Raw genomic sequence first — 288,358 nt, forward strand, 5'->3', positions numbered from 1 at the left:
CCCAGATAGATTTCATTTACTGCAATGGATCCTCTAGCTGATCAGGGGACTGCAGTTTCAAGGTTCCTAGTGTGGAAATCCTAGGAATTTGTAAAATAAAAGGGTCAGAAATGCCAAGATGGAAAAGGAAGGTCAAAATCTAATCACATTTTCCTTCCTACTCATAGGAAGGCAAGCAAGAGAAAGTAAAAACATGGAAGACAGAGTCAGTAGGTCAAATATTTTTATTTATGTCCTTTCTTATTTGTGACCATTGGTCATTAATTTTAATTGCACAGACCAAAATTAGCAATTGACTTTAATTTTCATAAACTACAACTTCTATAGCTTTTGCATTTTTACCAAGAGAAGACAAAATAATGAGTAAGTCTCTACATGGAATCAAAGATAGGAAGCAACTTGTTACTAATCCTCATGCAAGCTACATGTTATTGGAGGCTGAGGTCGAGCGTTATTTCAGGAGAAAATTCACTCTTATGAGTAGGCTCTCAAGCTAATTTATAGTCCTTTCACAACTGATGTAATTTTCATATATTAGATAATAATTACAGGCATATTAAGCAATATTAACATTATTAAACAACAATGAACAGCCGCCTGAAGGTATAATATGGCAATGCAAAATCTCAGTACTATAAAGAGACTTACCTGGTAATTTTCCATTAGAGCTTTTCTAAGCTTGTGGAATTTTTTGTCTTACAGGTCTAGAGATTTTAAACAGAATAAATCTAACATTCATATTTACAGAAATGGCTGGCCCAAGAACTCCAGGGACACTTACACTTTCTATAGCAACAAATTACTCCCATTTGGAAAAGGAGCTATTGCTTTATTGTGGCATTACCACAGAAGCTGCTTTCTGAGTGCACTGAATGCATTTTGTGCAATGAGTCTTCCAAGAGGCTAAAATGTATTGCTGCTGCTCTATGTCTTGCACTTTTGCAAGCATACACTAAGCTCAGACTTGGCTGCCACTAAGTATGTATTTTATATGTGGACTATTACTACTAATAAAAGTAAAACAAGTTATTCAATATGAATGACTGCTCCTCTCCCTCTTGATGTACATAAAAGAAGCCACATATAATGTGAGACTAAACTCAGGCAACTGTAATAACTCTGTGGCACTCCTACAGTAACAAAGAGAAGAAAAAGCAAAATGCTTCCAACAAAACAGTTTGCTTAAATTATCCTTTAAATGAAACAAAAAAACCTAGTCACAAATCCATTTTACTAACTTTTTGTTTCCTGAAGGTTTCTCTTTAACAATATTTTCCTAAAAAAAAAACCTATGTTTAAGGAATTGGCACATAATTATCACAAGACCCAAAGGAGAACAAATATCCTACTTATTTTCCTCTTTTCCTGGAAGCAGAAGTCCCCTAAATCATAACTCTGTAATATCAGAGCTTCTACACAGGCAAGCTTCAGCTTTTACCAAAGCAGGAAGGAAATGAAAGCTTCACTTATGGTTTTCTATGCATCAGACTGGGACATCTACACTCCCCAGCTCTACCACAAAATCCCAAGTCATGTAAACCATGAAAATCACTTGTGGATTATGAACTGAGTAAATACTTGTACTAGAGCAGATGGATTTTTCCATACATACAAACAAACAAAACAAAAATCATGTACACGTGAGGGAGGAATGGCCATACTGCTGTACAAACCACAAACAACCTACGTTGTTACTGGTCCCAGACTTAGGGGATCAGCATGTTTCAACTGATACAAGGATTCTTACTGAAAACAATTGCACTAAACCAAAACCCTTCCAGTAAAACAGAATTATAAAAATAATTTAAAGCATTAACTTCCAGGTTATATACAAGCGTGTAGTTCAAACATTTCTTTTCCTTACAGAAAACACCAGATAATATATTGCAAAACAACACAAATTTTGCCTCAAAGATTTTATCAATAGGATTTGCAAAAGAGCATCAAGTACTCTGAAATGATTTATGAGCTGCAAAGTGATGCATGAGTCATTCAAAGTGTATCAGTTGTATTAAAATTTCAGTTATTGGTCTTTACTGATGGCAGGCTGAGAAAAAGGGTGAGAGAACAGACAATAGAGCAAATAAAAATATTTGTGAGGTCATAACAGACACTGGTTAAACCTGTAGTAGAAAGGATTATATACAGCAAGGAAAAAAGCTTTTCTCCTTTTTCAAAGAGATTGCACATTTTCAAGGTCCACTTCCATCAGAGAAATACATTAAAATAATTTTCAATCTATATTCTATTTTCTGGCCTATTGAAAGTATTCAAAGACACAGGAAAGACTAGACTTCTGCCAAGCAGATTAAAGAAAACTGCATTCCTCCATATTTTAACTATACAATTACACATCCAAATTCAAAGCAGAAAAATAATTCAATGCAAATACTCAAGAAATACAGAATTATGGATTCTGATTAATCTGGGAGACGCAAGACTATGAAAGGAGTGCCTGAACTTGATGAGGAGATCTGTGTAGGATGGTCTCTGGATCCTTGTATTCATTTGAAGGATCCATCACAGCTGCATATAACTCACTGTAAGCCCTGCAGACGAGTTCTGTTGACTGTTTTATTATCTGCTCTCTAAAAACCAAAACAACATAACATAATTTGCAACTTGTAGGGAATATAACTGTAGTACAAATAAGGAATTAAAGATATACATTAAAAATTAGCATTAAAATTTTTTAAAAAAGAGGGCTCTTTCTCTCTGTATATTGTATCATACACAGATAAACTCACATCTATGACCTGATAACCAAGACGGAGTTTCTTTATTTCTACAGTCAAGCAAAAGCTAATAGAAGGATTTAATTTGCATACATCAGTTTCCCACCTGCAATCACCTGTATCCTTTAAAAGACTGATAAACTTAGTGATCTATCTTCTACCTCCAGTGGCTTCTCACTGTGTTTGTAAATACACACTTCTTTTTCATCTACTAGCAAATATATTCTATTTGCTTTATCTTGACAGCAAGATTCCATTATGATTCCATAATCAGAAAAAACAAGTGATAGTGGTCAGAGATTTAAAACACAACCTTTTACCAACAATGCTATGAAATCTGTGTCCTATTATTTTCTCTTGAGATAAATGAGTAAGAACACAGAGACTGAATGCTAAATTTAAATGGGAAGTTTAATATTTTTTAAAGACAACCTAATAATTTTATTTTACATTGCCCATTGAATCAGTTTACTTTAATCATCATGGTGATGGTGCTTACAGTAGCGGATGAATTTTTATCTATTAGGAACAGCAGTTGCAACTATTCTACAGCCAAACCCATGCAACAGGAACTCCAGCAGAAGCTGAAGAAACCAAGGTAACCACAGATTCAGCCCTGCTGTAACATGGAGCAGAGAAACAAAGACAACAAAACTGCATCCACTAAAGTCAGGGCTGAATTCACAGACTGTTGGGAATTGACAAGTTAAAGAAATTTCAAAGATCAAGTACAAAAATCTTAGTCTTTACAGGGAACATTAAGGAACAGAAGCTATGAGAAAGCAGATTAGAAGACCAAACCTGCATTTTATTCTGACACACAGTATACAGTTTTTTATATACTGCCTCAACTGCCAGTACTACTAGGTCATTAGAATGCCTGAAAAATAGACTGTCCTTATAATAGCAAATTCAAACCCACTATTATAAGGGAAATATATTCAGGGTGTTCAGGTAAGACAACTGTCTCTGACCTCAGCTTGGGATCACTAAGGTACTATAACATGACAATCTTTTATGAAAGCATTGCACACTGAATTTGTGTAGAACTAATGCACCAAATGAAAAAATAAAAAGGTTTGTTAAAATATTCAGAGAACAGAACAGAATCACATGTGTTGTTCAATCAAATAATGTCAGTGTCATTAATCAGTACATTAGGATTTCAGTTGCCATAACAACGTGATACATTTATTACTAACACAAATGGCAGCACTTGCTAAAAATAGTAATTCCAGCATTCAGTTTCTGTGATCCAACACGAATGAAAAGAGCTTTTCAAGACCAACAACCATATGAATACATAGCTTAAGGCTTTTTGAATGAGTGAAGGAATTTAAAAGACAAGAGCATGCACTGGTAATGTTTGAAGGAATGTTCTTCACAGTTGCAAAGCTTAAATGATATTGCCCATGAGTATATAATACACTGGTCCCTCATCAAAGCATGTGGTCTGATTCTGAGAACCAAAGCCCTCAGAGGTTACAGATCTCCATTATCTGATTTCATGAAAAATGTCTTCAGAATTGAAAATTTAACTACTATAGCGAGGGATTAAAATTATAGCATTGGTTAAATGTTTTGTTTGAATTTTGAGAAAATTCAGAATTTTCAAGGCTTATTTATTATCAAAAATATTGACTATCAACACTGATTCTACAAGCATCACTGGAAATGGGTATTTTAATTTCAGAAGGATTGCTTGTGTTTAAAGCTAGTTGTTTGAAGGCTAATGGGCTAACTGATTTATTTTGTTTTCATTCTGAGCAGAACTTAACCTATAGCACTGATTATAGCAGGTTAATAAACTTCTGCATGTTAGCTAATTTGAAGCAGCTATAGCAATCACCCTCACACAAGGCTTCCCTCTTACCTCTCTACTGTCCCTTGCTGCAAGATGCTATGAATTCAGCTTAACATGTGCTGAGAGGTTTAAAAAACTTATCAATGGGATAGGCTAAGAGTTCCTACATAACCACTTTATCTTGGTTCCTCTGACAGAAGGATTGATTAAGTTCAAGTAATTTCACTGTGCCAGAGTCATTATGGTAGCATAGAGTCTACCTCTTAAATTGCCTCTGTGTTACCAATGAAAAGTTGAGGCTTTCAAAATACATTTACTGTCATTACGATTTTTAAATAGACCTACATTTAAGAAAATATATCAAGAGCTAAAATACAGGTTTAATGCCCTGACACTGAGAAGCAGAAATTGTGATGTTTCAATGACATTACTGGTCAAGCTACCCTGTTTGATCTGTACAGAGAGTAGAGCTCTCCCTCAACAGGGTCAGCTCTGCCAGCTGAGCTGTGGGAATGGTAAATCTGGCAGAGACACTCAATGCCAGCTGAAAAACACCAGCATGTGGCCAGTCATGCTCCACCTGTATGGTGTGACACTGGAAGGCTTTGGATGAGGAGAACCTGAGCAATGCAGCACAACAGCCTGGCAGCTGGACTAGCCAATCATTGTAGGTCCCTTCCAGGCTGTTCTATTCAATGCCCAACAATAATTATTTTTCCCTTCACACATCACTTTTTAATTGCAAGATGCTGTAATACAACCCCACTGAGGACAAGCACTAGTAATGAAACTCCAAATACTGTTGCATTATGTAAAATGTGATGTACTTAGTTTCTAGTATATTCAGTTACCTACATTCTTCACAAAGTGTGAAAAATAATGTCAAGGAAAGTTTTTGATCAGTGCAACATATAATTCTCTGAGTTTAAGTACTACAGAAAGTCTTCATGTGGTTCACATTTAATTGGAAAGAAATTCACAGCACTTTCCCTAGCCTTAGGGTTCAGTTATAGTCAAAAAACAAGGTAAGAGATAAATAATAAAGTTCTTACTTCCATACTTCAAAGAAGAAATCCCTGAAAAAAATACATTAGGTGAAAAGTAAAATAATCTCAGCAAAATATTCAATGAGACAGAATGCCAATATTCTACAGCAGAAGACAACGAAGGTGAAAATTCTAGAACTGACAAAGTAGTGGGGATAAAAGAAAACTTGGAGAATTATATATTTCACCTGTCTTTGGTAAGCTTACAAAATAGTTCTAAACAAATTTACAACTAAGTTGACAAAAAACTGCTGACACAGCAGAATATGTTCAAAATGTAATTCATCTTGATGGTGTCTCTTAAATCAAAGGTAACTACTTCAGAAAGTTACAGAATTAGATACTCTTCACTGCTTGTTCAAAAAGAGGAGAGTCAGAACACAACTGAATTGTGACCTGAAGGACAATGCAAATATCATCACCACTGATAACTTGAATTCTCATCATGATTCACTAAAACCTAATCAAATTAATCTTTGTGATTGTGATCATTATTCAGGCATAACAGAAATTCAGAGGCAAGGTACTTACTTCACAGTGGCACTCAGAAGGAAATTCAGCTGGGACATTAACAGACTATCTGGAGCAGACAGATAGCGATCGAACTGAGCCTGCGAGAGGAGAATGCGGGATCAACACTGCTATGGGATCAACACCTTGCTATTACACAAAAATAGGTAAAACCACAATTTCTGAAAACATCACTGATTACATTAAAAGACATAACTTAATTGTCCAAAACAAATTACTGACTTCAGTGCTTCTGCCACCAAAATTTTGTTTCTGACTTAGAGGCATGTGAGTGGAGGTCAAATAATGAGAATCCAGCTTCAATAATTATCCATCTAAGCTTCCTATGCATCTGGTGCAGGTACTTATACATCACTGAAGATCACACCGAGTCTATTCGATGCAGAGGGAATACAAGACAGCTTCAGAGCTATCTTCTATCTATTCTGTCCAAATTAGACATGTTGCTTGATTCTTTTTGCATGTTTCTTTTTACTTTTTGGCAGGGAGTCACTGCTTATGCTGGGAAAAATAAAAAGCAAATCCTTCACTTCAGGCTTCTTGAATTGCTTCTAAGCCTACTTTTCTTTCTCACAGAATATAGTGATAAGAGCAGTGATTTGATTCTAAGAAAAAAACATTACTCCCATCTTCAACAGTCAATCAGAAAAACTGTGGCTGCCCCATTTCTGTCAGTGTTCATGGCCAGGCTGGATGAGATTTTGAGCAACCTGGTCTAGTGGAAAATACTCCTGGCCCATGGCAGGAATGTTGGAAGAAGATGGTCCTTAAGGTCTGTTCCAACCCAAACCATTCTGTGACTGTGTGGTCAAATGGGTGACTACTGAGAAGATGAAACCAGGTCTTCTTACAGGTGAAACCACAAGGAATACTAAACACGTATTACACTAAGAAGCATTTTAATTAGATAGTGAGACGAAAAATTCTTATCAGAAATGTCATCAAATATTGAACAGATTATCCAAAAAACCTGTATAAAATCCTTGGAATTAGTCACTAAGACAAGGCCCTAAGTAAGTTTATCTAATGATGGCAACCTTCCTGTTCATTCATTCACTGAATGAATATTCTCAGGCTGGTAAATACTAAAATCCCCATCGATCCATCATTTAAAACATAGACAAAAATGAGTAATGAAGTCACAGTTCTTACAAATTAATTTTTTGGGGTTTTCTGTCCTTGTTTGGAAAGCTTGTTTCTGTCCTTGTTTGCTGAGAGGGGTGTGAACTTAACAAGCACCCCATTTGCAAGCATGCATGAACAACTTAAAAGGCTGGAACCTGGAAAACTTTCAAGCATAAAAGGGAGACAGTGAATCTGCCTGCAGTACTCCCCCCTAGTTTAAATTCTGAGAAGCCAATAGATTTGGCTGATAGATGGGATTTATGTGGGTTTGATTTCAGCATACTTGGTTCCATTCTGGTTAAAGTGTCTTCATAGAAGATGATGTTAAGTAATGAAAAAAATAAACAGCTGGATTCTTCTCTTAACTATTCAATGGAAATTATTATGTACCACTACAGATAACAGTGCTACTTATGTATAATTTAAAGAGAAGGTCCCAGGCTGCAATCTCTAAATTTGTTAGTCTACAAGACCACGATAAATAGAAGATATTTTAAATGCAAAATTCCTAAGTTTTAATAAGAATGCATGCTGATATGAGTAAACTACTGAGTGCTCTGTGCCAGAGCCCTGTTCATCCAATCAGCTTGGGAATTACTGGTTTAAATCCTGAACAGAAAAAAATGGGTTACACTATCATAGTTGGGATGCATTCAACATACAAGTTTTTAAAAAAATCTTTTAAAATCTCTTTTGTTTCCATGGGTGTGTACATACACTGCTGTATGAGGTCTTTACTGTTAATCTTTTACAATAAAGGTAAATTTGGCTGAGGAGGAAGAGTGAGAGATTATACATTATTGCCTACTGAACTGTGGTATTGCTATCTCTATGCAAAACAGCCTTCACACACTCTAAGAAAAAATATCAACTGATAATTTGCTTTAAAATATATTGTAGCTTTCAACTTAAAAAAACCCCATAACTGTGACATATACCCAGAATCTAACTTCTGAGTAAAGCTGAACTATTTGCATAAAATCAAAGCCTTAGGACTAAGATTATAAATGATAGCAGAACCTATATTTCAAAGCATAGAGGCAAAAAAAGAAACTTTGGTGATTAAAACTAATTAGAGCTAAGTATTTGCTTTTAGCAATTTAAGATGACTCATGGGACAGCATTCTTCTAAGTAAAGATCTGCTTCTCAAGGCTTAGAAAATAATATTCTACTACTACCTCTTCAGAAATAATTTATGTATTTATTACTTCAAGTGGTCAAATTACTACAAATGAAGAAAGTATTCCCAGACATGCAATTCATCTATTCCTAAAGACTAGGACTGATTAGATGAATATCTTCTACAACAGATGAGTATCTTCTAATCACATAATTAACAGTATTCTTTACCATCTTTACCTACAGCCATCACCACCATAATATGAAAGTTATAAATGCTTACCATTGCAACCTTCAGGGACACGGAATCCATACTTGACAAATTTGAAAGAGGACCCTAAGAATCCATAAGCAAACAAGGGGATAAAAAAAGGTCATACTAAAATACAGAAAAAGATAAATAATAAAGTCTACAATTGGTTCAGTAGTTAATTTTTATTTGGTCCTGCTACAGGATCTTAAATGTTTGGAAACTATCACCATTTCAGTACTGAAATGCTGTTAACAGCTCATTTGTATTCTACCATCCCCTTAAACTAAAAGCTGAGAATACGGAATTCTCAATACATCCTTTCAAAACCTTTTCTTCCTTCTTCACCATTAAATAAAGCCAAAAATAGCCCTCCACAAGGTCCAGAATTAAAACTGAATTGCAAACTGGCTACATCCCCTTGGCAATCTGGACTTAAGAGACAACAACCTTGCTCTATCTATCTGTTCTTGGACCATGAAGAATTCAGACCTGCTTCCCAGTAAACTTCTGTGCTGGTATGGCAGTACAATGCACAAATGCTGCTTACCCCCCTAGCAAATTCTGTGACATCACCACCTCTGCAACCAGGCAGCTGTACAGAGAGAAATGAAAATTGCTACATCCCATTAACAACCTGCTCTAGTCAACTTGAAATTGGTTTTAAAACAGGAGCTAGGCTTGTGAATAGAAAATCAAGTTGAGTTATTAATCAGATTATTTACACATTCATTTATTCATCTTTATACATAAAAATCTGTTGAGTTTAGGCACGTTATGCAAAATTATTAGCTGAAGAAACAACATAAAGCTTTCCAACAGAGTTCTGCTTTCTCCAGAAACACTATTTTTTAATTCTACAAAAGATCACAAAAGGACATAAGCACAGCTGAAGGGAAGAAGGGCTGTATTAACACCTACCACACTGCAACTGTGCTTCACAAGAAAGGGAGAGCGTGAGCTCTGAATTCCAGTTTTCAGCTCCTCTAAGAAATCTCAAGTTTTCACTTTGAGAATCTCACTGTCTTGGTACTAAAATAGCTACAGCAACAAATAAGGGCGAAAGAAGAAACTATTTCAAACTACTACTAAACTCATCTGTCAGTTTTCCACAGAAGAAAACAAGCAGCAATTACCAAAGGCATGCAGCTATCTATGGACTCCATGCGTGGAAGCAATGAAGAAGCTGAATGCTGCGTACATACACAGCAAGTCTAACATGTCCTAGGTGCCATGGGAGTGCTGGTATTCAGACTCAGAGTGTACAAGACAGGACTGTTGCACACCAACCCTGCCAGGCCTCCTGAACACACAGTAAAAAAAGCTGTAGCTGCAAGGTGCCTGTGTCTGATAGTCCTGGTCCCATGTGAAAAACCAACATTACTGAACCTCTGCTTTCAGATGAAGGTCAATTTGCAAAAACATTAATGCCAAAATTCTACTAGTTGGCAAGAGTGTGGTACCCCCTTTAACATGTAAATTCTGTAAGCTCACCTGCTCTGGTTTGTGCTGCTGCAGAGCGTTATAAATGTAACTCAGACCAGCTCTTGTTAGCACGTAGGAAGCTTGCTCATTTATGAGTGTATCTAAATGAGCTTCAATCTGAAATGTTAAGCATAAGGTATTTATAAAGAGTGTGTGAGAATATTAAATGTAACAAGTTCTGGGGTTAAAATGTCTAGAAACACAAATAATAAGAAAAAAATACACAAATAAGGAGAGTGATCAACAAACAAGGAAATACTACAAATACATACAGCGTAATTATTTGATCCATTTAACATCTTTCATATAACGAGCAACCAATAATAAAAATGCAGAGAATTCTTTCATGTCTGACTAATAAAAGAACCTATTTTTTTGTATTTGTAAATACAACACCACCAAAAATGAAGACTGTAGCCTTGATCTTAAAAATTCCTATATAATTTTATTTTGCTATAATTCTTTGAAAGTATGTTTAAAAACCATTCCATTCTTACTGAAAATACTGACAATAACATGGAAGTTTTACAATAAACAAGAAACAGTCTTTCATAAGGAAAATAAAACTGAAACTAAATCATACTCAGAATTGATTTTAAATTCAATACTGATAAACATGTATTTGAAAAAAAGTCAACTGAAAGAACAATAGACAATGATATTACAGTTATCTCCTTTGTTTTAATTATCTTCATATGAAAAAACTTGTAAGAGTATTTTACATTCTTAATATAACCTTTACTTTGCAGGAAAACCTAACGCCTAAATCCAGTCACAGCAGCAGCAATCATTTTTCAGTTTGAGCAGTCTCAGAGAGACATTTGGTTATATGTACATTATTACTTCATTTTTACAGATAACTACCCCACAAACTTTTCTTCCAATCCTAAAGAAAAGAAAAATATTATAACATATTAAAGTCTAGTAAAAGGTAAGATTCTTTTGTCTGATACTTAAAGAGTTCACCTTTTTACTTCCTAAAATTGTTTAGAAGAATACACATTCCTTTTTAAATCAGAAGGGAAATCTTAATATTTCAATTTGTAGTTTTTAACTGTCTTAGTGAGTTATTTTTCTATGAAAAATGTTTCTCCTATTAAATATGCCATTCTAACTCCACTTGAATAAACTACTTATGTATAAAGATTTTTTTCAGTCTGTTCCTGTAATTGTAAAATGTTTGAAGAAAGTAAATGGTATTAAATGTGTAAGCTTCAGCTCTACTGCTTTTCTGAAGAATAAATCAATTGCAACATTTACTGTGAAAGGAACTCTGATAAAAGAAATTAGAAATAACCAGCCAGTTTGGTGAGGTTGTCTGTTTGCTTGTTTCAGAGCTAAAAGGTGCTAGAAATTCTGATTAGGATTAGAAAGTGAAAAATGGCTCTCAGCCAATCCTTGCTGATCCTTTCAAATAAGAATTTGTGACTTTTTTCAAGCCCCCCAGCTCCCAAGGCTGTCCTGAGATAAACTGCAGACATATTCATGTAGCAAAATATAAATGGGCAGTGGCCAAGTTTTTTTAAGTCAACAGTTTCTAAATTTTAACTTCCATTTCAAAACTGCACCATGTATGAACTACTATCCCAGGATGTGAGGGGAAACCAAACAAATGAGAAAAGAGAGGCAGAAAGCAGGACTGAAGCAGTAACTTCAGCAACACACTATTCTAGTACAAAATAGATTATGATCTTACAGTAGATGATGAACTAACTGCATGATGGAATATAGTCAGACATTTGGCTGTGATTACAATTTCCATTTGCTTCTTCTCATACAGTTTGCAGATAAATATTAGAATAATTATGATAATGAAAATGTTCACTGCTCTGGATTTATCTGCAACTAAACCAAACAAACCCAAATCTTGTACTAATTTTTTGTCTTGTTTAAAATGAAACATGCTATCTGCTCGTGGTCTCTGATAAGAAGCCCTCTTAGCCCATTTCCCTGATTTTGATAATGTTGGCTTTGGGCTGATTTTAAGATAAATATATTCACAGCACAACTTACAGTGTGCAAAAATCAGTAATAAATTAATTTTCTTTTGGGGGTGCTAAAGCTTACCTGAAACTGCAACATCTCTAGACGTTTGTCAGTGAATTCAAAGAGAGCCAGAGTAGTCTTCATCATGTAAAGTGAATTTACCATGTAGGTTGCCATATCAGCTGTGCCCAAATTACTAGCAGACATAGTACACATCTGTAACAATGGATCTAGCACACAAGACAGAACCTAAAACAGCAAACACACAGAAAAGAGGGAGGGGAGGGAGGAAATCATGTCACACGAGGCTTCTAACCTCATTCTGTCTCTATCACATATTTATTCCCCAAAGTAGAATAAAGAGGAATGAGAGTTTCCAACTGTGAAAGCAGTTTTCTACTGGATTTGTCAGCAGGTGATCACCTACCACAGTGATGGGAAAAGTATAAAAACCTGACAAGAACAGATTCCAGCCTAGCAGGAGGAAGAATAACCCAGATTAGATAATTGGTAATTGTGCAATCTTGAGGGTGTATTTACTTAATGGAGTAGTAATTGGATAACTGAATTTAGATACTGTGTTAAGAGTAGCACTCCATACTCAGCTGTAATTATCCATATTGTTAGTCACCCTCTTATGCACATTACAAACTCTGGTTTGACAGAGAGCTCCAAAATGGGACCAGACAAAAAGATTAATGTTCCATCTACCTTTGTGTACTGAAGCTAACTTACACGTTCTTTTTTTGCCCCTCTCCCTCCTCTTCACACACACAAAGCAGTCAAACATTCTTGTACCTGCACAAAGTCAGCCTGACGGGCATCCAGTGGAATAACAGATGAGTCATGAGATGCCAGAACCTCCCGTAGCAAGTTAAGTGTCTGATTTAGAGCAGAGCTTGGGCCAAGATCGGGAGGTGGGAGCTCAACCTGAAGAACAAGATTATTTGTTTGTGGGGACTTTTATTAATCTCATTTACAGCAAATACCATCCAGTCTGTCAGGACAAATGCAATGAGCTAATAACAAAATTACATATAGGAATACAGAGAAGAACTTTAATTTGACACTGGACAAGTCTAACATATTTCAGACAGTAACTGCCGGCAGCTTTCAGTATAACCATATAATTCAGTGCCAAACAAGCAACACTGAATTTCTCATTTCATTCAGACTATACCTACTTTACCATTTGGAGAAACCCAAACTCTACTGGTTTAGGCAGTGAAAAAAAAATACATTTACTAGATTAGGTGCCAAAGAGTAGCCACCTTGTTGGCACCACTGAGTTCAATTTAAGCAGGACCTCCTGCAAACACTTCAGAATGTAGTGCAGGCAGAGCTCTGGGAGATGAGAGCCATGCTGCAGCAGTTCTTGACTAGACTGCACAGCTCCTGTGATACTGAGTATGAGAGCTGCAGTCACAGATGTAACAGTCTCAATCCCCAGCAAGCTCATACCTTGTCCACTGCCAGTACACAAATGAACTGCACACAGGCTAACTCATGTACACCTACATGAACAGCAAAGAGACTACACAAACTGACATGCTGGCTTATGCAAAGGTAAGAAGCAGGTAATGCAGATGTTTAAAAAAATAAAGAAACAAAGTTTGTGTATAATAGGAAAAAAAATATACTTTCCAAGTCAAATTATGAAAATTGGACCCCCTGAAATGGACTGAAACTCGATACTGTTTTTAACCCAGGCTCATATACTTTAGCCCTTTCTTTGAAACCAGCAAATACTCAGTAAACCCTTAACAAAACATTTGTAGAAGATCTAGCACCCCTTTTTCCCAACACTCATTTCTTAGGTTCTACTCCAAACATAGCTGCATCTTTTTGTCTCCAATGCGGCCTCAAACTGGCTTCCTGCTGCCTCCAATCCCTTACTAACCTCATTTCCTTCTCCCAACAATCCACTTCCACCTTCTTCTGTTCTGCCTGTGCAAGGGCAAACAGATGTGGCTGGATCATGAGGGACTAAGGAGACCCTCAGCGATACAGAGTAAGTTAAGACTTAAAGGCATTATCTCTCCAGAAGGAGGTAGGGAGAAGTAAGTTTGGATGGGACTGGCCCATGTGAATCAGTCTGGGTATCTGGCCACAGAAGAGCAATGCAGCATGCACTTCTGCAGTGCTCGTAAGGCTCCAGCTCTAAAGAAAAGGCAGCAGCTTTGGATGGCTCCAAGTCCTGGGCAACATGTTCCATACCTTCCCAGATGAGAAATACTGATAAATGGCATAGTAATATGGATGCTTGAGTCTTTACAAAAAAAAAAAAAATCCAAGGGGTAGAGGCAGATGGCCAAAGAAACCAAGGAGAGCACAGCAAATATCTTTAGAGCAGAACATAACAGAGTCTTCTGGAAATGAATCTATACCTGATGAACATGCCAGCAAAGAAAGAAAAAAAACCATCTCTCTCTTTGAAACCAGGCCAAACTTTCACACTTATGCTTTGAAACATTTGAGATAACATACATGTCCCAACACTGTTACCAAGACAGATTTAATGAAAACTTTTTCATCCTTCTGAATAGAAAATGTTCCTCTATTCTCACTTTCCAAAAGAGAGTATACTGAACTCAAAGAACTAATGGAAAACTAAAACTAATAGGTTCGGAGAACAGTTGTTCAGTCCAAGCAGTCTTGAAAGCATGAAACAAATATTCTAGCAATAAAGTAACAGAAAAAGGCACTTCAAAAAGAGGCACTTATTCAGTGTTGATCACAGTAAAGTTTACTGAAATTTACAGCACTGAATGACTTTTTCTTTCTTCTTGTTATTATTAGGGCTATTGATTGTGTCCTGAACACACCATTCTCAGACTTGAACTGGACTGTGTTCAGCGATAATTTGGCATTACTTTGAGACTAGTATAACCATATACTAGTTTGATGGAGTTTTCACTTCCAACACACACATAGATCATGGCAATTATAATTCCAGGCTGCTTTGCACAGAATTTTTGTCTCCTGAGGTAGCTAGTGCGCAGAAGTTCTTAAATTAGCTTCATCTTTCACTTGGCTGTTGCTTTACTGTCCACTGTCTTCTAGGCAAGAGCAAGGAACAACAACATGGAAGAAGAAAATATGGCAAGGAAAAAAAGATTTATTTTAGATCACTAAATTTTATTTGGGTTACCCTGAAATTCCTGACTACTGCAATAGAGACAATATTATCAGTAAGTGGAAAAAGAATCAAAGTAGTGCTATATTAATTTTGAAAATTCTAACTTTTGACAGATGAATACAAAATGAGGGCTTTTTTTTCAAAATCAAAAAAGAAGGTTTAAAAACTGACACTTCAAATTTATACAGGAACCTACGGACTCCAACTCATGAGCACTAATCACTATTCTAATAAAAAAATAATTGATGCCCTGAATGTTTTACAGGCACTAAGAGATCATTATAATTTATCCCATTTCCAGAAAAATAGGTTTCAAATACGTGCTGAGTTCTACTTTTGAAGTACCTCTTTCAGATGCAAGCTAGACAGCAGCTAACTAAAACATGATTAGGAAGTTCTGCAGCAGCAAGTTCAACTGCATTAAAACATACTCTAACACAGTATTAAGTCTCTAATTTGTTTTGACTACCAGTTCAGTCATACAGAAATTATGCCAAATAGCTCCTCAGCCTTTCAAAAAACCGAAGAAATTGTCCATTTTTAAAATCTAACATACAAAACTGAAATGAATTCTGAAATGGGTACTGAAAGTTGTATATAAGCTTTACTCAAAAAATTTTATCTTCTTTTCTGCATATTCATCAGTGGGGAACAGATACAAAGCCACTAATCTTCCTCCAAACATATAACAGAGCAGGTTCCTCTGTCTAGAAGAGCAAGTAGCTCAAAGGATGTCTTATAGAATTTTACAAACAGCAAAGGAAAATACAGAAAAAAGAAAAGGCAGCATCAACAATTGAGAAGTGTGCATGAATGTTGTTTCCCTTTCTCATTCACATTAAAGGTTACATTTTAAAAGAGGGCAAATTTTCTTCTGCAAATACTGCACAGTTGATCATAACTTTATATACTGCAGTACTTTAACATTAGAAAGTTAACAGTTACAATGCTCAGGAAGGGAATGGAATACCTCCCACACAAGGAGAGGCTGTGTTCTGCCTGGAGAAGAGAAGGCTCACGGGGGATATTGTAAATGTGTGTAAATATGTGAAGTGAGGGATCAAGATGGAGCCAGACGCTTCTCAGTGGAGTCCAGTGACAGGTCAAGAGGTAATGGGCACACATTAAGACACAGGAAAACAATTTTTTACTGTGAGGTTAGTCAAGCACTGGAGACAGCTGCACAGTGAGATTTTAGAGTCTATCCTTTGTGATATTAAAACTTCAGCTAGAGCAAGTCCTGGGGAACCTGCTCTAGCTGACAGTCTGTGTCATGAGCAAGATGGCCGGACGAGATGGTTTCTAGTTTCCTGCTGAACTCATCCATTCTTTATTTCTGTGATACTACTACCAAATAAAACAAAATGGTAATTTAAAACACAGAACTCCACAGAGAAAGCCCTACTTACAAGTCTCAAATGGAAGGTTAGTGGCTTTTGTAAGAGCCTAATCAGCTTTAAATACAGCCTTTTAAAAAAAACCCCACTGGCTGGATCCAAAGTACTACAGAGGAGAACCTTGTAAAAATGTTATGAATTTTTCATGCTGTCAGTTAACACTGAGCAGCATCAACTGCAGAGTCCATTCTCCTCAGCTGAGACAATATTCACCAGCACTCCAAGAAACCTGAGCGCGCGTCTTATCAGAGAAGCTGTTTTAAGATTTTCTGGTCCTATTAGGATCCTACCAAGGTCAACAAAGTAGAATGCCTAATGGCATGCTTTTCTTTTCAGCTATCAAGCTGGTCTTGGAAAAAAAGATAACTAGGTTTTGCTTTGTTCTCATGGATCCATTTAAAAGCACAATAGCATTCAGAACACAACAATAATAATCAGTCTTATTCAATCTGCCCCACATCTGATTTCCCAGAAACCTAATAGGTTTCATTCTGGCAGGAATCAAATTATGAAGGACAAGTTTACAATTATTCCCATGCAACGTTTTAATATCTCTCTCACTGACAAACTTAAAAGATAATGCAATCACAGCATTTAATTAGCATACATCTACTCTAAAAAGAACAGCATTAAGGAATAACAATCCCAAAACTTAATTTGGGATACTCTACTAATAGTCTTCTAACAGCTCAGACAGCAGATGACTGGAGTTTGGCACAATCTTCATTAGTGCCCTTATGATAATTCTCATTCCATTTTATTAAATGTTTGCAATTATTCTTTCCTTTAATAATTGTTCTGGAACACTAGTGAAACCAGAGGAAGGACATGTGGGCTTGCAAATTCCCATTCTCCTAATTTAACAGGTGGTCCAATAAAACATGCTGACATCAGTTGGTCTAACACACTTGTTAAAATGCCTCACCAATGGATTCATGATATTAAATAACTCCCATACTGAGGGGACTGCAAAAGCAGTCCATCCACTCCACTCCATTAGGTACTCTGAACTTTACTTCTAGTTTCATTGGAAAAGTTTCTGCCATTCTGATGATTATTTTCATTCACTGTTTTCTCCTGGATTTATAATCTTCTGTAAAGAGGTAATCTGTAATGGGCTGTTCTTAGAATCAGACAACGAGTAACACAAGCAGAATCCTGAATTCCTATACATTTGTTTTATAAGCACAGAGTGATAAGAAACATGGAAAAGGATACATAAGGACTTCAATGATAATTCTGATCCACTTTACTAGCACTCTTGGTAGACCCATGGCTGGGTCCAAAAAAGCTAAAAAGCAACTAATACAGACCCAATTTTTTTCAGCATAAGGACACCAATACTGGCGCAAAAACATTCTAGTTCAACCAAGAACCAGAACAAATCAATTGCTACCAGAACTAGAAAGTACTGGCAAGAATGCCCAACACTGGCTCTGAAGGGTAAGAGCCACTAAGGCAAAAGAGAGACAGCATCTGCAGTGAGCTGATGCACCAAACTTTCAGCGACACAGGAAGAGGCTGGTGATGCACAGTTTCTGTAGGATGTCAACAATGAGCTCTACAGCAGCCTGAGAATCTCAAAGCCATGAATAGCATTTTAAATCCTAAAAAAAAAGTGGCTTTGCAACAACTGTTACCAATCTTCGTGACAGGTTTCAAGAAGTGTCCGAACCAAAGAGACTCCCTTGTGTACGGCATTTCTTTGATAACAATGGATCTGCTTTCCAGCAGTCTGCTGAATATTTCTGTCACAGGGATTTCAGCTCAAACAGAGCTACCTGAGAAGCCAGAATGAGAACACCATAAAAAAAGCTTTCTCAGAACAAACAGTTTGAAGTTTAGAGCTGCTGAATATTTTGTTGTCAGATTCCAACCAGGATGCTTGAGATTTTCTTATGTAATGAAAAAAAAGTTCACAGCAAAGTGCTTCTGGGCAAACCAGTAAGTATTCTGAAGTAACCAGGGATTTCCCTCTATCATTTACACCGATGGCTTGACAACCAAGAGAGAAAATCCTGATCTAAGACTGCCTAAAAGCTTCCATACACCTCCACACTAGTGACACTCCTTATGTAATATGGGACTCTTCTCAAAAATAGATGTGAAGAGGAAGCTATTTTCTTGTCCTAGAAAGAACAGCCTGAAGTCTCAGTTTCCCACTGTGCTTTAGAAATTAAATCCCAGGCAGATTGAAGACAATGCTCAATTCAAGATAATCAATAATCTCGGGAATTAAATTGTCTGTGGCGATGAGGACATCCAATTACCACCCTGTCATCTGTCCGCATCCTAAGGCTGGGATCTTGAGGAGTTAGCATATTTAATGAAACCTGCTTTGTCTAAAAAATATTCCCAACTAGCTATACTTAAGTGAAAGATTTGCTTAAAATCATATTCTGATCTCTCAACTACTAGATATAATGTAGATATTAAAAAAGAGAATTATCAGCAACAATAGATGACATTGAGGAAATATTATTGTTAAAATTGTCTCCTTGACAGGCCATTCACCACTTTCCAATAATCTAAACAGAAGAGGCACTTAAACATGTAGAAATAGAAGAATTTTTACTTCAGAACATCCCATTTGCATTTTAATGTATTTCCAAAATTATTCAAATTATCTTAAGGATCATATTTTAATCAAAGTATTGGACAATTGTTATTCTTTGAAAAACAGGCTTATCAATGCCTTAAGATGCATAATCTAAATTGAAGTAAGAAACCACAATTCCCAGACTGTTCGAGTGAAAAATAATTTACTAATTTTCCCAGCGAATATTCTCTAGCTGCACACCATGAACAGCAATGAAGCTTTTGTAACTGGCTATGTAAGCACAAAAGGTCTATCTTCCAGGGGATAATCTTCTCTAAAAATGAAAAAAAAAAAATCTGGAAACAATTGCATTACATTCATAACTGGCAAGAAGCTGGAAAAAGGCTGGGATGTGAAAAAAATCCTACTAATAGATATACACAATTTTGGTCTGAACACGCATTAAAAAAAGCATGGTAAAAAGCAACCTTCAGTTTCCTCAAAATGTAAAGGCATTGTGACATTCACTACTAAATTTACAAAGACAAATGAAAAGGCATAAAACCTGCTTATCTGTACACTAACACAAAAAACTAAGTAACAAGAGAATTAAATTTATGATAAAAGAAACATCTTTATCACTGGAAAATAATGTTTCTCTAAGTGTAATCAGCCTATAAATTTTGTATTTTTATGAAGAAAAACTAATTTCAGTCATGAAGAGATAAAGCATCATTCTATCAATTCAGTAATCCACTCACAAAGGGTAATAAGGTGCTACAGAGGACTATCAAAAACTCAGGTACAAGAACTACACATTAGAACAGGAAGATTTCTTCTCAGACAAGATTTCTTCTTACCTCACATTTAACCTCACATTTATTAACAAATTAATAAATAATTGTGGAAGCCTTTGTTACCCATATATCTAACAGTCCTCTAAATCTCTTTAAAAGCTTTTGACCTCAATTATATTCTGAGGAAAGATCTTCATAGGTCACAGAGGCAATGTAATATTGTCGACATTTCAGATTTGATTTATAAATGTGTTTCTGAGAAAGAGCAATATTATGATCTTTTCCCATTACATGGTAGGCTCGGTATGTCATTCATTACTTGTAATAAAACACCACTGAAGGTGGCAGGGCAATCACTGCCTTCATTTAGGGCCAGTAAAAGCAAATTTGACTACTTTATAAAACAATGACAGCATCTAGAACCAGTTACATGCAGACTGGGGGCTGAGGGAAGAGGAACTAGAAGGGCAAAGAGGAATACACAACCTTCTCACAGTGACAACAGAAAGAACACATACTATTGACTAGGGGATTATAATTCCTTTATCATTCTTCTTCTGATTTCTACACATTTCCAAGCTGAAAACAGTGTATCACCCAAAACAACACCTCACAGACTGTGAGTTATGCAAGTAGGAAAATCATGCTGGATCTTAATTAAGTATAGATGTAATACTCAACAGGATAAATAAATAAAAAAGAGATGAATAAAGAGATGTTTTCAAGCCAAGATTTTTTTTTCTTAATCACTTTGTAAGCAAAGAGCAGTTATACATTTTTGCTATGGTCCATAACTGATTTCTTTTCATATATGGAAAATTTACACAACTTGATTCTAGCTTACATATTAGGAAATAAAACATTTTTTGGTAAATTCATGTTGTCCTTGTCCATTGCATGCTTTAGGAACAGCTTTAGCTGATCCCTGAAGAAGCATTAATAGCAAAGGAACTATAAGATCCTGCATTCAAATGGAAATACCCGCAGCAACAATGCATTAAGAGGACTTTAGCAGTATGGACTGTGGGTGGTAGCAGCTAAGGAGTAACCCAATGAACAAATCAAACCACTGAAAGGGGTCACTGGGGTATCTGGGAGAGAAGAGGAGAAACAACTGCTTCTTTGAGAAAGTCATTCTCCAGCTCCTGCAGTAAGACAGGAAATTAGGACCAGACAGACTGTGCTGAATGAGAAAACTCATTTGGAATCACAGAACAATACTGACAAAACTCAGAAAACCTAACTGAATGGCCAGCAAATTACAAGTCTGCATAAAGAATAGTTTCTGGAAAATGAAGTATTTTTTTTTTTTCCATTTTTTGTAGGTTAAATAATTTAGAAATGCATTTACAAATGTTACAGCAATCTTCATGTGGTAAAACTACTTTTATAATAGACAGAAAAGCCCAAATTTTTTTTTTACTTAGCTTAGCATTTTGGGATATACCTTGAAACTTCAAAAAAGGAATGATGCACTAATACAAATGACACAGCTCAATTGCCTGACTTTGCTCTATTGCACTTAAGAAAATTTCCTACTTTTGTTTCTTCTTGCAGATTTTAAAAATATGTAAACTGTTCTGCCAAAGAATGTTGCTAACCACAGGATTTTAGACACATATCTACAAAATCTCCACCATTATTAGAATTAAAATATAAACAGCAAGTTTGTAATGTAGTTCTATGACTAAAATATCGAAAATACAAGAATTCAACTTTAGGAAAAGCTGACGTATAAACCAGCTATTTACCTAGTAATCTTACTAGACAAAAGGGAAATGCAAGCATGTTTTGAAACATGAAAGATGTACAATTTTGAAACAAACCTTGTCCATTAGTTTACTTGCATGAAGACTCAGGCTATTAAAGAATATTTTCTTGCTCAACATATGCATTTCTTCAATTGTTGTCAACAGTGTGGCTGCACTGTTTCCTACAATACCACTGAAAAAAAATTAAAACTATTTAATGATCTAAAGGAGAAACAACATGATAGTCAGATACTTAAGTATCATTAAAAAAATATTATTTTCAAAGTTTAAAATTTAGAACAAATAATTACAGGGAATAATTCTCCATAGTGGCTAAGAGATAAGCTGACTGTAAGAACAAGCATCATCAAGTAGTCCTTAAGCAAATATTAAACACAGGCTATCAAACTTGCACAAACTTTTTTCTAGAGTACTAAAATTTACCAATTTTTGCTTTCTTATGCAATAAATCTACTTCTGTTATCAAAACCAAATTACATAACAAAAAGGGTTAACAATATTCTATCATACTGCCTGTTAGGGATAGCATTACCTCTCTCATTTCTGCACTGAGATGCTGGGCAACTCCAAAACTGTAAGAATTCATGCCTTGCTATTCTGAGTGCTAAACTATCACAGTTAGCACAGATACCACATAACCCTTAAATGGCACTACAGGACTATGCTCCTCTCACAGATATACCCTCCCTCTGCCTATAGGAATTGCACTTTTAAGCCACAAACTGTCAGTGAAAATTCATTGGGTCATAATAGGACTAAACCTCTATCTCAATTTTCAGACTGTAATCTTGTGTTTAATAGATCATTTTTCAAACTGATTTTTCCTTTTATTAGTAAGGTGCACCTTCCCTATGCAGAGGAAATTATTCAGCTAGTAGAAGGTACTTCAGTGGTTTTTAAACACTGTGCTGTTAACAAGACAGAAACCAACAGATAAGACTGACTAAGATCTTCCATTTTAACATCACATTTTCAATTGCACCAAGCTTCATAACCATGGGGAAATGCTAATTTTGGAGACAGAAAAACAAGACAAACATATTCCAGGATTTTTGTACAATAAAATTAAGAATAGGCCTTACATGTGTTCTACAATAGTCCTGCCATCACAATTGAGGAATTTAAATAAGCTAGGAGGTGCCCAAGAACCACTTATCCCAGTCTGCCCAACATCTGAAGTATTCTCAGACAGAGAAGCTCAACTAGTGATATTAATGCTTCAAATTCTCAGCAGTTCAGTCCAGGGCTGTGGAGGAAGATTTTTCTCCTACTTCTCTTTTTAACCAACATGAACTACAGTATATGCCACAACATATAAATGATATATAAATTAGCAGCTCTGGCTTATCTCCAGTTCCTGTATTCCTGGTGGCCTCTAAGAGGTTGGAAGGTGATCAGTGCATCTTCAACACTGAGATAAGGGAGTGCATAATTAGGGAAAAAAGTTATCAAAAAGTTATGAAAAAGTTATTAAAAAGAAAACAAAACAAAAACAACAACAAAAAAAACAACCAAACCAAAAAAAATCCCAAAAATCTGAAGCAATTTTATTTAGTAACATTTTCTCAAAGGGGACTTGACTTTGTCATATGAAATGCTGTGGAGAGTTTTTTTGTATACTAGTTGAATCTACACAGAACAACAGAAGAAACAGTTATTGTGCCAAATTTATGCTGCATTCCAAAGCAGTTCTGATATGAACTGAGGAATGGCAATGGGTAAATGGTTTCTGCTTATTATCCCATATGTTTCTACTTGATGTCATAGTGCAGAGCAACAACTAAGCAACAAAAGTACTCTTCCTAGCAGATTTGTTCTTACATATACAATTAGGGAAAAAAGGCATTTTTAACATATTTTGTAATTTTGCATACCTGATTGTATGGTGGTAGAACTTGAGCAAATTAGAGATCTTGTACAGTAAAACTGCTCCTGGCTCGGCAACAATCACCTGCTCAATTCTAACCTGTAGCATGAATAAATACAAACATCCTTCAGGTCATAAATTCTGAGAGCCAGCCTTCTATGACTTTATAGGCAATATATCTCTGATTTTTGAAAAATAAACTCAATTAGAAATAAATTTTAAAAGAGAATGTCCAGTTAACTTTAATGTTTGGCTTGAACCAAAGTGCTTGTGGGCTGCCAAGCATCTGGGCAGAAAACACAAAGGTATATGCACACTTAAAAAAAGAAAAACTACAAATCCAAAAACCCTTCCAAAAATCCTACAGTCCCTACAGATGGGACTGATGTTATTGGAAGTTTAAAAATACTGAGATAATTTTATGGATTAATACCAATACATACTGTGGAGTCTTCCCCAGCACTGAATAGCAAGAACAGCTGCAATGCTGCAGAATCATTAAACTACAGCAGTAGATTTCTACCATCATGCACAAATTCAGAACACCAAAATACTAGGTATTTTGCCTAAGAAACAAATTTTACCTGGATGAATAAATTCTTCCCTGAAAGGAGAGCATAAATATCTCCTACCAGTATTTAGTCAGAAATATTTATAACTAATAACCAGCTATGTTGATTGTTTATCTCAACCAGGATTTGCTGGCTACACAACAAAATGGTGCTGAGCGTCTTTACAGTTGGACAGCTGATGTCTTGTCTCCTTTGTCTCCTTGGTACACACAGTCTCAATCCACTCATAAAAAGCTGCTCCAGGGTCAATCTTTGTGCACTTATGAAGCAGAGTAGACAGTGACTTATCCCTGCACTGCTCTCCCACGTGCCTGAGTGTGAAAGGGCTACACACAAATCAGCAGCCACCATCCACTCTCCCAAGTTATTTGCTGTTCAATAGAACACAATGTGCTGCAGTCCCTTCTTAGAGCCAGCTGTAGGGAGAACCAACCAAGATTATGTTCTCTCAATCCTTCAGTTTGCATCTAATTCACAGCCCAACAGCAAATAGTACTTTTTAACTCTTACAATACTTAATGCACGAAGTTTATTTCAACACAAAGGTGAACTTTGCTCTTCAATGTGTTTGTATATACAGAGGTCTATATACAAATATATGTCTCCAGTGTTACCTAAAAGGTCCTGTGGGCATGAATACTGAGTACATTCTAGTTGTACAGCAAAAGAGAATATGGCAGGCAGGGGAAAAAGAGGGAAAACAATACATTAACAAAAAAAAAGAAATAACTGAAAGTAAATAAAATAATTAAAAAGTGAACAAGAGAACAGGCAGAAGAAGAGGGAAAAATTAAGATTTTAGGATCACAAGAGAAAAATAAAAATTAAAAAGACAAAGTGGGAAAAGGAGAACTGCTGCTTCCCATACAGAAGTCTTCATTGCACTGGAGAACCAAAATTTGCAAGCGACACAACCTAACCTGTTTGGGGAGCCTCTGGACTTAGAGCTCTTGCTATTTTTTAGTCCTGTACATCCTGTTGTTAGCTGACCATAAAAGACTACCTGCAGTACACATAGGGCATCAAAGACATTTTGCTTTGAGCTCATCTCAAATGTCATGGAACAGATGAGGAGTTTAATTTAAATGTTTTTTAGGATTCTCCTACCTCCAACTGAAATGAGAGGCCTGTGCTAAGATCTACCACTAGGGAGTATTCAAGAGTTACTTAAATGCCTAAACCATAAACCAACTATCAGTAAGAAATGTGGGCAAATTTAGACTGCGTGTAAGCATAACCATTCTATAATATGTTGTAGAAAAGACTCCTCCAAACTGAATCAGTTACTGTTGTTCCTCTGAACATGGTGGCTTGTAATTATCTTATTACCTATTATGCATTGTCTCAAGGCTCTTCTGCTTGGGGGCTTCTCAGGGGGGATTTTTTCTACCTTTTTTTTTTTCTTTCCCTCAGGAAACAATAAGTGTTTCATACTTTTTACTGGAAAGGCTAGACTGTCAGTGAATTAATGTAAGTTGCATTCTATTAAAATACAGAATACAATGGGAAGTCTTTACTTGTTCTTTTAAGATTTTTTTTTACTAGCACAGTAACTAACAACAATATTTCAGGGGATTATTTCTAAAGACACTAGCAGAATGTAAGTGTAAAGAGTTTGGCAATTGAAATTAAAGTTACTGTGTACTTAACTATAAAAATCACAAGCACTGAGATCAAGACCAAAACTTCCTCTGACTTACACAGGAGTTTGATTTCATTCCTAATCACTTTGTTGGAATGCACAGAAATACTGAACTCAAACATCAGCATTCAGTATAAACAGAACTGATTCAAGAACGCAGAAAGTTTGGAAATATCTTCCAAAAAAAAACCAAAGCTGTGGTGATTGTGCGTCTATTAGGACAGGCGTCTTCCAACAGATCAAAAACAAAAGGTTGTGAAGGATGATCATAATTCTGTGGTAACAGGCACAAAACTGAAATACAAGAGCTTCTGCCTGAACATCTGGGAACACTTTTATTTTACTGTGCAGGTAGGTGGCTCGCTGAGCACTGGCGTATGTTGCCCAGTGAGGCTGTGGAGCCTCCATCCTTGGAAGTATTTAAAAGTCACCAGGGACACAGTCCTGGGCAACCAGCTCTAGGTGGCTCAGCCTGAGCTGGGAGTTTGGACCAAGTGACCTCCAGATGCCCTTTCTAATCTCAATTCTTCTGTAATTCTGTGACTTTCTAAATGGCACCTTTTTGAATTTTACCTCTCTCCAAACCTTATCCTTTTCTCATCAGAAACTTATGTGTCGTACCTAAAAACTAGCTGTTCACATTTGAGACTGAGCATTTGTCAACTGGATACGGTTGTTATAGCTACAGAATCCTAAGGGAAATTTATTATAATCATATTGAGGCACAGTAGATTTTGCTTTAAAACCACCTGGATTTATGCACTGTACAGTCAGGCAATAATTGGTATCAGCTTTATTACTTTGATGGCTTCAGTGCTTATGTGAAGCACATACAATAGACAAGTCAGGCAATCATTTGATGGATCATCATTAATGATTTCTATCACACGTGTCCCCTAAACTTACTAAGGCTGTAGTTTGAAAAAAAGACAAGTATAGAAAGATGTGGCAAATATGAAAAACTGAAGTAGCATAAAGATGGTAATTAGGAAACAATTTTTCATGGTGTCTTTAAAATACAAGAGCAGGAGTTATTAAAACAAATTAAAAAACCCCCATAAACCACAAAAGGAACTGGCTTTTCACACAAGAACTGAAACATTCACTTCTTTCATGAAGGATATGTTGTGAATATCAACAGTTAATATCAATTTGACATGTTCATGCAAGAAAACATCTATTGAAATCTATTATATACAAAGAAGTTATGGCTCAGTAAGTCCTTAGTATATTCACAAACAGGCAAGGAAACTATCCTAACAGAAGTATGACACAACTGCATAACCTGTACACTTTTCCCTAAGCATAATGATCACTATGAAAAACATGTTAGTCAATTACATGGATTTTTCATTTGACTACTACCACCACTGAGATATTCCTATACACTTATCACAAAGCTGTAATTTTATACATCAGCACTCCTCAACATAGGAAAAGTAAACCAAAATCAAGAGTCAAATTTAGCATCCTAGTATCCCTCATTATATGACTATTGTAAACCAGACATCTATGAACAAAGGAATCTTTAAATTGAGAAAAAATCCTTCAGAAGTCAACAATCTAATTCTTAACCAAGGACAATGAAAATACACGGAAGAGATGGAAGCACAAGTTCTGAAAAAACATGACAGAACAGCTTTTGTATTTAGAGTGCTAAGGAAAACAAAATACTTCACCTTTAGAGGCCTGCAGACACCTTCTGTGATGTGCCCAACTACTTCTTGAATATTTTCTTCCACACCTATAGTTAATGCAAACACATGCTAAGATTATGCAAATGTAATTCTCTTTTCTTCAAGATTATAAAACAAATAAACAAATGTAGGAGGTACTCCTCCATAAAAAGCAGTATGAACTGTGTGTTCTTTTCTCCACGCAACTAGTTCACACCTCCACTGTACCTCCAATCTAACCATTAAGAAATAGCTGCATGGCAAAACAGTCCCGGAGTCATTACCTTTTGCTATGCAATTGCGTCCTAGGGCAACACAGTGCGTGGGAATCTGAGGTAGAAGTAGCAAGGGGAAGAATACATGATTTAGCAAGAAGCTATCTCAGTAAGGCTCAATATTAGCACTTCATGAAATTAAACTAGAAAAACACCTAAAACCCCACCAGGCTGGTGAGATGCTCAAGGAGCAGCAGCACAGCCTGTTTGAAAGGCCTGACTGGCAAACACACGTGTCTGTCAGCGCTGCTTACTGACGAGCTCGTGGTGCTGCTACTAATGAAGTGACATGTGTACCTCCACACTACTGCGTGCTGCAGCACTGGCAAACGCTTCCTCCCCAGCAGCAATTGAAACTCATCTTTCACAGAGCGATGTACAAAGGAGAATATTGCCCTATCTTAGCACGAAACACAAATGAATTGTTGCATGGCAACCAGTGCTGTCATAAATCAATCAAGCTGAAAGCAACAGATCTTCAAGCTCTCACTTCTGTAACAACTCAGAAGAGATTTATGGAGAAAGCAATACTTTAATTCTAATTTAAAACTTGTCAACAGGAGTTCATCTTCAGATGGGACCCATGCGATGAAAGTAAACAAACTGACTGTGACATGTGACAGAAATCAGGTGACCCGAAGCTATATTTTGCTTATTTCAGAGTGAGACAGATTAACTCAGAGAGTAAAAATAATGAAAGATCAGAGATCTGTGCCAACACCTCTTTACACCAAGTTACATGAAAAGCCATATAAGCAACAACTGAATTCAGTGTGGTGGCTGTAAGAATTTCAACATACTGAATTGGTAAGGTAATAAAAATACACTTATATACTTGAGTACTGATATCAAGGCAAAAAGCAAGATTACAAACCACAGCGTGCATGCTCTTTTACGTAATGGCTAGCTCCCAGATAGACCTTAGCAATTTACACATTTTTTAGTAGGAACAGTCACACTTGTACTGCTCATCAATGTAACAAGTACCTAGCACATATTTGCAATAGTATATCTAGACCAGATTGACTTAAAAACAAGTTGTTTGGTATGAAAATTTTAGCTCAAAAATATACAAGCTTGAATACCAAAGGACACAGAATAAAAATTTTGAGATACCACATGCTTGTGCCTTCGCATGTATTTTCATGTCCAATTAGAATATCTGGATTCCAAAAGCAGTGAAATCTTCCAGCAGAATGGGTTATATAAGTGGTGCAAGTTTGACATAAAAGAATTACAGAATAAACAATTCTCAAAGGTCCAAAATAACTTTTAGAATACAGCTCATAACTGAAGATACACTTCCAACTCCTTGCAACATCATATATAATTTTTCTCTGACTATCCTTCTATAAAAGGAGAGATCTTTTTTGGACTTTGTTTAGCTTCTGTTCTCCATCTGGGTTCCTGTAACTCCACAAAAAATGGGTTTCTACTGCATCTCTTAAAATGCCTGCAATTCTCAATTCCTTGCAAGAGAAGATTTCTTTATGACTGGGAGGCTCCTGCTAGCTATAGAATACCTAAACTCGAAGAGGAAAACCAGATCCTTTATGCTTGTCCAGCAAAAGAGTTAAACCTTTCTGAATGTGTTTTCAGCACTTAAAATTTTAACAGCATTTTTGGTCAGATTAATCTGAAACAGCTAATTTTTGCAAGCTTAACATTTTAAATCTTTTTAAAAACCATCCTTGCACGCTCTGCTTATGGGCTACATAGTCTGGTCACTTTGAAGTAAAAACTGGGATGGAAACATTTCTCAAAAAAAGAAGTTCCACACATACAATTTTTCATCCAGTGGGACCATATCCACCAACAGGCATACAAGTGGCATTTTCTTTAGCTGTTTTTTGAGAATGGAAGTTTTTCTATAGCTGTTATTTATCACACTCTCCACAGTCCTGAAAGTACATAGAGCTTATAGGAGAATTTAAACAGAAATCTGAACTCAGTACAGAGACACCTGAAGGAAAATAATAGAGGTGGTTCCATCTGCAAAAAACTACTCAAGCTGAAATTGAAGTAACTGACCTAACTTCAGACAGCCAGGTACGGTGTTTTATCTATGGCAGTTGCTTGGGCTCCCTCTATAGGGGAATGGAAAAAAATCCCAGTTTGTGATGAAAGTCTCCAGAAATCCTTACATTAGATCTCAAATTTTGTTAGGAAGCACTGCATTCTGAAGATGCAAATCTCCGTCCTTATCTCTAACCGCAAATAAACAAGATGTCCAGTTGTTACATAGGTACATGAAATTAACTCAAGTTTTACTCTAGCCTGCGCAGCCAGACACCTAAACATTGCACCGACAGCACAGAAAATTCAGCTTGAGTTTTTCAGTACCATAGATGCTGTCCTAACTACCAACTCAGGACCTGAATTTATAAAGAATAGATAATCTGAGGGTACTTTGGGGTTGCACTGCCCATAACCATTTCTTGTTAAATCCAGTGGTATCCTATTAAGTACTGTTTTGTCTTACAGACCCTACCACATCACTGTGCTTGTCATCAAAAAAATTTCCCCCAAGATACAGAGAAATAGTTACAGACAGCACCTCCTAAGCTCCCAGTTTGTTGCTCCCAGTATGGGAGGAAGAATTCCTCTTTATATTTCTTGAAAATTGTTCAACAGTGATAGCAGACCCACTCCTGGAGAGCTTCAGAAAACATATTTTTCCTTCAGACTGAAATACTGAATGCCTTGTTTATACCAGTCTTTCCAGAAAAAGGTTTTGTCCTGGTGATTTTTTGTTGAAAATCTCTCCCCCAAATATTTATAGTCTCTATTTTATCAAGTATCTTGCTCTGTGGCTGAAATGCTCTAATTATATCTCATTCCATGGTCATATCACCTCAGCCCAACATCCTGTCAGGAGGCCAAAGAACTTCATAGTTAAGCAAAGCACTACACAAAGAAGTGTGAGAATTTCAGAACAAAGCACAGCAGCAGAAGTCCAGCCCACAGCAGAACCAGACACATTTACATGCTCCATGTAAATGGAGTTTTCCTGAAGGGCTCCCCAGTTACAGCAGAAGCATCTGTCAGTCATCTACAAAGAACTGCCATGACTTTTTCTCTACCATAAAACCATCATGAGGTCTGCTTTCCTGTCTCCCTGAAATACTGTCAGCAAACAGTATTTAATTCAATTCCACTGTACACTATAACTGTACTTAAAAATCAGCATTCTTCCAATTTGATTTACAACAGTTCCTAAACAGCCTCCTTTTCTCACATACCATTAATAAGGAAAGACAATTAATACTTACAGTAGTAAGGCAAATCAGAATACACATTCACTTTAAAACCCAGAGTAGGATTGAGACATATAATCTAAGAGCTCACCAGATATTGATCACATGTTAGTTCCTAAAATGAGTTTGTTACAATTGAGTACACATGCTTCATTTATAAAAAATATATTTTTCTGTAACTATGGTGGTAAATCATACTAAATCTTCTACAGGATAAAAGTCTTTAATGTATAGGTTCAGTCTACTAAAAACAAAGCAAAGAGATTGAAGACTAAGCATGAGAATCTCCAGTTCTGATTTGAAGGAGAGTTCTGATATTAAAAAGCTTCACCTATTTGTGAGTGGCCTACGTCAGCCTCCATAAACCTGGAATGATGTTAAGTGACAGATGAAAATTCCATTTTCCTTGTAGAACAAAGAGACTTACAGAAAAAAGGAATTAAATTTTTAAAAAATTACTAAACAAAAGAGCAAAGACATAATGGAAATCCTCAACATAATATGTAATGTTTTCAAAGAGACATGTATTCATATAAATTACAAACAATTTCTGAACTCTGAACTACACTCTGAAATGTCCCTTTGTAAATTTGACGTAAATCTATTATAAGTACAGTAAAATAAAATGAGTGCATTTTGAAACAGTCTTCTTTTGTTACAGGCCCTCTTTTGGTAGAATGCAACCACCAGCTATTCTGAGATTATTTTTAGGAAAATTTAAACTCAGTCTTGTAACTGAAGCCCAGCCTAAGAAATTAGTCACACTTCTTTATTACAGACTTACTATCACTTCACAATTTATGTTTTAAAACCAGTACTACCTTGAATAGTCACAAGCTTTAACATAGCTTCTAAGTGTTCTTTTTCGGAAGCTGTAGCTTGATGCAACCAGGCCAGCATGTCTCCTACATACCTACACAAAACCAGAAATTTCTGTGTAAATTAGTGGTTTATGGTGTCAGGAATTCAAAAAGCCAACAAAATAAGGGTTATTTCATATACATTCTTGTTGTACTGTACCTCAGAGGATCGTGAGAGTGCATTTCAATAGGGCGGGGAGTACCTCCCAGACCTCCTCTAGTAAGAGCATCTATAAAGCCACGGACCACAGCACTCCTTCTAGCTGTTCCAAACTCATCCAACGTGTATCTGTTATCGAAACATGAAAACAGGGTAAAGAAACCCAGTCTGCCTCACCACAGTTGATTAGTTCAGCCTCACAGCTAATACAAGTAAACATTTTTATAGTTCTAGAAATCTTACATCAATGCTTCTACTATAAAGCATTCAAAACCATCTGATGATGTCAGAATTCCTATCATCCTGCTCTATGGTATATCTGACAAACAGGAGAAAAGAAGACAAATTTTATGCTGTCACCTGCCTGTCTGCTCTAGAGCAAATGTGTAGGATGAGACAAGACTTCTGATATTGCAGACAGGTGCTGCAATATATAGTCTTATATATATATATATATATGTATATATATATATATGTGTGTATATATATATATATACACACACACGCGTGCGCGCGCATATACACTGTCCTTTTCTTCTTTCTTGGTTGGAGAGCTCTTAGTTTCCAGGCTAAATTACCCATCAGATTATTATTTGTGGGGTTTTTCTACTGAATTTGAAATTTTTTTCCCAGTGTACCTCCTTTGATACCATTGCAAAATAGACTGAAAGAAGTACTTGGCATTGTGTTTCCTACACAGGAGCATTGGCAGAGGCCATAGTCTTGGCAGGATCAGGTTAATATTACTGAAGAAAGAAAAGGGGGTGAGAGAAGAAAATTAAGTGACTGCTTCTGCAGTGTCCTGCAGGGCATCAGGCACAGCATTGCCAGCCAGGAAAGGGAGGGGATTGTCCCACTCTGCACAGCACTGGGTCAGCCTCACCTCAAGTGCTAGGGGCAAGTTTTGGGTGCCACAATATAAAGAAGACATTAAGATATTAGAAAGTGTTCAAAGGAGAGCCACGAGGATGATGAAGGGCCTTGAGGAGAAGCCGCATGAAGAGTGGCTGAGGTCACTTGGTCTGTTCAGCCTGGAGGAGACTGAGGGGAGACCTCACTGCAGTTACAGCCTCCTCATGAGGGGAAGAGAAAGGCAGGCACTGATCTCTTCTCTGTGGTGACCAGTGACAGGACCTGAGGTTGTGTCAGGTGAGGTTTCGGATGGATATTAAAGAAAAAGTTCTTCACCCAGAGCGTGGCTGGGCACTGGAAGAGGTTCCCCAGCAGAACTGATCACAGCATCAAGCCTGACAGAGTTCAGGAAGTGTTTGGACAATGCTCTCAGGCACACAGTGTCACTCTTGGGGATGGTGCTTTGCAGGGCCAGGAGGTGGACTTCATGATCCTTGTGAGTCTCTTCCAACTCAGCATACTCCGTGATCTTCTTGACTCCTCTGAACAGACACTAAAGAGAACTCTTCTTTGACCCTCCCATTCCCTTACCCCCCAGAATTAAATACATGAAAACTCAGCTTTTCAATTTTTGTACACATAAGCATCTTTGACAGGTTTGGGACTCCTGTTTGTGTAAGATCCAGCTGACTGACAGACGCAGCAATTTATTGCACTGCAACACAAGGCTTCTTCCTTCTAGGCTACCACATGACTCATAGGAACAGACTTATATTCATTTGACAGTTGTTCAGTGATTTTAATCAAAGCAATCTTAGCTGGATATTTAATGGATGAACAATTACAGCCCAGAATGTATTATCTCAAATGGCTTGCTGGTGGTAGAGGAGGTGCCAATAACTTACACATGGCGCTTTTCTGCAGCAGGCTACCTTTCTGTTGGCATTGAAGCACGAAAGCGTGTGAAGGATGGGAAATGAACACTGGTAACATCCCAGTTATATTTGCAAGCCACAGAACACTTCTATTTTTTTAAACTAATTTAAGTACTCTGAACAACATGCAAACTAAAAAGGAGAGAAAGAAAATACACATTACAATTTTTTTTTCCAATGTAACTGAAAATTGCCAATGAGGGAGCATGGTGTCCTTTACCAATGACCACAGCAGAGGAATATATATATAAAAAATAATATTAATAAAAAGAATGTTATTCACTGACTTGCATAAGTCTGCATTTAATAAGCAGAGCAGTCACATTTAATAGATGTAGAGAACAAAATTTAAAAGAAAATAATATATGGTTTCAAAGATGTTTGACATTAAATTCAATTAGATTTCTACTCTGCTATAAAAAGTTAGAGGGAACCTTCAGTTTTGTTCTTTTTAATCCTAATTCTTATATTAAAGAGGGGAGGAAAGAGCACACTGAAGAATCTGGAAATTTCTTTTGAAGCGTTTTTCCTCATACACTTGTTAAATTGGAGAGTTAATATCTGCAATTGGTAGAAGTCTAACAAAAAATTCTAATAAATTACTATTTACAAAAATAATGCAATTAAAAGTGGATGAGATCTAGCATATGACAACTGCCCACTGTCTAGAAGGAGCAGTATTGGAGTGAAAAATCTCAAGCATCTGTAGAAACCAGTTAGCCTTTTTTTTCCTCTCTACCAAGCAGCTATACAATAGATCATTAAATATACAGCCGTGAAACAGATCATATGATCATTATTAGTTCTGAAAACAGCACTCAATAATGATAATTTTGTTTTAAAAAGGAAACTACTAATTTTCCTTTTGCTCTCAGTAGAACAGGGTATAACCATTATAAAATCCTGCATGTTAAAAAATTCAGCAATAACTATTATTTACACTAGAACACAGTATTTACTACTATGTTATTACACATACTCATGTTCAGAGAAGAAAACATTTGGATATTTTTCAACCCAGCTTTAATGTTTAAAATATACAGTAATGATCACTGGGGAAAGAGGAAGAAAAAAACCCTTGTAAACCTGAGTGGATGATGGAAGAGGAACACTGCTTTCAGCTGTGTCTCCGTGCATTTTCTAGGAAACAGTTCCAAATTTTTCTGTTAGGCCCAGGAAGTGAAAACCAATCTGAAATGTTTCTTTTACATCCCCTACTGACTGCAGTCCCAAAAAGTCCATTCATAGTGCAGTCCTTCTGACCCTTTTAGTTGGTAAGTCAATATAAAGAAACAAGAATTTGTAGATTTGGTTCTAAACTCTTGCCTTCCCTATCTTATTCACTTTCACCCAACTGAATCACAATCTTTATCAGATGCAAGGGCAGTGATTTGGAGGGAAAGTGTTCAGTTCGCACAAGAGTGCTAATACACAAAAAAACTATTTAGAATTATTTTCTCCCGTTACTTACTTTCTACATTATGAACTCAGCAATTTGTTAAAGGTATGCAAAAATTTTTGTAAGGGAATAAATTAAATGTTGAGATTTAAAATGTAAAAGCATCAGTACTACAATTTTGATAATATGCTGTAGCAAGTAATTAAGCTTGATAATCTAAGATGAGAGACACGTGTCTGCATCATCTACAGTAATAGGGGTTTTTTGCCCTTTTGGCAGAGGAAAGGTCTTACCAATCAAATTCTATCTTTGTTAATACTATTACTGCTGTTTATGACAGAAGCGTTAGAAAAAAAATTATCTTTTGCAGATTTTAAACTGGCCAGCAGTGGATTTATGCACAAGATGGGGTTTTCTTCCCTTGAACTAAGAAAGCAAAACAATGATTTTATGAAGTTTCAAAGTATCATAATTCAACAAAGTATTTATTACAGAAAAGAAAACTGTATCTAAAAAGAATCCTATAAAATGTTGTGAACAGCATAGTGACTGATCTTTTGCAGCTGTAAAAGAGGGTGTAGGGGAGAGAATGCATGAAGGGACTGCAATTCCCAGCTATGGCCTGAAATACTGCAACACACCATCCAACAGCTGGGGAGGTCAAGTGACACCACTTCTCCCTCACATCAACCAGCAGAGCTGACTGAGCATGTCCAGATCTGAGCTTTCTCTCACACTGAGAGCACTTCTCAGGTCCACACGCCCCATGCACTTCTCCTGTGAAGGGCTCCAAGGAGCTTTGCAGCATCATGCACCTACACCTTCACAGTGACACTCCTAAAGACAGGGGTAGGCCTTTGAAAGGCTGCCCTGGATACCTGTGGCTGAAAGCAATTTTCAAGGGTTGCAATATGATTATGCATAAAAAAAAAAAGAAAAAGCCCAACGAAAACCAAAAGCCCAAACCTCAAAGAAGTGTAAATAACCTCTCCAGAGATGGTTATCCCAATGAACAGTTCTTACAGTGCCACCTGGTGGTTCACTCTCCTAAGTACCATTTCATTTACTTCAACACCAGCAAATTCAGAATAAGAACAGGAGTATTTTACACAGATATAGATATATAAATCTCTCTACACTTTAGAGGTCCATATGTAGGGTTTTTTAATAGATTACTGTATAACTCATAATGGAAGACATTTTTACTACCACAGGCACTTCAGTAAGAGCTAATTAGTCTTTACCAACTTTTTACTTTGGGGACTCAAAAGACACAATTACATGTTTTGAACAGGATTTTTTTACTTCAGAAAAATCCAAGAATGAGAGCACAGGAATTCACAATTAATTTAAATTAAAACAGTCTGACATTTTACTTGAATTAGAAACTTTTAAGTTAGAAAAGTCCAATGACATTCCCTGTATCATAATTACGTCAAAAAGACTTCTGAAATTTAAAACAGTCAAAATATCATGTTTTATAACTTAAGTTTCTGGGTAGTTTTGAATTTGGCACAGGACCAAATTGCCACCAGTCTTGGCACTGTAATTCATGCTCATCTTATAGTTTTATAAGCTCAAAATACTAGCTTCTGTTAAGAGATAATAGCAAACACTTACTTGTACAGGACAGGTCGATCTTGTAAGGCTTCCATGGCTTGAGCAAGAACTGGAGAAATGTCACATGATTCTTGTGTCAATGTCCTGCATTCATCTATAAAATACCAACACAAAAGCCCATTCTTTACCTGTAACACATTTTATACAAGCTGTCAAACAAGAAAATAAGTTAAAAACTCAAAGGTTTTTCACTTTGAAGACTTCAGAATATGCTACCTGGGCTAGTTAGTGTTAATACAATTAAATTCCCCTGCAAGCAGTACTGTAAAATGCATGTCCATCACCACTTTCAACAATAAAAATGGCTAAAGGAAGCTTACTATTTGTTCATGCCCAAATATAAATGTTGACTCATTCAACCTTCAAAATTGCATTGGGCTCCTTTGTAACTGTTTACCACACTTCAGGTAAACTATTAAGAAAAAATGGAACAACTAGTTAAGCAAGCTGTTTGTCTTGCCATTTGGTTCTGTTATTTTTTCTTTCATCAAAATAATTATATAATATTTTATATTCCAGGCAAGAATGTAGAAATCATATAAACTAGATCAAACATTGACAGAAAAATTATGGCCTTTTGTAAGGGTGTAACCACAACTATTATTTGAGGTTTCAGCATCCACTGAAGAACAGCTAATGAATATAAAAATCACATTGCACCATTTTTTTCCCCATTAATCTCACTGTCAGTGAGACAGTCTTTTGCTTTGGAGAAGAGCAAGTATATTTGATGTATTTGAGGCTATCAAGGTGTTGGATGACTACATCCAGAGTACATATGCAAAAAAACAAAGCCTTCTATCATTCAAAAGAGCATCCTGACAAAAGGATTTTTTCTTTTCTAAAAGTAATCCACCACCCCTCCCACTAAACTAGATCTTACTATCAAATCATTAAAACCAACAACGTCCCTCTAACTCACAAGGAAAGGAAACTCAGTACAATTAAAATTTTGTTTGGACTACCAAACTGTAGTAGTTGTTCTTTGTGCAAAACCATCTACTAAAACCATAAATAAATAATCCACTTTTATAATAATGAAATTGACCCAAAAACCTAGAGAATTGCCAATTAACAGTTTGGCTCCATAAGAAGGAAACCAAAATGTTAATATATCTCGGAAGGGATTTGTGCTAAGTTCAATCCACATGAAGGAATTATAGGAATCATCAGCATTATAATAATCATAAACATAAAAACATTCTTAGTCCTACTTTGAGTCCATCTGTAAAGTCGTTCGTAAGATGTCTCTTGCAGTAATGCCATCTGTTCCATAATTTCCAAGCTACAAGACAAATAAAAAGTTTATTTACAAATTCTATTTTAGAAAGTACTAGCAAAGGCACTTCAAGTAAAATTAAACATACCATTATTAAATTTTGAGTATTTTAAATTTTTTTTGGTGAAATATTCTATATATTTCTGCATATAATCTGTCATATGAAGCAAAGAATGAGACCTTGCTTTAACTTCTGCTTTTAACTGTAAATGGTTCTCTTGCACTCATTTAAGTACTACTCACCCTGCCCTTTGCTGATTTGTTCGGAGGAGAATCTTGACATCATCATGAATTTGTTTTACTCGTCCCAGAGCCTTGAAAAAATCCTAAATAAATTTAAAAACAAAATACAAGCAGTGTGTAAAAGCAGTAATTTCTATTCAAAACTCTGGCACTCTATACTCCCTCTTTCAAAAAAAAAAAAAAAAGGCACTTAACATGTGTTTTTAACCTGTCTTGTGAAGCATGTGTGTTTCATATCCACTAGGTAACTCTAGGGAGATTTTGAGGACACTGCTATGCATTACATCACTGTCTCCCATTACTGCCATTACTGTTAAAAACTACAGAGCAAAATGAGACATTGTAAAGTACAATGATTATAGGTTGATATTTTTTGTACTCATGAAATGGGATAACTATGTCTTTAAAAAAAAAATTAAAAAAACCATTTGCAATTGACGAGACTAAGGTTTTCCTGAAAACCTTTCTCTGTGGAGTAACTCAACAGCAGCGGTGAAAAAAACCAAAACACCCAAAGCCTAGAAGACAAGTACATAGGGCTAAAAAGGTTACTTTTAGTTCTGTTAGTTTCAAAGAGCAAATGGAAAGCCAGTAGCATTTTCAAACAGGCCTTCCAAGACATATTTCAAATGCCTTGGAGGAGACCAGCTATTTCAGTTACAACTCTTACATCTTTTGTGATTTGAACACAGCTTGCTCTGGAAAGTTCATTCTGGTTCAAGTCACATAAAAATAGACATATTCTAAGTAAAAGAGGGCAGCAATTTAATCTACTGCCTTGCATCAACTGTGTTAAAGACCATGATTATAGAAACCCAAAGTACTCTTCCTTTGGGATAAAACATCAACTGTGTTAAAGACTATGATTATAAAAACCCAAAGCACTCTTCCTTTGGGATAAAAGAAAATTTCCAAACATCAAATCTGACTAAAGATGTTTTAAGCACATTGGTTGACTCTATCCTAGGGGAAATGCACACACAGGATGTTAATGAAGTCTACCAACTAAAGCAGAAGAAGTATTTTATCTCAGTTACTTCTGCACATTTTTCAGATGAAGTTTCAAGACCAGCCCTCACTGGCTGCAAACCAATCACGCAGTAACTGGCACAGCGTTGCTGTCATTGCTCCCTGCAATAGGCGCTTTCTAAAAACTTGAATGCTCTTTCATGGCAATAGTGGCACAAAAGCATACAGCAATTACTCAAGTGCACAATTATTTAGCACATTCTATTTATGCTTTCATTAGTACTGTTTATAGGTTATCAGTTCCATGTTTTTAATAGTGCTTTTAATGCAAACAGGATGCCTGTGAAAATGAGATAAATCTGGACTACCTGCTGATACACTACGTGAAGCTTTCCATGCGACTACAATGATAAAATGTCTATTTGGTACACTCAATTCTTTCATTATTCAGTTTGCTTTTACTGTAGAACAAATTTCCTTTTACTGTGTGTTCTTATTCCAACCATATCATATTCCAAAACTCGTTTTGGATGGTGGCTGAAGTGAATCAGCACCTAGTATCTTTAGCAACCAAGTAACATTGAGGGAAAGTCTCAGCTCATATTGTCTCAAGTCACTGAGTACCTATATACATGAATATGCAAAATGTACACACACATGCACAGTGGCAGTACTAGAGAGCTGCAAACTTCTCATTTGCTTTGAGTGTCATGAAGTTTTAAAATGTCTTCACTGAAAATTCAGACTTCATAAAGGTCTTTTTGAAGTGCAGAACCATATGAGAACTACTTTGCCTCCAATTGATTACATGAGAGCTCATTTGCCTCAAACTCATTACATCATTACACAAACTAGAATTTAATGTTGGTTTTCTGTCTCTTTACTTGAATCTTTCATCACACATTTCAAACTCATCAGAAATTCACCATTCTCTTAAAAGGTACATTCCTCCATAAAAAATTAAATTGCAAACTGAAAATAATATCTCATGTACAATTCAGTTAGGGCATTTCTACATTTTAGTTCAGGGTGAAGATTTTAATGTTCATTGAGCTACCTCAGTAATTGGCTCATCTTTTGTGCCTCGGAGCAGATTCATTTCATCCGGTGTCAGCTGGAATTTTGCTATGAATGCATCTGCAACTTGTGCTTTCATTTCTAATCTCTGACTGTAATAAAACAAAGTGAAGAGGATATTAGCTTTTTATGCTTATCTCCAATACTGATTTTTCATATTTATACCTTTGGAAATACAACCAGCATCAGAAATTTTGTATTATTAAATTATAATAGCCCATTCTTGCCATCAAACACTTGAGTTGCTTTTTCACATAAGACTTTCTATTAAGGTAACACATTCACTAAAGACAATATAGAGGTATTTTAACACATTTGAAATTTACTAAATTCTTCAAAATTATATTCCTTCAGCATTTGTATCATAAGTTATCTAATCCAGATACTTTGTGCTTGCACATTTGCAATGCTTGCAGTTGTTACCTTTCAAATTCACTAAGGAAAGAAAAAACCTATAGCATACAAAATTACAAAATTAACCTTACATTAACCTACTTTTCTGCAGACCAGATCCGTTTCTTTGTAACACCATGCAGTTGGTATATCAATTTACTAATGTGACAAGCAATCAAAATGCAATGGCTAATTCTCTTGTTCCTGAAATAAACACAGCCAGGATGCAATGTGCAAACACCATCTCATGGGCAGCATTTTCCTGCACATGTTTTGTCACATGCCTTACAACCACAGGAGGACCCAAATGGAATGGACACGGATTCCTGTGGCAACAGAAAATTTGCTCGAACTGTGATTTGAGCACACAGTATTCCTGGAAATAAAGACTACTTTTTCAAGACATTGAGAAGGCATCAATTAGTTATTTGCAGAAGAATAAAGCTCAATTCCTTTAGGATCATTTCATCTTTCAGTGTGATATAATTACTACAAGACAAATACATTGTTATTACAGGGTGGTAAGACAGGCAAGTATACTTCTATATATTGTATAAATAAATTTCCTTGCAAGATCGAAGCTTGAAAAGAAAGCTTTCACTTATTTACCCCTTCTTTACTATCCAACTAGTGTCTGAACTTCATTCAGCTAGTAATTATGGAAAACTGGCTTCCCTTCTGTAGACATGGATGACTTTCCCACCCTGCAGTTCCACAAAATCTCTTAGAGATCAGATTAAATTTTTGCAATTGTCAATGCTCTAGGACACTGAACAATGAGAAGGAAAGTAATATAAAATCCAACAGTACTTTACCAGTAAAATCTATGAAGATGAAAGAGGAAAGTAAGCCAATACTTCTAAGTTACACAACAGAGACCTAATTAAAAAGGAAAACCAAAAACTCATATGGTTTAATATCACATCTTGAATTGATAATTCAGGTTTCACTGGGGTCCTAGGCAAATATAATGATTTCATCTTTACATTGACAGTTTTGCAATGCTTAAAATAAAACTATTTAATTTTCTCTAAGTAAACTCTACAACTCCAAATTTTGAGTCTTCATGAAGCCAAATGTTTCTCAGGGAAGGTACAAGAGTGATGGAGGATCATTTTAACCAACTCTACAGGCAGATGCATCCATGAAAAGCCCTGGTGCTTTCCAACACAGTGAAAGGGGAATGGAACAAGACCATTTGGAACAAACACAGTAAATTTTCAGCCAGAAGATTTATGTGGTGAAATCTGAAGAGAGCAAGTCATTCTGTAAGAAGCAAAAAGACAAGTGGTCTACAAAACGTACAAGAAAGAGACAGGAAGATATTAACAAAAGAGTATTTTAAAATCAGTCTGTGAGAGATATTCTGAAGGGTAACTATGAAATCCTCACAGCACAGATCAAAGATGGGGCAGGTCTGCTCTGCACTAGTATACTCACTGCAACGATGTGTAAGCCATGCTACTCAGGCTGCCTCAGCCATCTCTGCTCATCCCTGACCTGTACTGGCCTTCCCACTGTGCCAGAACAATTGTTTACAGCATCATGTAGTGAATTAGATCAGGGAGCAAATCTGGCAGGAAAAAATCCAGAAGTTCTTACTTCTTTAGGGTGGAGATTACATGTATTTTCTAATTCAGTTTACCACAGCCTGTGCTAAGGGACTGGGGTGTGCCAGCACCAGGAGCTGTCACAGGCAAGAGGCACTGACCTCACTGCTACTACAAAACTCTCACAAAAACTACACTTCAGAACTCCTCTGAAGCATAAGAGCTCATTTCAATTGTCAGTTACAGCTACTAATAATAATCAAAATTATTAATATTATGACTCAAGAAAACCCTAGAGGCATCAAGGCTACTCAAATTGAAAATCAGCCAAGGACACTTAAAATTTAACACAATGATGCTGCTTTCAACAAAGCATTCCTGTTTCACACTTTTTGCTGAGCAAGTTTAATGCCTCAACATCACCACCACTGTATTTCATTTAAACAACAGAAAATGTAAATTAGTGAATTAACTTCAATAGTTGCCCCGAGTGTCTCTTGTTGGGATGGAAGTCTCAATTTAGTATAAATCCACAAAGCTGAAAATAGACTGGACTACCCCTCCCTTTAGGTAAGAGATGATCCCTTTAGCAAATAGATGAGAGAAGGCAAATGCAAGGCCTTCTTTGAGTTCAACTGAAATAAATCTTCCACAAAGAGAGGAGGCAGATGGGATGCTGAGAAACTTTTCTGTTCTTTGAGCCTGTGTATCTCCTGAGTGCAAAAACTTTAAAGGTGCTCTTACAGAAGTTTTCCATTTATTATTATTTTCTGTTCTTCAGATTTTTTGAATCTATACTTCCATCAAACTGTGAGTGGGAGGAAGTCTGATTTTAAGAAGTGTAGTATACTGGGCATAATGGTTTTCTCCATTTTCAGGTCGAAGGAGGGCTGTGGTAGAACAAGGAACAGAGTCAGGAACTGTCTAAACAGCATGCTCGTGAGTCAGTCCTGGAACTCTGTGCCTGGTTTTACTCCTCCTTTATGAAAAAAGAACAATCTTGCTAATCAATACCTCTCTTTCTGCAAGTCCTTACTCTTCACAATCCTCCCTCCATTTTTGCTGCTAGGGAGAACAAGGTTTGATCAAACACTGTACTTTAAAGCCATTCCCATCCCTGGCTGTGTCTTGGGCTAAGGCCTGGCATAACTGCACACTGATGGACTCCATGCACTCCTAATAATTAACTCTTATAATATAGAGTCAATACATTAAACTCAAGTACACTGGGCAAGCTAAGCTTCACAATGTACTCAGAAAATAACAACCTCAAGGTGGCAGCAATGTTTCATTCACTTTTCTCAAGATCGTGATTGGGAAGTGGTGACAAGCATCTCTCCTAAACAACAGCATGTGTCTGAATTTTGATAAAGCTGTCTCTGTTGGGCTCTTTACAAAGCACACAGGATTTCAAAGAGCTACTCTGTTTCAGAACCCAGGTTAGCTAGTTCTTCTTGAGATGACTGTGAAAGTTGCCTTTACTATCAATCTGCACAAGAAAGAGACTCTGTAGCCTAGATGATGGATTAGGAACAAAATATGTAAATTGTTCATACCTTTGATTTTTGCCTGGCAGTGTACAGTATTACTGAGACCAATGCACTCAGATTTGCATTCAATTTTTTTCCATATGTATTTATTTATGCATTTATTTCCTCATATACAAGCTAACAGATATTTAACTGGAATTTAATTGTCTTACTAAGGCAGGGCAATAGATTAAAATATCACTCAAGGTTGCTCAATCATTTCACTACAGTAACAAATACCATAAGTGCCTAACAAAAACACAATGCAGGTAACAACAAAAGCCAGTGTAAGTCTGTCTTACATAAAACCCACAGCAGTCAGTACCTCTGTGCAGACAAAAGGACATTTTAAGACCCATTGGCCTTTCTGTAGATATCATAATTTCTATATTCTAAGCAGTTCAGTACAGCTGAGGAAAGGACATATCATGTCCCAAATTTTTTTTTTCTTTTAACACAGTTAATCCTGCATAAATGAATGAAACAACAGCTTATGGGAACCCTGCATTGATGCAAAAGGAGAAGTGCCAAGTGTTGGTAGAATTTAGAACTTGGGCAAAGGACAGGATTCCTACAAAGAGCAATTTCCCCAGTTTTAATCGTTACCAGGGAGACAGAATTCTTTTGCAAGAGAACTCAAAAGGCTGGGAAAACTATGCACTTCATGCACTTTTCCCTTGAACCAAATACAAATGTGCACTGTTTGTTAGGATTATCACCTAGACAGCTCAAAAATGAGGTGGAGAAGAAGCAGACTTTTCCAAAGCTTAATTTTATCTTGCCACCACATACAGCATAAAAATCTGCTAGTTTCTTCTACTTAGGATGAATCAGAGCAGTCATTCTGAAATTACTTTCAATTTGTGGTACTGAGGATTCAACACATTTTTAAAGCCTCAGGACAGTGGAGTATTTCTAACTCATAACTAAGTAACAATCATCTTTAACAGACTTATATAAAGCTGCAAAATTATTTTTCTGTCATGTGAAAAGCAAATATACAAGATTATGTAACAAAACAGTTACACACAAGCATTAGAAAACCATTCTTAAGAGTAAGGAGAGGTGCAAAAGTGCATTTGCAAATGCTGAGAACAAATGTTTTGCTCTGCATTTTATCTGTCAAACACATCTCTTACTGAAGCAGAACTGAAATACTGTGAGGAGGTATTCAGTGACCCATTCCATCATTATGAATTATTATGAAATATTCTCCTTTCTTAAAAAATAGGAAGACATAAAAAAAAACAGTGAATTGTCTAATGTTTCCAGGATACAAGAAAATAGCAGTAATAGTAAAGAAGGCTTTAGTGACCTCATCTGGAAAACAGATCACAATCCTGATCATCTGTGTGCAAGAACAATGGATTCCCATTAGACCACAGCTAGCAAGATCATCATGGAAATGGAAAAACTAATTTATCACAGGAGATGAAGGCAGCTCATAAGACAAAGCACAAGATGAGAAAACAGTCCATTTATATCCAATAATTAGGCTGGAAATCCGGGAAATGCTTTTACTGGAAAGAATGAGCTTTTGGCTAAGTGTTCCATGAATAGTAAAACACACAACATGCAAAAATACTGCACTAGTTATGTGTTGAATAGTTGATGAGTTTACCAAAGTCATCATGCAAAGAATGGGTGGCAGTGGGAGAGTGGACTTGAACTCAGAAGGTTTCTCCCATCTGTAACACCTATCTGAAGACAGCCTGCAATGCTGCAGCCCTGCCATCTCACACAGTCTGTGATAAAATTAAATGGGGAAAAATTGAAAAGGCTGAATCAAAAGTTAAGCAACAAATCTCCACTGAAATTATTAAAATCTTACCAAACAGATTACCAAACACTAGAATAAAAAAGTTGACATGTTGTAAATAAATTCAAGAAATTCAATAATTTTCTACCTTTATACTGGTAAAGCTTGCTCTAAATATCATGGGTATGCATCTACAGAATATTTTGGACAAAATTTTAATATACAGAGCTTTGCAGAAATCATGTGATATATACAGATATAGATATGTGAAAACACAGAGTAAATCACTGTTTGGCAATGGTTAAGATCCATGATCTTTGGTTTCTAAGTTGAGCACATAGATTAAGTTTAAAAGGAGTGTGTTTCCAATGAACACATTCTTCTCCATCTTGTAGAGATGAGCTATTTGATGTTTCCATATCAAACAGACTGGTATCTTCAGTTTATCTTTTAAAAATCTGATGTAAAGTCACTTGAAAGGGGCCTGCTTAGTCTAGCTTCAAATTTGCCATCAAATTCAACAACGTTGCCAAAGGCATGGAAATTACACACTGTTCTCTACATCCACCTGGAATAAAATCAAAACAAATGAGCTTAAGCTGCAGCAAAAGGAGAACTAAATCAGATAGTAGGAAAGCAATAAAACCAAAATCAATTTCCAGTGAAGACCACAAGCTCTCTGGTCCTTCTGTTCCTGGGCTTTTCCTCCCAGAGCCGATCAGACAAACATCAGTCAGAAATGGTACCACGTAACTGATTCTGCACTTCCGGTGAATGTTTCTCGACTGTAAAACCGCGCTTCATTTCATACTGACCAAGAGTACTTCATGTCTCAACAGAGTTGTCAGGAAGAAAAGCTGGCAAGAAAATAAGGCTTTGCGTGTTCTCTGCTGGTCATGGCTAGAATGTGACAAGTTAGTTTTGTTTTTTACTTTCAGATCCATTTTAGCTGGTTTTGTTCCTCTGCTACACCCTGTCATCTATGCTTTACTTTGCTACAAATCAGGATGGAAAACGAGCCTTAGAACTTCAAGTCTTCACCCTCTTCCACGTGGAATTATAATTCAGTTTAGGCAATCACTGCTTTTTCTCATGAAGCACATTCGTGGGAATAAATGTAAATACAAGTTTCAAAAGGTCAACACATGACATACATCTCATCAATGCAAACCACCAGATCATCACTTTTCTTAGCACAGGCTGATAAAAGCAAACCTCTCTAACCTGTCCCAAATAGTGCTGAGCTTTCTGCATAAGTTCCAAATTGATTCTGACAAAAAAGATATTTGTTAGAAGGGAAAAAGGCACCACCAAGAGGCAAGGATGAGAGATCAGTAGTGTAGCATACTGAAGCAGACTCACTTGTAAACATTTTTCCTAAGACTTCTAAGCTTGTATTGAGCACAGAGGTGACAGTCAAATAATTGACTAATTCCAAGAATGGTGTTTATTTTTTAAAAAAGACCAAGCCTGAATGTAATGCAATTCAATTAAATCAAACTGAAGTACACACTTACACTCCTGTCTGGGAATCATACTTAATTTTCTTTTAAAAAGTAAAACAATCCCAAGTCTATGTAAATGGCTTTTTTTGTAATTGATATAACTAACAATGATTCTGACACCAAAATACAAATTTCACTCTGTTTAAGAACACAATTAAGAGGGCGTAGCAAAATAAGATCACTTGTAGAGGTGTTCAAGTGCATAATCTCCACAAAAGCTCTGAACCAGTAGCTTGACTCAAGAAATATCTCTCAGCCATTTCCATTCTTTCCTAACAGTTTTCAGAGCATTGTGGTTTTTACTTTTAGAACACTAGTTCTGGCCCTCAAAAACTTTTATATTTCTGCACACTTATTTTCAGTGAAGCCCCTGAGCATATACACACACTTACATAATTGCTCTTACCTAATTTTATAAGTATTAATATTTCAAGTATTACCTTCTAGTCTCTCTTTTCCATTGTTACATTGATGACTCTAACTCGTGGCTAACCTCAAAAACAGCTCAACATCTTGCACAACATCTTATTATTAAGTGGCTGGTAGAATTACTAAGAAGCCAGGCTTTTGGCATAGAGTATTTGGAACTAAACAAGTTATTTCTCTGGTGTGGGAATTACTGAACTCTGGGATGCTTGTTCCCTGTGCAAGGTGAAGTAGTTCTGTATTGCAAGTAAGATTTTAGCCTCATACCAAAAACAAAACCCAAACCAAACCAAACAAACCCCAACAGCAAAAACAAACAAAAAACTCCAACAAAACTGGAGTCAAGTATAACAAGAGAACCAGAGAACCAACAAGTCAGAGGAAGCTATTATTAAAATCTCACTTCAAGGAGCAAGCAAGATCCTTTTTCTGTCAGCCAACTAGTAATAACAATTAAACAAACCCACATCTTTTAAAGCACAACAGATGATTGTTGTTTGAAAACAAAGTAATCTCCTCATTATACATAAAAAACCTAATGCAACCTGAAAGCAATATTAGCGTGCTCAAGTAGAAGTATAAAAATCTACTGAAGATAACTAAAATGGAAGTGGATTTTTAACAATTACTAGAAATTGCCTGAATTAACTCAGTTTTTCTTTATTATAGAAATTTGTTATTAAATTGAACACTCCAGTCAAGACTCTATGTTACTGAGAAGCAGTAACTTAACTTTTTGTTATGAAAAGGTAGATGGTTGGATGTCTAGACTACCTTATTTCACACTACATGGTTCTATTAAGTTATGGTAAGTCTCAGTTTTAAAGGAAAAAGGAAAAAAAAATCTCATTTCCTATGCCAAGCAGATACCATAATTTAAATAGTGTGAAGGAAAACTGTTTCCAATGTACAGTAGTTTTAACTAGACTTCGTAGAAGAAATAAATTCAGAATAAGCAACCTAACTGACCAAAGAAATTACATATTCACAAATATAAAAATGTAATTGCATTAATTACTTTCAAAAATTGTTATCTAAATAAAACCCTACATTGAGCATATGTGCCAAAGCAGGTCTAAAGCTCACAAACCAAGTAACAAGAAAAAAGATGCTGCAAAGCAAAAACCCAAGAATGCATAAGTTTTAACCTAAATCTGAGACAAAAATCCAATTTTCTGTCCCAAATATTTACCCAGATATCTTAAATTCACGTATTCCATCAATACAGGAAGCCACAAAGCGCTCATCAGGATTACCCACAGGAAACTTTAAGTGAGCCCCTTCAAAACACAAACCTGAGAGACCAGGATAACCAACAAGAGTTCAGGTAAGAAGCTTTGAAAATCAAAAACCATCTTGAACTACAACTAATTATATAGATGATAACACAACGACAAAACTTATTATAGAAACCTAGTACGCACACAGAGCCACTGAGACAGCCATTCCTTTTTAAGTACAGCAAAAAAAGGAAAATAATCTAAATCCCTAGTTAACACTAATATATGAAATGCATCTGGAAGTTTACACTCTCCCTTCAGTTTCAGATCACTGAATAAAATCCTAACATTTTTTCCAGCTACAAAAACATGGTCAGCTAAAGTAAATCACATAAATGCTAAGCCAAATAGAAAAACATAATAGAACAGGTCCAGTTTTCATCTCTGCATTTCAACCAGACAGCATTTCAGGACAACCCTCAGAGGACAGAGAAGCCATGTCCTTCTAGTTTCACCACTTATTTATTGGCTAAAAAAGGTCACATTAAGTTGAAGGCATCAGCAATTTAAGACCTGTACTTTTTCAGAGGCCAGATTTCAGGTGTTCAAGAATCCCCTAACATCTGGCAGCAGATGCCTCTTCATAAAGGAATGAAGAGGTTTACATAAATGTAAACCAAACGAATGCATCAGGACAAACAGTCCTTTAACAAGTTAAAAGAACAAATGACTAAAATGTCCCAAATGGAACCAAACAGTCTTCACAATTTTTCATACATTTAGGGAGGGAAAAATTCAACTTTGCTAACATAATGGTATTATGAATCTTATTCTAATGGTATTATGAATTATAAGACTGTAAAAGTCACAAGTACTTTCTGGCTTCTGCTCATGGGTACTTCATGGTATACTTAAAAAATAAACTTCTAAGCTTTTTCCTACATGTGCATTCCAATTTCCTACATGTGCATTCCAAGGTCACACAGATTAGAAGGACAGATTATTTCCTAAACATTTTTCCTCTTCACACCAGGGGGATGTTCTGTCTTTTAAAGGAATTAGCAGAAAGCCTTTTAAGTAAACTATAGTGCAAGTAAGGACTATATTGCAGAGGTACTGATGTACAGGCTGCATAATCTCCTTTAATTGAATTTAAGGCCAATTAGACATACACCTCTTGGGACTGGTCTTAGTATCTCCCATTCTGCTTCAGAACAAGGAACCAAAGCAGCTTTCCTTGTCTTGAAACTACAAAATATATGACCACTTCTGTGTTCTACTACTTCACGTATTCATATTCAAAATGATGTATTTTTTAAGACTTCTGCTAACTTACTTTAAGTGTCTTTACCAAATCCCTCACTTCATATGAAACAGCATTGCATTTTATGCAGTAGTTCTGCATTCAATGTTTAAAATATGTACAGATTTTCTACTGAAGCTCCTATCATAAACCTACTGATTTTGAAAGCTCACAGAGAGCAATCCAAAACCGTAATTTCCACTAGAAACTTAGTGCTGCAAAATAATTATTTCTGACCTCCAATGAACTGTATATAATTTTCTGGAGAAAGATCATAAAGCAAGGGGACTCATTCTTCTACACTGAGAAAACCTGAAGCTATAAAACCATACATCCTAGCCAAAAAACAATAGACTGCTTGAATCAGTCATTGGTTATTACCCCCTTCTCAGGAATAAAAAATACTGAAAAGCGAAAAATACAAATCTTTTCTTCCACAGGAGGCTGGAGAACCAATGGAAAAAGTAGTCTGTGCTAGGCTCATTAAACAGCACTCCTGTATTTTACAGTCGCCTTTAAATATAGCAGAGTAGGTTAGAATCCAACTTTGCACTCCCTCATACAGGCCCTGAAAAAGAGAGAGATTTCCACTGGATACAAAACATTAATAACAAGAAGCCTGTCAAACTGATGGGAAATTGAGTTGGTCCATATCTGTTATGACACAATATAACTTATGTTACCAACAGACTTCATGCATAGCACATCCATATTTAGCATGTGTTACCACTGTAAATTATTGTTTTCTCTAAAAAGCCAATTTTTATTGAAACAAACACTAACACATATTCTTACCTTTTTGGATCATTTAGCAATAAGCTAAGAGTGCAATTGAGCTAAAAAACACATATAGTATTGAAAAAAATGTGAAGTCATAATCAAAGTGTCAGAGTCACATATGAAAGAAAATTCTATCAAATAAATAAAGTAGTATACATACTTTTCTGCCTGGAGTTTTGTGGTTTTTACAATCAAGTCCTGGGTTTGTTCCTTTGCTGCCTAGAATATAATTAGAATTGTTAAGCAAGCGAAAAACACAAACATATCAACTGTATTAAACAATCTTTAAAACAGGTAATACTTTTGAAGCTTTCTGAGTATAAGCAATTTAAATGAGTATATTATTTGAAATAAAAGGCCTTCCTGAAACAAGTATTCATTAACTCTCCCTATGTCCAGGCAGTAAAATAAATAAATTTTTATCCTTATCCATATATATTTTCATGTTTATATACATATATATATATACACAGTTTATTTTTAATTTATATTTAATAGAGAAACGCTATAAATGTTAGTGAAATAGTTCTGACTATTTTGTTTGCCTGTCAACTGTACATCATTTGCTGTCACAAAATAAAAAAATGAAACAAATACCTCTGGATGCTAAACAGCCCAGTACCAATGTCCACTCAGACTTTTTAGAAAAGATGATGAACACAGCTCTGCTAGTCTAAGCAAGCCTAGCTCTACAGTCCAACAGCTTACAGAGCTGCATGGACTAAAGACAATTATTAGGAAAAATAACTTTATATCTTTACTGAAAAGATGGTCAGGCATTGGAACAAGCTGCTCAGGGAGGTGGCTGAGTCACAATCCCTGGAGGTATTTAAAAGATGTGCAGGTGTAGCACTGAGGGACAGGGGAAGGTGGTGGACTTGGCAATGCTGGGTTGGACTCAATGATCTCAGAAGTCTTTCCCAATCTAAATGACTCTACCATTCTAACTTAGGAAATTCAACACAGCCCTAAATACTGAGTGATGGCAGTGCAAGGGAATCCATGCAGAAACAATTCTGCATCAGGCAGCAACCACATAACTGAAAGGATTGCTGCAACTGAAGAGTTCTGAAACTTATTGCTCTGTGAAAAGCTAAAAGACAGCTGGATTTTTTGTCTTCACACTGGATGCCACCAGTGAACCCTTATGCAGAAAAACTGAGACAATTTAACAAAAAAAAAATCATAAAATCAAAATTCATTCAGTATAGAAAAATACTGCAAGTGAAGAGGTGGAAATGGCAATAAAGACATTCTGTGAATAACTTCAATGCTGTATTACAGCCATATTACAGCTTGCCAAATTGAAGATGCCAGTCTTGAGACGCCTGAGAGGTTTAACAAAAGTATCTATACAGACTGATTCATTTCAGCCTTTTTATCTGCCACTACATTAGTTATAACAGAAATGCAGTAAAGGTACAGGAATGCTTTGAAAGGTGAAAGTAGGACCGTAACAATTCATGTCCAACTTAATTGCAAATTTCAATAAACAAAGAAGAGGAAATTTGCTTTCTTTCCAGTACTTTCTGGGCAGAAGTACTGATTACCATGAACAATGCCAACAGTAGGACAGCAGAAAAGAAGAAAAAGCATTTTTTCTGAATCTAGCTGGATATACCAGGAGGCCAGTGCTTACATAAGTGTATTCAAATACACACCAGATATTGTCAATATTTTATGTATGAAATATAAGAGTTTACATCTAACCTAACCAGGTAACTGTCAGACATGTTAGAGAAATCAGAAAGTTGGTATTTGATGTTTCTTCTATATCCAAAACAGAAATATTTTTCTCTTCCTCCCCACCTCAGTATATTAGTTAACAATTTCATTATTCTTCAACCCCACTGAATTCCATTTTAGCACTTGCTCCTTCTCTCCCTTTCAGCCACTCTATTTCTCAAGTCACTGTCCTAAAATCAGATGTGACAATATATGGTTATTTGGATCAGATGGTACTACAACCTTACAAGATAACAAAGCTAAAAAGCTTTTTGGTTTATCCAAATATATTCCCTTTCATGTCCTGCATTTGTTCTGCTTTCTTAATATACTGGTCTCTTTGCACATTTTTCTGCATTATATGCCCCAAACCCTCCTTTTTCTATTTGCTCTATTGAGCTCATTTTTGTCTCCTTATTCAGCTTGAGCACATGCCTGCAAGTCTTCCTGTCATACTACAGATAAAGTACCAGAGTATTTCACAACTGAGAGCTAGTTCACAAGCTTATTAACTTTACATTCATACAAAGAAAAAATGGATTGAACGAAGACAAGTTATGAGTTCTACAGGGCTCTAGAGGAAACCTCCTGTGGGTCACAGAACAAAACTACCTACTGACTTTAACAGTAAAAGAAATCTCTGCAGGGTGGCTCTACTCTGGGAAAAGAAAAAAAATCACAGACAACAGTTACACTTCATGATCTAAAGACAGAAAAGAGCAAAAATCTGCATGGACACTTGACTCATTTCCACATCTAAGAGCTTAGTCCAATAGTTCCTGAACTGCACTGGGAATATACTCACATTAACAATGTTCAAAGAGATCTGAGACCTCTGAGGCGCATTACCCAGTTCCTTCCAAAATTAAGTACTGCAGTTGGCTATGCTGTACTCTCACATCTTTTGGTACAAATTCATCAAGTCACAAGCATTTGAACAATAACTGTGAAACCTATTTATCTAAGTAGGAGGATATCTAATATCCACACACACATACATACGGAGAGGAAAACAACTGTTTTTACAGGATTTTTTTGGTGAAGGATTCTTATTCACATACTATAACTTATGTGCTGTATTGGGAACAGGCTTGGTTTGGCAACACATCTACACTTCAGGATCCATAAGCCATTTATATGCATCACTGCACTGAATTTTGAACTAGTAACCTAAAACCAAGCCAGACTTAGTAATGCACCATAAAACACAAATTTCCTACACTCCCCAGCTCCACCATGAATATTACGGACTCAGGATTAAGATGAAACAGAATTGGTTTTGTTGCATATTGGCATTCTGAAACAACATTAAGAAACAAAACCAATACACTGAAGATGCACACCAGATCTGCCTCCCTCTTTGAATTACCAGATTACTTTCCTATGAATATACTTGAGGTATTTGCATAAACACATAACTCAAGAAACACAGTCAATACAAAAGCCATTTTAAATAGAAATACACAAATTAACCCTTAACTCTCACATCCAATCTAATAAAATATTTTCTCTCCACTGATGCACACAAGGATTTCACATTGCTGTTATCAAAATAAGTAGATGGCTGCATTTTGAACTGCAGTTTGGAAGAAATTAAAATTACTTCCTTGATACAGTTTTCTAAACAAGTAAGAAGAAGCATATTAATATCCTAAAGTAACATAACATGCATACCATGGAAACATTTTGCTGCTGCTCTTAATCCTCAAAAATAACTCTTTGTCCTTTTAAAAGGACGTAGTCACACCTCAAAAGGAAAAATATTCAAAGCACTTCCATTTATGTAATACCTTCAAACGACTGGACATGTCTTCACAGCAGCTGCTCATTGCTTGCACATCTTCATTTATACTCTCAAGTTCCTAAGTAAGTTCAAATAACAGTAACTGGTTTTAATCAGAAATGCTGTGTCCAGGCCCAGCTTCCCACCACAATTAGATGCCCCAGTTTCAAGGTACATTGTTGCTCAGGGCTCCCTGTTAGTCAGTGCAGAGTAACGCACCCCTAAATATGAAGTAACACTCAGGACTTGGATGTGTTTGAAACATCCAATGCAACACTTCCAACAAATGAAACAATATTACTGTAAAAAAATATCTGCCCTGGAAAGTTAAAATCTCTTTTCATACTTTTTTCTTTTTTTAAACTTTAAATCACGTAGCAGTACTCTTGTAAAATAGCAAGTCATGCTGCAAAAACATTACCTCCTTAACTTGCTTGAATATGTGCACAAATTCTTCATTGATGGCCAAGCTTCTTCGTTCAATGTCTCCACGCAGGTTCCTCCGGGTGCGCAAACTGTTTTCCACAAAAAAGGTCGAGAGAGCCTTGAGTGCTTCCAGCATTTCCTAGAAAATAAGAGAACGACCTTCAGTTTGCATGCAGTTACAAAGAAGCAGGTTAAATAGTCTGTACCCACCCCAAGCTCATGGACTTATTAAAAATAAAGCAAACCTAATAAATGGTTTTAGAGGAAAAGCTACCTTAACACACTCCACATCAGCTGGCAAACCACTAAAATCATTGCTGAGCTTTTCTTCTTCTAACAGAAAACTCTGTCCACAATTTTGCAGTAGCTTTAACCAATAAGACTATTTTTCTGTAAATGAATGACCTATCCACAGCGAGAAAACATTTAAATTACAAAAAAGCTTGAGAAGTGCCCTTCCGAGGCAAGTAATACAAACCTCCCTACGATCTGAAGGGATAAAATAGGAGCGTGGCATGTTGCTGGAGAAGCGAAAAGTAATTTTATTCGCAATTAATGCTGCAAAGGACCGCCCGCAGCTCCGCAGCGGAACTGAGGCTACGGCAGGACTCGCCTCCCCGCCGCGAAGCCTGTCGGGGCCCGCGGCCCCTGACGGCTCATCCGGCCCCCACCCCGTCCCGCCGCCGCCGCCCGACCCACCTTGTCATTGTCCAGGCGGGTCTCCAGGATCTTGTTGAGCTTGCGGGACAGCGGGTTGGTGCCGGGAGCTGCCGGGAGCCCCGGGGCGGGGGCGGCGGGCGGCGGCGGCGGCGCGGCGGTGTCGGCCATGGCTGCGGCCCTCCCCGGCCACAGCGGCGCCACACGGAGAGGCTCCGGCGGAAACGCGCTCCGAGCACTTGGTTCCGGCCTAACGCAGGCCGGCTGTAGGGCCCGGCCTCGCCTGGTGCAAGGTGGCACTCGGGGTTTTTCTGGTTATTTGTTTGTTTTTACTGATAAAATAAAAAGATATAATAATGAAAACATTAATAATTAAAAATAATTTACTCACTAAATAAAGGATTTCGAGTGGATGATAGAGGGTTCACTTCATGAGAGCAGATAGCTGTATTTATTTCACAAAACAAGTGCTTCAATTATGAGCACAGCTAGAAAGAAAACAACAAATGAGATCTCTGTTGTATAAGCTCACAGCAGTGGCTGTAATATGTGTCAAAATGAAGATGCTGTCTTGTTTCTGCTGTGCATTTACTCACACAGAGGTGACCTCCCAAGGCCTCCTCACAGCTCCAGAGCACAAAATCACAGAGTCAATGAAGTTGAAGAAGATCTCTGAGATCATCGAGCCCAACCTATGGCCTGACAGCACCGTGTCAGCCAGACCATGGCACTGAGTGCCACAGCCAGTCTTTCATTAAGCACCTCCAGGGATGGTGACTCCACCACCTCCCTGGGCAGCCCATTCCAATGCCCAGTGACCCTCTCTGCGAAGAAATTCCTCCTAAGGTCTAACCTAAACTGCCCCTGGTGCAGCTTCAGACTGTGACCTCACTTGTCCCATCTGAAATGCTGAGGTGCAGCAGAGGGATTTCTGTGGGCTTTTCCAAAGGACAGAAAGCAGATACATAGATTAAGGTAAGATGCCATGGAGAGAGAATGACTAACAGTGCACAGCTATTATATAATGTGAAAAATCCGTATTTTATAATTGGCTTTTCGCAACTATTTAAATGAATATTATATGTGTTATGTTAGAAAGTTATGCTGCATTAATTTTCTTAAGTAGTGTGTTAAATATAGTTTTAGGTTATAACATAATGTTAAAGTAGAAACTATGCTATGTAAGATACTTTTTTTAAAGAGAGGACTCTCAGCGAGATAGCTGCCACAGGACACCTAAATCTTTCACAGAAAAAGAATTTATTGCTCTCTTATCGAGTTCTTCCTGCCCTGCTCAGCCCTGAAGATGCCGTCAGGATTCAGAGGAAGAAGTTGACACTGACCAACAGAATCCTTTGTTTGAATGGAATTTATGCATCATGTATGAGGTGTATGAACATGCAACAGGCTATTGCTTTTAAGGGTTAATCCTCTGTTAATGTGTGTCCTTTCTCGGTTTTATTTTGTCCGAGAAAGAGGTACCCTGTCAGTAACTCTTTGTTTCTATTGTCTCTTATTGTCCTAAATCCTAATTGTCCAAATTTTTATTACTCTAATTATATTACTATTTTTATAACCATTTTATTACTATTAAACTTTTAAAATTCTAAAAACAAGTGATTGGCGTTTTTCACATATAAGAAGACATGAGTTCCACCATGGTATTAGCTGTGAAAACAACATCACCTTTCCATTTGTCTGTGGTCAAAACCCAAAGATTCAAGCAGTAGTTTAATTCTTCAGGAGTTTGGGGATTTTGCATTGCTCTTCCGAAGACCCTTTCTGAAAATACCTGCAAGCAAGTAGACATTGCCTTTATGCCCAAGGTGGAGCACTGAGCTTCTGAATAGTTTTATTCATTAATTATTTGTTCTTTTAGTTTGAGTCATTTACCTCAAGGAAAAACTGTATGACCAGAGCCCTTGAAATCTTACTGTGATGGAGACAGTGATAGGATATTTTGTTATTTTTTTTTTGTTTGTTTGCTTCCTCACATGGATCCTCTACATAAAAGGCCAGCTTTTCTGAACAGCCTGTGTAGTGCCTTGTTTCTATTCTTGGCTAGTCAGCAAGAAGGATTTCAAGCATTTTCAGACATGTTGTTTTCCTTAGTTTTTGTTCCTCATCCACCCTATTACACTGATGTTATCTCCTTCTAGATGTCCTTTACTTCTGACTAAGCTTCCAGGAGCCAGGATCTCCCTTCTCCATGTCAGAAGAGATAAAATAGCCTGCAGTCATCACAGGTGTAAGCAATTAATATTTAAACATGTCAAGAAAATCCTATTATTAGAAAGATCCCCTCCCACCTATAAGCTGGATGTTGTTAGCTGTTTGAACAACGCTTCAAATGTTGTTAACCTGATGGATGAGTTGACAGAGTGAAGGCACACCTTGAAGTCAGAAAGGCTCCAACATCTGAAACGTAAGTGTCAGATAAGTCACAACCATTGCCAAGTCTTGTCCAACAAGTTATACCACAAACATACAAGGAGCCAGAAAGAATTCCCTCTATTAGTTGGTACATGCATTTTCTTTTGAAGCAACCAGTTCTGTTTTCAGATGCTTCTTCATGGGTGTGCATTTCTTCAAGAATGTGTTTCATGAGCCAGAATGCTTCTAGCTAATGTAAAACATCGGGCTGACAGGAGCCAGTGGAGTTTTGAAACAGCATGTGTTTATCTATGCATGTGTTCTTTTGAAAAAATGAGAAAAAATAATCAAGGGAGCACTTTTTTACCTCTCACAAGTCTAAAAGCTGTTTGTATGAGGATACCAGTGCTTATATCTTGTTCAACTTTTAGGAATATTAGACACAGCGATAAAAAGAAATCCTTTCTTTTTCTGATACGAATAATTTTTGCAGGATAGATTTTTCCTCAGAACAGATTTTTTAAACAGAAATGTAAATGTGACTGCAATGAAGTCACCATCTAGAACTCAGCTGGTTTGCCATATCTTGTATTCATCACAAAAGTGGGTTTGGCACAACATCCTTACCAGTCTGCTTGCTCACCAGCAAACATCCTGCTAAATCAATTGGGTGTACATTGTGGGATAAAATGCTTGGATTTTGTGATCTGTAACTCCCAGAAGGTACTTAGATTTCAGTGATCAGTTTCTGTGTGTCAATTGCAGGCAGATTGTGTAGTGTGTGTAATTTACACCACTGCAAGTTCCCTTACCAAAGCTTGACAAAGCAGCAGAACTACAGGTGTCAGTAAAGAAAGGCCTGGCACAGGGTGTTTTCTCTTAATTTGCTTAGTTCCTTACTGTGGTGGTTTCTGGTTTTGTGGGCTTTCCCTCTCAGACAGCAAAACTGTTTGACAGCTGTTACCGCTATGCAGCTGGTGAAACTGCTCACAAACCACTCGTTTGGTGCTCAGACAGGACCACAGTTCAGCCTGCAGAACAAGATGTGGTCAGGAATGCCACCTGCTGTCTACCTAGCCAAAGCTAGTAAGTGCTGCTGTACTTTCAAATGCTTGGGAGTACATGTACTTTCTGAAGACAAAGAGAAAAAAAGGTTTGTAGTGGCAATCTGAATTTGTTCCACAAAAGGCTAAGTAGTAATAAAACTTCAGTGGATGAATAGGTTAACTGGGGTCAAAGACATGGCTGGATGTATTTCCCTACCCTGTGACAAAAGAGGAGTGACAGAGCAGGACTTAAAGAAAGTATTTTCTTAAACACAAAGAAGAAGGAATAGCTCTTGTTATGAGTGTTGTCATAGGCAAATGAGAGTGAGAAAGGAAAATTTCTGTGATGAAGGAAAAAGAAAATGTATAAATTAAAAGAAGGGAGGGAGGGAGGGAGGGAGGGAGGGAGGGAGGGAGGAGGAGGAGGAGGAGGAGGGAGGAAGGAAGGAAGGAAGGAAGGAAGGAAGGAAGGAAGGAAGGAAGGAAGGAAGGAAGGAAGGAAGGAAGGAAGGAAGGAAGGAAGGAAGGAAGGAAGGAAGGAAGGAAGGAAGGAAGGAAGGAAGGAAGGAAGGAAGGAAGGAAGGAAGGAAGGAAGGAAGGAAGGAAGGAAGGAAGGAAGGGCTAATGCAGAACTTGCGTCAGTACGATGCACAGAGCACATAGGAATGGGAAGCATTATGAAGTCAGGGATGTTAAAGGTCGTATAAAAAAATGCCCATAATTAGTTGGATTTTTCTTACAGTATAATAAATAAAAAGAATTTGACCATGCTATTTTGCATACAATTTACAGGTCCTGCAGTGAAGAAGAATATCTGAAGGAAGCTGTCCATGATATATTGTTGCTCAACTATGTCAGCCCTTTGAAAATATTTGCAGCCCTTTATGCTTACATCCCTATAGATGATGAGGTGAATGGAAGTTGGCTCTGCCAGGCTCTCCACTGCACACAGCATACTCCAAAAGAAATCCACCACTGCCTTATAATCTTCACTAGTTCTCTGCCATGAAATTATTCCTTGGCCTTCTCTAGTATTTTGATGTCTTTTTGTGCTAAGGTTGGACTAGAAAATCCAGCCAATAGGTAGGAGCACATGAAAATCTTCTGTGTTTTTTAAGTCAATTACAGCTGGGTTTTTTAATGATTTCTTTTCTTAGAGGTTAATATTGTAGAATCTTTTCACTAGACCAAATCAATCAATTTCCTGAGCTAACCTTTTTTCAAAAAACTCAGACAATACTGACATCATCTGGAAACTGGAAATATGACTCTGTGAATGATTTGGCCAAAGGTCACCCTGACAGCAACATGTAGTCATGCAGTCTGTGTCCCTTGAAGGTCCAGGAGAATGTACAGTTCTGAAGTTTAGGTTAGCTCATGCTATCTCGCTTGAGGATTTATTGTCGTGCCTCACACTCAGCAGTAGTGGCTCTAATATAGGTGATGCTGAATCAGCCACCTGGCTGAGGAGCTATAAAACTTCTGTTTGTTATAACTCATTGAAAAGATAACACTAGCAGTACAGTGTGCACTTTAATACATACCAAACCCATGAAATCTTCCTGTTCATCTCTTGCTAAAAAAACTCAACCATTGATTTCAAGGGAAGCACTGTATCAGCAAAACTAATAGGATTCAGTCTAAATTTATTTGATTCTAGAACACTGCAGAATAAAGGACCTTTCTAAGCAGATGGTAGTTAAACTATGTGGCCACATCCCTGGCAAGGTCAATTACATTTGTCATGGCACTGCCACTCACTTCAGTGAGGGCCCAAATTTCACCTAAGAAAAAAAAAATAAACACATGGTTTAGATCATGGAGCCATGAGAACAAATATCTGCTTGTGGCTGATGAACTGCATCATCTTAGTGACACCACGTCTCTGTGCCTGAATATAAAGCTTATCTTCCTTTGCATATGCTCACTAGTATGCTTACCATGACAATAACAATATAGCAAAAAAAAGAATATTTTTGCAAAAAGAAAATACAAGCAGGACACATGACAAATTATAATGATGTGTGCCAGCCCTGCTGACCTACCTCTTCAAGCAATGACTGTCTGCTGGCAAAAAGTCTCTGGAATGTGTTCTATTTTATAGGTGAAATAAAAATAACCCAAACAACTGAACAAAAATTACAACTATTCACCATCAGACAAAAAAGAGTATCCTTCATTATGTCCTGATCTCAGCTGAAATCAATGTCTAGCAAAGACATTCTAGAGAATGAAACGTAAATTACTGGGCAGTGCCCTCGGATCAGCTGATCACCAAAAGTCTCTCTATGACAGAGTCATGATGTGGCTCATGACAAGCCAAAGGTAGACCTAAAAAATTGCAAGAATGACTGCATTAGAAAAATACCTTTGGAGTCAGTACATCAGCCACACAAGTATTGACAAGGACTGCTGCAAACTTTGACTCCAACTGCTGTATTTTAATCCAGACCTGTGAGTCAAACATCTGTGTCTTATGGATCTCTGTCAAATCTCTTAGTGTTTTCCTCCTTTGACTTTTCTTTTCTCTGTAAAATCTCAGTGTTTTCCTCCTTTGACTTTTCTGGTATGTTTCTTGTGAACAGGCTCTTGTTGTGAAGAGCGTTGTCTAGGTCAGGAGCCTAGCCAAACAATAGCTTAAGGCATTGCCTTAAGCCCCCCCCCAGCATTTTTGTTATTCCCAGAACCCAATCACTACAGTCACTTTGTTTTCGGAGTTCAAGTTACTGAAGGTGTGTGATAAATGTAGCATATATTTCTGTCATTCAGGATTCATATAGGACTCCAAGATAGTATAACTCCACTTGGCAGGACAAGAGATGCATAAATGTAGAGTGAAATGCATTTTGCAGCCCTTTTTTTCCCCTTTTTTTATTACATTGACTGGCTGGTCTGTGTTTTGAAGCCGATTTGAATTTTCCAAAGCTCCTTTTAAACTCCTGCTATTCAGCTTCTGCCCTCTTGCCCTTTTTGCACCTACACACACATACTTCTTCCACACAGGCAGGGTAGTATGACACTCTTCTCTCAGCTCCTGGCAATTTCTTTACCATATTCAGTATCCAAAGTACAGTCCTTAGTGTTAGTAACTGCTCTGCTGGATCTGGTAGCTGTTCATTGGGATGTAGTTGCATAAGATGATAGAATCCTCAGCTTGCTAGCCCAGCAAATCCTGCAAAACTGTTGTAGTGGCATTGAAGAGACAAGATTATATGATCAGGGACGCCTGGCATGTAGAAACTCCCTTTTAAATGACAGCTAGCAATTTTGTCAGGCAAAAGTGTATCTGGAGCCATGAGCACAGAAGGAGCTCTCAAGGGTAAAAGCCGTAGTAGGGCATGAGGCAGAAATTGTACAGCTTCACCACAAAAGCCATTGTCTTGTGAAAGAGCACTTGAGGGATGTTGCTAGTAAAAGTTGCAAAAAGCACATTGATGATCACAGCAATTTTCATAGCAGTAATACAACATCAACCTAATTTTACAGATATGGGTGTCATAAATAGATTTTCCTGGTGCTCATAACAATTCTGTTTGGGTGACTTAAATGGAACTTTATTGCTGCTTCAGGAGAAATAAGTTTCCAAAATGCCAGAAGCCGCACTCTCAGACATCTGTCAGGAGCCTAGCCAAACAGCTTCTCAGCAACTCCAGTGTGGAGCTACCTGGTGCATTTGGATTTGATTCTTTCTGTTAAGTTGACTCAGAAGTGTCATCTGAGCTTGCCTTAACCATTCATCTTTGTGTGTCAGCTCATAGAGCCCTTCCAAAGCCTTGGAAAGATGCCATCACCCTCAGAGATGCTGGAGAGCTGCTGTGTATAAAAATAACTTATTACTTAATGCCTGACACTGGTTGCAGTCACCACTGTTGGCTGCAAATTGCAAACAATTTCTATGCAAAGATCTGCTCACCTCCAGATGAAATACATTTAAACTTTCAGTTTCTTGCTAAAATGACCTGGCATCCCTTTCTGGTGGTCATTTCTGCCTTCATGGCATTATTACAGAACTAGCATCCCCATGACTGATGCACTGTAAAGAAGTACTTGTGTCCACAAGGGCAGGCAAGTGTTGTTTCTAAACTTTGGTAAATGTGGCTCATATTTATCCATTTAAAATCTGAAATAGTGGGGATGGAGTGAGTCTTTGCCAAAAACTGGCAGCCTGATGGGGACTTAGTGTGTCCTGAGATCACCAGTGGGCTGCAGGACATCGGGGGGAGCTTGGTGATGGGCTGGGTAGTTCTGGTGTTGCTCTGTGGCTACACTGGAAGGAAAAAGCATTTTGTGTTTGCTGCTTAGATGAGAGTTTCTGTGTTGGCATCTACTGCAGCTGACTTGGTTGGTGAGGCTGGGTGTACAGAATGGTGTCAACAGCTTTGTAAGCATTCACATTCCCTGGCAGAAGCTCAAGGAGCATTTCCAGCAACCTCCAGTTACAGTACTAATTACAAGAGATCATTAAGTTCCCCAGAATAGACCCCAAGCTCCCTTTTGCATGCAAACTAGCAACAACTTTCTTGTCCATGCAGGTAAAGCTCTCTTCAGAGTATCATCAGTCTGAATGTACATCACTCATCACTGTCAACTTTCTTTAAATAATGCCATCTTAAAATATTGTTGTGCATGCAGAGCACATGCCTGTCAAAAAGCAAATGTGATGTTGAGTGAACTGCCAGTCTAGAGGTTTTGAAAGGATATTTTTATGTTAATTTTGATGATTAGAGGCTTCTTTCTGCTTCTGTCCCATACGTGTCCTTTTATGTGATAAAGTCTAGAGTACTAATAATATAGGCAAGGTAATGTCTCAAAGAAAAGCATCAGGTGCTTTAACCAGATTGCAGTGCTAACTGGCAAAATGAACATATTTGTGCCTCACTGAAGAAAGGTTATGACAAGAAATGCCCATGGTGGCCTGGAGCTAGACTTTCCTTTTAATGGTCAAAAAGCAGATGATTTTGCTGTGGTGTAATTGCTGATCTGTTGCTGATATAGGGAGCTCTTAATATTAAGTGGCCTGAATCTCTTCTTGCTCTCTTCAACTTGAATATCCAAACACTTGCAGACAAAATTAAGAACTGTTAGAGCAATACATCTCAACAATCTTCTAACACCTGAAAGTCAGAGGTAGACCCCATAGCTAACCATCTACCAGAGCATGGAAAGAAAGACACTCTCAGAATGCAATTCATCCTCAGATTCCTACCCAGTCTTCTCATCTGCATAGAAAACTTGTGCACTGGACTGTTGAGTAGACAGGTTTTTTTTACCCCTATTTGTCTGACAGTGACTTTTGACTTCTCTGCAAATAATTCTAAGAATATGACCCAGCTTCAGTACTGTGGAAATGAAATACTGTGTTTGAATCCTGGTGTAACCCCAGGTTCTCCTTATACTCATGGGGAAAGGGGTAAAAAACCCAGGAGGTTTGATGTTGCAATTAAAAAATAAAATGTCTTCTTTTCACAGTAAAATGATCTAGTTGGTGCCTGTAGGCATGTGACATATCATGCAGATGTTTATCATTTTGGATGACATCTCATGGACTTGCCAATTGAAAAGGTAGAACTGCCCAAGGGTTCATTTAATTTTTGCACCTGAATCAGAAAAAAATGTTTACATTTTCATTCATAAATCAATGCTGCAGTCTAGTTCATACCTGCTCCTTCTGTTCTCTCTTCTCCTGTGCCTCTTCTCTTCATTTGTCACCTTCTCTCCATCTTCCCATGCGAATCCCTCTCTCAGAAGTATGTGTTTCACTCTGTCATAGACATGCCCACTTGGAATGCATTATTCACCATCTCAGATACCAATATTTATCTAAATTTCTTTTAGTGTGATGGGATTCGGACACAATTTCTACTATCAGTAGCGGAGATATGCCAGCATACTACCAGAAGGATACTGGCTTATGTCTGATTCATTGAGTAGCTGTTTTATAAGAGACTTGAGTGTGAGCAGGAATACATATGTTGAGCTCCATTTTCCAAAGTGTCAGGCACTGTCTTGAGGATATACCTAAGTTCTTGGTGATTCATGGACAGAATTTCTGTGTTTTATGAGGTTGAGCCAAAGTTCCTTTATTTTTTTTCAGTCACTGAAGTTAACAGAAGCCCTCATGGATGGGTATTGCAGCATAAATTAACTTCAGTTGAAGAAACAAGATGGTTGCAAAGGAAGAAGAAAGTAAATTCTTACTGCATCAATAAGAGAGGAAGGATTCATTGCCTTTGAGAATTTGAAAGAAGAGGATAAGAATTAATTCCCTTTTTGTCACTGCCTCAGCCCTATTCTGCCTCATTTTTCTGCAAATGTCTAAAGACTCAAGCAATGGGCAGTTCTTTAATATGCAGAGCTAGCACTGAGTCCTCTCTACTCAAATATGGAAATGGCTTAGCAAATATCTAGTTTCTCTAAGGCCAGCTTACGGTATATACTTGAGTAAAGAATTTTTTCCTTAAAAAAAAGTCCTTGTTTTAATGGGTAATTTCCCTTGAAAATGGTAAACTGCAAATTAAATGCAAAAAGCAATTAATTATTGAAATTGTAATATCCTTGTAAAGGTTAAGAGGTAATATAAATGAAGTTCCTGTGAGCACATTAATGGAATTACTATCTTCCCCCTTATAAGTGGTAAATGTAACGACCTTGCTAATTAGCTTTTTCATCAGGAGAGGGAATGTTGAAATATGTAGTTATATTGCAAAAGCACAATCTATGAGTAGGTTATTTGGTTACTATATAATATCGAGAGAACACTCTGGGTGCGGAACCTTCCCAGAGATGGTTAAGAGATCTTCCCAGAGCACGTATGGGAGATAAGTGAAGTCCCCACAAACCAAGAGGAGATGATTAGTGACCTGCTATGGCAATTAGACATGCCTGAGTCTATGGGCCCTGATGATCCACCCCAGAGTAGTGAGGGAACTCGTGAAAAGGACTTGCCAAACCACTCTCAATCACCCAGCAGTCCTGGTTAACTGTGGAAGTTCCAGCTGACTGAAAATTAGCAAATGTTACACACATCTACAAGAAGGGTTGGAAGGACACTCTGGGGAACTTCAGGCCTGACCTTGGCACCAGGAAAGGTTATGGAAGAGATATCCTGGGTGCCATTACATGGCCATGCAGGACAACCAGGGGATCGAGCCCAGCCTACACGGATTTACAAAAGGCAGGTCCTACTTGACCAACCTGGTCTCCTGTATCTATAACTATATATGTATTATAGAGATGTATATATAATCCATATATCTGTCTTATAAATGCACATATATACCCATGTAGGTATATGAATGCTATATACATACTGGATTTACTAAGCACAAGCCTTTTGGAGAGTTGTAAAAAAAGGAGCTTGTTTCTTCCCCCCACTGAGAACATGTTTTGGACATTGATACACCTGGAAGTGAGTTCTGTTTGGGTTTCAGCTGACAAGAACTGGCATTACAATTCTTCTGTGGATGAATCTCTGTGAGATTTCAGGAGTTCCAGCTTTGTGGAGTCCCTGAGTTCTGTACAACCCTCAGGGTGTGATGGGGAGGGGAGGAAATGAGCTTCCATTTGGAAAATGAATTGGCCATTGTCCCCAAATAGATGATTTTCAGCTTTCCATTCTAAAAACCCCAGAAATCATTAGCCATATCCTTGGGAATGTGATCTAATAGGGTGACCTAGATGCAAGTGATTGCTGGAACTCACAGGGGGAGGCAGCTCTGCTCCAGTTCTGTGGAAGGCTGGGGGAGGAACAGGACGCTGCCTTGAGCCCCTTTCTCAGAAACACCCAGTTTAACCAAACCACTAAGTCACCTTTGGGTTCTGCAAAGGCACCTTAGAAGCCTCAGGACAGTGGCCCGGGGCGGTTACAAATCCCAGAGCTTTTATGGAGAACAGAAGCACGCTCTGCTCTCTGCCCCCGCTTTTCACACACACGCCCTTCCCCGTCTGCAGCCGCACCAAACGCTGCGGAGGGGCCAGGGCAGGAGCCGCGCCGGTCCCGCGGGGCCGGGCGGTGCAGGACCCCCTGTCCCGGGCTCGGCCGCCCCCAGCCCTGCCCCGGGGCGGTGCGAGACCCCCTGTCCCGGGCTCGGCCTCCCCCAGCCCTGCCCCGGGGCGGTGCGAGACCCCCCGTCCCGGGCTCGGCCGCCCCCAGCCCTGATGCGGGCGGTGCGGGACCCCCTGCCCCGGGCTCGGCCGCCCCCAGCCCTGCTCCAGCCCCGCCGCCCACCGAGTGTCACTGTCGAGCAGCGCAGCGCAGCGCCCGCCGCCCCGGGCACCATCGCCGGGCCCTGAGCGGAAACTGTGACCTCCTGCTGAAAGCTGATCCCAGACTGAGGCTTTAAAGGGGAAAGAAAAATCTTCTTTCTCTTGCACGTGTCGTTAAACAAACCCGTGTCCCCAAACGCGCCTGCCGCTTAGTGCGAGGAAGCACCGCGGCGAGACCCGCTCTTAGTACTTTGCCCGCATCTTTGACAGCATCAGAAGATAGACAGGTGTCCCACTTGTAAGTAAGATAACACTATTACATTATTTGTATTGGGTCTACATGCACAGAAAGCAGGCTGCCAGTAGATAAGCATTTCTTACTGGGAAATCACTTGTTCATCATCCAGATGTTCCTTATTTTAAAAAGTCCAATTAAGAATAGTGGGAATTCAGGATTGAAACCAGCCACGTTTTTTGTGAGTTTGTGCAGGGCTAAGACAATTCCCTGGTAAAGGAGGATGGTTCTGGGACCAGTAATCTCAGAGCTCAGTCACTTTGGCTGTGTTTGCAAGGGCAGAACAGGCATTCCTCCCTTCAGCCGAGGGGCTGGTGCAGAATAAACCTCCTCAGCCTCTTCCACAACCACCAGGCTTGTCAGCAACAGAACACAAAAGAGAAAATCAATAGCTGTAGCTACTATTTTAGAGCCTCGCAAAATGTAGAGCACCTGGTGGCTTTTATATAATAGATGATAAGTAATAATTTCATAAAGATGAAACAACATACGGAGGGTTTATGGCAAATAATAAAGATTGTTTTCCTCTTTTGTTTTGCATTGACATGTTATTTTTATGTGCACCCAGAGATTAAAAGACTGATGTTAGCAACCACAGCATTGTGTACGACACCTGTCTTTCAGATATATGGCAAATTTTGTTATAAATTGTTAGTAAGAGAATTCACAAAATTTATCACTATTAGAACCACCAGAAAAATAAGTGTTGATGACAGGATAGTATTAAAATATAAATGGAGAGAGGATCTTTTGATTACAGATAGGTTTATTGGCCAAGATTTAGGTCTGGATGGGACAGCTCAAAACCCCAGGTGTCTAGTTCCACCCACCATAGAAAAAATGCAATTTATTTGACTTGGAAGGACACCATATAGATGGACAGGATCTGGTCACTTGAATTGGTTTTCTTACCTTCTTCTGAAAAATTTTCAGGTGTTTGAGTTGAGGTTCTCTTTTCCTGTCTGTTTAGTTGATTTTTTTTTTCCCCTTGCTGCTGCAAGATTGGACATAATTTCAGGCAAATGTACTAATTATCAGGTTATTCTCTAACAGTACTTGTCTGTTTGGTTTTCAGTCACTGCATTTGAATAATTGGGTTGACTTTCTGTTGCTCCCAGTACATAGCCTCAAGTCTATTTTTGTACCTATACCTTCCTTTTTGATTTAAAATCGAGTACAGACATGACCTGAAGATCCAGTTTTGTGAGATGCTCGGAACCATGTTGGTGTGATCACTTTTCTGCAGACCACACAACCGAAAACAGATGGTGACCTGAAAGATAAAACTCTTTTGGTTTGTTTTCTGGTCAAAGACTGAAGAATGAGGTGGAGGTTTGGTAGCTGCTTCATTTTCCTTTGGGTTCAGGAACATACATATTCCCCTATGGCATATTATGTTGTCTTACAAGTCATACTGTAGTGAAAGAGTCTGTGGTCGAGCCTGTGATGTGTATATTAGCCAGGATTGATTTAGGTACAGTGACAGGATTTTCTGTCTTTATTCTGCCATGCTGATTAGCTCCATCAAGTCAGTAGTGCCCCAGCTGTAACAGCAGCTTAGTCAATGGATTGAGGAGAAGCAAAATGGTAAAATCTATAAGCATTTTTCCATCTCCCTGCTAGGGTAGTTTTCTGGCAATGTATTCATGCGTGTTTGATTCAGTCTGATTTCAATGGTTGCAGCAGAGGGTAATCCACGGCTCAGGTTCCCTCGACCAACTATGGAGATTTCTCACAAGTGGATTCTTTTAAAATTCAAAACACCAGGACCAATTTTAAAACTAGCTGCTATTTCAGTATAGACAAGACCATGGGGACCATGTGTTTTGTTATTGCTTTATTCTGAGGAGGTATCTGCTTTTGTGGTTGCGAGAAAGATTGTGAATCCTAAAGCACAATGTAATAGCTCCCCTTTTCTTTTGAGCAGGTTAGACTGGGAAAGAAATATTTCAGCTAACTTTCAAGTAAAATACTTCCATGCACAATGATCCTGAAAGGTGAATCAAATGTTGATACAGTTGAAGCATGATGAGTTTTAAACATTAGAAGAAAATGGAATGAGAGTTTGGATGTTACCTTGTATCCACAATGTGTTTAATTTGTTCTTAATCAAAACAAAACTCCCTGGACAGAAAATGAATTATGAAATAAAGCTTATTTCCCTGCAAGCGACTAAGCCATGCAGCCAGCTTGTGGGGGCACTCAGAGACAGTTGGCAAAATGAGATGCTTCAGGAGAGATGCAGAATTCAATGTACAGTTTCCATGAGGGAAAGGAGAATGGCAGCAGCTCAGGGAGTGAATGTACAGGCCATATAAGGCAAATAAATGAACTGCTGTAGAGATGCCATTAGCAAAGCAAACACTGACTTGGGGACCTTGGCATATACCATGGAAGAGATAAATTGCATGAATAAATTCATGCTTGTTTGCTTCTCCCTAGGCTTCCAATGCCAATTTTAACTGAGAAACCGTTTCCATGTGTGAAACAGAAGTTTTTCCACAGTCATTTTAATGCCAGGCAATTTCTACCCATGTCTGATCCCAACACATGCCTAATTTAGACATATTTATCACAGTTTCGCTATAACCCAGGCCTTTGGCTAAGAAAAGAATGACAGGCCTCAGTCTTTAAGCAATGAAACAACTATTTAATAACAGTACTCAATTCTTCTCTTTCCTTACACCGAGAGCAGATTTCCATTGACATAATATTAGCTTAGTAACCCTGTCATTTCAGGCATTGGTAAAATGAATAGCAGGGGGTAGAACACCACACTGAGCCAAGTGAAGGCAGGTGAGCAGTAAACAAGGAGTGTCTATGCTCTCCAAAATGTGCACAGCTCCTTGAAGAAGTGGAGACCTGAGAGCTCCTGCATGCTTGGGGGTGGAGGCACAGCACCGGGCGGAAAGGTGATTTGAGGGGAGGATGCTGGATTGGTATGCTGTGGAGCAGGCTCCAGCTCTCAGCTTTGGGAAAGTCATACCAGCTCCCTTTCTGTCAGACACCCCGTGGGCACATCCATTTTCATGTTTTGGTGTGGATCAAGGGCGTGCTTTTGAAGTGAATCTCCACATCATCCTCACTTACCACGTTTTATTTTGCCCAGCAGAGGTGAGCACACAGAGTGGATTCAGATAGCAATATAGCAGAAGACAGGTGCCAGGAGTGCATCAGATGTGTTCTAAGTTCTCATGGGGCCCTCAGTTCACAGACCCAACCTAGAGTGAAACTGAAGAAAAAACTATGGAAAAGTGTGAACATAATTTAGGCCCTCAACACGATGAGATCCAACACCAGATTGATCCACATTACTTGCTAATATAGATGTATAGTAGGTGGATGTAGCCTAGGGGTAGTCAGCTGTGGGTACGGCTGCTTTGGGGTTATGCCTTCATTGTCTTCCTTGTGGAGTATGTTATTGCATATATTCCAGCATTCAGCCTACATTTAACCCACTTCTTTGATTTTTTTGAAGCACGTTCCTTAAATACACTTGAAATGTTAGGGTGGAAAACTTGATCATGCTAGATACTTTCCAATCCATTTCTTATCCCTTGAGAATATATGCATTTTCAGTAATATTCTGATTTTAAGACTTTGCATTACAGGGAAAAAAAATGGAAGTCAAATTTTAAAAATACAATAAAGTGGCTTTGTAATTCAATTCTGAAAATAGCTGCTGTTACTATTAAATGGTGTAAATGCAGACTGAGTGCAATAAAGCTCACTTCCATTTTGCATTAATAATATTAATGAATGGTGTTTAAATTACACACCAGGACTGTAAAAGAAACATTACAAAAGAGATTTTGCATGTCTGGTGCTGACATAATTTAAACCCGTCATAAAATTGTCTTGTATCTGAGAAATAGATTCACGTTTCTGGGTGTAGAGGAAAAAACAGAATGGGAAATGTCTTTTTCTCCCAGACGCTTGCTGTGCAGAAGGCAACCCTTCCTCAAAACTTTCCCACTTAAGACTCTCTGGGAAAGGGCTGAAGCTCCTGTCTCTCCGCTTGACCTAACCCATCCGGGAGGAGCTGCTTGGTACTGTGATCACATTTACTCTCGCTGTAGACCAACTCGGGAACTGTTGCGATCAAAATGCTGGATCAGCAGCTCGCATGCAGAGACAGACACAGTTCTTATCACACGCACACCATCAGGAGATTAGCCCATATTTTCCCATGTAAGGACTGCAGCCGTCCCCCTTTCCTTCCAATACTCCTTCTTCTCTGTCTTTCCCTCCCTCCCTCCTCTCCTGCTCTTTCCTCCTCTCTGTCCCCGGCTTCACCGCCCCTTGCGCCCCGCACTGAGCCGCCGAGCCCGGCGCCGCCGCAGCTCTCGCCGCCACCCCCGCACCAGCCCGGCCCCGGGACCACCGCTTCGGCCCCGGGACCGAGCCCCCCCCGTGGCAGTCCGGAGCGGGCTCGGGAAGCCGGGACCCACCCCTGCAGCGACCCCGCGGGGCCGGGACCACCGCCCCGCCCCGTGAGGGCTCGGGGACGCGCCCCCGCTCTCCCGTTCGCCGCTCCCCGCCGCCGCCCGGCCCCTCGCCCCCGGCCCCGTCCGCGGCCCCGCAACTGCGCCGAGCGCGGCGGGTCCCGCCCGGGGAGGCGGTGGCGGGGAAGGGGGAGGAGAGGCGGCGGAGTGCGCTGCCTCCCGAGGAATCAAACGGGGGGAAGAGAGGAACGCGCGGAGGAAAGGACGGGCCGGGCTGGGGAGGGTCCCGCTCCCGGTCCCGCCCGCCTCGGAGCACCCGCGTCGCCTCCGCGCCGGGACCGCGGTAGAGTCGCTCGGGGCGGCCACCGCCCGCCGGCCCCGCGCCCATGTGCTCCCGGCAGCCGCGGCGGGAGCCTCCACGCCCGGCGTGTCCGTAAGTAGCCCTCCGCTCCCCCGCACCGCGCCTGCCCCCATCCTGGCACTCCCGGACCCTTCGCCGCTCCTGCTCCTTCCAGACACTCCATGCGCGGCTGAGTCCCCTGCCCCTCACGGACCCCCTTCACCCCCTTCCTTTCTCTAACCCCTGCCCTCTCTCGTTCCCGTACGTTCATGAATCCGGCTCCTCCAGCCTTCAGAACGTCCTTTCCCTCCCCGACCCCTCCCTACCCTGCACTGCCACATCTCCTGCATCCGCGGACCCTCTTTCCCTCCTACGTTCCCTTTCCCAGCTCTGACACTCAGCCTGGCCGCATCCTTGCCCGTTGCTCCGGACCCTCTAGACTCCCTTCCCTGCTCGGATTCCCAGCCCTCTCATCCTCTTGTCTTCCCGAATCCTTCCTCTCCCGGGCCCCCGTCTTTCCCGTACCTCCCTGCCACCCCGGACCGCTCTCCCTTCCCGGCCCCGCAGTTTTCCGGCTCTCCGTCCTCTTGGGTACTGCGATTCCCCACACTCTCGGCACCTCTGCCTTTCCAGCCCGTCCCCGGCCGCATCTCCTTTCCCTCCCATTCTGCTCCTCTTGGACCCTCTGTCCCCACAATCCGTTCTCCTCCCGCGTCTCCTGCCCCTGTCGTATCCCCTGCTCCTCCCAGGTCCCCTGCACCCCTGCCCGGCACTCCCCCACCCTGCCGGCTCCGCGGGCGCTGCGCCCGCTCGCCCGCAGTTTTTCCCTGGCATCACCCCGGCGAGTTTTGGTTCCCGGCCGCCGCCTTCCCTCGGGGGCAGCCGTATCTCTCCGCCGCCCCCTCCTACCCCTGGTGGGCGGGGAGCGGGGTTTCGGGACCGGAGGGGTGAGCCCGCCTCCCGGGAGAGCGCCCAGGCTGTGAGCTGGCAGGCTCCAGGGAGCCTAAGCTGCTGCCCCGCTGGAACCGCAGGATTCGCCGGGTCATACCTTGGGACTCTCCATGTTGTCCCCTATTTCCAGACGTACCTCCTCCTGCGATTCAGGGAATGATCTCCCCTAAGTGCTGTGACCCACTTTAGCTTAGACTTTTGGTGCCACGCCAAGACACAGACACATCTTTCTCTAGATGATGCTTCTGAAGAAACGGTGTCCTGTTGTCCTGTCCCGTCCGTCCTCCTCCCCCCCCCCCCCCCCCCCCCGCCTCCATGCCTCTCCGGCAAGTTTTTATCCCGGGGTTTGGCAGTTTGCAGGTTGAAAGACATTTCTGTGGATAGGCTTTGGGTAGATAGGTGAACTCTTCTTTAGTAGCAGTATAGACCTTTTTAATATTACAGAAGAGACTTCCTTTTCTTAGTGTTTTAAAAGTAAACAAAACTTTTGTGTAATGCACATGGCTAATTTCATGTACAGACTTTCTCTAAGTTCCCTCCCTATGCTGAAGTAGTATTCATTTTATTGCCTTTTCATGAATTGGATTCACTGATTGGCGTCTAATCATGCTTAGAAGAAAAAGCCCCTGTAAATAGCTATCAGAATTAATTTGGCAGCAACTGTGAGAAATGATCATAAATTTACAAATGCAGTTAGAATAATGATCCAACATGAATTCAATGAGAAATGTCTGTATCCTTCTCAGACAACCCCCAGCCTCTGGGAACAGCATGTAGGTTTCTGTGACAGTCAAATGCACTTGGGCACACTGATACTGAGCTGAGAGGCTGGGAGTTGTCTGAGAAGGATACAAAGGGGTTATGGCTCCTGGGTTTGAGCTGGGAAGAGGCAAAGAAGAGCTGGGCTGAATGCAAGCAGGAATATTAAGAGAGACTTCTGTGTTTTAACTGTGTGCTCCTTGAGGTTGCGTAGGGTGAATCCAAAAGATGCGTCAATATCTCCACATACCAGAAGACCACCTGGAGTTCGGGTTCCTGGGACTTTGGGACATCAAGTGATAAAAGGCTCCTTTTGCACAGGGATGCTAAACTTGGAGTGCTGGGAAAAATGTCATCTCATATCACTTCTTTGGGGGATATGTTAATAAGTTTTACCTGTGTCACAAGAGTCTGAACTTGAAAGGCCTTAGCTGCTGTGGGTGGTTTTGCACTGAAGCTGCAGGACTATCTATATAAAGTGAAGTACATTCTCCAGGCATTGTAGGAGGAAGGTCTAGCTAACTAAGAATAAGCAGGACCTTATCTGTTTTTTCTCTCAGTACTGGAAAGATCGGGACTTACAGTGGAGAAATGTGAGGCAAGTACACAGGAGACCCCTGAAGGTGGCTGCAGAGCATTCCTGGATGTGCACAGCAGCCTGTTCCAGCTGGGCTGCCAGCCACCACCGTCACACTGACCACAGAAGCTGGTGTCACTGAGAGCGATTGTAGGGTCTCCTTGCAGGGGTGGGACAGAAAAGTGACATGTCTTATTCAGAAGTCTTCTAGGAAGGAAAAGCATTCTGGCAGACAAATATTCTTTTCTAATGTCAGCATTATTGAACTTGTATTTTTCTCCTTTTTTGTGTTTTGTTATTTAATTAGGGACCTTTGACTTCATGATGGGAGGAAATATCTCCGCGGCTCTTAGGATCCAAGCTTCTCCCAGTGTGAGGATTTGTCAAGGCTGAGAGATTCCGGATTATCCATAAAGCTCCTCTGAAATACAGTTACTTTTGTGTCTTCCCGTCTTGAGGATACAAAGATGGCCTCCAGCCTCACCTGTGCTGGCATCGTCTGGGCCTTCCTCTCCTTCCTCTGTGCTGCTGCCTCCTGTGTTGGCTTCTTCATGCCCTACTGGCTCTTGGGGTCTCAGCTGGAGAAATCTGTTTCCTTCGGCACTTTCCGGAGGTGTTCCTACCCGGTGCGGGATGAGAGCCGCCAGATGACCGTGATGGTGGAGCAGTGTGGCCGCTATGCCTCCTTTCAGGCCATCCCGAGCGCCGAGTGGAGGATCTGCACGGTGGTGACGGGCCTGGGCTGCGGGCTGCTTCTCCTAGTGGCCCTGACAGCGCTCATGGGCTGCTGTGTGTCGGAGCTCATCTCCAGGACTGTGGGCAGGGTGGCAGGAGGCATCCAGTTCCTGGGGGGTAAGTGCTCTTGCGGTGAGGGGATGGGGATGTCCAGGCTGTTTGTTTGCTCATGTGGAGACTCTTCTGGTGCTTTGAGAAGAGGAGGGGGTGATTCAAACTTTCTCCTAGGAGGGAGACCATTTGGCTCCCTCAACGACTGAGCTGCTTGTGTGGCTGCCTGATTGTGGCCCAGAGACACAGTGGCCTGTGTTCTCTTGTGCTCAAGTCCCTGTCTGGTCATTATGTGACCTTTGAGAGCTGTGTGGCAAGTCGACTTCTGTGGGCCAGCATCTTCTAAGCAGTTTTGTGGATTGTAGTCTCCAGCACAGCATAGCTGAGTTGGAGGTACCTGGAGAAGCATGTGGGCTACAGATCCACATGAAGCATTGTGGTTTGGCAGAGGAGAGGCTGTGTTGTGTGGGAACAACCTTTCTTTCTCCTTTTTACCCCTATTACTGGCAGAGCTTCCTCCAACTCTGCTCTCTGCAGCTGCACGTATCTGGCAACAAGCTTTGGCCCAGGTTTGAAGTGTGGATTGTTTATCCATGGTGGAGGTGACCCACCATCTCCTGGGAGGAGCCCTGCTGGGCTGGCTGACCGATGCTGCCTGCTGATGGTGCCACAGGTTTGTTGGCTCCATGGGCTAGACAGCGTGTGGGAGAATTACCTCTGCTCCTTTTTCCAACTTGTAATTGTGTGGCGTCTTTGTAACTGTAAGAGTATTTGAAGGGTATGAGACAATAAATAGGATCCACAAGCATGCTTTTCACAGGGCACTTTTCCCAGTAAATCATCACCCTCTTGTCATCTGTGACATGCGGATCAGTGGCACTCACTTTTGCCTGATGCAAGTGCTCCACCACACACACGCACTTGCCCCCATAAGGTAAGGTGTTTCTCTGAGCTTTGGGTGCTGAGGCAGTGCAGGTGCCAGCCTTTTTGGGTACCCTGCCGTATCTGGTCCCAGCCAGGCTCCCTGGCTCATGCCCAAAAGGAGTGGACTCTAGTCAAACTCCTGTTTCTCTCCCCTCCAAACAGGCTCTTGCCCTGCAAGGGCAGTCTGGTTACATACCGTGACTGCAGCTTATAAGGAAGCACAAGACAAAAACTCCACTAACTGTCCAGCTTGGTGAGGACAGCTGAGGCTGGGAAAGGGCCCTGTGCCAAGCTTTCAGCCAGACGATACCAGTGTAACTCCCTCTTGGCCACAGGAAGTCTTGTCTCCAAATTTTTTAGTAGTTTCTGCACTTTAGAGCAAGCTGACCCTATCACTTCACCCTTCCCTCAGCTTTGTGACCCACAGGCATTCCTGTGTTTAATCTGTCTGACAATTTGAAAGTGCAGCAGCTGCTGGAGAGTTAACTCTGCTGGGAGCTGTGGTTTTTTGAAACCTGCTCTATTATATAGTTCCAGCCAGGCAGTTGGGGGTGGAGGAGGTTCTCAGTTCGGTGACAATCTGCAAGCCCGCTTTGTCTGACTATTTTCACTTAGAGCCGTCACAGGATTTAACCACCCCCTCTTTCCAACTGCTGTCTCGGCTCATCTGGTTTTAATTTGCATTTGGCCCCTTTCTCGTGACGCGCTCCCCCGTGTGCCTGTGGAGCAGGGCTGGCAGGCGAGCTTACAGCTGTTTGCCTACAGCCACCCCAGCAAACACGGCAGCTCCAGCGGTGGGCATGTGGCCAGGGGATGCAGGAGGAACCCTGCTCCCCATGCCACTGGTGTGGGCTGAAGTCATGCACCCTTCTCTGAGGCAGGATGGTGGCTCTTGGAGAAGGAGGTGAGAGTTCCTTCAGAGCACACCATGGCAACCTCTTAAGCTGGTCCAAGCTGACCAGGCAGCATCCCATCCTGCCTGGAAGGGCATGAGCAGCTAGTGCTTGTTCTCAGTAGGTGGCAGTTCAAAGAAACATGAACCTGTGATATGAAATGAAAATTGCCAACAACTTTGCTTACAGTTCAGAAATTAGTTACACAGCATGTCTAATTTTCCCCTCTACTGGCTTTTATGGTTGTCTCGCATTTCATTCAGCACTGCTGGAGAAGTGTGTAAGAAAAGACCAAAGTGAGGACTGTCATTTCTTAACCTGCTTAAAACCTACCTGTGGGGGCATGAGGGAGAGGCCAGGTGGTGAAAGCCAGTAATTTGGATAAACTGAAGGGCAAAGAGGAGTTTCTTAAACCCTCATCAGATGCTTAGCTGCTATAAATCAGTGTAGGTTAATTGTTTAAATAGTATGACTACATTTACTCAGATGTCTAACTTAGGCCCTATAATTATTATCTTGTTTTATGTCAAGATAGCCATGAGCTGTTCACCTTATTTACAAACAGAGAATGGCAGCTCTTTGTTCCCTGTAATGCAGTTGTAGGTGTAGTTGTATACCATGATGTGGGCTTTGAATAGGTCTTGGTGGTGGCAGTGCAGTTGTTGTCATTTTAGTTGGTCTCCAGTTAGAGATTTAATCAAATAAAACCCTTATAAATGTTGGTTTTTTTTGTTTGTTTGGTTTTTTTTAATTGTGAAGTAGAAGTCCCACTTAGCTTTATATAAGGAAAGGCCTAGGAAAATAAGCAGCCACTGAGTGATGCTATTAATTCATCCTCTGTGTTAGGACAGGGAAGTGGCCAAATAGTTTCAGTTTCTTTTTGTTTGAGGTATCTGCACCCATACCCTGCTGGGGCTCTTGCTCCAGTGGCTGAGGATTAGTGTTGGAATAAACCATATTTCTCTTGAACTTAGAAACCAGCATAAAGACAGGTTCAATGTAGCTAGTTTATGGCTTTACTTGTGCTCCTTTTGTTTAGGATCCTAGTAAGTTTCTCAACATGATTTAAAAACACAGACTTGAGGAGGAGGTAAACCAACAAATGATGGATTATTATGGAGGCCCAAGAGCAGAGGAGATGTACAAGCCACTGAAGCTGTGGTGAGCCAAAGCTAAAACTTAGTCCAACACTAGAAGCATTGTTACTGCTATGAAGACGTGGCAGAGAAGTTTGCTTACCAGAGGTGGTAGGAAAACAGCCTGATCCTTTTCTTCTAGCACTGTGAAGGAGGAATAACTCCAAGTAGGTCAGTGGAATAACACCTGTAAAAAAGTAGTGCGGCTTGTGCTAGTTAAATGGTGCCAAAGTTTTATAGCTGGGATTTCCCCAAATTGCATGTGGCAGCTCAAGGGAGTGAATTATTCATGACTGCTTTTACCATAAATCTGCTCTTCTGATAAAAGTTGAATGGCAGAACCTGCAAGAAATTGCAGATCTAGGCAGAGTCAGAAGGGCTCTTTGGATATTTCTTGTTCCTATGTACTTAGTTTGTATTTGCTATTTCAGATGATCCTGGCTACAGGGTATACATGTATTTTAAGGTGACTCTGGGATGAAACGTGTCGAGTTTCTGTTCCTGCTAGAAAGATTGCATCGTAGACTTCTCCTCCCATTTGTAGTTGTGGAAGCTGCCTCCTTTCCCATACATAATCACGTGGCAGCTCTGTAGCCATTACAGCAATTGCTTGCATGAAAAATGATGCATTTAGCTTTTTCTAAGGCAGTTTGGTGGTAGGTGACAAGAAGTGTCCAACTCCCCAAGGCCAGCCTTTGCTGCAGTGGATGTCAGTCCACAGCTGGAAAACTGCTGCTGTGGTCTCTCAGACCATGCTTCCTGGACGTCTCTCTTGGACTGCTTCAAAGAAATGACAACTGAGGTGGAAGTTATGCTGTCTGTAACCTCTTGAGGGCACAGTCATGTAGATGGATACCGTCTTCACTGATAACATTAAGTGCAGTGTTTCCAGCTGGTTTTCTTTGTGTGTTTGGAAGGCTGAGGCATATATAATGTAGCTAGAACAGATTGTGAGGATGTAGCTTTGACCATAACTATTGAGGATATGACAGCAGGGAGTGAAGTTTAACAAATCTATCGCAAATTGGAGTCTGTAATTATTGATCTTCTTTTCATTGTGCTGTGGCAAGTCAATTCCACTTAAATGGAGAAACTAGAAATTTAAAGGTAGGTAGCTCAGATATGACATGCTAATTTGGTGAATAGTTGTGGAAGAATGGCTGGATGAACAGGGCCATGGGTCCCTGGAAATGTTGTACAAGCAAACCCCATGTTAGCTTAGCATAAGTAGGCCTCACTTGACATAACTAGGCTGCATGCCATGATAAGGAGTTTGCAAAGTATGCTGCATCATTCTGACAAGGTTGAAAGGGCAAGGACAGCAGCAAAAATAAGGAAGAAAAGAGGTTTTGCAATATAAAAATAGAGAAGTAAAAGCGACGAGAATGAGGAATAACCCTGTGTTAGAAACCACAAAGTAGGAGGAGTATGTAAAAATAACCTTTTGCTTTAAACCAATGAACTAACGACGAGTATGAATAATTATTGACGAGTATGAATAATTATTGAAAACATATAAAAGTACCGCTGTACTCGAAATAAACTGAAGCTTGCTTTACCAATCATATTGATTGATTGCATGTCTTCCCTCGCCGCCGTCAAATAGTTTCACTCTCTAAATGCAGAGCAATGATTTTAAGAACTTAGCAATATTTTTAAGAATGTAATGAACTTAAAGGTTAGCCAGTTTTATGAGAGGCAGTGGATCAAAAGGCACAAGTACTGCAAGGATGGTCAATTTAAAGAGCATTACGCTGGCAAGATGAAGCTTTTCATTAAAGTGGTCAGCACGTGGGAATGAAATCTTCACTAGCTCAGAACTCCCTTTTGCTGGGTAAAACAGTTAAACCAAGCTTAGGGTATGGATCTTTGGGAACAAAGCATGGAACAATCTGCTGGCTGAGACACCTTTCTGAACCTGACACTATGACCCTGATTCTGAGTGCCTTGTGAGAAGTGAAGCCTTTCCATGATTGTGGGGTAGCTATGTGGCTGTCAGCACCTGGCATGTTTACTGTCATCTTTAGTATTCATTGATTGCACTCTAACAAAGCACAAGTTTTACTACTCCCTTCATTAAATGAACAAAGTTTTTAGCAGCACCTACTCTTCCTCTCCTTATTTCTCTGTCTTGTTTCCCTTGTGTCCCATGGAAGTGCTGAAACTCCTGAAACTATGGTCCTTGAAATTGTTGGTTAGAAAATCTGGAGAGCTCTTGGAGCAGGGGGTGGTGAAGGGTGCATTTTTTCATTTGAGACAAAGGGGACACAGTTCCTAACAACTTCTGTTTTTGTCTCAGAAAATAAAACGTAGACTTATGAAAAATGCCCTCAGGAGTACATGAAATTGCTGGAGAATCCTTCCCCAAGTGTTGTGTGCCAGCAGAGGCCATCATAGTTTCCATCCCCCATAAGGTGCTCAGGCCAAGTGTTTGCTGGGTGCAGATGGCAGAGAAATATGGACTGATCCCTCAAGATGAGGAGAAAGTAGAGTGTGGCGTGATGCTTTGGTTCTGTGTTGTCTGTGATGAAATCTTAGAGAAAGCCTTTGTGATTTTGGGCTAAAGATTCTAAGGAGACAGGTCCAAACACAATCTGCAATTTAATGGCATATTAATGGCCGAATCTGACTTTGTGGGGGAGATGATACTGAAATGTAAGGGATGAGGAGGAAAGAACACTAGGTCGTGGCTTTGTGGGGTCATGTAGAGAAGCTCTCCCTAAAAGGATTTGCCTGGGGAAACAGTTAAAACAGTAAGAAGAGGCTTTTGGGAGAGATGAAGTCACTGAAACAAAGTTGTATTTCAAGAAGAGTGGCTGACAGTTAAAGACAGCTCTGGAGTTCAAGTGGAACAAAACAATCTTGGTTCTGAGGCTGGCTAAGAAAGGGGCTCTGGGGAGAGTATTTCCAGTTGACTACAGGAACCAGAAACTTCTGGGAAAGGTTTTTGTGTAGCTGGAGGAAAAGGCACTGACCAGTAACCATTATTCTGTCTGACAGCTCAAGTGAGGCTTTCTGCTTTCTGCCTGGAAGACTAAGATCAGCATAATTTGCTCCCTATACGGAGAAAATGTAACTGAGAAAAGCCTTGTAGGAACAGGGAAGATCTGAGATGGTCAAGGGACTTCTATCAAGAAAATAGTAACCCCAGACTCTTTTGTGATTTCCACAAGCAATTTCCTCCTTTCCCCCATATATACACTCTTGCCATCTCTTCCTGTAATTTGTACCTGAAATAAAACAAACATAAAAAAAAAAGAGGCAAAAATGTCCTGTTCTTTTATTCTCTTCAGCCTAAAAATATTTTGGAAAGGCTAACTTTTGAGGAGAGGCAGGGCAGGGTCATTGCTTCTGTCAGGTTCTTGTTAACCTACAAGTTAGCTGTTGGGGGCTGTTTTGTCACACCTTCCTTTTGTTGGATGCAAAACTTCAGTGGCTTTGCTGTGCTCCTGTAAACACATGATGGGGCAATCCTCATCCTAGACCAAGACCAACTGCAGGCTGGGTATGAATCCAGCATATGTGTGCACATACAGACACTGCAGGAGAGGCAAATGAAAGGACAAGAAGCCTCACCAAGGTAACAGAAGAAGAGAAAACAATGAAAGTGACACTGTTAAAAGTTGCTAGTGAGTGATTGTGTGTCATGTCATAGGCTCATTGATTCAGCAATAATAAAGTCAGCAGAGACCACTGTGACTGCTTAGTCTGAGGTCTGCAGTAGCATGGGTCATAGGACAGCCTTCATATAATTTCAGTTTGAACTAGAATGTATCTCTGAGAAAAAAACTTCTGGTCTGAATTTAATTAAGTTCGAGAAAAGCCTGATCTCCATAAGTGTTCCAGTGGTGAATTACTCTGACTGCTTTTCTTCCAGATCATTAATGCAAATGTTAAAAATGCAGCACCAAGAATATATCATTGCGAAATTATGCTTTCTCAAGGAATATTTTGTCTTTTTTTTCTTTTAAGATCCGACACTTAGGTTGCTTTTAATCCATTTAAACTGTGCTTTGTTGTGGTTTCTTTACCAGAACAACCTGTATAGAAGCTGCTTTGTAGCTGGTGTGTTTCACACTAGTTCTTTCTCCAGTTTTCTCTAGCAATCCAGCAAAGGATTAAATGAAGTGTATAGTTTTGCAGCTTCATTCCTTTTCAGCTAGACTTTGACTTGCTAAACTGAATCCCTGGCTGTTTGTGCCTATGTTCAATCCTTGCTTCTCAGCACTACAAGGTACCTTCACATACTGTGGCACAGCATAGAGTCAAATTCTTGGATTTAGATTTGGAGTCCAGAATAAGTAAGGCAGGGAAGTTCAGGACAAGGGAATTTGGACAGTGAAATTATCTTAAAGATTCTGTAGCATATGTTTTATTGAAGATAAGCCAGCTCTCTCTCTGCTGTGTTCAGATAGGAGTTAAAATATGAGACAAATTCAGGATTGAAGCCTGAATGTAATATATGAACCAATGCAATGTATGTTCTCTGACAGTTTATAAAGGACATTACTTAGATTCCTACTCCCTTAACTAGATAGGGACTTGCATTACTTGAATCTTTCCTGAATGCATGGGCCATCAGGTCTGACTGATAGGGAATCCAGCTAGCAGGTACTTACCTGAAAGAGGTAAAGAAAAGTGCAGACTTAGATTCTGTATATTTTCAAGAGATTATACTGTTTTGCATGGTTGCCTTCACCTTGGTCAGGTGAAGACAACCATGCAACCAGAAGTTCCTGCTGCTGCCTTGCTAAAGGCTGCTGCCCTGACAGATCTAACAGCACAGGTTTTTGTGAGATTTTCCCTGAAGTCCCACTGAAGGAAAACTGGTTAGCAAAATTTGCAATTTAAGCTAACACCAACCATTTTAACAAAACAGGTTAGCAAGGGAGGATCAGTAGTAGACATTACTGGTCCTAAGGTGCAGAACCAGTAGCTCTGAGGAGGCCATCCCTGCCAGCAAGGTCACAAGCAGTACAGAGCAGGCAAGGGGCTGTAAGGCTGCTGAGACAGAGGGGATGTAACTTGAAGAAGACAAATGATGTGGAGAGTAACCTTCATACTTAGCTGTCTTAGTTTCTTAATTCTGTTCTCAGCCACTTCAGATAACTCTTCTGGTGTTTCAAAATGTTCCTTAAAAAAGCATCAGGGCCCTTACAGGCTGCAAATTTTTGTGGGTCCTTTGATGTCAGTGACACTTAGTACAAATTACATCACTATTTCTATTCTAGGATTATTGGATTTGACATTAGTCTAAAACAGGTGTGGTTCTCATGATGACTTTCTTGTTGAAGAGCTACCTCACTAAATTAACTTGTTTATAATGAATTGTTTTGAATACATATTCATTTTATTTTTTTAAAAAAATTACATTAATCCTAATATAAATTTTGACTAAATACAGAGGAAGAAAAATCCCCATGCAGAGTTTCAGCCTGAAGCAAATTCTGCAAGTAAGATTTTAGGTGTTTTGGAACCACATTTAAAATGGAAATTCTGATGTATTAAAAAAAAAAAAAGATATTGCTAAAATACTGGGAAGAATATCTTTACTTCTCTTGTTGTCGTATTAATGTTGAATATAAAAGTCATGTTTTGAATATTGCTGCAGCTGTGTTGCGTTTAAGCAGAATTTTGCATTGAGAACAGAATTTTTGATCTAAAGAAGTCCCGGAGTGCTGTTTTATTTATCTGTAGAGTGAAGTTCACTCTTCCTGCTTTTTTATCCCTTTTTTTTATTAGAAAGAAACAATGGTGCTCAGCACTTCTGTGACACTTTTCATTTCAAAAGGTTTTGCTTGCATAACCTAATGAAACTTCAGAAAATGTGAGGCAGGGGACCAAATAATTTATTTTGCTGGTGTGGAGTCAGAGTAAATTCAGATGTACCTCTTTTCAGATCCTTTACATTGATGTTGATTAGAGAAGAACCTGGGTTGGAGTTAGCAATTTTGTTTCTACATTGAAAGATCTGGCTTGTTTTGCTTCCTGAGATATTTCAATGGATATTTGAATATTGCTGCGAACTGCATTTAGGCATCAAAATGTTTCAATATTTTCCAGCGCGAGTGAGTCATATGCCCTACAGACAGGACAGAATTGTTCCCAATGGTGTATTTTCCAGGATTTTGTCCAGTCTGGTGTTAAATGTCTATGTAATTTGTATTTTTTTGTCATTTTTCTTAGGAAACTCAGCTTACTATGCATTCCACATGGAATTTTTTTTCACAGTATTCAACCTGTATTTTCTTTTCCTGCTCACATCCTTTTATTTCTCCAGTACACATTTTTGCCTTCTAAGGACTTTAACTTTGGCTTCACAAAGTAAAATAAGGCAGTTTTCAAACTCCGTCATTTCAAGGAATTGAGGAGTAGAACTCGAGAGCAGCCAATGTATTGATTCCATGCAGCGAGCAATTAGGAAGGAATGTGGTGTAATTAATAAACACAGGGTGTATTTGTACAACCAAAACTCCAGCCATGGCTGCTTAGCTTGTGGTGACCATCATGTTGGCTGGCTTCCTGCTCAAGGATTTCCTTTGGCTCTGTGGAGCACCTTGGTTGACTTCAGTGATGTTAAACTTTTTATGCTGCGCAAGTGCGAGGTCCTAAGTGACATTCAGATCATATGAAGAGGGCCTTAAGTCACAGAGAACCAAGAAAGGATCCTCTCCTTGTTTTTGGGATGACTCTGCCACCACAAGACATCACAGATCAGAGGGGCAATATTGCATTTGACAGATCCCTTCTAGAAGCTGTCCTATATCTTCTCAGGCATGAAAAACTGGGCATGGTCACTGCACCCTGACAATGCTGGTGATAAGGCTGATTCCCTAGGCTTGATTAGATCTCCTCTTTTGTTTGTTCCACTGTCAGTCCCCTGATGTAACAGGTACATCTGAGAACAGAGGCAGACTTTTTCCCCCCTCCAGACTGGCTTTTCCTTAGAGCCTGACCTGTTGAAATCAACAGCAGTATTCCACAATGGAGCCCAGGGGAAGAGAGGATCTGGAGCTCAGTGCCGTTGCTACTTGTTGTGACTAGAGGGATTTGGAGGAGGTTGCTGCTGTGTGACAGTGCAGAGACCTTCCTGGGGTACCAGATTCTACCTAATTCCCCAGGTATAGAATATTAATTGCATCAGGACTAACACCTTAGCACAAAACTCTTTCTTGAGAGGATTGCTGTACTGTGAGCTGAGCCCACATTTTCTTGCATAAGCCTGATAAGCCCCAATCTTTCATGAGGACTGATCACTTTGAATTGATTTTCAGGTACGGTTCTTTACTAGGAGAACAGACTTTTATGTAAGCTTGGAGTAGTTTGTAGGAATATGAAGAAAAATGATAATGAATGAAAACCTAAACAATAACTTATTAGAAATCATTGTTATTTTATCTTGTAGCAGAATCCGATGAGCTTCAGAGAGAATTAAGCAGATGTCCTAGGTTGACAAGCAAGTGAGTTTTTCAGGAAGTTGTAGCCAAACCAATACAGAAAATACAGAATTCTGATAAACATAGTATAGTTTCTATAGTAATGTAAAGATTTCACCCTTTTTTTTGTAAGCTGACAGGCTCCATTGTCTTGCATTGTTTCCCAATAAAGATGCCTTTGTAATATAAATTTGTACTGTTAATTTGAGAAGAACAGTTTTCTAATAAATGCAAAGTGAGAAAGTATTGACATAAAGTCATGAATGGTCAATCTGGAATAACAGAAGCTGCTTCTGAAATACAGCACCTTGTGAAAGGATATGAAACCTGCTAACATAGCAATGTATGAGAAATGGCCTTACAGCTTCTGAGGAGTGCACTGCCTGACTTCTTCAGAAGTCCAGCTTTTTGTCCAAGTCTGCAGACAAATGAAAGCCTATTTATGAATACTTTTAAATTTTTTAAAATTGAGATCAACGTTGATATTCAGAGCATCACAAGTCATTCATGTCAGGCACAATACACCTGAATGCCAGTCACTGGGAATGGTTACTAGGATGTACTAAAAAGTGCTTTGTGTTGGGGAATTTATAGAAATCAGGGTAGAGTGATGTTGAGGAACCTTTTGAGTGTATCTGTGAGAAGAAATTTATTTGTTTCAAAATTTGCTCTGACTTGGCCCAGGTGCTCCTACGTGACTACGAGCTTTGAATGTCATTTGGAGATTAGTACAATCTATCTGGAAAATTTGTACAAACATTCCTAGGTGTACCATGTTGCTTCTATTATGGTTGTTGTTATAATGTGTGAAACTCTTGAAATCCTATGTGATAGGGGAAAAGGCAGAGGCAGTTGCTGCTCCAAAGTCCTCACTGAAACAAAGTCAAATGGGGAAATGGAGGGAGATTTGAGTTAATTTCATTTTTGATATGGTAAGAACTGATGCTGACCCATTTCTTGTGTGCTTTGTAGAGGAGTAAGTAAAGGGAGACCTCTAAATGTTGGCTTAGTAACAAGTGACAAATGTATTACTTTCAGGGGTAAGGTTCAGATAACTTTTATTCCCCTAAAAGCTCTTTTACTTCAACTGCATCCTCAGAAAGGTATGAGCAGAGGAGGGAGCATTCAGAGGCAGGGGCACGTAGGGAAGCAGGGGAAGTGGGAATGGAGAGGGCTGTGAGAGGAGAGGAGCTTCACCTCCTCGTAAAATTCCATTTGCCATACCTGCAGGCAGATGGATTCTTCAGGTACTGCTGACTTGCAGAGGGTATTTCAGATGTGGCATGGGTTCTGATCAAGAAAATCAGAAACTTAAGGCTTCTGTGCTATAGTGTGTTTTAGATTTCAAGGAATTCTGTTAGTTTTCAAGTTCTTTTTCTGGCACAGCAGTGAAAACATGATGAATGGTACTAAATACTGGCATAAAACTCTTTACAGCCAAGACAAGCCCTGAAACTATTGCAGGCACATTCTGCAAAATCGAGAGGTCATGGTAAAAGTCATGGCATTTTTATGAGAAATCCTTTTAAAAGAAACACAATGGCTGGCTCTGGAGAGCTTTGTTCAGTACTGGAAATCTCTCTTGCTAGAAACTTTCTCTCCAGAATGCATTCCAGCTTCACCATTAAAAGGAGACCATTCCAGCAGACCATTAAAAGGAGAATCTGGCCAATTGGGCCAGGCTACAAGTTCAAGCAGGTTGCAATGTTAAAATTCATCAGCGAGGTAAAGGTGCAGACTCTGAGCCTCTTTGTGTTGTCCAGAGCTAAGACTACCGATAAGCCCCTGAACAACTGAAGTAATGAGTGTAGTGAAGCTACACTATTACTTTTTCCAACAAAAATGGGCTGCACAGCTTTTTTGTCCAGTGTCCTTAACCCAGAATTTGAGGGATTACTCCCGCAATGAATGCAAGTAGTTCTGTTTGGGAGATCAGGCTTTTCTTATTACAATTTCAAATTAATGTTGTTATAATAATTAAGAAGTAAAATGATTCCTTAACAGGCTGCAGTGGAGTGATGCTTTGGCAACTGTTCTTCATGCGAGCACCGTTGAACAGAGCCCTTCTCCTTTGTTGGCATCATCTTCTATTTCCTATTCCCCTCTATTGACTTCATTGCCCAGGCTGTGGAAGGGGGACACCATGGCTGAAGATAGTTTATGCTGAGCCAGTAACAGCTCTGATTAGCTTGTTCCTCTTTTCCATAACAATTTGCAATAAAAACTGTCAGGAAAGAACCGTGCAAGGGCTGGGACAATCCATATACTGGAGATGGCAAATTCCATTTCATGCCACTAAGCCAGAGATCCAGTGCTAAGAACACAGGAAGCTGGGAAGATAAATACTGTAACTTTTCATCTCATGCATAAGAATTGCAGTCTGTTTTGATCTAGTGATAGAAAAAAGTCATTCTGCTTATCTCATCTAACATAGTGGCTAGTCTGATTACAAGCTTCTCTGCTTGGCACTTTTTTAAATTCAATTTGGCTGCCTATGCCCTTGGCACACAGTGGGTTTCATTAAATTTCACAGCAGTTAGTTTTCATTCCCTCTGTGACACCTTTTTATCAACATTTGACTCTAGTGTAATTTCAAGCAATTGTGCTTTTTTTTTTCTGAAGTGCTTGTACCATAATAATTTGGCAGAGCAGGTGGGGGAAAACAATTCAGACACTGTTGCAAATCTCTGTACAAAAGTAATATATGAGAAGCTAGGTCAGCTTGCAAGTGTTTTTCACATATGACAGCAAAAATGAGCTCCTTCCCTTTCTGTATCATTGAAGACTGCCAAAAGTGCAGTTAAAGAGCTTGCTGTAAGAGGCAAATTTTATTTCCTTCAAGCTAATCACAGCTTCATTTTAAAAGCAGACCTAGTGGACTGTTGCTGGATTGACAACCCAAGGTTGTTAGACAAGCCTGCAACTCAGACTGCTTAGCAAGTCTGTGTGAGTTTCCTTATCAAAAACAGATGAAGAGGTTGCTATGGTAGGAAGGTGTGTGTGTATATGAGCACAGGAATACAGACAGCAAGTGCAGCTTTTTTTCCTTTTAGTGTTGGATGCTCAGTTTTTGGTAGGTGGGGTGAGGCAAGACAAGCACCCCAGCATGGGCCTGGCATCTCTTGTCTCCCATGCAGAGTGACACTTTCTGCCGACAGATACTGGGCAGATTTTTACAGCTATGAGTGGATTTGCCAAAGTATAAGTGGTTTTCAGGTGCACTCTAAAATGCCTTTATTTGCAGAATGTAATGCTAGCCCTTTTTCATTCTGCCAAGCTGAACTTCCAAAAATAATGTGTTATGGTTTCTCAGTAAAATTTTAAAAAGTACCTAATTAAAAATTAATTCAAAGTGAAGCTTAAAAGTTCTTAAAAGTGAGCTCTGCATTCTGAGTTGACTCAGAGACCAACAGATCTGCACCTCACTGCCAAGGCAAGGGCAGCCAAGCTTGGGAAACCATAAATTATTTTCAGAATGAGACTTCCAATTGAGGAAGCTTTTCCTTATGTCCTTTAGAAGGTGTTGGTTCTTGTCCTTTCAGTTTTACTAATGGAATGTCTTGCTTTCCTCCTGGAGATCCTAAGGGTCTCCACAGTGCCCCTGTAGGCAAAGGGTTTCCAAATGTACACAGTCTTGAGCATCCTGAAACAAGTCAGGCTTTTCTTAAACACCACAGGAAAGCTGGAGATTATGGACAGCTCCCCACCTTCTTTGCAGGAGAGACCTTTGTGCTCTGTACCTCTGGTGGGAGAATATCTGCTGGGAATTTTCCTCAGGGTACCCCCCTTCCTTGGCGGTTCCCCATGTGATGGGACTGGTCAATCCCACTGGCACAACATTTTTTGGTGGATAGGCTGACTGTAGTTCACATCTCAGTCAGTGTCTTGAGTTCCCTGAGAAGGAGGAGGCTTGGCCGTGCCAAGAAAGCAAGGGGATCTTTGTGGCAGTGACTCCCAGCATCCACTGTGTCTCTGAAGGGCAGTGGCTGCTGCAAGGTCTCTGCAAGTGTGCTCCAGCTGCCACTTCCGAACGATGAGCCGGGTGCCCAGCTAGTGCAAATTGTCACAGTGCTATTGAAATCAGCCCTGACTTGAGTCTGGCTGGAAAAGATGGCCTCACCGTTTCTTCTGGGAATGGCCTTTCCAGAGCACAGTTTTCAGTGCATGAACCTCTGGCTATGGACTGAAAGCTCATTTTGGTTTTTCCAGGTTGGCTGAGTACATTGGTTGGCTGGTTTATGGATGAAGGCATAGCTCATAGTTTCTGTGAGCTTTTTTTTCCTACTAAGCTGAATATAAGAATACAGATTATTCTTTGTCTTAGCATAAGGGCTTGCAGTACAGAATCTTGGTGTTTCCAGCATGAAATGTGCCAGTGTAAGTAGCAGACCTAATACAGTGTAGCAGACTGTTCAGCAATAAAATTTCTCTGGGGGAAGTTTCTTCCTCTTCCACAAAATTAATGAGCATTTTATATCCTGAAGTCTGGAGATTCCTATAAATTTTATACCTAGCATAATGGTAGATGTTTAAACCACAGAAATCACATTATGATTATGATCTAATTATGCAGAGATCCAAGACACAGGATTTTTGATCCCTGTATAGGCCATTCACTTAAGAGGGGACTCAGATCCTTGTGTATCCCTTCCAACTTAGGAAATGGTTGTTATTCTGTGATTCTGTGATTTTTATTTTTTGGACATCAGTATTTAGAGAGAATTTTTTTTACCAATGTGGTCAGTGGCAGCTCTGAAAGAGTAAATAATAAAAATATTATTTGAGAATGAAAATTAATGCATATCTTAGAAGAGTTATATCTTCATATTTTTATTTTAGAGGGCTTTAATAGAAGGCCACATCCTTTTGCTTCAAGATGATGCATTTCGTTATCAGTGCCCATGATCACTTAACCCTGCTGGCCTAGAGAGAAGCCAGAGTGCCAATGCCACGTGGATCCTGACAGATGTCTCTGAGTACTTACAGGCCTTGATATATATGCAATCTATGGATATTTCAAAACTGATTAACATTTCATAACCTGAGTTAAAGTTATACTTGGCATTTCAGTGGTGTCAAGGCAAAATTAATCAGAGCTCAAAAGATATGCACTCTTACTGACATGCTAGTGACAGTGAAAATATAAACCACTGGGAAATATCCTGCTGAAAGACAGACTCTAAACTGGATTTTGGAAGGGGATCTGCAAAACTGGCTTACTGCCATGGACAGACTCTGAGGTGGTGTCTAATAGTGTAGCTGGCATTTTGTGACTAAGGTACCAGCTTAAATGACTCAGGGCTCTGCCAAGTTATATGTCCTGTAATAAGTCACTGCAAATCTTCTTACTTGTGAAACATTAACATATTAAATATGCAAACTAATCTCTTGAAACAGTTCAGATAAGCAGCATTTTTAAATGTACCCAGTCAAGTGTTTTTCAGCCAATGAAGCTCAGCAAGCAAATACTTTCATCACAGTGGCTCTCATGAGAATGGTCAAAATTTATACCTGGTTGTGATTTTAGGCTGTGTGACTCTCTGTCTTTGTAGTAAAATAAGAGAGCAGATTGAATTTTTTTCCCTATTAGTTTTGTTTGTCTTGTTTTAAATAGGTCAGCAATAATCTTTACAAATTTCAAAAGATGTTAATTCAGCCTCAGTGAAACCTGTTAGGATCCAGTTTGAAAAGCATCAGATCAACTAGGATGCCTTTTCAGAAATTGTGCTTTTTATTTGTTCCATGAAATAGAGCCCTAAATGAGGGATTAGCAGTAGTTTTGCTTTAATAGCACCAAGTACCTGTAGGAAGATATGACAGACTCTGTGTCTGCAGAAGGGTGTCTCTGTTTCCCAACAGAAGGATGGTGTAGCCTGTCTGTCTGTTGTGAAGCTGGCCATGATTTTTAGGTGGATAGGAACCCTCAGCTAATTGTTTAATTAGTTTTGAAACTACAAATATTTTGCCATACTTTTGTTCTGGAAAAAACACCCAGTGGACAGGGCAAAAGTAAATAATAAAGAGAATTTACACAGAATCAGCTGCCACTGCAAACACTAAAGCCAAAGCTAGAGAAGACCCAGGAGGGGATGAAGTTTGGGGTGAAAGGGATTGGACTTAATCAGTTCCTTCCGCCCTAACTTTTTATATTTTTCTGCTTGCTCGTTGTGAAAATCGTCTTAATTTAGGCTTTGGCAAGAGCATAACATCTTCCACTACTTTCACGTACCTCTGAATTCAGAACATGGTGACCTGTGTACTGATCCATTGGCACAGTGACTTGGATTTTATCTAACATCTAGAAACCAATCATGTCTCTCACATGAAATCTCTTTGATTCCTCTTCACATTTCCCCCTCTCCTCCCAGGACACTCTTTGAAGTACTTTATAGCCATATCTAGCAAGCATTCCTTAGTATGCTACTAAGGAAGTGGTGGCATAAGAAGGTGGTATGGTAGTGGTTGTTCCCATTTAAATCCAGACTACTTAGATTCTCTTTAAAATATCAGAGATTTTTCTTAACCTCTGAAGACACAAGACACAGGGACAATGGAGAGTCTTCTGTCGTTCAAACATGGTGAGACGTGCTATTTCTGGACTGGGAACATGAGTCCACTTTGAAAATAGACTGGGATTGCTGTCAACCAAAGGGACTGGTAGTGTGGTTTTCAGAGATCTTGAACAGTGGATAAATGAGAATGGGGAGCAACTGTTGCTACAGGACCATGGTTTCAGCAGTTCTGAATGTGAATTCACAAGTTGCAATCAGATTTTTTTATTACAGCCTATCTTCAAGTGCTCACAAGTAAAACTGAGATGACAGGTGCATCTCTAATGAAGCTAATCAGTCTGTGAGGTGGATGAGATGGGCAAAACAGGATGGAAAAATAGGAAAGATTTGAGGGAGAATAAGACTGCATAATTATTTTTTCCCTTCACTAGTTGAGTAAACAGTTTGATGTAATCTCTGGCAAAGCTGATTGACAGAATTCTGTATTGTAAGTTATAGAAGTATCTCTCTGGAAAATCTTTATCTTCACAGTGCCTCAGCACAGATGCAAGGAATATTCTTCCCTTTTACAGTTAGGAGGCTAGAAACTTACTGAAGGTTATATTTACAGAAGTGTTGAATGGAGGCCTTCCAAGTCTTAGGTTCAAGCATAGCCACTGACCCAGATGTCATGTGCTGCTTCCTTACAGTAGTTCATGACTAAAAGATTATCTGCCTGGCTTTTTTGAGGCAGATGGGAATTTATACTGTGTGCAGCCTGAGCTGATGGTGACTTTGCAGTGTTGGTCACAAGCTAACGCAGACTGTTTCTCAAGGCAATTTACCCCGTTGAGCTCCTTGCTGCCATAATTAAATGTATTGTGTAGTCCAGCTGTGCAGAAGGCATGTCCTAACAAAAAGACACAGCTAATTTTCTTTCCTTTTGCTTTTCTTGCAATGATGAATACTATCCCATGGTTCAAAAGAGGTCATAGCTTCTTTTATGTACAAAGATTATATGTGCTTGTTTAGACGACTGTTTTTCAACTTTTCCTGTCTGGTTGACTCCCTAGATTGCTGAAAAGCATGGCTGAGCTTGCTGTGCTTAGTTACCTCTTGTGGGTGATTAAACAAGAGTCTGTGACACCTTCTGTGGTCTTGGGTCACTCCCACTGAGAGACCATTTTAGAAAATAAAACATTTTCCATGGATATATTTGTAGGTTGAAGCTCCTTTGTTATGTGTGAGGTTTTTTAAGGACATTTATTTTCCCTATGTACAAAGAACAATAGTCCTGTAAACTTCTGGCCAGAAAAGCAAGCAAACATGCAAGCAAGGAATAGATCTGCCAAACAGATCAGGAAGGAGATTTTGGATCAAAGACCATAGGGCCATTAAGTAGTCATCTTATGTGTCTGTAAAATATACAATACCTGCACTTTTATTCTGTTATGCAGATACGTATTTAGAGGGTTAAGGCAATGTGGATTATACATTCTTTCAAAAGCTTTGTTCGGGTATTTTGTCCCACTTTCTAACTGGATCTTTCACAGGAGCAATTAATAACTCTGTAGATTACCTGGCACTGAACAAACAATACATTGCATCAGGCTACACAACATCATATTTACAAAGGAAGAAACATTTAAGACCAGTAGTGTACTGGGGCACCTGGTGGGAAATTTACCATTTGTAGGAGTGGGACCTTGATACACTGAGCAGCACGGGGACTTGGATTCTACATCTGATAGCTGAAGAAGGACCAAGGCATTGATACATCTCACTGCAAAAACTACAAGAAACCCTGTGTAGCTGGGCCTGCCAGGCAAGATCTAGCACAGCTAAAGTGACCCTCTGGCATGTCCCAGTGATTGGATCTCTATGGAGCTGTGGCTGTAAAGAACAGGGGAAGCTCTTTTACATTCTGTGAAATAAGAAAAAGTGCCAAACAGCACAGTTTTGTGATAATGTGATTGCAAGATTAATTGGCACATGCATTAGCAAAGGACACAGAAAATTTGCATTTGCCTGTGGGAAGAGCGAGTCAGAAAGACTTTGTACCTGTTTCCTATTATGCGTGTGTCACACGTATTTAATATTTTTAGTTTAATCCTTCACTTCATTGTTTTCTTGATTATTTTAATTTTCTAAACTACCTCAGTGTGAAAACATATCACGGAAGATGCTGATACTTTTTATTTATGTAAGATGCTTAAATTATACTTCTGAAGTTACTTACCCAGCGTTTTATTTATCTTGCAGTCATAATTATTTAGTGCCTCCTCCATCTGCTTTTATTTAATTATGACTGTATAGACAGCAGCCATAAAGATAAGCCTCTTCAGGTTGATCTGTTGCACAGAGAGCTTTCTGTACACTGTAATGAGCCTGCTTGACACCTGGCAATTAAACAGAATAGACTTTTTTTTTTGCTATTCAGGAGAGTTGGCATGATATCAGGCATGCAGTGATGTGACTTGGTTCTCATATGTGGGGCAGACTCTCTCTGGCTGTATGAAAAGGACAGGTGAAATAAATTAGAGAGTTGCCAGCTGCTTTAAACAGCCCTGTTCAGCTCCATAACCCAGTCTTGTCAAATGTCTGGAATTTGATACATTTTTGTTTGAATGTCTTCTTCAGCCTTTTCAACTGTTGCCAGAGAGAACCTCCTACTGAAGTTCTTGCTGCTTAAAATTCAAGAGTGCTTTCAACTCCCCCTCTAAGGCAGGGTTTGTTACAGAATAAAGATATTCCTTATCATGCTACTTATTTAATATATCCTTTTTGATCCTGTAAAGAGTGGTGGAGAGACTGGAGTCTGTGTATGTTGGCTAAAATTACACTCTTACAGGCCTGTTTATTGCTAGGACAATGTCATTGATTCCCATGGGATTTCTCCAGGTTCACTCCTCATGTAACCAAAATCCAGATATGCACCTGCCTGTTTTCTGGGCACATAGGCACAATCGCAGTTCCCTTTACAAAGGAATGATTTTGACCAGTGTGGGTGATTTGTCTTTAGCCTTGAGTGTATCTTAACTCTTCATGGGTATGACTTGGATCTACAGTTGATAAGGTCAATGAAAATAAAAGTTTAATTAAAAGTTAATTGACAATTTTATCACTAAAAATATATGCATTGTGTGTACACAAAAGTAATAGTTTGTCTTTCCTTTTCATTATTATACCTTTCTTTCTGTGAGCAACGTCCTTTAAATTAGTGTAGTGACTTTGAGCCACTATCCATTTCCAAAAGTGCATTTATTTTGTACTTTAAAGAAGCAAACATTGTAATTAATTTAACAGTAGGATAAAATCTGTTTGTTTTGATCCAAACATTGGAAAAATTTCTTGAACTTCACCTTAAAACAATGATGAATAAGCCTTATTTCTCAATGGTTTCTAATGTGACTTGGATCCGCTCTGTCTTAATCCTCATCATGCCACTCAGCTACCTACCCACTGTGAAATAAAAAAGGCAGCTCCCAGAGGGAAAGACAGCAAAAATTGCTTTCAAAACTTGCTTTTTAAAAATAATTTTCAAGAAATTATAACTTTTTTTGAAAGGCTTTTTTTAAGGCTCCTTTCTTCTTGGTCACATTTTTCTGGTTTTTATTAGCAAACCAGTGCTGCTTCACTCATCCCAGTAATAAGAGTATTTCAGCCCAGATTCATAGCTACAAATACACACTGGCCACTACTCACAGACCTTGTGCAACTTCCTGGATGCATGAAGGGAGAGCAATGGACATTGCCTACCGTGATTTTAGCAAGGTTTTTGACACTGTCCCTCACAACATCCTCATAGGCAAACTCAGGAAGTTTGGACTGGATCATTGGACAGTGAGGTGGATTCTAAGTGGCAGGTCCCTGAGGCTCATAATCTAAGGCACAGGATCTAGTTGGAGGCCTGTCACTTGTGGTGTGCCCCCATGTTAAATTCTGGGGTTCAATATTGTTTCACCTACTCATCAATAACTTGGGTGAATGCACAGATGCCTTTTCAGAAAGTTCTGACACAAAGCCAGGAGGAGTGGCCCTTCAGTGGCCCTCCACAGATTGGAGAGATGGGCAGAGATGAACTGTCTGGAGTTCAGCAAAGGCAAATGCAGGGTCCTACACCTGGGGAGGAATAACCCCATGCACCAGGACAGGCTGGGGGCTGACCTGCTGGAAAGCAGCTCTGTGGAGAAAGGCAACAAGAGCAGCATCTCCTCGTGGCCAAGAAGGTCAATTGGATCTTGGGGTACCTTAGGAAGAGCATTGCCAGCAGGTCCAAGGAGGTGATCTTGCTGCTCTACTCAGCCCTGCTGAGGCCACATCTGGGGTGCTGATGCCAGTTCTGGGCTCCTCAGCACAAGAGAGACATGGAGCTCCTGGAGCAGGTCCAGTGGAGGGCAACAAAGAGGATGAACGGACTGGAGCATCTCTCTTGTGAGGAAAGGCTGAGGGAGCTGGGCCTGTTCAGCCTCAAGAGACAGCTGAGAGAGGACCTCATCTATATTTAAGAATCTGAAGGAAAGATGAGGATGGAACCAGGCTCTTCTCAGTGGTGCCGAGCACTGAGACAAGAGGCAACGGGCAGAAACCAATGAACAGAAGGTTCAACCTGAATATAAGGAAGAATTTCCTTAGTTTGCTGGCATCTGAGCACTGGAACAGATTGTCCAGAGAGGCTGTGGAGTCTCCCTCACTGGAGATATTCAAGAACTGCCTGGACACAATTCAGTAAAATTTGCTCAAGGATGATCCTGATTGACCTTGGAGCATGCACCAGATGAGCCACTGTGGTCCCTTCCAACATTACCAATTCTGTGATTCTATGAGATGAAGGGAGCTTCTGGAAAGTGATTGAAGCCTGGATACCCCAATGACACCATATTGGTCAGCCTGGAATTTTGGGTCTTCTGCTGTTTCGCCTCAGTCTTTCCCAAAGTGGCTAAAGACATCTTTTCTTTGACATAATTTTAGTTCCTTTCTTTGCACTGATCAGCAATGTCACCTACTGGTTTTGTACCTGTGTGCTTCAGATTATAATGTATGTTTTAGTATTTTGTGTCTTCTTCAAGAGGTAAGCCCTTGGTGCTTCCTAGTACACTTTGGAAAAATATTATGGGCATCTAGTTCTCATGTTCTTTTCTTTTTCAGGACATTTATTGCTTGAAAGACCAGTGCAATAATTAGCAAGCTCAGTAGTCAGACAGGAAATTCCTCAAAACTTGTACCTTATGGTCTGATCAGCTTGAGCCAGCATAACCAGATGCAGGGGGCATCCTGCTCTCCCAGCCTCACATCCTGATCCTGCAGCCCACCAGCTTTCCACCACCCTGCCACATCAGGAACTGCTCTGCCTGAAAATTGGCTTGCAAAAAAAAGAGTTATTTTTAGCAGGATCAATTCCCCTGTTTGATTCCCAGCATGGCTGCGTAAATGTTTGTGCTGGCACAATTGAAAGGATGCAGTGAGAGTGGGAATGAGCAGCCCCAGATCTGAGGAGGAGGAGGAGGATGCCAGGAACTGCATGCACCACCAAAATATTGTCTGTGCACTGGGAACCTTAAGGTGTGACCCTCATTGGAGCATCTGTGGAGTCCTAAAAGGGCTAATATGTAACCCTATATGTAAATGCAGGTGATGATGATTGTGGAAAGTGAATGTTTTCTGCCAGAACACTTGAGAAGCAGCAGTTGGAGTTACAGAGCAAGAAGTTTTAACAGAGCCTTGCTGAACCTGAGGCTTTTTTTTTTACCTGATCATCACAGAAACAGCAGGGTTGTCTCTCATTGCCAGATTTTCCTAAGTACACACTGCAAGTGAGAAATACATGTGATAAACAAGGTTAGGTGCTTAATTGCTTAGAAAGGAAATAACTTCTATTACAATATTTTTTTTCAATGGCAGCTTTTAGGTTCCCTACCCTGTAGCCTCTGTGACCAAATCCTTAGTCACAGCTCCAGGCTGCAGAACATTGTCATTATTCAGTGGTTAATGCAGAGATTTCAGTAATCCTCAGGGGGTAGGTAAAAAAAAAAAAACAACCAAAAATAAAGAAAGGAAGAAAGAATCTTCCTGCTGATGAGATTTCCAAAGTCACAGTTTATGCACTGTATATTTAATGAGCACAGGTGAAGCAATTTTATTGTTTCTTTCCAGGATTGTATGAACCTTGTATTCAGGAGTTCTTTTCAGTGGGATTCCTGTACCCAACATTTAAACAGTAGTTTCTGGAGGGAAGCAAATAGATCTGAAATTTCATGGCTCTTTCTAATGCAGTTTTTCAGGATTAATTTTGCATGTAATCATGATACAGTTTGTCTTCCCCAGCAACACCAAATGCCATAATACATCACTGCGCTTTTCTCTGAGAGCTGATTGTTACTTAATTCCTGCAGCCAGGTTGTGAAAATTTGAGGCTTTTTCTCTTCAAAGTATACTCTCATAAAAAAGGCATTTTTCAGAGCCGCATCAGCTGAAGTGTTTTTGTTATTATGCCTGGCTGCTTTATGATGCTGTTAGCATCCTCCTAACATACTATACCAAAATGATCCATTATGCCATGTTAGTTGCTTCACTATTTAATCTGCCTTGCATTTGTTGTCTTGTACTTTAAACTTGGTCTTCTAAATGTAACCATCTTCTCTTTGTGGGCGTAAAACCCACGAAGAACATGTTCACTGTGGATTGCAATTGCTAACGTTTTTTGTTTACAAAAGGAAGAATGGCAGGGGTATCTATGTTCCCAGGGACTTTGATCCTCTGGAATCTTTCTGTTTGCAAATAATGGAGCAGGAGGTGTCAGCAGCTCCACAAATCTTACCAAGTTACAAAGAATTGTACTGGTTTCCCAGAGTGAATGGAATCCATGAGGTATGTTATTGAGCACTGCCAATTAAGGTGCCTATTCCATGTGTCTGCAAACATAAGACCCCCTTCCAGGGACCCAGTGGATTTCTCTCTCTTAAAATGCCTTGCAGTGTTATTTCTTTACACATCTCTTCTTTAGTCTGCTATATATTTGCTTGCTTGAAGTCCAGTCTGATGTCTGACACTGGCAGGTAACTATGTAATTTTCAGAAGAATAAAAATATCAAAGCCACAATACCAAAATGACAGCTGAAGTTCAGTGTGCGCTATTTTAGCCTTCTTCTCCCATTTCTAATTTGCAATGGGCTGCTGAAGTTAGCCTCTACTGCATGGCTGCCCATTGTGAAGCTGGTGCCCACAATCACTTGCTTTTTCCATAGAACCAGTGGGGCACAAGGGGAATTTCATGATCTCAGTGACAGTGATAACAATGCAGAGTCAGATCCTGACATTCAGGAAAGCTGGTGTTGAAACTTGGCAGTCAAACAAAAAGAGCCCAGTTTTAAACCTCTGTGATAAATGATCCTAACACTTAGAATTAAATGTGGAGTTGTTTTTAAAACATGCAGGGTCTCTCACACTGGGGCAGGTCTTTCTGAAATATTCTGTTTCAGAATGTTAATTGATATTTGTGTACTTCAATGAGGGTTGCACAAGCAGTTTTAAACACTTCATGATAATGTCTTAAAGCATGCCATAAACATAGCAGAGCAGCTTCTTTACAGGCAATGACATTCCAAAATTAGTATCCCACTAGTCTGAAAGGCTGTTCCAGACCCTTGGTCCTTTGGTGGTTAGAAGTCTTCTCCTAATCTTCAGGATGAATTTATATATTCTTAGTACAGACTTGTTTGCTCTTGGGCCAATGTTGCACCTTAGGTTTTACAACTGTTTTCCCCCTCTGGTCTAAGCTGCTCTGATGTATTTATATAAACCGTAATTTCAGCTCAGACTCAACTTCCCTTATTTACTTCTGGGGTTTTTTTGTTTAAAATCATGGGTAGTTTCACCTCCTCTTTTGAGACAGGATTTGCAGTCGTCTGTCTCACTCTGTTAGTCCTTGACAATCTTGCACAAGTTTGTTGCTCCTGTTTTTTATTTTTGCTTCCCTCAGTTTTTCAGGTGAATGGTTTCAGCCATTGGTTGGGGTGGTCTATGCAGTGGAAGGAGATAGGCCTCTCCAGTAGGAGCTTGGTCCCACCAGTGTCACATCCCATCTATATTAAGAGAGAATACATAGTTTGGGAGTGCCTCTGGTCAATGTAGAGAGAGCCTGGACAATTAGCTCATATAAGATGCTTCAGTTTTAGCTAAAGTTTGATGAGATGAATCCTGCTGCCTCTGGACAACCTTATTTGGTAGCAGTCAGTCTCTTGCAAGACCAGGGGATGATCTATGACTATACCCATGTCACACATGGATATGATTTTCCTCCTCCAAGCTGGCTTCATAGGGCATGAAAGCACCTTGCAATCTTTTTAAGAATCAGTTCAATGATGCCATGGCATAATGCTTTATCATCTCTTATGCTCCACTGCACTGAGTATGTCCCATAGGACAACTCTAGACGCAGGTGGTTGCCTGCTGTCCATGGGGAAGGTCTGTTCCCCTGATTGATTATCTTTCTATGTTTCACACTTCAGATCATCCCTGCATAAGAGAGCTCTGCCTGATGAATGCTAATATTGGCATTACAGGTTGTGCCTTACTTAACATCAGGCTCACATTACTAATTTTCTTACGTCAGTTTAAGATCTTCATTGGATAGCCCCGTGTCTGTACATTTAAATGACAGGAAACTGTGAACTTGCTCTCATGGATAGTGACAGCATCCTTTGTTCACTAATAAGGCTTGGCAATTAATTCTGAAACTTGTGTCTGCACAACAAATTATTCAGCAGACGTGTGGCATGTAAGCCCCATGTTCTGGATTCAGTAGATTTTTCTTTGAGTCTCACTCCATAGGCATAAAATTATGCCATGAATGAAAGAACATGCTTGAAAAAAGGACTCAAGTGTGATGCCTTGCCAGTGTAGTTTGTTAATGCCTGAACAAGTGTAGTCGAGTTTCAATTATTTATGATAATATCTTCTAGCCTGCCAATAAAATAGTGTAATAGGTTTTTGAAAAGTAATGAATTCCTAGAAATATGAGATCTTGTTACTAACATAAATTAAAACTCTGCTGAGAAGTGGGATGAGTAGTACCCTTGAGGGTAAAGGGGTTGTTCAGTTCTTTAAATGTGTGGATTAACAAAATGAGAATTAATGAGCTGTTGTTATTTATAGAAGCAACATCTGATCAGTGTTTCCTCATAATTCATACCTCCCAAAACCTGGATTACTTTGCTTTTTCTCAGCTAAAGGCTTTAGACTCAGTAATATTTCTTCTACAGAAACAAGATTCAGCAGTATTTTAAACAGGTTCTCCATTTTATGCTAGAATAATTATTCCTGATTTATGTTCTGTTTTGCATACAATGGGTCAAGTCCCTACTTAAAATTCTTGTAGCCCCATTCATGTGAAAGAGTCTTTTAACAGTTCAGAGGCAGAACAAGGCAGCTGAGGAGATGCCTGAGACCAGGACTCAGACCAGAGACTTCCTCAGTGATCCTGACCAGGACTCTCAGGGTGCATTCATCCGCCTGCAAGACAAGATAGCTGCATGCCTGATCTGTCTCTACACTCAAAGGAGAGAACAGACCATCAATCAGAGGCTATTATTTATACCCTAAATAGTTGTCCAAGATGATGAAGGCTTTATCATTTGTCTATGCTGTGATATTTGGTGCTCTGCTTCATGGTGCTCTTTCATGAGTGTCAGAAACTTGCTTGAAAGTCACTCAACTTTGGTGTTGATTCCTCACTGAGAATTATTTCTCAAGTAATAGAGCAATTTTTAAATGCATTCTTTGTGTAAGTATCTTTGACAATATTTGGCTTTTGGTAACTCCTAGCACAGCTGCAATTGCATCTTGTCTGTATTGCTGTGTCTGTAGTGCTTATCTATACTGCTATCCCTATATAAAGGAGCCATGCCAGCGAGTTTGGCACCAGGAAGAAGTGGAAGGTGGTACACCAGGACATACACTTTCATATGCTATGTCTGCAACATCAGCACTATCCCAGCACCTCTGGCTATGTTTTGTACTGTCTGAGAGAATGAAGTATCTGAATCACAAAGCTCCACCACTTAAGAGTCCTCCTTTAAGTGCTGATTTCTAAGCTTTAGCCTCTGTGATTATTTCTGGTCCATAATCTCATTACCTAAACACCCCTATATTGAACAGTCTGAGTCACTTATCATGCTGTAAACTAATTTATTCCAGTCTCTTCTGAATGTGTTTGCTTTTGTGTTCTGGTGGATAGAAATATCTCTGTGCTTTCTTCCTCTCACTGCTGGCATCCCATCTATTTCTGCCACTTCCCAGGCTGGCTGGTATTCTTAGAGAGCTGCTGTTTCCTTCAGTGAAAACACCCCATATTTCTCTGCTGCATTTCCTGGCTTGTTCCTAGTTCTACTTTTGCGCTCCTTTTAATTTTCTCTTTAGTCTTAAGTATATTTTCTTTCTGTATCCTCAAGATGATATTTAGTGGTTTCCTTGATGGTTCAGTTCTCTGTTCGTATGCCATATTACAATAACCCTAACTCAGATATGTAGGTGTCTTTTCCTATTATTACCATTATTATGTCTGCCACATTCATTACCAACTGGCAGCCACAAGCTTTACATACTAAATAGTTTTCCCCTCAAATACCCTTTACTTCTCCTCTCTCAAGTTTATTTTCCTCTCAGTGTATGGGACAAATTACGTGTGTAACTGCATTAATGACAATGGGAGCTATGGGTGTAAATCTCCCTTGTGCTGAAAGGAGAATGGGCCCCCAAGTCTCCTGTCATCTAGGATGCGTCCTGGTGGGCTTTCTCAGTGCTTCCCCTTTGGGGTTTCCCCCTGTCCTCTCCCCCTGGCACAGAATATGCAGCTTGCAGGGAAAAATGTGGCACAAGTCATGGTGAATTAAACAGATATCAAAATCCCTACTAAAGAATGGGTAAGCTATGCAGAAAGCAGACAGGCACTAAGGAGGATGAATGCAAGCTGTGCCTTGAATAATTAAATGAAACATAAATAAAACAGTGACATGATTTGTTTCCCCACTTACCTCGTGAATAGGAGACACCAGTCCTGATTCTTCTTTACTGGAAGGGAAACATCGAGTTCAGTGATGTTACTCCTGATTTGCAGTGAAGAAAGTAAAAAAAAGGCTTCATTTTGAGAGATCATATTGAGTGAGTTGTTGGAGAATAATGAGCTACTGGACTGACTAAAGTCTTCTGTTACAGCCTGGTATATGTCAGGGCAGAAGTCACACTTTTCCTTTATGATAAATTAGTATTTATTCTGGAGCAAATATATCTATTATGGTACTAATATGTCTTATGAGTGAGATGGGAGACTGAACCATGACAGAAAGAAAACTGCAAGAGAGTTAATTTATTTGGCATGGTAAAGGAGGCTATTCTGTGATGAGCTATAGCAGGTTATAATATGAGAAATAGAGTCATATGACAATGTTAGTAGAATGTTTTAACATATTCAACAAAGCAACCTAACTGAAGCAAAAAACCTGGCAACACGGAAGTATATCTTGAAGGGGTTTTTTTGTGTTTTTCTTCAGAGGTCATAAACAAGCCACTGAATATTGCTTTTTGCAGATGGTGGAAGGCAATAAGTTGTCCCATTGGTTTCAGTAGAATGAGATGGCTTTTTGAGCAGGCACCACTGTTATTATTCTTTATTAATTTGCTTGGCATCCAAACAGGACTTTGCAGACAGACACAGTAAGGTTTTTGCCCTGAGGAGCATAAGAGTGTAATTAATCCTAGCAGTGATTTTAACAGGACATTTCAGGCACTGAAAATTACATCTTGATTTTAGAATCAGATGTAGAGGAGAGGTATGGACTGGTTCTGCAAACTTCTGGTGTCTGCCCCACAAAGCCCAAACTTTTTCCCTCCCCTGCCAGCATCTTTCTTACTCTATGGTCCATTGACCCTTTGCATTTGGGCTTTGACATGCAGGAAGGGAGAAGTGCTGGAGCTGTACACCTGCAGTTAGGCACTCCAAATGTCCCTCTAGGAAATACACAGGAGTCACCAGCTCATGGTGGAGCTGTTCCCTCCTGGTGCTTGGCTTGACTGAGATGTGGCTGCTGTGTAGGTTGTGTACTCAAAGACAATCTCCTTGCTCAGCAGAAGATTGGAGAAAGATGCCTAATGCCACATCTGGACAGCAGAACACTCAAGTTCTTAAATATTTTCAGTGTTTTTCAGTGAGACCTAGTGGACTATTACTATGTCATGTATGAATTATTTTTAACAGTGCCATGGTTCTAATTTTTATTTATTCAAGACAAATTCAGTCCTGGAATAAGCAAGTGCAGCTCCAAGGCAAACCTTAAGGTCAAATATGAAGTAAGGCTGTAAAGATACACATTTGGCAAGAGGATGGGTACTGGTATGTGAGAAGAGGGCATGAAAGAGCTTTTAAACCCTTTTTGGGGTTTGTTATAATTCTCTTCATACCTGTGCTTGTAGTAATATGTCTGTGTAAGGATTCACATCCATTTAAGTGGATGGATACTTGATCCTAGAAAGTACCATTTATGAGTCAATGGCAGTTCACAAGTGATGCACCATTGATATTTTACTTGATTGAAGCAATTTTGAACACTGAATTAGAGAAATTAAGACTTTACTCAATCTAAAACTAGTTTAACTGTCTTTTTTTGGTTGAAATTTTTCTAATTGAAAATGTAACATTACAATCTGCATTAAAATTACAATAATCATAACAATGATACCCAGATTTTATGTGGCATATGTATTTCTTATTAGTGGTAGTTTCCAGTTATGATGATAATGTGTGAAATAATTTCCATGGGCTCATATACTTGCTATAAAAATATAAGTTCAACCCATAGTCTTTAGTGAACACTTTGTTATGAAGAATCTATAAAAAAATGGCCACTTGGGAAGCAATTACTAATAATTACAGAATCCTTCATCACTGCTTTTGATCTTTTGCATGCATGGATCTAAACCCCTAATATTCACGTTGCTGACAGTACAGCACAGTTCAACAATAGCTTTGATGCCAATAGGAACAAAAGGGCTTTTTAAAAATATTCAATTCAGCAATTACTGTCACAGCTCTACTCCTTAAATGCAACTGTGTGTGTTCTTTGCAGTTAATGAATTCATACTACCCTTCAGAATTCACAATCCTTTTCCCAGCACTTTTAGTTTTAAGGTGTGAATTGTATCAATAGTGATATCCATCATCGCTAGGTGCTTGATCTGTGGGTGGATGGTGCTCTGTGTGCAATGTGTACAATTACTTTTGAACTGTAGACAAGATAATAGTCAGGCCATTTCATGCCTTAGGCAAGGGACATCTGCCAAGCATATAGTGTACTCTATCAATAGGTTTTCAATCTTTTGCATCCCATGAAATTAATTTTTCCTGGGGCTATAGATAATTTGTCTTGTCTAATGAAAGTACAGCTATTTCACAAACAACAGACAATAATTCTGGAAGCTTGCATTATAGAAGATACTTGTCTTCTTTTTGAATGTGAGAAGCTGATTTGTTCAGTGAAAATAGTTTAATTTTCTTGAGAATTATGAAAATAAAACATAGGGTGTGTCAAACACACAAACACCTGCTAAGGCAAAGGTATTTAGAATAGGTCTGGAATGTAAAGACATATGGGATGTATGGGATATATTTCTATATGACTTGTGTCACACATATAAATCATGTAAGGTGAAATATAGCCACCATCATTCACTCATTTGTAAGCTGCAACTCATTGTTTTTTGTCACTCGAGACCGAGTAGTCTCTGGGACAAGGGGCCATCCTGCCATTCAGCATCTCAGCAGCATCTCATCACGCTCCTGTCTGTGTTAGAGGTTGCTGCTGCCTGGTGCCCCATTACTGGCAGGTCTCCAGATGTGGAGATGGGCTGCACTGAGCCAAACTGCAGAGATGAGCCCTTGCCTCATGAGGCAGGAGGTGCACGGTGCTGTGTCCTGTGACTGGGGATCACCAGAAGCTGGAGTGATGCATATGCCATCTAGCAAGGCTTCTCTGAACGTGGGGCTGGGTTTGACCTCTTCTCCTCTGCAGAAGTTTGGTGCTGAGGCATTCTTCCAGCTTTGGGCTCACCTGTACCTATCTGGCAGATGTCTCTGCCTGGCTGTGCGGCCAAGGAATAGGCATGAATTCAGGACTAGGACTAGAAAAACTCTACATAGTTAGGCTACACTGAAGAGCTACAAAATTCTGGATATGGAGAAGGTGAATAAGGGCTAAACGTTCGGTGGTTCATCCTGGGCAAGGATAAATGTCCCTTAGATTGACTGCTTGGGTGACATGTTCAAAACCACCAGAAGACGATGATTCTCTGTATAACAGGCCGTGAACCCATGGATTTCCCTGCCAAAGGGTGTTACGAATGCAAACGTTCAAGAAGAGACTGAAAAGGAGTACTTGAAAGAGAGATTTACAAAGGATCATTAAGCAGGTGAAGCACATGAGGTTTAGAAAACCTGCTCAGTTGAAAAGAATAAGAAACTGAGATAGTGTGTGTGGGGAAAAGTTGTAAATGTTCCCCCATTAATTTGCAATGGATATGGCTTATGGCTCTGCTGGAGGCTAGAACTGGGCTAGGCAGACCCTTTGTTTGAACCAAATACATCCTCATGTAAACCGCAGCAGTGGGGTAGAAGGTAGCAATTGCAGGCAACCCCCTAAACAAAGGCAGGCATCTGCCTGTCCTGGAAAGATGACAGTATTGGAAATCAGTTGAAGTCATGCATGTCTGGGGCCTTCAGGAACAGGCCCTGAGATCTGTCTGGCTTGGCAGTCCTTTCTTATCCTTTTAAAGCCTTTAAGTCATTTATTTCCAGAGGATTTTGAATGCCTCTATGGCAGCTGGAAGTTTGCCACTGTTGTTCTGCATCTGTATCTCTGGGGATTTGCTGGATGTTTTGGTTGAGTCAATTCCACTTTAAATACACTTCAAATTTTAAATGGTGATGCCAGTAGCAGATTCAGTCAGCAACAACATAAACAAATAGGGCTCCTTAATCTCTGTTCAGACTCTTGTGCCACAATTCCCAATATGCTTCAAGAGTATGAAGTGGCTGTAGAGTCTCAATGACCTCGCTTATCTCCTTCTGTCAACTTAAACATGAAAAACTCCTTAATAAATCTTGTAATTGCAAGTTACACAGAGTTAGGAGTCTGAAACTTGTAGTATTAGGGTTCTACCTGTAATTTGCTTCCCTTGAAGCCAAAACATTATGCCTTGTGTTCCCACTGCTCCCCCACCTTGTCTTTTGCATTCACAACCCTTGCGGACTTTACAGAGGACTTGTGAGCTTCCTTCTACATTAATCAGTGCAGGTTTTCAGTATCCAGTGAATCAGCTTTTATCATGTAGTGTTTCCACTGCAGGGCAAACCACTTTGCTTCTCTTTGGAAATTTCTTGAAGAAAAGCTGGGATACTAAAAAGCCTGCCTATATTCACAACTAAATCCGTTGGTTTAACAAAAGATATTGTATCTTCCTGAATGCTTTGTCTTTTTGAGATCCTTCAATGGTCCCTATTATAGCAGAACTATGTTGAGAAATAGTCAGTGCAGCAGGAAAGCTATCAATAGTTTATTAAAAAACACATTAACTATTTTGATCACAGAATGAGTTCCCATTTTTATGAAGTTTGTGTCATTTGGAAATAATTTTAAGTGACCTTTAGAGTAAAAGATAGATATCTACATTTTGCATTTTCCTCTTGTACAGAATACTGATAGATAGCCTTGTCTAAGAAAATAATTTGAGATAATAATATATTTATGAGCAGACATGTCTTGGAGCAAAGGTGTTTACAGATAAGTTAATACCTTCATATGTCTTGGTTTTATTTAATATATATTTTAGACCTGACCCTCTGTACTTTGTAGAAGAGAGCTCTAATTTTGCAGGGAGGCAAGGCCATATCCTGACTTGATGAAGTAAGTATGGGACCAGGTCCTGCCACAGGACCTGCCAGGTAGCACGGAGTTAGTGCAGCCCTGAGTGAGACCCATGCTACAGAACACCCTGGTGAGAGCCTTCCTGGGCTGTGACCATCTGAGACCTCCTTTGCCTTCTTCATCCTGCTAATATGTTATTATGTGGTATCTGACTGCTTTTGGTGTGCTCATCACCCTACTGAGTGCCTGCAGGAATTATACTTGCCTTTATTCCCCCCACAAACTCAGCAAAAAGTAGATTAATGCACTCTCTGTTCCTCCTACTTTTCCTCCTACTCACTCATTTGCTTCAGGCACCAATAAACTCAGCAATTATAAGAGCAGCAGCAGCAGCAGCAGCAGCAGCAGCAGCAGCTTCCAAACAATGGATTTGGCCAATCAGAAAGGTATTTTTCAAACCTGCACTCTGCTGCTCAGCCCACAGTCAGAACAAAGTCTGCACCTCCCAGCAGCAAGGAAGGCAAATGTGCTAAGAGAGAGGCTTGCAAACACTCTTCCCTTCCTCCTTTGCCAAAGGTAAATACTGAACTGGTTTGCAAACCCAGCTGAGGGTGAGGAGCTGTTTTCCCCAATGTGTTTAAAAAAGGAGCTTCACTTTCCTTTGCCTGGGACAGCACCTCCAGATGAATAATTTTGAAACAAAAATCTTGGAAAAATTTCATAAGAAATGAGAACAGGGGGATGGAGAGTGACTTGATGGGGAGCACTGCCTGCCCACACAGGGGGCTCTGTATTTAACATTGCATTGAGGGTGTTTCATCCCTAGCCTCAGATTTCAGAGTGTCACTCTTGGTAACATTTCATTAGCTGCAGCAGGGGGAATGCTGCAAGAACTGACACATTATACTAAGCCAAAGCTTTCTAATTTGCCTATGTGAATAAATTAGGGACTTCACTGGCTTTCATTTTATTATCAGGTACAAACTCTTTGAATAGTTATTACCTTTCTCAGATGAGTCAATGTCAGAAGACAGCAAAATTGAGGTCTTTTATTGCAGACCTCAACAGAGTCTGCTCCATCTCACTATCAGGGGCAAAAGGATCTGCAGTGGTCACCAGCCCTTATTCCTTTCTCAAAGCTGGGGAAAATTGAGTTTTCCTTTCATAATAAATTACATGCCAGCTTAGAACCTACCAAGATTTATAAGGCCAGATTCTGGCTTCGGTTGGCTTCAGTGTGGCAGCACTTAACATACATCTAAGGACAGAGCATAGTTCACCTTTCAATGAGTCTCCTTCCCTGTCTGTTGACAGACAGTGTTTTGGATTTAAGATGAAGTTGCAAAGCCAGAGTGGAGACTTTATTGAAAAATCCTTCTTTTTTTTTTTGTTCCCCTTAATCAGAACCAACACCAATAAATGTCACTCACACTAAACATATATATATTTCTGCCTCCTGGATGGGAACTTGTGGGACCCTTTGCTTTGATAGTCACTCTGCATCTGAGTCATATTTTGAGTTTCTCAACCAGCAGGTCTGTTCAATTACTATGGCTTTTTCTGAAGGACAAAAGGGGGTGTGCCTGTTGGCACTCATAGAGATTGCCCTGTGGACTGTGTCTGCAAAAATACCACAGGGCAGATGAGAGGTGTGCCTTCTGTAGTTTTAAAAAAAATAACTAAAATAGTATTGCCAATTGAGAAAGTCAGTGAGGACTATGACCTTTAGAGCAAGCACTGCCAGAAATAAAATAAAGTGTCAGGGTGCTGTAAGAATTAAGTGTATTACTGAGTCTAGTGGGAAGGAATCCAGCATCTTAAATGGAGGGCGCTGGAGTCTCTTGTTGATTGCAAATGATACTGCAATGCAAATCATGAGTGATGTTTCAGGCTACTCTCTTCCCCTCTTCCCCCTCCAGTGATCTCTGTGTGCTCACTTAATCAAAGAAGGAGTTAAGTCTCTCAGAGATGCAAAGTAACCCACACAGCCAAGCCAAGTGTGAACCCACAAAATCCTGAATAGCTGAAATCTGCTGAACAATAGGAGGAGAGAAAATCCTAGGAATCTAATATTTGATCAGTGTAAGGCATTGCTTGTTAAGGCAAGTGTCTCTAGGATGGTGGGGGGAGGGAAGCAGAATAATGATTGGAAAAGGAGTATATCAGGACAGTTTTTCTGGTTTAATATTTCCCTCCGTCTGACTCTCAGAAGACTTTGAAGGTGATGCAGTGCCTCTGCTCCATTTCTTGTATAGACAGGATGAAGGATTTGCTATTTTAAGAATGTGGACTTTGTCAACCTCTAAGTCCACATTATACAGGGTGAGGATCAGCTATCTTTCTCTCTGTTTATACCAGGCCATGAAATGCAACACTGGCTGATGAATGCTCCCTAGGATCCTAAGGCTGATAGCTGATGTTCCAAGAGTACCAAAGAACAAAATAGGATATAAATCCCTTCTAAAACAAATGTAAGAGGAAATGTAACTCTTCTGCAGGAAGGGAATTTTCATTTCACCTATGTGTGACAGGAGGTCTGTTAAGTAACCAACATGCTTAGAGCTTTGAAAAGGAGTGTAACATGGTCTCTGTGGACAATTATACTTCACTTTAAACACATGAATTACCAACAGAATAGGAAGGAGAATATATCTGAGGCCAAATGTCTCCATAAACCATCGTAATAACAAGGAGGCTGATCCTTCCTGTCTCTCATTTGGACTTTCTGCCTCTGCCCATTCTGCATTGCAATGCTCATTATAAGCTGAAAAGTCATTCTGAATTTTACTTTTAAATTCAGCAACCATTTTGCTATAAAGCTGAGCCATTTATATTTTCTAAGCCTGTCCTCACGGGTATCAGAACAATACTGTGAAGAATAAAAAGAGCAATTGCCATGAATCTTCTTTGAGAGGGGTGAGTGTTACCAACCCATTTGCCCCAGGGGCTCAGTTGCAGTTGGAACTAAGGGGCTCAGTGGTTGGGTAGTCCTCTGATCTGCTCAAGGCCGTGTGGCAAAGATGGCAAGGGCTGAGATCAGGAATTTGTGGCTCTCCAGACAGACCTCCTTCCACCACGACCTTGAAAATTGAGAATTCCAAATCCCTCTCCTCATATACATTATTTAATAAAGAAGAACCTTTTCTTAAATATTCAAAAAGCCAGACACCTTGCATTTCTTCCCTCTCTTCTACTGTCTTTGTGATTCTCTCTCCAGAGCTAAGCCTATTTAAGTTTCCTATAATGATGCATATTGTAAAAGTTTATTACAACAGAATTTAATGGCTGGGAAGCAGAAGTCTGCAGGCTGAAACATTATATCAAAGGTAACCTTTTGATACAAAATTTTGCAGACATGGTAAATTTAATCCGACTCAAGTATTTAACTCTTCACAGTATATTTCTCATATCTCTTTAAGGTGGGGAGAAAAGAGGCTTGATTTCCCTCCTGTCTTGCATAATTATTTATACTTCTGCAAAGTGGATACAAAGTTCTTCAGAATCTCAGTGGCAGGATTTTCCATGCAGTTTCTGGAGAAGCTGAGAAGTGCAGAAGGGATCAAGCAACAGGGAACTGGGGGGTAAAAATCTCCATTCTGTTGCCTTAACACAGGTGTTTAGCATCATTTGAGATGCCCTAAAGAACCTTACCTGGCCTCCAGCTGCCACTCCAGAATTGCATGGATTTCCCACAGATCTCATGTCACTCATGCCAGGCCTGCCATTTGGGTGGCACCAAATGCTTATGTTTAGGCAGTTGACTCAAGTTCTAATTAACTTGACTGCCTGATTCGGTGGGTGAATTCACTGAGATGAGAGAAACTTGAAGTTTGTTACAGGCAGTCTGAGTATAGCCTTTAGTTCTTGCTCAGTGGAAAACCAACTAACTGCCATCACATAGGCTAACCCATTTAGTAGCACTTTGGGCATCTTTTGGACCTTGCTGAATTAGATGTGAGCTCAGAGAAGGAGAACACAGGCTCAAGCAAAATCTTTAAAAACCTCCTGTAGACTTCCTTGCCTTCCCTTTTCCAGTTGCGTGGGATACAAGCCCAGGAGTTGGAGAAAGGATTTCTTTATTTTTTAATCAGCTCCTGGATGCTTGTGATTAAATCTTTTCACAGCTTGGTACCTCAGTGTCCTCTTCAGTAGCTGGGGGTCATGACACTGACATCCCTTCTCATGAGCTTTGACAGGTTATGGCAAAGACTGATATTATCTGATTTTGGGAAAAACTGAAGACAGTTTGTTAAGTATACTGGGATATCTCATGAAGAAACTAGATCCTGTGTGTGCTTTCCCAGCTTCAGGATCATGCTGTGGATGGATGCAAAATCTTCTCCTCTAGCAAGGAAATACTTCATTCTGTTACTCTAAGCAACAAATTGTGGCATCTGACTTGAAATAAAACCAGAAAAGAAGCACTGAAATTCTCTGAGGTATGATTGTTACTGGTCCCCATCACAGTTGTTATAAAGCTTGATCTAGCATATATAATACTCTGAAATTGATCTAGTGAAGTCCTTGCCCACTTTGAACAAGTATTTAATTTTCTCTGTTGCTTGTACTGTGGTTCAGTCCTTTACTACTTATGTCTTCTCCTAATTACCTAGGAAACTGATTGTGTTTCTTCTATTACTTAGAAATTCTTCCACTGAGAACATTCATGATCTGTAGTGCACAATCTGAGCTCCAGGTGACAAATCACCTAGAGAGGGAGCCTAAGACTTCCCATGGCCAAGTGAATGCAAATTATCTAGTCCTAGAGCAATCAGTTCTTCCATCAAAAAGGACATTGACCCCCACCACTGTCAGGAACACTCACTATATTTATGTAAAGCCAAGCTCAGTTTTCACATAGCATTTGACCTTGGCTCCTTATGGTGATGTTTATAATCTTCAGTAGGTATGAAGTTTTAACACTCTTAGGCTGTCTAATATGATTCTACAAAAATTATGATTCTATTATGATTCACAAAAATCTCTAAAACTGAGAAGCTATTTTAAGAAATGGAAATACCCTTTTTGAAGGTAATTTGAACCATTTTGCATCATGCCATGAGACTGACATCAATCTCAGTGCAGGAAGATTATTAAAAAATCCCCAGGAAAATATTGTTCTTTTCTATTACATTGTCTGATGTTTCTGGTAATATATTTAGGAGGTGAATTGAAGCAACACTCTGTAGGTTTCATTAGTCCAGCTCCCCAGTGGATTTTTTTTTCTGAGTTCAAGGCTCAGAAAAAAAATCTGTTTCTGACTAAACAATTTCCCTGTTTAGTCTTCTAAAACATTTTCAAGTGTAGAGTTCCCTGGACTCTTGGTTCTCTTGGTGTGTTGGTGGTAGATAGCTTTCACAGCTAATTCTCCTTTAAGTGGAAAGAAGGCTATTTCCAGGCTCAAGGGCAGCTTCTACTTATATGTTTAATTTAGTTGAATGACTTCAATTTCAATGTTAAATTTAATATACTTGTATTAATATTCTTAATTCTTTCACATGATTAGGAATCTTGTCCTCATATGGACTCACCTATGTTTGATCCCAGAAAAATTCTGCACAAAGCCTTGTTCAAACTTAGCAGCATGCCTCTTTGTAGCATGGAGTTGAAGGAGAGACTGGATCAGGTTAGATAGCAGGGGAGAAAGGGAATGGTGGGAGGCACACCCCAGTAAAGCATGCACCAGCATGTGCATGTTGTGTATGGACACTTATTCTGGGTTTGCACAGCACCCTTCCTTGGGGCTGGTAACATCAGTAATTGATATCAGCATTGTGATGGGGGCTGTGAAGGATATCTGATGAAGCTTTCCTAGGCGATACTCATTTTTAAAAAAAAGGCTATAAAATGTATTATTTTGTAACAGGAAATTCATTATACAAGACTATGGGCATGGGGTTGCTAGCCACCTCCTGCAGAGCAGTAATCCTTTGTCTTTAGGATATATGGGTGTGCCATTGTCATAGCCTCTTGTAACAGGGATGATATTCAGCAAGTGAACAGGGCTCAACTGAGCCACTGGAAAGCTTCATTTGATGTGCAAATGAACAGGCTTGTTCAATAGGGTACACATGTCCCAAGTGTGTGTACATGAAACTCCACTTAATGTCTGCCAGAGCCTGCAAATAACACAGTGTATCAGATAAGGACTGGGATCCCTTGGGGGACTGCTTATCTTAATGTCACTAGCAGGAGTAAATTGAGTTTTCAGGCTGGAAAAGCCTGTCATTCAAAGTGAACAGCTTTGACATGTGCTGTAGCCCTGATTAGGGAATAAACTCATGAACCAAAGGTTGAAAATTATCATACCTAACCAGAATGAGCAGGAAGAAGCTTTCTAGTATATCCTAAATGCCTGTGTCCCTGAAAACAAAGATTTTAGCAAAAAAAAAACCAAACAAAATATTCCCATGTAATCTTTTCCTCACAAAGGTACAATAAAAATATCTTTGCACTTGCAGAGCATTGTGGAGGAAAGAGAAAGAAGTGAGATCTCATCCCACTAAAAGACACAGAAATGTCCTGTGTGTATCTATTTCTTGCCAAACTGTGAAACTCAGACAAGCTGTTACTGTTTCCAAAGAGGCCTTGTACCTGCCAAAGATCTACTCAGAACATCCTAAAATTAAGCCAGGGTGACAGATCATGTCTATACAAAGAGCATAAAACTTTAGATTTTATGCCTTGAGCTTCAGCACAACATAAACAGGCCTAAGTGAAGTGGCTTAGCACAATGGGAAAAATCAGATAATGCCATTAGAAGGAACAACTTTATGTGAAACCAAAATAATTCAGATGATGTAGTCTGCTTCTGCTTAAGACAGGGTAAAGACAAACAACCTTGATTTTAACAGAACTGCTTGGAAAAATAAAGGACTACTCAGTCTGAATAGAAGTGAAGAAGTCTGGTCCTACAATGTTAAATGAAATAAAACTAATCTTTTTCCCCTGAATACAGGAACTTAAAGAGTCTGTTCTTGAAAACATATTTTTTTCTGTACTCAGAGGCTGTGTCAAATCATTTCCTAGTGGTAGACAGATCAAATTCCAGCTATGTTAAGGGGTACTTGAAAGAGTAGAAACATTTGAAGTGAAATACCTAGAGTTAGATCCAGGAGAGTCAGGACTAATTTGTGAATCATCAAAAGGCCCAAAGGCAACCTGCATATAAGTGCTCAATTTTGTGCTTTAGTTTGTCATCATCATAAAAATTGATTCTTCTGTGCTGCATGACTAATATTTATAGGCAAGACTTACTGATGGAATGGAGTTTATAATAAAACCTTTTGTCTGCCCAGGTAAGATAATGCTCGTGCACAAATTTACCGTGCTCTCACTGCTCTGTGGTAACTCTCCTCAGAGTCTCTCCACTAGTGGGATTTATTGCACATATAAAAGTATATATCTTGCTTAAGTCTACTGCTGTAGACTCACTTGAGGATCAGTCTGCATCCAAGAAAACTATTTCACATCGAAGCATTTTCAGACCTTCCCAGCCTAGGTGCTAAGTTTTGCTTACTGGTGGATTATTTTGGCATAGGAGTGACTGGAAAGAGATTTTTGGCCTGTAATGGCCAAAGGTTATTTATTATAAAGATAAAATTTTGTTAACCACAGAGATAGAGAAGATACAGCCTGAAAATCAGAGAATTAGTTTATGTAAAAGCATCCAATTAAATAAAAGGTAAATTTAATACAGTGTAATTTACTAGGATAGTGGCAGAGAAAAATAGAGAAGTTGTAAAAGGGAATAAAAGTAATACATACAGGAATTCTGGCAAAAAATGGCTTTTATTTTATAGATGCAATCACCTTACATAATTAAATGTGGCTTCCTAGGCAGGGGTCAGTCTTCATTCATGCCACCATCACAGAGGTGAGGAAATGATTTCCCTAGGGAAGGCACTGCAAATGACAGCAGAAAAAAACCTGTGAAAAATCGTTATAAAATGTGCCAGCACTGCACTATCTTTCACTATGGTTTTACCCATTCCTGTGCACCCAGCAATAAGCCATGCTGCTTTGAAGTATTCTTGCTCTCTTTTGTCTTTATGACACAAACCATACCAAAAGCCAGCAGGTACAATGGGCCAAAGGGATTTTCTTTGAGCCACATCTCATGATGTTGCGGTTAGATGCAATGGTTGTACAGAATCTTGATGCTACAGGGCTGGCTGCCATTTGTAGCACTAAGGTCTTATTCCTCTTTTTTTCCCTCCATCCCTGCTTTGAGCACTAGTGGAAGAGGCAGAAAGCAGGGCCGTGCAGAAAGGCCCCACTGTGCTCCTTGTTCTGGAGATGTGTTAGCTCTCCAGTGAGTATTCCAGAACTTGCTGTTTCAAAGTCAGGCTTCTCTGAGGCATGCTGAGTGCTCTTATCCACTACCCATGACATGCCTTGAGTTCAGCTGGAATGCAAAATATGCTTGTTGGGAGTTGCAAGAAGACTGTGCCAACATTGTGGGGTTTATAATTTAGCTCTCTGGTTAATGTTCTTTTGTAGAAATTTTTCAGTTCTCTTTTACTATGATTTGATGCTGATTGCTGGGAAAATAATTATTTGAGTGCTGATGCTCTGTGCTAGGCTGATAGCACATGTGACACAGATTCAAAGCCTCTTAGATGTGACTCTTCTACTGGACTGCCTGGACCTCTGGAGGATGAAGGTGCTATGATTTCATGTTCAGGTTTGAAGATATTTGCCTTTCTCCCAAGTTATTCCTGTCTGCTTCTTGCCTGTCCTCATAATTATATCTGGCACTTGATTGAGGTGGAAGAAGATGAGCAGCCAGATGTTGCCGTCTCCCTCATGCCTTGTGGGCTATTTAAAACCTCACTCACATTTAAAACCCTCCTGCACTCATTTTACACTGCAAAAATTCACCACAGATGGTATGATGGGAATCTGGTCCCTGATGTTTTTATGCTGGTGGGGTGATTCAGGAAAGAACGAAGCCCCTGTGACAGCCTTTGCAGATAGAGGGACTTTTGAGTACTTGTTGCCCCTCTCAAGGGTGAGGTTGTCCCCACCAGTGGCCATGCATTTCCTTACCTGGCCCCTCCTCACCTTTCCCCTGTGTCCAGAGATATGACCACCTACATAGTGGTGTGGGGCTTGGTGAGAAGAGGGAGACGCAGTTTTTAGGGGTGCAGTTGGGAAGCAGGTCTGCAGAGCTGCCCCTTTAGGGTTGTGTGGTGGTTGGACAGCTGAAAGCTCCACCTCAAAGGCTTCTGCCTTAAAAGTGCTGCCATTGACTAGCACTGACTTGTGCTAAGCTTATGTCTGTACTCTCATAAGCATTATGGCCCCTGTACCCCAGTTTTCAAAGGTGCTGAATGTGCTCAGGTAACCAATTCATTCTTACAAGTCATGGGGCGTTTTCTCACACTCTTCCAGCCTGTGTTTGCACCTGTCAGTAGATCTAAATTGTGATAAGGCACTTGGGAAAATGCCTTTTGCAGAGCAGAAGTTATTTACTCAGCCCTGGAATATTTTGCTTGACTGAGGAAGTCTTTGATCTTTTGTTCTGGGGCTTTAAGAGTTGCACATCCAGTCTCCAGCAGAATGGTAGCCAGAGCCTTTTGTAGGTAATCTCCTTTAAAAGCCAAATCACTGGCTACCTCAAGGTCTGAAGATTTCTCGTTTATAAATTACATTATTTTCCTAAGAAGTGGATTCACATTTTAATCTGCATTTGAGCATCTACCTTGCAAATCCATTTAAGCAGCTTAAATTATTTGGCAAGGCAGTGGAACCCCAAAGTGTGAGTTAGCTTTCCCAAGGAAGATTTTTCACTTATGCAAATTCAGGTTTCAAATACCACCAGCAGAAAAGCAGAACAAAGAAGAAGGAACCCAACCACCTAAACAGAGATTTCTCATTACTCCTGGTTGGCTTTGTTTTTCAGATTGTGAATGAACCACCGAATCAATGCACAGAAACACTTCCACACTGGTAGTCACCTATTGTATAATGAATGTACCATAATTCATTTAGAAAAATGAAAATATTGGATGGCCCCAGGCAGCCAATTAAAAATTTTTCCTAAGTTCAGATAATGCCTCAAGATCTATTTTTATACCTGCTGACAAATTAGGCCTATACTTTTTTCCTTCCCAAATATAATTCTTGCACAGTTAAGCACACAGTAACTTTCCATTGCTTTGCTCTGATGTTTTACTGTTTCAAGAGTTAAAATACATCAATTCACAAAGAAATGGACCAAAGACAGGTAGCCAGGTGCATTATTCTTCTGCAGTCAGATGCCTCATGAATCACTGCCCTTGTAACAATTTTAATTAACTCAATATATTTCCCATCAGGAATTTAAAACAAACAACCATTTCAGAGGGAATTACCGACTGTGCACCTCTCACAAACAGCAATATGCATACAGGAGAAGGAAGAGTTTAGAAAAACTGCTTTAAGAGGCGTTGTGTCTCTAGAGCTGCCTCTTTCGCAGCTCCCTTTCTACCTCCAGCTCTTGCCTATGCAGCATTACTAATTTACCTTGACAATTGACACTCATTGTGTTTCCAGCAACAAAATCTGTAGTGACACAGTGACTTAGCCTTTCTGTGTTTGCTGGGAGTGCAAAGGGAATTGTGCCGTGTGCTGCTGCCTCACCCTCATTATGTATTGCATCTGTTCTGGCTGGGTGCTGCGAGAAGTGCTAATTCCTATCTCACCATCTGCCTGAAATTGTCATAGTCCTTCAAAGCCATAGACACATTTTGTGTTGTTCCATACGATTTGTGTATCTAATTGGGACTTTGAGAACCTTTTGGGTCGTGTGTCCTGGCTGTAAGGTAGAGGGTAGCTCAGGAGGGTGTGCAGCCTCTCACGTGCTCTGTGGGTAGCTGGGTGCCAAGTCCTGATGTCTCTTGGGTGGGAGAGAGGCTCTGGGTCGGTGCTGTACACGAGCAGCATGGGGTCCTGCTCATGGAGAGGCACAGGGGCACAGCGAGTGCTGGAGTCCAGAAGCCATCCCATGTCACCTGGCACCTCAGACACACCATCAGTCCTGTCCTGCCACCTTTGCATTTTCTTTAATAACCTCAGGGAAAGGAATATCTCCTCTGGAAACATTGTCCCAGAGCTTAGGCTTGAGGAAAGGGTGAGAGAAAGAGGACGAGAAATCCCTCTGCTTCCAAATTCAGATTTAATTACTGCCTGTCCCCTGCATGACTTCCACCCCCATGGCTGGCATGGGCTTGAAACAACAGCTATGGGTGAAAGTTAAATCTACATCACCAGTACACAGGAAGCCCTGGTGAGAGCAGCTCCCACACTGATGGCAGTGGAGGGGTATATGAGCAAGCAGCCCACCCATCTGTCTCTCCGTCCATCCATCCATCCATCCACCATCCATCCATCCATCCATCCATCCATCCATCCATCCATCCATCCATCCATCCATCCACCATCCATCCATCCATCCATCCATCCATCCATCCATCCATCCATCCACCATCCATCCATCCATCCATCCATCCATCCATCCATCCATCCATCCATCCATCCATCCTTGCTGTCACCATCACTACCTTTGGGAACTCACTGCTTCTAGTCCAGCCCTTCAGTGAAGGCACCATGGAGAAACAGCCAGCGGCAAGCAAAGAGTATTTTTTATTTTATGTCATCTCAGGAGACAATCTCCTTCAGCACTGGACACCACTGCAGGGCCAAGTTGTCAGCAGCTTTGATGGGACACAGGCGTGGCACAGGGAGGTCTGATCTGCCTTAGTCTGTCCCAGGAGAAATCCCATTTATCTTCTCTCTAACCTGCTCTGGCACACAGGGTCTGACCTTACCTGGCACCTGCTTATCTTGGCAGCTACACCAGCGTGGGAGTGCCCCGAGGCCACAGCACCTGGGCAAGGGGTGGGGGAAAGGAGATGCTGCAGAAGGTGACTGTAAACCTTTATGTGGGCACTCTCTCTGACTTGGGAAATCCCTGAGCTACAAACTCTTGTTACAGGATAAAGCTATGTTTTCTGCACAAATATCTCAGGATCTTTTGTCTGGAGTCACACTACTCTGCCAGCATTCTCCTTTGGCCCATCTCACGGGTTCCTGGGCTGGATGGTCTTCCCATCCTGACTTGGCCAGGGATAGCAATTTGTTCTGCACCTGGCATTTCCCAGCAAAGCAAATAATAGCTAATGAGCTCACTGCTGACATTAAACATTTCAGAAGGTATTTTTTTAAATAATTCTGTTTGTTTATAATTATGTATATAAAAAAAGATAATTCTGTTTGCTTCCAAAGGAAATAAAGCTATGAAAGCAACTGCATGGACTTTACACAGGGACCTCTGAGAGAATGAATTTGTAGGCTGCAAATTTATAGATGGGTTTTTATTGGCTTTATCAGTTAGGTTTCAAATAAAAGCTTTGACATGGATAAATGCCATCATGCATGTGTAAAATCGGTGAGAAAATTCTCAAAAATCCAATAATTGACAAATGCACTAGGTCACACATGTATACCTGAGTTACTTATATTAAACATATTGAATTACCTAATTTTGAGAAGGTCAACAGACACATGAGGTTGTCTGAGTTTTTCCTGATGGAGAATAAGTGGGAAGTGTCAGGATGTTCCCCTCTAAAGGATGCAAGGGTGAGAGGTGTCCTCTCCATGGAGACTGGCTCTGTGCCACCAGGACTATGTTATTTACTGTCACAGGGACCACTGGGCATGGAGAGAGGCATGGATAGCCCTCTGTGGGACATGCTGGCATGGACACCCCCAGCACAGCCCAGCACAGCTGCTGCCATTACCCCTGCCAAGTTGTCCAACTGAACATCAGGAGGCTTTTCCCCCTTCTCTCTGGGAATAATTAAGATTTTTCCTAAAGCAGGCCTGGTGAGGAAGTGGGTTTGCCACAGGTCACTTGGAAATATTTGCTAATGACCTCCTTGGTTCCAGTGCTGAATGCTAATTTACATTATGAATTTCACTCGATGGCTGTGCTTTCTGCCAGAAATGCTGACTCAAGATGCCATGAGGTGAAGCTGTTGGAGCTAGCAGAGATATTTAGTAAATCTGCTAAAGGCTGCACTAATCAGGAAAGAAAGGGATAAAAATTCTGATTAGAAGTGACATCATGTTACTTAATGTAATTTTTTTAATGCTTTTAAGGACGGCATCACACTGAAGCGTCATATAGTATCTGCATCTTAAAGCTAAGATAAGTTAAAAAAACCCTTGCTTATAATATCCAGATCTAATCTTACCCTGCCAGCCAGCAAGTTTCCAGGAAAAGGAGTGAGGATCTGTAATTTAATAGCATTCAGTATAATTAGCAACTGATGCCAAGAGAAGAAAATGTAGAATTAGCTGTACTAACTTTGAAGGGCCTGAAACAAAGGGGGAATATGCATGAATAGCTGGAGATTCCTCAGATAATAGTAATGTCATAAATTTAGAATATTATAACATACTTTCTAAAGCAAAGTAATTTCATATTCCAAGTAGAGAGCAAATACAAAGAGCTTTCCTAAAGCATGCTGTAGATTAATGAATTTCAAACAGCAACATCAAAGTAAATCTAACAATAACACTGCCACAAATAAAAAATATGATGGGAAGCAGTTAAAATATAAAGACAAAGGGCCAATTTTTTCTCACATTATCCTGGTGTAAATCCAGCGTAACTTCGTAAATCTCCACTGCGACTCTGGGTCTTGAGATGGGACTGACAAAGAACAGAATTTGATTCATGCTTACATTAAAAGAGTATAGAGCCATGAAAGAAAAAAGCCTGAGGGTTTTTAGGAGATGAGAGATCTTGAAAGCAGGGAGAGAGATGCTCTGGAGGAAATGCTCGGAAAGGCAGGACTGTCTTTTGCTATAGTGTGTTGTTATCCCAGTGTGTTGTAGGATCCTCATCCACATTCCAGTGAATGCTGATCTGCAAAGCACAGGAGGAGATGCTCCAGAAACCCAGCAGATCAAAAGTGACCTGAAGAGACAGATAATTTGTGTGGAGCTTGGAAACATACCGGCTGGGGGAGAATGTAAAGCACCCTTACGAGCATGGCTTTGCTCCTAGAGAAAAAAGAGGAGAGACCTCCAAGACAGCTGTCTCCTGGGTCATCTCTGTGGATGCTGCCTGTGCCAGTGTGCAGAGCTGGAGGTGGAGGGGGCTCGGGCTGGCCGTGGTGCAAAGTCACACGAGGCAGCCATGGTGCACAGCCCCTCTGACTGGGGCAGCCCACGGGTGACAGAACTACAGCCACGTCAGGGGCGAATGCAGAGACCTCCAGGCTGGGACTTCCACACCAAGGGAAGCAGACAGGGGAGGTTACCTGACCCATCGTCACCAAGGCACCTTCTGTTTCCAGTGTCAACCACTTTGAACCAGCTGCAGCTTTACCCTCAGGTGGCTGAGCAAATGGATGATCTCCCTCTGCTGCAAGGCTGATTAGAGGGGAATCACTGGGTCATATGCCGCCACCACTGCTGCCTCCAAGACTCTTACCTCTCCCCAGGCAGTGGGAAGGAAATGAAGGAAGTGACTTATGCATCCCCAGAGTCATCAGTAATGCGTGAGACACCTGAACATTTCAGCTGAAATGAATAAATATGCACATGCATCCACTTACTGGGGTGACTTAGCAAATGCGTTCCGACAGTAAGATACTGAAGCCTGCACACAATGAACATAACTAAATATTTTTGCTGGAAGCTGTTCAATTGTTACCATCAGGGAAAGCACGGTTAAGGCTGACATGTCCTCTCCCTTCTGTTAGCTTTATTCTCTCTTCCAGTGCTTCTGCCATAACAAGCACTTACACACGTACATAAAAAAGAAGGCTGGGTAATGATAGGACTTGGCAGGACATGTTATTTGGGTTCTGCAGCAACCTACTGAAGTGCCACTTGCCAGGTTGCTATTCAGCATGAAGAGATCAGGCAGGCAGTGTATCACATAGCAAAGGATTGCTAAAAAATAGAGAGGACTTGTGTCAAACTCGGAGGAAGTATTGATTGAAGCCAGAAGCGGAGTTAGTGCTTCCTTCAGTGTTTCTAATCTGTCTAAATGACCCACACAAAGAAGCCAGCTGCAGACTTCTTATGTTTGCTCTTACCTGTGAGTGAAGAGCAGGCAGCAAAAAAAAAAAAAAAAATCAAAGGCATGTCAGATGTGCTGTGAAACTGGGTCACTGCACAGCAAATGGAATTTATGAAGAAAATGATGGGTAAAAACATGAAACACATGAACATTTACCAAAAGAGCTGAACATTTGAGAAATCAGTTTCCAGGAAATAAATCAAAACCTGAGACACTGCTAAGATATCTGGCTACTCTTCAGTACAGGAGCATTGTTTTCATCATGGGCTATGGTCAGGGAGTGGATAAGCAGGATATGGCACCTGCTCGGATTTCCCTGGATTTCCTCGGATTTCCTAGTTTTCAGCTGTTCTGGCCAGTCTTCCAAAGCTGAAGAAAACTGAATTTAGTCCTTTTTCTGGTGAGAGCTGCAGAAGCTTGTGTCCATTAAGGCAAAGGGAGAGGACCCTGTGAGGCCTTGGGAGAAATCCCATTACAAAGGCAGTGGGGAATTTTAAAGCATCCGTTTTAAAGGTTCTGGCAATATCCAGTGTAGTACTTAATCGAACAAAGAGCTCCTTGTTAAAAGCTGTCAGCTGCTCCAGGGGACTGGGAGGAGGAAATATGGCAGATCTGGAGCAGGTGGATTTCCCTGGTACACAGTGGGATCTTCAGGGATGCTGCATACACTCCTTGATATGAATAGGCAGTTTCAGGTCAAGAAGTTCTTTGGGATTTGACTGAGGAATGTCAGATGGAAACTGACATGTGGGGCATGGGGGAATCAATTTTAAATGGAAAACTGTGAAAACTTCTTTTTTCTCCTTGTTATTTCCAGATCATGGCATTTAAGTTCAGGAGTAACTCCAGGACACTTCTTCCAAGTGGGTGGGACACTGCATGCCAAGTTTCAGCAGTAATGGGGAGGATGAATTTGGAACACACCTGCACATTCCTCTTCTTTACTCCAGTGCCAGAGGACTGCTGGGGTGGGATGTAGTGTTGGGCTAGAGGGTGGTGAAGGTGTTAAAAGTAACAATCTGTATGACCTAAAGTGGTAGTGGCCCCCAGCAGATAGGGAATGGAAGGAGAGGTGGTGTGTACTGGGTGTCTTCACCACAAAATTAGGTCTCTATGCACATACAAACAGAATAAAACATATTTTCAGCTGGCATTCCAAGCTAAAGCCATCGAGGTAGAAACACACTGGTATTAATCAGTAAATCATAAGTTGCTTCTTGGAAGAAATAGAGCGTTAAATAGAAAAGCTAAGTGAACTCTGATGAACCAAATGGCCTAGGCTTGTTCCATCATTTTTTATTAATTGCACCAGGTGGCTCATTTTGTGTCTCTCAGAGTAGATCTGAATGCTCTGCTCTTTCTCTGAATTGTCACTTTGGCTCTGATTACTGGAAGCCTAAAGTGATGGTGACAAACTACCCTCCCCAGGTGTTCTCTGGTAGAGAGGTTTAGGAGAAGAAGGACCACATGGATACAGAATGTGCAGAAGCCAGCAGAATGATATACAGATCGAGGGGGGACATGGGGTTTACTGCCCTGCAGGAACAGAGTGAGGCTGTTGGGATGAAAACCAGCTCCTCTGATAGACCACCGTGACAGAAGTAGCTCTCCACTGCTGCCTTTTTCTGCATTGCTTCCTCCTGAGGGCAAGATGGCATTCAGATAGATTCTTACCCAGACATGGGGGTAAGTGGGTGGGGGACAGACAGCAAATGCCCTTTGCTGAAAGCCTGAGCTCAGAAATCCTCTTGTCTTTATTTTAAAAGAGGCTTTTTGGCATCAATTTTAGGTGAACAAGTTTTTCTTCAGCCTTCAGCTTCTTTTTTGCGCTCACCTCAGATGCCACTGAGCTACCACAGCGATGACAGTTCATCCTTTAGATGGAGGATGCCAGTTGCAAATGCAGAGTATTGATTTCTGCTGATTGCTAATGAGTAGGTGGAACTGTAACTTTGCATGGAGAAATTGAGCTGATTCAGGAAATTGGAAGTGTTACTCAGGCCGTTGGAAATTTCCTAGCTAGCATTTGGCTGTGAGCTTCTTTGGGACAGGCAATTCCCAAGGGAAAACATCTCACCCTCTTTTTGCCTTGGTGTCTGAAGCCGGTTTGCTTGAGACTGGTACCTCGCCCTAGCCTAGGGCAGGGAATTCAAAGGAGGGGATCAGCCCTCACATCAGAATATGAAACTACGTGACATATTTGTATTTTTAAAGCAGCTGCTTCTGATCTGTTGGAAGTTCATCTGCCTTCAGAATAGTATTTACATGGATAATGTAGTGCACCTCCAAGGGTAGGCAAGCAGCCACCTCCCATTCAAACTGATTTTCATGGATATTATATCTGCACCAACAGTTAGCTTTAAATCCCAAACTCCTGATCTGTGTAGAGTAATTTCTGTCTGGTCTTGAAAGAAAAAGGAAAAAAAGAAAAGTCTGCTTAATGCAAGATGCAAGCAGGACAAGAAATCCCTCTCTATGAGTTCTAAGCAATGGATCCTCTGTCATCCCTTGAGATTTATTCAGCTAAATTTTTCTATTTTGATGTATTCCCTCTGTGCTTTGATATATTTTTCTCCCTGTCAGCAAGTCACATCTTAAGCAATACAGATACTTTGCAATTAAACAGCATTTTGAAGAGTCAGTTTCTCCCCTCCTCTCTCTCTCCAGTCTTCATTTGGTATTATGCCTGCAAAGTCAGTGGCAACTGGAAAACTAATTCTGTTAACCTCGCTGTAGGATTTCTGAAATTAACTTTCTAGAGAGGAGAAGAATCTTACTTCTTACTGCATGTTGAGACTTCAGAATTACTCCCTTCCCTTGAGCCATACTGCTTTCGTATCTCTGTAATGGTTGCTGTATAAAACTTTTAACAGGTATTCGTGTTAACAATAGTCAAATATCATATAAGGATGTTGTCATATGGTCATGTGGGATAAGATTAGTGCTCCAGCTGATCAGGATCCATCTTCACTTGCTCTAAAGGAACTTTTAAATCGATTATCTGTGTAACCTGATCTAGTGGGAGGTGTCCCTGCCCATGACAGTGGGGACTGGGACCAATTTCTTAACATTCTATGATAACCATCAAATTTTTCTAGTTTTTGACTTGATAACAAAAATGAAGTGTGATCTAGCATCAAATTGATTTTCCAAGTCTCTTCTAAAGGGATGGACAGCTCAAAAAGGTGTCCTCTATTTAGTCTAGAGATTTTTCCACACGGCTATGTTATTCTGTATCTTGTGTGAAAGAAATAAAGTTACATAAGAAAGCTTGTTTGGATTAATTTAGAAATCACACATATAAAGGACCTTCTTTCAGCTCATTTTGTGGCTCAGTTTACTAAGTTTTAAGGAGGTGAGATGACTTTGCCAAGAGCACACAGGGCCCTAATGTATCAGCTTTGATGAGCTCTCTGGTCCTGGTGGGTGTAGAGGTGTTATGGATGCTTCAGGCTGTGAAAGAGCAGCTGAGCTGCCTCTGTATGCTGAGAAGGCAGGATTGCCTGTAGAAAAACTCTGTCTCAACATGCTGCAGCTTTCTCCTTTGTTTTATCCAAAGGTGAGAAACATTTATGAGTCACATGGCTCATGACATGGCAGATGTATGGCCAAGGTATGGGTGACCTCGTGCTGGGGAGGAGTCCTTGCAGCAAGCACCTTGTTCCTGGGCTGAAACCTCTGTGTCTGCAGCCTGCTGTCTGTGGCAGGAGCACAGGCATGCAAGGTGGCTTGTAAATAAATTACATCACTTGCATGGTATGAAAGCTGGCTGAAAATGTTTTGTATTCCTTTCCTGGAGGCTCCTAGATGTGCAGGATAGCTGTGCAGGGGCCTAGTTGATGTTGTAGTTGTTGCTGCAGGGCCTTAAGTTTGCTGATAACATATGTTAAATTCGACTTACAAGGAGATGCACCAAAGGGGGTTGGCAGTGTGAAACTGTAATTAAGCCTCCACAGAATTTGGGCTTCTGGGGCATGTAAGTTAACGCAGGGAAAACTTGGTTTGACTTTAATGGAAAAATACCTATGGTGAACTTGTAAAGAAAAACTTGTAATTGGTTCATCAGAAATCTCTGCATTGTGGAGATTTTTAGTTTTATTCATGTGTTTTGAAATTAAAGGTTTGTCAGGTGACACGGGCTTCTCAGTCAGTGACAGCATTCAGCATTCATGGAGAAGATGGCTTTGCTCTTGAACATCTTCCATACCTAAATACTACTCATCTCTTATATGAAGGACAAGGGACACCTGGATCACCAAATCCAGGCCTCTGACATGAAAAGCAGCCCTATGGTGTGCCAGCAGTACTGACCCCAGTGGAACCTGTTCTCTTACCATCCCTCCAGCATTCCGTGGCAGCACTGGTTGCTCAGCATGGCAAAAGAGGGGAAAGCTCTCAGCATGCTTTCAGAGGGCATTCTGGGGCAGGACAGCTGCTCACTGGGACCCCGATGCATCCCTGCTGCCCTCTCCAGCCCACTTACCCTGCCAGGTAGTGCAGGAGTCTGGGGCAGAGCCCTGGAGCATGGTAACCACTCACAGCTGGAGGAGGAAAAGAGTTTAAATTGCTGAATCACACCACATGCTCCCATTTCTGTGCAAGGGAGATGTGGGGAAAGAGCTTGCTCTTGCCATCAGATATGCCATCTGCCCTTAATAACCCATGATCATCTCATTTTTATCCTCTTCTGTATGTAGTGTGGCACTGGGAAACGATCACAGATCTGATGTTAGTACACAAATAGTCAGCAAGCTAGTTAATCACGGCATTCAGAAGGCTCTGGGCCTGCCTTGCTGTTTGGCAGAGATAAATTAGGGCATGCAAGTGATACAAAACAATATCTTAACATTATTAAAACCTGATCCCACATTTCAGAAGTTATTCTACCACTTACAGTTCCAATAGAAGGCGGAAGTCTGTTTTCCATTCTTTGTATTGAATATGCATACATACGTGTATGAGTAATTGACACTGCTGGCAGTTTTTCTATTAATAAAGCTACTGTATATCAATAGAAGTGATTAATAGCTGCTTTGTCCCCAGATTACATTAGATCATTCAGTGCAGGGCATATAGATCCTTCCCCTGTGTCTCCAGGAAAGGACATCAGCCTGGTCTCTTAAAAGAGGACACAGCAGTTCAGGGGGGATGCAGCTTGTGGGGCTCTTGGGCACCTGAACCTGCAGGAGAGGCTGCAGCAGATCTTTTGTCTGTGGCTCTGTCATTGGTGTCTTTGCAAACTCCCCTGCAAAGTTTTCTGGGAAAGGTCTCTGTCTTTATAGCCCCCAAATCTTGTGGGTACAGTGGAGGAATGAGCTTACAGAGAAGCTTACTGGAGTTTGAATTGTGCTTTTTAAGGAAGACCACTGCTACATGACTGGTTCAGTCAAAATCCCCTCCACAACCCTTTGCAAACTGCTTTGCCCAGAGGATTTTGTGACAAAGGTCACTAAAGGAAACCCTTTTCATGACCCTTTTATGCAATGATGATGTATGCATTAGTAAAGAAATCTTCCAGGAGATCTTTGGTTTCTTTCAATAGCAGCCATGCTAAGTGTTGATATTTTGGACATTCAGAAGGGGTTCCTCACTGCAAGTAATTCAGCATGCAAGCCAGCACAAAACCAGCATATCTTTAAAGTGCCACAAACACACCTTAAATTCCAAACACATGGCCAAGACCTAGATAGACATCAGGTAAGAGCCATTCAATGTCTTTATTGCATTTAGGCTTCGAGCTGAGCTGGCCTTTTGTGTGACATGAGTTGTCTGAAGAGTGTATAGGAATTCAAATGATGCAACTGCATATCTGTATTAAATCATTTTCTTATCAGGGTACCAGTACAAAAGCTACCATATCTCAACATAGTGAATTCTTTACTTTCCTGATTCTCAAAGCATTTGCTCTGAAAAGGGCTTGTTTGTTGCAGTAGAGTTGGTGGAAGGCATTGTGGTCTAATCCCACTGGATGAAGGGACTTACTTGTTCCTCAACTAAGAAGCAAGGGGCCCTAGTAGTGAAAGAGCTTTTATGAGCTTTTGGATGATGCTGGGATGAATTAGCTTTTGCCTTTAGTAGCCTACACCTTATCACACAGTTGTGAAGAGAATAGCATATCTGCAAGAGCCAGTAGTTTCAAAGACAGAGCTCTTCTGAGCAGGAGCCAGGGGCACTAGCAGAGTCACTTCCACAACAGTACTGTCCTGCCCGCTCATCTCCATGGCCTGTCAGCCAGAAAGAAAAGCTGGTCCCAGCCTGCAGCATGTGTTTACTTCTGTACCTGCTCATGGCATTCAGGTACCTTTTTTTGCCCCCTGAGGACCGTGATACTCTGATGCACTCCAGGGCATTGCCATGGAGAGAAGAGCAGGTGCAGAGCTGGCTAGAGTGGGAGAGGTGGCTTGGGAGCTACAGAACCTTGTTATTTAATCTACACCCCAGGTAGCCATTATAAACCCTGAGCTATGTTCTGAGGCTGGAAAGCATCAGGCTTTTTTAACTGCAGTATTTAAAAATACCTAAGCATAAACTCATGACCTCTGAGAGGTTTTTTTAAAGCACTTTGCAATTTTGGGAGTTGGGCCAAAAATCACTCTGAGGCAAGACCAGAATAGCATCCTTATAAACACATGTGAATTGGAAGGGATTATAAGGATTAATGAATGCTCATAGTCTCCTTAGGTAGACACTGACTTTCAAATGTGAACCAAACCACAGTTTTTAGAGTGAGTAATTCTGAAAACTTAATGTTACCTTCCAAACAGCATCCCCTCCAGTGTTCATTAGTTGATAATCTTCTGTAAAGCTTTATGCTTGGGAACACTTCTCTGTGAGAGCCCGAACAACAGTCCTTCCTAGTTTTAATGGCAGTTGTGCCATTGATGTCAGCTGGCTTTGGGTCCAGCCCTAAATGCTTATAATATTGAATTATGTGGCAACTGTGCATTTTCCATTGATCTCAGCAACAAAAAGAGGTCTTCCACTTCTTATTGGAGAAAGGTGGGCTCCATAGAAAAGTAAGTGAGGAAAAGCCTCCCAACAGCCTTTGTGTAATTGTTGGCCACCACTGCTGCTACTTTCATTATAGGAAATGTTTCCTTAAAATTGCTATGCTGCTGGTGTCGCCCGTTCTCCGGTCACTGCCTGACAATATTAATAAGGCAGTGACAAAGTTGTGTCAGAAAGTTCCAGCTCTGACTTTATTTACCCTTGAGGGCAGATACAATCTCAGGAAAAGCTTTGAATCCTATTATGGCAAACCATGGCTGCAGTGGCAGGCTGATGAGATAGAGAAACCCACACTTCACACTTCCTTGTCTGGAATCATTATTAATAATGTTTCTGAGGGTTGTTCAGTTATTTTCTAGTTTTTCCTCAAATGTAAGGCCACCTGCTATATGTATTTAATATAAATACTCTGCTTGGGATGTCCTTCATAGCAGATAAGAGAGATTACTGTAAATGATTGGAAGGGGTTACTTACTTCTGTCTCTGGGCCCAAACAAAGCCTGTGACTCCAAGGATCACAGGCCAGGAATGCAGCAGATTTGTTACCTATGGTCACTCCAACATGGGACAGAGAATGCTGACTCTGCTCTGCTTCACTTTTGATGTGAGTGGAAGTTGCTTGCATCAAACTGCAACAAAGGATGCTGCGACCTTGGTGGGGCCACAGCAGCCCACTGCTAGACAATGATGCTTTTGACAAACCAGCAGCAAGGCAATTGTTTCCAGCAACAGCAGCCCCCACAAAACTGGATAATGAGATTTTTTTTCCATGCAGGCCCCACAAGAAATTTGTTTGCTCAGGAAACAAAGATGCCTAGCAGGACTTTTAAGTCTATAAATGAGACCGTGTCTCTTCTTTTCATATTTACAACATGGCTAGCCCTGTCATCTTTGATAACAACACCAAAAGGACTATTTGCTTAGAAAACAAGCCCTCATTGTTCAGGAAATTACCATTGAAATTTATTTTATTAAGTCTCTTCTGTTTGGCTGACCATGGTGTGGGAGCACTGAAACGCATACAGAGCAGAAAGACTGCTGAAGTCTAAATCAGACTTTAATAAGGGAATGCCATGTTTCATTTAAAAGATTCTCATCACCTTCCTTTTAGTGCCATCGAGTGAAAATAAAAGTAGGGCTATAACTACATCACTGCCTCCACTCCATATTAACTGTGAGATCTCTCACATTTCTTTCCACACCTTTTTCCACTCCTCCCTAGCTTTGCTGCTTGCTTAGCAGGCTGTCAGGATCCCAGCGCCCTCTCAAATAAGCAGATGACTAGCTGTGGTCCTTGTTCATTATGGAGTGACAAGCTTAAGGAATAAATACCTACAACATGGAAAGTTTCGTGCTCAGGGTGTCAGCCTGATGTGGTTGGGTGGAAAATGAGGTGGCCTGAGCTTCCCCACTCTCCCTGGAGCGCGAAATTGGACAGAGACTGACTCTGACAGATGCTCACCCTCTTTGGGATCTTATTGCTGCTCTCAGACCCATCCTGTCACATTGCTGCATTATGCTCTTACAAACTAATGTCAAGTCTTGCTTCTCCTTAGAGTGCTTGACAAACATTTTGGCCCAAATCCTTCTTTTTATTACCCCTAAGCATTTTCTTTTTTCATTCTTGTATCCTATGCCCTTTTTTCCTAAGTCTTAATTTTTTGCTTTAGGCAGTTCTTCCACATATGTTCTTTCCCATACTTCTTAATTCCTTTTTCCTTAATATCTTCCTTGGGATCAAGCCAATTGATCCCCAAAGGACATTCATTTCCTTGGCCTTCCCTGAACTCCTAATGACACTTTTGGTCCAAACCAAACTTTATAGAACCCCCATAGGGCTCCCAGGATTTCAGAGAGGCTCCATGCACCCATTGGCATGACTTTGGATAATGGGGACCTAAGACTACAGTTTCTTCAGGCAGGGATTTTTTGTCTCTAAATTCTTGTGTCTGCTAAATCCCTGGACCTCAGGCTAAATGGTGTTGCTTGGTTGCATCAGTGATACTTAGGACCTCTAGAGTAGGTCCTAGGGTAATTTTTGAGAAAGCTTATTTTTACAGCTGTGAAAAATAGAGCAGTGGGGACAACCAGTGGCCCAGAGCTTCAGTTCCAACCCTACCCCTTTCTCTTAAAGGATTGCAATTATATTTGGTCTTCAGGAGGCTGTTACAATCATTACTAGAATTGAAAACCAATCCTGAAGCTACTATCAGTGTATTGTTAAGTGGCAATAATGGAACTGTAAAACTGAAATGAAACTCCTGTGTTACTGAATTTAGTCTTCTCTAACCACAGCTCATCACATTATACACAACTTTACCTAGAAGGGTAGGTGTTCTAGTTTGAGATAGCAGTTTGCCTTCTTAAACTGGGAAAGTACATCACTGAGAATGTTGCATTCAGGACAGGATTTTGCCTTTTGAACATGAAACTGTGATCATAAAGGATCTCTCATCCCAGAGACATCAGTGCTAGCTCTGAGAGTGGTGCGCCCACATCCTTCTTTGCCTCAGCGGGCTCATTCTTGGCACCTCTGTTGGGCAGCATAGGCTTTCATAGACTTGCATTGCTAGACATCCTAGGTACATCCTGCAGCTGGAAGTTAACTTGGACAGAAAAAAAAACCCAACAAGAAAAAGAGGAATATTTTCTAACTTGATATGATGAGCCCCACCATGCAGCAATATTAATTCTAGAGCCAGAACCTTGACACAGCTGGAAAGAAGAGCCAGGAGAGTTCCAGAATACCTCTTCTAAGCAGTCTGGATTTATGCCAGGTTAAAGTGACTCTTCTCTGCAGCCTTAAAATTGCCTCTTTTGCTTGCCTTCACAAGAGGCAAGAATGAACCAGCTGCACTTCACTATGCTTTATCTGATGAAGCCTTTTTCATGCTTTTTATAAAAGTAGGCAGCATTGTTCTGAGTGAAAGAGAAGCACAGTTTAATGGGAAAAATAAAGGCTGAGCACTTGATAGTTAAAGTGACAGCTATTGGTGTGGGCAGGCACTTACTGGATGCTGCACATTTGTCTTTGGCCCAGGCAGGAGATAAGAGTGAAGAAGTTATTCTCTGAAGTTCTCTGATTATAAAGATCTCTTCCTTTGGAATAGCTGTGAAGATATATCCATAACAAGAAGCCATATTCTGCTTTAACTGCTTTAAGCTAGTACTGTTAGCAATTAGCCATACTCCAGCTTTTAATAAACACTTATCAGAAATATTTCATGGTAATTTTTGATCAGATACACTCAAACGTTTAGTAGCAGCCTTCAATGGAAACTTCAGAAGCTTTACCACTAAAGCTTCTCAGTGGGTCTGAATTCATCTGTAGGCAGACTGATCAAAAGTAAACTGCTATTGGCATCTAAATATAAAAGATTCAGTTTGTAACTGATCATGGTCCTTTGTAAAGCCAGATGAATGGGAATTATTTTAAAGGCTTTAAACATCTTTTTATTTCTTATCTTGTTTATTAATATTTTCTGTGGCAAGATGCTCAAGCAAAGCACAGGATTAATCTGACCAATTTATCACTTTCTGCTGTGATGTTAATTTATTGTATGTGGAAGTCCATGGATGTGCCAAACAACATATTTTTTAGTGAATATAAACTCCATTATTAATCTTCTGGTGTGCACAGCCAAAGGGCCGACCTTCAGGAATCAGTATAAACCACCAAAAACCACTGCTTCATTAGCATGAAGTATACAGCAGCTAATGCAGGTTTGTAATAATAGACCATCATAACAATCTTTGAAATGGAATGATCCCAGTAAGGATTGACATCTGTTATGATTATCTGTACTTAAGTAAAAGCACATATGGGACCCACCATACTTAAAAGGATGAAATCAAAGTTCAGTCTAGAAGTTACTCGCCAATCCAAAGTTTCCTGGAATTAGCACAAATTATAAAATATGTTTGATCCTGCCTCAGAACAAGGTTTGGTCATTGCATCTTTGATACCTTCCAACCAAAGGTTATGATTCTGTGGAGTCAGTGTAAAATATAATGGAGCAGATGAGCACTTCACCTGGCAGATCAAAAGGGCAGAAAAGTGACACCAGACAGTGCTATCAACAAAAAACAAGGTACAGGCAAAAGCACTTTCTGTTTCATTGTCCCTTATCTCCTGCTGGAAATTTTTCCTACTTTGTAGTTCCCTCCTCTTCTGTATTTCACACATGCTATACTGATTTGCTGATTTGTAGTTGTGGCACTTTTGTTACCCTTAACATTACCCTTGAGTGTAGCTCACACAGGCATCACTTTCCAAACAAACACAATTGTGGAAATGGAATAATGCAGTGGACAAGTGCTTATTCTCCACTTTGAAGAGCTGTGGCTGTTGCATGTCACCTTCATGGTTTTGAGTTATTCTTTCTCTCCTCTTACTTGTGTTCCAAGCAATGTCTCCTTCTTTCTTTTCCAGGTAATGTCTGAGCTTTATGCTTCTTAATTGCAAAGCACCATGTATTTGTTGGTTTCTCACGGGCAAACAGATGGAAAGTCAAAACACATTCACGAGGTGGTGCCAAGCACGGAACTCTTCACTGCTGGATTTAAATGTAATGCTCTTTACAGAAAGAAAATGCTGCTATTGGTGCAGCTGATGCATGCAAGGAAAATCAGCTTGTAAAAACAAAATTAAAAGAACTATGACACATTTTCCTTTCCCCCTTCTTCTCTCTATTAATATACACCTTTTCTATTTAATGTCTTTACCAATAGCATGGGTGTTTCTTGCTTTTCTCCCTTATCACATCCTTGAATAATGAATACAAGTTGTATTAGTGTAAACCCTTTTTGCTGGCTTTGTAAAATAACAGCTTTTCTCATACACTGTCCTTATGTTGACAGACCTTGGAGTGTTAAAATTCTGTTCTTTCATTTCAAAGTTTTTTTTCTTGCTGCTTTGTGTTGGTGTTGCAGCCCTGTGCCTGTGGCTGCAATAGGTGCTTTTGTGTCTGCTGTGGAGTTGTTAGTCCTGCTGCTTACTCTGCTGTCTTTCTGGTGAAATCGATGGTTTCAGGTCCTCTTTGATCTGTGTTAATTACAGAGGGGCATGAAAACAATGTTAATTGTTTAGTTTCTGACTCCAGTTCTTGTCCTCAGATACACATTTCTCCCATATTGACTCTGAATGCAAACACATGGGTTTTATCCACTGCTGGACTGTGCCCTTGCCAGTTCCTGTGACCAGATTTGAACAGCAGCTTGTTCTGCTCAGTCATGTGCTGACAGGTGCAAAACCAGGCTTCTTATTTCAGAATTGCTTCCTGTTAGGTTTGAAACCTGAGCAAATAATTCTCTTTCAAAAGGAAAAGCTTATATTATTTTCTGGATGTTTAGACCCCACTGTGTAGGTATTAGTCTCTCTGTTATGGGCAATATTAATAATTGACAGAGGGCAGGAAATGCAAACAGAGTTAATCTTAGCATCATACATTTATTTAACAACAACATATACATTTTTAATGGCATTATGGATTTTTAAGTAGGGGAAAAAATGTGCATTCTCTCACTGGGGTGTGATTGAGGTCTTACATTCCTCTGTGGGAGAAAAAGGTCAGACCTGACCTTGAGGCATTTAAACACAATCTTAAATAGCCATGATTGTATTGAAACCTACTAATTCTTTAAAAGTATCTTCAAAGGGAACTGTGATACGATGCAATCACTAGAATATATTTCTTGTAGGTCTCTGAATTGCTATCTAAACACATAACAAGCAAGATAGCACCTCAGAAAATCTCTATTAAGTACCCTATTATTTGAGGGGCAGGTCATAGACTGTACTACCATTTACTAGATTTAATAGCTTTTGGGAAAGTATACTGGCAAAAACTTCTAAGCTAACTCCCAAAGTCAAACATGATATGAGAGCCTACTCTATTGTAGACTCTACCCTGTTATTCAGAAATAATCAATCTTGAATCTCTAAGTGCCTCAAATACTTTTGAAAATACAGGCCACAGAAAGTTTTTCTCATCAGGTTTGAACATGCCCTTTTTGGGCTAAGTGCTCTCCAGCCCAAACTGTTTCACACAATCTTTTCAACTGGATTCAGAGAGTCCCCATCACAGCTCTTGCCCCAACCTTGTGATGGTGCTGCTGTTTGTGAAACTACATAGCAAACTGAGCCAGGGAACTGGCCTGGCTGAAGAAAAAAAAAAAAACAAAACCAAAAAAAAAAAAACCAAACCAAAACCAGGAAGGAGGAAAAAATAAAGGCCATGGATTCCCTGCATTTGCCATCTATGTGGCACACAAATCACTGGAGGTAGAGGAAACAAACTGCCCTTTGGCTTAAATGACAATTGCTGCAAGCTGTCTAACCCCAGCCTCAGGGTGCAGCCTTCAATGATGGCACAGTTTCATTGGACATCTTAGAACATAAATTCCCTGATCTGAGCTTGCTAAAATGTCCTGGAGCGGAGCTTCTGCACTCATGGAGTCTGGTCAAGCTGTGCTCAATGGCAGGTCAGCTGGAGGTCACTGTTGCAGTGCTCACCAGCAGCAATTGTCTCTAAAAGGGTCACTAAGTCGCATTTAACATCTTCCTAGCTGAGGAGACACCTGACCATTATCTTCAAGATGACCCTAGAGAAGTTCAACCTTTTATCTTGCATTTTAGCTAATTTGCTCGTAAAACAGATGTAAAAACATTTGCCTGCCTCCAATATGACAGGCATAGCAAGCAATGGTGGCTGGGGACTTTATGAGGAAGCAAATTCATTTTATCAGAATCAGATGTGAGAAGCTTTTGCTCAGGTCTTTGATCTGAATCACTTGACTTTGGGACATCAGTTGCAACCTTCAAACCTAGTGAGAAGCTCTAACCAACCTGTCTGCTGCCTGCTGTAGAGAAGGAGTACTTAGAGGTTTGGTGTTGGCATTTCATGATTTTTCAAGAGTCAATACTGAGATAATTCTAAAGGAGGAAACAGTTTTGAAATCCCAGGAATTTTTGAGGATGGGCAAATATGTTTCCAGATCATAACTCCGAGCAGCCAAAAGCTTGGGGAGGGATAGGAATTTTAAGTGCAGTGAGGGATATAAGTGATAATAAGTGTTAACACACACACATAGGTTTTGTTTTCCCCGTTGGATCATCTTTGGGCAGGAGATATAACAAAAAACCCTACTGCATACTTTGGCATGGAAATATTTGTGTACATGTGGGCAGAAGCCTGAAGTTGCCTGCAGGCAACTATGGGTGGTAGCTTGTGTTTATCTTGTGGTGGTTGTCCTAGACAAAGTCCTTTGGGGATCAGGGGCTTTCCCAGCTGGAGGGAGGCTGTCAGGGCTCAGATGGGAATTATTCCACAGTTGCATGTGATACAGATGCTTCCAGCTCAGCTTCCCAAGGGCTGTTTCTGCCAAGCCTTCCTCCCACAAATAAGCCTTCCTTGGACTAATTGTTTCATTGGATTTCAAGGAAGGACATTTTCAGGCAGGTGAGAGCAGACTAAGGTGAGGTCTTGTGCCTTCTCTCTGTTTTGGCCAGACACAGAATAGCATCATAGCTTCAGGACCTGTAAAACTGCTCTAGTGCCAGGTTGTGTTTGAGTTTAACGTGCCTTCTTTCTAACTAACTCAAAGGCCTGCAGCATTACTGAGCTTCAGGACATTGCTTCAGTGATGTGGCTGTAAGGGCTTCCAGATCAGAGCAGACTGTAGTCTGCTCAGCCTGTACTACAAGTAGAAGAGCTCAGCAATATGCATACCAGTCTGTTAGATATCCATTAAACATCTCTCTGTGTTGCAAGATGGGATAAGATTGCATCTAACATCATTGCCTTGGAGGATTTGTGCCCCTGCAGTGACAAAATACTCTTACTCAGACAGGTGAGGTCTCACAGAGAATCCTCACAGAGCCCAAAACCAGAAATCCAACCCCTCTAAACTCCCAGCCACAACTGTCTCTGCTTAAGCAGGATTGTCAACATAATTTAAAAACAAGATAAAGAACAAATGGAGGCACTTTCTGAATTAGTGAATAGAGACCTCTCTATAAAGTCCTGCCATTGTTCCTGAGAAGAATAATTTTGTCCAGTCCCAGTTAAGGAGAGATATCAAAGGAAGGAGTGAAAGAAAGACAAGCTATTATAAGCATGAGCACTTTCATTGCCCTTCATTCAGAACACTGAAATCTGTAGGAATATTGTGTATGTATCTGGCAGCAGAATTGTATCTCATCATTTGTGGCTTCTCTGTTGTGTTATTTTTTTTCTCACTTTGAACTCCTCCAGTTCTTTTAAGCTCTTGAATAGATGTGGTGACACAATGGCTTTCCATGCCCCCTGCCACTGCCATGATCCCTCTGATAATTTTGTCTCCTAAACCCCCTCTGTACCCTCAGTCCAAAGTTTAAATCAAGTGCTGACTGCAACTCTTTCAGCTATGTTTGGTGGAATTTTACTGCTTTGGAGTCATGTTAAATCTGATATATAGCTCAATCTACACTGCCCACAAAAGGTAATTGTTCAATTTTATTTTTATGGTGCTTCAATTTACAGCAGGTAGTTAGATTTTGTATAGGTTTATGCATTTCAGATGGCAAAACCCCATCATTTTAGTGCAAAACTTTCATGCACCCACCTGCAGACTGTATTTTAAAAAGCCTGGCAATTTTTTGTTCTGGGTTCTGGGACAACTGTGTTACTTCCTGTGGTTTAATATGATGTGGGATTAATTATACACTATGGGTGACTCTGCAGCTTTTGTCTTTGTGTCTGAAAAGAATGTTTTAGAGGTGTTCAGCCACATGAAGCAGGGGGGAAACATTCTCTACATTATTACTTTGCCATTCTTTAGCAATAGACTGGCCTTTGCTGTGTTGTAATGGTTCTGCAGCTTCAGGAATTGGATGTGAATTTCTCCTTGTGATGGGCTATTTTTTTCTGTCAAAATTGTATTATTGGGGTCATATGTTACAGGTATATTGTGAGCCTAAAGAGTATTTCAGCCAATGAACACCATGACATGCCACACTTAATTCAAGCAGATTAACCTTATGACACACTAAAAGAAAAATAAGGTGCTGACTTTAGTGGGAGACTTGGATGATAATCATCTAGGTTAGATGGCAAATCAGCAGAAGGTGAAGCAGTTTGGCTTTCACAGGAGACTTCACAATGTTGTTTAATTTAATGGTATTCCACCAAGCAATAAATGCTAGAATAGGAGTCTGTGGGGTGTTTCTTGTTGTCTTCTCCATGCCAAAGCCTTATGTCTTTGTGTACTGTCCCACTTCAACATTACACAGGAGTCTGTTCTGATGCTGTAAGTGAATTTCATCTAATATCCTCTCACCATAATGATCAGTGCATCTGAAAATACTTCTGGCTGCTTCATACTGGTGCTGAAGGGAAGATCACTTCAAAACTTTATCAGTTGGGAGCATGTGTGTCGTACAAAATATCTCATGCTTTTTCTTCCCATACCTTGGATGTTGCTGAAAGGCTAGCATAAATAATTTCTTCAGTGCTAGTTGTTGCTCTTGCTTCTGTATCATTAATAAATTCAATAACCAACATCTCTAGCACAGAAATTATGGGCATCCTGCTTTTAATCTTTTGCTACAGTAAAAGCAAGCTTACTATCTTTGATCTTGGTCTCTTAGACACTTTCCAATGCATGACGAAATTTTACCTCTCATCCCATGACTACTCATTTTTAATAAGTCTCTGGAGAGGGGCTTGCTCAAAAGCTTTTGCAAGTTTCAATAAATGGCCTCTGGTTGGTTGCTAAGGGACAGGGTGTTTCAGCTCTCCTTATGAAAAGTGCAAAATGCAAGAGTATTTGCAGGCCAAGCTTTCTTAGCCCCCCAGCTGCAGGAGGGGCATTAATCTCAGCTGCCTTTAACTTCTACATGCTAGCTGCCTAAGCTGAGTTAGCTACCTAGGCTATGTCTTCAGTCACTGTAGAGAGAAAAAAAGAACCTCCAAAGGGCAGTTAATTTCCTCCTAAAGAGGTGTCTTTAGAGGTTTCATTTGACAAGATGCTGACTTCAATGACAGACCTGGTTTAAATAGTTTCTGCTCCTGAATTTGCAATTTCCATCCCTTTGGATATGCTGGTGCACCTGTTGCTGGGATCATGCTAGAAGAGGGAAATGGAATGGATTTTTTCATTTTTAACCTCACTAGAGACTCTTGTGGAAATTAAGGATGTGGTTTTGCAAGCCTGCTGAGCTGATTTAATATCTGATTGACACTGAAAGGTGAAGGTCTGGGTCATCTTCCCTCTGCCTCTCTGACAGAATGGTCTGGTCTTCCCTTACATGTCCAGTTTGTTTCCATCCTCTCTCTGTGTCAGCACAAAGTTCCTGTACTTGCATGATGAACTTGCCAGGGAAACCATCAAATGGAATATGGGCACTACCAAACATAATCGTTTCTTTAGATGCACTGTGCCCTTGATTTTGTTGTTGGTGCAGCCACCAGAATCACAGCACTGGTGGTCACAGGAAAGAGCATGGAGGAGGTTGTGCCAGACCAGTTGGAAGTAGTGTGTGTTTTCATGGATACAAAATGACTCATGGATCCAGATCCTTCATAGTCACTGGATGACAGTTAAGGTTATATCATGCTTTGCAGCAGGTTGCCCAAGGCTGTAGACAGATATTCAAAACCTGATTGGACACTGTCCTGGACAACTTGGTCTAGCTGGCCCTTATTCAGCAGGGCATTTGGGTTAAATAATTTTAAGAAGTGCTTTTCAACATCAACTGTACAAATATTCCTTGATTAGGGACTGCTTCACAAAAAGGCTCTTTTTTACACTAATCACATCAGTTGTTTAAATCAGGATTAAAAGCATGGTCCCATAAATAGCTGCAATGGAAGGATTAAGAAGTGGCAAACTGGACCACAAGTGTGAAAAATTGACTTTAGAGGAAACGGAAAATCTTATAAACAATTTTTGCTGTTGCGGTCAGCATCTAGTTGAGCAACCTTTATAACAGTCTGGAGAAATTTTGTGCACTCCAGGCACCTATTTCACTTCACTGATTGAAGCAGGAGGCTTGATGAGTAGCTTAGATTAAGTGGCTAACTTTCAGATGACTAAAGTTTGTCAAGATTAGTGTTACTGTAAGCTGCTGCTTGTTAGTGCTACTCGAGACCCAGAATGCAGCAGTTGCGAAGGGTTGACTGGACTAGCCTCAGAGGGCTCAGGAAAAGCCTTTCATAAAATGGTAAAATAATTTCACTTCTGGGCTTGTTTTTTTTTGACGTTAATGTAATGCTTGGAAAACTTGTCTGATCACTGCACTTTCCTGATTTCCTGTCTCAGACTGATTTAAGTGGGGACTCCATTAGGACATCAGAAATGATGTGGTAATTTGGTGTGCTCAGAGCCTCTTTACTTATTTAAAGAGAATTAAGGCAATGAGTGAGCCATCCATTATTTATTGGTAGCTCTTAAGAAAGCACTATGGTAGATGCTGTTGCAAACAGACATATCATGTGATTGAAAAATTAAAGTCTGTGGGTGATGGTTTCTGAAAATTATTTCAGTCTTTCTAAACAAAGCCTTTCCAAGCTTTGACAGCTTTGAAAAGATTGCTTTGGAAACTCTTTCTAAATTGTATGAAATGATATTTTCAGACGGCACAAAAAAGCCACATAAGATGCCCTGATGTTGTACATTCTTCTTGAATGAGGAAGGCCAGATATAACCTAGCTGTCATGCAGCCTTCAGGGATGAACTGTGTCCCTGATTCAGTGGCTAGGAGAGAGCAGGACCTACAGCCTTACCTCCCACCACCTTTGTGACTTGCTGGTCCCCAGGTACTTCCTAAAAGCAGAACCTCCTCAGGGAGGCTGCAGGTGTGGTGAGTCACAGTGGAGAAGGGATCCAAGAAGAGGTACCCTTTCCTTACCTATATGCAGAAGTCTCAATCCCAACTTTTCTTGCCTTTTGCCAAACCAGAGGCTTATTAGAATCTGACCATGTGTTGTTGTCTAATGACAAAAACCTACTCACAAATTACCTTTCTTATACTTAGGATACTTAATATCAGAGGGAGGTGGAATGTATCATGTATTTATGAGATGAGTCAAACTGATTACCCATGGCCCTAGAAACAGTCTAAGTTACAGAGATACTTAGGCTAAAATATTAGGTTGGTGCCTCATTATCCTAGCTTTGAATGCTCGCAGCATTTTGATTATGCCTGAAATACATGTCTAGATACATTCTAGAAGAAGAAGGTGCTCCTGGGCTCTAATTCATCTGGCTGATTTTAATCATCTTGCTTTGGTGCAGAAAGTCCAGTTTGTGGGCCAAAAAGTTTCTGTCACTTGACTGCAAAGGAAGACGAGGTGAGCACATCCATGTGGAACTGAGTCCCTTCCTGGTGTACAGCAACTGCAGCATATGTGTGTGTGTGTGTGTGTGTGTGTGTGTGTGTGTGTAGTCTACCTTTCTCTGTGTGTGTGAAAAGTTTTCCATAAAAATCAGATTGTTGCAGCACAGCATACGTAATAAAAACTTGAATTCAGCTGGACTTCAGGAAATGAGAAAATCAGTGTGTGACTAGAGGAAAAACATGAAGGAGACATTACTGGTTTAATAGCACCAAGACTAAATATAACTGCTGGCCTGTTCTTTAGACTTCTGGAAAATAGGTCCAGTCTGCTGTTCCTATGAGTATTTCACTAAAGAATGCAAACCCTTTGCCAGGTGAGATATTTGCTTTTAAGTTTCTGCACAATATGGAGCAATTCAAACTCATATTCTAGTCTGCTATTTGTATATGTTGCAATACTTCCCACTTTTTCTAAGTGTCTTACCAATGTGCAGAAGGCTCAGTACGTGCAGCCTTGAGCCAGCTGAAGATTCTCCATCTGTATTTGGAAATCACAGAACTGCTGTGTCTCTACATAATTAGTTCAAGCACAGTGCCAGACTAATAGGACTACATAGCTTCCAGATTGCATCTGACTCGCTTGGAGAGATGGAGACATCAGAAAGTTAAACATGTACTCTGTTGGACTGAGGAATGTCTGAGTGATATCAAAGACTTTTTTTTTTGGGTGTTGTTGAGTGTTGTGCAAAAGAACTAAATGAAAACAGTCACTGGAGTGGATGAGGTCTGCTTTCTCTGTAAGTAGTTGTGGCCCAGCACTGAAATCTTCAATGAAGAACTGAAATCCTTAGAGGAGATTGGAATTTTGCTACTGGGCTCTTTCCTGCTGTAAATATCACTAACTCTATTTTGTGCAGGCAGTCTTCATTGTTGTGCAGTATTAGTACCTGACTAAAACTGGAAACTTGTAACAAACAGGAAATCAAAGGACATAAACCCGAGGTACCCTTTTAGTTTCTGTGTGATTTTGAAGGACCAGTTGTTCTGCACCAGTTCTGGAAATGCTTCAGTTTGACTTAATGCATATCAATACAAAAAACAATCACTCTCAGAAAGTATCGGGTTTCTATTGGCACAAAGAAATAAAATGAACTAACTGTTGTGGGGTTTTTTAATATGGTTTTGGCTTTTTTCTACTTTCACAAAACCTGGGTATTTTTCACCCATAACAAACAAATGAATATGTTTAGCATTTCTCCATATGCTTTTACTGTCTGTGCTGGAAGTGCAAGAGGATCTTTATTTCCTAACTTTTCCCATGAAAGTGGAGCTGATGACCCAATTTCCCCCCCCCCCCCCCCCAGCCCCCCCAATCTGAGACTCCTATGAAGAGTGCCTTGGACCTTCCTAAAGTTTTGCCTGTAGGAAACATTTAAAAATGATGAATCTGCAAATTCTGCAGAAAGGAGCAGTTAGTGAGTAGTCAGAGGGTCTCACGACCTGGTGCCTCTCTTTTTTCAACCCTTTGTATGGACATAATCTGTAGTCTTGTGAGGATGCATCCACAGCCTTCAGCAGCATCCCCCAGAAAAAGTAATTATTATGTTTAGGCACCTGGGAAGCAATTTGCTGATGCTGTGAATGAACAGTAAAGAATCTCATGTTACTGGCCATTAGGTTTGAAGGCTTCTTCACCTGTTCCCATTCTTGACTGTCTACAAGATCTGTAAAAGGAGGGGACATCTTTAATTCTGCATCTTCATAACCTACAGGAGGAAAATAGGAGTAGAGGAGTTTCTTAATCCCTTGCAAGAGCTTGTGTTCCAAGCTGTAGTCTCAGCCAATGCACATATATTTTAATTCATTTGTAAAAGGTCATTTCTACTAATGAACTTCCTCAGAAATTTCCCTCTTGCTTTACAGTGTAGACCCATGAGATTAAAGTCCTTGTGCATGGCATGAAAGATGGGACCTGGTTTAATTGTAATGTGTTGTTTGCTGACCATTAAATAAAGATGAAATAAATTGTCCATTTCCTGTCTCCAAGGCTGGTTGTTTGAGCATATTACTCATCTGGGGAGAGTGCACTGTACTGCCAAGGCTGAGAGCACATACATTTATCATTAGTAACAGCACAGGGATGAGATGCTTTAGCCTTGTCTTTTGTTTATGAGATTAACTTGTTTTCAACATTGTGAATTCAGTGTTAGGGAACAATTCCATACTCAGTCGTTTAAGAGCTGAATATCATTTTCCCTCATGTAGAATGCAAGTTCCTGTCCTGAGCAGTATACTTTCTAGATTTTACAGTTGTTATTTACTACCAAAATGGTGTATCAAGCCTAAATATAGGGGGAGGCAAGATCTTTTCACTTTGGAAGTAGGTTCATGCTCTCTTTGCTCTCTTCCATTGGCTCTCTTTTGTTTGCCAGTGAGAATATTTCCTCTGCAGAGTTTATGGACTCAGGCACCTTTAATCCAAAACCTGACATTGCCATAATGTCATAAATGTCATAAAACCCTAAATCAAAGGCTTTTGGTACTTGGAGGTGTGGAGTCTTTTTAATCTCCTCTGATCCTAGCCCCTACTGTGAAGTCTATTTATTTGGGTGTCAAATATGGATTGGTATGTGTGATATTGTTAACCCTTTGGCTTTAAATGGTGATAGGCTTGTTACCTGCAATGATGGAGAGATGGGACAAAGGAGTGATGCAAATTAAAGTGATCAATTATTCTGCCTTGTCTGGTATGGAGTCATGATGTAGACTTTGCTTTGTTCAGTGCCTAAGGAGATTCCATGGAGACTTCTTAAAAGTGAGGTATGGGCAGGTGCAGCTGAAAAGGAGCAAGGAGAGCTTCGCTACAATCTTTAGGCATTGGGGTCAGAACTCACCATCTGACTTCCAGCTGGAGGTCCTGCAGAAGCCAGCTTCCAAAGACATTGGTGGTTTGGATCCATGTGCCTTTACCAGCCACACTGCTGTGAATCCATGGCAGCAGGAGGTAATTTTTAGCCTTGTATCTCCAAAGAGGCCCTTGGGGAACATGTTGCCTTTCAGCTGCTGCAAAGAAGAGGACTTGTGTCTTCGAGGTGCTTGTGCCCATCTTGCTACAGGTTCCACACTTCCCAGAACTGCCTGGTTTCTCTGTGACAGAGCAGAGAGCAGTCCCTTGGAGGCAGTGATGCTTTCATTCCCAGTCTCACAGAGGACAGTGCAAACTGCTGGTGATACAGGAGAGGAAACCAATCTTCAGAGTGAGGAGGGAATACAGAGGCTGCCTTGAGTGTGAATGGCCTCACACCAATCACATCACTGGACGATGAATATTTCATTTATTTCTGTGTAACAAAGGATCCAAATTCTTACTGCTTCTGGGGAAAAGGTTGGAGGCAGCTCCAGGGCACTATGTGAAAGGAAATAAAAAATCAGTTGTAAATTATTGCAACCCAGTGGAAAAAAGAAAAAAGAACAAAAACGAAAAAACCCCAGACCATTGCCTTTATTATAGTGCTAAATCAACAAGAAAGAATGTAGGTGATTTGTCAAGGTGGAATCCACATTCCTTACAACATCCAAACTTTCTTTCATTAGAATGTCAGTATTCTGATCAAATGATTTTGCTTTTATTAATAAGGCTTTATGCAAAGTGCTAGTTCCTACTTACAGGAAATCCTATCTGCATGGAAGTGGAGTAGTTGTGTAACTCTCCTTCTCAAGGTGAACACAATTAAATGTAAAAATCCTAACAGACCCAGGGCCCTCAAATCTCTTTATACAGCCACAGTGATAATTGATAATACTTAATGCTCTGACAGACTTTCATCTGACTTAGTGCTGTTGAAAGACAGCACTAAGACAAACACAAGCATACACAGCTGATCACAAACAGCAAAAAGAAAGTTGAACTAAGATATTCAACCACAGGCAATTCCAAGCATAGAAAAAGCATAGTTTTTAAATATTTTAATGTCAGCTGCACAATCAATATTTTTCATATATTGTGTATACTATTTTATTGCACTTTCTGTTTTTTGTTAATTCCCGGCTCACTGTAATGCTTTGGAACACCTGCAGCAGACACTCACTCATTTCTAAGGAAGATTGCCTCAGCGATTGCACCTGCATGGAAAGAAGAGGAGATGAGAGGGGGCAAGGTGTGGGCAGCAATGGGAACCTCTTTGTAGCCGAGTAGATTTTTTGGGAAGAGAAAGAAAAGATTTCATGGAAGCTTTCATGTTGCTTGGTTATGAAGCATATTGAAATGTAATATAGGTATAATATAGTATAATACTGGATGGGTGGTAGACAAGTGTGGAGGGGGCATGATCTGTGTGGCTGATGGCTGGAGGAGAGACAGACCAACTGTACCATAGAGGGAACCCAGAAGGTGCTGAGCCTGAAGAAGTATTAAGGCTTCCTGGGGCTCCTTCAGAGCTTTACTGAGAATACCACAGCCACTGGAAGAACTGAAGGGTACCAGAAAGTTCTTTGGAGCTAAGAGGGAGATGGCTTAAACCTCTTCAAGAACTGGTATATTGTTTTTTTTCATTAAAAGTGGTTGACTGTTCAGGTCTTGGAAGCATAATTACAATGCAGGGGCTGGGATGGCTCAATCCAGATTCTGTGCAGGAGAAAGATGCCAGGGCATACAGACTCTCACTTAGACTGTGGCTTCCACAGGTTGTGGATATTGTGTTTTATGTTGGTTCTCTTTCCCCTCCTTCCCTAAAAACGTGGCCTAGAATGTGAAAAAAAAAAAAAAAAGAAAAAAAAGTAGAGTTTAATAAAAGTTGTAATATGTGCTAAAATTTACTGAATAGCTTCTATATAAGTAGAAGGCTAAGTAGGTAGGACTTTTCAGTCTGGAAAAGAGGTTACTGAAAAGGTTATGTGAAATACTTAAAAAAAAGTAAAAGAAAGAAAAGTGAATAACAGGCTCTCCTATTCATTAGAAAAACTGAAGGGCATCAAAAAGTTTTAGCAGGCAGTGAGTTCAAAACAAACAAAAGGAGGTGTTTCTTTACCCAGGTAGTGAGAAACGTGAATAGCATTGCTTAAAATGCTGAAATGTCTCTTTTATGAGAGTAATTCATGGCAGGAAAATCCCCCAAGGGCAGCTGAGTATAAGGGCATTGCCTCTGGCTGAGAAAGTCCTTGAGCTGCAGAGTCTGCAAGGCTGGAGGAATGATCTGGAGAAGGGTCTGTAACAGACTTGCTCTGTTCTTCTCTGATGGACAGATGGGAAACCAGGGGGGTCTTTGACGTGACCCAATAAGTCCCTAATTTTGGTCTTACAGTTCAGGAAGATCTTCTATCCCACTGCATCTGTTTCAATGACCCAGCTGTAGGAGGATCATCTCAAAACCTTTCCAAATATTCTTCCTGTTCTTCCACATGCTCGTTGCTGCTTGCTGGTATAACCACATGGATTGCACACTGCTGTGGCTGTGGCCTGGGAAGCTGGTGAGCACAAAGGAACAGAATCCAATGTTTATGCTTTTAAAGTATGTTTGGAGTGCATTTTAAAGCACTTTTTTTTCTTTATTGTCTCTTTTTTTCCCTTCCAATCACAAATCCACAGCCATATACAGTGAGCTAAGTGCACTGGGTTTAATTGTCTTTGTTTGTGCTAGGGGAAGGCATGGAAAGGTAAAGATAGCATAAGCTGCCATGGGAAATTCTTGGGTCCAGTGTTTTCCAGAGAGTATTGCAAGGACTGTCAGCCCTTGCTGATACAAAGATAGCCACCTCAGAGCTGCTCTAATTTATGCTTATCTTTCTACAGGGTTTGGAAAACAAGTAACAGGAGAGCAGCACACTCCAATTATGCCCTTGATGCACTCCTTATCCTGAGGACCATAAACATGACAGCCTTTATTCTCTTTGCTCCTTGTGTCTGCTTCTTAAGAAGGCACAGCAAAAGGGAGAAAGGGAAGAAGGGAGGGGAGCCCTACATAGGTAGCAGAAGGGTGATTTCTCCTGGTTTTAAATACCTTCGGGATTTTTCTTTCTTCTTGGATTTTCATATTTCTAAAAATGCAGCATCTTACTGGTTAGCAAGGCTCACTTATTTTGTCAGAGTAGGATGAAATTTCTAGAATAATAGAGAATTAAGCCTACTAGACTGCTGCAGGCAAATTGGTCAAGAAGATTTCCAGAGCTGCTTTGTCTTGTCATTTGGAATTCCTTCATTCTCACCATCATCAATTCATCCTCTGTATCCCACATCCTCTTTTCTATTTCACATTGGCAAAATGAACAAGACATACCATTCTTACAAAAATAAGATATCAACTAGGCACTGACTGATGTGTGATTTCATTCCTCACCACCTTCTCCCTCACTCTCAGAAATGTTTATGCTTTCACTCCTCCCCAGCCTGCCAGGAGCAGCCACTAAAGCATTTAAATGATGAGTCTGTAGCTGGGGAGGGCAAGAGGGTGGTCTCCTAAGCATGGCTGGGAGTTATTAGTCTAGGTTAATTACTAGGGGAATTTATGTTGTGGGCATGAGTCAAGGCATAGACACATAAGATTCTGCTGTATTAACTGGCCTATGCCCAAACTGCATAAGATGGCTTTTGTCTTAATATTATTACCATGATTTGCTAGCTGAATGTATAGCTCAAACATATTCTGAAAATGGGAAACTCTGGCAAAACCCATCAAATATTCCATGACTGTGAATGTCAGTCTGCATATCAAATGGAATAAACTTGGACTGCCTGGGGTTAGTGATAAATTATAACAATTTGGAGCTGATAGGATAAGGTCCAGCAATGGATTGTAACATGTTGCCTTTGCTTAGGGTTACTGAATCATGTCAAGGAATTATGGAGTTAAGGATAATATGCATGAGCCAGTTTTGCTGGTAGGACTGAGGCAATGTTCTAGACAAAAGCCAGTTTGTAGCTCTGGGATTTCCTTTATCAAACCAGAAACTCTTTTAAATACTTGAGAAAAACTGAGAATTACTCCCTGCTGGGACTTCTTGAGAAGGCCATATTCGTCAAATAAAAGTGATTGGGTGGTCCCTGGTAATAAATAGCATGTGCAACTTTTTCATACTGGATACAAAAGAACCAGAGGCAAAGAGCACTGCAAAACATAAAACTTTAGAGAAAAATTAGTTGGTGCCCAGGCTAAAAATGCAACCTGGCCTCATCATCCCCTGTCATTTCCCTTGTCTCCCAGTTCACCACAAGAAGCAGCTTCCAGTTCATCTGCAGCTTTCCTCTTGGGCTCTGTGGAAAGCATCTTGTTTGGCTCAAGCTTAGGGGAGGTGAGAGGCAGTGCGTTGGCTCTCAACCCATCCTAGACAGACAAGGGTGTGTGGGATGTGGGCTGGATGTCCTTATTTCTTCAAGCACCTGCCTGGGTGCAGTGGCATTGAATGCCTGTCCCCACTGAGGCCACCACAGCTGGGATGCTGGGCCAGGTGGAATTGCAGGTGGGCTTCAACCCTCTGGTCATGTGCTCATTGAACTGGGTGCAAGCATTGGCCAAGGGAACGCCTCTGGAATGTGAAATTAGGTAAAATTATTTAATGGCAACCAAAATCTCTTCATGAAACTCAGTGAGCTGCAGCTTAACAGTATAGTGACCAAATATATTTTAAGAAGAAGTCTGAAGAAAATCAGACTTTTAAATGTTACACAAACACATCCTTTACTTGGTAAAACCACACTGTTTAAACTTGTTATAGCACCTCCATGGCCACAAGATGCAGAGTGACCAGCCGTGGGCTGGCTAGAAGAGTCCTGTGACACACACACAGCGCCTGTGACCTGTGGTGGCAGCAATGGCTCCCTGCCCTGCTGTCCCCGGGTGAGGTGATAAACCCGCAGCATTTGGGCTGCCTGGCAGTCCAGGAGCCCCAGTCACCAGCCCATGTTCCAAGAGCTCCACGTCCCTCCTGCCAGCAGGACAGAGCGGAAAATCTGCTGAATGCCTGCCTGGCTCAACCAGCTTATCCTATTAGCATTCCTCCAGCGTGAACCGCGGCGAGAGCAAGAGCCACGGAGCTGGGGGTGGGTGGGTGTCGGAACCCAGGAAATTCCTCTGGCTGCCCTGGAGGACTCGAGCCCCTGCCCAGGGGGCTCAGAGACCTTGGCACAGAGCCCAAGACCCCTGTGCCTTTAATTTAGCCCTTGGAAAAAACAATTACCAACCTTATATGAAGAATTACAAGCCACGGCAGTTTAAGTAGAATGATAGTGAATTTATCATGGGGTGAAAAATAGATTTTTGGGGTTTTTAGAATGGAGGTTCAGGGGGCAAGATGGAGGAATCTGGGCGTGTCTAGCCATTCTCCTTCTTCTTCTTGGCCTCCATCCTCTGCTGTGATGTTGGCACTTTTAGATTGGTTTAGAGTAGAAGCTCACTGTCTAACAGGTGATAGGTATTGGACAGTAATTGTAAATATTGTACACGTAGTTTTTAGTATAAAAAGATAACACCACCCGCGGGCAGGCAGAGTGCCTGGACTGTCTTGCTGAGCAGACCTCGGCAGGTCAGGAGAAAGAATTTTATAGATAAGATACAATAAACAACCTTGAGACCAGGAAATGAAGAGCTCTGACTCCTTCTTCGAGATCCGGGCTGGGAAAAGAGAATTTCTAACGTATCTCGGGGTCACTCTGACCAGCTAGAGATCCCGAGAGGTGGGAAGAGGGGAGGGGGGAGCCCAGGCATTGCTTCTGTGATGGGACAGCAATAATATGGGACAGCAGTGGTGGCAAGGATATCCTCTGCTGCTGCTGGCAGGGGATGGGAGCAAAGGCAAGAGGAGGAAATTGGGCATAGGGGGAAAGTGAAGTCAGAGAAGAGGGAAAGCTAGGGATATAGAGTCCACAGGTAGCTTGTATGTTCTCTGTCTCTGTTCCCCCCCCTCGCCACCCCCAGACACTGTCACTCATAAGGATCATACACTGAACCCCACCCTGGTGCTGCAGCCTGAGGAGGACCAGAGAGGAGGGCCAAAGGCTTTAGAAACTTAAGGGGCACCACAGGGTGCGTGGGGAGGCACATGCACAAGGCTCTCCCCTCTGGCAGGAACAACATGTGATGAACTGACCACCCCCATTCTCCTTCTCCTTATGCTGCTGGGGTGGGAGGTAGAGCTGGGATGGAGGAGGAGACGGGGAAGGGTGTTTCTAAGATTTATTTTACTTCTCATTATCCTGCTCTGATTTTGTAAGTTATAAATTCAATGAATATCCCCATTTTGAGTCTGTTTTACCTGTGATGGTATTGGTGAGGGATCTCTCATGAACAACCCCCAAACCTTTGTTATAGTTTCTTTCCCCAGTCCACTTGTGGAAGGGAGTGATAGAGTGGCTTTGTTGGGTGCCTGACATCCAGCCAGAGTCAGACCACTGCACCCTCCTCCTCTGAAAGAAAGAAAAAGAAGTGGATGCCAGTATGGTAATCAGGAAAAACTTCATTCCCTCAGGGCCAGCAGCTCTCCTGTGGATGGAGATGAGGTTTATAGCATAAGAATACTGTGCAATAAGGTCGAAGGTCGTAGATATGTTGATAGCTATAAATTTTATGGGAGAATTCTTCCCAACACCCTCCAGTTTTATGGTGGAAAGCTCAATACTTCTGCTTTTGCTGGAGCATTGCAGAGTGAGCTCTGTGCATCAAGAATGACATTCCCAAGTGGGCCATAATCTGCTCTCACATAAATAAATAGTATGCAGTTGTCACAAAAGCTTTCATGGATTCAGGGCAGAAAAAAGAGAGGATGAAGATACGTGGCCATTAAAGTACATAATTTTCAAGTGAGCCTGATGTCCTGTGCAGCTGACCCAGAGTGTTTTCTTGCTAGGAAGAGCAAAGCCAGCCAACTGGATGCTTTCCTTTCAACAAACTAAGTAACTTCTCCTGCTGAACTGATGCTCTCTGGTGCCCTGTGCCTGCATGCTGAAGGTGAATCAGGCAATGTCTGGAGTGTCATTGTAACACAAAGCTTCAAACCATGAGTCTTTTCAACTTCCTCCAGCCAATGAATTGACTGATTCCCTCTTGTCCTGCTTTACTCTGTGATGCCCATCAAATATGACTTTTCCTATACTCTTTGTAAAATCTGTAGTAACCCCGTGGTAGGTAAGAAGAACACACCTACACTACACTTAATTGATCAGCTTTTAAAATATTTGAAACCCAATAACAAATAAATAAGCTAAAGGTACTAGTCTAAAGACAAATGATCAAGAATGCATTTGTCTGAAGGTTTTTGCCAGTTTGCAGCTGGCAATTTTGGTGGCTGTGGTTTTAGACAGAACAAATGTGGATTCTGCCTTGGTTAACATACAATACAATACTAATGTAATACCAATTACAGATAAACATCTTAATTAAAAACTGAGGAAAGCATGCTTTGATATTTTCTAAAAAGAAGGATTGGAATGTAATCTGAGTCTTTACAAATGCAGTAGGGAATAACAGCTAATCTTGATGTTCTGACAAATTCCTCAGAGAAACAGCATTTATTTTGAAACAACAGAGCCCTTCTGCACAGCAGTAGTTCTGTCCTCAGAAAAAACTGCCTACCATCTTGACAAGAGAAATCAATGTTTGTACTCAAACACAAGACATGTGACTGTTTAGTATGTCCTGAAACGAAGATCGTGTTTTCCAAAAGAAGGCTAATAGGCTTGTCTAAATAATTATTGAAATTTGGCAAATGCTTTGCACAGTAAGGCTGTTGTGGTCACACAGTCATTTCATTTTTGCTTGCTTCTCACAGATACCTGTTATTCAGTGATAGCTGAATTTGGACACAATACAGGCAGAGTTTCTGAGTTCCTTGCTGCTGTCTGGGTTGGGTGGGTAAAGGCAGGAGGATCCTAACAAAGTCCTGCTGAAGATAGTGGGAGTCAAACAGCAGTCAGGTGTAACATTTGGCCAGGAGGTTTCCTGAGTATCACAGGCCACATCCTCAGGCGCTGCAAATACAGCAAATCACTGAGCTCAGTGGCCTGTGTTGGTTTCTTCTGGGATGTTCAGGTGCTGCTTTTTTTCCACTTTCTACAGTGGCTTTTTATGCATCAAAAGGCTCTGAATCAGACCTCTAAGTAGAATGGAGGATGAAAAGTACAATGAATTTAGGAGCAGCTACCCAGGAAGCTAACTTAGCAATAAGAACTTGATAATGAAGTGCTCAATGAGAAAGGGAACTGAAATTTGAGAGTAGTACACGCCAACAATGGAGCACAAAGGAAATGTTTGAGGCTTTCAGATGTCCCAGCTGATTTTTGATGCTGAAAAGATATCAGATAGTTGAAGCTAGCTGCACACTGTGGAGACTGGTGTGAAACATGCTGCAAAGTCTGTCTTCCAGCTGAAAAAACAGCCAAGCTATTACAAGGCAATCTGGCTAGCATTATACCTTTTAATATATTTCCAGACTAGGTTCTGAGATCCCCAGAGGATCATGAGCCTCCAAGGTCATCAGGGTTTTGACCTTTCTTTCATTGCCATAGCAACCAAAGCTGTCTTTAGTGTTTAAATTAGTTAATCAATTGCAGTTCTTGATTTATTCTCATTGGCATCAGCCATCCTTGGAAGTTATTTCTTGACTAATATGAGCTTTTATCACAGAAGGGTATTCCCACACTCCAGTTTAATGAGACCCTTTGATAGAGGAATTGACTTCATCATCTGAATTCAGTACCTCATCTAGAGCCAACTAGTATGAATTACTGTTATAGTTTAGCGTTGGTGTTTTGGTTTTTTTCTGCCTAGAATCATCTTAATTCTGGTTTACATTCCCTTAGAAGGAGATGAGGGTGATTTAGTTGGAAAAAAGCACAGGCTCTAATTGCTTCCATTTTATAGAATGCTCCACCTTTCCACTGTATGTGAATGAAATTGCAGTGCAGAATTAAGTTAATCACTTCAAACAACTCTTTTGAATGAGATAAAATATGAACCGTTGTCTGTTTAACTGTCATGTTCTGATAATCCCTGATTCTTCTGATATAGCATGGAATAAGGGATTAAGGTCAAGGTCATCAACTGAAAAGCCCTGAGATTCAGGACTATACATTGTATTTACTGTATGGGTTTGGGTATATTGCTCCAGCCCTTGGCAATGTGCTTCCTTGAATTGTAACATGCAGCTAGCACTTACACTGTGCTCATATGGAATCAGAATGTTTAACTGGTTTTCCTGTTTGAAATGGCACCTTCTTCTCTATTTCTTCTGCTGTTAAACAGATACTTCTGCAGAGGTGCAGGTGCTCAGTTCTGCCTGGCTTAAGAGAGGCACGGGCTTGCAGGTATGAGAAGGGACCTCTGGAGGTCTCTAGCCCAACCCCTGCTCAACACAATTCCTGCAGGTTGTTCAGGTTGTGTCCAGGTGAGTTTTAAATACCTTCAAGAATGGAGATCTCATAACCTCTGGGCAGCCCTTAGCCTGACACTGCCTCACCTCTGCAGAGATGTATTTCTGAGGACTGCACTCTCCCAGCAATACTCGTTTGTACAGTTATAGATTTTAATAGTTTTGCAGTTAAACCTGCTTTGTCTCCTTGGACAATTGGTGAAGTCAGGCTTTGGCTGTGTACATTCTGAGAAATGCATGCTCTCTGTAGAAGCTCAGTATTAAAAGTAGTTTCCAAATACTAGTCAAGTTCTGATCTGCAAGTAGGGTTTTCTTTCTCTTCTACTCATTGGTAGCAACTTTAAGAATGACAAGCATGGAGAAAGCTGGGAATTTCATGATGAACTATGAGAAAACAAAGATAATGTCTTCTCTGTTTTGGAAAGTGCCCACAGCTAGAGTCCTGGATCTCACGGCCAACCATATTTGGTTGAAACACTGAACACATGCTTCTTGTAATGCCTATCAACAACATCTATTATTCATTGGTGTTTCGAGAAAGTCATAGAGTTTGCAGTGCCAAAGCCCACGTGTTGCTGAATGGTGAAAAATTTTTACTGATGCAGAGTGGAGCGTGCTGTTTGCAGAGCAAAAATATAATCCCTGCAGTCCAGCATGGTGATGCTTTCTGTTGCCTTAAACCGGTAGCCCCTGGGGACACGTTTGTCTGGGCTGGCTTCTGACAACATGACCTCATCATTATGCTAAACCCATGTTCTTCCTGTCTTTACACAAATAGTCTTGCAATCCAAATGAGCACACTCTTTGTTATTTTAAAGAGTGGCTGGTACCAAAGCGAATCATTTTTCTTTTGATTAGCATTTTCAAAGGATAACCTTCGTGAATTTTCCACAGAGGCTGCTGCTTCTGCTGCACAGTGCATCTGGTTGAGTTTTAATCATTTAGCAATTCTTGGCCTCAAAATGCTGTTGTTCCTGGGACTTCTTGGAAGCTGTGACATGACGGCTGGTGGGGACAATGCCTTTTTTCTGATGTGTGCTCATTGCAGGATAGGATTCATGTTTTACATCCTCTGTTTACTGCCAAGGCAGCTGCTGTTGAGGGGAAGGTGGAACCAAACAAGAGGAGTGTTTGTAATATGCAGTGGCAGCACATCTCTGAAAGGCATGGGACTAAGTGCCAGCTCAGGGAATCAATAAAATCAAAATAATTTTTATATGCTTGCTTATGGCCTTGGACATATTTCCCCTGTAACTCCAAGAGGACTTTAATTTGTCTAAGTGTTGATGCAACTGTGACCAAGAAGTTGAGGTTTTGCCTTATATATCAGGCACTATCAAGTGAACTGACAAGCACCATATTTGCACTTTCTCTGGACCAACTTTATTCATTTGCAGAGGGATTAATTAGTTATGGTGCTCAGAGAAAGGATTTCCGCAGTAACTTAAGGAATGTATTGCTTCATGTAAAATAAATGAAGTGGGAGAGGGTATGTAGATTAGGATGCAGCTTGCTCTTTTGTAATATTTAAGCTGATTGCAGGGATTCAGAATAGTTCATGTATCATTTTGGCACCAGTCCTGAGTTAATATGATCCTATTTTCTGACCCAGGCCCTTTGTGAAGGTAGCAGAACAAGGCAAAAGGTGCTGGCCCTGTGCCAGACACAGCACGGTCAGGGGCTGACAGTGACCCTTGCTGCTCTGATATGCACTGGAAGCAGCAGAGGCACGGTTTTGGTTGGAGCTGGGATTTCTCGGGGCCACGGGGCACTGTTTAAAAAGTAACTATAAAAACAAGAGACTGTGGTGGTCTCTCCATAAAGAAGAGGTCAAACAAGAAGATTTAAGAAGACAGGGTCACGGCACCTCAGCGGAGGTTTGTGTTGGACTTTTGAACTCCTTCTTGATACTTTGGTCTGACACAGACTGCATCTCCTTCTGTGGCAACACCAGGGCACCACAAGTGTGTATGGGATAAGGTATTCAGACCTTGGCCCTATAGGAAACCTTTTAAATTATTGGGCAGCAGCACTTCTGGTGAGACTGAAAGTTTTGTGTGAAAACTGCCTAACAAGGAAAGCAGGGTGAGAGGAACCTTGCAAACAAAAAATAGGATTTGGTGGTTTCTCATTTCCAATAACTGTCAGAAAACCCACAGGGTGTTATCTGAAAAGTCAAACTGAGGAAAAGTTACTGAATGAAGAAATCTGTGTTAACAAGCATATGCAAACTGCACAAAGCAGAGTTTGCCTTTGATGTCCATGTTATCTGTTAATTGTGTGCAGATAAGGAGTGATTGTCTCACATTGATTTCAAGTTGCATTTCCTTTCATTATCCACCTTATCCATGAAACTTTGCTACTTTGGTCTCTTTTTTTTCCCTTTTTTTTTTTCTCTGCACTTTGCTTTTCTTAGCTTTCTCTGCTTTTCCCCTAGTTGTTCTTTATTTAAAGAAATTGCAGAGACTTCCTATTTCTGTCTTGCCATCTGGTCTAACTCCACAGTGGCTTTCCTGCTAGATCACTGCCACTGGAACACCATAGCAGGTATATACCATTTCAGGCACATACATTTTCCAGAAGCAGCTGTTACAACAGCGGGTTTTGCTTGAAAATGGAGTTTCAAAGTCAATTAGGATGATAGTTGCTTGGACCCAGGATATTTAAAAGTAAGGCACAATTAGACCAATGTCCTTTTCAGATTTTGGGGATTTTTTTTTTATTTGAAGGAGAGGATTCTAATCCTTTAACCTATTGTTCTCTCTTCATTTTAAGTATAAGAATTTAATAATATAATTTTCTCCTTTCCTTTTTTACATAGAAGCTCTGCTTTCCCTTATAGACTGCCTTCCCTTGCTGACACAGTATTCATCACTGTTTATCCAAGTGTCTTCCTTCATGTGACTAATCATTTCCTTGTGTTTTCCTTTTCACCTTCTCCCTAAGATCAGTGGGCTATTCAGTGATATCATTGTGCAAATAGTAGGAAGAGGTTCTGTTTGGGTAGTGGTTCCTTTTTTTCTAATCCTTGTTTTTGGTTATTTATTCCTCCTCTTCTAGTTAGTGCACAGGGCCTTTCATTTTTCTCCTTCTTGTTCAATTTGCTTTAATACCCTTCAACATCCTCAGTCATTCTCCGTATACCTCCACCTCCCAAACAAGCCGGGATCTGAGATGATTAATCATGGCATATCAGTTTATTTTCTCTAAGGTATACATAGCTGAGTAAGATTTAATGGGCTCAAAGGACAAACTCAGGAAAACAGCAGGACATTTCAATTATCTCTTCGGAGAGACAGAGGAATTGTCAGGAAAGCAAGAACAACGTTACAGATAGATATTGCAGTGAGGGGAGAGGATTTGCTTGTACAAGGCATTAGCAGGGGACTCCCCTGCTGTCTGACACCTGACAGCAGGGGTTGCTGCTGAAAGCCTGTTTTTAAGACTCGCTCTAGCCATGCTGTTCTCTTCATCCAGGATTGTTTCTAAGCAAGCGAAAGCTCAAAACAAATTGATTTTCCAAATTACTTGAGCATGGTGTTTCTTGTTGATTAATGAAAGCCCAGCAGCCAGTGAACCAGATGATGACAAAATTAGGCCCATGCAGCACTCAGTCCAGTTCGTGCAAGCCTCTGCACCAAGCAGCATCCCTCCTACCCCTTCCCCCACCGAGTAGAAAAGCATGACTTTTAATCATCCTTGAAGTATTTGGGAGCTTGCCCTGGGATTGCTGAAGATGTTTTCAGGATGAGGGTCACCAAGGGGGGATAGTGAGAGCCCAAACCAGGTGTTACCCTCAATGCCACAGGGGTGCAAGCTCCTGTACCCTAGGAAAGCTAAACCATTCCCTGGGGGGCTGGTTTCTGTCCTACTTGTGGAAACTTTTATTAAATATGAAGTAATTAAATAATTGTTGCACTACATGGAAAAATAGGAGTTTCCCCTCCCAAGCGGTCTCTCTCATTCTTTGTCTCACTGAAAAAACATTTCTTCCATGCAAGCCCAAGGCCAGGGACCCACGAGGGCTGACCCCAACACAGAGCAGGGGAGGCCAGAAGAGAACAGAATCTGCTGCTGAGGTGCCCTGGTTGAATGTGTGAACTGATGAGCTATTGGACCTACTCTTATGTGAATCTGCCAAAAAATTAGCTTTTTTGTTAATAATATAATTTTCAGAGTGTTGACACAGAAATAAATTTGTTTGGGATTTTTTTTGTTTTATTGACAAATACTAAAAATACCCCAACAAACCATATTTTTTACTTCACTTGATTTATTATAATTTTTTAACTAGTCAATGATGTTTTCATTTTTGATTCAGGGGCCAATTATCACATAATCCTGCTAGAAATAATTACCCAATAATTGTTTCTCTTTTGCTGCACTTTCATTGCAGAACTGTTTCATTTTCAATTTTGGTGCTTTACTTACTTGACAAAACCACCTTCATTTTATAGCTTAATGCTGTTGGACAACACTATCATCTGCTTTTTCATTTTGTAACACTGTTCAGCACTAGATTCCTGTAGATAATGTATACACTGTGTAACAGCAAATAAATATCATGGGGTTTGCTGGAAGAAAGGTAATAGTATATTTGAGAGCCTTGTTCCCTGGAGAAAGGAAACTGTAATTGTTTCCAGAATGCGCTTGCCCGATGACGTTTTAGCTTCCCAGTCTGTGGGACTGAGCTCCCACTCTCCACTGCCTTCCCACAGCAGGCTGAGCTCAGCCTGGGGAAGGTCTGTAGCACAACCCCTGTCTCCAGCTGGGAAAGAGGAGCTCAGCCCTGGAGCTGCTGCCTGGGGAAGGGCTGGGAGTTTACAAGTGGATGGTGGCAGCTCCCCCAGTCTCTCTTTGGGGCAGCAGCATTGCCTTGTGTGCCTGCAGCAGTTCATGCAGAGCTGAGAACATCAGGGGTTTGGGATTGGCTTTCCTCCACTCTGGCCTCACGCCTGCAGTCCCTTCTCTGCTACTCTGGGTATTAGTAGCTGCTGGAGTTTGGTGGATTCGACCTAGCAGCACATTATAGCCACAAGAATACACTCCATCCATCAAATACCTCGAGGGGAAATTGCTGAGTTTGTGAGGCATGCTGTTCTAATCTCCACTGCCTGCAGTGGTTTGGGTAAAGGACGCTCACCACAAATCACAGTCACAGGTGGTTTTTCCTGAAATCCAGAGGTCATAACCCATGGCCAATAATTTCAAAACTAAACAGTGATTATGGTGCCTCACAGCTGGTGGGATCTCCTCAGGAAAGGCTGATTTCAGAGTCTGAGCACTTAATGCCAGGCCTGGCTTCAGCCGAAGCGTGTTAAGCCCCCCTCATTTCATTAGTGATGCCTGATGCAGCATGCATGTCCAGACAGGCTCTGAGGGAGCAGCTCTGCTCCTCACCAATTAGTTATTGGAACAGAAACCAGGCCACCATTCCATGTTCATTAATTCTGGATCTTTGCACTGCAAAATCACCTGGCTGTACCAGGGGGATCCAGGACAGGATGATCATATTCCTACTGAATTTGCCAAGGTGCACAATGAGCTTTGTGCTGGCTGTTGGGTGACAGATGACATGTGGTCCAGCATGAAGTTGCTTTAGGTCCTTTGACACAAAGTCTTCAAGTAAAAAGTAATGCTTTCCAAATTTTAGTCCAATTCGAATAAATGTAGTGAATTTTTACCTGCTTCTTTATACTGTGTGCCTGTTGCAATTATTTCTCTGATACAAGGCACCTTAAAACTGAATAAAGAGTCCTTGTAGACCCATGCCCATGTGTAATCCCACACAGTACTTCAAATCCTGAATACATCAGCAGCACTCCGTAACCACAATTCACGCTCTTTGCAGAAATTTTCCTTCTGCTCTCCTTTTCCCAGCTTCATGTTTTTGTCATTTGCTGAACAGATTGAAGCTTCAGACAAATAGCTTTCCAACAATAACTAGAGGTGGTAGCAGCCATGTCAAGGATATTATAAAATCCTGCTGTCCGTGCTGTTTTGCTTAATCTTGACAACACAGCCAAGGGAACCAAGCACGGAACAGAAGGGATGTAAAATCACCTAAGTCAGTAGAATGACAGATAGCAGGCTTTGTCCTCTTGCAGATCTTTATGAATGCTTAAAATTATGGCTAGGCTTGGATTAAACAGCATTTCAACCAAAATATTGCATTTGGGTCTTTCAGACACTGAGTCATTTGAAAGATGGGAGAACATTTAATCTTACACCCACACAGACATCTTCATTTCCAAAACAGGATCTCTCCTGACGTTTAATGACTCTCCAGTCTGTGTTGAAACTGAATGCTGAAAGGAAAATACATCAGTCAGCAAGGGAATGCTAAAACTTTCTCTGTATTCGTTCAAACATCATTGTCAGCATCTCTGGATTTTGAGGGTTTATACATGCTAAGTCTTCCGGGCAATATTTTTTATAGTCTCCAAAATCTTTCCAATGCATTATTTTTTTTTAACTCTCTTTTTTTTTTTTTTTTTTGGAGTCCCACATCAATATTTCACTTGCTAGTTCTTTACTGACCAGAGTAAGATACTCTGATTTTCCACAAGCTGTTTCTCAGCCTGTCCTAGACTACTGATTTTCTTCATGTCTGATCCCTTCTGATAAGTAATTTGTGCCTCTTGAACTTGACTCAGGCTGGAAAATAGAATGAAAAATGGAATTTCTGGAAACTGCTTACTGTGTCTCCCATGAGTTCTCCTTCATAGATGCAGTTCATTTCTGTTGTACTTGACATATCAAGTGGTTCTAACTGCTTTCCTGTTTCAATGGGAAACTTTTCTCGGGTACATTTTTCATGATCTGTGAAGATTTTGTGTGAATGTTGTAGTGTCACTTAGTCACTGTTAAGGCAGACAGTTTTCAGCAAAGTAAAGGGATGGTTTTGGATGAACTCTGATTATAAATCATTTTGAGCCTGGTTAATTATGTCACTTCTTTAAGAGACTTGGCAGTGTCTGAAGGTGTCCATAGCCCTCATGAGGATTAGATTATCCTCTGCAGCCTTTGGCAGTGTTGGGACTGAGCTCTCCTGAAACTGTCCCCAAATAATCTTCTTCCTGAAACTGTCCCCAAATAATCATCTTACTTTCACATGGCAGCAGACCAAGAAGCCAAGAGCTAGACACTTACAACAAGACCTAGTTGAAGCAAGCAGCCATCAGCTGAGAAGTTCACAGGATGTTATTTTACCTTCTGAGTGATGTTGTGTATCTGCCTAAGAGAATGGCAGCCTTCAGGGAAAAAAAATGAGATCCAAGGCTTAGAGGTGGCAGCTGCCTGGCTTGAGGTGTCTGCTCTGGACACCTTGAATACTTGAATATCTGCCAGCAGAATGAGCCACCTTACAAGGTTTTATAATGTGTGTTTGCCTACTCTGGCAAGCCTGACATTAAAATGGCATTTGTGGATTTAAGAACCCCTGGGGTGAGTGAAGTTGCAGAGGCTGTAACCCAATCCTGAGGAATTACCACTAAAGGCACCCCCTCTGTGACCCTAAAACCCCATTCATACAGCTGCAGGCTGGCTCAGCTAGGGCTGTTTTGCTGCTGCAAGCCTCCCTCCATCCAGGTGTCTTACTGTCACTGGGGAGGGTCACACAACTGTTTCTGCCAAGTGAAATAACACAGTGAGTCTCTGCCTTCCTCTAACCATTATTTGTGTCTCACTGAGTCCTGGAGAAATGAGTTTAACTTTTCCTGTGGGGAGACATGAGACCCAGCAGCAGATGTTTTTTTTTTTCCCAGCTGTCTGATCCCTGCCTTTTTTTTTTTTTCCCTGAAAAGGGACATTTCTCTTTATTTTCTTTATATTAGTTTTCATCACCTGTGCTTCCCTTTTGTTAGTGAAAAGAGAAGAAGAGCTGATAGGAATTTAGAGCAGAGGGTGAAGTGGCTAATGAAGTATTTTCACTAGCTGCAACTCACTTTGAAATATGGCTTGTAATGTTACCAGCATCCGTGTGTACAGAAGAACAGTGAATGATTTTGTCCTTTCTGTTCTCTGGCACTGACCCACTATAGCTCCTTTCAAACCCAGTTTTTTAAAGACAGAAGGCTGCCTTGGAGAGCAGCCTTTGATGCACAGGCATAGGCACCTGTGCTGTGCTGGGAGCTGCTGGTTTGTTATGACCCTGGTAAGAAAGGTACTCAGGCTCTGCAAAGAATCACTTCAGGTGCCATTTGGTGGGTCCAACAGTACAAAGGCAGTAGCATAAATAACCTTGTCTGCTGTGAGATGCCAGGGATGCTGAGTTGTGTGGAGCTCAAGTCCAGGTGCAGCACTCCAGGCAGACCCTGTCTCTGCAGTGCTCACCCTCTTTTAGTAATTTCAGCTCTTCCAGGGTGTTCTTACAAGAAAACAACTCCATTCATCATTTCCAGTGCCAAACAGAGAGAGGATGTTCATGTGAGATCTCGTTGCTGCACAGTGAGATAAAGGCAAGGCCACACAGGTGTGTAATCACTGGTGCAGAGTGGGAGCTGCCTCTGGGATCTCCCATCATCATCACTCAGCTGAGTCTGCCCTGCACCAAGGGAGAGGTGCAGCATAACTCAGGCTGAAATAAGTCTGCACTCCTCATGCATGGCTTTGTCAAAAGGTTCTCATTCAAAAGAGATAATTGTCATAATTGTATTTCAGCAAAAGCATTGCTCTCTGCACTGTCATGTGTTGGCTAATACCCCGTTAAGTTCTGTAGTGGGTTCTTGTGGCAGATTAGCTGAAGTTTCATCTCTTCTTTAGAAAGAGTATATCATTGTCAATATGTTTAGTTTCTCTGCAAAATCAAACCATTTAATGTACAAAAGATTGTCTTTATCATTTATTTCTTGAAATAAAATCAGGGATGAAAAATACTGACATAAAACAATCCAAAATTTCAGATTTTTTAATCCTATAAAATTTCAATACATTGAAAGTCTTTTTAATACATTCACATTCTTCTGAATAAGTGACAAAAAACTATTGAACTTGTTATTGATATAGTTTGACATGATAGTTCTTTTGTTCACTTGCTCTTTTTGTACAATTTCTTAAAAAGAGATTTTTGAGAGAGGGAGAGAACAAAAGAGGATGAGGGAGGAAGGTGGGGGAGGAAGAGAGAAGAAAGAAAGAAAGAAAGAAAAGAAAAGAAAAGAAAGAAAGAAAGAAAAGAAAGAAAAGAAAAAAGAAAAGAAATATATTCTAGCCATAAGTATTCCAGTTTCCCTTGCTGGCCTACAGTGTCTAGTTTAATTTTGTTCAAATAAAAAAATGGTAGAAGAATTGCCATGCTGAAGGTGAGGACACGTCCTTTTTACTTTAATCATCTTCAGCACGTTATGTCTGTAACTGCTTGTACCTGCTGCTCAGTAATTGCATTATTCAAATCTGAACTTTATGTCTGACTTTCCTTCCAAAGTTTGTCAGAACTGATCACATTCAGAATTTCAAGTATAATTTTTTTTTTTTTACTAAAATGTTGATTAAAAAGACTGGCCCAATTTCCAAGTTAAAATATGAAGTGTTCACTTTTTTTGCTCTATATAGAGCCATTACAAGAAGAACAAAATTAGAAAGATTTGCAAGAGTGATTGGCCTCATTTATTAATTGGTTCCACTCATTTGTCCCTGCCTCTTTCCCCAGCCATCAGGAGTGTTTCCTTCTCTTCTCGCGCCCATGGAATTTTCCAAACAGCCCACAAGCTTTTGTCTCCTCTAGTTCCTCCTAAATGCTTACTTGTTTCACAGTGCTCTTGGGGCCACAGTTCAGCAATGGTGACATTCAGGTGGGTATTATTCCCATTGGAGCAAGGGTTAGATAGCTTTATTTTCTTACCTCTCACCTGGCTTATTCATTGGTGTGTGATTTTTGGTTCAGTTGCTTAAATAATTCAAGGCAGCATAAATGAAAGTCAACAAACTATAGGCTTGTTTCAGTCAGTGTATGAATATTGGTGATACCAGAGCTGAAATTGTGGTTGGTTTAAAGCACAGAAAGTTGAATGTTCAGGAATCAAGGTTAAATTCTCCTTCATACATTTTTTTATAACCCCCATAATCTCTTGACTTCTCTTCCTTTTTTTGGATAAGATTAATTTTGATATCTGAGCAAAGAAGTAAAATGATCTGTCATTGGTATTTCTTGTGCCTGTCACATCCATCATGGCATACTGGCAAAAATGGTTTGCCTCTTCTGGAATCTACTGGCTACAACAGAAACCTAGTGTATGTCAGGTTCATAGCAGGAGCTCTGTAAAGCTCTGTGTAATTAGTGGAGACTTAAAAAAGTTAAAACTAGATGGTCTAACAGTGTTTGAAGTAAGTAATTCTTTCCTAAAGTTATTCTTTCTTGTCCTTTCATATTTGAATTGCAGAAATTGTGGGGATGGGGAGGCAGGGCATCTGAAAGCCTTCTTCACTTTTAAAAGATTAGAGAATCCTCCACTTGCACTGCTCCTTGTGATGCCAGTAGAATTATTATATTTGGGGCAAAGATAGAGCTGTGGCCCAAAGGCTTGGAAGTTTGAGAGAAATACAGGCTTCTTACTTGCTCATTAAGCATTTTCTTTTCTTATCTACAAATATATGCAGATAAGCTGCTAATTATGTGGACCCATCTGTTGTATTTAAAGTGTGATAAATGTAGATCCTAAGTTTAAAGCTTCATAGACGCTTATTATATTTCAAGACCTTCTTTTTAGAGTATGAATTTGAGAGTACTATATGCATCTAGAACAAACTTTAAGAGTATGTGGAGGTCTGCAGGTTTTCTGTCAGATGATTGTGAACTGTATTTTCTCTCTTTTTTGGGAGCGTCCATGACAAAGAATTTTACTCACTCTGGCCACAATTCCTACCATTTTGGAGGCATCTGCTCCTAGCACATCTGTTTAACACTGTGGGGTAGAAGTGCTTTCCTTCTTTCTTCAGCAGAGACCTGTTAACCTGCTAGAGAAGATTTTTTAGCTGAGCATTTCTACAAATCTATTTGCCATGTCTCATTTGTGTGTCTTTTGTGACATTTTTTAGCACAAGCCTTGGAAAGGAGAGGGAAATGGAAAGCTTCTTAGAATTCTGCCTGATGATCAGGTGGTAGAATTGTGATCCCCTTTGATGCAGCTGGATTGTCAGAAATTTACTGTAACTTTTCTTCCAGATTTTGAAGCAGGATTAAAATACAGTGGGTTGGGGAGATCCAGGTGGTGCATTGCTACATGAATGGGAAAATCCCAGGTGTCTAGTACCCTATTTTTTCTCTTCCATTTCAAAGCAAACCCATGTGGCACATGGCTTGCTTAAGGAACACAGCTAAGCATTCACATTTTTCTCTTGAATGTGCATTTGGAATTATGGATTGGTGAGGAGCTCTGGTGAGGAGACCCCTGAGATAGCACAGTGGGTTTTCCTCACTCCTTGCTCTGCCTCCCAGCACAGTCCAGACTCTGTCAGGCTTCTTGTCTCTCAGAGTCATCCTTGGAGAGCAGAATGACAAGAAGACAGGCATATTTACAGGCTTGCAGTTTCCTCTTGTGGTCCAGCAAGGTGTGCTGCTTTATGGGGATGCCAAATACATTACCGCCATTGATAAGAATGTCTGTTAGCCAATGTTAGAAAACACCAGATGTCTTTCAAAGAAGGGAAGTGGCCATTTTTCAAGAAATGTGAACCAACAATAAATAAGGACGGGAGAAATAAATCTGTGTTTCAGTCAGAATGTGTGGTTTCAGCCATGAATAGCAGGATAGAACGACAGGAGCATTGAAGCAAAGTGAAATGGTGCCTTCCTGTTCCATTGGTCTGTGTTAGAGACACCTGATTGAGGGGCTACAGACCAGCAGGGAGCTGGTTTGCATGTAATCACTCAGCCTGTGACAAGGCCCTTCAATGTGGATGTTGAAGCAGTCATTGCATGGCTCTGTCCTCAGTTCTGCTGCAGATCAATGACTCTGCAGGTCAATTGACTTGACCTGTGTCAAGTAAGGACACAGACTGAGATGAGTGGGTATGACTTGACATCTACTTCCTCAGAGAAGTGTTTTCTTAACAATGCCTCATACTGGATACTTGCTTTTACATGATAGTATTTATGAGTATTAGACAGAAAGCTTGCTGAGGGTGTCTTTCCCACTGAAAAATAGGAATTGGTATGATTTGGCTGTGAAATCACTGTAATGTTCCTTTTTTTTCTCAGTCCATTTGTGGTGATGGAAACTACTGTTTGCTGTGATTTTTACTAGTTCACTATTTTTCCTAAAAATATTTGAGTGCTGAAGCAACTCCCAACACATCACAACTCACATTCCTCAAGAAAAATATGGCTGAATTAAAGCTTAATTCAGATTCAGAATGCGAAGCCCTTGAACATTTGTGATGCACAAGCTTAAAAAAAAATTGAAACCTCATCCAACAGTGAGTTGTCAAGCATCAGAGAGGTCTAAGGAGCATTCTGAGAATCTTTCATTGTCCTCGGTTGTTGACATTGCATTGGTTACTACATAACTGTTTGGTCATAGAGAAATATTTCTCCGTGGAATTTAGCCTGGAGCAAGGTAGTGCCCCTTCACATTCTCATGGTTACTGGAAGTGAAGCTTCACAGACAGCTTAAAAGATTTGACAGGAGGAAGATTTGACAGAAGATAGGTAATGTCTATTGAAAGCAAGTCCTGCTTTATCATCCAAAGACTATCAGGGATGTGTAACCAAGTCTGAACAGCTTCAGTCTGACAGACAACAGCTATTAAAGATACAAAGAAGTGTAATCGATTTATATTTTGCATATTGACTGCTTCACTTTCCAGGATACACCTTCCTATACTGATGCTGTCACAGTCCATATGCCAACAGCAGTAACACCCTCAGCTTCCCTCCTTGTGGATGGAGCAACAGAAGGGTAACTAATACAATTTGACATCCAGGCTGAGAAACTCCAGCATCTGCTGCAAAAACTGGCTCACATATTTTGAAAAGGTTCAGCAGAGGTTCTCCCCCCTCCCCCTGTCTGAGGGGGTTATATAAAAGACTTTTTAATATTAAAATATTTCCTTTTTTCTATGTGGTCTTTAAAATAAAGCCTCTGGGGCTGTTAATATCTCTGATGTTATAGCTTTGAAGACTGCATAAAATGATTTTAAAGGAGAAGCTTTTAAAGGACTCATCCATTTCTAACACTGGCAATCAATCTAGTTTGTAGCTCTAGATATAAGTGGAAACTTTGATATAACACAAGTTAAAGGCAAAAGATTTTACATGACAGTTTGAAAAGACACATTTCTAAGCGCTGAACTTTCATTTGTTAGGATTTCATTTAGTGCAGGATGCTCTTTAAAACTGCAGCTGTCTCACTGCATTTGGCCACAGATTGTAGAATGTAAAAGATCTTCTTTCTTTTATATAGCTAATTCAGTAAAAAGAAAAAAATGAGCTAATTCTACCTAGTGAGGAGTCCACAAGATTTTCAGCACATTAGCTCCTGTGTCAGCCTAGAAGGAGAAACTAGGCACATTAGGCGATATTTTTTTTTAAACCTAGAAGGAAATGTCTGATTAAAATGCAGAAGGTGTTTAAATTTACTTTAGTCTGTAGGGACTTACTTATGTGTTGCTCTGTTGAATATTTTAGGGGAGAAAGCATCCTGTTTTGCAACATGGTTTCCTTATTTTCATTTCTTAGAATTCAAAATATTCTCATATTTTGAATTATAAGATTTTGTCTGCCATATTTGCAAAAAAAAAAAAAGGCGCATGGGTTAAATGAAGGGTGAGCATTGGGTGGTGGTTGTGACACTTCTGTGCTGTACATGAGAAAGATCAATTGACGGTAAGAAGAGAGGACTCAGTCAGGTAAGAGGTGCTAATCTGACTGAAGGGACACTTACCCCTGGAAAAGAAAATTCAAGCTTTTGTTATGAAATCCTGGAATTCTCATGTCCTGTAAACTTACTTGAGGCATGGCCTTGCAGAGGGGGAACTTTCATTTTAGGGCAGTGGTTTGATCGTCATTCTAAGGAGCATTTTAGACTGAAAGGGGGGAAAGTTTATTCTTTGACAAATGACAGAGTCCAGTATAAAATCATTTAATTCAATCTATTTTATTCCACCATCTATAATTGCATTCCACATCTCAGTTCCAAGGTTATTATAGCAGCATGAGTACCATCACCACAGAAGGATTAGATGATGGATTTCTTATTTCCAGATCAATATGAATCTTGTATTGTTGAACAGGGTGCTCTTCTAGCATCTTTTCTGTCCTTCCTCACCACTTCTTTAACTTTTTCCTTATTTACTTTTCACCATAGATGCTAATGTTGAACTACTTTTTTTCCTTAGAGACATTTTTGGGGGTTTCAATTGCATTATTCTAAAGAAAGGAATATGCCTTAAGTTGACTGCGACTTTCTTGGTGGAAAGGATATAATAATATGAATTTAATATCTCTACATCTTTATATCTACAGAGCTGTACAGCTATCACTTATGTCTCTTATATCCTCTTTGGTCTGAAATAATATTTTGTGTTTGTGATACTACCTCTGTTTAGACTACTTATTTCTTTCAATGTCTTGGTATATAATTTCTGCCATTTACATAGTTCCTTAGACTCTTTAGACTCTCCTTTTTTTTACATTATAAGCACTCTTTTTTTTTATGCCTTTGTAACATCATGTACACGGAAGGATATATACCTATGAGATGTGACAATTAATGCATTACAAATATCCACAGTTTTCTGGTTTCACACCAAAAATATACAGTACATTCAAGCTCGAGTGGAATAGAGCTCTGATAAACCTCATCTATTTGAAGATGTCTCTGCTTATTGCAGGGGCTTGGATCAGATGACCTTTAAAGGTCACTTGCAACCCAAACTATTCTATGATTCTATAAATCTGATTCCATAACATTTGAGCCATTATTCAGATCTTTCAAGGAAAAGATATTAATAGGGATGATACTGTAACCACTCTTTTTTTTAAAGACAAGCAGTCAAAATACAGTCTATTGCCATTATTACAGCTGTTTATATTTGATCTTCTTCACTGATTTATATTTGTGTAATATGGAATGACAAAAACTCCACCTTGCAAGAATTGCCAAAGAAGTAGTATCCAGCAAGCCAAATAAGGTGTAGTGAGAGCACATGAAAAGCATTCATCTTAGCTGAACTTGTAATCCCTCCTCCAAGTTTACATCTGGTCTAACCTTGTGATTTAAAACAACAACAATTTATCTGAAACACATACAGCAAAATCCTTACCTTTAAAAAGAGACCTGAGTCTTTTCCCTTCCCCAAATGTAAGTCTGGATGCATTCATGAATGAGGTAGGAAAATTTGAGAGAACAATGAAGGCCAGTGAAACAATAAAAATCTTCCCTTCCTCTCTTCCAGTTCTTGGGATGAGCCTTTCTGATGAAGAGACCAGCAGTGTTTGCAATGCCCTGTGGGGTCCTAATCTAAACCCTCCCCTCACATGTCCCTGGTTTAAGCCAGAGAATGGTCACATCCATCCATGTCCCAGCATATCACAAAAGGACACAGCAAAAGTCACATAGAGAAGGTGAAATCTTGAAGGCCTCACAGTCCTGTGACGTCCCTCAAAATGTGCATCTGCAGACAGCCATGAATGGAGTTGTTGGGAGTGTTTGGCTGATGATGGACACCTGTCCCAGGACAAAAGTCAGGCATCCTGGCAGGTTTAATTACCAAAAGGCCCAGTACTGATAGAGTATCTCTCAGAGTGAGGAAAACCAAAGGGGAGAGCTGAGACAAATTAGCAGGGCAGAGTAGTAAAGAATGCTGTCACATGTAGGAGCCATTGAAATAATGCTTTTATGGTGGTGATTAGCTCAATGGCCTTGTAGCTCTTGTGCAGAATGAGCGCAGCAAAGCAGCGAAGGGGCGTTCCTCTGGCTCTCCTCTCCCCTTGCCTTCAGGAGCCAGCCACTGTCTGGTGCAGCCCTTGGAGTGTTAATTTGATTCATGGCATCCAGCATGTCACCCAGGATTTATGCTGTGTCAAGGGAACTGTAATCCTCTGTTTAAAGCGCTTGTGAAGAAAGGCTTCATGTAAGTCAGGCACTCTGTTGCATTAGGGAATGTTTATTGCTATTCTGATGGAGTACTTTCAGGTATCATAACTTCTGTCAGACCTGAGCTCTGAGCAGGGAGGCATAAATATCCAGGAGAAGGCTGTTCCTGCTGAACAGGCTGTTCCTGCTGAATCCTCTTCAGCAGGATTTGGCAGCACGTGTGCATAGCATTGGTGGGCATCCTCTCCCGCAGGACTTCTGGGGTGATGTGAGGATACAGAGAGATTTGCCAACATGAGTGTTCATCTCAGCACACCATTTGGAAAGATGCAGGAAGGAAAAGGAGGAAAATGGAGAAGACTTGCCCAACTGTAGAAATTTTAGGAGGATGGAGATGCCAGTCTAACCTTGTGTTGTCATTCCTGGCAGTTGCTTCAGCAGACCCAGATTCGGACCATTCACCTAGAAAAACCCAATTTACAGTCAATACTGAGGAAGCCATACTTCAGAGATTAAGAAAGGCCTTTTTTCTCACCTCTGCATGTATTAAAGTCATGTGAGACTGAGCAAAGAGCAGAAAGAAAATATAACCTGTCTCTCAACACTGAATAATTCACATGATTTATTTAGCATCTTCTTTGCCAAGTCAGAAAACAGTACATTATTACTCTTTTTTTTTAAATCTGAAATAGTGGTGCTTGCCTTGCTATCTCAGAGCAGCCATGCAGTGTGCACCAAATATAACAAGACCTGTTTTTCCAGATGTGTTCAGCTTAACATGAAACAGAGACTGGCTCTTTGTTTTCCTAATGCGCTGGTGTACGCTTTGCTTTCCAAGGGGAATGGACTTTGAGCCAGGCGAGTTACTCACCCATAGATGGAGCAGGGCTAATGTTCAGATGAAAACGAAAATAATTATGATTTGAGTAGGTCAAATTTCTCAGGGTATGAAATAATATACTGGGCAAAAGCTATAATTCACATAGCACAGTCACCCACTAATGACATTTCTAGGTTGTTTCTGACTGATTTCAAGACACTGTGCCATAAAATCTTAATGCATTTTATGAGAATAAGCGTGTGTTTTATATGTAATGATCAGCAAGCTCCAGGGCACGAATGGAGCAGTGAGAGGCTTTCTTACAGCATTTTTGTTGTATGATTTAATGTGCCTTAGATTTATTTTTCTCAGCTGACATTTCTAAATGATAAGTATTTTTTTCTGCCTGGTAGTGTGGCTGGAAACAAAACCATGCTGAAAATAATATAATTCTGTATTGTACAAATGCAGTTAATACTCTATTAGAAGAAAAAAAACATTCTCAGAATTGTTTTGTGTGTGGCAATATGCAACTGCTCAATACACCAGGAGATCTTGCACAAAGGGAGTCCTGTGATGAAGGTTTTGATTGTTCCTGGATAAAAAACAGCCCTATAAATTTCATAATGACTCATAATAGAGCAATGCATAGCATCTAAGCTGTTGGGGTCTTTGAAGAAGCTCATGGCTTGAATTTTTGCATGCATTAGAAATATTTTCCTCCATTTTGATGGAGTTAAAGAGCAGTGAGTTAGGCATAATGGGTCTTCTATTATCAGTTAAAAGTACTCCTGAATTAACAGGGTTGTAAGGAGTAGTTGAGCAGGCTTCTGGACAGCTGGTTCCACCAGGACCGTGCAGAGTTGGTGCTAGAGGGAACAACATGGCCCATGTGGAAAGGTTTCAGGCTTCAGAAAGGTGGGTGGTGTGGACATCCAAAAGGCAGTACTCCTGCATCCTGATGTGGGGCTTATTTAACAGCATGATTAACCCTGTGAATACTCCTATGGGACAACTGTGTTTTGCTTAACTTTCTGAGAAAAAAAGTCCCTATAATTTCCTTTGGGTTTCTTGACTCTGCATTAATCTACTAAATAGACACTTTTGTTTGTTCTCATCTCTTGTTCCCGTGTACCCACTGGAAGTTCCCTCACAAACTCTCCTCTCCATCATGCCTTGTCTTTGCTAGCTCACACCAGTTATCTCGCATCTCACAGAATCACAGAATCGTGGAATAAGCTGAGCTGGAAGGGCCCTATAAGGATCATCAAGTTCAATTCATGGCCTTGCACAGCACCATTCCAAAGAGTCCACTCCACGTGCCTGAGAGTATTGGCCAAATACTTCTGTCAGGGTTGCTATTCAGCTCACAAACCCTACATTTCCTAGTTTACAAACATTCCTATTTACAAGCGTCTTTTTGGCTCTTGTCCCTATCACTCCTCCTCAAACTGTACCTGTTGTCTGTGAATTTTTATATTTGGTTAAGGCTATTCTGAAGAACAGCTTTCTTCCTAAAATTGCCCAGCAAGCCTACGTAGCTTTTGAGCTGGCCTGACTGACCAGTCCCAGCAGCCTGTAACTCTCAGGAAATTGAAAAAATAAGATGAAGCTCATTGTCCCTCAGTATCACAACCCCAGCTGTGATAACTAAAGATGACTTAAGCCTGGGCCCAGTCCAAGCAAATCTGATTTAAGACTGGATTGCTCTGGCAAAATTCAGGTGTGTTTCTCCCTCTCCCCTGTCTCAAAACACTAGCTCTTGCTCTAGCTAAATTATTTTACTCAGTGTTTTTAAGTGCTGAAAAGGTAAAACATGGGTGCTTCCCTGTGTAAGGCAGTCATACTGGATCCAGTCCATGTAATAATAATAATAATAATTATTACTCTCTGAACTTAATATTAAGTTGGAATATCAGCTCTCTACCAAAATAAGCATATCCAGGACTTTAATAAAGCTGGATTTCCATAATCCATGTGCTGGTCATTGTGGAATATAATGGTCTAATTAAGCTGTGCTTTGCACCTTTCTACTCTTTTGTGTCAATCTCTCACCAAGCTCTGGATTAATTTGACTGTTTACATGCTATAAATCCCACAGGGGGGTTTCCTTTTGTGGAACTTTGATGTTAATGCAAACGAGCTAGTGAGTCCTGAAAAGTCAAGGCTGTTTAATTTTTTTGAGATACCACAACCTGGTGGTTTTGGTGGTTGAACCAGTTGTTTTATTTGAAAAACTTAGGAGTACTTGCAGCTGTGACAGAGTAGCTCAGAGACTACTGCTTTAATGAGAGGCATGCAGATGTCTGTTATTCAAAGCGTGAGATAATCATCAGTGTCTGAACAAATTCAAACTGATATCAGCTTTTACTCATTTTATTATGCAATTTCCTCTTACTCCATCTGTCATTCATATTATAAAAAGGAGATGTGTTTATAAAATAGAGGATTTACATACTTCCTGGAAATAAAACCTCAATAACCAGACCCTGCCATCTGGTTTCCACAACCATTGATAAGAACCATTGTGATCTCTTTCTTAATGCAGGCATGATCCAAAGCACACTAAAATGTCCTTGGAGTCCAGCTTATTCCCACTGAACCCTTAAAGCCACTGCAGTGTAAATATTGGCCTCACAGTATTTCCCCTTATAGCTCTAATAACTGCATGTTGGTCCATCTGTCAGGTATCCAAAAATGTGCCTGAAGATTAGGCTTTAGAGTTGTATGAGTAGTGTAATTAAGTTGCATAGCAGGAACCCCTCACAGTATTTTTCACGTCTAGAAAAGGAAATTATGGTACGATGCAATATTTAATGTCCTGAAGAAGTTCAAAGGGAAGAAAACCAAGATCCATTAATGAAACACTGTAGTGTTACCAAGGCTTCTTCTGCTTCTTCCCACATCATTGTTGCCAGTGTATTACTTCGTGCGGGCTGCATATGATGGAGAGAGAGCCTAGAAATGAAAGAACATCCATTAAACCCATTCTTCCCCCTGTAATGCTTTAAATCTTCTGATACCATCTCAATGGCTGCAAATACCCAGCCCATTTCTGTGCTGAAGGACCCTGAAACATATCCAGACACAGGCAGAGGACAGCCCTGGGTCCTGATCCTGCTGGCAGGGTGGACAGGGAATGTTTTCACCCATCTCTGGACTGGAACATCATCCATGGGGCAGCATGAGGCTGCTGCAGGGGGTTAAAGTTCACCAACAGCCTGAGTGATAACAAAGACTCAATTCTCTGCTGGAAGTTCAAGACAGAAAAGGGGGAGGGCAGGGAAGAAAAAGAGAGTGGGTTGTTAGGAGCAGTTCATTCATTAATAAACTTCTGGGGGAGGACAAGCGGGGCCTGGCTGTGCTTTGGTGTTCTGCTTTGAGACCAAGCAAGCGTCTTCCTCTTCCATTACAAAGATCTAAGGCTTATTGTTTAATGCAGTAATAAATATTGCATTAAAATAATTGGCAAAGTAATGCCAATAAATAATGCATTTCTCCCAGGAGTTTAGCTGAAAATGTAACGCAGCCCCTGCACACATCGCAGCATTTGCTGTAATTGGTCACACAGCCATTGTTCCTCATCAGCACTGTTTTCTCTGGTCTGCCTTTAATGCAGTGATTTGACCTAATTTTTCTCTGAGTGTCAAATGGCTACCCTTGATTTCACAAGGCAGACAGCAGGGCTGCCCACCAAGCATATCCCATCCTGGCACAGCCCACAGACTGCTGCCTTTTAGGAAAGGTGCTGCTGCGCTCCACATCTTTAAGTGGATTCTGATAATCTCCTTGACTATAAAGTTGATACCAAGCAGCAGCATTAACTCTTCTTTTTCTGGTAAGGTGAGGAAGGAGACCCACAAATAAACTTTTTGAATCTTTCTCTCCAGACATAATAATTTCATTTGCTCCCCAATGAATGCAATATTCTCCCCAGGAGCTGAAATAAATTTTACTTTATAATGATGTCATACTTTTGCTACTCTTTGTCTCTAGCTTCTTCCATCTGTATTAAATTAGTCACACTGGCTGACCTGTACTGCGTCACCTAAGATCTTTCTGCACAGAAACTGAGGCAAAATAGATTTATTAAAATAAAAAAGAAAGGTTAAGGCAAGCAACTTTGTGGTGATTTTCTTTTACTGAGGGGAAAGGAGAGTTTTCATGACTCTGCTAAGGGAATGTCTTAAGCATTTAATTTCTTGCTGATGAGCAGCAGCACCTGTGGCTGATACCACCTCCCCATTCAGGGACTGAGTCAGCCTGCCTCTGGACACCTCCACCTTGGAATGGCATAGCAATCTAGTTTCCCATGTCCCCTGTAACAGCTGGGAAAGACAAGCGAAAACTGAGTGAGTACAAGGGGACATAGAAATCCCTCTTGTCTTCCACAGGTTCTGCATGTAGTCAGCTCCTCTCCAATGTCCCTAGACAAGGAGATATCTATGAAATGTAGAAATAACATGGGCTGTTAAATATAAGAGCTTTATTTGCCCCATGAAAACTGAGCTGCAGTAACCCCATGGAAGGCACTTTATCTGTCACAAGTACAAAACATTTTGACTTGCCCTGACCTTCTCTTGTCTCTCCCATTGTTCCTGCAGGCAGCTTGCTCCTACCTTCTGATTTAAAGTGGTCTTTTAGTAATATACCATGCCACCTTTCTCTCCTCCCATCAAAAAGCATCAGTATTCTGGGTCTACCATTAAAATCATCATCTGTCAGAGGAAAGAGGTGTGGCTGCAGGATCTGTAACCTAGTCAGGGATTACAGATAAAGGGCTGTCCCTGATTTCAAATGCTGGAGGAAAAAATTCATGCAAAGCATTCACCAAAGCAAAATGGCTTCTTAAAACTAGCAAGCTTCCAACTGAGGCAATTCCAGCCCAGAGAACCCTTCAGAAAAGAATACAAACACATATTTCTCTGTCCCCACTTTTCATTTGGCCTGCTGGAAGGAGAATTCCATTGATGTTTATTTGCAGCATTCAGCTTCTGCATTTGAGAGGCATTTTGACTGACAGAGAAAAGCAAAAAGAGACAGATGTACTCACTGGGGAAGGCTTATATATAATTGAACATGTAAACATTTGCAAACCACTGTTATTTTTTACAATTGTATGAATAACATTTCCCTTGACTTGTGCTCATAGGCCTGTCAGGAGTTATGTAAAGCTGGGTACAAAGCAGCTGCCCCTGATTCACTGCACCACAGGCTCTAGGCATGCAGTGTGTCACTGCTGGTGTTTTGTGCACCCCTGCTTCGAGGTACTGCATCAGAGCAGAGGGGGTGCATCACTACAAGGGGGGTGTCAAAGGCACCTTTTGCCACAGCTCTGTGGAGCAAAAAGGAGCTGTACCTACTGCAAGGACTTTCTGTTGTAAACTGTCTGCCCAACTCCTTTTTATGATGTGAAGGGTCAATAAAGGAAGTTGTTTATGTTCTTACACCCTTCTGCCTATGGAAAATACCCCAAACCAGCTGAATTAGTGTCAGCTGAGTGGCAGCTAATGATAGAGTCCTCAGAAGGCATCTCTTGGGACGGTTTGTAAGGAATTAGGAAACATTTCCCTCGCCCAAATTTGCAGAGGACTTTTTAGTGCCTGATGTAGTAGATCTATTTGATTATTTTCAGCAGCATATTTTCAGTACTACTGCTTGCTGGAAGGAGTTTCCACAAAAATGAGATTTGGAGGAATCGTCACGCCCCTCCCCCCTGGTCAGAGTAAATGAGTTCTGAGTTTTGATAATGCTCTTTGTGAGTACAGTGGCCATGCTCAAAAGGAATATTGCAGGGAGAACACCCTTCTTACCCTGGGAGTTAAGCTCTCTTCAGTGGCATACATCGCTCACCATGGCAATGGGAATTGAATTTTCCACTCTCTGAGCTCTCCTGGATACTTAAACCAGCCTCATGTAATACTATTGTGGCCGGTGTCATTGCATCACTGAAAACTAAATGAATGAATAAATTAGAGCCCTGGCGTTTGGGATTGCTGAATTGCATCCAAGCTTTTTATTGCAGCCATGAGCTCCTTGTGCGCTGACAGACGGGATGGTGCTTATTAGGCAGTTAGGCAGATCATTGTAACCAACAAACGTGAGAAGTACGGGAGCAGGGCAATACATCAGGGAACTGAGACAGGATTATCTCTTAAGAAACCCCTTTCCAGCACCAATTGCCTTTTGACTGCAGGGCCCCTTCTTATAACACAACAGTTTATTCTTCCTTATTGATGCAAGTAATCTAAGTTTATTGCTCCTGTCACAATCTTTTCCTCCTTGGCCTTTTAACTGCCTTGAATATAGAAGCTATTCCCATCTTCTCGAAAGTTTGTGCTCCTTCAGCTTTCAGTTTTCATCCTGCTCCTACTTTGTGCGTTTCTGAATATCCCTCAATGTCTCGTTTGCAGCACTTAGTTCCCTCTTTTGTCTCATTTCTGTGCAGTTGTCTCCAAGGCTTTTTCTCAGCCGCACTTGCTGTGTTTCTCCACAGCCACTCTCAGCTGTGGGCAGCACTGCAGGTCCCCTCAGCTCTGCCCACCTCTCCAGGACTTGGTCAGGTGCCAGAGCTCTGTTTAGACACCCTTTGTTCCCTTGATGTGTCCACATTAGGCTCCCAGCCTGTTTATGTGGTTGCATGGAGGGTTCTAAAAAGGTCTGATAATTTGCTTAAGATAATTAACTGGCACTTGAGAGGGAGTGGCCCTTTGCCCTTGGCATGGCACTTATATTATCCATCCGTATGCCAACTTGGAGAGTTAATACCAGCAGAATAATAACCCTCTAAAAAGTTGTGATTCTTTTCTGGCTGGTGTGGTTCCCTGAGCTGGTTGATGTTAGCTTGAAATTGCATGGGGAAAGGGGAGAAAGGGAGTAAGATGTAGCTGGGAATGTGTAAGTGTGTCTAACTATTCTTTTCAGAAATGGCACGACATAAGATCCTCTGTGATACGAAATTTATCCCAAAGCCATATTTTGTGGCCATTAACCAGTATAGGAGCAGGCTGCTGTGGGGAGGAGGAGGAGCAGTCCTATTGAGTGCCCCTTGTGTCGCCAGCTGTGCCTGTTAGTGGTGCACTGCACGTGGTGAGCTGGAGCACCTGGAGTTCAACCCAGGGAGAGAGAATCCTGACTGCTCAGCTCCCCACGTGGCCACAGCAAGTGGCACTGAGCTCTTCCCAAAGGCAGTGGTGAGCTGTCATGCTCCAGAGGAGGCTGCTGTGCCTGGGGATGCCATTGGTGTTTGCTGTGCTGCCTGTTCTCACAGCGTGGTGTTTGTGTGGTGGGGAACGAGAGGCAAGCTGAGGCTTTTTCTCTTCAGTGGAAATGAAAGGTCAATGTGATGGAGCACAAGACGTCATCTAGTATTGGGGAGAAACCTTGCTTTAGTGTGTATATATATACAAAGAAATTATTCTATGAGAGCTCTTAAGTGCAGATGTATTTTCCTGGTGAGACAGAGATACAAGCCTCCATTTAACTGTGCCCCTGAAATCACACCAGAGCAAGCCATTTGGCTGTGGAACAGTTGCCCCAGGAAAGCCATAAACCTTTATTGCTTGGAGACCTTTGAAACTGGACTGGACACACCGTGGTGCTCAGCACAGATTAAAGCAATGTGCTTCAGGGAGCAAATCACAGCAGACTACCTCAGGGAATGAACCGCCCCTTGGGAGCAGGGAACTGGATGCAAATTGTACATTTCCATCTTTCTGCAAATCTGCTGCATGTTAGACTCAGACCTGAAACACAGTCATCTGCTGCAGAGTACAGTGCCACAATCTTTGGTTTTTGTTATTGTAAATTGGATTAAGTATCATTTCCAAACTCTCATTTCTGACTCTATGTTGTTCCTTGTCTTCAGGAAGCAAAAAATGCTTATTTTCTACAAAGCAGCCACGTAAATGCTTGTGGCAATATCCTGTTGGGACAGGTGAGGTAGATGTGATGATGGGAGTGTTGTGAGCAGAAAGGTGCAGACAGGGAGGAGGAAGCCTTTCAAACCATGCCTCAGTGACAGCCAGGTGGGAAGATGGCCTTATTCTGGTTCCTGTTGTTGATCGTGTTGAAGTTACCCTGACACTGCCAACAGGTTTTTCAGGTGGGAATATACAGACTGTGGACACCCCAACCTCATCATGAAGAGGTTTTATGCGAAGGCTGTTTCCACAATCATCTTAACCAAAAGTAGCAGGTATTTACACATTAAAGTTTAGTCGCTGTTCCTGCCTACAAAATGTAAAAAGTTTCTCATATATTATTTATGCTTATTTCATTTTTTAAAAGGAAACAAAACATAAATAATGAGTTAGAATATTGAATTTTCAACTGACACTTTTGCACGGTTTCTCAGGAGCATGTTCTTCCCAAATGAGGTATGTAGGTGCTGAGATTATCATAAGTGGAGGGGTGCACAAAATGGAAAAGATACTGTGGATTTTGCTCATTCCTGGAAACACAGGAGTTTTCAGCAAGTTGGATTATACCTGCTTATCACATCCTCTGGCCATTCCCTATGGCTCCTGTGAGAGAAACAGCGGTATCTCAGCCTCTTCAGATCACAGCTGGATCTGCTGGGTTAAATGGCTAATTGAAGGTGAGTGCTTCAGCGTGCATTAGTCAAACCCTGTAGTTAAAAAGGCAGATAATTTCCTTGTAGCTGCACACAAAGGCAAATGTCCCTGTTTCTCTTGCTCATTGCCATCCTCACAGCCAGCCATGAAGGGCTGCTGATTTAATTGCATAATCTAGCAGGGCTCAGTGGCAGGGCTCTAACTTAACTGTAACTAAGGAATTCATACTACACAGACTTTTATTCTAAAAGTCATTCCCCATTTGTGTTGAGCCACATGGGGATATTGAAGATGCTGCAGACCTAGAAGTCTGCTGGAATCTCAGACTGTCTAATTTGCTGTGGCCATTAAGACATTAGCTAAGGAGATGAGTCATATAGTGAATATTGCTTAGTGTTGGTGCCAGGAGCTGAACTTTCAGGTTCTGCAGCCCATATCACAGTCTGTCAAAGTAGCTTCTCTGTGAGCAAGGACTGTGGTGAGCTATACCCATGAAAAAGTTGGGTTTGTTTATTTGCTTGCTGTTGCGATTTTTAAATCTTTTTAACGCCTTCTCTCAAGGTCTCAAAGCAACACACAGAGGCAAGAAATCCCTGCCTTTTGGAACTCTTATCCTGTCTTCCTTATGTAGGGAAGAGAAGGCTTCAAGAGGCAATGTGAGTAACAGTGGTTGCACAGAAGTCCCTGGTAGGGACAGAAGTTGGCTGTAACCTCTGGGACCCCCCAGGTTTCTGTAGTGATCTTGGTAATGTTTCTCAGTCATTATAGTTGCAGCTTTTTTTCTTTAAAGTTAGTACCATGTCAATTAAAGGCAAAAATAAAGTAGTCCACCAGGGCCTTATCTATGTATATTCAATGCCATGTCTCTGCTGAGTTGCTCACACTGCTCTTTAAATCCTAACAGCAGAGAGATGGTCAGAGCTGTTTTGGTCTCCTCCAGAGCCTTGACCTGAGCACGAGCAGTGTCTGGAAGTTGCACCAGAAAGGCAGCACAGGCAGGGTGTCATGTGCTCCTTGAGCCTTGACCCTTTCTGCTTGGTTACAGTGAAAAGCCTACAGCCGAATATTCATTCATTTGTATTCAACCTGGCTGTTCTGCCTTCAGACCCCTTTTCTTGTCTGCAGCTGACAGGATGTCACGAGGAAGTGACACGGCAGTGACACTCCATATGTCATGTTCCACTTCTATTTGAACTTGATTTTTATCTAGTAATGAATCAAGCCACAGGAGTCCAGTCTGGGAAAAAAAGTGTCCCAAGGAAGCAAGCTGAAGCTAGAAAGTTTTTCAGTCCATTTGGAAATAGGAATGCATTACAATGTGCTTTTTCCCTCCACAGCAGACCCCGGTATTCTCTCAAGGTAGACTGGGTACAAAAGGGGTTTTGCATTATTTATTAGTGTGCCTCTGTCAGACGTAATGAGGGCTATAAAGTATGTAAGAGTTTATAATTGGCTATCTGCACGAAGTAATCCTAAGGGGGCTGTGTAAGTATCAAATAAATTATGCTTCATTATAGTAGTTATGCCAAGGATATTAGAAAATTGTTTTTGGTTGGAGGAAGAAAAATAAGGAGAAGCAGAAGAAGAAAACTCTTCGTTACTTCCCAGACCCACTGCTGTTAAAGGTTTTACAGTCTGAGGGAAGATTTCAGTATTTCTCTTTAAAATTCCTGATGTGTTCAAGATGCTAAATAAGCAGTTGCCAAGATACTAGTACAAATAATGCATAAATGGAGTTTATCTAAATTGTTTTATTAATAAACTTCACTGAAGTCTCCCATGCAGTTAAGCAGGAATCCCAATTCCCCATTATCCGCCATTGGCGCATCAGCTTTCAGAAATGAAACTTTTATCTCTTCCTCTCAGGGGGACAAGAATGCTTCCCCCACCCCCTCCTCCTTCCTGGAATCTAATTATTGTTCTGATAATTCAAAACAAGGATTCTGTGGCAGTAAAAGAGACAGGAGAAAAAAAAAAAGATGAACCACTGGTCCTGGAAGATCTGATCGTATCATTTTAAAATGAATATTTACGTTTTAGAAAAGCCAGGAGCAGAGGGATCTCCATGTTTCTGACTTAGTTATAGGGCTCTTCTAATGCTTTTGGATACAATTTTTGTTACAATAGAGGTACCCCTGGAGTACTCAAATTAGACAAGGAAAAGTCTTGTCAGATCCAGGAGGGAGGGAATATCCCTTCCCTTAAAGCAGTTGCTGGGTATTATTCTAGTTTTGAATAGAAAGTCAAAGCATGACAGGGTTTCTCTCATGATAAAATATACTTGGTTTTCAATGATTTCCAGCAGTGAAAATTACTCATGCTTTTGTATATTAAGTGTAATACTTTCACAAGTCTAAAAATATATCCTATAGCCCATATGAGGCCATGGTTGCTCCAGTCCCTGTCCAAGCCATAAAGGAAGCTCATGTTTTTAAATGTTTTAGCAGACCAGTGTTCTGTATGGACAGCATTGTGTGAAAACTGTGGAAAGCAGGAGGCAGCTGCTGGGACCTGGAGCACCAGAGGGATTGCAGCCTCTCTAAGTAGCTGAGCTCAGCCTGCACACCAAAAGCTGCTCTCCAGCTTCAGTCAGGGGCTGTTTGCTGAATACATAACTCTGTCAAACAGCTTTGGCCTGGGATCACTTTGGGTTTTATTTGCATCACAGAAATCATAAGATGCTCATTTGATATGTGAGATATAAATTGTGGGGACTCAAGCAGGAACCAGTGGCACAAGTGACTAGTGAGGAGCTGGATGTGTCATAGGAGTCAGCTGGTTCTGAAAGAAGAATGCAAACAAAAGCCAGGGTATGAGGAGAGTTGAAAATAGGGGGCTTTTCCTCCTTGAAGACTTTATAAATAGCCTAAGTACCATTGTTCGTGGCTCCTGCAGCCATCTAACATTCACCACATAGCCTGTTCATTTTCTGCTTCAATTTTTTTCCTAAATTTTCTCTCAGTCCTTGTAGGAGGTCCAGCCAATGCTGATATTACTCCTTAGCATTCCCTACTCCTAGGTCCAAATAAAAATTCATGTCTTGTTTCTAGGAATTGCATGCTCCATTCACTAAGTATTAATCCATTAAGCCAATGATCTTGTAAATTGGAGCAGAACTGTTGAGTGCTGGCAATGATATCAAAGCATTGATTGGTTTTTACCAAGGACAGCCTTTATAGTGAAGAGTTTCTAGAAGAGTCTTCCACTGCTCATAAAGCATTATTTCTAAAAAGTTTTTAGGAAGAAGGGACAAAGATGAGCTCCAAGAGTCACACAGTTCATATTAGGGTTTTGCTAGTTGGTATTATCACCCCCTTCAAGGTCTTAATTTTGTTTAACTCTCCTTTTGGGTTCTCTCCATTGAAAGCAACAGTTTGATTAACTTTATTCATTTTTCAACTGCTGTCATAGTACTCTGGCATGCCTTTTTGGTTTTTGAAGGGAAAATTCCAACAGACTGTGAAGCCAGCAGCCACAGAAATCCTCTGGGAAGGGGAAAGAGGCCGTATGGAATAGCCAGTTCTAGCAGGAAAGAAAAGGAATGAACTGGGCCTGCTTAACTTGTTATAGAGAAAGGTGGTGCAAAGAGGGAAGAAAATGAAATGGTTTCTCAGAGTCCCGATAGGGGTTTAGCAGAGTCCATGGTTTAAGGGTGAACTGGAATTGCCACAGGAAGATACTGGTTAGACAATGTGAAAAGCTTCTGTAGCAGACACAGAGCCACAAGAACAGAATCTCTTAAAAGATGGTGGGATCTCCATTGTGAGGGGCCTCTTAAGAACAGATTCCACAAACACATCTTTTGGAAGGTACAAGTAGAGCTTATCCTGACTTTGAGGGTGAAAGATGATTTAAATAAATTCTTCATGTCCCTTCCAGCCCTAGTCTATTAACTAAACTTTACTGAACTAATTTCAAAATTATTTCAAAGGTGGGCTCATGAGAAGGGAGAAGCACACACTTCTTCTCAGTTCTTCCCTCTCACACACTGGTTTTCATTAACAGAAAGAGTCAGGTTTGTTTGAGATGTTGGTAAGGTTGTCCATATGGATTCTCTCTGAAGAGGATAAGTGACAGTGCCAATTTTTTCTGAGCTGCAGATGTTCAATATATTTGTAACAAACTGCAGCTCCTATCCAAAATCATATTTATCACATTTTGTGACAAACTGAAAAATGGGATCTATTTGAGGAAAATTGACTCAATAGAGTACTTTTTCCCTCTGCAAATTGGGTCAGTTATTGAGTTTGAATGCCTTTGGATAGAAAACACAGAAAAGCTGTGTTTTTTCTTTGTTTTTAAAAATAAAAATATAATTTTTTTTCTTGGATATGTCTCATGATGCAAGCTTTTCAGCATGTGAAAATCATCCAGAACAAAACAGACAGTCTAACAGTATGAAACAGTATTTTGAGTGTCACACAGTTCCAACTGGAGCTGTGTTGAATCTTACTGTTCCTCTTACTGAAAACACAGTAGCTGAGAATGGGGTAATAGTTGGTTTTAGTTTAATTGAGGAAGCCATAGGAACAATTGATTTCACATGGAGTCTATTATTGCTTAGATTTAACTCCATTTCTTTTAAATTCCCACTGTAATTCAGCGCAAAGGCAAATAGCACTGAATGCACCTTTGTTCATGCATAGATTAATTCATGTGCTTAGTTGCTTGCTCTGCAAGTAGCCTTGTGAATGCAAGGGGTATTTAAAAAGCTGCTAAAAATGCTGCAGCTACAGCAGCAAAGAGTAAATGACACTGACCTCTTCTCCACCAGCTCTCTTGTATTTTACAGCACTTTGCTGAGCATTATCCATCAGCAGTGGATACACTGTACAGATAGAGATGCAGTTGATGGCTGCAGGCCTGTGTATCAACTACGCTGCTGGTGTGACCATTTTTGCAGAATAGAAGACTTAAACCTGTGAAGCACCAGTGAGAAAAGCATAAAATGAAAAGTGATTCTCAGCTGTGCTTGATGATTGCCACTGACTTTTACAGCATTATTTATCTTACTCTATTTCCTATCTAGATAAGTGATTTCATTTGATTTGAGGTGTCTTAGACACTATCTAGTAGAAATGCGGAGCCATTCAGTTTTTATTGCAGGTATAGATTTCCTAGTAGCATGTATGAACTTCCTTGGAAAGTACTCTGTGGTTTGCCAGAGGGTCTGCAGAGTGTGTACTGAAAATATGACTTTAAAGTCTTAAGTATAGTTGAAGTTTTACTGAGATGTGCAGTGGTTGATCTTCTATTAATCCATGGACAGCTCAAGTGAAATAAAACCAACCAAAAAAACACTTTTAAATGGCAAAAGCCTGGTATGCAGAATTCCCCTATTGGATACAAGCTTTGCATCCATTCCAGTTCCCCTCTGACTTTAGGGATATGCCACCAAAGTGAAGGAATTGGCTGGACATTTTTTGTTGCTTTATTCATCATCTACAAACAATTGCTTTTTAATAAATTAGTGAACTAATAGACATGGAAAAGCAATTATTTGGTTTAATCCATGACTGAATATTTCTGAAAGCAGCGGAATCACTGGAGTAATGCTCAAGAGTCAGGGTGTTGCAGACTTAGTCCTTAGTCTAAATGGATTCTGTTGAAAAGATATGGGGATGCCTGTCCATTTATCCATTTTTCTCCTTAGGCATCTTCACTGATGCAGGATATATTTCCTTCATTCCCCCCTTACAGTCTGTCATGAGATCAGTTAATGTACCGGGAAATCCTTCGAGCATGGAGCTTCTGAAAAGTTCTGTCTAGTTTTTTGGCTAGTCTCTGTTTGCTATTGAAATTCGTATTAATGAAAAGGAATATGCCTTATCTACTATGACTACATGGAGAGTTATGCATTTTGGGAAGTTAGTTATTAAACTACCTTTTATTATTTACAGTAGGCACCCTTGTGTTTCTAATGGAATGATTTCTATTTAAATACATTATGCCATATGCCATATGCTGATCTAGACTCTTTGAACTGTCAAGCATTTGATTCTGAGTCACAAAACGACAGGGTGAGCACACAGATGGGTTGTCACATAAAGAAGTCTGATGGCATGTGATAACACTCAGGGTTTGTTTTTTGTTTGTTTTTTTTTTTTTTTTTTTTTTTTTTTTGCCATAAAGCTTATAATGTACAAGCATTGATCATGGCTTGCCAAACAAAAATGAGCTGACAGTTAAACTCCAGAGTGTTTTCTGGAGCTCTTCAAGCGTTTCAGTTCCACTCTGCAGACTCACTCTGCCTTTAACTGGACCATGTCACATCCTTTTCAGAACAATTGGTGTCAATCATTTTATTGTGTGACAGACTCTGGGAGAAATGACACAGAGACTTGCCAAAGCTAGTTCTGACTGGTAGCAACTGAGGCAGACCAAGGCCATTTTGAAGCAGCAACTTTTTTCAATACAAATTGTTTTCTTTTAAAGTCAAGCATACAGGTTTACACTCCGGAGAAACACAGTTTTTCCTTCGATCTTTTCCTTCTCCCTTAAAATTCAGGTAATTTCCCATAAAGGAAGAGAATTGATGACAGGAATTGAAATATTTGCATCTTCAGGACAGAATAAGGGCAGAAGGATAGAAGATAAGGGATAAAGAAAAGTATAAGTGACTTTGGGCCGGGTTCATACACTTTATAAAGGTGTTTACAGTACAGCTATTTCCCCTTGAGGTAGGTTTCTAAGCTCACATTAAGATCAATAGATATCCTGGGTGGAACTCATTAGGCTAAATCTCGATGCCTTGCACTGTTAGAGATAACCTAGGGTCTGCAAAATCTTTGTGTGTGCTGGCAGGTATGACAGAGGACTTAGGGGAACCTTGCACTGCTCTGGAGAGGCAGCTAAAGGAGCAAGATACTGAACAGCAATTAAACTGGCAGAAGGTGACGTATTTGGGTGACTGAATCCCACTCTGGGTTTGTACTGCCAGTGGAGCACAAATCAAGTCACTGACTTACAGGTGCCTAGTGCCATTTGAGATGACTTTGACTATTCCACCTCCAGCTGCTAATCCAGATGCATTGGCTTTCCCTGCTGCCTTTTTGTCATGTCTGCCAGTCCCATGTGAATGTCTTTGCTGTCTTAAGAGTTATGTGAGCTTAGATGTGTCCTAGTCACATAAACACAATCCTATGTTTACGCGTTCTTTAGTATGAGAAAAAATGTCTTCTGGACTCCCCCGTTTGGACTGACAAAGATCTCAACTCAATTGCCACTGCAGAGGCATCTGCACAGGTTTGATATGCCCTGTGCCACCTGAGGCACCTAGAAAGGAAGCGTCTCTGGGTGGGGAAATTTCCCTCTCTGAGCCTGAAGCACCTCTATAGCAAGGAGCACACCACCTTTGATCAAGCAAAAAACAAAGTGAAGTGATGTTTCATCTGTCAGAAAACTCCCATCTGCACCCTCCATTGCCCCGTGCTCTGTTACAGTGAAAGTGAGGGCTGTGACTCTCCCATGACACAGCACTTTGCTGGCTGGATGCTGACACACATTTGTAATACCATTTTTAGGCTTCCTCTGCCACTGCCCCCCCTTTCCAAGAGCTCTAGTAGGCAGGTGGCATTTCCTCACTGTGCCTGTTTGCTGAGGTTGGGAGCCAAGCAGGTGCCAGGCAGTGCATGCTCACGGTGTGGAGTAACCCAAAGGAACACAAAGAGTCTCAGGAAAGGTGTGGGGAGTGACAGTCAGGAAAAGGGGAGCTAAGTAAAGTCAAATGGTGTAAATTAAAACCCGGAGCTCAGAACCAGAAGAGAAAGGGTGATGGGGTTTTGCCCTTGGTGGAAAACTCTATTTCCATCACTTTCAAGATTAAGCAGTGTTATTAGAGGCTAGATCTGCAAGCTGAAGTTTGTAGCATTTTATTCCTTCTGGTTTGTGTTGTCCTTATGTTTAATTTTCCTTTGTGTGTAAGAGTCCCTCTAATATCCTGCTACAGGAAGGCTGTGGCAGAAACACCTTGACCTGAGTGAAACCCTGAACTGTCTCCCATGTCATGACCCTTGAAGGAGAAATGGGAGGAAATTTGGTGAAGCATAGAATTATTTCTCTGTTTGTGCCCCCACTGCCTGAACACCGGGATGAGGGAGTCCCTTATCAATTCATTCACATTTGTGAATTCACAGGATTGTACCCTCTCTCAAATGGCACATTAAGCTCAGGCTCAATAAAGAACTAGTCAAATGTCCTATGTTTAGTGACTACTAACTAAAGATAGAACTTTTGCCCACAGTGTTGATCTTCTGTTTAATCCTAATAAAAGCCCATTTCAGCTCCACGTCTGGGTTTCCTGAGGGACAGATACTAACAGCAATGGAAGGGATTGGTGTGATAACATTTCTCTAACAGAAGAACAACAGAGAGATCAAAGAACAAAGTGATGGTGCTGAGAGAAGGTAGAAGTGTCACCCTAAAGAAGGGGTGTTCAGTGTGAAGTGCTGGGAGCTGCCAGTATAAAGACACTGACAGTATTGAGGCTATACTCCCATGGGCATGGGAGCCAGGCTGCCTGCAGCTGGCACAGCATTGCTCTCCTCTTTCTTCTGTTGGCTCCTGCTGTCCTGCCCAGGCTCTGGAGTTTGTCTCAATCTGTTCTGACCCTCTTCTATCACTCCATTGCTGCTTGGTATCAGCTCCCAGAGGGTTCTTTGAACAGGGACTTCAGAAGCTGTGTCTACTGGAGTATTTCACATCCCAGTTTTTAACCAATTCTTCTTTAAGCACATTGTTGGATAAAGTATGTCTGAAAGCAACAGACAACTTCAGGCACCAGCTCCATTTTACCGTCACACTCTGGAGTCCCTTTTATAGGAGATAAATCATTACAGCAAGGTGAGTTTTTAAATCACAAGAAACAGAGAGTCAAAGTCCGTGCTGCATCTAAAAATTGGTTTTGTTTTGCTTGTCAAGATTACTGTACCTTCAAGTGACAGATGGGAATGTGAAAACTTTCTATCATCCTTGAGCATTCAGGCTGGCTAATAGAGGAAAAAAAATGTGAAAGGAAGAATCATCATTAAAATGGTCTTGAAAGTGATGACTTTCAAATTATTGTCTGTCAGCTTCTCCATATGGCCTGAATATCTGTCAGATGAACAGTATACATTAAAAAGTCCTTACAAAACAAACAAAACAAAAAGGCAAGTTTTCTTTTTGGTGAGATCTGAAAATAAAAGGGGGAAAAGTACATAAGAGGGGAGAGAAATGAGGAAGATAATTTGAAGTAGATATTTCTCACTAAAAAGTGATTGTACAAAAAGAAGCCTTCAGTTTTGATTTTATTTTTCTTTGCAGTACATGTATCAAGTCTGGCCCATTCCTTTTATTTTTCTAAGTGAAAATACAAATTGGAATTTTACAATGACAGGGCCCACTGAAGGGCTCTTTCCTTCTTCAGAGGCTTCCCAGGGTCCCTGTTACAGCAGTGCAGGCTGCTCTAACTGCTGGGCAAGGAGGCATTTATGGTGCCCAGCAGTCTCTTTCACTGCATTCATAGGGTTTAACTGTCTGGAGCTGAGGATATACAAAAATGAGTGCATGTAAAAAGCTCTTAACAAGCCCATAATCAAGGAAAGCCACCAAGGGTTCAGTTACCATTTTAAAGTGCATTTTGTAGCAGCAAGCCTCTGAGGCTGAGTCCAAAGCTAAGTGCCTCATTCAATGCCATCACCACCTCTCTTTATTCATCAAACTGATGGCTTTCATCATCAGACTTAGCTGAATCATGTGCTTAGATTCACTCACCCTAGGCAAGGGAGAAGGAAGGAGACTATGGAAGGTTTGGCTTTATTTAACAGATTTTGGGGGATGAAATCATCAAATGGACTGACAGAATAACCAAGAATGAGCCATTTAGCAATCAGGGAACACTGTGCCCTCAACAAGTGAGAGGAAGAGCTGTAAAACAGGACTTTCAGCTCTGAATGGTCAGGACGGTTGCAATTAATTAATGATGTGATGTCTGCATGGATTGTTTAAGGCACATCAGGTCCTGAGTGGAGGCTCCCATTGAAGCCACAGCAGCAATCTGAGGACAGCTCACCACAGGGATTTGCAAGTTTCCAATGTTGTGCACTGGCTTTTGCTGATAGGTCTTGGTGTTTATGAGTCCAGTCATTTTGCCCACAGCAAAATCTGGTTATTGTCTCTTGGTTTGTTAATCCTTCTGTATTTATTGTTCAAGACTTGCTCATATCCAGGATATTCTTGGAGATATTAACAGTGCTTAATATTTTACCTCTTGGAGTAAGCTATTTGCTGCATGCCACAGATCATTTCTTTATCACTTCAAAGATGAGACCTAGATCTGTGCCAAGCCACTAATGTAATTACTGTCCCTTCCCTGCTGCATTCACCATATGCAGAACCTATTCTATGTAATTATTTTCAATCACAAACACCACTCCAGACAGACAAGATCATCTTTCAAGTGCTAAGTGTTACTAAAATATGATCATGCATTATACTCACAGCAAGAGTGACAGGGAAGGCAGTCTGGAAGGGACAAGGATTACTCTGGATGGTTTAATATTAAGGCATCCACTGTCTGACCCTCTGGTTTGCAGAATTATAATCTGTAGATCTGGGCAGCTCCTCACTTAGGCTGGTTTTAGATCACTTTTTGAAGAGATCCATCATTCTGCATGGACCACACAAAGAGCCTAGGGGCTGTCTGGGACCCTCTTAAGTACTGGAGCCGAGGTCTTAATTCCAGCTTTGGATTGCCAAGGCTGGTTGTGCTCAGTCAGCCCTGCATGTCTGTGCCCATGCCTTGCTAGCAAATTGAGCCAGATGCAGCATTCACAATAGCAGTGTTTCACAGAGCAGGGCAAGGAGCCTGTTTCATTCCTAAATGTGGAACCTCTCCAGAAAAGCTGGTCTGTGACAGTGCCAACACCTCCACTGGTACATTGCACATCATCTAAAACAGCTGCCAAGTGCCACCAGCACCTCCACTTGCTGACCCATCCCACTGGCTGGGTCTCTCCCAGCTCGAGGCTGCAGCCCCTTTTGTGAAGGTGCCATTTAGGGATCTGCACATTTCCTTCCCCTTTCAATTTCTTTTCACAACTGTAGTGGATAATGGAAGATGACAGAGGATGGTAATTACAGCAGGTTGTTTGTTTTGGTTTCCTTCCTTTTTAAAAAAATGTTTTAGGCATCCTAAGCATTTTAAGCAGCTGTAAAGATGGGTGTAGTATCCTGGGTAGCATAGCTGGGTAAATGCAATAACTGTAAAGCAGGCCAGAATGTGACTTTTGAGCTAAACTAGTAACTGCTCTTTACTGAAGCTGCAAAATTAGCTTAATGATTTCCACTGGGTTTGCAGCCCTTGGATTCAACTCGGATCTTCCACTGAATGTTGCAGCTGTTCAGCAGGATCTACATCCTCTGTGATTAAATAAATTGGCTGTGAGCATGTATGAATTATTAGCGGTAATGGTATGCCTTTTTGCTTTTGCAGGATCTGATCCACACAGTTGCTTACAAACAGGGATGGGTTGATTAGAAGGGAAGGAAGGGACTGAGGGGCTTTTGTCCAAGTCCTATTCACACCATAGGCACACTCCACATTTTTGGTGCATACAATAAGGGACCCCAAATGCCAGTTCTCAGCTTCAGTGCTCATGCAGACCAAGGCAGCATCAGCCCTGTTGAAGTCATGTAGAATCCTGCTGAAAGCAATGGGACATGACACACACATGCTCATAGATAAAAATATACCTCAGGGCATAAAGCAAAGCTTGTGAAACCTTTTCTTGCTGACTAGCAAGCTCTAAATCTTTGTGGAAATCTTATGCTGATGACAAATCCCTGAGCCTGGCCTGAACCTTGCCTGCAAGAGGTACTGGAGGACACAAGTGTTTTGTCAAGACACAAATCCACAGCAGGTGCATCTGCACCACAAAGGGGAACTGTCTGAAGGTCAGTCAAAACCGGCTGAAAACCAGTGATATCAAAGGACATGTCAGAGCTACAGCTTCAAGTCTTGTGGCCAGTGGGTACCTGTGACAAAACAAATATATATATATATAAGCCTTTTTGCCAGATGGGAGCTCCTGACACTCTGCTGGTCTCTGAAAGGTGTTGTGTTCACTCAAAGAAGTGTGTGAGCTTGCCCATGGCTTTATACCTTGTCCTTTGCATATAAGCATGCTTACAAAGCACCACTCATGCTTTGGGGTCATGTGGCAGCACCAGCAATAGGCAGCAGGTTCCCATTTGATCTCGTCATCCCAGTCAGCACAGGCTGTGAGAGGAAAAGAAGCTGCACTGCTCGGTGACTGGTACTTCACAAGTGAAACTCAGTGCTGATAAGCCCCTACCCAGCTGGAGAGCCAGCTGTCACTGGGATAAGGAAGCTTTCTGACATAGTTTTCCCTTATTTGGTTTATCTCTTAATAGGAGGCACAGCTAATGGTGAGGCTCAGTGGTGGGTCCTGTGGGCTGGTTGTTAGACAGTGTTGGAATGGCTTTAAGGGCCAGCATCCATGTGTGAGATCCTTTGGAGCAATTCAACATTACAGTATATTGCATTGCTAAGGAATTTTTGACTGAATCCCAGAATTTATTTTCAGTGAAACTGGGCTTTTAACTTACAGACATGGGTGCACAGAAATGGGAAAAGAGGGGCCTGAATAGGGAAGGAGGTAAATCGCCGAGGTTTGTGATCACTGATGCACTGTAGCATCAGAGGCAGAAAGAGCAAACAGGTACTCATGTTTGGAAAAGGATGAGCTGTGTTTGGAGAGTGGCAGTGGAAAGTGCCGTGAGCAATACTCGTGGGAAAAAACCCAAACAACAACCTGTTGCTGCAACAAAACCTAAAGAGAGCTGAAAACAAACAGTCTGTGAATGCAGTGGGCACTAGACACTCTTGCCACCTGAGGAGAGTAATTGGCAAGGGCTGAGTAAGAGTCTGTTCTGGGTTTGGAGGAGCAGCATTGTTATGCTAATAGTCCTTTCACTTGCCTGCAGTGCTGCTGTTGTGCTCTCCTGGAAGAACTGGGCAGAAGGCTTTCCCAGGACCTGTTTGTGGGGAAGGGCTGGGCGCAGTTTAATCTGGTCCAAGACTGGCGGGTGCAAGCCCTACTACCCCCTACATACATCTCCCTGCCCTCGCAGCAGAGCCCTCTGAGCATTTGTGAGGTCTCCCAGACAGACTGTTCAAGTGCACAGGTTGAGTGCAAACAGCCCAGCCAGGGCACTTCACTTTGGGCAGAGCAGCTCCTGAGCTGTGGCTGCCTGGGCTGGCACTGGGCACCACGAGCAGGGTGGGAAGGGGTCAGAACCACGGCAGCACTGGCTGGGGCTGCCACAGTCCACTGGTCTGTGAAGCTGACTCTGGCATCCAGGTGCTCTTCCTCCCTTCCCCGACCATTCTCATAATCAGTGGTGATGTTCCTCCTTGCCCTATGGGGTCCTGCCCCTTCCTAGCACACTACCCATGCTGTCTGTGCTTCACAACACCTCTTGCTTTAACAGTTCAAGAGAGAATCAGCAGGGGCTTTTTGAGAGTCTTAGGTTGTCTTTAACAAAAGTAGACTCAGTTTTGGCCTAAATTCTCTTGTATGAGAAACATCCTTTCTGAGAATTTAATTAGAAGTGACTCTCATTTACATGGATTCTACGAGCTGCCCTTAGCTCTACAGCCCTAGGGGAAAAAAAATGAAATGATACTGTGAAAGGTATTAGTGAGGACATTAGAAGCAACCATACCCAGATCAGGCAGAGTTCTGAAAATACCTAGCATTCAAATGTCCTTAATTGCTTTTCTCCTGTCACAGCTGTTGGGTGAATGAATGCTCCATCTGAGAGAGGGCTGCCTCAGGGATTTCTTTTTCATTATTTGATGTAGATATGGAGACAGGAGCAGGCAATGACTGCTCAACAAGGGAAGGAAGAAATAGGCTTGAGCAGCAAGAAGAAAATTTGAACTCCAGGAAGCTAATATTGGGCTTAAACAGGGGCTGGTGTGCTTGGAGGAGCAGCAGGGAAGTTGCTGAGCTACTTTGCTAACAGCCAAGATGCTAAGAGCATTAAGCATCTTTTGAAGAAAGATGAGATACCACTTCTGGACTTCAGGGCCTTGTTGAGGTGTGTCTTTGAGCAAATCAAGAGCATAATAAAATTATTTCCATCTTAAGGAACATCAGCAATATGAGAAGCTTAGGAATCTTGAGAATGGAAACAGGAGAAAAGAATGGCAAGTTCCAGGCTCTGAGCCATCATCCCTCTCAGGACTCCTGTTAGACTGGTGTGATGTCCATAGTGACTCTGTCACAACACCTGGGGCTTTCCTGTCCTGAGAGCACGGCAGCAGAAGTGCTTTGCCAGGGAGCACTGCTCCTTATCATCAGCAGAGGAGGAGCAAGATTATGTGAGGTTGAGAGGTATGCCCAAAGGCAGCAAGTGACAGCTGTAGGGCTTGAAACCTTGTGCTCTGCCTCGCAGGTAAAGGGTACCCCTGCAAACCTTGGGAGGGCTTGCTTGGCTTTACAGCCTGTGAAGTGTCAGGTGCTCCTAGCCCATTATCTACACACTGATTTGTTTCCAATCTCATCAATAAGATCTGAGGCAAAGGAGGCAGCATTTCAATGTTGTAACATACATTGAAATGTCCTCTCTAGGCTGTCTGTGGAAAATGCTTTGCCAGCTACATCGGCCTTTTGGCAGCTGCTGCAGTGACAGCTGAGAATGCAATATGATAAAAATGCCACTTCTGCAAAACAGTCATGGTGCATGGGAGCATTGCTGATTCCCTGCAATGTCTTGTGAAGGAACAGGATTTGCCAAAACACGTCTGTTTGGGGCAGCACCAGGGCTGGAGAAAGCAAAGTGTCTTGTGAATGTTAAACCAAGTATAATAACATGTAAACGACTCAAGACCTCAGTTGTTTCCACTGAATGAATCAGGAAAACTTTGTGGAGTGTGTACCTGTGGTATGCATTGATCAAGTGGTATGAAACCTTGCTTTTGAAAGAGTGAAAAACAAAGGAAAATGGCAACAGATTAGCACAACTGACAGTTTTCCTGATGGAACCTAGGTGGACCCTGATTGATTGTTGTTTTAATTAATCAGAAGCAATCAGCTTGTAAATGCTGGCATTAATACACTTCTATTTAACCACATGTTGTGTATTCCAAACTGCATATTAAGCCATTCTGGAGAGTAGAGGAGTCCAAAAGATCTCAGATAAAAGCTTCAGAAGCGGAGCATGGCTTCTGTTGCTGAACTACTCAGACTGGCTCCATCCCACAGACCACTCTAAAACACTGCAGCAGAAGGCAGCAGTCCAAATGGTTTTCATCTATTTTTAGGAGAAGAAGAGACTTCCTTTTCTCTGGGATTCCCAAATTGCAGTTTGACACTTTGATTCCCAAGTGGCAGCCTGTGTTTAAGCTAATGGCAATTGCTTGTACAAACTTTTATTTCCTTTTCTCTCCATAGGTTTGTTGATCGGCTCTGGTTGTGCCCTCTATCCTCTTGGCTGGGACAGTGAAGAAGTCAGACAAACCTGTGGTAACCTTTCCAACCAGTTTGAATTGGGTGAGTCATCACCAGAGCATCTCAGCCACTTTAGACTCTTCTATGTGTTGGCCACAAAAGCAAACTAGGATTTTAAAAGCACAGGCTTGGGGAAGCAACCTACCAGTGTGTGGTAGGCTAATCATACTGAATAATTCTGGAATGGTGCCGAGGCAGGGGATTTCAGATAGATCTCTGGAAATATTTTCCAGAAGAACATTATAAAAGAAAATGTATGTATTTATGTATGTATGTGTGCATATTTTAAGAAATAAATCAGATTTAATGGTCTTGCAATATGGGAGCTAACACTCCTGGAGGTCTTGACTGGGTAGACAGAGGCATCCCGTCACAGCTCCCGCCAAGGTAATTCTCCAGGAGTGCAATTGGCTGTCTTTGAGTTCTGGGATGTTTATGGCCTTCTAACACAAGCCTAGAGTGTATTTGTATGTCACTCACATACTTGGGAAGCTGGCAAATAACACTTGCACCCTATGTTTGCTTTCTCCCAAGCAAGCTACTTGTCTTACTGCTGCTGACTGCTCTGTGCCTGGAATGAGAGCCAGGGATGCAGCCACACGGGGCTCACACCTGTGTTTTCTCTGCAGGGGCTCTAGAACACAAACAAGGCAACAGCAGCAACCTAAGGATTAAGCAATGTGGATGATCAGGATTTGATGTGTGAATGCACATCTGAGTCCTTGTTTAGCTGGAAGGATCAGTGCAGTTGCTGATGCCCTTCTCTATAAGTATTCCCTGATCCCGTGCCCCTTGAGGAAGAGGGGGATCTGCAATCCTCCTGAAGGAGTAGGAGGGACTGAGCACCTTGACTCCCCACAGACTTGGGAGCTTCTGCTCCTACACATACAGAGCTCCCCATTTCCAGCTCTTGAAAGCTAAACTTTAGTTAAGCATAGAAATTCTTTCCATAGGTGTGCGTGCAGGACTTGTGCAGGGCCTGACAGTAATCCCAGTGCAAGGAATAGTACATAAAAATGGTGTAATGGGTTAAAGACAAACCTGCTGCATCATCTCTTGATTTTACACTCATGCTCCTGTCAGATTTCAGGAGTAAGGAGATTTGTTTCCATCTCAGAGATAGTTCTTGTCAAGATGTGCAATAGAATTGAGGTTGAAAGATTAAAAATTACTGCCTTGGGACAGATGCTCCAGGCCACTCCCCCTACAGAATTCCTGTGGTGTTTTGAGTACATTTGATCTGGCAGGGGACCAGAAATTCTCATAACCAGTATGAGTACCCATCACTACAGTGCCACTGATGTCTTATCAGCAACCACCTATGGTGTTGCTTGGGAGATGTTTAATGTACTCTAGAAGCCTTACCTTGTTATTCTGAACCCTAATTTCCTTCTGAGCTGTTGATATTAAATTTGCTCTTCAGCAAAGTATAAAAAGTTCCTGCAAATTTTTTATTCACCTAATAATAGAAAGATTTAAACACAGAGGAGAGAGAACAATAAGAACAGAAATGTGTAGTTAACTAGCAGAAAAAAATGTTCCAGAATTAGATTCCCAGCTCCATGGAAATATGTGTCAAAGGATGAAGTGGAAAGACCAGGCAAAACTCTGTGGTAACTGTTGCAGGCAAGATTCAGGTTCATCCCTGCCCATGGCCAATCCTGTGTGGAAGGCTGAAGTAGTTCCTGGCCAGCCCATTGAGCAGTGCACCCTTTGAAAGGCCAGCTAGCACCTCACTGGTGCACGCCGGTTCCTGCTCTTCCATGCCAGGCATGTGAGCAGCTCTGCTTCTGGGGCTCCAGCTTGTGTCCCATGTTTGTTCCCAGGTGCAGAAAAGTATTACCTTCCAGGTTGTTTCTCTGCAGAGTCACAGAAGGTGGGTGTTGTGACAGTGTGAGCTCTTCAAAGCACTTGGGCTGTTACCCAAATACAAACTGTTACCCTTAAACACTGTCATGTCCACAGTCTGAGCAGTCTCCAAGACCACCTTCACTGTCTCAGTCTTGACTCATGAGTCAGATATTTGCATAAATTGAGTTACTCTGCCTTAAAAGTCAGTGAAGAAACCGATGTAAAAATGTCATCTGGCAGATCTCCTTCCAGGTACGCAGGACCAAGAGAAGTCTTGCATTAACTGTGAATTCTCTCTGTGTTTTCTGGAGCTGGAGCACACAGTCCCTGTGTGACACATGCCTAGACTTGACAGCAGTGCTGGTCTCACTGATCTGCTGCAATCATATGTCAACACATTAATTAACAGATCATAATGAGAGCTGAAATTTGCTGCAGTGATTTCTGCTAGGCAGCCCTGCCACTAAACATCTTTCCACGTACATTGGCAGTGAACTTAAATGCTTGGCTATGATTTTTTTTTACTTAATGTCAGTGTCTGTTTGATGGTGTGTTATCAAAACCATCTGTAAAGAAGAGGTACTGTCCGAGGGCCATTTAATAACCATGCTGCTAGTCTTCCATAAATACCTCTTGGTTGGTGATAACCCCAACCCTCTAGGTCTCTTCTGAATCATTAGGGACTGGCATACTCATTATAGCCTACAGGCCAAAAATGATGTTTCAAAGACTTAATCTTACTAAGTCTCGAGACAAATTTAAGTAATTATTGCTTTCATTTGAATATTTAATTTGATTAAGCTGTAATGATATGCTTTTTGTTCCTGAGCCTGTGAAATGGGTCGTCTGAAGAACAATGCTGCATTCAAAATACGCTCTCAGAAAATCTGAGCTGCTGTGAGGCCTGCACTGGTTTGTTAATGGGAGAAAAGGTGATGAAGGGAGTGCTGGTCCTGCACCCCTTGCTGCTGTGGGTGCCAGTGAGGATGACACAGAGAGGATAATTCAGCTCCTGGTTGCTCTCAAAGGAGATGTCTTCACAGGAATGCTGATCAGCAGACAGCATTCAGCCTTCTCTGCCAGGATGGCCGAGCAAGTGCTGCAGCCTGGGCTACAGGGAACATGATCCTCTCCCAGCTGCTCCCTGTGTGAGCAGCTGGGAGAGGATCAAAGCTCAACAGGTTTGACCACAGAGCCAGCAAAGGTGGGGGTTCTGCACTGATGCTTGTTCTGGACTTAGAAAAAGTCAGGGGGAAAAATGGTTGAGATTGAAGGTAGAAAATAAAAGCCAGGAGCTGCAATCTATATTATAGGAGGATGAAGAAGAACAAGAGGCAGGTACAGATGAGGGACTGCAAAAACTGTCTTGAGAAGCAGCTGAATTGTGCACTGTGATGTGTAAAGTCAACCAGAAATATACTAGAATAAATAATTAAATGAAAACTTTTGCTTAAAGAAAGCATGACAAACTCCTGCCCCCATAACATGCTCATAACTAGAGAGAATAAATAAATAGCAATGCTAAGAACCCAGGAAAAAAAAGGCTAATCTTTAGTGGGTGTGCTAGATAAGAAATGCCATGTCTTCAGGCACTCTGAAAAGGTGTTAGACTAATAGACACTCCAAATAGTGCTGAGATGGCCCATATTGTGATGAGGGGACCCCTCACTCCACCCCTGCCAAACACACACATTTCTGTGTAGATTCCAAAGTAGTACCTAAAAAGGCTGCAGGAAAAATAACTATGCCTTTAATTTAAGTGGATTTGAGTATTCTTTTCTAGAAAACCTGAGCTGACAGTGTAAAATACCCAGCAGTTTACTGCTCTCTTTAAAAACTGATATTTATTTGATTTTTATTAAGTGAACTATGTGCAAAGGATTCACTTAAACACTTATGTATTTAATTGTGCTATTTTTTTCAATCAAATAAAAGTGGTTGTATAGCTCCATCTCTGACAAAGAGGAGTTATTCTTCAAATGAAGATACCCTGCCAAGGACAACTCCATTTGTTGATTAAATTACATTCAATAGCTGAGCAGTTTTGCAAAGGGGGATGGGGAATAGCCTCCATAAGCAGACACCATAAAATGACCTCTTGCAAATATTGTTGAGAGGTCAAGGCCATGATAGGTCTGTTCTGTGTTGCTCTGCTTGTAGTTCCCAGCTTTGCAGCAGTCAGCATGACCTCTATAAAGGTCTTGGAGCCCCGCTCCCTATTGCAGCATCCCATCTGGATCACAGGTGACATGTGGAGCAGATTTCTCACTGAAACACTAGATTACGAACAGGAGAAATCTTCTACCACTGTTTTAGGGTGTTAGCTTCTAGAAATAGGGCAATACAAATAAATGAAGGTAAGAAAAAAAGAAATGTTTATGTTTTAAGCCAGCACAGCTGCTTGCTCATTGACTGAGTCAAAGTCTGTCCTGTAATTTGGCAACAGGCTAACAGTGCCTGAGGTGGAGACTGGAGTAGGAACTGAGCAGTGCTCAGAGGGACTGCCTTTCACTGAGGATGGATCAAAATCACCCTGATCTCTTGTCACCATGCAAACTGTTACTGTTAGGTTGCGTTATTCACACCCTGGACTTGCCTGTGGGCCCATTCAGGGCAGCAGTGACGTGGCACAGCAGGATGGAGCTGCTGACTGAAGGGTGTAAAAGTGAGTCAGATCTACAAAATCCCTGGTTCTGCAAAAGGAATTAGCAGGCAATTTCCCAAAAGTAACCGTCATTATGGCGTATCATATAGCACACATTCAATCTTTCTGAGCTAGAGGCACTAATACTATTTTATTTTCATTTCTAAATGTAATACATAAGAAAACAGATGGAAAAGGAGTGTTTTATCATGAAATTCATTAAAGTGAGGGACTCTGCATTAAGGTGAAAGTATGCACAGTAGTGAAGACTGCACTAGACATTTGCAAAATCTTCCACATTCTGCATATTTAAGCTGTGTGAAGAAATCTTCTGAACTTGCATGCCTGTTTTAAAGGGGCAATGTGAGTGTACACGTGAACACATTTGTATTGGTTTTGAAAATCTAAAAATCAGTGTGAAAATTAATTTTTGTCCATTGATTTCCCTGGATATGCATGTGGAAACTGTTCAGTTTTACATGCTAATTTCTGTTGTGATGGGTGCAGAGGCAGCCAAGTTGCACAGGAGGTCCCAGAGAGGTCAGAGCATGCTCAATTTAACTCACAAAATCGAGCCTCGGCTCAGTTTGGCATATGGTGAAACAGCACTACAAGACCAATACCTAAGAGCCCAAATAGCAAAATGTTTATCTAGAGTAAGATTCACTTATTGAAACAAAGATGATTCATGTCATCATGAGCCACCAGCTGCCACTTCCCAACCACCAGATGTATGAAGTGATGCTAGGTACTTATTAGCCAGGGAGAGTGAAGACATGAAATTTAAGATAAACTCTATTTTTAATGGAACTTTTTTTAACTACTTGGCAGATACTTTTTCTTTCTTTGACAAAATACAGTAGCTCTATCTCTTCCTTCATGGTCAGAGACATCCTTGACCTGGGGGTCAGCTGCAGCAGCAACCAAAGCTGATAGCTCCAAATACACAACTTCTCTTGCTGTGTGTGGACTGCTGTGAAAGGGCACACCTGGCCAAAGTCACTATCTAGGGAGAAGCTTAAAAGCCTGGCTCCCATCCTGAACTAACCAGGCAGCTGGATTGGCCTCAAAAGCTCTCAGGAACGTCTCTTGTGATGGATATTTGTTTCAAAAATCATTATTATTAAGGTTCCCTTTTGCTACTTTTAGAGGGCTTGAAATATCTTAAAGAAAACCATTGACTTAATAATTACTTTTGCTGTGGAAATATTAAATGATCTTTAAAGCACTTTCCAAGCAAACAGTGAAGTTACTAAAACATCTTGAAAAGAAAGCAGAAAGCAGTATGGATGTAAAAAAGGCTTTGTCAACTATTTAATTTGTCTTAGGTGGCATCATTTCAGCATCTGGTTGAGTGTTGACATTGAGTTCTAAAATATCAAGAAAAGGATTTAGAAGGGAGGACAATTTGTTAGTATCCTATTAAAAGCAAAACATTCAAAGGTGTTTTTCTATAAGCAATCGATCTGAAAAAGGCATTTTTCTTGTTTGCAGATCCTCTGCAAACAGCACGGAGATTTCACACATTCATTTTTTGACTGGGGCTGAGCACAACCTTTACAAGCATACTTGAGCTGCAGCTGCTGAGTTCTTAGATAAATGACTGAGTAAACTACGTGCTAGTAAAGGAAGTATTCCATCAAGAAACATTTCCTCTTTAGTACTACCCAAACAGCGTCCATTCTTAAATCTTTGTAAGCTTTTGGCGACTATATCAAGGTCCACATATATTCTGTCTAACGTAAGGAGAAACTATTTACAAGAGCACAAAGTGGCAGGTCAGGGGGGAACCGCTTCAAACTGAAACAGTAGGTTTAGATATTAGGAAGAAATTCTTTACTGTGAGGGTGGTGAGGAATAGGTTGCCCGGAGAAGCTGTGGATGCCCCATCCCTGGCAGTGTTCAAGGCCAGGTTGGATGATCTAAGCAACCTGGTCTAGTGAAAGTTGTACCTGCCCACAACAAAGGGGTGGAACTAAATGATCTTTAAGGTCCCTTCCAGCCCTGTCCATTCTATCATTCTATTATAAGGCTCATACCTTTGTTGCCAGAATTAGACATGGTCATGCAAGAACCTTCTGCAGTCAGTAGACATAGGAAGCAGCATCCAGAAAGGGACTCAGACCACCTGGAGCAACTATTTGGTACTCTTTATTATTCAAAAAGTGCAACTGAACTGGTTGTTTGGAATCCCTTCCCAGCTGAAAGGGAGAAAAATAGGAGCGACCAGAGCATGGTTCATCTGCTGTACTTTACATGTTTACTTTAAGAGGAAATACAACACAAGTGACTTTTCTTCTTCGTAGTCTCTGAAGGGAGTCTGGGGTACTAGTCCAGTGTGAATCTTGGCATTGTGGGTGTTCAAAGAGAGAGGAAATTGATTTCACTTCTGAACTAGGTGAGCTTTCTGCTGACATCTTGCAGGAGGCTAAGAAACCTCCTCATTAGCAGCACATAAGCTATTTGCTCCTGGGAATTTGAGCTATGTAATTGACACTGGGTATTGGTTTCTCCTTCATTGCTCCATGATAAATGCACACCTACAGCAAATTTGAGGTTTGATTAAACAAAATTATGTGATCCTCCAAAGAAAGGAGTATTTGACCATGTATATGTGTCTACATACAGCAAGACTAAAAAATTTCAATTTGGCTTTTTTTTTCCTCACTTTTTACCCTTCAGAACTTTATGAAATTTTATGCATTTAGTAAAGACCAATTCTAAGTTACCAAAATAGCTTGAAAAAAATACATGCATTAAAAAATCATACATTTTTTTAAAAGTTAAATCCATTGAGAAGATCATATCTGCAACAGAAAAAGTAACCCACTCCACTGAATTCATTATTTTGTATCAGGCTGTTTGCTGGGCTGCAGTTTTACCTTATATAGTGTTCTTTCTTTGTTTCACTTAACTACTTTAATTCTTTCTGGAGGCATTCCAAGTTTAAACTTCTTTTCCTGCTTTTGCATCTGATTTCACATGACAGTTTTTCATTGTTACTGTGTCAAGAAAAAGATCTTCAGCTATTTAATTTATCTTGGCTTTGTTTCAAAATAGGTTTAACTTCTTATTAATTAGCTGATTATCTTTTACATTCATTTATGTCTTTCAAATTTCCAAATCCCAGTATATCCCTTAGCATCACACTTTTTTCTTTTATTTTTTCTGACTACTTTTCCAACACCCTGATTGATTATGTGAATTCACATTCTCTGTAGTACTGTACTCTCTTGTGAATCTGTTAATTAGAATTCCTGCACAACTTCTTGGAAGTAAAAATTGTAGGTTTTATTTTTGAAGGTATATAATTTGTTCTCTACAGTGTGGCTAATTCTGAAACCTTTTCTCCTTCAACTTGGAAAATAGGCTGTACTTAAGGTTAATTGATTAGAGTTTGCCAAGTACTCCAGACTGTGAGTCCAGGATAGTCTTAAAATTAACAGCAAAAAAGGTACAAATATTTAAGATACTAAGTGTTGCAATTAACAGGCTTGCATCCAAGACACTTTCATATTCAGGATATTTTTTCATAAGTGGCAATTATTGGTTATTTTAGATGAAACCATATGTTATTTCCAAGACCTTGATAACTATATGTGATAATTATTTATAAGACATCATGAATAGAAATCCTGGTAAAATTACATTTTGGCAACTGGATCCTGGCACAGCTCCATGGTAGATCAAGTATCTACATATTTTCTGTTGCCAAATTTTACTTACTCCCAAATTTGTCTTAATCTTTATTTGCCTATATATTCAAGAGGAGGAGGGAAGCAAGGGGATGCATATCCTGGCCTCAAGGATCACATTAAAAATCAGGAAAAGACATGGAAGTGCTTTTTAGTAAGCCCATTCATCACTGCAAAACTACCTTTCCATATTTACTGATTTCTTTTGATTTAGTAAATATTGTCTTATGTTCCATGGGACTCTTTTCTGTAAATCTCCTTTTGATAGTGTCCTTGCTCTCCATAATTTTTGTCCTCTGTCCTCAGGAAACATGATTTTTCTCAATCCTCTTAAGAAAGAGTGGAATGTTTCCAGTCTTTCATTTCCTTATTTGCTTGGAAAATGGCCATCCATGCCTATAGCTGCAAGCTCCATTATTCTGTTATTTCAGTGCTCATCCTGACACTCTTGCTGCCAATCCCAGTAAAACAAAGGTGAAAACAAAGTTCTTAATGGCTGGCTACAAACTTCTCTGTGCCAACTTGGACAGTCCTGCTTCACTGAACAACCAAGAGCTCCAATTATTTATGCTCTCTTAAAAAAAAACCCCAAAATCTAGTATTAACAAAGTGCTGAAGTGCTGAAGCCACAGCTTCTCCCTCAATAGTGACCTGTCAGGTGTAGACTGATTTGTTTAAAGCAACACCAGTTCTGTGCAGAGAAGCAAGCTGCTGTGATGCTTGTCATTTCTATCAGCTAGAAAAGCACTTCAGCTGCTGGGAATTTACTTTGGCACAAACTCAGATCAGCCCATCTTAGGAGCAAGAACATGTGCACATTGTTGCTCTCACCTCCACACCCTCAATGGATGGGGACTCCTCTACCTATGTGTATGTGTGTGTATATATATAAAAATATATTGTGTGTGTGTGTGTGTGTGTGTGTGTGTGTGTGTGTGTGTGTGTGTGTGTGTGTATTCCAATGCATCTTTCATGGAAACAACAGAGCTTTTGTGCCTTTCTGTGTGTGTGAAAATTGACATTTCAACAACTGCTTTAATTCTATCAAGTATTTAGGTAGTGTTGCTTCTCATTTTAGAACTTTGACATTAAAAAAAAAGGGAAACTGCAGTACTGGATTTCTAATCTTTTATATGACAGGCTTCATGAATGCAAACTGCTCTATTTGATGGTTGAATTTAAGCCTCATTTCTGCAAATCTCTTCAACATTTGCTTACCACTGAAACACAACTAGTCCTGCTGGTGTCAGTGCAGTAATAGCTTCTCAACTCTGCTTTTTATAAAGCTTTCTGTTACTTTTAAAGTGAGTGTTTTATATCAATGTGAAGCAGAAGTCATTTTACAAAACTGTAACCCAATTATTGATAACCAACAATCTTTCTTTAGGATGCAGTAGACTAAAATAGGCTGTACATGTGGTAAAATGAGAACACCAAAGCAGAAACAACTCCAAAATGTTTTCCTCCTTGTGTAATATAGGGTTATAAAATGCCTGTCATTGTTTTATTTTGACATGTGGCTATGCGATGTAGGCATTCATTGCAATGGGTACCTTTGAGATGGATTATCTCTGGTCTTGTATCTATCCTTAACTATACTTGCAATGAAAAGTATAGCCAAGTCCTATACCTTCAGACACCTGCCCTGCTGCAGGCTCCTTTTCAGCACAGCAGCTTGAAATTCTGTTCTGCTCAGCATCATCCGAGTACAGATCAAGCTGTTCTTTCCAAGGCCTCCCATTGCTCTTGACATGGGCTGGAAATAATGGCCAGGTTTATTGCTGTGTTATTAGTGCTGTAAGGTCAAGCTCCCAGTTCTTTCATCCATTCTCCTGCTCTCCCATTCTTTCATTTGCTCATCTTGACCCAACTCACACTTGTGAACTACATTGCATTTGTTAGATCAAGAGGCTGCCTGCCTGCTGTGCCTCAGAGCATTAAGTAGGGCAGTGGTCCTTTGGGTCCTTTCCCTGGGGAATGGATCATGGTCTGGAGAAATGAATGTTATTCTCTTCAGCCAAGAGTGAATGTATGTGTTATATCTGTTGAACACATCTCTGGCACAGATTTAACAGTTCTTTCTTCTTAATATGTACACACATACTCTCTCCCACTGCCGAGGTACAAAAGTTGAAATCACACCATATAAAAAGGTCAAATTTACTTCATTCTGTCTTGCTTAGGCTACAGCTTTGGGCAGTGCCACCAGGTTAATCTTCAAGCTCTTTTTAAAGTAGAATTTTGACATTTTCTCTACCTGGAAACATCGTGATGAGAAAAATTTACTTTTTCAACTGCACTTAAAATTCTCTAGTAGTTTTTGGAATATTTCACAATTTAAAAAGACCTATCAGATGGAGTCCATCTCATGACAAGAAATGCTGTAGCACACCATACTCTGGTATAAACATGATAATTTTCAAAGTGATCCAGTGAGTTTAAACCTCTGGTGTAGGCTTAAGTCAGTTTTTGAAATTCCCAGCAGAAGCTAAGTACAGGGTGTGTACACAGACAAAGCAATAAGTGGCCCAGAGACAGGTCTCTCTACAGACTGCTGAGTGATTGGGCACATGTCAGCATCAGGGACATTGCCAGGCACTAGACAGCTCTCCAGGGTTTCTGATGGCCTTTTCTTCAGGAAGTCAGACTCTCTGTGCAGTCTTCTGTAAGGAAGGCAAGAATGGTGCTATCTACAGAGCACAACTAGATGACAAACCAAGTAAATCTCTCTATCTGCTCCAGCACATTAAGGAGAGAGGATAGTGAGCCCAAGCCAAGGCCCCAAGTCCTCAAGTGCTCTTGATCACATCAGGATCTTTGTTTCACTGAACATTTTTAAAGTAAAAATTTGCGAGGGTTATGAAGAAAAAAATTAAACAAGTATTATGCTTCCTGCTGAGGTGTCAGCCTGAGATCTTCAAAGTGACCAGGAGCATAAGTGTTGCCTCCCACTAATGTCTCCTTACAAAGCCTGCCAGACAATATCCTGCAAACAGTCAGTGGCAGTGCTGTCTGCCTTGAGGCATGCGAATGCCTTGGACATGTTAAGATGAACAGACATTTCGTGTTTCTTGTGCCTGAGGCAGGATTAGTTGAGTTGATAATTGCCTGAACCTCAAGCCTGGCCCTCAGGGATGCCATTGGGACAGAACACCAGCATGACACCTATTTCTAGATGGAAACTCTGTTGATACCTTCTGTTCTCTGAAGGGAAGGATGGTTTCTGCTGCTTTTGGGAAGGCTGGGAAAGAAGTCTTGCATTGCTGCTTGTGTCTTTCTGAGAGCACTCGCTGCTCAAAGCAGGGTGATATCACCCAAGGTGTCAACAACACAGAAAGAGCCTCAGTGCTAACAAGTCCCAAGCACTCAAAAAGGACAAAGATGATGCAGCCCAAGTGAAAATTGATTTTGAGATGGAGTGAAATCCTGAGGAGTAGCAACAGCCATCTCCTTGCTTTTGGAGATGTCTAAAGAGGCTTCCTCCCTGCTGCAGCTGCTGTTTTCCTGATCTACTCCCCTACTGCAGGCACAGTGCTGAAAGGGAAGTAATCACTTTATGGTCCACTATGGGATTCCCCAGCACCATTTACTGTTGATGAGTTTGACTGTATAAAGATGCTGAGGCCATTAAATTCATTGAAAGCCATATTGTGACCCTCATTAGACAGAAGATGGGTGAATTTTTCAGTAATGGGTTGTGACCTCAAGCAGGGGTAGGGAAATTTGTCTATTTTTTATTTCTAGGCTTTGTGCTTCCATTTCCACAGCAGCCCCCATACAGGTCTTCCCCTGATGCTGCTCTCCTTTGGGGATGGTCAGGGTCAATGCCTGTGTGAGGGGATGTGAGCAGGTCCCCCCGGCCCTGGGTTAGGATCTCCCAGCAGTTCTCAGCCACATCCGGCTTCCAATTCCCGCACTGCAGTGGCAAAGCCTGAATTACACCCCGCATTCCCTGTTGGAGGTGGGCACACAAGTGGGCTGAAATCTCAGAAAAGTGTTTTCCTGGGCAGGCAGAAGGGGAGGGTGTAGGCGGTGGCACTTTCCCCCCATCTAACGCTGACCCTTGTCCCTGTGTTTGCCTTGCAGGGACCTGCCACATCGGCTGGGCCTACTACTGCACGGGCGGGGGCGCGGCGGCCGCCATGCTGGTGTGCACCTGGCTCGCCTGCTTCTCGGGCAAGAAGCAGAAGCAATACCCCTACTGAGCCAGCCCCGGGCAGGGGCCCTGCCAGGCTCACCCAGGTCTGCTGGACAACAGCGACGGACAAGGAATTTTCAAGTGCTTTCTCTCAGGAGCAGGAAGGCGGGCAGCCCCAGGGTGGCAGGGAGGTGCGAAGCCACCCGGCCGGGCTGGGCCGGGACCGGCTCTCTCACCTGAGCCTGCTCAGGGTCTGCTCCAAAAAAATATAAGCAAGTAAAACTCTGCTTTGGCAAAGGGTGAAATTCTGCATGCACCAATTACTGGACAGGCTGGTGAGGGGGGGCAGCGCCCACGCGCTGGGGTAGCGCCTGGCAGCCCCTCAGTGCGGCGCTCCCGAAAGCACACACGCACGCACGCACGCACAGATGTTGACCATGGCACAAAATAAGTAGAGGGGGAAACTTTTTTTTGGTGCGATTCTTCTTTCTTTTCCTTTTTGTTTTCTCTCCTTTTTTTTTTTTTTTTGTTTACTTCTCTCTGGTGGTTTAAGACTTGGTGTTGCAACACTTTTTAATCTAGACATTAAACTTAATAAAAGGACCAATAAGCCACTTAATCAGTATTTTGTATAATCTCTACACATTTTTCTTCCCCAAACATTTATCCACTGCTTATTCAGCCCTATATAACTTTTATTAAGACTCTGTGTTTTCAGCATTATTACAAAATGCAAAATAATTACTTGGCATATGTACCCTTACTATAGTACTTTTTATGAAATGCAGTAAATGGACATTTTCATGTCCATTGGAAATTCCACTCGCGGTACTGTAGAGCTCTGTTGGTTATGTACAACTAACAGCAAACTTCTTCCAGACATAGATTTCTGTTGCTGTTATGTTTAGCTCATTGATGTTGTATTGTGCTGTACCATGTTTATTATTTCAATATTCATTTTTGTAAAATATATATATAATATGTGCTATTTTATGTTTGTATTTGAAAAAATCTCTGTAAATAAATTTTTCCTTGATCAATACTTGCAATGTATGGTTGTGCCAGTAGATGAAACAGTTCCTATCCCAACTCTCCACTGGAAAAATTCTCAGAAATACTCAGGACTTTTATAACCATGCTGTATCCTTTTACCCATAAAACACAGACACATTTAGTGTTCAGTTACACTGCCTGAGGATAGACATCTACTGCCACTGGAGACATTGTGGCATATTCCACATTTTTTCCTGCTCCTGTCAGGTGTCCTGAAGGATTTCAGCAAGACTTTCCCCATTGTGTCTTGGCTGATGCAGACTCAGAATTTCACACAAAACTGTATATCCCAGTTCAGCCAACTGAAATAAGCCTTTTCTTCCTTAACACCAGTAGCTCTGATCAAATACCTACCAGGCAGCATTCTCTGCACAGGACACTGGCACTGTACCTAAAAAACTTAAAAAATCAATCTTTTATTTTCTTTATTTAAAGCAATGTGAACTTAATTTATAAGTTCATAACCAATTTATTTAATCATAACTAAAATAATGTTATTCCCTTTCAAATTTGTTTTTCTGATCCGTTTTCCCAGTATTATATTTCTGTTGAGTATATTTAGGTTACCATCTATGTTTCAGCTGCAATTCTGGTGGTTAATAACACTTAGAGCTGAACAAATCTGGCATCATGCCAGTGCTTTGTACATTGCAAAGGGCAGAATTTCAGAGGAATGTGGAAATAGCAATGTCAGCTTACAGTGATCAATCCTGATATCACTCAATGGAATTTTATTGAGTTTTATTATAGGCTAAGCACTATTTATTTGCTTTTTGGTGCTGTGCAGTGAAAACAAAATTGTACCTGAACGCTTCCAGATTAGCCCATTATAGCCCCATCTCATCTGACTGCACTTCTGCTGAGGAGCACACCAACCATGCTCTGGGGATTTGGCTCCCTACATGGTCTTCCCACAGCACCAGCAGAAGCAGGAGCTCTTCCCTCCAGATTCCAGGTTTTAAGGCTCATCCCTTCTTATGAGGACACAGGACCATACCCAACCCTGCTGCAGGTCAGCAGCACCCCGTATGTCCTCACAGTAAGTATGAAATGTACCTGTTAGAGTTGTGGATTGCTGCTTTATTAAAACTGAAGAAGATATAAACACAATTTTGACTGTGGCTCCCCTGACTGCAGTCAGATCTTTGGCAGGTGTATCTCAATCAAAAAATGCTGCCTTTGTACAGTGGGTTACTGTGGAAACATTCCTTTCCTTCCACTGAAAATGTGCTTGGCTATAAAAAGTTTCTGTGACCTGGCTATAAATATGTGAGTTACTATTTCCCATTTGACTCTTGCAAGGTTATATCCTGGATTGTGCATTGTGAAGAGCACTTTGACTTTTTTTAGATTCTTCCTATGCTTGGGTTCAGGCTTGATTTATCATGACAAACTGGAACTATACAATTACTTCATGAAGAAAACTAGGGTTTTGTTGCAATGCAATACCATTATAGCATGACTGAATTTGTATACAATCTCCTTTTTGAAATTTGGGCTTGAATAAAATGTCAATTTTTAATAATCAAGCCAATGACATATGCTGCACCTGCTTTGAAGCTGTTTATCATATAGCCTTCAGCTGCTGTGATATGAATAAAGCAATCACAGCCTAATTAGGTTTGTCCCTATTTGTGCATTTTGGTTCTGATATCCATTTTGCACTAGAATATAAATACCATTTATTATCATGGTTATCAAGCCTCACAGCTACAAACTCTAATAACTGAACTGGCAAAAGATTGTTTTCGATTTCTCAGTCTGGAGTGTCAATGAAATATTTACAGTATTTACCATGTTTAATTTTCCATTTATTTATTCTTGAAGATGAAGAGCTTGGCCTTGCATTTGTCTAAACAAAAGCGATAAGCTTGCACACAGTCCTAGGACACTGAATTTTTTCCCTGCCATTGCTGGCAATTGTATTCCATAATCCTGTTCATAAATTTATCAAGCTGTATTTTAGAACTGTTTAAGCAGTCTTCCCCCAATAAGCACATTTCAAAATTTATTGCAAAATCTCATTCTTTGGGTGATATACACTTCCTGTGTTCCAGACCACCCAGAGGTCTTAGTCCACTTCCAAAAAATACTCTGGGAACTGCAAGTTTCCTCTGCCACTCCCAACTAATACAGGAGCTATAAATATGTAGAAAAAAAGTCCTATAATTGCAGACTACTGTTCATTATCAGAAGCTGTTTTAGGACAATAGGATAATTCAGGTAGGAAATAACCTCAGAAGATCTGTGGTCCAACCTCCTACCCAAGGCAGGGTCAGTCATAAGGCTACAATATGTTGCCTAGGAGTTTATCTCACCCAATTTTGAAAACCTCCTAGGATGGAGATCATCTCTGAGCAGCCTGTACCACTGCCTGACTGTCCCAAGAGGGAATGACTTTTCCTTATAATTGATCACTTTTTTCAATTAATGAAGACTGTCTCTCATCCTCCCACTGAGAATAATTGAGAAGAGCTCACCTCCATCTCCTGCCACCTCCCCATGGGTGCTGGGTGGCTTCTCTCGGGTTATTGTGTGCCCCCACAGCCATCCTTTCACCAGGCTCAGTAAGTCCTGGCCTACATCACTGCAGGGCCCTGTTCCTTCACCTGTGCAAGACTTGGCATTTCTCCTGGTTGAATTTCATAAGGTTCCTGTTGTGCCATTCCTGCAGACTGTCTCAGCCCTATGGCTGGCAGCCCTACACCTCAACATATTGCCTGATCCCCCCAGCTTGGTGTCATGTGAAAACTTGGTGAGAACACACTCCTCCACTGGCAAAGCCATTGGACAGGAGAGGTTCCAGAATAGACATGCGGATACCCCACTCACTGCAGGCATCCAGGTCCAAACAGGAAACACGACCCTCTGAGCCTCATCATCTAATCAGGCTTTACCCTCCCCATCCAGACCATATTAGCCCAAATTTGGTGCAAAGAACATGGGAGCCTGTGTCAAAAGCCTTGCTAAAATCCCTGCAAACGTCCACTGCTCTTCCCTTGGTCACAAATCCAGTCAATACATCACAGTGAGTCAGAAGGGCTAGTTTGGAATAAATATAATCTGTCTGGAAAGGCATTTCATATATGAAGCTGGAGTGGGGCAAGTGGAGGTGGAAGAACTTGATGCAACTTTATTTACATAAGTTTAGTCTTTGGGAATGACTGTGGGAGAACATTCCCCCACCCAAATCCCAGAGAGCTGGGGACTTTCCCTATGCATCTTAATGTGCACTGCCAGACTCCAGACTCCAGTCCTGAGCACTAACACAGTATTTCCTGAGAGAAAAATGCAAATTGTGTCGTTCAAGCATTAAGTCAGTCATGTCTGCATAAATATGAGGCATGTGAAGGCCTGTCTGGAGTTTTAGAGAGCATTAAGCTATTCCTAACAAAAAAGTAATTGCTTTTCAGGACAACAATATTAACAAACAAATTTTTACTATATGCCATAGAGTTAGCTCTCTCCCCAAAACACAAATATATGTCTATGACAAAAATCCCCAGCCCTTAAAAATGTTTTGAAATTATAACTCCTGAGGCAATTTAACCCCTCTATTTCCTTTTTCTTGAGGGAAAATCCAGAAATCAGTTGTAACTGCAATTTATCTGTCATTCATTGAAATAGTCTGTGAAAAATATCAAACTGACTGACAAGACAGATAATCTGTACATCAACATAAGCATTAATTTTTCTCTACATACTTAACCTTTCAGAGAGACAATGGTGAAATTAGATATGTCTTTTTTTAGAAGTGACATTTAAGTGTAATCCCTTAAGAAGACAGGATTTTAAATATATGCTTTTGAGTATTAAGTGTTTTTATTATTATTCTTGAAATAATGATGGATCAGAGAAAAAAAAGGAAAATTTTGAAACAGTTTCAAGCTCACTTGTCTTAGTGACAGAAGGATGGTTATTAGGCTAACATATAAATAGATGGCCTTTTTCATGTTCCTCACCAAGAAACAGAATGTTCATTGAAATTTAAATTGATATTTTAGCTGAGTAAAGACAGGCTCTGACTCCTTCTGTGGACAATTTTGAGACCTTTTAGTCTGCTAGAAGTATCTGCTGTGAATGTCAGTATGTTGGGTACATATTCTATGTTATGCCAAGCATATTAAATTAGGTAAATGGAAAATGATAGGAATTCTGAAAGGAACATATGGCACGGCTTCATTATATATATATCTACATCACCAGGGCCCAGAGCATTGCTGCCTGATTTCCTGGCTGTCTAAGAGCACATGAACTATAGGTAACTCTGCTCTGAGCATCTTCCATCACACTGGGATATCTCATGACCCTCAAATAGCTCCTCAGTGGGTGCTGTGGCCCATACTGACCGTCACCAGATGCACAATCATCTGTAAACATGCACCAAGGCTGATTGTCTCCCCAGGGGCAATACAATCAGTTTGGCTTGGGGGCAATGCTAGGGCACAGAAAAGCCCCATCTCAGCCAAAGCCAAAGGCAGTCAGAAAGCTGCTCATGCCTTGGGGATGGGAGGAAAGTTTGCTGTCACCATGGAATGCTCCTGTCTGCAGCCCAAGGAGTGAGTCTGTGAGTCTGTGGCCATTCAGGCAACTTTACAGACATTTTTCTCACAGGACACACATGGAAGCCAGTGTGTGGGGTCCCAAGAGAGCACATTAAGGACAAAGAGTGCTCCCATCTAGCTTGTCCCTCTCAAAGACAGTCCCACCTGTGCACAGCTCCTGCAGCAGCCCTTGTGTGAGACCTCTGTACCAGTACCAACTTCAGGACTGAAGCCAAGGTGTTTTGTGTGCTCCATGTGCGTTTGCCAACTGCATGGAGCCCTGCTCTGCATGCATGAATTTCTTCATCCTCTTTTCATTCTCCAGGAGCTAGAGGTAGCTTTGGTTATCCTCATATCAGCCAGCAGAATCAGTATTTAAGTACATTTAATAAAGAAATAAAGTACATTTGTTTGGCTTGTAGACAGTCATGGTGTGAAGCACTTCTGCTCTAGCTCATCACCAAAGAACCTCATTTCATCAAGTAATGAGCAGCCAATTTCTACACAGGTGTGGGTGATTTTCTACAAATTACTCTGCTGCTAAGCCCAAGAATTTTCTCTTGTTCCCTAAACCTCTGCCAGTTGTGACCACTTTTCAAAACTTTGGGCTTATGACAGCATGGGATAAAGCTTTAGCTTTCCCTGCTAAAGGGAAAGCAAGCTCTTAATGTGAATACTTTGTTCCCTGTTAAGGATTTCATTCATTTCAATAGGTGTGGGCCAAACTTTATGACCCTGGTCCAAAAATTATAGAAACCTATGGCAAATAGTCCACTGACTTAACTCATGCATGATTCAATAGGAAAAATGCAGTAGCTATTCTTTATCTGGCTTTATATTATGTTTTGGTAAAGTATCCATCTTTTTTCCTATGGAAAACATACAAACACACATTTTATAAGCAAAAAATCCCTATATCTTCTTAGTTTTGTACTTATCTAAATGTTTCTTGTGATCTGAGAATTAACTAAAACAAGAGTCTACAAAAGCAAAATCTATTTGACATGTAATATTGGCAATTAGTGTTTATTTAGGTGTTATGTTTTCAAATATCAGAAGCTCTTAATAAAATAATGCTTTGTACTTATTTTTCAGATAAACAAACTGCTGTATTTGGATAATAAAGCATCTTTTTTTGCAAAGGAAGCCAGCTGTGCATCCTTATCTTGCCTGTTCCAGAACAAGAAAAAGCAAAATGGATTAATAAATATAATGAACTTTTCAAAAGATATGAAGTAAAATCTGTTATTGATGTCAGGCTGCAGTTCTTTGCTGATATTACTAGACTGGGTGGGTCCAAAGGGACTCTTTCTACTGCCAAATGGAAATTATAACAAATAGAAAGTAGAAACATGGCCCTGTACTGGGGGGTTTACTGATTACCCCACTACAGGGTGGTAGTAGATGCTCCTTACTGTGACTTACTGTAGCTCAGTAACTCTCCATTTAAAGCATTTGGATTATTCTCTTTCATGTTATAGCAACAACAGTGTCAGTGAGCTTTCTATTTGACCAGCACCGAGGAAAAAATATATCCTGATTTATCAGTAGGGCCCAAGTCTTACCCTAAAGTAAAGCAGCTCCACCGTACAGCAAGAGTAAAGGAATTTCTTTCACTCAGTGGTGGTATGTTTTGGTAGGGAAAAGAAATCTCAATTAAAACCCAAGCTAGAATTAGGGTAGTATATTTGAAATGATGAAGTGCTTCTTGCCTGGAGCTCTGTGGCTATATTAAGAATTGCAGTGTGAGATATTTGTTTTCAAGTAGCTGTCAACATATCATTTGTTTTCTACACTTCTGGGATTAATACCTAATTATGGTGCACACAGAAATTAAGGAGACATTAGAGTGCCTTACTACACCTACCTGTCTCTCTGGCTAAGATCAGAGCTTGCAGAAGCTGCTTCCCCCTGTCCCTCCTGTTGGCTTCAGCAGATCCCTGTGCCTGACAGCCACTGTAGGAAATGCCCCCACTCAAAGGCATGCTTTGTGAGCAGGGTTATCTGCTGCTGCTCTCCACATCACACTCCCCAGACCTCTGCTACAGCTTGCTGCTGCATGGCATGGCTGTCACTTCTGGAAGGTTTCAAGCTGTTTCTCACTAACTGATCAGAGTACCTTGTTGTGGGATAATCCATTAGTTTAAGTGTTTAATTTCCAGAGCATTTCTTACACCCCACTCTCTTGAAGACCATTGAACAACAGTGACCTAATAGTTGTTATTACTAATGACTATTCTATTTTTTTTTTAAGTTCTGGGGCAACAATACTAGGAGGAGTCATGCTGTGGGGAACAGACCCATTTGTGGTAAGAGGGAAGAACTTAACTTTTCAGAAATAGCACGTAGAAAGTAAAGGCAGCCATGCCCACCAAGATGTGCAGTGACATTTCAAAGAGGAATAACATTAAGTGTTTAGCTCTGCAATGAAATATTAATCAATCTGCATTTGCTGACTATGTGGAGCAGTGGTATTCATCTCTCTCTGAAGAGTTACTCTGTGTTTGTCATGTACTGGTGAGCAGTTTCATGGCTCCTCAGTCTGTTGGTACCCCTGCTCATACTGTCAATATCAAGGAATGTGACTTACAGGGCAGATTTCTGGGCCAGCCTGACTCTCAAGGAGGATCTGAATGATATTTTAGCTAATGGAGTAAGATTACTGAAGCACACCTTTCCAGGAGCTGATTTTGTGTGACCTGTGACTTGCAGTGTAGCTATGCTTAACTTGCAGCTATGAAACCAGCAATCAGAGACTTAACAGATGACTAGATAAAAGCTGTTGAAAAATGATAGCTGTCAGCAAGTAATATAAGCTGAAAACTTGTTTTGAAGCAATTTTGGTGTGAAAATTTAGGCACTTGAATGAAAATAACGGTATAGAAATTCCAAATGTACATCAGCAGTGTTGATAGTTGGATTTTCAGTAATGTCTGTTCCAGGTAATAGACGTGGTTTTGTTTCCAGTTTATCCAATATTAGGAAGATTGGGGTCTAATTAAATGCTTATTAAGCCTTGCACTTCTCCCTTCTTCCTTCCTCTCCATTTTTTACTCCTACAATACATTGATCTTCCTGGTGGAAGGCACTGTATTAGGCAGTATTCTGTCACTCTGTACCTGGACATTTCAGGACCCTTCTTTTTTAAAAAGGCAAATGCTTTTTACAAAAGATTCAGCAACCTATTTCATATGCAGCTTCCTTTGGGAGCCAGAGTAAAACTCCTGTGAATGCAGCACTCAGTGCTGGGTACTTCACTGGCCTACATAATTAGGAAACATTGCTGCCTGAACCTTGTTCAGACAGATGATTTCAACAGTTAAGAAGTAAATGTACTTAGAGCAAAGCCTGCTGTTCCTTTTTCATTGTCTCTCAGACAGCAGGACCATTCAGAGCTGCCTCAGCACAATTACAAAATGTTCTGAGCTGCTTGGAGCCATTTCAGTCAATCTGAACATTTATTTCCTTTCGTGGCAATGCAGAGCAAAGGTGCTGACAGACCCTAAATACATTGCTTGAGCTATTCAGCAATTCACAACCCAGCTTCTGGGGCAGGTGGTTTTAAGCTGTCCAGTGTTTTAAGGAGCACAGGTATTGCTCCCTCATGCTGATACTTCAATAACCAGCTACCACACTGTGGCTGAGGAGAGATCTCAGGAGCAGTGATAAACTGGAGGTCTTCTTTTTCTCCTTTGCATCATGGGCCCAAAGAGAGGCCAGGGTACCTGACACCTGGTGACTGTAGACCACTGAACGTATAAGATGAGCAAATAAAAAAAGTGATTGATAACTTTTCTGCACAATTTGTATACCATTTCTGACAACAGCTGAATGGAAAGGTGATAGCCTTGGACTCTGACTGCCACCCTAAACTGCCCTGACTGCCAGCTGAGCTTCAGGACACCATGAAAATATGTCATCCTGCCAGTAAGGTGGAAACATTTGCCATATTAGCAGAATTTTTTTTCCTGCCTACTTACCTCTAGCAAAAAGAAACACTCCTATGTTGCTCAGGCTTAATTGTATAAAAAAATCCCCTTCAAAAATCAAGTAAGGCCGACAAATGTCCTGAAGACCTTTTTAATGCCCAAGAGGCATGCATTGTGGCAACTGTTTACTGTCTCCTGAATAATGGAATCTGTGATAAGCCATTTGTTTTGTAGGGAAACCATGTCACCTCAAGTAGCAGAAGGATATAGAAGCAACTTTCCCACATTGTCAGCTATGTCAGTTCCCTTTTATCTTTTGGCTTCTTAGTACACTTCTGTGTTAAAAATTAGTACAAGTTAAACAGAAAATGGCCACAAACATGTTAAATATGCTCCTGCAATGCTTCGAGGATGTAGCTGTTGACTTTACCAATATAAAATCTAGAATCTGGTAGGAACCTATTCCTTTTGCACAGAATATGAGAGCTGGCTTTTGAATGATAGGCCACATTGCATTATTATTCCTACAGCCTGTGGATGTTTCTTTTCTGGGAACTGACAGAACTTGAGGTTTCTTAAGGAGGCTTTGGATTATAGGCACAGCATGGGCTCTGTCTTGTGAGCCATGTCTAACGAAAAAAATCAAGGAATTCTTGAGTGTTGTCTGATCTCAGTTCAGGACTAAACCTCCAAAAATTTCCATAACACTGGGAGATTCCATAGCTTGTTTTGATTTGTGGATCAACTGCCTGTGGAGAAGGGCATCTAAAAATAGCTGAACGATGAAGGGACATGCAGGGGAGCTTTAGCAATGGAGGAGCAACCTGAGGGAGGCAAGAAGAAAATTGGACTGTCTTCTGAAGTGTTACTGCTGCTGACAAAGTACCCACTTATTCTTAGCATCCTACAGTTCAGCACAAAAGGGCTGAACTTAGAGGGAAGCAACAAATTTATCATATCAATATATCTTATACATTCAGCTATGCTAAATTAAAATCACTAAATGAACAATATTGAGTCTCCTCTGAGTAGTGGCTCATGGCCTTGGGCATGTGCACTCTGAGAACTGAGATAAACTAGCCTTGGCATTCTAGAGCATGAAAAACTGAAAGTGAGCAGAGACTGATAGAAGCCCCAGGGTATCAGGATCTACACACACCTTACTAGCATAGTTGGGGAAATGTGCACAAAGGCGAGACCTTGCACAGCTGGAGCTGGAGAGGCAGGCTGATCTGGGGATGGTTTTGGTCCCAGGGTAGCCAGGTGTGCCTACCAGAGGCTGTCTCCCACCTGGAGAGCATGATGTCACCCATTTCACTGCGGCATGTGTCACCACAGCCACCCAGCTCCTGCCCTTCACCTTTACAGGGCATGGGACTCTGCTGGGTCTGGTTCACCATGGCTTTCCTTCTGTCTCACCTAGCCCAGGCAGTCAAAGCTGAAAGCAGCTCTGCCTGGGCTCTAGAAAAGCCCTATGCCTTCACACAGGGGACAGAGGATGTGCAGCAAGGCAACCTACCTCACTGAGCAGCTCTTAGCATTGGTACACCCTGGTACCATGCAAAAGGATCCCACAAGGGAGGCAGAGGAACCCACTGAATAAATGTCATTAATGGAGCTCAAGCATCTTTCTTGGCACTCATGTCATCAAATGCAGAATTTTTCCATTGGCAGGTCTCAATGGACTTCGAGAAGGTGCCTAGTGGCTCTCCCCATTTGAGAGGCAGGGAAAAAGAAGCACTCATGTAATATTGCCAAGAGCTGCCTGTGCAAGCCAAAGGCAGAAACAGACCTATGAACGAGGCTCTATCAAACAACTGCCTTTTCCGTGAAGCATCACTGCTTTCTGGTGGGGTCTTCACCTGCATCTTCCAGGTCTTATGAACATGCCTTGACCAACAGCTTCTAAAGTTTTCCTTCTATTACAATGTTCCTCAGAGGAGGGAAATTTCCTTCCAGGTGATGTCTGGCTTGACACCACTTCTCTTCCTGGATGAGGTTGCTATGACAGCTGCTCCTGGTTTGGCAATTTCTCATCCTGCCAGTCCTCTGCAAACAGAACTCTTGCATATCTTGTGTTCTCCTGGAAATCAAAATATGCTCCTGTTTTTAGTCTTTTAATCTTCTCATGTCTGTGTCTCCTTTTGTTTGGAATCAGTAATGTTAAAGCAGACTTGTACTGCCAATATTTTAACAGCAGGTTTCAGAAAAAATATCCCCACCTCAGCCAATGACAGATTTAGAGTGCCGTATTGCTTAGGTTGCTGAGAAGAAAGGCTGGGGAATATTCTTTTATGGTTTGCCTTTGAAACAAAAGCTCTTACACATAAAAATCAGGAAGTCAACATTACTTAGCAAATAAATGCAGTTTAAGTGCTCTTAACTGGAAGTAGTTACCATAAACCTTCCTTCTAAGAAATCTGCTGGGCATTTTTCTGATGCTGTGAATTGGAGTTCTGGGTGGACTGGCAGAATGCCTATGTGTGCAGGATTGGCCACTCAAAGGTGTTGAGAAAAGTCATTTTAGCAAATGTTACAGCCCACAGGGATATATATTCTTTCACTGTCCCCTGTTGCCATTGCGAAGCACATGAACACACATAACACATGGGCATTATCTTTGTTTAAATTCTTGTCAGCTCTGGTCTGCACATATCCGTGCTGTTAAATGAATTAAACTCAGATTCCCCTTGCCCCCTGACTTATCTACATTGATTTGCATGTTAATAACTCTCCTTCCTTCAGTCAGTTTGTTCTACCCTCTTCTTGATTTTCTTTTCATGGTAACTTTGATTGAGTTCCTTGCGCTTAGCTCACAGTACAGGGAAGAAACTGAAGCAAGGTGATGCAGGGGAGCAGGTGACTCTGGTGGCTGTTTTCTTTCACCACCTTTTCACTGGTCAAAGCCACGATGAGCAAGCTGACTATCTTGGATCCTTTGGATACCTGCCAGGGATGGATACTGTTCTACCCATCTTCCCTTCCCAGAACCCTGGTTTTCAATACACATTCAGGTGGTGTTCTGCATGCATTTATGTTTTATTCATCCCTGAACCGTGATGACTCCCCCAGTTCTGTAACTCTTACCTGCCCATTCTTAACAAAGTTTAGCTTTTAGCTTAGATCTCAGCCTATCCTGACTGAGGAAGCCGGCTGAGAGAATGACCAAGTGTAGAAATACCCATTCACTCACACTTATGCCTTCCAGAAGCTGTAAGACAAAATGGCCCCTCTAAACCAATGTCCTAGGGTGATGTTATGATGCTTGTATCCCCATTCATGTGTTCTGTTTATGCTGGATATTATGTTCTGTGCCTTCAAGACTGGCACAGTGAAACAGTGAAAGTTTTGTTTGGGTTTCTTATCAGCTGCTCCCCCATGGCTGGCGGGACACAGAGACGGGGCAGTACATGGTGCTGCTTTTGCTTTTTTGCTTTTGCTTTTGCTTTGCTCTCAGTCTTGCTTCTGCTCATTAGCTAGTTTAGCTAAACAGTCCAAATTTCTTCCTGGACTGTTTCTCCTTTCTTTTTTTGGACCTACTCGAACCTGCTCCAGACTGGGACCTGGGAACACCGAAAGTTTGCACTCTGTGGCCTGCAGCAGCTGCCCCAGTGCCAGAGGGACTGAGAACAGAGCAACCACCCCCAAGAGAGACTTTCTGAATTTGTCACCTTTTTTCAGAGCAGTGAAAGAGCGGCGTCATCCGGTATTGTTCATTTTGTGTGCTGGGGGTGCTGTGCCTGTTAAATAAACAGGTTCTTTCCACTCCTCTCCAAGGAATCCTTCCCGAACCGGTTGGGGGGAGGGGCCGTGTGGGTTTGCTTTCTGGAGGGGCCCCCCTTTGGAGATTCTCTCCCAAATTTGCCCTAAACCAGGACGACCAACAGCTTTGTCCTGCAAGCAACCAGTCAGCTGTGCAAGGACCATTCTGCCTATCTGCTGGCAACTTGTGTGAGTAGTCTGAGTCTGAGCAGGTCTCCTCTTGGGTGGAAGCTTTCCAATGCCAAAGAGGAGAAGGCTGGCGGTACGCCACAGCCCCCAGCAAGATCTGTGAAAAACATGCAGCTACTGGTCCACTGAATCTGGTCCCTCGTGTCTCCGCACATTGCTTCATTGGCTCAGGGCACGCTTTCGGAACGTGTGTTTGGGGCAGGAGGGAAGCTGCTGCCATTGTGGTACAGTTTCAGTTGAGTTTTCTCAACTTCCTGGTGGACTGCCAAGGACTATGAGGCTTAATTTCCCACCATTGAGTTTCTCTCCCCCTCAGGATCTTCCCATCTGCTGTATTTCATGTTGCCCAGGTAAAGCTATGCTTGCCAGCCTTCCCCTTCCAAAATTATTGCAGAGTTTGTTTTGGTTCCTCCAGATTGTGCTGGCTTTGACTCCACATACTGACTCATGGTCCTGCTGGTCACCTCTATCTGATTCCAAAGTTTTCATTATCTTCTGCTCTTTGCAGCTCTGTGCAGACACATTTGCCTCATAAAATGTAGCAATCTGCTAATATGGCCACGGTAGAGATCAGCATTTATATTTAGTAACATCACTCATCAGTGCAGGATTTTTTCAGTAAAAGAAGTCTAAAAAAAAAAAGATCATCAGTTCCCATATTTTTTTTCTCCTCATAGACTACAGAGAAAAATATTCCACTGAGATTTCATAAGCAAGCAAACTCAACTACATGCTTGGGAGTTTTTTTTATTTTTGTTTTGCATCCATTTCCCAGGCTCTCAGATTAAAAAATATCTGACACATATTCTGATATGTTAATTTACCGAGTGCTTTTAAGCAGCCCTAGAATTGTGCACAATGGAACTGAGAACCTGAACACGAGACAGAGTGGAATTAGCTTTATCCTGAGTCCTCCTTGAAGAATGTAAAAGAAAGCAAAGTTTCATTTGCAGCATTTTCTTCATGTATTCCTGGGAGTCCTTGCACATGAAAAAGGCCAAGTTAGCTGATAGGACCTCAGTGGATCAGCTGCATCTGAGCAGCTTAAAGCAGAGATCTTTTGACAAGCCTCAGGTTGTAGCTACAACTCAGTGATATCCTTGTTTAGGGCAAACACAATTCTCACTTCAAAGCTTGTTCACTCTGATAGTGGGCAGCAGGAACCAAATCTGTGAGCCCGGCAGCTGGAATTGTGTGGTTTAGCCAAGTGCCACCAGCTGCTCGCTCACTCTTCTGCCCCCCCCCGGGTGGGATGGGGGATGAGAACTGGAAAAAGGTAAAACTCATGGCTTGAGATAAGAACAGTTTAGTAATTGAAATAAAGTATAAAAATGACATTGAGGTTGGTGATGATGATGATGAGAAGGAGAGAGAGAAAGAGAAAGGAATAAACTCCAAAAGACAAGTAATGTACAGTAAAATTGCCTACCACCCACTTACCAATGCCCAGTCAGACCCTGAGCAGCAATCAGCCCTTTCCCAACAGCTCTCCCAGTTTGTATATTAGGCACAACATTCTAAGGTATGGAATGTCTTTTTGGCCAGTTTGGGTCACCTGTCCTGGCCATGCTCCCTCCCAGCCGCTCGTGCACCTGGCCAATGGCAGAGCATGGGACACTGAGATGTCCTTGGCTTAGGGTGAACACTGCTCAGCAACAACCAAAATACCAGCATGCTACCAACATTATTTTCATGCAAAACCCAAAACTCAGCACCACACCAGCTACTAAAAAGAAAATCAGCTCTATTCCTGCCAAGACCAGTACAGATGGATGGGGTGACATCTTGCCCCTTGTGCACAGTACACATATGAAACCTTGCAGACCCCTTATCTGTTTCTTGCCTGAGGATCAGAGGCCTTCAAATAAAACAAACCCCACAGATTAAAACCTCTTCCCTTGGAAGATTGCCAGACCCCATTCTGTCCTCCCATTACTCTTTTACCTTCAAGCTGGCCTTGTTGCACACATTCATTATTCATTCCCTCTGTCCCAGTTGTGCATGCAGCTGGTGAGGCTTAGCAGCCACCTGGGCCAAACGTGGCCCACTGCTTCCACTGCCTGCTCCATGTTCCCTGCACCAAGTCCACATCCCAGTGCTGGCTCTGCATGGGGTGGGATGGTTGCCACATGCTGTCATCCTCCTGTGTTCGCTGGGTGCTCCTGGGTACCCAGCCATCGATTGTACCAAAGCACAGCTTGAACACGGCAGGCGCCAGAGCTTTTGGTAATTGCACCCCAAGGCTACAAAATTCTCTGACAGCAAATCATGCTGCCAAACACAGGCTGCAGCATTTCTCCCCACTGAAGCATGTCAGGCAGCACAGTTGGCATTCGTGCCCTTTCAATCTGACAGCACCATGTCAGCCCAGGAGGGGCAAAGCTGTTTTATGAAGACGTCTGCTGCCTTTTCAGCTGCCAGCAAATACAAGGACTGGGATTCTTTGCCCTTCCCCTCATTCACTGTCAACTCTTTCTTGGATCATGTTTTTGCTCAGAATTAACTGCAATTCAGGTGTCACTATATCCCATCTCTGGTCTACCCAGGTTTCAAACAGAGCAAAACTTTATTGCTCAACATTATAGACTTATTTGTCCCATGTGAACATGAGAGAAAAAAAAAATAGGAGAGTAAGAGACAGGTCCATACAGTTCTGGTTCCAGGTGGCTGGTTCCCAAGTGGAGATAAGTCTTTCTGATCCATCCTAGCTGATATGTTTAAGTAACCCTGCTTCAGCATTGTTGGTCATTTTTCTTTGCCTCTGGGTCTTGTAAGGGTCATACCCAACATATCATCTTTATGAAGAGCGAACACTGTGCCTGTGGTGTTACCCAGATTGCCAGAAATGGATTCATGGTCATTTTCGTGAGTACTTTCTGTGTCACAGTTAATGTGAACACTCCCAGGTCAGCAGAGTTTCATCATCAGACTGGACATAGTGTTTCTTCGCTGTCAGAAACTGCCTGGACATCCAGGGTAGAAAGAAAATGCAAGAAGCCTAGTGATGAGAAGGAGACACACACAGAAACTGAATACCTGAATAGAGCCTGGAGGTGTATCTGTGAACAGTGAGCTTTTGGTGTCTGTTCTGTGGATAGTGTCCAAGGGACTGAAAAATAAACATCTTTAACAATGGCTGGAGTAGGGACAGTCATTCCTTACGGCTCTTTTATTAGGACACAAGCAATATTTCAAACAATGGCAGCATTGCCAAGGACTTACAGTAAAACCAGAAGGATCTGATACTGTTGTCTGTCAAACATTTCCATATACCAGATGAACACTGGGCTGTGCTCTAAATATTTTTTCTGTGTTTTTCAGGGAATACTCGTGTGTGTCCAACATGAATTTGCTGAAGCTGTGTCAAGAGCAAGTTTTTAAAACCTCAGATGTACAATTCTTATCATTTCTTCAGTTTTTGTTTTTTTTCTATTCCTGGTTAACCAAGAAAGCAGCAACAATTCCTTTAGTGGCCATGCCTGTGTCTGTGCTGGATGAGGACCAGGGACTCTCCACCATACTTTGGAGTATGGTGAGAACAGGTTTGTGTGGCTATGGCAGGGCATGTCCTGTCTCCATGGAGGCTCTGTGGCTGCAGGTGGGATTCACCTCCTGGGCAGGCTGATCTCCAGCCTTACCAAGTCACCAAGGGTCTCTCAATCTGTCTCAAGGTTTCCTGGCAGCTTTTGATGCACACCAAAAGAAGGGAAATCTGGGTGTTGCAAGCAAGAGAAGAAAGTGCCATGGAGGCCTTCCTATCAGCTTGGAAGTAAAGCATACAATTCTCATTCAGACACATCATACAGTCTGTATTTGTCACCCTTAGGAGGTAAACAAAGACGCAAATATTCAGGCTCATGGCAGTAGGTAAACCCAGAGATTCTACACTTCAGAGATGGGTAGGCTGGCAAAATACCTGCAGTTTTAATCTTACTTCACTCTGTCTGCATGGTTAAGGATTAATCTCCATACTATAGCTTTTCCACCTAGGAACGGGAAATGTTGGTCACCTGTGTCAGAGAAGTGTTCATGAAGATTAACAGGGATTTTGGGCTTTTATGTAAAAGATTCACAGAATATTCTGAGTTGGAAGGGACCCACAAGGATCACTGAGTCTAAATCTTAAGTAGATGGCTTATACAGGGATTGAACCCCCAACCCTGGTCTTATTAGCACCATGCTCTGACCAGCTGAGCTCATCTCATAGACCTAGGGGTGAGGCCTTTTATGTGACCTAAGGCTGAACATGAAATAAAACTGGCCTTGCTGTATGCTCCCACTTGAAATATTGGCATCAGAGCCATGATGTTTTGGAACCAAGTTTTTTTTTTCCCTCTTTGTTTTTCTTGACATGGAGACTGAAGGGCTGTAACACAGCCATGGCCCTGACCTATCTCTGAATGAGGGTAATTTGGTTTTCTGTAACCTCTCATTGGAGAATGCAAAGCATTCAGTGCGTTGGCATCAAAGGCTTGGCAGCAAGGAAGGAGCCAAGCAGTTTGGTTTGCTTAGTTCTGCTTTGCTCTGATCTGGCTCCCACAGAGAGAAACAGACTCATGGACTAAGTTCTCTAAGGTAACACTTTAGGGTAAATAATACTCACTGAAGTGGCTGCCTATGCCCCAGTGTCTGAGAGCTTTCTGCCTCCACATAGCTGTACAAGCTCTGTATTGACCGAAGTGTGCCCAGCAAGGACAGGCACATTTCTCCCTTTTCCCTGCTCCTGTGCAATTTTGCTTCCACACCACAAATCCTTCAAACTGGAGAAATGGCCCATGCTGACTCGGTGTGGCAGCAGCCCACATTGAAAGACATACATTGATGAAAAGGAATTCCATAGCCAATGCAAAAGGGTGTTAAGCCCTTGAGAAGGCCGTGCTCTGACTGCAGTCCCAGGCTCCAATATGGAATCATGGCATGGTTTGGGTTGGAAAGGACCTTAAACATCATCCAGTTCCAACCCCACTGCCATGGGTAGTGCCACCTTCCACCTGCCACCTTCCACCTGCCACCTTCCACCTGCCACCTTCCACTAGACCAGGCTGCTCAAAACCCCATTTAGTCTGGCCTTGGAACACTTCCAGGGATGGGGAATCAATGACTTCTCTGAGCAACCTCTGCCAGTGTATCACCACTTTCAGAGTGAAAGATTTCTTCCTAATATCTTGTCTAAAGCTACCCTCTTTCAGTTTATAACCATTCTCCTTTTTCCTATCACTACATGTCCTTGTAAATATCTCGAGGTTTGTTCAGATGGGCAGAGAAAATCCCATTTCCCTGCCTTAGTACAAGTGTACAATAAACACAGCTTTTTTAAGGACTGAAAAACTTCAGAAGAAAGTGTTACCTGACAAGCTGTCCCAGCTGGTGCCTGTGCAGCCACAGAGGTGTGCCATGGGAGCAGGAGGCTTGCTCACACTTTATTCCTAAACATCCTCCACAGTCCTTTCAAAAAACATTCAATGTGAAGAGACTTTCCCTCCATGCAAACTCTAATGTATTGCAGCGACAGTAATCTATTATGTAGATTTTATGGATCACTTATACAAATTAAAGTGAAACTTCAGCCTTGACTGGGGTTTAAAATAGACTCTGAAATAATACAGCAGTAACAGCAATAAAAACAACAGCAGCAATAATAATGAGCAGATAAAAAATTACCCATTTAAGTTCCTCCTTTCTACAAGTACTGGATAATAAAAAGGTATTTTTAGCCTGAAAATTATTTAATAGAGTTTTGTCTTTATTTTTTATGGTTTCAAATATATTAGTAAGCTTCACAGAGTCGTACAGCATTTTAAGACACAGAAAAGCCACTTTTTCTTCTGAGCCATCAGGTTACTCTTGTATGAAAAATAAGTATTTTAGATTCATGTTTTTCAGTTTGTTGAAACATATCATCCTGCAGAGGAAAATGTCTCTTTTTAGTAATGCAGTGTATTAGAAGTCCCTCAGAAGGGAATTCTTGGCACAGAAGTTTCATTGGCAGTGTAAGAAACCTACTGAAGTATGAATTTATTTTGTGGTGACTATAGTTAGGACTCCCCTTTTTTTGAACTACCTGAATCTCATGGAGAGTTGTGCCATGCTCAAAACAAAACACTGAATAATTTTTATCTAACTACTTTAGCCAGTGGTGCTAAGAAACCTTTACAAATTACTTTATGTGCAAAGTGTTCTTGTATCACCTGAAAGCAGCCATCTGTCTTTTTTCTGCCTTCCCCCAGTGAAGACATTAAAAAAAAATATTCAGTTTACACCAGGCCTGTTTCTCCTTTGCTTTCTGACTGATGCACTTTTCTGAAATGGCAGGCAAATCCTCACAGCACAAGTGGCAGCATTCTGTGAATAGTCATGCGTGAACTCCCTCCCAAATTGGAGCAACTGGACCTTTCAGAGGACTTGAAAAATGTAATGCCTCTGCCTTTCCTCCCAACTGTTGTCACCTTTCCCATGCTTATGGGTGACATGTGGCAAGAGGCACACAAGGATGGGTTCCTGCCTCCCCCTAACAGAAATATTCCATACATTTATTTTGAGGATTCCTTGCTTTTTCCACTTCACAAAAATATTCTAGAATAATTCTTAATTGGAATTAAAATGAGAATATAAATTATTCTCATTTTTACTCAAAGATGTAAAAAAATTGGAGGCATCACTGACTACATATGTACATTTTCTTTTCCTCTCTTTTGTTTGTTGGTGGTTTTTGGGATTTTTTTGGGGGGGAGATTTTTTGTTGTTGATTCGGGCTTTTTGTCATTGTTGTTTTGAGGGGGGGGTTCTTTTCTTTGTGATTTGTTTTGGGTTTTGGGGGGTTTGGGATTTTTTTTTGTTAAATCAGCTGGGTATTTATTAGCTCAGCAAAGACATCCTAATGCTTTGAAACTCCTAAATATTTTGAAGATATTTCCTCCCATTCAAAGAACTGACATGCTTGAATTGTTACCAGGCAAAGATGGATGGGTTCATTAGGAAGATGGGATGGGAGAGGTCAGGCTGAAAAGGGTGGATGCCTTCCCTTAGAAGCAGGACCCTGAAACCTGGCAATCCAAAACTGGTGGCAAAGTAAGCCTGTGAAACAGAGCACACAGCAGGGCCAGGCACAGCTAAAATAACTTGGTTGCCATGGCATGTAGAGTAAACATTACTGGGAGTTTCTGATGGCATGTCTGCAGCTCCCCTGCCTTTTGTTGCTTGATGTGCTTTCCTACATCTGAAACACAATAGAGAGAATTGGTTGGAGTGTCCAGCTTGATTAATAACCTCTTTTCTCAGCAAAACTATTGTTGGGCACATTCACTAACTAATCTTTATTATAGCTGGATGGTGCAGAAGGATATAATCACTCCTAACTGCAACTGCTTGTAGGTAAACTGAGACAGTCCATAGTCCTCAGCATTGCAGCCACTCCTGCAATTACAGGCTTTTGATTCATACAGTTAGAATCAGATGCCTCAGAGTAGGAATAATGTCACTTAATAGTGAGGGTTTGAGTGATAGATGCTTACACCTTAGATAATCTTCTTTGATGTGAATGAAGAGAAATAGGATTTTTTAAGGGCTTGATTCTAATTTATCTCCTTACTTTAGGCTGAAATTAAATTATTCCCAATCTATACTCCTTGGGAGCGCATGTTTCTAAAAGAGCTTGATTGAGTTTATCAGATTAACTCTGCACCCATGAAAAAACCTAGGCCAATGTCCCCAGGGCTGACATGTGCTTGCCTGTACCCTTTTCCTGTGGGCTCCTTGGCATGGTTTTCATTTATGCCAACCCACACTCTCCCAGTCTTTGCCCAGGCACAGCCCTGATTGACATGTTCATAGGGATATTGTTATTGGGAGGGCTGAAACAGGGATGAGAGCCTTAGCAAAACAAAGAGAGTGTACCTGCATGGACATGGGCATACCAGGCTACTTGGACTTGAGATCTGTGCATATTTCTGTCCAGTTTCACCTATGGGCCTAGGACTAACTTTTTATGTTCTTGGATTTCTTGAAAACACAGCTAAAATTGTGACAGCCATGCATGTCATTGGGTTTTGTGTGCTGAACTCCATTTCCCTGTGTGGGGGTCATTGAGACTGTGGCATGTGCTCGTCCAAGAGCAATGATGACCTGCCATCCTCTCCTGAACTCCCCATCACCTGAGCAATGTGGAGCATGAATGATGCCCAGTGGCATCCTATGGCTGTGCTGAGTGCTTGTGGCATCCCAGTGGATCTGACCATCATCCTCCCCTGGTCAGGCTCTAGCCCTGGCTTTGACATGGAAACAATTTGGTGCCTTCAGCAGATGGCATCAGGTGCTTGAAGCAGGCACACCAGCACTGGCTTCTTCCATGGGTCTCATTGCAGTTGTCTCTCAAAAACCGTCATCAGCTTCAGTTCTGAAGGATGACATCAATACACCTTAGAAATGTTGAGGTGCTGTTAATTCAGACTGCTCTGGCTGCTCCTGCTCTCTGAGCACACTGGATCCTCTCAGGACTCCTCTCAGCAAATTCCCTGGTCTGTCTTTTCTAAGATATGCAAAGGAGCACATTTTAATTTCTTACTCTTTTCCTCAACTGCCTTCACTTTACATCATGAGACAGGAGTAACAGAAGGTCTGGCACTATGTTACTCATAATCATACACCTATTTTACCCAGTGCTGAGACACCATTTGGGGGTTTACTCCAGCTCCTGCTGTTTTGTCATCTCCTTCTCCCAGAGCACCTGATCATGGCTCTCAGGCAGGAAAGGAAGCACTCACTGTTCCAGTGGTTGAAATTGAGGCAGTTACCTTCTGACTGCCTTCAAGCTCCTCCTTTTAATTAGTTGCTCCTTCTTAACCACTAGATGCATGGACTCTATGTGGGCTTCTGCCTTCACTTGTACCTAATTAGTCTCTATTAATGTTTACTCTTTGCTGTTAGAAGGTGTTTGTCCTTTGAACACCCTTCCTTGGGTGTCACATTTTAATTTATGCTTCTGTTTGCTGATTTTATTTGAATTAGAATTGTACATATTTAAGGAGTTTTGTTGGGCTGGTGTTGAGCAGCTGCAACCCTCACACAGAGAGCATTGTGCATCTGCCAGCATGAAAAGTGATATGTACAATGACGTGTGGTATGCAAAGATTTCAACTAAATACTCTGATTAAGGTTTGATGTTGCAAGAAAATGCTCCTCTATAGACATTTTAAAGTCCCTTTTCTCCTTGCTTTTGTGTGTAAGCTAAAAGCACATTCCTGATGACAACAGGAGTCACTAAAGAACACAAATCTGGTGTTCCCTTCTCAAGCTATACATACTTTTAACAACTCCCATGCTACAGCAAGAGATTTCTCATCCACTGCTTGGCAGCACACACTTTGCACTGCCATGGTTTAGCTAATTAGCTGTCAACATATTCAGAGTCCACATTTGCAGCTTTATTACCAGAATTAAAGCCACATGAATCTTTTTTTTTTTTTTTTTTTTTGTTTTTGTTTTTTGTTTTGGTTTTTTTGGTTTTTTGTTTGTTTGTTTGTTTGTTTGTTTGTTTTTCTTCTAATATAAGGACTTCAGACCTTTTGGATATTCTAGTTTTATCGTATTTTCCACAGTTCTCTGTGTGCAATTTTTGCTTGATGTCTGTAAAGTTCAAATGTATACCACCTGCCTCCATTAGTCATCACTGTTTCTCTGTCAAAATTCAGTGGTGCTAAGTGACTATTGCCAAAGTAAATAGAAAATGTAACTGGAGAAGTAAAACACACTGTAGTATTTGTTGGTTTTGCCTTTTTTTGAGATTACTCTGAGAGCAGTCGTGCTGAGTGAGGGCATTTTGTTCTTTTCTTCTTTTGTTTTGTAGGCTTACCAGTCCCACTGTTATAAAGGATTTTAATGCAAACATTTACATTTCAGCTAGTATGGCTATTTTCAATCCTTTTCAAGCTTGTGCACACAATGAACTGCTTGGCAGTAAGACTATACAATAAGCTTCTTTCCAATAAGTGCTTTACATTTGTACATTTTTAGGAGAATACTGCTCCTTGCAGTCTTATCTGTGCCAGAGGACCCCATGAAAATCTGCATCACGGTCCATTCCTCAATGCTTCTGTCCTCTGAGGTTACTCCAGATATGAGGCTTCATCTTATTCTGCCTCAAGATAGAAGGGAAATGTGTGCCATGCTGAAGCTCATGGCAAAGTTCCTGTTGATGTCAAGGAGGCCAGGTTTTCATTCAGAGAGATTTGGCATCATCTTCACCGGGGAAGTGTCAACATGTACTGCACTGATAACATTCTTATTTTGTCAGTGCCAAAGCGTACACCCACTCTATGTCCAAACAGGAGAAGAACCCAGATGGTGCCATGTCACACTGCCATCCAGATCCATTTCAAAAGAGTTTTAGTGCCAGCTCTGATCAGTGTGTTTTACTCTAAATTACTATAATGCTCTGGTAGACAGATCCTAGGATATATGGCACACTTAACAAGATATGTATAATAATTATTTGCAGCTGAAACAACTGGCCAAATTCCTTCCTTCCTTCCTTCCTTCCTTCCTTCCTTCCTTCCTTCCTTCCTTCCTTCCTTCCTTCCTTCCTTCCTTCCTTCCTTCCTTCCTTCCTTCCTTCCTTCCTTCCTTCCTTCCTTCCTTCCTTCCTTCCTTCCTTCCTTCCTTCCTTCCTTCCTTCCTTCCTTCCTTCCTTCCTTCCTTCCTTCCTTCCTTCCTTCCTTCCTTCCTTCCTTCCTTCCTTCCTTCCTTCCTTCCTTCCTTCCTTCCTTCCTTCCTTCCTTCCTTCCTTCCTTCCTTCCTTCCTTCCTTCCTTCCTTCCTCCCTCCCTCCCTCCCTCCCTCCCTCCCTCCCTCCCTCCCTCCCTCCCTCCCTCCCAGCAAGTTATTCTAGGACTGCAGAGGCACAGGTTTGACTTTCTTCCCCTGTCCTTGTTGCCTCTGTAGGAAAATGGATATCGACCTGAGCACGAGAAGTCTGGAGAGCTTTTAGACCAGAGTTGTTTTTACTTCACTACTTAATGCAACTTAAAAAGCAATTACAATTAAATTACAATTGATTAGAGTTGAGCATGAGATTCTAAAACATAAAGATAAACAACCTTTCTCTGAAAATATGTAGTCCCTAATGAAACCTAGCTGTATCTTTTTTCATTCTTACATAATTTCATAATAAAATAGAAGAAAATGCAAAGAACTTCCTGAAGTTTCATTTCAGCTTGCATTAATGACCATAATGAACTTCATAGACCAGATCCTGCTTTAACTGAATCCAAGGCAAATCCAAAGCAATTCCATTTATTCTGATAGATTTATTTAGAAGAGCACTGCCTGACCTTCCAGCATCATGTTTAAACTGTGTGCAGCCAAAGCAAATTCAAACTCCCCTGCAAGCTATGGTGCTATTTGAAATTTTTCACATCTTTTTTTGCCTGTGTGCAAAATAGATCACCATGTTCCCAACATTTAATAATCTTGGGTTTTTGAAAGAATGCTCTGCATCTAATTAAATACTTTAATCATTTTTTGGAAGTAAACCATAATCTATATTGTTAAGGCTTGATATGTGCTATGTATGTTCATATTTATATGCTAAATCTATTATATCTATGTTGCTTTTACTACTCTTAGAACCACTCTCATCATCTTTTTGTAGCATACATGGCTGGGGGAGGTGAAGAGTTCCCTGTTGGCAAAAGTAATGCATCTTTCATCCTTGGATCCTGGCCAAGGGCTATGTAGCCTTGTGATTAATACGTTAGCTGCATATTTACAAGGTAGAAAATTCCCCTTCTGCTGAGCTTGTACTCTTGCTGATATTAGTATTTTCCATCTCTTGCTGTTGATTATGGTTTTCCATTTTTTCCTGTAACAAAAATGAGACCAAAAAAATGCTCAGACATATCTCCAAATATTTAATACAGCCAAATTATTGTAAGTAGAAAGATGGGTCTGACATTTTATCACATTATGGAAACACAGGAGCCCTATTATACACAAGAGAAGCATCTTACTTACAGCTTTGAAGTATGATTTCCAGAAACATGCAACAATTTCTCCATGTTTCATCTCTCAGCTTTTGCTAATGAGGAAAAACTCAGTAAAATTTCCACTCCTGTAAAATCAAACATTCGACACTAAAGAAGTGAGGGAACCAAAAATATCATTGTGAATACCTGGCCTGATTCCTTGTAGGTCTGCTTTTTTTCTTAGCACACTCTCAGGTGTGCAGCTGAGCTTGTAGGACACTGTAATTTTTGCCAGTAACCCCAGTTACCCCCAGACCCTAACCCAGTTTGCTTCAACAACAGCTCTTTTCTAATAGTGTTTCATCCATTACATTTCATCCAGCCAAGTACTTATTTTCCTAACTTGGCTTCTTGTTTTCATATGTAAAATGTTTTGGATTGGGTATGTATTTGCTGACATCTCTGTAGGAGGTGGTAAATTGTTGACATTAAATACCAAGACAATTATTTTTGCTTATGGAAAACTGTCTAATGTCTGTTGCAGCAAGGCAGCAATATTTTTCTGTAGGAGTATTGTCACTTTTAATAAGCACCCTAGTGGTTTATTTTTCAGTGTGACATCTGTCTCTTTTCCTTCTTTCATTGAGTTTATGTATCGTATGCACAGAGTGTTTGATTATTCTTTTTCTTGCTTGTTTTTGCCTCTACCTTTCTGAAAATTTACTCAGTTATGAAAGGAAGTTCTTTAATGTCTCATTCGTTAATTGTTGTTATTTATATTTTCTTCCCCCATGTCTTCTGTTATAATTCAGTAGGGGAAAGCAGACTGAAAACCTGTAAGTAGATTTGCTGTCTATCAGCATTTTCAAACCCCAGATCTGGACCAGTGTATAATTTTCCTAAAAATCTTGGGAGCTCCTTTCAGGGCCTTGAAGATGAACTGAGAGCCTGAAATCCATAGAATGAGTGACAGAGGGTCAGAGAAAAATGGAAGTAAAGCCAAATCCTTGTTGCACTGTGTGGGTCTATGCTAAATCTGGATTACATTAACAATGTTCGGCAAGGTAGACCTGCTCTGAATAGTTAATTTCCAATCTCTTTTAGTCCATTGAACCAGTAATTGTCTTAGGTACAAGATATAGTGTTAGTAATTCGCATTTGATCCCTCAACTCCCACAAGGACAATCTCAAGCTCTCAGTAAAGTGCCTCAGTACAAGACCTGTGCTATAATTGCAGGCTCTCATTTCTTAGTGCACATCTTGACCTGCAGGATAGCTGTGTATCCTCCACATTTCTCTCTCTGACTGTTTGCTGGAGCAATTTAATGCAAGGCTGCAAGCACTACCTATGTATACAATTTAAGTAGGTCAACTTCTCTGAAAAAGTGCTGAGTTCTCTAGTGGTTGGAAGCAATAATCACTATTCATGAGCCTTGCCTATCACTCAAAGGTCTTGTTTAGATCAGACAGATCTATCGTGTCAGCTTCTCTGCAAAGATATAAAAAGCACCTCTCCCAAAGACTTTGTAACCAGAATTTTAGAGTAGGCAAAGTAATGGAAGGAGAAGGGGAAAGATGGGAAAAATCAACAGTGAGCAGCTTGAGACATCAGTTAGTAGAATGTTTAAGATATATGGCTTTTGTTTAGATGTACTGTTTTTGTGATGTGTGAAGCCAAATTGTGCTGATACAATGCACCTTTTGTAGAGCACAGTATTTGAAAAACTGGTGTTATTTTCAAGAAACTAAGGGATTTCTTGATCTATGTGGTTTTAGGTCTTTCTGACTGGGGGTTATGACTCTCTACCCTTTAGGCATGGCAGATAATCTCCTTCCCAGGTGGAGCAGGGATCCAAAGCTCTTTCCCTCATGAGGACAGGGCAGAGAGTAATAAGAAATGTACCAGTGGCTCATTTCTTCCTATGAGCCTGATCTGTTGGGACAAGAAGATGATAGGGACCTGTAGGAGGCCAACCTTGACCCTTTTAATGCTTCTAGGCAATCTATAAAGCATAGATCCATGAAGTTTCCAAGCTACTTTAATTTATGATCTGGTCCTTAATGGTTGATATTGTCAATGAGGATGCTGATGATGGTGACTGTGAATGTGAAATGTTGCTTGAGTTGCAAACAACGCTCCTTAAAAACAAATATCTGTATAAGTAGCTCGTGCATTAAAGTTGTGAAATCTTGGAAACATTGCAGAGTATAGTGACAGCAACTTTTGAGGAATAGAGAGATGCCTTATAATGAGACATGCAAGGAAATCCTTTTGCTCATTGCATGCAAAACAAAGAAGCAACCTACATTCTAATAGGATGGGGAAATATTCAAGTTTTTATTCCTTTTCTTAACACGTCAGAGAAAAATGTGATAAAAAACAATGTAAGACTGTTAATTCCAATCAAATGAAAGTTAGGAGTAAAACATGCATTTTCAGCAGCAAAGATGAATAACTGCCAACCTAAGAGGGGCACATCTGCCTTTGACTTCATCAAGAGTGTTTTGATCTAAAGCAAGCTTCAGTAAGACTGTGGTGGACTTCACATGGGAGGGGAAGCAAGGCACACTGTGCATTATTCAGAAATTTTAGCTACATCACCTACAAGGTTCCCTCCAACCTCATAATCTAAAGCTCTGGTGTTGTAATACGACACAAAATGAACAACACACACACATTTAAGTGTTTAAGGTAAAAAAGGTGTGTTTATTTTGGACTTCAATAAATATAGAATTCTAAAAGAGACTATGGATTGGAGGATGAAATTGCTACTTCTCTAACTACACTGGTTAAACAGCAGTCTATCAATTTGTTTTTCCTCTAGAAAGGAATGCAAAACAATCATTATTTACGTGAAAAGTGCGTGAGAAACTCCATTACAAAAATGTAAACACCAGAAGGCTTAGAAGAACTTTAGAAGAGCAGGGCGACACTCTGGTAGGCTAAGTGCCATGGAGAAAAGTTGTGTTTGAGAGGAAACAGTCCAGTCTCTACTAAAGTTCCTGTGGTACTCAGGGTGATGTAGTGTTACAGCCTGACCCCTTCAACCTAATAAGGTGAAGGAAGCAGGAAGGAACAGGCAGGACAGCAACTTCTTTGGTGCAGGCCACAGCTGTGCTAAAGGAACAGGTCTAATTTCAGGATTTTTATTCTTGATTTAAAAGACACTGAGGACTTAAAGGATGTTTTCTTATTTGTATGAAAACTGTGATCTACACAGCAGACATTTTGGGGGTGTGTCAGATATCCGATCCCATTCTGAGCTATATTAGTCTAAGGCTGCAGTGCAAGGCATTAATTCCAGATTCTGGCTTTAAAAGCATGGATGTCTCTCTGCACTTTGAGTCCTAAGCCCATGCAAAGCAACCAGCACAAATCACGTGTGCTGCAGCCTGATTGCTGAACCAAAAAAAATATCTAGAATCGTTGCCAGAAGCAATTTTCCAGTATATGTTTGATACATTGAACAATGGACCCTCTGCCAATAATAGCCAGCACATGAGGAAAGTGGTACAAATGTCTGATAAGAGCTGTAAAGATAAAGCACTGCGCAATAAAGACCAGAACTGAGCTGAACAAGCCAGCTGAGAGCAGCCTGCATAGGAAACAAGAGAGAGACAATCTCTTGTCATTCATGAAATTATGCTCAAAATCAGAGTCAGAGGGTAGCAGAGGAGTCCAGTGCAAGGTGTTAGCAAGCACGCTGATGGGGAGTATCTTAAAATTTTGAGCAATAAAATGGATAAAGAAGTGGTGGTTTTAGGCAAAGGAAAGCATTTAGAGTTCTTGCAAACTCAGCAATTGAACTGAGTTGTGGCTGGGGGGGAGGGGATTAATATTGCCTTGATTTAAGAATTTCTTTACTGTTTGTTTTCTTTCTGGTATTGCCTGAAGTAATAAAATGAAGCAGTTCAGCTTTCATATGAAATGAAAGTTGAATCCTGTTCTTTCCCGGTGTATAGAAGAATGCTCTCCACTAGGACTCATATCAATTTGGAGCACTTACTGCCAAAGTTCTTTTCAGAACATCTCATGTTCAGATGATGAAGCCCTGCAGCACAACCGTGAGGCACAGGAGAACAGAGCATTGCCCTCATTTCTCTGACAATGGGCCAGAAAGGTATAGGTAAGGGCTTTATCATGGCCAAAAGATCAGAAAAAATAAAATGGGACAGAAATATCAGAGATTCTAAAAGACAAGCTCATATTGCCTAGAAAATCCTTCTACAGGTGGAAAGCAAAAATGTATGATGAGCTGTGGACAGTATTTGTAATGCTTCAGTGTCTGTAAGAATGATCAGGGCTCTGCCATGAACATCTCAGGGTCTTCTCAAAGGTTTCACTGGTGACCTGTATCATGGACTACAAAACAGGACTGTGACATTTCATAGATGAGCTGAGAAGGGCTGCAAAATTTTTGGAAGGTTAACCTTCCAAGAATGTTGACAAATGGATTCAAAGAGAGAAAATAAATAGAGTGGATCGATTGCAGCAAGGACAAGTTTCACTCAAGCAATAAAGGGGCAAACCCTGGATCATGTTAAGGAAAAATCAATTTACTTGGGCCTGCTGTGGAAGAAGCAGGGGATCAGCTTTGGATCTGCTGGCAAGTGTAAGAGCATCCCTAAGCACTGAGGTACCTACATCCCACCCTGTCATGTTAGCCCCTATTTTAAGAGTTTTTTCTACTTAAAAAGGATCTGTTTGCTTATTTTTTGTTCCTCCAGATAAACATGGATTCCATGGAAGGGCCTTCCCTAGAATTTAGTATTGAAAGGAATTTGATTCAATTTGCTTCTAATATTTGAAATCCCATTTTTTACACCAAATCCAGCTTTACAATAAGCCCCCACTTGCAGAACATGCATAGAGCTGCACATGGATTTTAAGAGACTCCCTTCCCTGACATACTGTCGCCCTGGTTTTTTTTTAAGTTCTTCTAAGCCTTCTGATGTTTACATTCTTGTAACAAACTTTCTCACGCACTTTTCTGTAAATACTTATTATTTGGCATTCTTTTATGGAGGAGGAGAAATTTGATGGACTGTTGGTTTGTCCAGTGTCATTTGAGAGGTGGTACTGTCATCCTCCAATCCACTGTCACTTTTGGAAATCTATAAATGTTAGAGTCAGAAACTAAACTGCCCTCTTTTTTACCTTGGAGATTCCAGTGTCCGCGTCCTTTTATTTTGTGTCCTGCAGCGACAACATACTGCTAGAACAGAGAGCTTTGAAACATCATGGCAAAAGTTTCTTACAAATTGTATTAAATCAGGAGCTCAGCCTACACCAGGCATAAGTTCCACTGAGGCTTCATCCTCTGAGTTTACCATCTGGTATTTAAAGCATGAGAGTTGCCCCTTCTCAGAGACTTCATCTGAACGTGCTGCAGTGCAATTTAATTAGAACACTTGTTTGGGAGAGGGGTGGACTGATTTTTGCTAGCTGGCATATATCTAGGAGTAGCTAGGAGCATGGTTCTGTTCCAAAAACTACTGTAGAGCCATTAGAGAACTTGTACTGCCTGAAGTACTCACATTCCTTGTGGTTATTTCTGACACATGAATGGTACAGTCATCAAAAATGTGAGAAGCATGTGGTAAAACTGGCAAAATCTTGCTTTTCAAGACATTCACTGGACTTCCTGCCTGCAGCCAAATGAAGAAGAATTTGCCACATTGTATTACTGTGAAAGAGTTAAAGTTTTTAAATTGCTTTTTCTTTATGCTTCAAACAAGTTTCATCCTAAGGTAGTATAGGCAAGACAGAGGGTCAGGTATTGATTCTCAAGACACAAAAAGTAGGTTTGTTTTCCTCCATTTTAGCTGGGCTAAAACTTGAGCCAAACCTCTTTGTGAGGATGTGATAGTGGCAGGAGGCCCAGTTCTGATATTCAGCTAAGCAAAGCAGACTTCTGCCCAAATCTTGAACACCACATATGTGAATGATCAAAAACATACTTTAAGGAAAAACAATTCCCCAGCTTTCACACTTCCTGGCTTCACTGGATGGAGAAAACTGCTGGAATTGCCAACTGCAGCCTGGGAAAATTTTTTGCACTGGAATGAGAAAATCTGACAGCATGAATTTTCAAAAGTTGAATGTTTGTATAGGAAAACCTAGAAGTTTTTATTTTGCAAAAATGAATTTCTGAAGATTGTTTAATGGTAATTATTTTCAGTAGCATGCTGGGTTCTGCTTTCAGGAAGTTTTATTCATTGCTTTCAGTATTCATGTTAGACTACTGAAGCATTTGTTCAATCAAATAAAGTCCAAATATTGGGATCTGAAAGACCAAAACAGAGCTATCAGGTTTTCATATTCTGTTTTATATAAGTGGCAAGTAATTTCCAAAACACCTAAAAGTCAAGAGAAAGGTTTTAGCAGTGCTATATTGCCCTGCAGGCACTTACGTGTTTTGCTGACTACAGCCCCAAAACGCAGCTCAGCATGGGGGCAGATGATTGTAACATGTCAGATAGAAGGAGACCAACTTTCAGTCTTTTCAAATTTGCTGTCAGGAAGCTAAAGTTGATACCAAAGGACTAGAAAGAAAGAGGTCAGTCATTTCAAATTTGGGGCTGGAAGCAGACTTTGGCTGTCTGGATGGGTTATGATGTATTCTGACCAGAATACAGCATCTTGGAATCTAGAGAAAATATCTTGGGGAGAACAGATGGAAAAAAAAAGAGTGAAAAAGCTGCATGCATGCAACCAAACTTGTTTGCTGGTTAATGCAAACTTGCACTTCTGTAACAGCCAATTTCAGAAATGCAGTAAGGGCAAAAGCAAAGCTGTTATCCTGTGCAACTCTGTGCTGAACTTCCGTAGAGTTGGTGAAGTTTTTTTAGGGGGAGTCCCAGAATTCTGTGGGCACATACCAGGTACAGTCTGACCTCAGCTACTTCAACAGAAAAATGAGTGTGGAATTTTTTTCAGGTTATTTGATCAGCACCCTCCATAGACAAATTTCCAAAAAAAGCAATATTTTGCTCTCCCCAGCCCTTTGCTGCTCTTTCCCAGCCCTGCAGCTCTCCTCCACTCCTGCAATCACCTGGGTCATATGGGTAGGAGGACCTACTCCAACTTAACATTAGCATGGCAATATGGAAAGTGAAAAAAACGAGATTAATTTGGTATGAGGAGCTGTGGAGGAGAACAAATGGCTTGGAGACTGCAGATTTTAGTCACAGCAGACTTGGAAAGGCTATGTGGGCTCTGACTTCAGCTACTGGCCATTTACATGGCCTGTCAGCTCTGTCTCTTTGGAAGCCATTTCTCTTTGGAAGCCATTTCTCTTTGCTTTTTAATAATAGGGGAGATTTAACCTGTGCAGAAAAGGCCATTTCCATTCTTCCTGAGAGAAAAGCCTCTAATTTACTTTTCTACTTTAACATTTTTCTTTCTGTAACTTACTAACTGCACGTCAGACCAAGACAAGAAGTAAGATGGCAGCACCAAGCCCTGGTTCCTTTCCACTATTCACACATCCAGCATTGATTGCTAAGAACAACCTCTGTTCCTCTGCCCACTTTGGAGATATTCCTCTCCATGCTATTTTTTATTTCATTTCCTGTGTGTATGTGTTAGCCAAGGTAAACTCATCCCATAGCACAGGGAACATGAACAACATAAATATAGGAAGCTCATGTCTTTTTTTAAGCTGGGTGCTATTCATCTTGCTGAAACAAACAACCAGAAACCCCTGCTTGGCAGAATGCATTTTCAGGCCAAAATAGAGCTCTTGTTTCTCTAATGTGAATTCTGCAAAGGCGCCATTGGTATTGTGTAGGAAAATTTCAACAGCAACTAAGCAGACCTGCAGGGTTTTCACAGCTGACAAGAAGAACTAAAATGGAGGAAATTCTGCCCAAATGCATATTTTTCTGTACCATGGAGGTCTTGGCTATTTCCTCCTCATTCATAAGGTCTGCCCCTGGGCTGGCTTTTCCTATGGAGTACTCTGAGACCTTCTGTGCTCCACAGACAGTTCCAGACTGTGCTCCCCAGTGTCTGGCTACAAAAACAAGCTTTGGACACAGCCAGTCTCAGCAGCAGTCTCAAGGACACTCTTATCAAACAGTCTTATTGTACAACACACTTTTGAGATGTACCCACAGACTGAGAAGGGCATTTCCCACTTTAACTGACTCAAGGTTCACCTGAAGTTTGTGACATGGCCTTTTCCACACCAATATTTTGCTGAAAACTGCTTTTCATCATAATTCACTAACTCGTTCCTGTCTGTTCTCATTGAGGAAGGGCTGACTTTAAAAGTACCTGGGAGCAACCCCAGAAAGATGCAGTTTCATTGTATTACTGCATGCAGCTCATCAGAAATTTCATTTTCCCTCTGGAGATACTCCCCTGCTCCCCCACAGCACAGCGGGCTCAAAAGAAATCTTGAATTTATCAGCAAAACAACTGGCAACTTCCTCACAGCTAGAGAATTTATCTGCAAATGGAAATAGTTGAATTGAACCAGCTGCACACCAGCTGGAACATATTCACTGCAGCAATTTGTAGCACAGGAGAATATTATAAATTTTTTTAAACTTCTCTTAAAATTATCACAGTAACAGTCCCACTAGCTGAATTCAGGGGTTTGTGCCAGTGGCTCTTTGGAGGCCCTGGGGTTCTGATGTGTTTTGTGGTTTTTCGTTTGGTTGGGGTTTTTTGGTTTGGTTTGGTTGGGGTTTGGTTTTTTATTTTTGGGCTTTTTTGTTTGTTCGTTTGTTGGTTTTGGTTTTGGTTTTTTTTGTTTTGTTGTTTTTTTGGGGGGGAGTCTTGTATATTTGTTTGTTTATTATTTTGTTTGGGTTTTGTTTTCTTTCTCTAAGGCAGTGGTGAGCTCCAGTGTCCTCGGAGAATATACTGGAGAGTCCTTGTTGTCCAGGTACTCACAAAGAACAGGGGGAATCCAGACAGCTCTGATTGTGACCACTGTGGGGGCTGTTGTAGTGTGAATATAATTTCCTGAACTCATCTTGTTCAGCGATATTTTTCATTTACATTGTCAAAATATGTTCTTGACCCCAAAGCAGAAAGGCCACTCCAACGTCAGACTGCATTTAGTTATACCTCAACTGGTTCAAACAGAAAAAGCAAAGACTGGCATTTTTATCTTTACCCTGCTTCACTGCCATTGGGATTTCCTCCATTGCAGACTTCCCACTGGTGACATTAGGATTAGGATGTCTAGGAATCAAGAGACATTGACATAGTGAATGTTCCCCTGGAGAGTTATCTGGCATTTTCTTTCCAAATTAGGATGCTTAGCAAGCCTGGGATAGAAAAACTAGAACTGCACCCTTTGGTACTGCAGATGTTATAAATACAAATGGGTAGTCAAAGGTTGTTAATTTTTATGTGCATAAAATGCACACACAAGAGAAGAATATAAACCAACCATAAAACAGATGCATGGTTTTCTCTACTGCAGTGCTCATAGTATTATGCCAAAATATTACACTGAATGCTGTGAAGCTCTCTTTCTCCCCACTTATTTATTTATTTGCTTTCGAAATGTTTGTGTGTAAATTCAGCTCTTATTAAAGCTCTTGCTTGAGATCACTGGCTGTAACAAGCTCTTGAAGAGGCTGGCTCTGCAAAAACTTTCCTCTTGACATCTTTTGGAAAGCATTTTTATTCAGGTCTGAAGATGTTCTTTTAATCCAATGGGACTGAATATACATCCTCCTTTAAAAACAAAGCAAACAACAAATCCCTCCGGTTCTCTTGGGAATGAATTAGTATCTCATTTCTTTGTGGAAAGGGAGCATGAAAAAAATCTATGTCATCCTGAATATTGTGAATTTTCCACTTTTTTGAGAGATAATGTTATTTCAGCAAAATAAGTAATTTCCTGAGGAAGTCTGACTTTCCTTGCAACACCCTTCTGCCTCTATTTTTATTCTGAAAAATACATCCCAGATACATTTGATTTGGTAAAAATTCATTATACTCAAAATAAAGCACTGTCATCCCCTGAAATGTTTTGATGTGAGCAGTTTGAGGTTAAAACACAGTGTAAATCTTCTTTTTGACTGTGCTCTGTGTGTCATCTGAGTACATAGAGCTCTCATCATCTGCCAAGTAGCCTCATCCAAGGGCAGAATGAGCATGTCAGGCATTACAATTGCAATTGTAATATGCCATGTCATGGCTCCTTGGGTAGATGCACTTCAATGTCACCTTAATTTTAAATAAGACCTTTCAATTTGGAAACAGCAGAACCTTTTGTTTCCACATATAAAAAAAAAAAAAATCCTTTGGAGAGTTTTCAGAACTGTTTTCAGAGTTCATTCTTCTCTTTCAGCTTTTTGACCTGATTGAAAGGGGGAGAAAGTGTCAGAAGTGATGGAAAAGGAAATCCAAATTTTTTTGAAGAACTATTTGTGTCTGCTGTGCAGTGCCATTGCTTGCCAACATCATTGTCCTTGTCCTAACAAAATTTATACAGCCATTTTTGGGAGTTTTGCTGAAGCAAAGGCCGTGGGACTTAGACCATGTGAGAACAGATAAAGATAAAACATGAAATCACACTGATACACTGTGTTGAACTGCATACATAAGGCAGTACTCACACAGGTAATGGGAGAAGTTTTGAAATTTCCTGCAGATGGCTTTCTGAAAACCAGCCATTAGCTGAAGTGTGAACTCTAGGGCTCAGTAATATTCACATCATCTCTTTGAGAATAGTTCTCCCCACTGTCAGAGTAAAGAAGGTCAAATCTTTGCCCTGCAGAGTCATGCTGCTGGATGGGCTGCTAAGATGGATTTTTTTCTTCCTGTATACCAATAGTGAAAATCCAGTAGCTGGCCCAGTGAGGTATAACTTACCTGAACAGAAGTCTGAGATTTCAAAATTAAAGGGCAAGAGGTCTCTTCTGTATTCAAATGCATAGATTAATTACAGTGTGAGGACCACAGAGGAAGAGCACAACTGGTAAATTATCTTGTCACTGAATGTGGGAGTGCAATAATGAGGCACGCTGTTACTTTGTCATTCATATTATACAGTAGTTACCTCCATACCCTGCACTATTAAATTTTTACTCAGGTAAAGTGCATTTAATAATCTGTAGATGAATAATACCTTCAACACATTTAAAAGAAAATAAGACTTACACAGTTTTTACCACCTCTGTTCTTATTCCTGACAAAAGGCTTCAGGTGTTCTTTTTACTACAATGAATATGAATTAACATGGATAAGAAAAATCCTAATCTATGATTTGTCTATCAGGAATCTACTACATTTTGCACATTGAGCATCCCTAGTCATTTCTCATGTGGGTTTCAGCAGAAATTTCCCTTAAATTGGACTAATAGCATTTGATTGAGTTTGTCATGATTTGCCTTGCAGTATCACAGGCAAGTTTTGTCTCTTTGGTTATATGGATCAAATAATAAGATGAAGGGAGCATGGTCTTGGAAAGCAACGTATGGAAGTACCTACTTCACTCCATTGACCATAGATTGCCTGACTCTGCTAAGGCTAAATTGCTAAGGCTAAATTGCTAAAGCTGAGTGAGATAAACATGACTGTTAATTCAAAAGTGGGTGGTATGGTGGGTTGATATAACCTAGAACAAAAGGTATAAAAACAGACCAAAGGGCTTCCTGGAGTTAATTCTTGTTTCTTGTTTGGTTTAAAAAAAGAAGAAGGAAAAAGAAAAAAAGTAACCAGCTAGGAGTCAATTTTAAAATGCCAGCAGTAAAGCACAGATTACCACCCTTGATACGTCATTCCATTCCTTAATTACTCACAACTGAAACCTGTACTTCAGCTCCACCCTCCAGCCATTAGATGATTGCCTGACAGACTGAAGCAAACATAACCAAAGGCTACATGCCCTAAGAATCCATATAACTGTGATTGTATCACTGTCTGCCTTCTCCTCAGTAGGCTACACAGACAGAGGTCCTGGACCTTTTCCCTATAAACTGAAACCAAAGCCAAATTCTTCAAATTCTGGGTGAAGTAATTTAATTGAAACTACGTATTGATTCACCAGCTCATCTAGTCTTGACACTGAGATTTCAGAAGTGAAAGAGTAGTGAATGTCAGCATGGGTGAAAGGAGTTGTCTTCTTAGGTTTTCTCTCAGTTATTTGTGATAGAGCTACATAATGGACTTAAGCTAGATGCCTAATCAAAGCTAGGGGAGAACAAATGTATATGGTATACAAAACCCCCAAAGTCATTCCCTAATAGATGAATTGGTATACAAAATCCACAAAATCATTCCCTAATAGATGAATTTACAAATATGGGTGACTTCTCATTCCTTCTCTTTTTTATTAAGCAAATGAGAAACAGGTCACAGACTTTTAACAGATTAACACTCTAATTAAAAATCTTCCAGTTCAGAGAAAGCATGGGAAAATTCTGATTCAGAAAACTGCAAGCATCAAAATAATTATAAAAAATAGGCTGAATTTCTACTTAGCCATAACCAGAGCATCTCCCTTGTGGCAGCATAATGATAAATATTCCATTTCCAGCCTTGGAGTGATTTGTTTTATGTATTTCTTGAATAATATTTGTGTGCTGATAACCAAGTTTATAGATGGTTATAAAATCCTTCCGCTGCAGTCAATTTTCTTTTAATGTTACAAATAATAATAAAAAAGGACTGACCACTTCATAAATCACAAGATTCTTCCCTCTCATATTCATGGAAAAAAACCCAAAAAACAATTCAAATGATATCGTCATGCCAGCTACACATCTACTGGAAAAGGCATCTTTCATGATGGGATAGAAGTGCCATTTCAGTCACTGACAAAGCTTTTGCAGTGGTCTCTACAAAAGAACCTCTTATCTTATCACTGAACACAGCTGTAAGCTTCATAAATGTATGCTGCAACTGCCCAGCTCCAAGTCCTATTGTAAAAACCATCAGTAGAAATTTGATATGCAAATCTCTGGACAGTTTCTTGTCCTTGGGGTAAGTATGGCAGCTTATCAGGAATTTAGTGATACTTAGAGATTACTCTCCAAGCAATTCCTCATTACATGGGTAAGGGGAACTCATGCCCTATCACAGCTCTTGAGTGTGGAGTGAAAGGTTTGTTTAAGCATATTGATGTGGAAAACTTTCAGGTTAGAAGGAGTATAGGGATAAATATGAAGTCATAGCTTAAGGCTTCTATACAGAGGTAAAATTGTCTTCCATGTGCTTACTAGGCAGTCCAGAAGGATTGAAGGATTGCATTCATTGTGTGTTCCCTTAGTTTCAGAGATTCATGTTGCTTGCCCTCTATAACCCTGCTTGATTTTGAAATCTCTGCTCTCCAGGGGACAGTCCTTTGGAGATACGGCTTGCACCTTGTTTATGGAAGTATGATGAATTCCACCTTTGCAAGAAAACCCAAGAGGCCTGTGCCTTTGCCTGATCCCCTTTTTTTGTTTTCCTTCCCTCTCCTACCACCTAAACACACCCCACCAGCCCTAACCCACAGATCTCTCTCTGTAGGGCTCATGTGCAGCCTCTTGCTCCCTCATTTGTATATATAACCTTGATGACTCTGTACCAGGTGGAGAATCCAGCACTTGCTCTTGTTCTGTTTCATACAGTTGGTGTTTGTCCATCTCTCTCCAGTGTTTCCAGATCTCTGTCATCGAGGAAATCCAGAGCTCCTTCTCAGCAAACTTCATGTACATTCAACTGCACTGTCCAGATAATTGATAAAAATAATAAAAAGCATTGGCCCTAAAATTGTGTAATTTCTCTTCCAAAGACAAGGTATTCCTCTCCTACTAATGTTTGCATCATTTCAAGTCCAAGACATGACAATATCCTTGATAAACATACAAGGGTACACAAGCTTCAGTAGTGATTTGTAAGGAGGTAGAAATTCCCATATGGAAAATCCCACTTGGATTATTTGAATCATGCATGATCTTACCCTGAATATTCATCTGGCTGCCAACATAATTTGGAGTGTGTCACAGAGCTGTGTTTTAGGGAGATTCAGCTAATTTCAGTTTAGCAATGGAAAAGTTGTGCATCTGAGCTGTGTAGTCACCTGAGTGTTTTCTCCATGTCATATAGAGAAATAGGCATTTTCAGAAAGCTGGGCATCCCACTAACTTGAAGACACTTTTCAAGCATAAGTTTTCCTGTGCAGTGCTTATGTATTTATATGTTATGGAAGAACTTCAGTTACTTACAGACAGTGATGCCTAATTCCCAATGAGGAAAATATTTCCATTCTGCCTAACTTTAAGTTCCTAACTACAAAGCCTAGAAGGCTGGACTACAATTCTTTGGATGATGGTGTGGAATGCCAGTCTTTTCTGAATTTGCTTCCTGAGGAAACCTGTTTCTTCTTGATAATGCAAGAAATTGCTTATCTAGGCACTCAGAATTATGGGGTTTATGTTCTAGGTGTCTTGGTTATACAGCAACCAGGACTGTACCATTTGCCAGGCTTTATGGATGAAAACTTTTCTGGATGCCAACGGAAGATGCTAGTGTTTTGGTTTATGGAGCCTACTACAAGACAGGACTGGTTTCTCAGATGTGCAGGACAGCTCACTGTATAGCCTCTGCTAAGGATAATCTGGTAAAAGTGGAAAGAAATCCACTCATGCTGCATTATAGTTTGAAAAACCTTGTAGTAACACCATGTGCCTAAATTGAACCTGGCAGCCAAACATACTGTGACTCCAGATTGCCACAGCACTCCATAAGACCCCCAAACATGTAATTTTGAGCAGAATGCCTTTTTGTAGGCAGGAAGTCTAAGAGGGAACACTTTTCCTTGGAAGCATAATGTGCCATTTCTTTCTATTGAGAGTAAAACCTCTGCCACTGAGTACCAGTGAATTTGCACCTATACTTTTGCAAGGCAAGATTCACCTCTAACTTCGTCCTCCAGCTCTGAAGACAGCAATGGGCTGTGAAGTCTTGCAATCTTTTGGCAGAAGCTGCAGTCTTGCAATCTCAATGATTGCATTCAAACAGAGATAATAAATATGAAGACTGTGATAGAATGGACAGTTCTGAAGCAAGTTGCATTATTTCAAACTGCTTAGGTAGTCATGTTTGCCTTTTATTTAAACTCACAGTCTAAGGAGATGGAAATAGAAAACATCCAAAAAAGGATGCACTGTGAAGTACATCCTGTTTGCATGTGCATAACTCACACTTCTAAAGCAGCCATTGCATCTAAAATAAAATCTTTTGAGATTCCAAGTGCACAAAGACACTGTTACTATGAGCATCTGTGAGCTTCAAAAGCCATTATTGAACAGCCATATTGCAAGGAATATAAAAACCAGATTTTGTGCCTTATTAATACTTTCCTGTTTTGTTTTTTCCCTGGCCTGCAGAGGGACTCCTGATGTGTTTTGGACTTATTTCACATTGTATAACCAACTAAATATTCACTGCCATAGGGACATTTCCCTCAGCCCATATATGCACCCCCACTTCCAGGTTCTGGAGACAGCTGCTTTCTAACTCAGGAAATATTATTTATTTATTTGTTTACAGGAAGTGGAACTGCTTCAGGTGAAAATGATAAAATGAACATCAGAAAGGAAAGGCTGTTTCTGAAGACGGACTATTTTTTGAAGAATTTCTGCCTATTTCTGCTCAATTTCAAACAATACACACAAAGTTCCAGTTTAGAAAAAATATAATCCAAAAACACATTTCTCAAAAATGAGTTTCTGAGACCAAGGATTCTCACCAAATTCTAGTAAACAAAGTATATGTACTAGCTCAATATTTTATCTGGATTTTGTGATAGGTGGAAACAGATTAGCTTAAATGTAAGAACAGGAAAAAGATGGGACAGCAGGAAGCTGTCCCTTAATGTCTGAGTTTCCTCTTTAAAAAACACCATTGCATTCAGGTTGACCTGCAGCTTCACCAGTTGAAATCTCTGTGTAAGCACAAAAACCAGCTACAGAAGGTTGAGACCAAACTGCCTGATCCATTATTCTCCAGTTTTCTGCTGTGAAGATTTCTTGCACCATCTGCTGAAACACCCTGTGCAGACATCGAATCCTGTCCCGAGTCCTGTTTGAGATGGAGGCTGGTTCTACCTGATAATTCTGTGCTACCTGCAGGGAGTAGATGAAATGGAACAGCTCTATGCTGGTACAAAATATCCCTATGGTATCCAATGCCATTTAGGCTTGGAATCCAAGTTTTGCTACATATAATATACTTCCCAGGCCCAAGGGACAGGAGGTTAGAAATAAAGCAAAGATAGGCATATCAAGACTAAAGAATTGCCAGGTTGGAAATTCCCACATTGGTGATTGTCCCCCCTGCAGTGAGAAGTGATTTGGTGTTCGTCTTAGCCAAGTTATGATCAGGACTATTTGTTAGCTACACATCTCTGGTGTCCTGCAGAGGTGTAAAGGGCAGCTGTGTGTGCCTCAGGCATGTGAAATTTTACCAAAGACCAGCAAGGTCCAATATTAATTAGACATTCCCCTTAGACTTGACCCAGAAGTGATTATACAAGACAAAAGAGGGAAGCAGTCATCTCTTCTCCGAGTGCCTCTTTTCTAATTATTTTAAGAAAGCAGGTTTAAAAAAAAAAAAAAAAAAAAACAAACCAAAGAGATTAAGAGTCCAGCTTAACATGTTCATGCAGAAACAGGGGAACCAGGCTTAATGATAGATATCAGGCTGTCTTTGGGAGCAGCAAAACTGGTGACTCCAATCACACCAGGGAAATGGTTGTCCTGGTCTTTCTCAACCTTTCATTTCCCAGGAGTTTTTCAAGACAGAGAAAAACTATCTTCTCTGATGGACATTTTAACATCAGCTAAAGCTATGTTTAAGCTGGAACAGCCCACATGCCTACTTTGATAACAAAAACATTTCTTAACTTAGCAGTGAAACTTTTGTTTCTTCTTATGATCTTATTTGCACTGCAGTCTAGCGCTAGACACAGTCAAATCCTGAGCAGAATCTCTCCTTTGAACAATTAGGCACTGGAAGGAAGGAAACCACTTGACTATTTGTTTCACAATTCATTTGCAGGAGTTAAAAAACATGAGAAACAAGGAGGAACCAAACAGTAGTTAAGGCTGCCACTGTTAAGCTTCCATGTCCCAAGGGACCAATGGAATAACATAGTTCATACAGAACAAAAGTGATCATAACCACTTTCTTTTTCTCCAGGAGTAGGTAGCAATAGATAAAATAAATAAATAACTGTCCAAAGACTCCTGTCTTCCTATCTTTCTGCAGGTAATTTTATGACTGTAATGTTGTGGCATGACCCATAGAAATCATTTAACTGTAGACCTGGTAATCAATCTAAACAATATTTATTTGGTATTTCCCAGGAAAAACCTTGGATCTCAGAAACAGTTTTTCAGAGCTCTTCTATTCATTTATGCTTGGAAGCACACGGATTAATTAGAATAAGATTATTTCATGCCTGAAACACCATCCTGATATGCTACAGCAACTCTTACAACACCCTTGTGATCTACAGTATGAGTACACCTGCCACATATTTACTTTTTGAGTGATTGCCTACACTGAAGATGAAAACGTTTCTGTAAATCTTTTCATTAAACCAAATACCTGCTGTTGCTGTTACATGGACTAATGCACATGGCAGAATATCACAGATCCCTTCCATTAACATGTGTGCACGTATGTGCCTGCACAGACACATAAATATAAATATTTGTAGAAAGCAATGTAAGAACTATTAATAATCTTTTGTTTTCTCTTTTCATTGTAATTTAGCACTGACTACTTTAAGACAAACTAGAAATTAATCATCTAGCTCTGACACCTTTGAGTGTGTACCCAAACTCACATACCTGTGATAAAAACCCAAATGTTCTTTGGGTTTATTTCTGTCATTTCCACACATTTTCTTGCATCCCTACCTCCCAACCAGAGACAGAAATAGAGGTAAGATTGTTGAAAAACATAGTGACTGTGTCCTTTTATTTCCTCCTAAGTGGTCCCTAGTTTGGCAAATGTCCTCAAGACATTTCCAAAACTTTTGACAATTACATGATTCAGATGAGCATAAACATGTGCACTTTAAGGGAGGCATCTGCTTCAAAGCCCACCTAAACACAGTAGCTTTTCAAAGCTGAAGTATTTGCTGTTTGAAGTTCTGAGATGAGTGCTATCTTTAAAAGTTTATGGAAAGCTTTGAACACAGGCCCCAGTGTCACACAGAGGAGGAAAACACCACACAAAGATGGGGAAACAGGAATGCAGTCTCCAGGATAGTGCCAGAATTATCCCTGTCAAGCTGTGCAGTGCCCAGTGCTGGGTGCCACACACTGTGAAGGTGGGGATCTGAAAGAGGACTGTCAGGGGAGAACAGTGGGAAAGTTTAAGGCTGAATGAAAAGAAGAGCTACAAGCAAAGACTGCTGAGGTGAAACAGACTGTTAAATCTAAAGAAGAGAAGACTGAAGAAGAGGAACAGCTTGCAGAATCACCATTGCTGGTGTCAGTAAAGAGTACTTTACTATCAGCTAGATAAACTGCCAGGAAACAAGTGCTGATGGATGGTATCACCCCCAGGTGAAGAAAGGACCAGACAGCTTCCATCCTGGTGATTTTGTAACCATACTGACAGATCTTCACATGCATTGGTTCACAGTGTAGTTTCCTCCCTTTTTTCTTTTTCAATCAAATAAGTATATAAGTCTACAATGCAAAAAAGGAGCAGCTTCAACAGGATAGACTGAGAATGTGTGAATGAATGGTTCACCCCACAATAATGATCAGGGGATTTTCTGAACAACTAGGATATATCCAATCAAATAGTTAGCAAAATAATTTAAATATAGGCCAGGTAAGTATAGCAAATATAAAGCTTCAAATTAAAGCGGGTAACCATCTAAACTGCCAAATGAAACAAGTCCTGAGAAAGAGCCTGAGCCCTGATCATCCACATTGCTAAATAGTTATTTTGCTCCCTGAGTTTCTTATGGTTCTCTACTGGTCTCTCTCCAAGAGGAATCTGCTATGGAAAGAGCTCGCCCTAAACAGTGTGGACAGTGTGTAACTATGCCAAAAGACTTTAATGATAAGGATCAGTTCTGGCCTTTTGTCCTTCATCACTACTGACAGCTGCTGTGACCTTCTCACTTGTTTTGTGCATGACAGACAAATTCCTTTTCAACGTAGTCTTTTCTTTATTCATTATTTTGAAAAGTTGAAAATAAACTAAAGCCAATTCCAAATAAGTAGTTTCAGTTTTCAAAGACATCTCCTCAAACTGGTTCAGCCCAGCATTTCAGCATTTCAGACTTAAGGATATATCTATTTATACATATACATATAAATATATATAAATATATAATATATATGTGTGTATGTGTGTTGGTTTGTTTGTTTCTTCCATTGCTAAACTCATAAAAGGATAAAATTAATCACTAATTAACATAGTCCTTGTCTTCAAAGACCTCTCCTTCAAGAATGTGTGACAGCAAATTGTAGAAATGCAGAAGACCATGTCTTCAAAACAACACATTACTTGTTTTTTCCTCAAAGCATTTGAAGTGAGATCTAAATCAGTAGCAGAGTGTGCTCACACATGTGGGGCTCTGGGCCTCTCTAAGCTCACCTCTGACAAGTGGAAGTGGCTCACAGAGTGTGCAGTGTCCGTGCTCCGCTGAGTGTGATGCCCTACAAGGCCCTGGGCTGACACCACACTGGCAATCTTTGGTACAGATAGCCATTTCCATTTCTAGGCTGCCTCTTGTATTGTCCACTGAGTCCTTTAAAGTTAACTCTGGTGTCTCTGCATCATGCTGAAGCCATTCCTGCAGCCCTTTCGCTGTCCTATACTACAGCCTCTCCAACATCTATCCTGGGCAGCCCCTCTATACCCACCTCAAAACTCTCCCTTCCCATGGTAATTTCAGCTTTAGCTTTTCCTCCAGCCTTGGGAGGAATAACGCCTTCTAGGCTGACTGAGGATAGCTGGGTGGGAGGATAGCTTCTGGGTGGGTGGATAGCTTCTCCCCTGGAGCAAAGATGGGAAAAAGAGAACAAAATCTTCCACAAACCCATGTGATTAATGCTGCCTTATCTCCATAATAAATCACTTGTCCTTAGCTCTTTAAAAGTTTAATTCTTTAGAAAGGCACTTATAGCCTCCCTTTACTTAACCCTTTGTATTCAGACAGGCAATTCAAAGCTGAGTAGAGGAAAAAAGGTGCCATCTTTAAAGTAATTCCTGCTCAAATGTCAAGATTTTCTTTGCTGATTGTAACAAATGCTGTGATATCATATATAACAGCAGTTAGCTTGCCCATCTTCTTTTTTTGTATTATCAGACTTTCTGGTGTACTGATGCTGCAAATACCTAATCAGCTCATATCTTGCCCCATTTTTCATGAGCCTGAAAAGTGACTCTGTCTCATCTCTTTCAAGTCAAGGCTAAGGCTTGAAATTGGTATTAATGGCTTCCAAAGGAAAGTGCTTGCAAGCTCTGTGAAACTGGAAAACATCCCAACAGGGAACTGGAGGGAGAAACAAAGGAGAAAATAAGGAAGAAGATGAAACATTCTTTAATGATATCCTGAAAAAGAAAGGAAAAATTCTGTCTCCTCGGGGGCAGGGTCCTCTGGGGAAAATGTAAGCACAACTACATACTCTTCCAGCAAATATCTTCTTCACTAGTACATGCTCTGAGATTGCTTTCAAGTCGGCCGCTTCCCAGGAGCTAAGCACTAAGTGAGTCCCCTTGATGTGCACGAATGTTTTGACAGGCGTGGGAGCTCCCAGGGGGAATCAGGCAGGACCCTCCAGGCTGCTGGGGCTAGACTCTGCAACCTCTGACTGCAGAGGGAGGGGGCTGATTGTGCCCCAGCCAGGCTGAAAGCAGCCCTGGGCCACTGGTGGACAGGAGCACCTGACCCACACCTCAGTGCCCCTGGTACACTGAAACTGAGAGGGTGCTCAGGAGCCTTTCATTTATTGACTTTGCTTCTGGAGAGAGGGGATGGGCTGGTTCAGTATATCAGGTTGTGTACTTTTCTGCTCATGGGAGGTGTTAGATGAGATACAAGGTGGAGCTCAGACCTGCGAAGCTCTGGTGGGTGAGTTAATATGCAGTAACACTGCTCTAGTGAATTTTGGGCACCAAAGGAAGGAAAAAAAAGAAATCTATGCAACAGAGCATCTTTCAGAGGCTCCTTATGAAAACAGGCCATCTGGCTTCACTGCAGTGCATTTGTTAACTCTCCAGCCTACTACTCTTCCCCTGCTGGGTGACACATGCTGAATCTGTCACACAACTAGTACAAAATTATAAATAAACAATGCTGCATTCAAATAAAACAGAACTTTCCCGCAGTAGGCTTACAGGAAGCAAAACGAAGTCAAGAGGCAAATCCTTGTTCTTTTGTGTGCAGGATAGTAGGTCCCTTTTTCTGGAAAGGATAGCACTGGAAAGGATACGTGGATCTCTCCCTGGAGGAGGATGCCTTTTGTTGAGTGCTGCTCCTCTTAAGTGCTGCAGATGCAGACACAAAGGTGCTATTGATAGCAACCACTTGGGCGTTTTGGGATCTCAGCCACTGTCATGGGCCTGTTTTGCTCTTCACTGGCATGTAGTGAGAAACAGCTTGTAGTGCTCCAGGTTTTAAGAGAAATGAAGGCAGAGGGGAAGCAGAGAGGTGAAGTCTAATATCAGGTTACTAGGAGGAAGGAGCAAGAGAACCAGAGATTCCAGTAAACCAGCTGGAGTATGGGACTGCACTTGCATCACTGCTTGTGGGGATTTTGTATGCTGTCTCATACTGAGAAGTCCTCTCCTTTTCTCTTATATAATCAGAGATCTTCTCCCACATCGAGAGACTTGTGGATATGAGAAACCCATCTGAACTGCAAAATCCATGTAAGCCACGATGCAACATAAATATTTAGGACTTCTCGACTGTCGGTCATGCCCTCTTTCAGAAAGAAAGCTGAAGAAAACTTATATGCCAGGTCCCTGGCAGTCAATTCCATCCATAAGCCAGGCCTTGTATGCCTGTGAACTGTATGGCAGTGTAGTGATAGCTCATAGTGACACCTCCTGGGAAAGACACAGGAAGATTTCCATAGGCCTGCAAGTCAAAAGGCCATGTTAACATTGGCTGCAAGCCACCATTGTCTGTAAACAAAAGCTTTCTCCAGGCTGCAAAGGTAACAGGCCATGCTAACTGGGGTATTCTTCTATTTTTTTCATTCCTTAAGTCTATATCATTCAATGCCTGAACAAATAATATTGTGAAATGGTGCAAAATTATTGCAAGCTAGATTTCCCAAAGGAGGTGGCACATTTGCAAAGCCTGTGGCATTCACAGGCCAAAAGCTGGGTTGTTAAAAGATTAAAAACTTCTTCTACTTCAATTTTCAAAAAATAAACACCCACTTGGTCTGGTTTTGCCCAGTTCAATGTTCTGCAGCTTATTTGAAGTCATAGTAAATGAGTGGAATTGCTTTGGATTCACGTTCATGGGAGTAAGGGATAAGCTGGGCTCATGGGGGTGAACAGATGTGACCTGAGGCATAATTAAGGTCAGGGTATGAGTGAATGTGTATGTGCGTGCACAAAACACACAGCTAGGATGCCTCTCCTCCACACACACAGCCCCACAGAGGTGGTGCACACACAAAAGGCTGTATCAGTTGTTTAAAAATAGAAAATTAGGAAAAAAGCTGTAGGAGCTACTGAGACTGCGGTGCTATCCCATGAAAAAGCCCAGTTGCTTTTAGAGCACTGGGCCATCAAAAGAAACAGCCCAGTAGTGGCTCCAGGTTTCTGCCCACAAAAATCTGCTCACAAAGTCACAGAGAAAATGGAAAGGTCATGATTGTACAAACAGTTCTGGAAAAGTCAGGGGGGAGAGGCGGCACTGGCACTATTGCCAACAGAAGGGACTTTGATGAACACAAAGCTGCTGTAGGATGTCACCCTCATTTTGACCTCCTTTAGACTCATTTGTTTCAGGAGAAACTCTCACAGGGTCACTGGAATGACACATTCATCCAAGCTTCCCAGAAGAGGAAGGGCAGAGTTAACCCATGCCCAAGCACCAACAGCACACTCATACACAAGTTTCAGACAAATAATTTTAATACAAGCCACTCATAAAAATTTATGTAAAATTCAGACTTGGAACCATCACAAGCTCCCTCCCACACTGAAAATCTCCAAAGGCCATAACAAAAAGTCTGGTAAGAAGTGTACATCTCCCCGTTGTCTACATCAGGAGTTCTGCATCCAGCTCTGGGGTCCCCAGCATAGGTAGGACATATACCTGTTGCAGCAAGCCCAAAGGAGGGCAATCAGGTTGGTTAGAGGAGTGGAACACCTTTCCTATGAGAAAAGGCTGAGAGAATTGTGTTTGTTCAGCCTTGGAAAGGGGTGGCTTTGGTGTGACCTAATTATGACCTTCCAGTACCTTAAGCAGGTATACAACAAGGCTGGAGAAGGGTCTTTTACAAGAATATGTCGTGACAGGAGAAGGGGGAATAGCTTCAAACAGAGTAGGTATTGATTAGATATTAGGAAAAAAAATCTTTAGCGTAAGAGCAGCAAGGCACTGGCACAGGTTGCCCATGGCCGTTGTAGATACCCTGTTCCTGGAAGTGTTCCAGGCCAGGTTGGATGGGGCTGTGAGCAACCTGGTCTAGTGGAAGGTGTCCCCACCCATGCCAGGGGTGGAATTAAGAGGCTCTTTAAGGAAATGTTCAGACCTGCAGGCAATGAGGTACATTGATAGGGAACAAGTTGCTCCTCTCCTGGGGAAAAAAAAAAGCAGAGTAGGCAAAGGGGAGCCTGGGCAGGAGCAGAACTGGAGCATGAAGCCTACAGTACAGAGTAATAAATATGTTTTAATTTTAGCCTGATAATGACAAGAACCAAAAAAGTTACACTCTGATCCACTTTAAGCACACAAAAGAGCTTTGAAAAAGCCAAGAATGACCATGCTCTTCCACAATGTGACCATCAAAGGGCTCATGCTGCACTTGGGTACCTCCACAGCCTCCATCAGGTCCTGGAGAAATGGTAGTGTCAGGTAGTTCTTTTGGACTGGTGTGCTCACATCCCCAAAAGGGGTTTCAATACAGCCCTTTGAACTGATTTGTCACTTGGGCCAACAAGAGGATTTACCCCTCTGAACCCTTGAGACTGTCCCTGCTGGCAGGAGCCACATTTGAGCGCAGCACTGAGCAGAAGCTCCCATCCAGCAAAGCATGCTCAGGGATGTATGAACACAAGTAAACCCATGCTCTGACTGGGGCTCCTTAGGTGCCTCCTGCTGCTGCCAGGGAGTGTCCCTGGCAGGAATACATTTGGTTTTCCCACACAGAGCTGGGACTCAAACTTCCCCTCAACTGTTGTGAGTGTGGCAGCACTCGCCCCCCTCTCGCATACCAGACAAGCCAGGCAGCAGCTCCTGTCAGTGCTGGAGTTTTATATCTCTACCACACCAGAGCCTCCTTGCGTGCAGCCTGGCTGCCAGGAGCCAAGGCTGCTTTCCATTATTCAGGTCAGAGTTCGCTCTCAGGCCTGTGGGGAATCAGACTCCAGGATCAAACACTTCTCTCTGCTTGGAGCTGCTCCAACAGACGTGCAAGGGAGTTTTGTTTGTGTAGAGACAGATTTGTCCCTGGGTTGCTCCTGGGAAAGCTGCACAGCATGCTCTGGAAACCATGAGCAACAGGCATTCTTGTTGGAGTGAATTACATTTGCCAGATTTAATTTATTCAAATAAGAAACATATTCATCCATTTCCCACTATGCATTGTTTATAAAATCAGTGGTGCAGCATCTCCAGAAAGTCATGAGCCAACTGCTGCACATGACCTGCTCTGGGATTCAGGCTGCAACAGGAAACTGGGCTTGGAACAAGAATTCTCTCTTAAATGAACTTTTGAAACTGGATCTACATTGTGAAATATTTGGATATTGAGCAATGGAAGAATGTAGAACATAAACAATATCAACTTCTTCCTTTGAGCATTAGCAAGCTTCAGCAAGCAGGCTGGGTTCTGCTGTGGTACAGGGCACACAAGGAGGCTGGTGAGGAAGCAGGCCTTGTTGGGGTGTCTTTGCACATGCTGGTTAGATTGCACTCCTTGCCTCCTGGTAGCCATTCCTCTAGTTACTAGTGTGGGTGAAGTATTTACAAGTGAAAATTGAGAACACAGCCTTTTGCTCCTCAAGTCTCTATGACAATACATTCTTGCCTGCCTATGATTTTGCTAGGAAGTAGGATTTGACTGCTCAGAGAGTGGGTTTGTGTCATCCACCACATTTTGGACGTTCTGCTCAGAGAAATCTAATTTAATCCGGGATTACTTAAATGTCCTACTGAGCCCCACTAGGCTTTGACTTGCAGGCAAAGAAAAGAGGGCATTCTCTTTATTGGCTCTAATTCAGTAATGGCCCAAAGCTGCAGGGAGTCAGCTCAGACCTCAACAAAATATATTGCTGCTTCACCAAATCAAGCAGAAGAACGTCATGCCCTTCTGGAAGCAATTATGAGCCAGCAGCTCAATACAACAAAGAAAGCCCTTTTTTTTTTTCCTTTCCTAATAGCATCCCAAAACTTTTTTCTACAAATGATGCAGATTTTTGAATTACACAAATTATACCTATCAACAGTAGCTTTGATCTGTTCAAGGGTAGATTGACAAGCAATGCCTCAAGCAAGAGCAGTCACTGCATTGCTTGGAAGAGACTGAGTTTAAAAAAATCTCTTCTGCCAGGCTCAGTGCCACAGCCTGAAACCAGCTGTGAGCTTTAGTGTCATCACAAAGCTGCAGTACCATCTTTAAACAGCGTGCTGACCTTCAGGATGGTCTTCTCAAGGATGCCTCCCCCTTATTCCCCACCTCCTGCATGGTCGCATATGGCCCACATGTCTGCCCACTGATTTACTACTCCTTAGGGAGACTGCCCTCACTCTCCCTAAGGAGTAGTAAATCAGCGATGATGAGGAGGATGTGACTGTGTCACCATGCAGCTATCAGCACTTTTGAGGACACTGACATGCACTGGGCAGCACAGATCCCACTGGAGACATGCCACCCTTGATCCCTTGAGCATTATGGCTGTCCTGAAGCCCCTTCACAATTAATCCATTGGGTTTGCCATCATGAACTAAGCAAAAGCTGGTGTGGGCACACCACTGAGCCAGTGCCCCAGGTTATATGTCCAAGATATGTAGGTAAGAAGTATGCTTAAATTTAAAAAATCACCTCAAGCAAACCTCAGAGCAAACTGACCATGATTCTTCACTGCTTCATCTCACACTGATTCACCTAGACTCAAGATTAACAAAGAGCTTGCTTTTTTCCTCAAGGAGCTCTAATCCTGAAGAGCTTCTGTCCAAGTTTACCATAAGAGACAAAGGGGTGAGGACACTTAAGCAGTGTCCCTAGAGATGCATGCAACCTAGAGATGAATGCATTGCAACCCTAGAGATGGATGCAATGAGCAATGGCCTCAGCAGCTGCCCAGCCTGTCTCTGAGATGCTGCAGTGCAGGGTCTGAAGGAACAGTAAGTGCAAGCGTGCAGATACATGGGGAGAAATCCTTCTCAGCCGAGAGGCAGCATGAAAACACAGGCTGGGTTCTTTGTGGAGACATGCACAGGTGAGAACATGCAGATGCTGACAGTCAAACCTGAATTGGATACAACTCTCTCATGCCTGAATTAGGCAGCTGTTGAAGAGCTTTGGCAAGGTGCTGGCCTACAGCTGTACAAACTGGAGGAAAAAGTCTCATTGATATCTCACAACGTTTTAACTTTCAGCTTCCAAGTATACTTATTCTCATCTCTGTTTAGATACAGAGTTGAAGGATGGCACTGACTGAGGTTCTCCCATCTCCACTGACCATGGATTTGGCTCTGCCTCACCTAAGCATTCTGTCCTGAGCCAGCAAACACTTCTGCACGTTTATTTTTAAGCAGGTGAACCATCCCATTACCTTTGTGACTCTTGTATGATACATTCTTTAATGGATCTACTGTTACCACAGTTATCTCAATTATTTTAATCTCATTTATTATCCCATCAGTTCCTAGCCTTTTCCCCTAACCTTCTCAACTTTCTGAAAACATATGTACTTTTAAGTGTTACATCTTTTTACTTCTCCAAGCTTGCATGTGCGTAGACCTTTAATTCACAGTGAAAGGGTATCCAATAATTAACCAGTACTGCACTATTGCTTCCTTCTTTCTTATTAAGGGAAGACAAATCTCTGTTTCATAAACCTACACCACCATTATGGTACTCCAGAATGTACTCATTAGGAAGAATTATACAGACAATTAAAGATTGTCATTTAATTTCTCCTTTTTATTAATGGTTAGGAATGTGAATGATCTAAACATCTAAGTTAATGACATGGTTTTGTAAGGATGTTTTGTCTGGCATATTTTGCCAGACAGCTTCCCTGTTGCAAGAAACACTGAAATTAATTATCTTATTTTCTTCATTCGTTGTCACAGATGAATAATTTCTAGATATTTAACAGATCCGGTATGGATATAGCAGCTGAATTTCATACCCAAGATGACAATACTCAACAGAGATATTGTTTAGTAGGAGGATGTTTTTGTGCATTCAGCCTTGCCTCCACTGATCTAAAATTAGGTCTGTTCTGGACTTCAGTGTAGTATAAAACCTGAGCTGAAAAGAGGAGCCAGTCTCTCTTTGGTGTCAGGTGACCACCCTTCAGCCAGGTTTTCTGATAGCACATTGGAGCTTCCTTGCTGTCACAGACTAAGACGCCCACATCCATCCCTCTCTGCCATTTTACTCTAATCCTGATCTGTGCCTGATACTTCATAGGTCTCTGAATAAACGAAAAGCATTGACTTTGCAGGTCACTATCCCAGAGTATTCTTTTTCCATCCATTCTTTGTTACTCAGCTGACTTGCAATCTTGCTGTTGTTTCCAACTGCAACCCTGAAGTTTGTAAACTCTTCCAGTGCACTGCAGCATGCAAAGAAATTTCCTTCCATACCCCACACAGATTTTTTAGGTGCTTACACTTGTCCACCAGAAGAACTGAAAGAATACATTTGGTTACAACAACAAATAGTCTGAAGATCTGACAATAGACTCTCAGATCTGCTCCATATGAGAGTAAAAGTGGGATGGTTTTGTGACCATGAGCCCAGGCATGGAGGACACCAGACTGGCTACTGACAGAGTGCAAATGGCCAGAAAAGTGGTTGCTGGAGTCCAAACTGGAGGAAAGCTCTTTATTTGGCTGTATATCAAGTATACAAACTTTGCAGGTCAGAAATAGAAGGGACAGTAATAAATTCCCTAAAAACATTGTGCATCAAATCTCAAATCTGATGTCTGTTTTGTTTGGGGTTTTAAAATTTATTTTAAAGTAAATCTTCATTTCCTTTCCAGAGTAATGCCAGTTTTTTGTTCTATAAGATTTCAGTTTTCTTTAGGAAGTACAGTGAAGACAAATGATGGGACCCCTGGAGTGTGGATTCTGTGGCATTATGTTTTACAACTAATGACCAGATCAGTTTCCACACTGATAGCATTATTTACCACTAGTATTACTATTTACTCCCTAGCCATGCTATATGAGGCAGGCATCCAGTGTCAATTAGTGCTAGTGCTAGGGAGGGTAATATGTGCTTTTCTCTGCCCACTCATTAAATCTATCCTTTTAAAATTGCTTATGGATAGTTTTTCAAGAAGCACACGGCAAGAGGTCTGGGATAGATGGTTTTAAGCACTGTATTTGCTCATTCAGTGCTTCCTGCCTGGACTCCACTGTGTTGGGAAACAGCAGAGGTGACTCAGAGGTTTGGACATGGCTTGTAATTTCAGTTCACACAACCCACAAGCACATGACTTCTTTTTCCACATTATTACTGAGTTATGCTACAGCGAATCTTAATGACCCACAATGAAATGCTTCCCTACACCAAGCAAGGAAAACCACTATCCACAAATTCCCCATTTTCTTTCTCTTGCCTCTATTAAAATAATTAATCACGTGGGGGAAAAGCACACATGGGCTTGCTGTGAGGTCACAGTGAAATGATACATCGCGAAGGCCATAAAAACACTATAAACATAAAATTACCAGTAGTGGTAAAAAAGAAAATCAAACCCTCTAGAAAATAAACCAGAGAAGAAGTGAGGACCTCCACTGACACACAGTATTAGTATTTTCCCAATGAGGGACTTCAGCAGGGAGCACAAGGGCTGTGCAGGAGGGTTTTTGGTGATCAGGAGGCAAGCAGCAGGTGAAGCTGGAGAGAGGGAAAGCCTTTGCCCCAAGTCATGTTGAGGGAAAGCGTGTTACAGCCACACCAGGGCTGGCACGGCTCCTGGCATCCTCCACCAATTGCTGGGTATCAGTGCAAGTGACAACTGTGTGTGTCTCGTGTCACCCAGGAGCGTCCTCAAGGACATAACCAGGAAAGATGTTGCCTGACGCTCATATTTTTTCTCAATTTAGCATGTGCCTGCACCAGTAAGCCAACTTTTCTGCTAGGCTTAGCAGAGAATTGCAGCACCCAGCCTTGGTGAGTTTGAGTGCCCATTGTTGTTGAAGTAGGTCAGGGGAGAGCAAGTTGCCAGGTTGGACATGCTGTGCCAGTGAGGGTGAAATCTGTTCCTGTCCCAGCTCCTGCTGTTCCCAGGAAAGGCACAGAGGGCACTCACAAGTGAGCTTCTGACAGTGCTGTGCTGCTGCCAAATGATTTTTCTCCACAAGCACAGGCAAGATTGGAAAAGGGAGTGAAAGTGTTTGCCTGAAGCAGAGGTGGTCACTGCCTCTGACCTGGGGCTTCTCAAGGAGAACCCTGAGACTGGGCACTGACACTGCACTGTGCTGTGGGGAAGGATTTGTCCACATGTCTGCAATCAGGGCCATGTTCGCCTCCCAGGGATGGGCAGTGGAGCCCTGCTGTCCCTGCCTGCCTGGTGAGTTCTGCCACTCCACACAGCTCTGGCATGGAGTCCGCCTGCATTAGCACTGCAGGGGAATTGGCCTGGACAGTCGGCAAAACGAAAATTATATGGTACACCCCTGCAGTGAGAATGCATCCAAATGCCCACACTCAGATGAGAAAATATTTTGTTTGCTGATGGAAATACCATTTTCTTCTGTTCGCTCGGCCTGCCTCACATAATTCAGAGGTTAAGGTGGGAATAATCCAGGGGACTGGTAGAACCTAATACTACCAGAGCCAGAGATGGAATTTCATGCATGGAAGGGAAAATTGATTCTATCTAAATATATTTCTCCTTATAAGCCTGGTTCTTGTCCAGTGGGCCTTGAGGAAAACAGGAATAATACTAGAGCAAATTTCTCTACTGCAGGTGCTGAATCAAGGTGCTAGGTCAGAAATATTTATTAAAATAGCCTTTTAAACATGAAAAGTCACAGCAACCTAAAAATATATATAGTAAGTAACAGGACACAATATTTTTAATCATTTCTTTATTACATCATATTTCATCATTTGCTGTAATTGAGTTTTGCAGTTTTGATCATGTCTGCTTTGTAATTTTCTCTCTCTAGTCAGTCAAGAAAAAAGGATGATATGGTAACAAGAACAAAATTAAGATTCTGTGGCTATGTAAATAGCTGGAAATTAGCATGGACTAAGTTACAAATAAATACAAATATGCATGATTTACAGGAAGGATAAAATGTGCTCAGAATGCAAAATACAGCAAAATTTCTGATCACAGTATAACCCTGGAGTGTTATACCCCTTGAGTGTGGATCTCTAACAGAAATAGGCAACAAATTTTACTTTGTGAAATGAATTTTAATCGAAGAAATACAGAAGCAGAGGAGAAACTACTGATGAAATGATAGTGCATCCCCAAAGGAACTTCTACTGGGGATAAACTGAAAGGAGTTAACTGTTTGGATAGAATCCAAATAAACTTTATGTTTCATATTACTTGTTTCTTTTTGCACCAGGGGATGAAAAAAAGCCAACCAGAGTTTTTACCTTATTAATGGAAATCAATTAGAAACAGTCCAAAAATCAAATAGAAGCCAAGTGAAATGCAGAACTGACTAGAAGCTCTGAAGGAAATGTTCTTTGTCTTAACTAGGCTATTAGAAAACAAAATATAGAAGCAGTAAGAGCTTCAAAGAAATGCAGTGGACCAGGTCCAAATCCCAGCAACACACTGGGCTGGAAAAGATTCACTGGACCGTCTAATTTATTTAACACTTTGAATTCTTAAAAGTGCACCAGTTATAAAAAGTACAGCATATATTAAAAACCACACTGCATTTCTTGGAATTTAATGAATGGCTGCTAAATTTGAGCTCCTATTTTCCATTTAAAAACCACTTAATATAACCAGAAGCTAAATAGTTTGGGTTACTCAAAGCAGGGGAATGCAAACAGAAATCTTGGGTACTGAAAGATTTAGAGTAAGAATGGCTATTGAAAAAAAAGTTACTCATACAATTTTATGCTCAATTCTGCTAGATAATTCTTTGTTTCTTGTAAATGAAAGTTTTATCCTAGCTTTAAGGGTAAGATGCTGAAGTTAAGGTACAGTCCCTCTGCAAGACAGAGCTATTGTCACTCTATCTCCCACACTGTGTCAGAGCCAGCTTCTTTAAGCCTGCTTCCAGAGTGAATCCTGAGATGGGTGTGTGAAAAGGAAGGAGGAAATGCACCTTCCTGCCAAGGTGTCTAAAGGCATAGAGAAGAAGTCTCCTCTCCTATTCCTCAGTGACTTTTCCTGCCACCCTCCAGTTGCATCCTCTGCACCTGCAGGAAGGCAGCTTCAAAGCTGTATCCCCTTAATAAGGAAATCAAGAGCTCATTCTCAATCAGTCTCAGTGCACTGGCCTCACTGGAGTTACACAAACTTAACCAACGTACAGCAGAGGATACAGAGCATCTCAAATCCTTTAAAAACATTTTGGAAAGGTAGCAAGCTTGTACACACATATGGCAAGTATGAAGAGGGTGAAGTCTGAGGATGAAGAGGATGAGTCAATGGGAAAACAGCCACAGAGCAGTGGGGTCAGGAAAGACACCTTGTGCATACACACAGGGATGTGTCCACACATCCACACAGGTCTGTGTTCTGTGTATCTGCTTTGAGCTCAGGCTGGGATATGAGCTCAAGTGACCTTAATTCCTCCTAAGAGCAGAAAACTTTGTACCACAATCCACCAGAACCTCTGCGCTGGGCTTCACCCAGCAACCTGGAAAACTATGACTGGCTCAAAGGGCCCTATTGATGGCCAGCAGGACAGAGGAAAGGGGAAGCTTGCACTGTCTGCAGATGAACAAGAGACTTTCCTCTCTATTGCTGCCAAGCCAGCACTTTTCATCAGCATCCAATCAGCGCCAGAAATTCCTTAAAAGAAAAAAAGAAGCTCTTTGGAGCAGAGTCCTTGTGTGTATCATCCCAGAACACAAAGGGGCCCCTAGCTCTCAGGAGGGCCTCTTAGGTATTGGCTCAGTATCACAAACTGTAATAATTAAAATAATTTATAGTATTATTTTTGTAAGTAGGGATTTTCCCTGTCTTTCTCTCCCTCTGGAACTTTCCAGTTTAAACGTGAAGACAATGGCTTCTTCGCTACTGCTGGAAAAACAGAAAAAGAGAAAAGATTTGTTGTTGTTGTTGTTATTGGAGAACATACCAAAGAAATGAAAAAGAATGTTTATATTCCCCTTGGCTTTGTGTAGCTGTGAGTGTCTCAAAGGCTAGACAGGAGATTGGAGAATACACAGAGATGTAAAACCCAGGCTCAGCTTTAGCCTCTCTGCTGTGCAGAGACAAAGCACCCGTCAAAGTATCTGTGCCAGTGAGTGTTTGCATGCACAGGTCAAAGCAAGAGAGGTGAGAAGATGCAGGCAAATAGAAAAGAGAGAGAGGGAGAAAATGGATGGCTACTAGAAAGGGGAAAGAGAGATATATATTTAGTTACCATAAATTTTCTTATAACTGGTGCAAATATTTCACTTATAGTACTTTTGTTGAAAACTGATATAAAAATAAATGTTCAGAAATGAGGAATTTCAGTATTTTTCTTTTTTTTTTTTAATGCAGCCTAAACCCTCAACTCTATCTTGGAATTTGAGTTTTACTCCTTTCGCATATTAGAGTCAAAAGCAGGAAAGAATCTAACAGATAATAAAATGAAGGAGAAAAGAAGTAGTGTCATAAATGAAGGGGGAAATTGCAAATCTGAAAATTTTGATAATTCTTGTTTCTGACAAAATATATATATCATTGAGCAAAAGAAGTGTTCCTGTTAAAAACTAACATTACTCTCAATTATTCTGCACAGTGCCAGACTCATTTTTCAATGACATCTTGTTATTATTATATATTACATTCATTACAGGAAAGCCCAGAGGTTCTCAAGCTTCTGTCATGCTGAGTAAGTACAATATTTAGGAAAGATTATCCTCATCTTAAAGAACTGATAAGTTAACTAGGGACGGGATGCAGCAAGCAGGCAAAGAACATAACAGAAGATGAGAGGAGGAATAAGGAAAAGGGCCATGGTGAGAATATGAGTAGCACAGCTGGAGGGACTTACTGCATATTTCACAAACCATGGGCTCTGGTGTGTCCCCCACAAGTTGCCTTCTCCATGATCAGTGAGTGCAGTGGGGCTGAAATGGCAGCTGAGGCTGGTTGGCTCCCCATTGATACAAGTGCGGTGAGTACAAAGCTGCCACTCGTTTCTCCCTGAGGATGGAGTCATGCTGTAGTTGTTTATAGAAATCCATGCCTGCTCCTCACTCCAAGTGCCATGAAAGGCTGAGGACTCTTCTTTCTTCAGCCTTGGACAGCAGTGCAGCTGTACCAGCAAGGCACTGCCATGCCTAGCGTCTAGGATCCAGAGTGACCCCCATGGCAGGGAGAAATGACAAGGAGGACTCCATGTTATCAGAAGGCTAATTAATTACTTTATTATACTATATTATTCTATACTATATTACACTACATCTAAACTGAAACTGCACAAGCACTCAACTCAACTGAACAGAATCTTGTGACTGTCTGCTGACCGACAGTCTGCACACGCACTTGGTCCTGATAGGCCAAGGAAACAAAACACCATCACTTTGGGTAAACAATCTCCATACTGCCTTCTACTTTTGCACAACACAGGAGCAGCCAATGAGATAAGAATTGTTTTTTCTTTCTCTGAGGTTCCTCGCTGTGATTCCCAGAAAATATCCTTGGGAAGTTGTGCCTTGCTTTTCTCTGTGAAGAGAAATGCAGCCACACTAGTGCATGTTAGGGAGCATCTTCTCATGAACTGAGACAAAAGAAATGGGAGGTCTCATCCCCATTTACCAGCACTAAACCTTTACTATCTCCCCATGGATAAAGGACAAGCACTGCTGGCTACTTTGGAAGCAGTATTTTGTCTGCTGACTAGACAGTACTGTAGCTGCATACAATGACAGCCCTGATATCCTGTGTTCAGAGACAGCTCTTGCAGAAGAGAAATTCTATCTTTTACCACTTTGGGCTACATGCAGGAAAATATCTGCTAAGGAACTTTCCACTAAGAGTAAAAGTTCTAGAAAATGTGTCTCCAACCTCTGTTATTTGAATTAAAGTATGCTGATACATGCTCTTTGACTTTCCCAAGACTTGAGAAAGACAAAAATTAAATGAAAAAAGAATAGCAATTCAACCACTTCTTTCTTTTTTTCACAATGACTCAGAGGATATGTGAAAAAAAAATGTTTTATGGTATTTGTCTGAGATTTCCCAAGGTTGGTAAAACTCCCCCAGTAACAACTGCTTAGAGTATCACTGTCCAGGAACTTTAGCATTAGCATATTTATGTCTTTTCTATTACCTGCAGCAATAAACTGCCTTTAAAAAATCCTCTTGTTCCCTAACTACAAATTGAATTTCAATAAATGTATGTAATATAGCCACAGGAAAGCACAAGGCAGAGTTGTGTGCAATCTCAGAATTTTACATGCAGTTCTTATTGCCTCAGAAGTTTGATCAGATATTGTCCAATCTTAATGTATCTGTACTCCCTGGGCTAGAAGAGCAAAATACACCTGAGTCGAAACCTTTTGCTATAGTCAAATTAAAGGCATAAAAAAATGGAATGACAAATGGAAGCACTACAATGGGTTTGACCTTCAAATTCCCTGGCTGGCTAGTAATAGGAGAACCTTGGCCTACACTCAAACATCTTCAGGGCTGTCATAAATTGGAAGAAGGATCTTTGGGATACACTGACATAGCTGGCGTCTTTCTAATTTCTTCAGCCTTGCTCATGAGATTATACAACCTTGTCGCATGACAACCTCTGGCTCCTATATCAGGTGAATGTGCTGCTCCAGAAAGATGATTCAGTGGCTTTCTGCTCCCTTTACACCTGGAGTCTAGTATAAAGGAACCCACAGGAACTGGGCTTTTAATTCCCAGTGCCTGAATACTATTAAATTAGCTACATCTACCCATTAAACTCCCAACCTCATCTGTGGCAATTCCTCACCTTTGAAAGGTTGCTATTATTCTCATCATTATCTGTACCCTGGTAGAGGCTGCATAACCACACAGCTTTAGCATTTTTTAAAATAGACATCAATCTTAGTGTGTAACAGAGAGCCCTGTCCAAATTGCTTCAAAGGGTCAGTGAAGGCCCACTTGCAGGCACAGTCCTGCTGATGCCTGGGAGTCTCTGGTGATGAAGTAAAAGAAGTATAGTGTGTGTATCATCATTACTTCAGAGGTGTGAGCTGAGCAGTATCCCAATCTCCTTTCTTTCTTCCTCCTGTATTGGCACATCACTACAAAGCACATTCTTGGGAAAGCTTTGGCAAGAGGCTCCCGATCTGTGGTATCTGCTGAGGGGTTATCAGTCGGTCTGTGAAACTGATGTTCCACAAAAATGTTTTAAACTTATGAACCCCCTCTGGCTTCACGGGTGGTCTGGGAAAAAGAAGATTGAAATTGTTTGAGCTGTTTGAGAGCCAGTGGTTTAGGCAACACACTCCCACTGGCATCAGAACAGGCTGTGGTTAGGAAACAACTAAGCACAAGTGCAGCCATGCACAAAGGTCCTGCAAATGCACACAGCTTTTATTTTGCCAGGACTCATCATTATCCTGCTACCAAAATGGTGATCATGGTCCTGCCATGCACCATGCAAACAATATACAGGCACTGTCAGCAGACAATTCTGTGTATTTCCAGTCACAGCTTTTCTGAGGATTTGGCTGTGCCAGAGGTGGCACTAAAGTCCATAGGACAAGTAAACATACTGCTTGTGCTGGATACAATGGCATACCATAGTGTCTGTGATCACTTTTCTTCAAAAAGCGAGCATGCAAACAGTCATCTGTGTTTGTGGACAAGGCTCCTTCACTTCACCATCTGCAGCATCACATCCGTCTTGGAAATAATAAGCTGGCAATGACTGGCAGCAGAAGGTGCCTGTGGCATCACTGGACAGCATTTCAACAGCTTCTAGGGAGCAGGATAGGAATGACACCTCTGTCACCACTGGTTGAAAAAGAATCAGTACTGAAGGTAACATTTGGCACTTCAGGGCTAGCTTTTAACTGGTGAACATGAGATAATCAATGTTGATCTCTAGTACAGAGATAGTCCAATATTCCCCTTCCAGAAAATGTGCTGCCCATCGGATTCCAGAAGTGCAGGTAAATCCTGACTTCTAATGGCTGCTGTTACATATAGCACTTTCAACGTTATTTATTGACAATAACCCAGGAGGTTCCTCACTGATTTTTCAAAGGATTTCATGACACCTTTTCTCCTTGATTCACAGACATGTCTGGTGTTTCTTGGGCCAAAGAAAGATGAATTTGGCTCAGTTTTGACCAACCTACCTGAGTTTTGCAAGTAATAAGAGCTCATGCATTAAACCCCAAAGCTCAGAGGTTTGTTCCTCACTGGCTGAATCTTCATGACACATGGCCTTAAATTTCTTACAGGTACAAGGCAAGGATATGGAGTAGATGCCACTACTGAAGGCAGAGTCATAACTCAAGATCTTCTATGTGGCAGAATGTCTTAATGACACAACTGAGAACATAAGAGACTGACCTCAGAAAGTGAAATAAATGAGCTTGTCTGCCACATTTTCACTTTAAAAAGTCAGTAATGATTAGAAATAAGTGGAGATGCACCTTGGAGCAATATATAATTTAATACAACAGACACATTTTGAGTAAAAAACATAAAACTGAGAATTACTCAGGGTGGAGAGAAAATTATAATAAATTATGCAAATCTATAGGCAGAGAGACTAATACTAAATATCATAGAAAATCATTGCACAGCTCCAATAATATGCAGTGATGTGTTGGGACAACCTGTAGACAAAAAAAGGTTCTGACATGCCAGCTTTGGTCAGAGTATTTCCTGTTTAGCAGGGGGGGCCTAGGCAGACCATATGGGATGATCATACTAAATAAAATGCAACAACACTGTCACAGTGTAAGCACTGAATAGGTCACAATCCCCAAATGAAGCCCTGTGTGGTGGCCACTGTAGAACCTGTAGAACAACACAAAAAAGGCACCTCAAGTAGGTACAAAAGAGGCCCCTGAAGTAGGTACAAACTGCAGCTTACTGCCCTTTTCTGTCTGCAGCTGGCCCTGGTGCCAGTGTGGCAGACAGAAGAGCAAATAACACTGTCTGAAAGCTTTCCAGCTAGGGCTAAATTTTAGTGCAATGTAATCTAAACCACAATAATCTAGGGCTGTAAGTGACAGTTTGGCCTGATTTTTAAGAGGAGCAAATTAAGATTTGCAAACCCTTGGTTTTATTCAGGTAGTTTCTGGAAGAAGTTATTTGTTCAGGAAGGCAAATAATGTCTCAGCCAAGTCAGGGCAGGCTTGTAGTAAGCTAAACTACAATTTGATTATTGCTGATGATGAAAATGCAACTTGATTCATCTTTAGTGGGGAGATGGAATCTTTAATACATTCTTAACTGTCTTTTGCAATTATTGCTGTCTGTGCCAGAGCCAGGCAATTAAATCTGCAGCTCAGTCTTTGCTTTACTAAGCTCTGTCACATTTTCTAGAAGTCCTGGGGAAAGGAGCCTGCAAAGAGGAATTCCAGACTTCTGCCAATCAATGCTGCATAGAATTACTCTGCTCTTCATCCTCCACATTCTATAAAATTAAAAGCATTTATGCCACCTTTGATTTGATGCCTGCAAAGAGATTATATGCCTGGATCAAGCATGTTTCTGAGTTGCAACCACATATTATGCAAAATAATGATATTAAAGAAGAGCTGATAGATATGAGTCTTGTCAGCTGCATTGTTTACTCTGTTCTCCTGAAGTAATTGTGGATTCACAGTAGAGATTTACACTTAGCTTCCCTTGTATTATTTGTGGCAGCTTTCATTATCTGCCAACAGAAATTTCATGACTGTTGTGGGGAAAAAAAGGTGTAGCCTGGGATGGCAACACATCAGACATCTAGAAGTAGCAATCAACAGCAGCTGTTGTGCAATAAGTAATGACTAAACAGCTTGGCTGAGTTGTGCATTCCTTAATACACTGCCACAGCCCCCACTTTCTGAGATGGACTGTAAACCACCTATTTAGGGTCACACTCAAGGGCTGTGGTGTGCACCTTTCCTTGTTCTCGTTATTGCTCATGTCATTAGGTGAGATTCATTTGATGCCATTACTTGTGCTCGTTAAGATCTTTGTGACTGGAATATGGTACAGTATCAGAATTTTAATGCCTCATATATTCTCTGAGAGATGATGGCAATAAATGCTACTGCTTTGACCTTCTCTGGGTTTTATCATTTGATTCACTGATCATCCCCATTCGTTCATCTCCATTTGTGCCCATATAAAGAATGAAGAGCCAGAGAACCCCTACAGTTACCAACAGACAAAAATATTTACAAAATGTAATGTCCCCTACTTGTAAGCAAATTAAGTTTATATAGCTTTTCATCATCTGCATAAAGCATTAATATCCTGCCTTTTCCTTGAGACAGTGATTGCTGTGAAGAGGCAATGAGTGGATTCTTTAGCATTACAGGAACACTACAAAACTATACATACCTGTGACACTACTTGCAGTGAGGGATGGGAAAAAGGGCTTCCTGTTTGGTGCCCTTTGCAGGAATGACCTTAAAAGAATTTCTAGAATTTTATTTTGGGTAATTGGTAGGGTGTAACAGTGACCAATTAACCCTATCACTGCCAAGATTTCCCCAAGCTTTCTTTATAGCTGAACCCCTATTACTGTATGTAGTCAGTAGAAAACAAAATGTCCTCGGAACAGGGATATCCAGGTAAAGGTGTGTTAGGCATACTGCCAAACTACAGCCACCAAATTCAGGAGTTTATTTTAGAAGCTTTGATTGGACTAATCTCCCCACAGCTCTCTGGGTAGAAAGACAGAACATTTTAGGATTCATTTGACCCATTTTAGAGATCAACCTAAGTTTTCCATATAGGCAGTGAAGGAACTCTTTCAGAAGAATAAGACAAATACTCTGGATTTCTGGCTGGAAGAAGCTGTCTCTCTCTCTCCTTTGCCTGTTGAGAGAGAGCAACTCTTCCATATAAGCCCCTAAACTGGGGGCTTAAAACTAGGCAGCATTATTACCTCCTCTGCTCAAAACACTTGACCTGGATGCTCCTGGGAGGTGAAAATGGAGTGCTGTCTGGTGCACACTCCCTGCAACAGAAGCTTGTGATTTGAGGGGGTGTTTCTTTTACAGGCTCACTGACTTGAGGGAGTTCACCTGATTTATAGCAGAGATTGGGGTGTGGTGTTTGAAACAGAATTGCTTGAGCTTGTCCATAAAGAACAAGAAAATTTCATTGTAAAGTGTGAAAGAATATTTTTTTTTACCTATTTCCTATTTTCAGCTGGCAGATTATGCAATGAGGCTCCATTTGCTTCTGCATTCTGCTGTGCCTTGGTACAGGGGAAGGACTATACATGGGGGCTCATTACTTCATGAATCTCCAATGAATTCCAGCACTAGATATATAAAACTACCATGAAAGACCAACTTTTTTTTGCCTGTCACAAGAATTTACTCATCTAGTATTGGGCAGGGATTTTTACAGGTCACCAGTACATCAAAAATATATCAGCAGTAAAACATGGCCAAATTTATCCTCATACCCAAGCCAGAGCTCCTTTGGGAACAGATAAAGCAGACACCTGCCCAAAGCAGCATCCTGCTGAAGGGAGGTAAAACACTTGTGATGGCTGCTGACTTTGTGATTGATGGAGAGTGGGAGAACTGGAATAGCTGCTGCTCTTCCTTCAGAGTCACTACGGAAAGGTGTGGCTGCTGGCTACTACTCTCAGGTGAAGCAATGGAGTGGTGGTCACCACCCCATCCTCCCAGCTTCCTGGCTGCAGGAGCAGGAATTCCAACTTGTCTGCACACTCCCCTGCCCTACTCCCCTTCTTCTTGTCTTTCTCTTCAGGTGCCCAAACCAACCTGCAGCCTCTGAGCTGAGGGGTAAGAATGCTCACTTCTGGGAAGCCTTTATTAGCTCTGGCCACAACTTTAGAAAAAGCATTCAACTTTAGAAAAATCATTTAGGGATGGTCTATTAATGGCGTTTAGCAGCCCTCATCCTCTGCTCAGCAGGAGACTTGGTACAGAGGCAGTCAGAGCACCCAGACACACATCACCATGGTGGGGCAGGCAACCTGGTGTCTCAAAAGCAGACTTTTGTTTGTCTGTTCTTTCCCTCTGCATCCAGGCAGTGCCAACTGTGGAGGTAGTTAGCTGATGGCACATGGAAGAAGAGTGATCCACAAAATTACTGCTGCAGTCTCCAAACCCCCAAAAGCTCCCTAGAGCACGGGGAGCTCACCTGCAATGGCAGCAGACTGGCAAGGATGTGGCTGGCTGGCACCAAAAGAGTTAGACTACTGGTTCTTTGGAATTTCTTTAATTACCCTGTTTTAGCTATTGTTTTTGATGCCATGAGTTCTTCTACTCTCTCTCCTGTTTACTTTATTTCAGAACCAGTAGCTAAAACAGGATAATTAGAGAAATTCCATCTTCTCTTGAGGAAAGCAGCAGCATAATTAGGGATTCAGTGGTGTATTCCTTGTATCCACTCCAGACTGATCCATGTGAGACAGATCCACAGACAGGTTAGGAAGGACCAGGCAGTAGGATGCTCAGTGAAAGGAACTGACAGCTTTAGCTGGAGAAGATTGGTCCCTAGGCAATTTCAGGGTGATATGACAGGTCAAAGCACCAATGCAGAGATAAACATAACTTCACACTCAAAGATATTTGAAATCCAGAACATTATCTAATTTGACATCATTGTGAAGCAGTGAGAGAACAGCTGTGGTCATACATTCCAACACAACATAGTTTTATCCTGATGGGCCCAAACCTTGGGTAAGTATTGCCAACAGAAAACTAAAACCTTGCAAGAACAGAAAAAAATAAGGGGGTCCCCTGTCCAGTCAGAAACACAGAATTACGTGTATAAAAGCCAAGCATATCAGGTTAGGAAATGTTTTACTGGATTTGTGTTTGGTTTGTTCTTGGTCTTTTTCCCCTAATCCTGTATGTGTACAATCAGCTACAAAAACAGTTGTTGCCTTGTTTCACTGCAATGTCTCAAAATTACACTTTCTACCTAAAATGTTTAGGTAGAAAGTGTAATTTTGTTTACCTAAATATCTGCCTGTTTAGCAGTAAAAATGTGAGATTCTTTTTCTCCCTCTTGTTGGAAACAAGATATGAGATGGCATTTCAGTACCTTCTCTGGTTGTGTTTTATAAGTGCAAATTTATTCATATGTTAATGGCAATACTTAATTTCCTGTATATTAGACTACATATATAAAATTTCCCAGACATAATTCTGGAACTTCTGAGCAGTAGATGAGGAGCTCTGTGTCAGAAGGTGTTTTTACTCACTAATTGGAAGAAAACAAGGATATGAGAGGTCCCCAAACAAATATTCCTGCTTCAACTTGAGACTGGAGGACCAAGAAAAAGGGAAAATATCTCAGCTTTAATTCTGGGCAGTGGGTGAGGTGAAATAGGACAAAATTTTGACCTTTCGTGCTTGGGCGGGGCTGAGTTGGTTTGCCTGGAAGTGAGTGGTCATTCAGCATGGAAGAAACAAATTTGAGTAGCCTGCAGAAAGATTATTTGAACAACTATCTGTAAAAGACTGAAAAGCAAGGTCAAACTCTCATTAGACATACACTGGTGTGAATCCAGAGCAGCTCTAGTTGAAGCAAACTGAGTTATGCACTGATTTAAATGGGATCAGACATAACTTGCTGTCAACACAGTCAAATTTTAAGTTGATCAAAGAACAAAATCTTCCCTTGTGTATATTCAGAATTTATCTGACGACTGTAGACAGATTTAGATGGAAATATTTCCTCCAAAGAATTCAGTAAGTCGGAGTAACTTCTCAGTGTGAAAAGGAATAAGTCAGTTATTTTATAAAAGGGAACACTAAATGAGAAAATATGTGGCCTTTTAAAAAATCATAGAACAACTTTGCAGCCTGTTGAGCTGTGTATCACTTCCAGTGATCACATTTTCAGTCACTGCTAATGTACTGAATGCAGCATGACTACTTCATAGATTGTTTTGAAAGAGCTGGAGCGCTGGACAGGATGGAGGAGAATTTTATGCCAACGCTGGCTAGAATGGGAGCTGTCAAGCCCTGTGCTTTTATTTTTTCTTCATCTTGTTCAATGACATCAACTCCATTTACTTCAGATTAAAGGCTGCAATATTGTCATTAAACATTGGCACTAACATTGGAAACCCAGTCTGCTGCCATGGTTGGCAGTGCCAACACAAGCTAATCATTCAATGCCTCTGAGGTCCTTTACTTCCATCTTTTTCTTTTGAACTCCAGCAAGCTGCTTTCAGATCCTGGCATTCCAGGCACCTTGTTCAAACCCAGGTGAAAGCACAGCACAGGCGTCTCTTGTCTGCCAGGGGTACTGAAATGCTGGATGATGTTCATGATACTGCCCCACACAGGGTGGCCATCGTGCCCCAGTTCTGCTGAGGGGGGCTCGTACACAGAGGTCGGAAGGTTCTCTGGTTTGGCAACCTTCAAATCCATCAGCTGGGTGATTTTCAAAACTCTTAGCTGCCTGCAGAACTAACCCTGCTGGTGATTATTGTTCCAAGCTGGCCCAGTTTTCCTGTTGGAAGACACCAGTCTAAAATTGGGAAACACAGTTGTTGCCTAGGCAAGATCTAGGTGAAGCAGTGTTATTGTAGACCATAAATATTTAGTCTGGCATCCAAATAACTTTGCCAAAGGCCAATCCCGGAACATCTCACTCTCTTTATCCTAACCGTCTCCTAAATGGTGCCTCAGCACTACAAAATCTCTAACCTTGTGCTTTTTATCAGAATTTCACCTCATCACAGCACATTGATTTCTTGATTAGTTCTGAGGGACATCATGCCAATAAGTCAGGAATACAAACTTAGTTAAAGAATCTCTTTACTGGACATACCTGTTCCTGAGACAGAAGTAGATGTGTATACAGTTTTCCAGTGCAACACAGTTTTTGAACACGTTCTCTATGATTGGTCTGGTCTGTTTTCATCTATTTGTGAGTCAGAGGTCTAGGGGCTCCTCAAGTTATCCTATCTCTTCCTTTGGCAGCTTTCTTTTCTGTAATAAGGTCCACAAAAGCTCTGGCTCAGATATGCAAATTTATTTCATATCAGACAAGTTTCTAGAATAAAGTCAAGGGACAGCAGTAAGAACATAAAGCAGAAACCCTCCTTTTCATCCAAGGACCCAAACTACAGGGTGATTCTTGCACTCCTTCTCTCTTAACCTGGCTTAGTGAATCACAAATACTTCTTGTCACAATTACTCAGTCCCAAGGAGACATTTAGAGAATGCTGGAATGAAGCTAAGTCAGAAACCTGGTAAAATAAATCATACTGGTGCTAGGACAGAAGTTGTGGATTTGAATCTGCTCAAACAAAAATTGAATCTAGGTCTACCATCTCCTAAAAAGCATTCTAGAGCCTACCTAAGCCACCAAAAGTTTGCCTAAAAATGTGCAAAACCACTTCTCTTTAAAAATGTGAGACCTACATTCAAAATTTTGGAAGATGAGACCTGTATTTGGGACATTACAGGGCTATTTTCAGTACACCAACGTTAAATGCTTATTTTGGTGGCTTCTGAAAGTAACTGTGACAAAAGCAATGAGCACCTTGGAGAGCTTGTTGTCAGGCCATGATGGCCCTTTCACTCAATTTGAAAATAAGTTATAATGCCTAAATTAAGTGTCTGTAACTAATGACCTACTTATCAGGCTGTGTAGAGGCTACCTAGTGAATATATTGTGTTGTACCCCGGGGTCATGCTGCTCTTTGCACCTCTTTGGACCCTGGTTTCATTTGCACAGAAAGCAGGTTTGGAGAGACAGCATATTCCCAATTCTTTCTCCAAAATTGTATTGGGATGTGATTCAGATAAATAAAACTAGGGAGTTAGGAAATTCTTCCACAGCTCTTGAAATGAAGCCTTCAACTATCATTCTATTTATATTCATAGCTTATATAGCAAGGGAGGCTGCTCTGGGAAGCTCATCTGAATTAATTACAGACAAAGGTAAGCAGTTAGGTCACTGCAGCTCCTAATTTTGATATGGCCCCCAGGTCCTAGGCTGAGGGGTAGTATAAAACCTGCGCAGAAAACATAGATTTCTACAGGAGATACTGTATTTGCATTTTTCTATTCATTATCCTTTGCCTTCTTTACTGCCTGAAATGCTGCGATACCAAAATCATGCATATATGATTGATTTGGGTTATCAGTGAGTGCCCATCATGGCAGGTCTAGTGGATTTGATAGTAACTGGGATGTTTTTTTGCCACAGAAGCTGAAAGCACCCTGTGGCTGCTGTGGGCTGTGCCTACAAGGCATGATTATGTGTGTGCTCTGGCATGTGGGTGTGATGGTAATTGTTCACAGCTGCATGCACGATGAAAACCAGCCCTGGGCAGGCTTCACTTTTTGCTCATTCCTTTCTGCCAGATGTTTTTTCACTTCTGTCAAATTTTCCTGCTCCTGAGAACAAAAAAGGGGACCCAGGGTGCTTCTCAGTGGCTCTCAGGAGCAGGAGGTGAAAGCTCTGTTCCTTAAGGAGGGACACTGAACCCTGCTGAGCAGCTCCCCAACAGCAGGAGATTGGATAGGATTTGAGTGAGGTCCATGACTCCTGTCCTGGGCCAGCAGAAAAACAGAAAAACACAGCTATGGCTACTCTCACTAGAAGAACCCAGCTATGGAATTCAGGAAGACTATGCCCCTGTGGCTTAACAGATACCTACTGTCTTTAAGTGACCTGTGGGATATGCACCATCCTTCATCTGGAAAACATAAAGGCTAGAGCTGAGTTTTCCCCAGCTGCCCAAGCTTCAGCCTCTCTAAGGCCTTGTAGCATATTGCCAGCTTACACTAACCCCTATCAGTACTGGTACCTGGTCTGGAAACCTTTTCTTTTACAACTGACCTGGCAGGCACACCTGCAGCGCACCATATCATCGCCACCCCATAATAATTAACAGTGTTCTCTACCCATTTACCAAGAAATGAGCAATTCCATATCCCATTATAAAACTGACCAACACTCTTTTCCCTGCAGCCTGCCCCTGTCTCACTTCCCTTCCCACCTTCATGTGCCTCATCCCACCTACTCCTCTGTGGGCTGCCCTTCCGGGTGAGGAGAAGGATCCCTGCACTAAAGCCATCAGGAGATGTCTTTGAAAATGTGTGCAACGTAGTAGTAATTTTGAATGCAGAAAAACTGGCAATGGCAGCAGGTCCTCACCTGGCACTGCAAGAATTCAAAAGCTTTCAGAAATGTTGATTAAAAGGGACATCTGGAAGCCACTGAGTTCAAAGCCCTGCTTACAATAGAACTGCTGCGTGTGCTAGATCATGTCAGTTGTGACTATTGATCTGGTTCTCCATTTTTCAATAGTCTCCATTAAGTTCAAGTTAAAACTCATTCTCTCCTCTATTCCTTCAGATTTTTTAATGCACCCACCAGCACTGTCACTCTGTATTCTCCAAGCATCTGCTGCTTCTGTGCTCCTTCCGCAGTTTCCTTTCATGTTGTCCAGCCATTATCAGAGTTTTTTCCCATTACAGTCAGGATGGCATTTGGACTGATACACATCTTTGTTCCTTGAAAAACAAAGCGTGGTGTTTCCTGCCCCCCTATAGACCAAAGGACACAGTAAGCATCTGCCTTGAGTGTATTTTTTGAAACTTTGGTGAAAGTTTTTTAAAAAATATACATGACTTAATGAAAAGGTTTCTCCTCTTGTTCTTCATCCTCTAACGAACAGGCTTAAACAAAAGAAAAACAGTCAGTTGTAACTTGCCAGAACCTTAGAGGCCATGTACAAAAGATTTCTTCCCCATATCGCTTAAATAGTTTATACAGAACATAAAGCCATGAATAACATAATAACCACTGCTCAGACTGATACCGTTTCAGGAAAATCTCTGGGAATACAAGCAGCAGAAGACATGCCTATATAATCTCTGGAACTAAATTTAGAGCTGCATCTCTGCCTAATTGTTCAACCCATTTCCTCCTCTCGCAGTGGAACAAGGATTCCTTCTGGAGCAGATGGATCTTGTTCAGTTCAGCTTTCCTCCTAGGAACCCCATCTCTTAAAGTTGCTCGTCTTCTGCCTATTCTTTCTGAATACACCTCTAGACAGGCCTGTCAGAACTGGCTCCCTTTAGAGCAGAGAGTTTTGCTGTGTTACACTGCAATCCATCACACCCAGTCAGTTGTTCAGTTTATATTGGAAGGATCCCAAGAATGACCAGCTCCTCTCTACTATCTCAAACCAGCCTGGCTTTTTAACATGGCTTCAAAAGGCACATGAAAGATTCTCTATTAGGAGAAATAGGATACAAAATAGAAGAAGAGTTCAGGTGCAACATCCTAACTGTACAGCCTGAGAGTTCTTTTAGGATGGTTTTTCTCATAAAGTGTTGCAGCATCCAGCATGCCTCACCAAAATGCCTGGTCCCACCATCAGCATATTGATAGGAGATATCAATAGGAAGTAAAAGTAACCTCCTGGTTGATAAGTAGTGGATCTTGAACATGAAAATCACTCCACTTAAATAACTAAACATAGTTTGCAATTTGGATGGAAATAGTGCTGCTGATAAGGTAGCTTTAACTCCATTAATAAATAATGGAGTTAGGCTGATAATACAGCTGAGCTGAGTTGACCTGATGGCTGCTTGACCCTAAAGGAGTCCAGTTCATTCATCTCTCCTCTCCTTTCTTCCTTTCTGCCCTGACCATGACTGCTTAACCTGCTCCTTTCCTTACATTTGCCCTAGTGCTCCTCTGACTGCATGCTGAGTGAGCTCAGCACACTGATATAGTAAAAAACTAATTTGAGGGGAAAAACTACCAAGCACCACCCAAAGACTTTTCTGACCATTTTCAAGTTGAAAGAACTTAGTACAGGGTCAGAAGACAGTGACAGCCACTCTAACAGAAAAAGAAGTATAGCAAAGCTGGAAGGACACATACAGGGGGAGATATGAGGGAAAAGGAAAAAGTGGAGCTTCTCCATAGCTCCATTAGGAAGAAGATGAAACATTTTCCACCAATCCTCCTCAAGAACTGCTAACCTATTTGGGATTCTCTTCTGGTGATTATTCTCCCTGTTGCCACAAGAGAGAGCATTAGGCTGTTGCCCCCAAACACGAGACGTAAGATGTGGGCTGGTGCCACAGTGATATTAGCAACCTGAACCAGCAAGCTAACTCTGAACTAGGACAGCTTGTCTGATATAATCCAGTAGCAAAGAGCTAGACTGCTTCCGGTACTCTTGTGATTTTATTTAACTGTACACAGTATTTTAGACATCTTATTCTGAATAATGAATACTTCCATCTCATTTTGATAAATAAGTGCTTATTCTGATAAAAAAGAATGACAAGAAAGATTTTTTTTCTCCTGGGACTGGAAGCATTTTCACTGCATTTTTTCCTGTGTTCCAACCAGAAAGCTAGTATTATCTGCTGGCAAAGATTTCTGAGAGAAAAACTATGTACAATATTCTAATCTAAAAAACTTACAATCCATGTGGGGAAAAAAAAAAAGAAGAAAGAAAAATAAGGTGGGAGGGTGGGAGATATTACTTAGAAATGAATGAATGTCCAGAAATTCTTCAGTGCCTCCCATGTCTGTTGAAGTAATACAAGGACTTGAAACATCATTTAATTATATACTGCAAAAGTGTGCAAATTATTTCTTCTTATCTTGTCTAATCATAAAGTATTGCACCTGCATAAATACTTTTAGGTAAAAGGAAGTGGTAAAAGCAACAAAATTTTTCATTTTCATTTGATTTGAAGTCTTATTTTGTCTGGTGCACAATAGCCTGAATTTGTATACAAACAACTATATGCCACTTGCCACACAGAGCTGCGCTTGTGTTAACAGGCAATCCATTCTCTGTTCTCTCACTGAGTGTCTTGAACACAACATATATATGACTCTGGCTCCCAGGGTAACAGCCATGAATCTCAGAAACTGAAAGCTGCAGGAGAGATGCAAGCAGAAAGGCCACCTCATGGGACAGAGAGAGCTAATCCTCTTTAATTGAGTTTGGATTTTCTTTCACAGTGTGTACTTGTAAATGGCTTTAGAAGCCAGAATATTCACAGAGGTGACTGTCTATGTAAGAAAATACTGAAAAAAAAAGTATTTTCCATACACATGATACTTGCTGAGATGTTTTTCTAAATTAGGGTACAGAAACAGTGCTGAAGGATCGGGTGAGCCACAGTGGTGAAGCTACATGCCTCAAGTTTAAGTCCCTTCAGCAAGCTCATTTTAAAGGATCCCAAGACTAACAAATAGGTAGATTTGCACCAGCTTAATTTTAACTTTAAAAACCAAAATTAGGCCAGACAGGAAAAAATTCTTCTTATAGGTATCTCCTAAAATAAAAAATGCATGTACATATTTCACTGTTTACTTAAATTAGAGCTGTGTTTATATAGATGAGGTTAAAATGTAGGTTCAATACCCATGAAAGAAAATTTGAATACACAGACATGGCTGTGACTGATAACTTGTTCAGAAATCATTCGTACAGAATGTCCCAGGAGAGAACAGTGATTATCAGACAATGGAGAAATGCATCATTTTCTATGAGCAAAACATTAGCATTGAATTATTTTTTGAGTGAAGGAAATCCAGAAGGGTTTCCTAAACAAACACTGAGAAAGAATGTTCACTGTTTCTCAATTTCCTCCGTAGTGAAAGGCCCCGAATTACTCCTAAACCTGGGGTTTTAACTCAGGAAGCTGGAAGACAGAGGGTAGGATAACTCTCCTTCTTGAAGTACCTTTCAGTCTCCATAAACTACAAGAGAAATTTCCACAACCAGCTCAGTCTGTGTCTTAGGAAACCAATGCCATTCAAAGTCTCTGAGATTTTTAAGAATCAATAGAAGGTAAATCCTTGGATTTTCATTTCACTAAGAAACATGCTTGACTTGCTCTACAAATATTTCTCATTGCTATGACTCTCAAAAGAGATCCTAAAGCTTTGTTTAGTGTTTGCCATGTCTTTGTTTCGGAGACTTCCTTCTAAAATATTTTCAATAATATACTTGGAAATTACTTGAAATTTGTCTAATGCTGGAAAGAAAAACCAAAACCCAACCCAAAAACAAAACCAAAAGAACAACCAAGCAAAACAGAAACAAACAAAAACCAGTGAAGGAGACACGGATTTTGTTGATGGGTAGGGTTCAGGTTTTCCAGGGCTAACTAAAATCATTCTGTCAAAACTCAAAATGAGACTAATATCTTTAATTTCCTGAAGGGTAAGACTTTCCCACACATAGTATATTTTTCCTTTGGAGAAGTGAGACCCTAAGAATGAAATCTTGGAATGAAGAGTTGGCCAAGTACCTAGTGCTTCAGGGTATATATAAGCAGTGTGCCTCAGTTATAGTGCAGAACAGATGCCCCATGTCCTTATAGTTTTCTATTTCCAGGCTACCTAGGTACACTTTACATTTCCTGAAAAGTGTCTGTGGCCAAAGAATTCCTTACAAGTTTCTTGAGCCATTTTCCTTCCCAAAATGAGACACTAGGAGAAATATGACCCAGTGCAAAGAAGAAAAAAATCGAGTGCATATGGCCATTGAACCACAGCTCACATAAATCAACGCTGTAACATTTAACAACAGTTTTTTCTCTTGGTTGAAATATTTGAGACATTCTTTTCTTTGAGAGTTCAAGATTTTTCATGTGACAGAGAAAGCCATGTTCCCACCACTGGCAACTTTCATCCTGTTCCTCATATTGCAGTTTTATTTCAACTTACTTGATCATTTCTAAATGTCAGCTTTGGTATTTTACTGATGCTACAGATGATTTTTCAGGAACCTGACTCCCAGAACTACAGGAATTCCTCAGTATTTTAGCTCTTCTGTATGAAAAATGAAGTTTCTGAATCACAGGTTATTAGACAAAAGTATGATCTGATTGTGTCCAAACAGACTGAAAGACAGAAGAGGAATTTCATAAAACTCTGGAAAGTGACATAAGAATGATGGCTTGTTGTGTATTTCTTCAGTTTCTTCTCAAGGGCATAATTTCAGTATTAGCTAAATTAGCTTAGAATTAATTTTATCAGTGGAAAACAAGAGTTACCTACATGAGTAATGACCCATTGCTGGATCTATTGGGCAAGAAAAGTCAAATCCTGTGGTGGGTACTTTACTAATGAATATTACATTTCCTTTTTGAAAGAGACAGTTCTCAGATTGTTGGCTAATTAATGACATCTGTAAAATGTGTTTTTCTAATTAGTAACTAAATTTAGACTATGGTTCCTCAGAGCATGTCTGCTGCATAATAATATATCTTTAAATGATGGCTTTATCCCATGCCTAGTTGTGCTGTGATTATCAAGTAAGAATAAAACTCTTCTGGCAGGTGTTTTTGTTTCATGACAAAGAGTTGATAGCTTTGTGAATTGAAGTACTTTTTTATGGTCCCATAACTCATTCAAACCCACACTGCAGGATGACTTTGTGGTTGTGCACACACAGAAAAATGGAGATAAATTCTTGCGATGCCCTTGCTTCACCAATTCTGCAATTAAACCACATGCTATTGAGGAGCAGGAACACACTGAAATTAATAGACCCACCTGCAAGGCTCTCTGTGTGGTGCTGCTCAGTCAGCACCTTAGACAGTATCAGGGATCTGAAGGAATGAACACACATTAAATATGACATTTCAAAGTAATACAATCCATTATGGAAGACAGTGCTTGCTTTGGAGAGAACTTGACAGACAATGAAGTGATCAAAGGTGCTTTGATATGTCTAATTTTGGCCTACACAGCTGAGTTCTTCTATGGCTGATGGAGGTGATGAGAATAGTGTTCTCTTTTTTGTCTTCCTGAGGGAGGGATCAACAAATATAACAGCTTATGCAGGTGACACAGTGATAAAGCATTTTTTCTCTATTCCTAGCTCAAATTAAATGGAAGAACAAATAGTTGTAGACTGGGAAGTAAGTCTAGCTGAATGTTCTTTTCTTTGGTTCTGAGCACTGAAATTTTCTAAGATCGATAAGAGAATTAGTATTACCTTTCAAATTTTGACCCTTCAGCAGACTAATTGCCAGTAGGTCTTTCAGTAGACTATGTAGTTTGGCTATTTGCTCCCAGGAAAATATGTGACATTCTGTATTCTCACAGCACAGATGTGCTTAACATGGAAGGGACTTTTACATTAGTAAGAAGTAATTTAGGTATGTGTTATATTTGAAGTGTTTCTGTGAAGCATCGTAACAGAATTATATTGTCTCTGCTAACAATTAAGGCTAGTAATAAATTACTTCTATTGTATGGATGCTTCTTACAAAGTATGCAATAGAATTATGAGTTAAGTTGGACTAATACACAGATGTTTAAAAGTACCACTTGAAATTTAAAATCTCAATGAAAAAACAAGCCATTTTGTACTACAGAGTCTTAATGCCTAATGTTCTGCCAATGTTTAATAACTTAAATGTCTTCAGCAACTTCCATTGCTCAGCACTAGACATTTGCAAATTAAGCAGCAGATACCCACCATGGGAATGATCAGTTAAAGGTGATGGGGTAGGGGAATTGCATCAGCCCAGATTCCCTATGAGTGCTTTTGAAAATCTTTGAAATAATTTGAGATATTGCCAAATGCTTACCAGATTTTTCTTAGTGTGTTCTTCACAATTATTGAGGAGATAACTGATGATGCTATTATCAACTTGCTGTTCAGATGAAAAATGCCATGAGTGTGCAAACTAGTTGGACTCTTAAATCTATCAACAGCACCCTGAGGCCATCTCAAGGGCAGGGACAGTGGGAGAGATAAAATAAGGCAAGGCTCAGGAAGCTACATGGAGGGACTCTTGGCTACAGCCCACAGAGTTTATATCCCAGGCTCTGTGAGCATACCCTCTGCCAAAACACTTCTTTGAGGAAATAGGGGTTGTGAGAGTGTCCTATAAGGGCAGAAAGCCAGAAATAAAAATTTCATGGCCATTTTCTGGCTCTATTCCTGTGTTCTAGCTCCTTCCCTGAGCTAACTTAAGACAGGCCTGCTTTTAACAAATGAATAATTTGTTTGCTGGGACCTGGGCTAGTGGAGACATAGACCTGTGACCGTTACATGGAATTGCTCATCCTGTGAAATTATATTCCCTCAGCCAGCTATTTTCAACAATTTTTTTTTTTCATGAAGAGCAAAATAGAAAAATTATTCGGCTCATGTGAATTTTGTCCCTTCCTACACTCTGTTTCTTTTATCTGTGAAAAGATTGAGGATGGAAGAGGATCGGATACTGCCCTTCAGGTACTTTCTGGTCTTTCTCCTTAAGACATTACTGAATCAAGGAGTCAGTTTGCAGCTGAATACCTTCTGGAAGAGGTTTCAGAATCAGAAGCAGTCTTCTGAATGACTGCACCAACATGTAACATAATGCTATTCCCCACCTTACTTCAGAGCTTCAATGTGCTCTTACTGCTTAATTCTTCTACTTTCTCTCTCAAACCTCTCTCATGCCTGCAAGTTTGCTAGCACAATTTTGGTGGAAGATTGCTTTCCTTTAGCTCATATAGTGCTCTGCCCTTGTTCCACATCTCCAGAAAATCCTTACCTTCTCTTTTGTCATTACCTCCTCTCTCAGAATCATCAGTGTTGCAGTTTCCCCCTGGGGTTACTGCTAGTTGTCAACCCTTCACATCCTAGAAAACACTGCTGTTCACAGGCTGCACCTCAGTCCCCTCTACCCTTGAGCAATAAGGAGCTTTTGAGGCTGTAGCTCCTCAGTCAGGAGAGCAACATGCATGGAAATAACTGAGGCAGACTTTTGAGGATCTCTGGTCAGAGAAGGCCAGGGATTGTGGACTGCTGAGGTGCAGTTCAGTTTTTAATGGTGTAACTCATTTGACTTCAGCACTTAAAGGCATGCATAAAAACCTGCCAGTGATCTACTACCTTGGGAAATATCTATTTTATATTCAGAATGAAAAATTAATTGTAAAAATCTGTGAAGATATGACTGAAGACATCCAGGCCTCACACACACCTCTTTTCTTGTTAGAGAAACTGTTTCCTGTATCCAAATCCACGAAGGGATTTCATTTAGGCTTCTTCCCTGTTACAGTTCAAAAGGAAGGATAACAAATTGGTCTTCTCTGCCCGCTTAAGACCCATTTGTGACAGGAGTGTGTTGGTATCAATTATTACTCTTCAGTCAGTTGAGGACCCTATGATGTATACAGGGTGCCAGCTGCAGCATTCCAGGAGGACACTGCTTCTCAGTGGAAAGGCCAAAACTCAACCTAACAGCCAGGACAGGTCTGTTGGGTTGTCCTTGGCAAGACATCATGTGCCCACCTATCAAGCCACTTTATCACTTCAACTGCTCAATGGGACTGAGAGAGGAAAAAACAAAAAAATGAAAAGCTCATGAGTTGAGACAGAAAAAGGGAGATCACTTGCTGATTACAGTTATGGGCAAAACAGACTCAGTTTGGGGAAATTTATTTAATTTATTGCAAATAAAATAAAGCAGGGCACTGCAAAATAAGAACAAACCTAAAAACACCTTTCCCCCCCATCCCTCCCTTCTTCCTAGGCTCCCAACTCATCTACCTCCTTCTCATGAGCAGGGCAGGAGTATGCAGGAAGGAGGGCTGTGTTTAGTTCATAACACTTTGTCTCTGATGTTCCTTCCTGCTCACACTCTTGCCCAGCTCCAGCACAGGGTTTCACCCACAGAAGACAGTCCTATATGAACTTCTCCAACATGGTTCTTTCCCATGGGCTGCAGTCCTTCATGAACTGCTGCTGTGCAGGTCCCTTTCAAGTGATCTATCCTTCAGAGACAGGGAAATCTCTGGACCGGTGCCTGGAGGATTCCTCTCCTTCACTGAGTGTTGTCACTTCAGTGTTTGTGCATTGCCATTTCTCTCACACTTGCTCACTCCTCTCTTCCATAATTTTTTACCCTTTATTACATATGTTTTTTATACTAAGAACTACGTATACTTTATTTACAATAATTTTCCAATGCCTATCACCTATGTTAGACAGTCTGTCTCTACTCTAAACCAATCCAGAAGTGTCACCATCACAGCAGAAGATGGAGGACAAGAAGAAGGAGAAGAAGGACAGGACATGCCCAGATTCCTCCATCTTGCTTCTTGAACCCCCATTCTAAAAACCCCAAAATTCTACTTTTTCACCTTGTGACAAATTAACTATCATTCTACTCAAACTCTTGTGGCTTG

General features: G+C 40.8%; 2 protein-coding genes across 4 annotated transcripts; one reads left to right on the top strand and one right to left on the bottom strand.

Annotated features, from left to right (window-relative positions):
• Positions 1-206: 206 nt before the first annotated feature.
• On the bottom strand, positions 207-55,655 carry COG6 (component of oligomeric golgi complex 6). 3 transcript variants are annotated; one of them, XM_036378744.2, is made up of 19 exons: positions 55,508-55,655; positions 54,804-54,947; positions 54,390-54,461; positions 51,035-51,093; positions 40,390-40,501; positions 38,364-38,446; positions 38,056-38,126; positions 36,842-36,935; positions 32,036-32,164; positions 31,837-31,928; positions 27,487-27,551; positions 23,601-23,692; positions 21,781-21,898; positions 12,881-13,012; positions 12,164-12,331; positions 10,106-10,213; positions 8,645-8,698; positions 6,117-6,196; positions 207-2,588 (listed from the first exon to the last, which is right to left on the bottom strand). In XM_036378744.2, the coding sequence occupies exons 1-19, from the start codon at positions 55,634-55,636 to the stop codon at positions 2,441-2,443; spliced, it is 1,950 nt and encodes a 649-aa protein (XP_036234637.1). In that variant the 5' UTR covers positions 55,637-55,655; the 3' UTR covers positions 207-2,440. The 3 variants fall into 3 exon arrangements, with proteins under 3 accessions (XP_036234637.1, XP_036234654.1, XP_036234644.1); XM_036378761.1 differs by lacking the exon at positions 55,508-55,655 and adding an exon at positions 55,287-55,401; XM_036378751.2 differs by lacking the exon at positions 54,390-54,461.
• Positions 55,656-71,717: 16,062 nt separating this feature from the next.
• On the top strand, positions 71,718-209,111 carry LHFPL6 (LHFPL tetraspan subfamily member 6). The gene is made up of 4 exons (XM_036390632.2): positions 71,718-72,262; positions 74,764-75,308; positions 195,685-195,783; positions 208,018-209,111. Exons 2-4 carry the CDS (start codon positions 74,924-74,926, stop codon positions 208,134-208,136), a joined length of 603 nt encoding a protein of 200 aa, XP_036246525.1. The 5' UTR covers positions 71,718-72,262; positions 74,764-74,923; the 3' UTR covers positions 208,137-209,111.
• The last annotated feature ends 79,247 nt before the right edge of the window (positions 209,112-288,358 follow it).

Source organism: Molothrus ater, chromosome 2 (assembly GCF_012460135.2).
Source record: "Molothrus ater isolate BHLD 08-10-18 breed brown headed cowbird chromosome 2, BPBGC_Mater_1.1, whole genome shotgun sequence".
Taxonomy (NCBI): domain Eukaryota; kingdom Metazoa; phylum Chordata; class Aves; order Passeriformes; family Icteridae; genus Molothrus; species Molothrus ater.

Coding starts and splice junctions, on each gene's coding strand:
- COG6 (XM_036378744.2), bottom strand. CDS start 55,636: ATGGCCGACACCGCCGCGCCGCCGCCGCCGCCCGCCGCCCCCGCCCCG. Junction 38,447..40,389: donor AAGATGAGCCAATTACTGAG/GTAGCTCAATGA, acceptor AAATTTATTTAG/GATTTTTTCAAGGCTCTGGG. Junction 23,693..27,486: donor GTGTCTGCAGGCCTCTAAAG/GTGAAGTATTTT, acceptor TTCATGCTACAG/GTTAGAATTGAGCAGGTGAT.
- LHFPL6 (XM_036390632.2), top strand. CDS start 74,924: ATGGCCTCCAGCCTCACCTGTGCTGGCATCGTCTGGGCCTTCCTCTCC. Junction 75,309..195,684: donor AGGCATCCAGTTCCTGGGGG/GTAAGTGCTCTT, acceptor TTCTCTCCATAG/GTTTGTTGATCGGCTCTGGT. Junction 195,784..208,017: donor TTCCAACCAGTTTGAATTGG/GTGAGTCATCAC, acceptor TTTGCCTTGCAG/GGACCTGCCACATCGGCTGG.